The sequence below is a fragment of the Scyliorhinus torazame genome, chromosome 5 (assembly GCF_047496885.1).
Source record: "Scyliorhinus torazame isolate Kashiwa2021f chromosome 5, sScyTor2.1, whole genome shotgun sequence".
In the NCBI taxonomy this organism is placed as follows: Eukaryota; Metazoa; Chordata; class Chondrichthyes; order Carcharhiniformes; family Scyliorhinidae; genus Scyliorhinus; species Scyliorhinus torazame.
The window spans coordinates 142015081-142302801 of NC_092711.1; the positions used below are offsets into that span (position 1 = coordinate 142015081).

At 46.9% G+C, this 287721-nt stretch overlaps 9 protein-coding genes, 9 long non-coding RNA genes and 1 pseudogene across 25 annotated transcripts; 9 read left to right on the forward strand and 10 right to left on the reverse strand.

Moving 5' to 3' along the window:
• Nucleotides 1-13423: 13423 nt before the first annotated feature.
• On the forward strand, nt 13424-21740 carry LOC140419890 (uncharacterized). Its single transcript, XR_011946066.1, has 2 exons — nt 13424-13622; nt 14169-21740. It is a non-coding gene; the product is annotated as an uncharacterized lncRNA (long non-coding RNA).
• Nucleotides 21741-24108: 2368 nt separating this feature from the next.
• Nucleotides 24109-39638, reverse strand: LOC140419879 (putative nuclease HARBI1). Of its 2 annotated transcripts, none has more exons than XM_072503921.1 (2): nt 39400-39638; nt 24109-25742 (listed from the first exon to the last, which is right to left on the reverse strand). In XM_072503921.1, the coding sequence occupies exon 2, from the start codon at nt 25734-25736 to the stop codon at nt 24291-24293; it is 1446 nt and encodes a 481-aa protein (XP_072360022.1). In that variant the 5' UTR covers nt 25737-25742; nt 39400-39638; the 3' UTR covers nt 24109-24290. The 2 variants fall into 2 exon arrangements, with proteins under 2 accessions (XP_072360022.1, XP_072360021.1); XM_072503920.1 differs by lacking the exon at nt 39400-39638 and adding an exon at nt 27105-27336.
• On the forward strand, nt 27346-34096 carry LOC140419886 (josephin-2 pseudogene; annotated as a pseudogene).
• A 4992-nt stretch (nt 39639-44630) lies between the features above and the next one.
• On the reverse strand, nt 44631-151445 carry LOC140417947 (uncharacterized). The gene is given in 6 exon segments (XM_072501380.1): nt 44631-45517; nt 96491-96511; nt 103745-104332; nt 133541-134705; nt 148533-149631; nt 151231-151445. Coding segments are annotated over 5 exon segments (3261 nt in total). The 5' UTR covers nt 149297-149631; nt 151231-151445; the 3' UTR covers nt 44631-44794.
• On the forward strand, nt 51079-56976 carry LOC140419888 (uncharacterized). The gene is made up of 2 exons (XR_011946064.1): nt 51079-51914; nt 54233-56976. It is a non-coding gene; the product is annotated as an uncharacterized lncRNA (long non-coding RNA).
• On the reverse strand, nt 58716-66710 carry LOC140419880 (uncharacterized). Its single transcript, XM_072503922.1, has 2 exons — nt 66569-66710; nt 58716-64068 (listed from the first exon to the last, which is right to left on the reverse strand). Exon 2 carries the CDS (start codon nt 63599-63601, stop codon nt 62426-62428), a length of 1176 nt encoding a protein of 391 aa, XP_072360023.1. The 5' UTR covers nt 63602-64068; nt 66569-66710; the 3' UTR covers nt 58716-62425.
• Nucleotides 73482-81877, reverse strand: LOC140419883 (uncharacterized). Its single transcript, XM_072503926.1, has 2 exons — nt 81695-81877; nt 73482-79865 (listed from the first exon to the last, which is right to left on the reverse strand). The coding sequence occupies exon 2, from the start codon at nt 79510-79512 to the stop codon at nt 78589-78591; it is 924 nt and encodes a 307-aa protein (XP_072360027.1). The 5' UTR covers nt 79513-79865; nt 81695-81877; the 3' UTR covers nt 73482-78588.
• On the forward strand, nt 81926-86578 carry LOC140419887 (uncharacterized). The gene is made up of 2 exons (XR_011946063.1): nt 81926-82865; nt 86211-86578. It is a non-coding gene; the product is annotated as an uncharacterized lncRNA (long non-coding RNA).
• Nucleotides 114679-138252, reverse strand: LOC140419882 (uncharacterized). Of its 3 annotated transcripts, none has more exons than XM_072503924.1 (2): nt 138127-138252; nt 114679-120024 (listed from the first exon to the last, which is right to left on the reverse strand). In XM_072503924.1, the coding sequence occupies exon 2, from the start codon at nt 119667-119669 to the stop codon at nt 118719-118721; it is 951 nt and encodes a 316-aa protein (XP_072360025.1). In that variant the 5' UTR covers nt 119670-120024; nt 138127-138252; the 3' UTR covers nt 114679-118718. The 3 variants fall into 3 exon arrangements, with proteins under 3 accessions (XP_072360025.1, XP_072360024.1, XP_072360026.1); XM_072503923.1 differs by lacking the exon at nt 138127-138252 and adding an exon at nt 125905-126224; XM_072503925.1 differs by lacking the exon at nt 138127-138252 and adding an exon at nt 125637-125805.
• A 4156-nt stretch (nt 151446-155601) lies between the features above and the next one.
• On the reverse strand, nt 155602-172756 carry LOC140419889 (uncharacterized). The gene is made up of 2 exons (XR_011946065.1): nt 172263-172756; nt 155602-164380 (listed from the first exon to the last, which is right to left on the reverse strand). It is a non-coding gene; the product is annotated as an uncharacterized lncRNA (long non-coding RNA).
• An 11-nt stretch (nt 172757-172767) lies between these two features.
• On the forward strand, nt 172768-177861 carry LOC140419885 (uncharacterized). Its single transcript, XM_072503930.1, has 2 exons — nt 172768-172947; nt 176318-177861. The coding sequence occupies exon 2, from the start codon at nt 176905-176907 to the stop codon at nt 177622-177624; it is 720 nt and encodes a 239-aa protein (XP_072360031.1). The 5' UTR covers nt 172768-172947; nt 176318-176904; the 3' UTR covers nt 177625-177861.
• A 1316-nt stretch (nt 177862-179177) lies between these two features.
• Nucleotides 179178-189840, forward strand: LOC140419891 (uncharacterized). Its single transcript, XR_011946067.1, has 2 exons — nt 179178-183029; nt 183878-189840. It is a non-coding gene; the product is annotated as an uncharacterized lncRNA (long non-coding RNA).
• A 10368-nt stretch (nt 189841-200208) lies between these two features.
• Nucleotides 200209-200663, reverse strand: LOC140422702 (large ribosomal subunit protein P1-like). The gene has a single exon (XM_072507664.1). It carries the CDS (start codon nt 200536-200538, stop codon nt 200209-200211), a length of 330 nt encoding a protein of 109 aa, XP_072363765.1. The 5' UTR covers nt 200539-200663.
• A 974-nt stretch (nt 200664-201637) lies between these two features.
• Nucleotides 201638-204537, reverse strand: LOC140419894 (uncharacterized). Its single transcript, XR_011946073.1, has 2 exons — nt 204384-204537; nt 201638-203485 (listed from the first exon to the last, which is right to left on the reverse strand). It is a non-coding gene; the product is annotated as an uncharacterized lncRNA (long non-coding RNA).
• A 17-nt stretch (nt 204538-204554) lies between these two features.
• On the forward strand, nt 204555-207835 carry LOC140419896 (uncharacterized). Its single transcript, XR_011946075.1, has 2 exons — nt 204555-204689; nt 205352-207835. It is a non-coding gene; the product is annotated as an uncharacterized lncRNA (long non-coding RNA).
• A 1696-nt stretch (nt 207836-209531) lies between these two features.
• LOC140419892 (uncharacterized) lies at nt 209532-257761 on the reverse strand. Of its 5 annotated transcripts, none has more exons than XR_011946071.1 (2): nt 257539-257761; nt 209532-217628 (listed from the first exon to the last, which is right to left on the reverse strand). XR_011946071.1 is itself a non-coding variant. In XM_072503932.1 (2 exons), the coding sequence occupies exon 2, from the start codon at nt 255034-255036 to the stop codon at nt 253861-253863; it is 1176 nt and encodes a 391-aa protein (XP_072360033.1). In that variant the 5' UTR covers nt 255037-255395; nt 257539-257761; the 3' UTR covers nt 248909-253860. The 5 variants fall into 5 exon arrangements, 1 of the variants encoding a protein (XP_072360033.1); XR_011946068.1 differs by lacking the exon at nt 257539-257761 and adding an exon at nt 220510-220734; XR_011946069.1 differs by lacking the exon at nt 257539-257761 and adding an exon at nt 220255-220378.
• On the forward strand, nt 220569-231134 carry LOC140419895 (uncharacterized). The gene is made up of 2 exons (XR_011946074.1): nt 220569-221040; nt 226084-231134. It is a non-coding gene; the product is annotated as an uncharacterized lncRNA (long non-coding RNA).
• On the forward strand, nt 257746-259290 carry LOC140419893 (uncharacterized). Its single transcript, XR_011946072.1, has 2 exons — nt 257746-257856; nt 258925-259290. It is a non-coding gene; the product is annotated as an uncharacterized lncRNA (long non-coding RNA).
• A 17940-nt stretch (nt 259291-277230) lies between these two features.
• Nucleotides 277231-287656, reverse strand: LOC140419897 (uncharacterized). Its single transcript, XM_072503934.1, has 2 exons — nt 287517-287656; nt 277231-283251 (listed from the first exon to the last, which is right to left on the reverse strand). The coding sequence occupies exon 2, from the start codon at nt 282894-282896 to the stop codon at nt 281553-281555; it is 1344 nt and encodes a 447-aa protein (XP_072360035.1). The 5' UTR covers nt 282897-283251; nt 287517-287656; the 3' UTR covers nt 277231-281552.
• Between the last annotated feature and the right edge of the window lie 65 nt (nt 287657-287721).

The window sequence follows — 287721 nt, forward strand, 5'->3', positions numbered from 1 at the left end:
TGAGGAATGTCCCCTTGGATCTATTGTGGTCGTGATTCTTTTGTATTTTTGTTATTATGGGAGGGTTTATGTGTTGTTGACTTTATCCTACTCTGGTACCGACGGGGCTTTTATCTGTGAAAGGAGCAGTTTGGGGAAACTTTGGTGCCTCTGGTGTAAAGTGAGTTGGAGGAGGGGGTAATGACGCACGCCCGATTGTGGCGTGAAAATCTGTTCCTGTCTCTCTGTCGCCTAACTAATGGCGGCAGTTAATCATCAAATTTTCTCAGGGAATGTATGGGCCATCCATCGCCCTATCAGAAGGCAAATGATTGTCTCCTTTCTTAAGGAGAAAGTCGACATAGCTTTATTTCAGGAAACTCATCTAGATTAAACTCAATTGGGGTTGACACGGTGGCACGGTAGTTAGCACTGGTGCATCACAGCTCCAGGGTCTCAGGTTCAATTCCGGCCTCGGGTGACTGACTGTGTGGAGTTTGCACATTCTCCCAGTGTCTTTGTGGGTTTCCTCCGGGATCTCAGGTTTCCTCCCACAGTCCAAAGATGTGCAAATTAGGTGGATTGGCTATGCTACATTGCCCCTTAGTGTTCAAAAAAGTTGGGTAGGGTTACTGGGTGACTCGGATAGACTGGAGGCATGGGCTTAAGTAGAGTGCTCTTTCAAAGGCAGGTGCAGACTTGATGGGCCGAGTGGCCTCCTTCTGCACTGTAGGGATTCTGTGATGAGGAATACTTTAAATTGAGGCGGGATTGGGTGATGCAGGTTTTTTTGCCCCTTTTTCATCAAGTAGCAGGGGTGTGGCAATCTTTATGAATAAAAATATCCCTTTCAAAGTTGAAACCTGAACAAAGGACAAAGCAGATAGATATGTGGTCATTAGAGGTTTGGTGCATGGAGATGTTGTTTCAATAATGAATGCTTATGGATCCCCAAATTACTCCCGGAGTTAATTACGAAGGCTTTTGTGGATTTCGCAAAGTTAGCTTCAACTAACATTTTTGTGGACGGTGACTTCAACTGCCACTTATATCCTCTGGTAGATAAGCTCCCAATTACCAAGAACCCCCCCCCCCCCCCGTTTCAAGCTAGGGCGTAGCCTCGGCTTGTGAGGAGGTGGGTTATGTGGATGTTTGGAAAACTTTGAACCTGAGGGGCGGAGCTTTTACGTTCTTTCCAGCCCCACATCAATGTCATACTAGAATCAATGGCTTTTCTGTGCCGAAGACAATCCGACACCTGGTGTCCTCCTGCAACACAGGAAACATTATAATTTTGGACCAATCCACCTCACCCGCCCGCGCGCCCCCCCCCCCCCCCCCATTTTCCAGGAGCTTCTGCTCGAGGGCTCACCCCCAAGTCAAGAACGTGAAGGTTTGATGCCTTCCTGATAAGAGGTACTTTATTTACTGCACATTTTAAGGAAGAGTTTGAGTTCTTCCTTTTCTTTAACTCGGCCCCTGGTATTTCCCCCTTCAGCCGTGTGAAGTTCATGCCGGGTGGGGGAGGGTGGATAATTTCTTACCCTGCTAATAAAAGGTGCAAGTGTTGGAGAACCAGCGGCGTCTGGAGGTTTGTTTGGCGAACGCCGAGGAGGATTATAAGGAGGCCCAAGTAAGCTATTGCTGCAGGAGGTTAACGCAGCAAGACTCCCTATTTACTCAGCAGGTTGAGAAAAGTTGAAAGTTTGCGAGGCAGAAGTTGTACGAGTTTGGGAGCAACCTGAGCAAATACAAACGCCGACTTTGGAGCGATTTTCTCTGTGCGGCTTGGCAGAGGGAAAAGGGTCATGAAGACGGAGGAAATAAACCAAAATTTCGGGAATTCTATGCAGGATTATACAGGTCTGAGCAGTCTGGTGATGTGTTGGCGGTGTGGAGCATTATTTCTCTTCCTTGAATCTCCCGGAGGCCTCAGAAAGCCAGCATGAGGCTCTTAACGCTACTCTTTCTAGGGAAGCGATGTCAAAGACCATGAAGGAGCTTCAGCCAGGTAAAGCGCTGGGACCACATGGCTGTGGGTGTGGGTTTTATAGGGGATTTGAGGTTTACAGTTGGATCTATTTGAGGGTATGTATTATCACTTTGACTCAAGTATGCTACCATCGACTCTCTGTGAGGTTTATGTGTTTGATTCTGAAGCGGACAAGGATCACGGGAGTGTGTCTCTTATCAGCCAATCTTTCTTTCGGAATGTTGACTTGAAACTGCTACCTAAAGTTTTTGCAAGAAATCTTGAGGGCATCCTTCCAACAATCATTTTTTTATTTTAATTTAGAGTACCCAATTCATTTTTTCTAATTTAGGGACAATTTAGCTTGGCCAATCCACCTCCCCTGCACATCTTTGGGTTGTGGGGGTGAAACCCACACAAACACGGGGAGAATGTGCAAACTCCACACGGACAGTGACCCAGAGCCGGGATCAAACCTGGGACCTCGGCGCCATGAGGCAGCAGTGCTAACCACTGCACTACCGTGCTGCCCTCCTTTCAACAATCATGAGGGAGGACCAGTCTGACCTTGTTCTGCATCACTAACCAGCTGAGCTAAATTGGCTCCTAATTATATTACAAGCTGGGCAGCGGCAGGGTTCATGAATGTCGTATTTGGGCTTCTGAGAAGATCTCGACAAATAAATGTGTCAAGCTGAGGGAGCAAAGGATGTCAATGTCTTTAAGCGAGAGAGAGAGAGAGACCTGGGCCAACCTTCCCAGAGTCTGCACCCTCCCTGGATTCACTTCCTTTCCCGTCAGTTGCTGCAAGTGACCAATTGAAGGTGAGAATGAGAAAAGAAATGGAAAGGGGGAGAAAAGAAAATGTTTTACTCACAGATGTTGGAGACGGGAGGAAGTTTGCGTTCTTGTGACGTTCAATCGAGCAGTCACACAAAGCCCGAGCTGATTAGCTGGAGGACCAGAAAGGAGGACAATTCTTGCCATTGGTCAATACCTCAGGTAAAAGGTCAGGAGGCGGGCTACCCTTTGCACATGCGCAGCCTCCCCTCTCCCTTGGACATGCGCAGTCATGGGCACGGGGAGATCACCGATTGGCTTCTCGCTCTGGCCGTCAGCCGGTTGCCTGGAATCCTTCTCTCGAGGTGGTTCTGTTGTCGGTTTCTTTTCCCCCTTGTTCAAGGGGCGGGCGAAACAACGGGTGGGGGGCGGGGAGCGCCGGGCTGCGCACTGGAACCCGGTGACGACAGCGCGGAATAGAGTAATTCCTATTGGCTGATTCGGGCAGTGCCCATTGTGATGTCACAGCGGAAGTGAAGGAAACATCCTCCTGTCTCCAACATCTGTGAGTAAAACACTTTATTTTCTCCCTCTTTCCATTTCTTTTCTCATTCTCACCTTCAATTGGTCACTTGCAGCAACTGAAGGGAAAGGAAGTGAATCCAGGGAGGGTGCAGACTCTGCAAAGCTTGGCCCAGGTCTCTCTCTCTCTCTCTTAAAGACATTGCCATCCTTTGCTCCCTCAGCTTGACACATTTATTTGTCTGGCTAAAAGGATGGTCTCTCGCCACCGGGGTAGCAGCGCGGTTGGGTGACTTGCACGACTTCCTGCGGTTAGAGAAGAGAAAGTCTGAGTTAAGGGTGCAGCAGGGGAGTTTGAGAAAAGGTGGGGGATGTTTGTGACCATGTTTGAGGAGCTGTTCGTCGCGGGGGGGATCTGTACAAACCATATAGTTGATTGTTGGGAAGAATGTTTCCCGGGGTGTTTATTTGCTGTAACCTACTTTGATACAAGTTTGAATTAAATGCATTTTTTAAAAAAAATAATAAATTAAAGGATGGTCCCTTTCCTGATGTTCACAATTAAAGGAAGAGAAAATGCTGGAAAATCTCAGCAGGTCTGGCAGCATCTGTAGGGAGAGAAAAAGCTGTTGTTTCGAGTCCGATGACTCTTTGACAAAGAGTCATCAAACTCGAAACGTCAGCTCTTTTCTCCCCCTACAGATGCTGCCAGACCTGCTGAGATTTTCCAGCATTTTCTCTTTCATTTCAGATTCCAGCACCCACAGTAATTTTCTTTTATCACAATTGAAGGGCTGGTTTCTCCAGGAGATGGCTGACATTTAATGGGACAGTAAATTAATATCGGCTAGAGATATGTCTAGTGGTTTTAAATTAGATATATTATTTATGGTCTGTAATAAAGTACATTTACTATTATTTCTGGTTGTGTAATATTGTACTGTCGCTATTTATATATTTCCAGTCATCTCTTCCCTCATAAGGCTATTAGTCTATGGAATTCTCTTCCACAGGGATCAGTGGAGTCTGTGGGTCACTGAATATATTCAAGGATGAGTTGGACAGATTTTTAATATTTCTTTTATGTTTTTTACCATTTTTTAAATAATGAATGCAACAGAATAACAGAAATATTGATGGAAAATGGGTACAGTGTAGAACAACTGATACTGCCGCATAAATACAAGCAACACATTGCAGAATTAATTCAGAGCAGGATATTTGAGCGACAAGAGCCTCTAGATGAAATGCCAGATCAGTTAACAGGTTAACATAGTGAACGGGGAAAGAGGGTAAGATTATATAAAAACAGAAGAATAACAATGCAAGGCGCATACCCCAAAATATTACAAAACACACTAACAGCATAGTCGAATTAAAATAACATAGATGACATAGAATCTCGATAGTGCAGAAGGAGGCCATTTGCTTCTTCAAGTCTGCACTGACCCTCAGAAAAAGCACTCACAGAGGCAGACTCCCCATCCTAGTCCCATAATCCGGTCCATTGATCATGGTCAACCCACCTCACCTAACATTGTTTGTGCGGAGGGGCACGAATTCAAAAATCCCTAAAACAGTACTACAATGGAGAAGAAACATGGGAGGCTTGGCCCTCCCGAACTTGCAATACTATCACTGGGCAGCCACGGCCGAAAGAGTGAGGAGATGGGTAAAGGGCCCAGACATGAAATGGTTGATGATGGACGAGTCCTCATGTACAGGAATGACCCTCCGGGCCCTCGCCACGGCAACACTCCCATCCCCGCCAGCAAAACACTCAAGTCCAGTGGTGGCAGCTACCCTGAAAACCTGGAACCAGATGTGGCAGCATTTCAGTCTGACCGATGTGTCCATCATGGCCCCCATCTGCGGCAACCATAGGTTTGCACCAGCCATTCTCAACACCACCTTCAAGAGATGGAGACAGGACGGGGAACACTGATGGTTAGGGACTTTTACACGGGAAATAGACTAGCGACCTTAGAGGTGCTGACGGACAGACTGGACCTACCAAACAGGGATGAGCTCCAGGTCAAAAACTTTCTCCGCAAGGAGACAGCAGCATACCCAGGAACCCTGAGAAGCACAATGCAAGAGGAGTTACTGGACGCAGACAGTCTGGGGAAGGGAAACTGTGGACCTGTACGGACAACTTTTAATAAGGATGCGCTCCTTACTTGACGAAACCCAGGAAAAATGGGAGGAAGAGCGAGGGACGGAAATAGGGTGGGGACTCTGGAGCGAAGCACTGAACGGGACCAACTCCACCTTCTACGCAAGGCTAAGCTTCATGCAGCTGAATGTTGTGCACAGAGCACACCTGACAAGAACCCGAATGAGCAGGTTCTTCCCGGAGATGGAGGACAAATGTGAATGGTGCCAGCAGGTCCTGGCAAACCATGCCCACATGTTCTGGGTATGCCCCAGACATGTCAAATTCTGGGCAGCCTATTTAGAGGCAATGTCCATGGTTATGAGGGTGGGGCCGTGCCAACAAATGGCAGTCTTCGGGGTATAGGACCAGCCAGAACTATTCATGGGGAAGAGGGTGGACGCCCTTGCCTTTGCTTCTCTAATCGGCCGCTGGAGAATCCTGCTCGGCTGGCGATTAGCAGCACCACCCACAGCTCAGACTGGCTGGCAGACTTATCGGAATTTCTCCACCTGGAGAAGATCAAGTTCACCATCCGAGGGTCAGAGGATGGTTCCCACAAAGTGTGGAGGCCATTCACCAACTTGTTCCAGGACCTGTTTGAAGCCAGCGGCCGATGGAACACTGGGGAGGGAGGTGGGTGTACGGGAGCCAACGGGATCACAGGGAGCAGGCAGGAAAGGGGGGGGGGCTACTGGGACAAGGAGGGACAACCAGAAACCAACTGACACAGAGACCAGAGAGCCTAGAACAAAAACACAAGAAGAGGAACCCCCATTGGAAGGTTTAAAACAGGACAGGGAGTGCGCGGGGTGGAAGGGAGGAGGCTCATCAATGGGGGGAAGGGAGGGCACCGTCCACTTGTAAATAACAGATAACTCCCATTGTACAGTGAAGGGCTCAGGAAAGGACCCAGAAACGAGGAGGGAAAGGGACGGGAGATGGAGGGACCGGCACAAAGGAAATTGACATGCACATTGTAATCGGCAGAGTTACCCTGACTGCTTGGATAGTGTATAATAAGCATTGCCACAACCCTGCGACTCAATGAAAAAGAGGTGAAAAAAACTGCCCCATCCAATCCCGCCTCAATTTAAAGTGTTCCTCATAATCCAGATGGGTTTCCTGTAATAAAGCTATGTCGACTTTCTCCTTAAGAAAGGAGAGGATCTTTTTCCTTCTGATAGGGTGATGGATGCCCCGCACATTCCCTGAGAAAATCTGCACATTAACTGCCGCCATTAGTTAGGCGACAGAGAGAACAGGAACACTGTCCTACATTGCCTCAGTCATCAAGTATTTTCAGGACCAACATTGATACATTTCTAGATATTGAAGATATCGCGGGATATGGGGATTAGTTTTGGAAAATGGTGCTGAGGTAGATCGGCCAATGAGATTGAATGGTTGAGCAGGTTTGATGGGCTGAATGGTTGACTGCAGCTCCTATTTGTTATGATCTCTGTGCCCAGGACAGAAAGCACTGAGCATGGATCTGTCAATTAGCCTGAATCGGCATCTTCAGGAGAATTGGGAGGGTGAATATTAGATACAGCAGAGTGAGAATGGAGGGAGAGTGTGTGGGATGGAGATTTACAGTGTTTGGGGAATGAGAGAGGAAAGAATGTTCTCTAGAATTGTCTGTTCTGAATTTCTAGCCTGTGCTGACAGTGATGTCTTTTGTAAATTATTTTTACAGGATATTAGAAGAGGAGGAATTACAGCCAGAAATTTCAATGATCACATCCCAATCTCACAGAGTCACTCGATTAATCCGGGCCTGAATATCATCGGCCTTTGAGTCTATTTTAAAAGATTTTAAACATCAGTGTGACTGGAAAAGCACCGAGACACACACACCCGAGTGAGAGTGTTCCAGAGCACTGACTGTGGAAAGAACTTTAACCAGTTACACAACCTGAAAAAACATTGCAGCATTCACAGCAGGGAGAGACCGTACACGTGTTCTGTGTGTGGTCAAGGCTTCAACTGATTGTCCAACCTGGAAAGACACGAGGTCACCCAAAACATGGAGAAACCATGCAAATGTGGGGAGTGTGGGAAGGGATACAAAGCCCCATCTAAGCTGGAAATTCATCGACGCATTCACTCTGGGGAGAGACCGTTCACCTGCCCTCAGTGTGAGAAGGGATTCACTCAATTATCCGACCTGAAGGGATACCAGCGAGTTCACACTGGGGAGAGGATGTTCACCTGCTCTCAATGTGGGAAGGGATTCACTACTTCATCGAACCTGCTGACACACCAGCGAGTGCACACTAGGGAGAGGCCGTTCACCTGCTCTCAGTGTGAGAAGGGATTCACTCGGTTATCTTGACTCAACATCCAATCTAATGTCCTGTAAAAGGAGATGACAAAAGTCATCACTGTCAGTCAAGGATAGAAATTCAAACACCCAAAACACGGAGAAACCATGGAAATATGGGGACTGTGGGAAGGGATACAAAGCCCCATCTAAGCTGGAAATTCATCGACGCATTCACACTGGGGAGAGGACATTCACCTGCTCTCAGTGTGGGAAGGGATTCATTCAGGTATTCAACCTGAAGAGACACCAGCGCCTTCACACTGGGGAGAGGCCATTCACCTGCTCTCAGTGTGGGAAGCACTTCACTCAGTTATCAAACCTGCAGACACACAAGCACGTTCACACTCGGGAGAGACCGTTCGTCTGCTCTCCGTGTGGGAAGGAATTCAGTAAATTATTCCAGCTGCAGAAACATCAGCGAGTTCACACTGGGGAGAGACCATTCACCTGCTCTCAGTGTGGGAAGGGATTCGCTCAGTTATCCCACCTGCGGAGACATCAACAAGTTCACAAGTGGTTACAGGGATTGGATTCTGCTGTTATTGCTGCTGTTAATCACATCCAGGACTGAACCATGTTCATTTTCACACTTGGTGAAGTGGGAGGGTTTGAGGGTTTTTCTCTGCAGGACTGGCTGGTTTCCAGTGGGCTGATGCTCTTTGTACCTAGGAGAGCACATTTCCACTGAAATGTACCACAAAAGCTGGTGAAGGACATTTATTTTATCCTGGATGGCAAATGGTGGTTTTACTGCTACTACAGGTAGATCGAAAGTAAAAACAGGAAGAACTAGAAAAAGGTATATTTCTTGATGGAAATATAAAATAAATAAATCCAGAGCTTCCTGGATGGTGAGGGAGATAGAGGTGAAGATCAGAAAAATGAATTGCGCAGATGAACGATCTCAGGTAGAAATACAATGGAGAATCAGGCTGGGTATTGAAGGACCAAAGGAGAACTTGCAGGTGGAGGCAAGAGAAATAGTGAAGGTTTTAAATGAGTACTTTGCATCTGTCTTTAAAAAGGAAGAAGATTCTACCCAGACCGAGGTAAGAGAGGAGGTAACTGGTGCACTTGAAGAATTAATAAATGAGAAAGAGGAGGCTTAGCTGTAGGAGACCGAGGGTGATGACAGGCGGCTGCTTTAGTAACAGGAAGCCAGTGTCCAGTGGTGTACCACAGGGATCAGTCCTGGGTCCCCTATTGTTCATCATTTTGCGTTTGATAAGGTTCCCCACGGTAGGCTATTGCAGAAAATACGGAGGCTGGGGATTGAGGGTGATTTAGAGATGTGGATCAGAAATTGGCTAGCTGAAAGAAGACAGAGGGTGGTGGTTGATGGGAAATGTTCAGAATGGAGTACAGTCACAAGTGGAGTACCACAAGGATCTGTTCTGGGGCCGTTGCTGTTTGTCATTTTTATCAATGACCTAGAGGAAGGCGCAGAAGGGTGGGTGAGTAAATTTGCAGACGATACTAAAGTCGGTGGTGTTGTCGATAGTGTGGAAGGATGTAGCAGGTTACAGAGGGATATAGATAAGCTGCAGAGCTGGGCTGAGAGGTGGCAAATTGAGTTTAATGTAGAGAAGTGTGAGGTGATTCACTTTGGAAGGAATAACAGGAATGCGGAATATTTGGCTAATGGTGAAGTTCTTGAAAGTGTGGATGAGCAGAGGGATCTAGGTGTCCATGTACATAGATCCCTGAAAGTTGCCACCCAGGTTGATAGGGTTGTGAAGAAGGCCTATGGAGTGTTGGCCTTTATTGGTAGAGGGATTGAGTTCCGGAGTTGGGAGGTCATGTTGCAGCTGTACAGAACTCTGGTACGGCCGCATTTGGAGTATTGCGTACAGTTCTGGTCACCGCATTATAGGAAGGACGTGGAGGCTTTGGAGCGGGTGCAGAGGAGATTTACCAGGATGTTGCCTGGTATGGAGGGAAAATCTTATGAGGAAAGGCTGATGGACTTGAGGTTGTTTTCGTTGGAGAGAAGAAGGTTAAGAGGAGACTTAATAGAGGCATACAAAATGATCAGGGGGTTGGATAGGGTGGACAGTGAGAGCCTTCTCCCGCGGATGGAAATGGCTGGCATGAGGGGACATAACTTTAAACTGAGGGGTAATAGATATAGGACAGAGGTCAGAGGTAGGTTCTTTACGCAAAGAGTAGTGAGGCCGTGGAATGCCCTACCTGTTACAGTAGCGAACTCGCCAACATTGAGGGCATTTAAAAGTTTATTGGATCAACATATGGATGATAATGGCATAGTGTAGGTTAGATGGCTTTTGTTTTGGTGCAACATCGTGGGCCGAAGGGCCTGTACTGCGCTGTATTGTTCTATGTTCTATTTATATAAATGACAGATGACTATGCGGGGGGCAGGAACAGTAAGTTTGCGGGTGACACAAAGATTGGCCGGATGGTTAACAGTGAGGTTGAGAGTCTTAGGTTACAGGAAGATATAGTCGGGATGGTTAAATGGGTGGAAAAGTGGCAGATGGAATTTAACCCTGAAAAGTGTGAGGTGATTGGAAGGAGTAATTTGACAAAGGAGTATTCAATGAATGGCACCACACTGGGACGTTCCAATGATTCACCAGGATGATGCCTGGGATGGAACATTTAAGTTATGAAGAGAGATTGGACAGGCTTGGTTTGTTTTCGCTGGAGCAGCGAAGACTGAGAAGCGACCCGATAGATGTATGTAGGTTATGAGGGGCATGGACAGGGTGGATAGGCAGCAGATGTTCCCTTTCGTTGAAGGGTCAGTTATGAGAGGACACAAGTTCAAGGTGAGGGAAAGGGGGTTTAGAGGGGATTTGAAGAAAAACCTTTTTACCCAGAGGTTGGTGACGGTCTGGAATGCACTGTCTGGGAGGGTGGTAGAGGTCGGCTGCATCACATCCTTTAAAAAGTACCTGGATTGGCACGTGGCATGCCTTAACATTCAAGGCTACAGACCAAGTGCTGGCAAATGGGATTAGGTCGGCAGGTCAGGTGTTTTTCATGTGTTGGTGCAGACACGATGGGCTGAAGGGCCTCGTCTGCTCTGTATTAATCTGTAATTCTGAGGTGGTAGAAACACCATCTTTACTGACAGTAGATGAGGCTCCAGCACCAGATGCATCCAGAGATACTGAGGGAAGTGAGTGGAAATTGCAGAGACACTAGTGATAATTTTCCAGTCTTCCTTAGACACAGGGATGGTGCCAGAGGACTGGAGAATTATGAATGTTACACCCTTGTTCAAAAAGGGATGCGAGGATAAAGCCGGCAACTACAGACTAGTCAGTCTGACTTCAGTGGTAGGGAAATTTCTGGAAAATATAGTTTGGGGCTGAATCAATAGTCACTTAGACAAGTGCAGGAAAATTAAGGAAAACCAGCCTGGATTCATTAGGAGAAAATTATGTTTAAATAACTTGCTGGAGTGTTTTGAGGAGGGCGCAGAGAAGGTTGATAAGTGCAGCACTGTTGATGTGGTGTATACGGATTCTCAAAAGACATTTGACACAGAATCACACAACAGACTTGTGAGGAAAAATCTAATTCATGGAATAATAGGGAAAGTCGGCACTTGGATAAGAAATTGTTGAGTGACAGGAACAGAGAGTAGTGATAAATGGTTGTTTTTCAGACTGGAGGAAGGTTTGCAGTGGAATTTCCCCAGGGGTCAGTGTTGGGACCCTTGCTCTTCCTGATATATATTCATGACCCAGACTGGCGCTCAGGGTTTGATTGGAAACATTGTCAACTGTGATGAGGATAGTCTCGAACATCAAAGGGATATTGACAGGTTGGCGGATTGGGCAGACAAGTGGCAGATGAAGTTCAGTTCACAGAAGTGTGAGAGGTGATTTATTACGGCAGGAAGACTATGGAGAGACAATATAAAATAAAGGGAAAAACTCTAAAGGAGGTTCAGGAACAGAGGAACCTTGGTGTATATGTACATAAGTCATTAAAGGTGGTAGGGCATGTTGAGAGAGCAGTTAATAAAGCAGATAGTATCTTTGACTTTATTAATTGGAGAGGCGGTGACAAAGTGGTATTGTCACTGGACGAGTAATCCAGAGACCCAGGGTGATGATCTGGGGACCCGGGTTCGAATTCTACTATGACAGGTGCTGGATTTAAACTCAATAAAATATCTGGAATTAAAAGTCTAATGATGACGATGATACCATTGCAGATTGTCATTAAAAGCCATCTGGTTCACTAAGGTTAGCACTGTTGCTTCAGAGCGCCAGGGTACCTCCAGGTTCGATTCCCAGCTTGGGTCACTGTCTGTGCGGAGTCTGCATGTTCTCCCTGTGTCTGCGTGGGTTTCCTTCACGTGCTTCAGTTTCCTCCCACAAGTCACGAAAGACGTGCTGTTCGGTAAATTGGACATTCTGAATTCTCCCTCTGTGTACCCGAACAGGCGCCGGAATGTGGCGACGAGGGACTTTTCACAGTTACTTCATTGCAGTGCTAATGTTAGCCTACTTGTGACAATAAAGATTATTATTATAAGATTGATTTCTCCCTTCATACGTCGGAATAAAGCTTTGAAACCTGATCCTGAGTCTCTCCTGGTGGGGACTGGGTTGTCCCACAACAGTCACCATCATCATTCTCAGCCTCAGAAGATTATGTTTGATGGGTTATTTGAAAAACGCGATTCTTTCGTTGGGAACAATTCATTACATAATGATACTGAGAATCAATGTTGAAAACACCGATTAATCACCCCTGTGTATTTTCCGGGTTCAACCGCCTACGGTTACCATCCAAGACCCATATTATCATTTTCACATCACTTGTCAGCAGACATACCTTTGTTCTGGTATCTGCCACTAATATTTTGTCTATTTGAAACTCGGCCACAATGACTCCTTTGCCTCACTGTGAGTTGTCTATTTGATACGAAAGTACCTGAAATGAGTGTTTTCCACAATATTGAAATCATCTTCGACCGAGTCTGAAAATACTCATAACCTTGCATTTTGCTGTTAGTGATAAAGCCATACCTAGCTTCTTTCAGGGTAAGGAAGTAACCTGTGTCCACATCAGCTTCACTGTTCCATTGCTGATATTGTTCTCCCTACGAGAAAATTGATGGAGAATCAAAGCCTGAGATTTTGCAATGTTCTCTGCCATTCTGTACCTAAAATTGTCAGCAGCAATGTGCATCTCAGAGAGAGAGAGAATAAAACTTCTTACACAAGGAACCAAAGTTTAGTGCTGATTCTCTGCTACCATGTTAATTCTAAATTATGTCTGCAGAGGAAGCATTGGTCTCAAGCTGAACTGTACCTTGAACACATTTATTTCCAAATACAGCAAAGGAAACGCAGTCTCCCAGTTTCTCGCCCTACCCCCGACCCCATCCCACCCCTCAACGCCCAATTCTCCTTCCCTGAAGGTGTTGCTCTCGGGTTCAGTTTCACTCTCACCTATTGCCCTCCCCAATATGTCACCCAGGTGTCTAAATCTTTATACCTGAAGTTAACAAACTGTTTTGCTAAGGGGGGGCGTCACAATCCAGTGACTACACACATGTACTTTGTGTCAGGCTGACGTCACGCCCCCCACCTTCCATCCCAGTGCCAGGATTTTGGAGACTGGGCTCCGGATGGGTAATGGCGGCCGCAGTTCCCACAATTCCGTGCGCGCAAAAGAAACCGCTCTATCCGCTGCGCGGGTACGTGGCCGCGGACCGCGCATGTCCGAGGGACAAGGGAGTCTGCGCATGTGCCAGATAGAGCCCGCCCCGACCTTCCGAATGCAGTATGAACCAATGAGAAGGTTGGAGGACCGGAAGGACTCTGGTCCACCAACCAATCAGAGTGGGGCTTTGTGCGAATGAAGACTTAAGCTTCCTCCAGCCTCCACCATCATGAGTAAAACACTTTCTTTTCTCATTCTCTCTTGTGTTGTTATATGGTACAGATTTGATATATTATTGGTGGTTCTGTAATAAATACATTTTTATTATTTCTAGTCTTGTAATATAGTACCGTAGCTACATTATATATTTCCAGTTATAGAGCCTTTATGGCACAAAAGGAGTCCATTTGATCACTCGACTCCATGCCGACTCTGTAAAACAATCCATCAGCCTCATCTTTCACTCTCACTCCACAGTATAAATATTCCCCACTTCTCTGTCCGTTAGCTTTGACAAAGAGTCATTGGACTCGAAACATTAGCTCTTTTTCTCCCTACAGATGCTGCCAGACCTGCTGAGATTTTCCAGCATTTTCTCTTCAGTCTCATTCCCCCTCTATATTAGATACAGCAGAGTAAGAATGGAGGGAGAGTGTGTGGGATGGAGATTTCCAGGCTTTGGGGAAGGAGAGAAAAATAATGTCCGTAGGAAATTAGAATTGCGTGTTCTGAATTTTTATTCTGTACTGACAGTTGAGTTTTGTTAACTCCTTTTACAGGATTTAGAAGAGGAGAATTTACAGACAGGAATCTCAAACCAAACCTCACGTCAAGATCTGACAGAGTCACTTCATTCATCATGACCTGAATATTGTTGGTCTTTGAAGCTAGAATAAGAACTGCTCGTCTGCTTTAAAAAAAAAAATTTTTTTAGAGTACCCAATTATAGTTTTCCAATTAAGGGGCAATTTGGTGTGGCCAATCCACCTAACCTGCGCATCTTTGGGTTGTGGGGTGAAACCCATACAGACATCGGGAGAATCTCCAAATTCCACAAACAGTGACCCGGGGCCCGGATCGAACCCGGGTCCTCAGTGTCGTGGGCCGCACTGCTAACCTGTGCCACCATGCAGCCCACTTTAAAAATCAGTATCACTGGAAAAGCTTCAACACCTACACACCCAAGTGAGAGTGTCCCAGTACAGTGACTGTCGAAGGATCTTTATCCAGCTACACTTCCAAAAGGTGTCACATCATTCATAGCAAGGAGAAACCGTACACGTGTTCTTCAACTAATTGTGAAATCTGGAGAGACACAAGGACACAGGGCAACATGGAGAAACCATGGAAATGTGGGGACTGTGGGAAGGGATTCAGACGCCCATCTCAGCTGGAAATTCATCGACACAGTCACACTGGGGATAGGCCGTTCATCTGCTCGGAGTGTGAGAAGGGATTCAGGAATTCATCCAACTTAGCATCACACAAGTTAGTTCACTCCGGAGAGAAACCATTCAGCTGCTCTGGGTGTGAGAAGGGATTCAGATCCTCATCGAAACTGGCGATTCACCAACGTATTCACACTGGGGAGAAGCCATTCACCTGCGCTGAATGCAAGAGATTCACTCAGTTATCAAACCTGCAGACACACCAGCGAGTTCACACCGGGGCGAGGCCATTCAACTGCTCTGTGTGTGGAAAGGGGTTTCGTGAGTCATCTGCTCTGCGGAAACACCAGCGAGTTCACACCGGGGAGAGGCCATTCACCTGCTCGACGTGTGGGAAGAGATTCAGTGATTCATCTGCCCTGTTAACACACCAGCGAGTTCACACCGGGAAGAGACCGTTCACCTGCTCTGTGTGTGGGAAGGGATTCACACAGTCATCTAACCTGCTGAGACACCAACGAGTTCATAAGTGATGACAGGGGTTGGATTCTGTTGTTATTGCTGCTGTTAATAACATCCAGGACTGAATCATGTTCATTCTGACACTTGATGACGTGCGAGGGTCGGAGGGTTTCTTTCTGCTGGACTGGCTGTTCTCACGACTTTGCTTCCAGTGGGCTTATGCTCTTTGAACCTGAGCGAGCACATTTCCACTGAAATTATCCACAAAAGCTGACGAAAGACATTTCTTTGATCCTGGATAGTAAAGTGTATTTCCCCCCACTACAGGTAGATCTAAAATAAATACATTTGTCTCTGTTCCATTGAGTCTACAGCACAGGGCCAGGCCAGTCGGCTCAATTGGTCTCTGTCAGTATTGATGCTCCACATGAGCTTCCACCCACCCCTCTTCATCTCCCCCATCAACATATCCTTCTATTCCTTTCTCCCTCATGTATGTCTCTCGCTTCCCCTTCAATGTATTCATGTTGTTCACCTCAACCGCTCTCTGTGGTAGTGAGTTCCACATCCTCACCACTTGCTGGCTAAAGCAGTTTTTCGTCATATCTCTATTGGATTATTAAACCCCTTCATAATCTTAAAGACTTCCATCAGGCCACCCTTAATTCTAGGGCGGCACAGTAGTATAGTGATTTGCACTGCTGCCTCACGGCGCCGAGGACCCGGGTTCGATTCCGGCTCCGGGTCACTGTCCGTGTGCTGTTTGCACATTCTTCCCATGTCTGCGTGGGTCTCACAGCCCACAACCCAAAATGATGTGCAGGGTAGGTGAATTCGCCACGCTAAATTGGCCTTTAATTGGAAAAAAAATTGGATACTCTAAACTTAAGAAAAAATTATATTTTAAAAATAAATTTTAAAAACAGGTCACCCTACAGTCTTCTCTTTTCTAGAGAAAAGCAGCCCCAGCCTTTCCTGAGGGTGAAATGCTCTCAGTTCTGGTATTATTCTTGTGAATCTTTGTTGTACCTTCTCCAGTGCCTCTATTTCCTTTTCCTAAATGGAGATCACAAATGTTGACAGTGCTCCCAGTGTAGCCTAACCCTGGTTCTAAACAAGTTGAACATAACCTCCCCGCTTTTCAATTCTATCCCTCTAGAATGGAACCCGAGATATGAACCCCACACTTTAGGAAAGATGTGAAGTTCTCAGAGAGGGTGCAGAGGAGATTTACCAGAATGGCACCAGGGATGAGGGAGTCGTGAGTTGGGAGACTGGAGCAGCTGATCATAGTCGTTACGGCAGGCAAGGAGGCCAATCAGCTCATTGAATCAATGAGTAAAACTTTTAATATGTTCCCCCATTCATTCGTGTACCATCAGCTAATGGCAACAGCTTTTCTTTAACCATCATATCTAAACCTGTCATACTCACATCCACCTCTATCAAACCTCCCCTCAACCTCCTTTGCTCCAATGTGAACAACCCCAGCTTCTCCAGCCAAACCTAATGGTTAAAATCCCTCATCCCTGGAACCATTCTGGTAAATCTGCTCTCCACCCTCTCGAGGAGCCTCACATCCTCCCTAAAGTCTGGTGACCCACAACTGGACTCAATACTCTAGTTGTGGCCGAACCAGAGCTTTAGAAAGGTTCAGTATAACGTCCCTGCTTTTGTTCTCAATCCTCTATTTCTGAAGTCCAAGATCCCATTTTCTCCAACCAGGAATCTCAGAACCTTTTCTGCTTGCACATAAAAAGCATTTGAATGACATTCTTAAAGTGGCTGAAGAAGATTTTGACCAATGGATGAGCGAGTTATTGACACAAAAAGAAGCCATTTTGAACTTGCTGTCTCCAAAAGAGAATCCAAAATGTTGGATTCTGGGAAATGAACTGAAAAATGAAGCTCCGCCTACAACTGAGCCAGAAGAAGAGAGTTTAAATGTGGGATTGACCAGGACATTCACTTTGGATTGAAATAATGGGGAAAGTACACACATGGAAGAAAATAAAGTTCAAAAGGTGAACTCTGAACAGACTGTTTTCAAAACTGAACTTGAAAACTCACATCTGAGCAGCAACGAGGACTCACCTCTCGCAGAAGGAACTTTGGACGATAATTATTGGAAGAAGAAAACTTTCAGAAAACACAGCAAGAAGTAATGTTTCCATCTTCAGTGGACTGATTCCTGGACATGGAATTCAGCAGTGTGCTGATAGCAAGATAGACTGGTGAATGTGATGGGGACAATGGAGGGATTATTCTGTCTATTGCAGGTTATCAGATATTTAAACACAGGAACATTTGCAGAGTTTAAATTAGCAGGAGTCGGCCATTTGGCCCTTTGAGGCGGCTCCACCATTCAATAAGATCATGGCTGTTGTGAATATATACAGCACGTTGTAAGGTGGAATATTCGAATAGGATATTACGAGGGTGATACATTTTCATTTTTGCTGGGAAAATGTTGCAAATACCTTGTTTCATAATTCATGTTTCAGAAATATAACTTTTAGTTTGGGAATTAGATTTTTTTTAAAAGGAAGATAAATGGAAAATCTGGGTTGAGAATCTTACAGAAACACTCTCAGGGAATTCACAATCACAAAGTGTGGCCGATGTTGACTTGAAGTCAAAGCTGGAAGGGTAAGATCTGTAAAAGGGCAGCTGGGCTCTTTTAGCTGGAGACATTGGGCCTGACAATTACTGTCCTGTCTTTGTTCCAGAGGTGAATTCTTCATGCAGACCTCCGGGTCAGAAGGTTGGTTTTGAAGCTGAAAGTCCATTAATTTCAGCATCTGTTGGACATAGAATCATAGAATTTAGAGTGCAGAAGGAGGCCATTCGGCCCATCGAGTCTGCACTGGCTCTTGGAAAGAGCACCCTACCCAAGCCCACACCTCCACCCTATTCCAGTAACCCCACGAAGGGAAATTTATCATGGCCAATCCACCTAACCTGCACATCCTTGGACTGTGAGAGGAAACCGGAGCACCCGGAGGAAACCCACGCACACACGGGGAGAACGTGCAGACTCCACACAGACAGTGACCCAAGCCGGGAATCAAACCTGGGACCCTGAAGCTGTGAAGCAATTGTGCTAACCGCTATGCTACTGTGCTGTGTTACCATGGAGATAAGTGATTCAGGGTGGGGCCTTGGTTGGAATTCTGGGTGTTTCTCAGAGTCTGCAGTTAACTTGGAAGCAGGCAGCTGTGGGAGCAGGAGCTGTGAACCAGCTGTGGGAGCAGGAGCTGTGGGAGCAGGAGCTGTGAACCAGCTGCGGGAGCAGGAGCTTTGAACCAGCTGTGGGACGAGAAGCCGAGAGGGCCATGAGGAACCAGGGGTGTTTCTAATGTTTAAATCCCTCAGCAAGAAGGCAGTGAAGCTCACGCTTGGACTGAGGAGTCCACAGTTTTGAGGTCTTGAAGGAAAGTTGGAGGGTTGTTCAGCCGAAAGCTAATGGAAGGATCCCCATCAAATCGTGGAGCTTGGGGAATAGCTGGAATACTGAGGAGAATTAAAGGGAATTCTGTGAAACTGAGGTTACAGCAGGAGTCTTTATAAACTACAGTGTGAAGGTCACAGTGCTGGTTTTTAATTTTGTTGTTTTGTATATGCTTTGAAGTTTATTTTTGTTTAAAAATATGAAACCCGCGATGTAATTCTATCACTGGGAATTTGAAATTCTTGGAGATGCTACTGATTTTTACAGAGATCTTAACAGTTGTTTAGGACACCGGTTTCAGCTTCCTATTTCAGCCTTGTTTTTCTGTCTCTCTGTTGCTCGTGTCAGTGACAGCCAGGCGACGGAGCTGGGGGCCTGTGCCCCAGTTGGGAAACTGCCATGTGCGTCCCACTAGAGACAGGAAGGTGCTGGAGCAGTGAATGGGAAATGAGCCGCCAACCAATCGGGGCCCAGGAGGGGAGACACCGGCGCTGATGGTGACATGACCCCCGGGGCTCAGTTTCCCTGTGTCCAAAGCGGGGAGGCACGGGAGCAGGGTGCAGATGAGCAGCAGAGAAACCATTTGTGTCCAGAATATTTACTCTGGTTGTCTTTGATTATCAAGTTATTTTCTGTTTTTTTAAAACCATGTTGTTTCATCAATAACATTTTCTCAGTAAAATTATTAGATTTTTCTGGACTTTTCAAGACTGATTAAAATTATTTTTTTTTTTTAAAGAGTACCCAATTCTTTTTCCAATTAAGGGGCAATTTAGCGTGGCCAATTCACCTACTCTGTACATCTTTGGGTTGTGGGGGTGAGATCCATGCAGACATGGGGAGAATGTGCAAACTCCACACGGACGGTGACCCAGGGCCGTGACTGAACCCGGGCCCTCAGTGCCGTAGTCCCAGTGCTAACCACTGTGCCACCTTTTCATGTTACATTGATGTACTTTAGGGAAAGTGGGGGAGGGGTGTTGACAGGCTCTTTAACAGAAAGTGAGTCCCTCTAAAGTAATTGGCAAAGGAGCCAGAGGGGGAGATGAGATTTTATTTTATTTGGCACAGCGAATGGTTCTGATCGGCCTGAAAGCAGATTCAATCGTATCTTTCCAAAGGAGAAATACTTGAATGGGAAGAATTTGCAGAGTTCTGGGGAAAGATCAGAGCAGTTGGATGAATGGGAGAGTCCTCTCAAAGAGATAGCAGGGACACAATGGGCCAAATGGTCTCCTCCTGCAGCCTGTGAATCTGAGCCTCCTGCTTTTGTGCAGGTTAAAAGGGACAGATTTCATTGCAGCCTCTTCCCTGTATATGTATTTAAAGAGGCAGTTCCTCTTTAGCTCTGCGTGAGCGATTAAACAATTGGTTGGAGGCCCAATTCCCAGTCAGCCCTCCAGCACCTTTCTGTCTCTCTATTAGTGCGACGCCCATCTGGTGCACAGGCCCCGTTATTCTCAGCTAAATTCAACCTCAGCTCCGTCTGGCTGTCATTGACCCGAGCAATAGAGACAGGATAGTGCCCGAGGCTAAAATGGGAAGTCAAAACTTTTGGCTCTAAACCAACACTTTAACATTTGTAAGTCAAATCCATGTTATTTAGACTGGGAGTTTCTATTATTAGATTTAGGCACTGGAGGTTTAACGGGTAACTTTCCTTTTCTAACTGTAGGATCTCTGTATCTATTTGTATAACTGTAATGCCGTTCCATATACCAAATACCAGAAATTCAAGATTGGGCTTCTTGGGTTAAAAGCAATTTGCAACTTTTATTTTTGTCGGCTAGTAGTGTCTACTGTCAAGCTTCAATTTTCACACAAGTACAAATTTAGGAAGGTCCGACTAGCCCTGCAGTAAGCTAGTCAGATGTATTGATTGTTTGTACTTAGCAAATACAGATAAGTTGAATTGAATTTAAAATACAAAAATGACTGGGTGATTTAAAACAAGAGAAAATGGTGGTTTGCAAAGCTAGCAAATAGAATAGAAAATAGTTTGAAGTGATTCGAGAATAGAAAAAGGTAAGCGGTCTCATCACGAGAACTGAACTCGTAAGGAAATTACTATCTTTAAAGTTCTGTCCCCTTTACAGGTTTAAATAATTTATAATTCATCTAATTCGACCAAGATGTCTGTCTATTAATTAAGAGATAAAGGTGACTGTGAAAGGTTTTCTTCAAATGGAAAAATACAATGTGCTGACTGATCATTACCATTGAAACAAAACTAGGATTTCATCCAAGTTCTTTGTGAGACAAAGGGTCTTTTTGCAGCATGATCTTCGCAGACTCTAAACAACTTGCAAACATTTGCTTATCAGATCAATTCACAAACACAGCATTTCTTAGTCTCATGATTAATATATTGGTTTTAAATTTTAGTTAATTACGATTAAATGATCTTTGATATAAGCCTTTATCTATTCTCTACAGCTAACTGAAAAAGTAGATTTCTATCACTAACTTTGTATTGTCGAAAGTGTCAGCCGTGGCTCAGTGGGCAGCTCTCTCACCTCTGAGTCAGAAGGTTGTGGATTCAAATCCCAGTCCAAGGACCTGAGGACAAAAATCACATCCAACATTCCTCGTCTCAGCACTGAGGGAGTCTGCACTGTCAGAACAGCCTTCTTTCAAATAAGATGGTAAACTGAGGCCCTGTCTGCCCCTCTCAGGTGGATGTAAAAGTTCGCACAGCCACTATTTTGAAGAAGAGCAGGGGAGTTATCCCCATTGTCCTGGTCAATATTTATCCCAGTCAACATCATTTAAAACAGATCATCTGCTCATTATCACATTGCTGTGTGTGGGATCTTGTTGTGTGTAAATTAGCTGCTGCTTTTCCTACATTACAACAGGGTCTACACTTCAAAAGTACTTTATTGGCTTTAAAGCACTTTGGGACGTCCTGTGGTTGTGAAAGGCGCTATAGAAATGCAAGTTTTAAAATTGAAGATTTCGGTTTTCTGATCTTGTTATCTGGAACGTTATTGATTTCAACCACCCCCAACTTACCATTTAATAAATTCACTTTGGTTCAGACAAGGCAATTAAGACAGAATTCTTTGTTATTAAATTTACAAAGTTTATTCAAAGGAACTTTAAGACATTAACTTTTACAACTTCATGTGGGTGATCAGTCTGTATAAGCGTAACCCACTCTGGCTCCTTCTTTGACAGTAATTCTTGTGGAATTCAGCCTCGGGAGTCTGGCTCCTTCTTTGACAGTAATTTCCTTGGAACCCGGCCTCGGGAATCTTCCGTACTTGGTCAACAAGGAAGACCTTAAGAACCTCTACTTTTATCCGCTAAGTGACCATTACCTCATGTTAGAGTTGGGCCTGTTGTAACATGACAATTGGTCAATTTGGTCAGTGGATTAATTTAATTGGATCCTAATTACTGACACCACCGTCTCATTATCTCAGACGGGAATACAATAGAACTGTTTCACACTATCCCTTTATCTGATTCTCTACAATCCCTTATTCAGACAGTTTCAAATGTTGAGGCTAATCAGAGGTTGAAGGTCTCCCTTACCAGTACATTTATCCTCATTGCACATATTTTACATACAGCAATTAAGCTTTTACATTTTTACAGCAAATAAAACTCAGTCTCTTCCTGTAACTACTGATTCATTATTGATTATTTAATTGTCGCTCATTACTGAATCAGTCATCTGTTACGGACTGGCAGCTAATTAATACAGTAATCTTTAATTAATACGTTTGGTTAATACAATATCCAGTGGTTGAAAAAGACTGTTTTATGGAAGACAATCACTTCCTTTCTGACTAACTTTGATTGGATTGAACAATGAGTCTTAGACTTGAGCCAGACTTTGGCAGAATATGATACCCTGTAGCTTCACAAAATTCTGGAACAATTTGTCACTTTAAACAATTTTGCCTCATTCAGCAGTTTCTAGAAACAGTTTGGTTTATCCAGAACGAATTTTCAAAATAAAGATCCAGTCAGGATTCAGAGTTTAACATGGCTTCCTTGACCTTGTTACTTATAACAGTCAAGATGGACAAGTGATTGATTTTTAAAACTAAATATTATTAATGAGGCATACCCAGAACTTCTGACTACACTTGAAAAGTACTTCAAAGGCTGTAAAAAGCTTTAGGAGATCGAGTGTTCACGAAAGGGGTTATAAAAATAGATACAGAATCCCTTGAGTGCAGAAGGAGGCCATTTAGCAAATAGAATCGGCACCGCCTCTTCCAAAGAGCACTCTACCCATATACACTCACCCGTAACCGCATAACCTAATCTGCACATCCCTGGACACTGGGGGGCAATTTATCAGGGCTAATCCACCTAACCCATACATCTTAGGACTGTGGGAAGAAACCAGAGCACTCGGACGAAACCCACACAGACACAGGAGGGCGTACAAACTCCACACAGACAGTGACCATGGCCAGAATCGAACATGGGCCCCTGGTGCTGTGAGGCAACAGGGCCAACTACTGTGCCACTCAAATAAATGTAATTTATTTTTAGAACTAGTCCCCCAACCTTGGATATATCACACTTGGTCCACTCGCAAAGATCAATAAAGACTGAGTCTTGATTTTGTGCAACAACCATGTCTTTCTTTCCATTGCAAATCCCCTGTGAAAATCCAAACACAATGGGCGGGATTCTCTGCCCAAGACGTGGGCATTGCCAGCCATCCAGCGCGGTGAGGTGCGGTTGGCGTGAGGTTGGCACCGCTGTGGGGCAGACCCCCCGGACGGGGGAGCAGTGTCGGAAGAAACTGCACGACCTCACTCGGGCTGCGAGGGTAAGTGCCATGAGGGTGTCCCCAGGGCCCCCCTCCCCCCCCCGGCATGAGGGGGGGGGGGGGGGAAGTGGGGTGGTGGGTGGTCAGGGGGGGTTGGAGCATCAGGTGCAGTGGTGGGGGGTCAGGGGGGCGTTGGAGCATCAGGTGCAGTGGTGGGGGGGTCGGGGGGATTGGGGCATCGGGGGGGTTTGGGCGGGGTCAAGGTGCCCAACGCTTTACTCGACCCACATGAGCCCCGGGACCCCCCCCGGAGCGATGCCATGGCGTGCTGTCTCCTGAACCAGCAAAAATGTAGTTTATATCTGCACGCCCTGATGATACCCGCCTAATTGTGATGCTTTATCCAACCCCCCCCCCCACCCCAGGACAAGACAGCTCACAACCAGCGTGAGCGTTTGAGAACCGGAGGGGGGTCCCCTGTGCTGCACCCCCTAAACGTTCACGAGCAGAGGGCCCTGGACCTCGCTGGGGGATCCGCCACCCGGGAGGTCGCGACACCCAGCTCGGAGGTGCAGAAGTGAGACAACCCTGCATGTCCTCACCCCCCCCCGCCCCGCCCCCCCCAACCCGTCATAGTCTCCCTCACACATTGCCCACTGCAGCCTCGATCCCCTCCCCCCACACACTCATGCCACTGCACCCTCGCTCCCCTCCCCCCCTCACACTGGGCACCCACAACCACCATACACCCCCACCGTGTCTAACGAACCCCAAATCTTTATGTTCCCCAGGGCCAGTGCCGGGGGGGGGGGGGTTGCTGTGTGGTGCCCGTGTGCAGGAGTGACGGTGCAAGTGGCAGTGTTCAGCAAATCCCACCCCCACAGTGCGTGAACCGTGTGGCCACCAACACGTCGCGTGCCCGCTGTCCGCGGCGGTGCTGTCGTGCAGCCTCCTGGACGTAACCAGCACGCGAACAGTGTCTGTGTCCTGCGCCCCTCCCCTCATCCTGATGCGCGCCATCATCCTCCTCCTCTACATCCTCCTCTTCCCCACCCCCCTCGTTTGCGTTACCTCCGGTGCCGTCGGGTCCTCCCTCCGACTCCTCCACCAGGTCATCTCCCCTCTGCATGGCAATGTTGTGCAGCGCACAGCAGACCACAACCATGCGACCGACCCTGTCAGGCCGGTACTGCAGGGCCCCTCCGAAGCGGTCCAGGCATCTGAATCGCATCTTCAGCAGGCCGAAGCACCGCTCCACCACACCCCAGGTTGCTGCATGTGCCTCATTGTATAGGCTCTCCGCGTTGGTCTGAGGCCTCCGTATTGGCGTCATCAGCCATGACCTCAACGGATAGCGCTTGTCGCCGAGCAACCAGCCCCTCAGCCGGGGGGGACATCCATCGAACATTGCGGGGATGAATGACTGTGCCAGAATGTAGGCGTCATGCACACTCCCGGGGTACTTTGCACACACGTGCATGATCTTCATGTGGGGGTCGCACACCACCTGAATGTTCATGGAGTACGCGCCCTTTCTGTTCATGAACACTTCCCTGTTGTCTGCAGGTGGGTGCATGGGGACGTGCACACCATCGATGACACCCTGGACCATCGGTATCCCGGCCACCTTGGCGAATCCACGTGCCCGTGCTTCCTGCTGTGCTCGGTCCTCGGGGAATTTTATGTACTTGTCCGCGATGGAGTACAAAGCGTCGGTGACGGCCCTGATGCACCTGTGGACCGATGCCTGTGATATTCCGGAGAGGTGCCCGCTCGGCGCCTGGAAGGAACCGGTCGCATAAAAGTTTAGGGCCACCGTCACCTTGACGGAGACTGGTAACGCATGTCCTCCACCAGTTCCAAGTGGTGCGAGGTGCGCCAAGAGGTGGCATATATGTGCGACCGTCTCCCTGCTGAACCGTAGTCTCCTCCTGCATGTGATGTCCGGTAGGGCCTCGAACGACATTCTGACACGGTACACCCTCGGCCTTGCTGGACGCCTGTGGCGCCCTGGCACCACCATCAGTGGATCCTCCTGTTCCTCCTCCTCCTCCCCAAGCACTTCCTCTGCATTCCTCGCCGTCAGGGGGTCAATGTTCCCCTCGGCATCCCCCTGTACATTCGGGTCGTGAGCGCCTGCGGCCTGCGCGGCGACGATGGGCCACTCCACGGCCATCCCCTCTGCTGCAGCAGCAACCGCTGCATCTGTAGCCACTGTGGGCCGTTTGACTCTACGCTGCCGGATGGCAAACTCCAGAGCTGCGGCTCCAACCACGGCAGTGAACATCGCTGTCTGGTTGGCATACATGGTGACCTGCAGGAGGGTGGAGGGGGCAGAGAAACAACATGTTACATGGAGGTTCTTCCACACCTCGCCAGCCGGGTTGCATGGGATACCTGTGTGCCCCGGTGGGATGGTCGCGCTGCAGATACGCACCCAGCCTAACATCTGGTCACTGTCTGCGTCCAACGGTCAGTTCACACCATACTCCTCACCAGTGTGCCAGTCGCCTGTGCCCATCAGCCACACGGCAACCCGCGGCCGTGTCCCCGTCACCATCCTGCCATATCAGGGCGGCTGACATGTGACATCCGCGGATGGACGATACCATCCACACTCTCCCTCATCCCCCCCTCCCACTTGCACACGCTCCCTCATCCCCCCTCCCACCTGCACACTCTCCCTCATCCCCCCCTCCCACCTGCACACTCTCCCTCATCCCCCCCCTCCCACCTGCACACTCTCCCTCATCCCCCCCCTCCCACCTGCACACTCTCCCTCATCCCCCCTCCCACCTGCACACTCTCCCTCATCCCCCCTCCCACCTGCACACTCTCCCTCATCCCCCCTCCCACCTGCACACTCTCCCTCATTCCCCCTCCCACCTGCACACTCTCCCTCATCCCCCTTCCCAACTGCACACACTCCCTCATCCCCCCTCCCACCTGCACACTCTCCCTCATCCCCCCTCCCACCTGCACACTCTCCCTCATCCCCCCGTTGGCCGCAGCCTTCTCGGGGAGGCCGACCCGATCTCCAGGAGCTGCGGAACAGTCCGCTCACCTCCTCACTGGTCGGCGTCAGCCAGCATGACTGGCTGACGACTTTAAATAGCAGGTGTGAACGGCGATGGCGTGAACTGGGGTCACGCCATCGGCCCATCCGGCCTGAGAATAGCGGGGGTGGCGGAGAATCGCCATTTTGGGTGTCTCGGGCGATTCTCCGGCCTGCGCCGTGCGGAACTCGACGGGGACGTTCTTGCCGCTTGGGTGAATTGCGGGAGGGTGTCAGACCGGCGTCGCGGGGAAATCTGGCGACCCAACCGGCGTGGGAGCAGAGAATCGCGCCCAAGGTATATAGTCAACATTTCCCCCTAAGGAAGAGGAGGGAACTAGAGGGCATAGGTTTAAGGTGAGAGGAGAGAGATACAAAAGAGACCAGAGGAGAAGTTCACACAGAGGGTGGTGAACATCTGGAACGGCTGCCAGAGGCAGTGGTAAGACGGGTACAAATTTGTCCTTTAAAAAGCAGTTTGAAGTTACATGGGCAGGGTGGGTACAGAGGGATATGGGCCAAATGCTGGCAAGTGGGACTAGCTTAGTGATAGAAACGGGGATTGAAGGTGAAAATGAGAAAATAAATGGAAAGGGGCAGAAAAGAAAGTGTTTTACTCACAGATGTTGGAGACAGGAAGAAGTTTTCAGTCTGTGTGAGGCCCCAGGTTTCCTCATTGTCCAGCTTCCACGTTCGAACAACGGGGGAGCTGATTGGATGGTGGAAGAGAGTCCTTCCGGTTCACCAACTCTACCCATTGGTCAACAACCTTCCTCCGCCTCACTCATTGTTCCCCCTCCTCGAGACAAGGTTTCCAGGCAACCGGCTGACAGCTCCGGCCAGAACAAGAAGCCTCTCGGTGATTTCCCCGGCCCGGGACTGAGCATGTCCGAGGGAGAAGAAAGACTGCGCATGTGCGAGGGAAAGCTCACCACTGACCTTTCTGCTAAGGCGTTGACCAATGGGAAGGGTTGGATGACCGGAAGGACTCTGGTCCTCCAGGCAATCAACGCGGGCTTTGTGTGAATGGAGCTTGAACATCATACAGACTGAAACGTCCTGTCCGCAACATCTGTGAGTAAAACACTTTCTTTTTTTCCCCTTTTCCATTTCTTTTCTCATTCTGACCTTCAATTGGTCACTTGCAGCAACTGAAGGGAAAGCAAGTGAATCCAGGGAGGGTGCAGACTCTGCAAAGGTTGGCCCTGGTCTCTCTCTCTCTCTTAAATACATTGACATCCTTTGCTCCCTCAGCTTCACACATTTATTTGTCGAGACTCTCTGAAGCTCAAATACGACAACTATAAACCATCCATGAGCCCTGCCCCTGACCAGCCTGTAATATAACAGGGGCCGGTTTAGCTCAAGTTGTTTGGACAGCTGGTTTGTGATGCGGAGGGAGGCTTCAATTCCCGGCTGAGGTTATTCATGAAGGCACCAGCTTCTCAACCTTGTATCGTGCCTGAGGTGTGTTGATCCTCAGGTTAAATCACCACCAGTCAGATATACCTCCCAATGGGGAAAGCAGCCTATGGTCATCTGGGACCTTGGCGACTTTACCTTTAATCTAACAATTGAATCCACGCCACATAATCCTCACCGATTCCGAAGCCTCGAACCGTATGCACCAGATAATTCGACTCGAGCAAAAACTTTCTCTGCATCGAAGGAGATCACCAGCCCATTCACTGTGTATTTCTGAAAAGCCTGAATCACATTCAGCAACCTTCCAACATTGTTACTGGAATGTCTTCCCCCATATAAACCCAGACTGGTCCCCCCGACCCGCACGATTGTTTGAAGGATGTCCTCCAGCCTTCTCGCCAAACTTTAGATCGTAATTTGAAGTCAAGGTTCAAAAGAGATATTGGCCAAGAAGAGGCACACTCCTCTGGGTCCTTCAGAATCAAAGAGATAGTAGCCTCCCGAACAGTCGATGGCAGCATCCCTGAGTCAAAAGAGTGACAATACATACCCATCAAAGGGTCCAACAACAAATCCTCAAGCTCCCGATAAAACTCACACCCACAGCCATTCCGGTCCCGGTGCTTTACCCGGCTGCAGCTCCTTCATGGCCTTTGAAACCTCTTCCCCTGAAAGGGGAGCATTAAGAGGCTCACACTGGCTTTCTGAGGCCTCAGGGAAGAGAATAAATGCTCCATATCCAGCAACACTTCACCAGACTTCAGAGACTTTCTAATCTTGCATAGAATTCCCCAAATCCCGGTTATCTCCTCTCTCCTCACAACCCTTTTCCCTCCCCCAAGCCGCACAGAGGGAATTGTTCCAATGTCGGCCTTTTTCTTTGTCAAACAGGTCATGTATTTGCTCGGTTTATTCCCAAAGTCGTACATCTGCCTCGCAAACCTTTCTTGACCTGCTGCATCAATAGGGAATCCAAAACCACTCTTGTCTCAGGAAGCTCCTTCAGCAATAGCTTATTTGAATCTCTTTATAATTCTGCTCGCCCTTCGTGAAACAAACCCCCAGACATTGCTGGTTCTTCAGCATTCGAGCATAAACTTTACATGTCTCCCATAAAATGGAGGGGGGAATACCAGGGGTCGAGTTAACCCAAAGGAAGAACTCAAACTCGTTCTTAAAATGCTTAGTAAATGAAGTATCTCTTATCAGAGAGGCAGCAAACCTCCACATTCTCGACCTGTGGTGAACTCTCGAGTAGAATTCCAGAGAAACAGGGGGATGGTCCACAATCGATGGTCACGACGGTGCAAGAGGACACTAGGTGTAGGATCGTCCTTGACATAAAAATGTTGTTGATTCTAGTATGACATTGATTAGGGCTATAAGAAGGTAAAATCTCCGCCCCTCAGGTGCAACGTTGTCCAAACATCCACAGAACCCCCCTTCTCACAAGTAAAGGCCGATGCCCTAGCTTGCGGCGGGTGCGGGGGGGGGGGGCTGTTCCTGGTAACCGGGAGTTTATCTACCAGAGGATTTAAGTGGCAGTTGAAGTCGCCAACCATAAAAGACTTAGTTGAAGCTAACTCTGCAAAATGCACAAAGGCCTTAGTAATGAACTCCGGGGAGTAATTCAGGGATCCATAAACATTCATTATTGAAGCAACATCACCATGCACTGAACCTCTAATGATCACATATCTATCTCCTTTGTCCTTGGTGCAGGTTTCAACCTTAAAAGGGATATTTTTATTAATAAGGATTGCCACATCCCTGCTACTTGATGAAAAGGAGATGAAAAAACCTGCCCCGCCCAATCCCGCCTCAATTTAAAGTGTTCCTCATCATCCAGATGAGTTTCCTGCAAAAAAGCTATGTCGACTTTTTCCTTAAGAAAGGAGAGGACAACCATAGATTTGAGCCAGGGAAGTGGGATCGGAAATTTTCGGAGATGGGATTGGAAAGGAATGAGGACACGAAAAGATTTATTTCTTGGGGGTCGTTTTGCGGGATTAAAGGAGCTGGGAGCGAAGTATGGGCTGGAGCAAGGGGAAATATTTAGATATATGCAGATTCGAGACTGCCAGAAAGTAGATACAGAGTTTCCCAGTAGAACCAGCTTCCACATTGCTGGAGGAGGTGCTGACGACAGGGGGACTGGGGAAGGGGTAGTATTGGCGGTTTACGGGGCTATTTTGGAGGAGGAGAAGGTGCCGTGTGTATTTATGTTTGCCCTATGTATTGTTCTCATGTATGGAATGATCTATCTGAACTGTACACAGAACAATACTTTTCACTGTATCTCGGTACACGTGACAATTAACAAATCCAATCCTCACCATTGAGGTGATAGTATTTCTAATCAGTAAGGCTACTCCACCCCCTCTGCCATATTCTCCGTCCCTCCTGTAAACTTTATAACCGGTATATTTGTCCAGTCCAGACCATCCTGCTACTTGTTTTTGGAACTGTATTGAGTTCCCCTGAGGCCGTCCCCTCCCCCTCCATTTATTAGTTTAAAGTCCTTCTGACCTCCCTATTTATCCTTTCCACGAGGACACTGGTCCCAGATCGGTTCAGGTGGCGACTGTCCCAACGGTACAGATCCCTCCTGTCCCAATACTGATGCCAGTGCCCCATGAAATGGAACCCCTCGTTCCCGCACCACTCCTTTAGACAAGTGTTTACTTCTGTAATTTTCTCATCCCTGTGCCAAATTTGTACGTGACTCGAGTAATAATCCAGAGATTATAACCCTTGAGAACCTGTTCTTTAATTTTGTGCCTCATTCCTGATATTCCCAAACAGGTCCTCTTTCCTAGTCTTGCCAATGTTGTTTGTCCCAATGTGGACCACAGCAACTGGATCCTCCCCCCTCCCTCTCCAATATCCTTTCAAGCCAGTTAGAGATGCCCCTCACCCTGGCACCGGGCAGGCAACATACCATGTGGGACTCTCGGTCCTGCTTCCAAAGGATGTTATCAGTTCCCCTAATTATAGAATCCCCGACAACTACCACTTCCTCCCCCCGCTTGAATGGCCTCCTGTACCAGGGTGCAGTGGTCAGCCAGCTCATCCTTCCTACAGTCACTGCTCCGATACCCTGCCCCTCCGAGTCCGCTCCCTGGAGACTCGGCTGTGAATCCCCGAGATAAGGTTTCTGTACTCACAGCTCCGACACTCCATCCCTCTGAGTCCACTCCCTGGAGACTAGGTATGGGGAATAGGTATTGGGGAATGAGAGGAAGGAATGTTCCATAGAAACAAGAATTCTCTGTTCTGAATTTCTATCCTGTACTGAGTGTTGACTTTTGTAAACTCCTTTTACAGATATTACAAGAGGAGGAATTACAGACAGAAATCTCAATTGTCACGTCTCGGTCTTACAGAGTCACTCGATACCTTGGGATCTGAGTATCATCGGACTTTGAACCTCGAAGGAGAAACGTTTGCCCGATCTGTCGGCATCAAAAGATTTTAAACATCAGTGTGACTGGAAAAGCACCGAGACACACGCACCCGAGTGAGAGTGTTCCAGGGGACTGACTGTGGAAAGAGTCCAAGTCTCTGTCCTCGAGGAGCTCCCGCTGTTGGCCACTGTCTATGCCGATTTCGGGGGTTTCCCCGTTTTTTTTGCTCCCCCCCCCACCTCCGATTTCCGGCAGCCTTTGGGGCTGTACCGGGCGTCCAGCCGGGCCGGTTTCAGAACCGGTGAGGAACCCCACGCGAGTGTCTGGCGGCCGGAGCTGAGGTGTCGGGCCCGGACGCACGCATTTGGAGCAACGGGGGTGGAGCCAAACTGAGGATGAGGCGGCAGGCCCGAAGCCAGGGCGCAATGTAGTGGAGATGTTCCACACCGGGTGGCTCCCGCCTAGAGTGTGTTTTTTTAAGAAGTCGGAAATCCGGTCCCGGGGGACGTTTTGAGGAATATTTTTTAAAAATATTTTTGAAGACTTTTTTTTTAGATTGAAGGAAGAAAAAGAAAAACAATAAGTCGTTAAAAGATAAAAAAGGGCTCTCCGTCCGGGCCTGGTCGGGAATGGCGCATCCTCGGGGTTGGCAGTGACTCACCTGGCGGCCTGTCCTCACTCTCCGGGTGTGGGGATGTCGGAGCCCCTCCCGGGTGTGGGGATGTCGGAGCCCCCCTCGGGTGTGGGGATGTCGGAGCCCTCCCCGGGTGTGGGGATGTCGGAGCCCCCCCCTCCGCTGTACCACGAGCGGCAGCGCCTGGAGCTCTGCGCCCTCCATGCCCTCAACAACCTCCTGCAGCAGCCGCTCTTCACCCAGCAGCAGCTGGACGGGCTGAGCGGCCAGCTGGCTCCCGACTCTCTGGTGAATCCACATCGCAGTTTGTTAGGAACTGGGAACTATGATGTCAACGTCCTCATGGCCGCCTTGCTAACTCAAGGTCTCGCTGCGATTTGGTGGGATAAACGCAAGTCGCTCAGCAGCTTGGTGCTGAGCCGGGTCCATGGCTTCATCCTCAACATTCCTTCCAACATGACGCTGGGCTTTGTCTCGCTCCCCATCCAGCGCAAGCACTGGGTGGCAGTCAGGCAAATCAACGGGGCCTACTACAACCTGGACTCCAAACTAAAGGCCCCAGTTCCAATCGGGAATGAGGAGGAACTGAGGAAGTTCCTGCAGGACCAGATCGCCCAGGATCCCTGTGAGCTGCTGCTGGTGGTGCCGAGGGAGGTGGAGGAGGACGGAAGCTGGCTGCTCGCTCCCTGAACGCGAGACGCGGGAGATCGGACAGCGGGAGCGGTGAGGGGGGGGGGGGAAGGTCTCGCCGCCGATGGCGGGCTGACTCAGACCTCCAGCTGAGACGGATTAAGCAAGCGCGCTGGGGAGGTGGAAAAAATAATTGGAAACTCTAAATTTATTTTTAAAAAGAATTTGAAATGTTTAAAGAGACAATATCAGCAGGACTGTTATTGAATCATTGCCTCTATCATTTCCTATATTGCTCCATCGTCATAGTTTAAGTTCATTGACCAGACTGAAACAAACAGGAATGGGGTTTTAATACATAATATTATGCAATGTTGCTTGATGGTACAGTTAGAACTCAGCTCAATTCCTCGAGGTCACTCTCTCATTGGGAATATCACATCATTAAATAAAAGAATGACACCAATCACTGGGGGGAAAAAAAAGATGCAAAAAGCAGCGGCGAAGAAGGGAGGAAACGTGGGTTCGCCGTCGAATGAGAGGACCAGCAAAAGCACTGACAAGATGGCAGATGCCGGACCGCAAGGTGGGGCCGCATTGCTTACGGTGGAACAGATGACCGAGGTGATGGCTGTGGAGCTGGAGAAGCAGTTTGCGAGGCACATGGAGGCTTTGAGGAAGGAGATGGCGGTCGCACTGAGATCATTGGTGGAGGAGGCAATTGCCCCGGTGAGGGTAGCTGTGGCAAAAAGACATCGACCGAGGTGAGCGAGCAGGGCAAGAAGATGAAGTGGAGGAGGCCGTGTCGCAGCACAGCGACCAGCTCACCTCGATGTGGGACGAGATGCGGAGGGTGGTGGAGGCTAACAGAGGACTCCGAGCAAATCTGAGAATTGTGGGCTTGCCCGAAGGGACAGAGGGCTCAAGGCCAACAGAGTACTTTGCTAAGGTGCTGGCGGAGTTGATGGGAGAGAGTGAGAACCCTCCCGGTTTGAGCTGGACCGAGCTCATCAGTCGTTAAGGCCAAAGCCCAAAGTAAATGAACCGCCAGGAGCAGTAATTATCTGCTTCCATGAATACCACATGAAGGAGAAGGTGTTCAGCTGGGCGAAGCAGAAGCCCGAGGTGCAGTGGGATGGTGTGGAGTTTGGGTTTACCAGGACTTGACGGTGGAGTTGGCAAAGAGACGAGCACCATTCGGCCGAGTAAAGGCAACATTTACAACAAGGGGGTGCGACTTGGTGTGGTATACCCGGCAAAGCTGAGGGTGACGTATAACAGTGGAGGCGGTTGAGGCGTTCGTGCAGGCAGAAGGCTTGGGACAGACGTGAGGAGCGGAGCTGGAAGAGAGACTGTGGTTGGGGACCTGGAAAATGTATAAATGCTATAACTTTCTTTTCATTGTCGTGTATTGTAATTTTCTTTACTTCACATTGTTACAGAGTTTTTATTGTTTGGGTTCATTGGTATTCTGTGTTGCGATGGTTATATGTTATTTTAATGGTTATTTTAATGAATTGTATGGGATGGATTGTTGTTTTTCTCTGGGGCTGGGTGGGAGGTGACAGTATACCTTGGGGGGAGGAACCTGTGCAAGCTAACTAAAGTTGGCTAGTGAACGGAGGTGAGGTGAGAGGAGGGCTGCGGACATTGGAGCCTGGTTGGCAGGTTTTGATGGGCCTACGAGCCGAGCAAGGGGGGGGGGGGGGGGTCGATACAGGGAGACTTTTTTTCGAGAGGAAGTGCAGGGGGGGGGAATTCTGGGAGGGGTGGGAAGGAGTTCGATGTTAATAATGGATAGGGGTGGGTAAGGCTCATGGGGCAGGGCCCGGTGGTATGATGGTGGTTAAGAAGGGGGGGGGGGGGGGAGTGAGAGACCCTCAGTTAGGATAGTCATGTGGAACGTGAGGGGGTTGGGAGGTCCAGTCAAGAGGTCAAGGGTGCTTGCGCATCTTAAAGGTTTGAAAGCTGATGTAGCAATGCTGCAGGAGACTCACTTGAGGGTGAAGGACCAGGTGAGACTTAAAAAGGGGTTGGTTAGTCAGATGTTTCACTCTGGATTTGACGGAAGGGCTCGAGGGATAGCGGTAATGGTCAGCAAAAGAGTACGCTTCCAGATGGAGAAGGTGGTGGCAGATCAGGGAGGTAGGTATGTGATTGTGACAGGGGCACTGGAGGGGAGGTTGGTGGCACTAGTAAGTGTATACGGTCCCAATTGGGACGATGTGGCATTCGCAAAGAAGGTGTTTGGGGCTGTCCCCGACTTGGACACACGAACTGAGTGGGGTTGGAACTTGGTGCAGGAGCCAAGGTTAGACAGGTCACGGCTGCGCTCTCTGGTCCCATCAGGGGGGGGTGAAGGAGTTGGCTGGGCTAATGGTGGAAATGGGAGGGGTAGACCCGTGGAGGTTTCTGTGAGAATTTACGTTCCTTTTGCCCTCAGTCTGGTCTCAGTAATAGAACAGTACAACTGGAACGGTCGGTCATATAAGGGCCTGCCCAGGGCTGGGGCTTGTAATAAGGCCTGTTTTAAGAGACGGAAGGCTTCGAGGGCCTCGGTGGCGAGAGTAAAAGTCCCTTCCTTGCTGGCGTAAGGCGTCAGCAGCTTAGTATAGACAGCGATGTTTGGTATCCACTGCCTACAATAATTTACCATGCCCAGCCAGTGACAGACCTCCTTGGCTGTGGTAGGGGCGGGAGGTTGGCACATAGGTTCAATTCAACTGGTTTCGAGACTTCTTTCTGTGGCTGTGAGTAGGACTCCCAGGAACTTGACTTTTGTCTGGGCCACCAGTACCTGGGATTGTGAAACAACCTAGCCCAGTGAGGATAGGTGATTTAATAATTGTATCACATCTTCCCTGTTACTGGGCTCATCGGGGCTGACTATCAACAGGTCATCTACGTACTGTACGAGAGTGGAACCATGTTTCAAATTCAGAGTCTGGAGTTGAGTCTGCAGACATCTGGAGAAGAGAGTGGGTGAGTTAACAAATCCCTGTGGAAGTCGGGTCCAGGTATACTGCTGTCCATTGTAGGTGAAGGCAAACAAATACCGGCTTTCAAGCGCGAGTGGGAGAGCAAAGAAAGCGTGTTGGAGGTTGACTCTGGCGAAGACCCGGGCTCAGGCTGGGATTTGAGCCAGTATGTGGGCGGGATTAGGGACGAGGGCATGTAATGGCTGCGTGATGGCATTAATTGAACGCAAGTCCTGTACTAGCCGGTACTGGTCCGGTTTGCCTGATTTGGACACCGCAAAGTATGGGTGTGTTACATTCAGATTGGCACGGGACCAGGATCCCCTGTTGCAACAGTCCTTGGATTAATCTGGCTACAGATGGGATGGCTTGAGTTTCAGGGGCTTTGTCGAATGGAGGGCAGCGTCACATGGTCCTTAATGGATGTAACCTCCGCCTGTCCCACCTGTGACGGGTGATCCGCCCAAACCTGAGGGTTAACATATTCCAAAACGTCGCGCCCCAGATGATGCTGGAGTCGGGTGTTAACCGTCTCGGGCCTCGGAGTACCGTACGGAAGTGCCGTCTGGCAGTACCTGGAGTGCATATTCTGTCTGATCCGATTGGTCCACCGCCCTCCTTACCATAAGCCCCAGATCCTTGGCATGGTATGGGTTGTGGACCTGGCGTGTAATATGGGGGGCCACGGAGGCGGATTGTTGCCATAAATGTGGTGGTATTGTAACAAAGTCGGCTGTACCTTCTTGTCCCGTGACTGTGGCTGTAATCGTGATTGGCCATCCGGTCCCAACTAACGACCGATATTTGTCCTCTAATTCCTGGCTCTGTCCGGTTCTGTCATAAGCCAGGGTAACGTGGGACAGCGAATGTTCTATGTCCAACGTCCACCACTGGGGTGTAGTAGAGACATAACACTGTTGTCTCGGCCTCCATGATTGAACCATTACCCCCTTGTCCCCGCATTCCAGCCGCAGCTGGAAGATACACAGTAGATCTCGGGCCAGCAAATTGCAGTCCAATCCGGTGGTGACGACAAATTGATGATCTGTCGACTCATTCTCATAAGTTGCCTTCACCGATTCTGAAATGGGATACTGACGCACCTGGCCTTGGAACCCCAACAAATGCTGGGTGTGGTCGGATAGTGGTAGCTGGAGTTCCGATTGCACTGAACACATGGCTGCTCTGGTGTCGATCATAGATGGGTAATGTTGATCTCCTATCTGCAGAGAAACGATGGGTTCTCTGTCCGAATGGAGAGTCCGTATGACTAAATTGGCTCGCCAGTCTTGTGGGAAGGGGTTTGCTTGGGGGACGTCGGTGTACCTCGTCTGCCCTCCCCTTGGTGGGTACCCCCTCCTTTGCGTTGGGTATCCTCCTCCTGCCACCTGTCTTCTAAATGGACATTCCTGCTGCCAGTGATCTGCGTGGCCACAGTTGAAACATGAATTATTCCCTCTATATCCCGGCCTTTTTCCGGTGGACCAATGGCCCCGCAGAGGGAGTGGCAGTTGCAAGGTTGCTGGTGCATACGGCGGGCCATGGAGAGGGGCTGAAGATCCATTTGGGTGGGTTTGATATCCTCCCCCGTGTTGATCCACCCACCCGAGGTCACAATATTGGGGTTCCAGCTGGTAAGCCACCGTACCTGCGCTCAGTTGGGGTCTCGGATCTTCCTTTTTTGTGACATACTCGGTCTTAATTTGTAACTGGGCCTCCTTCTTGGCCTCCGCCCTCCTTCCAGTAAAATCTAACTTCCTGGGCCATCTGGGAAGGGTCGTTCTCTGTCCAATTCATGTTATTACACTTCACAGCGGTGGCCACGGAAGGTGGTAGGCAATGCATTAACATAGCACAATATTGAGGGGAATTCTGACCATTTTGATATGGTAAGTCACCTGATTGCCCACGATAGATTTCATTAAAGCGTTCCAGAAATTCCTCTGGCTCCTCAGTCTTTTTGGGTTTGATATCTAGGATGGCAGAGATGTTTATGGGCTTTTGAAACGTGGCACTTCATGCATTCAGGATTTGTGCCGGTCTATCATCGTCCAGGGCATGGGCCTGTTGAAGTGCCGCGTGGTCGGCATAATTCAAATGGTTGAGATGACTGCGGTATTCGGCTGGGGTTAAGACCTGTTGGACTAGGGCCCAGAGGTCCCTAGAGTCTGCTTGATAAACTGAGATGGTGGTTCTCAGATAGTCCAAAAAGCATCAGGGAATTTCTTCCTGTCTGTGATTGCAGGTAGAATAGCCATCATCTCACTGGGTCTCCACGGAAAGTAAACATCTATCATGGGCTGAGCTGCCGCTGTAGCGACATCAGGGTTGGGCATTTCCTAATCGGTAACTGTCTCGGAGTCTCGCTAGGGGGCGTCAAAGGTGGTGCAGGTAGGGGAGATTCCTCTTCAGAGGCGTCGGAGTCCTTCCCTTCTGATATGGGGGGCTCCGGTTCTTCAGAACCGTCCCTGTCCTCGTCCCGTGGTAACAAAATTTTCTGTCCTCTCATCTTGGCCTTAAAGGATCTAGGTCGTAGGCGTAATTATTTCCGGGTGGTCTCAAGATGCCTTTTTCATTGTCCGAGATCGGGTCCTCCAGCCGACCTGGCTTGTATAGCGGGGTTTCCCTTTTCTAACGGGTGTCGGGGGTGAGGAATTAGGACCTGAGCTATCAATTGAAGGAGCTGGCAGCGGTGCCTCCGGAGCTACTAGACGATCGGCCAGAGGGGGAGGGATAATCGTCTGGGCCTGTGAGACTGAGTCTAAAGGGACTGGAGTGGCCAGAATGATTTGAATCTGTGGAACAGCGACTGGATATAAATTATGATACGCTGGCGGCTCCGGAGGTGGCGAAGGCAATGCCTCTGGTGCCGTCGGGACCCTACCGGACATGGTCCAATTCTCTAGGTCGTTGTCTACCTCTGTCAATGCAAGGCCAGCCATTGAACTACGTAGTCCACTTTTCTCACTCGAGTCTGCCCTTTTAGGTGTCTCCCTTTCCTTCTGTGATGGGGCTGGTTTAGCACACTGGGCTAAATTGCTGGCTTTTAAAGCAGACCAAGGCAGGGCAGCAGCACGGTTCAATTCCCGTACCAACCTCCCCGAACAGGCACCAGAATGTAGCAACTAGGGGCTTTTCACAGTAACTTCATTTGAAGCCTACTTGTGACAATAAGCAATTTTAATTTCATTTTTTCATTTTCTGTGCGCGTTTTTTGAATGCATACTCCTTTTTCAGAGTTTTCTGGTTCCCCCCTTCAATAATTGATATTGCCATTTTAGGGGCATTTTCTTGCCAATTTGATAACAGGGTTTTATCTTTCTCCTCTTGGCAATATTGCCTCCATAATCCAATTAACTCTTTGGCCTTCATTCCCTATTCTTTTTCCAGATTTTCTCCTGAATTTTCTTAACGATTTCCAAATTTTTGGTTCCCCCTAGTGGCCATTCATCTCCCAATTTCTTATTCAGAGCTGCGGAAAACTGTCTAAAGTCCCTTCCTTGGTCTGGGTATTTACCACATAATGCTTGTAACGAACTACCTGGGTCATTCGTGTTATCTAAACAATTCCCCATAATCTCGAACTATTCCTCAGACTGCGTTGTTCGCCACTGCAGTCCAAGAATGCAACTTAACTTAATCAATTCTAGTTTTCAACACACACGGAATTGAATTATCCCTGATATTCCCTCAGTTCTCTAATCGGCTTTTAACTGAACTATCACTAGGATATTCCCTTAGTTTCTAACTGAATTATCGCTAGGATATTCCCTCAGTTCTCATCGACCCTCAGTCGTACCTACATCGACTGAAATTTAATTTTTCTAATCCGCCAGACTGACCTTTGATCTCGTCGAGACAATCTTACATGACCATGGGTGAGTGATCAAACTTTTATCAGACTACGAGACAGAGGAAAACCAACATGGTTATTTTCCACCCACTCACATCGTGGGCCCATTTCCTCTCTCTCCGTCCAAGACTAGTTTAGTTCTGATTTCGCAGATGACCGGTGATCGTCTGTTGAGATCCCACTTCTGACACCAAATGAGAATTTTTGCCCTCAGTCAATATACCGAGTCGGATTGTAGGTAAAACAATTTACTTTATTTGTGCAGCTTTCAAGCTGACTCACTCTGCCAGAGTCTTGTCGAATCCCCAGAGTGAGTGAGGTACAGAACAAAGACTTTGTCTCATATACATTGGTATAAAAAAATGAGGTTACACACACGACCAAGTAAGGTAACTTGGCAATTGTAGGGTTTCCCATAGGTTCTCTCACATTCCTTAACCCAGCCATATAAGGTAATCTTAGCAATTACTGGTCCCAATAGGCTGCCCTCACATTCCTTTTGCCTGAGGCCCCTGTGATCACCCATCCCCCTCACCATAATACTCCTGACTTGGCCTAGCTACCCACCATGCTTCAGTGCCATCCCCTTTTGTTCATTTCCTCATTTGTTCTTTGTTTGGTGCAGGCATAATGGGCCGAATGGCCTCCTTCTGCACTGTATGGTTCTAACTCAGTAATTCAATTAACAGGGACTCCACGTTGCTGCCTGTGCCACTGATGATAGGCCTGGCTCAGCAGCTCATTGTCTGTGTCTCTGATTAATGTGCTCAAGTCAGCAAAACCCATCATGCCCCTTACTTTAGTTTGTGATGCTCCATCTTAACATAATTCATATTTCCACACACAATATCCATATATTGTAGGTATCTCTGCATTGGCCCACTCTAACAGATCAGAGACAAATGTATTTATTTTAGATCTACCTGTAGTGGGGGAAAAACACTATTTACTATCCAGGATAAAATACATGTCCTTCATCAGCTTTTGTGGGTCATTTCAGTGGAAATGTGCTCTCCCAGGGTCAAAGAGCATCAGCCCACTGGAAGCAAAGTCGTGAGACCGGCCAGAATAGACCCACTGTGCAGAACCTTGGTTAGACCCCAGCTGGAGTACTGTGTGCAGTTTTACTCCCCTCACCTTCGGAAAGATATTATTGCCACAGAGGGAGGGCAGTGAAGGTTCACCAGACTTGTTCCAGGGATGGCAGGACTGTCCTATGTAGAGAGAATGGGGAAACTGGGCCTGTATTTTCTACAGTTTCGAAGAATGAAAGGTGACCATAAGACATAGGAGCAGAATTAGGCCACTCAGCCCATCGAGTCTGCTCCGCCATTCAATCATGGCTGAGGTGATCTCATAGAAACTTATAAAATACTGAAAGGAATAGACAGGGTGGGTGCAGGTGAGATGCTTCCGCTGGTTGGGGAATCCAGAATCAGGACACAATTTCAAAATAAGGGGGAAACCACTTAGGATCAGTCTTCTCTCGGAGGAGACATTTCTTTACTCAGAGGGTTGTGAATCTTTGGAATTGTCTACCCCAGAGGGCTGTGGGAGCTCAGTCACTGAGTGTGTTTAAAGCAGAGACTGACAGATTTCTAAATACCAATAACACAAAGGGGTATGGGGATAGTGTGGGGAAAAAGACATTGAAGTGGATGATCAGCCATGAACGCACTGAAGGGTGTCATGAAGCATACTAATGTTATCTGTTGGGTATCCCAACTTGGAACATCGGTTCATGGCGGTGTATAGATTGATTTTGTTTTGGTGTGAGGAGACAAACGAGACCCCAGTGAGAATAAATAGCCCAGTCATCGTGTAACAATTATTAAAGACTATTTATTAAAGTAAAGAAAGACAAATACACACAAACAAGATGACTCTATTCTCACGCGATTCAGATGTGTGAACTACTAAACGCCACAATTTGTAGAGAACATACTCCTGGTTACATAATATATCTACAATCCTGAGCTCTGTAAGACTTCCCCTGTTCCCAAATTAAATAACCGGCTACAGTTACCACACAGTACTGGGATGATACTCAAGTCTGGGCAAACGTCTTTCTCTGATCCAGGGAAGATATTACAAACAGAGGACTGTGGGAGCTCAGTCATTGAGTGTGTTTAAAGCAGAGACTGACAGATTTCTAAATACCAATAACACAAAGGGATATGGGGACAGTGTGGGGAAAAGGCATTGAAGTGGATGGTCAGCCATGATCGTATTGAATGGTGGAGCAGGCTCGACGGGCTGAATGGTCAACGCCTGCTCCTATGTTCCAATGATACAAAGATAGGTAGGAAAGTAAATTGTGAAGAGGACATACGGAGGTTACAAAGGGATATAGATAGGTTAAGTGAGTGGGAAACTATCTGCCAAATGGAGTATTATGTGGGAAAATGTGAAATTATCCATTTTGGCAGGAAGAATAAAAAAGCTTATTATCTAAATGGTCAGAGATTGCAGAGCTCTGAGATGCAGAGGGATCTGGGTGTCCAAGAGCATGAATTACAAAAGGCACAGCTACAGCAAGTAATTAGGAAAGCTAATATAATGTTATTGTTTATTGTGAGGGGAATTGAATACAGAAGTAGGGAGGTTATGCTTCAGTTATACAGAACATTGCTACATCCTTTGAAATAAATCAAGAGGTTTGTCCTGAAACCCGCTGTGGTTAGTATTCAAATGCCTCGGTGGGTTTTAAACTTTCATTTGCCAGTATTTCACTTTGCATCCTGATTTGCATTGGCACAATTAACCACAGCCGGTTTGAGACCTTCTGGGTGAAAACTTTCTTCCTCATTTCCATGTCCTCTTGTTATTGACACTTCAACTAATGAGAGCAGCTGCTTTCTATCCACCGTCACTGAGCCTCAATTTTATACACGTCAATCAGGTCCCTCTCAGCCTTCTGTGCTCTAGAAAACAACCCGAGCTTATCCAGACTCTCTGCATAGGTAAAATATTCCATCCCAGGCAACAGCCTTTAATAATCTTTATTAGTGTCACAGGTAGGCTTACATCAGCACTGCAATGAAGTTACTGTGAAAATCCCCCAGTCACACATTCCGGTGCCTGTTCGGGTTCACTGAGGGAGAATTCAGAATGGCCAATTCACCCAACGCCACGTCTTTCGGGAATTGTGGGGGGAAACCGGAGCACCCGGAGAAAACCCACGCAGATACAGGGAGAACATGCAGACTCCGCACAGACAATGACCCAAGCCAGGAATCGAACCCGGGTCCCTGGAGCTGTGAAGCAACAATGGTAACCACTGTGCTGCCTGGTGAATTTCCACTGCACCTCTCCAGTGCAATCACACCCTTCCTATTGTGCGGTGACCAGAACTGCACACAATATTCCAGCTATTACTTAACCAAAGTCCTGTACATCTCCAACATAATCTCCCTGCTCATATAACCTATGCCACGTCTGATAAAGGCAAGTGGCCCGTATGTCTTCTGAACTACCCCATTAACCTATCCTGCTGCCTTCAGGGATTTGTGGACATGCACCCCAAGATCCCTCTGTTCCTCTGAGCTTCCTCGTCTCCTGCTATTCATTGACTGCTCCCTTGTTGTGTTACTCCCTCCAAAGTGCATCACCTCGCACTTGTCAGGGTTAAATTCCATCTGCCATTGATCTGCCCAATGTGTCTTTATCCTCCTGCAACCTGACCTCCTTCTTCATCGTCAACCACGCGACCAATCTTCATGACATCCACAAACTTATTTGTCATCACCGCACATTTTCTTCTGTATTGTATATAGAGCACAAACAATAAGGGTCCCAGCACTGATCGCTGTGGTACGCCACTAGACACAGGCCTCCAGTCACACAGCCTTCTACCTCCACTGTCTGTCTCCTATCACAAAGACAATTTTGGATTCAATTTGCCACATTACCCTGTATCCCATGTGCTTTTACTGTCTTCATCAGCCTACCATGCGGGACCTTGTCAAAGCTTTGCCGGAATTCATATGAACTACATCAACTACACTTCCCTCATCTGCACACCTGGTCACCTCCTCAGAAAATTCAATCAAATTTGTTATCCATGACCTCCCTGTGACAAAGCCATGCTGACTATCCTGATCAAACTTTGCCTCTCCAAGTGGAGATAGATTCCGTTCTTCAGAATTTTACCCAATAGTTTCCCTACTTCACTGGTCTGTAATACTGGAAGTCTGCAGAGGGATTTGGAAAGGTTAAGTGAATGGGCCAGGGCCTGGCAGATGGAATACGATCGTGCTAGTGGCCAGATGATGCCATCGTAAAACTCACCGGCGTTTACGACGGCGTCAACACTTAGCCCCATTATCGGAGAATCCCGCCCCCCCCCCCCCCCATTATCGGAGAATCCCGCCCCCCATGTCAAACTGCTCAAGAACCTCACACTCCCTCTGACTGAATTCTTCACCCACATCTTCCTTCTCCAAAGGGATGACAGATCTGAAGTACTCACTTTACAACCTACCATTGTCATCTGGCTCGATGCACAGATTACACCCTCGGTCCCCAATAGGTCCTGTCCCCTCCCTGGTTATCCACTTCCCCTTGATATAATTATGGAATATTTTGTAAAATGTGAAATGAAAGTTGCCAAAGTCTCGGAGGACCATATTCTGGGAGTGAGCTTACTGGTGGTGATTTAATTTGAGGGTCACCACACCTCAGATGAGGGGCAATGTTGAGAAGGCGGGGCCTTCCTGAATAACCTCAGCCGGTACAGGAGTTGAAGCCGTGCTGCTGGCGTCGCTCTGCATCATGAACCAGCCATCTAGCCAACTGAGCTAACTGACCCCTGGTATAGATTTAATAATTCCTGAAATATTAGCTATTCCCTGTCTCCCATGTAGTTTCCCAGTCCACCTCAGACAACTTGCCCCTCATACCCTGTTAGTTTTCTTCTTGATAAAGAAAAGAAAAGAACCATGTAACCACCATGGCCCACCTGCATAGCAACGTGGCTGCTTTGGAGGGGGAAGGTTCCAAACAGAAATGCAAACTAAATATTTTCTTACTTTAAATGCACTTTCACTCTGTGATCTTTGTGAAATTTGAAACCAGGTAATCGCAACAAGGCTCAAAGAACATCAGCCCACTGGAAGCAAAGTTGTGAGACCGGCCAGTATAGCAGAAAGAAACATTCCGACCCTCCCCATTGACCACTGTCAGAATGAACAAAATGCAGCCCCGAATGTAACCGAGAACAGAAACAATAACAGAATCCAACCCCTGTGATCAATTGTGAACTTGGTGTCTCAGCACAATGAATTACAAAATCCCTTTCGACTTTGAGCTCTTGTGAATGGCCTCTGCCCAGTATGAACGCGCTGGTGTCCCTGCAGCTGGGATGGATCACCGAATGCCGTCCCCTATTCAGAGCAAGAGAATGGCTTCTCCCCGGTGCGGGCTCGCTGGTGCACCCGTAGGTTGGACAAGCGACTGAATCCCTTCCCACACTGAGAGCAGCTGAATGGCCTCTCTCCAGTGTGAACTCGCTGGTGTGTCTGTAGGTTGGATAACTGAGTGAATCCCTTCCCACACTGAGAGCAGATGAATGGCCTCTCTCCAGTGTGAACTCGCCGGTGTGTCCGCAGGGTAGATGGATCACTGAATCCCTTCCCACACTGAACGCAGGTAAATGGCCTCTCCCCAGTGTGAACTCGCTTATGTACCTGCAGGTTGGATAAGTTAATGAATCCCTTCCCACACTGAGAACAGGTGAATGGCCTCTCCCCAGTGTGAACTCGCTGGTGTGTCTGTAGGCTGCTTGACTGAGCGAATCCCATCCCACACTGAGAGCAAGTAAATGGCTTCTCCCCAGTGTGAACCCTCTGATGTCTCTGCAGGCTTGATAATTGAGTGAATCCCTTCCTACACTGAGAGCAGGTGAATGGCTTCTCCCCAGTGTGAACTCGCTGGTGTGTTTGCAGGGTGGATAACTGAGTAAAGTCCTTCCCACACTGAGAGCAGGCGAATGGCCTCTCCCCAGTGTGAACTCGCTGATGTCTCTGTAGGCTGGATGGCTGAATAAATCCCTTCCCACATTGAGAGCAGGCGAATGGCCTCTCCCCAGTGTGAACTCGCTGATGTGTCTGCAGGGTGGTTGAATCACTGAATCCTTTACCACACTGAGAGCAGGTGAACCGCCTTTCCCCTGTATGAACGCGCATGTGTGACTGCAAGTGGGACAAGCAAGTGAACCCCTTCTCACAGCGAGAGCAAGTGAATGGTCTATCCCCAGTGTGACTGCGTCGATGAGCTTCCAGCACAGATGGGGCTCTGTATCCCTTCCCACAGTCCACATTTCCATGGTTTCTTCATGGTGACAATGTCCCATCGAGCCTGCTCAACCATTCAATGAGCTCATTTACCGATCTACCTCAGCACCATTTTCCCACACTATCCCCCATATCCCTCGATATCTTCAATATCGAGAAACGGATCAATCTTGATCTTGATCTTGAAAATACTTGATGACTGAGGCTCCACAGTCCTCTGAGGTAGAGAATTCCATCCTCAAGTGAAGAACTCCCTCCTCATCGCAGCTTTCTCTCTATTTTCCTGCCGGTTCCCCATAACCCTCGACTCCCTGGTCAATCAGAAATCGGTCCAACTCAGCGGTGAATATATTCAGTGACCCCCAGACTCCACTGGTCCCTGTGGAAGAGAAATCCAAAGACTAACAAACCTCTGAGGGAAGAGATGACTGGAAATATATAACACATCTACAGCACAATATTAGACAACTACAAATAATAATAAATGTACTTTGTTACAGAACCATCAATAATATATCTAATCTGTACCAAATAACAGCACTGGACATTTCTCTGATATTAATTGACTGTCCCCTTAAATGTCAGCCATCTCCTGGGGAAAGCAGCCCTTTAATTGTGAACATTTGGAAAGAGGCCATCCTTTTAGCCAGACAAATAAATGTGTCAAACTGAGGTAGCAAAGGATGTCAATGTTTTTAAGGGAGAGAGAGACCTGAGCCGACCTTTCCAGAGTCTGCAGCCTCCCTGCATTCACTTCCTTTCCCTTCAGTTGCTGCGCATGTGCGGGGCAGAGAGACTGCGTATGTGAGCCGGAAGAGACGTGGTACGCATGTGCTGATTTTCGTCTGAGGAGTGCGCATGTGCAGGAGTGAGGCGGGGACCGGAACAAAGCGGCGCACTGACCATTGTGTGTCCGGGTCTTCCAGCCTTTCCCATTGGACACCAGCTCAGCGCGGCTGGAGGGAAAAGTCTCTCCCACCCCCACGTGGTGTTCCGCCCCTCATCGTCTGTCAGAAGGGATTGACCAATGGGAAACCGGGGCGACCGGAAGGACTCTTCTCCAGCCAATTTGTGAGTGAAGATTGAGGTTCACACAGACGGAAACTTCCTCCTGTCTCCAACATCTAGAACATAGAACATAGAACAATACAGCGCAGTACAGGCCCTTCGGCCCACGATGTTGCACCGAAACAAAAGCCATCTAACCTACACTATGCCATTATCATCCATATGTTTATCCAATAAACTTTTAAATGCCCTCAATGTTGGCGAGTTCACTACTGTAGCAGGTAGGGCATTCCACGGCCTCACTACTCTTTGCGTATAGAACCTACCTCTGACCTCTGTCCTATATCTATTACCCCTCAGTTTAAAGTTATGTCCCCTCGTGCCAGCCATATCCATCCGCGGGAGAAGGCTCTCACTGTCCACCCTATCCAACCCCCTGATCATTTTGTATGCCTCTATTAAGTCTCCTCTTAACCTTCTTCTCTCCAACGAAAACAACCTCAAGTCCGTCAGCCTTTCCTCATAAGATTTTCCCTCCATACCAGGCAACATCTTGGTAAATCTCCTCTGCACCCGCTCCAAAGCCTCCACGTCCTTCCTATAATGCGGTGACCAGAACTGTACGCAATACTCCAAATGCGGCCGGACCAGAGTTCTGTACAGCTGCAACATGACCTCCCGACTCCGGAACTCAATCCCTCTACCAATAAAGGCCAACACTCCATAGGCCTTCTTCACAACCCTATCAACCTGGGTGGCAACTTTCAGGGATCTATGTACATGGACACCTAGATCCCTCTGCTCAGCCACACTTTCAAGAACTTTACCATTAGCCAAATATTCCGCATTCCTGTTATTCCTTCCAAAGTGAATCACCTCACACTTCTCTACATTAAACTCCATTTGCCACCTCTCAGCCCAGCTCTGCAGCTTATCTATATCCCTCTGTAACCTGCTACATCCTTCCACACTATCGACAACACCACCGACTTTAGTATCATCTGCAAATTTACTCACCCACCCTTCTGTGCCTTCCTCTAGGTCATTGATAAAAATGACAAACAGCAACGGCCCCAGAACAGATCCTTGTGGTACTCCACTTGTGACTGTACTCCATTCTGAACATTTCCCATCAACCACCACCCTCTGTCTTCTTTCAGCTAGCCAATTTCTGATCCACATCTCTAAATCACCCTCAATCCCCAGCCTCCGTATTTTTTGCAATAGCCTGCCGTGGGGAACCTTATCAAACGCTTTGCTGAAATCCATATACACCACATCAACTGCTCTACCCTCGTCTACCTGTTCAGTCACCTTCTCAAAGAACTCAATAAGGTTTGTGAGGCATGACCTACCCTTCACAAAGCCATGCTGACTATCCCTGATCATATCATTCCTATCTAGATGATTATAAATCTTGTCCCTTATAATCCCCTCCAAGACTTTACCCACTACAGACGTGAGGCTCACCGGTCTATAGTTGCCGGGGTTGTCTCTGCTCCCCTTTTTGAACAAAGGGACCACATTTGCTGTCCTCCAGTCCTCTGGCACTATTCCTGTAGCCAATGATGACATAAAAATCAAAGCCAAAGGTCCAGCAATCTCTTCCCTGGCCTCCCATAGAATCCTAGGATAAATCCCATCAGGTCCCGGGGACTTATCTATTTTCAGCCTGTCCAGAATTGCCAACACCTCTTCCCTATGTACCTCAATGCCATCTATTCTATTAGCCTGGGGCTCAGCATTCTCCTCCACAACATTATCTTTTTCCTGAGTGAATACTGACGAAAAATATTCATTTAGTATCTCGCCTATCTCTTCAGACTCCACACACAATTTCCCATCCCTGTCCTTGACTGGTCCTACTCTTTCCCTAGTCATTCGCTTATTCCTGACATACCTATAGAAAGCTTTTGGGTTTTCCTTGATCCTTCCTGCCAAATACTTCTCATGTCCCCTCCTTGCTCGTCTTAGCTCTCTCTTTAGATCCTTCCTCGCTACCTTGTAACTATCCATCGCCCCAACCGAAACTTCACACTTCATCTTCACATAGGCCTCCTTCTTCCTCTTAACAAGAGATTCCACTTCCCTGGTAAACCACGGTTCCCTCGCTCGACGCCTTCCTCCCTGTCTGACCGGTACATACTTATCAAGAACACGCAGTAGCTGATCCTTGAACAAGCCCCACTTATCCAGTGTGCCCAACACTTGCAGCCTACTTCTCCACCTTATCCCCCCCAAGTCACGTCTAATGGCATCATAATTGCCCTTCCCCCAGCTATAACTCTTGCCCTGCGGTGTATACTTATCCCTTTCCATCATTAACGTAAACGTCACCGAATTGTGGTCACTGTCCCCAAAGTGCTCTCCTACCTCCAAATCTAACACCTGGCCTGGTTCATTACCCAAAACCAAATCCAACGTGGCCTCGCCTCTTGTTGGCCTGTCAACATATTGTTTCAGGAAACCCTCCTGCACACACTGTACAAAAAACGACCCATCTATTGTACTCTAACTATATCTTTTCCAGTCAATATTTGGAAAGTTAAAGTCTCCCATAATAACTACCCTGTTACTTTCGCTCATATCCAGAATCATCTTCGCCATCCTTTCCTCTACATCCCTAGAACTATTAGGAGGCCTATAAAAAACTCCCAACAGGGTGACCTCTCCTTTCCTGTTTCTAACTTCAGCCAATACTACCTCGGAAGAAGAGTCCCCATCTAGCATCCTCTCCGCCACCGTAATACTGCTCTTGACTAGCAGCGCCACACCTCCCCCTCTTTTGCCTCCTTCTCTGAGCTTACTAAAACACCTAAACCCCGGAACCTGCAACATCCATTCCTGTCCCTGCTCTATCCATGTCTCCGAAATGGCCACAACATCGAAGTCCCAGGTACCAACCCACGCTGCCAGTTCCCCTACCTTGTTTCGTATACTCCTGGCATTGAAGTAGACACACTTCAAACCACCTACCTGAACGCTGGCCCCCTCCTGCGACGTCAAATCTGTGCTCCTGACCTCTATACTCTCATTCTCCCTTACCCTAAAACTACAATCCAGGTTCCCATGCCCCTGCTGCATTAGTTTAAACCCCCCCAAAGAGCACTAACAAATCTCCCCCCCAGGATATTTGTGCCCCTCAGGTTCAGATGTAGACCATCCTGTCTGTAGAGGTCCCACCTTCCCCAGAAAGAGCCCCAGTTATCCAAAAATCTGAAACCCTCCCGCCTGCACCATCCCTGTAGCCACGTGTTTAAATGCTCTCTCTCCCTATTCCTCATCTCACTATCACGTGGCACGGGCAACAACCCAGAGATAACAACTCTGTTTGTTCTAGTTCTGAGCTTCCATCCTAGCTCCCTGAAAGCCTGCCTGACATCCTTGTCCCCTTTCCTACCTATGTCGTTGGTGCCAATGTGGACCACGACTTGGGGCTGCTCCCCCTCCCCCCTAAGGACCCGGAAAACACGATCCGAGACATCACGTACCCTTGCACCTGGGAGGCAACATACCAAACGTGAGTCTCTCACGCTCCCACAAAATCTCCTATCTGTGCCCCTGACTATAGAGTCCCCAATTACTAATGCTCTGCTCCTCTCCCCCCTTCCCTTCTGAGCAACAGGGACAGACTCCGTGCCAGAGGCCCGTACCCCATGGCTTACCCCTGGTAAGTCGTCCCCCCCACAAGTATCCAAAGCGGTATACTTGTTTCTCAGGGGAACGACCGCAGGGGATCCCTGCACTGACTGTTTTTTCCCAGTCCCTCTTACAGTTACCCACCTATCTCCAATCTTTGGTGTAACTAATTCCCTGAAGCTGCTATCTATGACCCCTTCTGCCTCCCGAATGATCCGAAGTTCTTCCAACTCCAGCTCCAGTTCCCTAACTCGGTCTTGGAGGAGCTGGAGATGGCAGCACTTCCTGCAGGTAAAATCAGCAGGGACACTAACTGCATCCCTCACCTCAAACATCCTGCAGGAGGAACATTGTACTCCCTTCCCTGCCATTCCTCTAACTTTCTACCAAGATCTGGCTAACAACTAAATTAAATTTTTATAAAAAATAATAATAATATAATAAAAATATGGTACTTACCTCAGACCAATGGGTTTTATTATTAGGTTAGAGGAGGAGGGCGGGTGGGAGACACTACACGTGTAGTGTCTCGGGTTTCCTCTCCACCTGAATTTATTGGTGAGGGTCTTCCCAGACGTCCGCGGGTCGACTTCCTGATCCCGCCTAAAAAACTAATTTAAAGAAAAGAGAAAAAGTCTCAGCTCCTGCTGAAACTGACTCACCACTCACCAGCTGCTCTCACGCCGCCGAAATCGACTGGCCTGCCCCTGCAAAGAGAAGTGCTTTTAAAGGTTGACTTACCTCCCAGCACCCTCCTTCCGCAATGCTCCCGCTGAAACTGACTAACCAGCTGTTCTCCCGCCGAAATCGACTGGCCTGCCCCTGCAAAGAGAAGTGCTTTTAAAGGTTGACTTACCTCCCAGCACCCTCCTTCCGCAATGCTCCCGCTGAAACTGACTAACCAGCTGTTCTCCCGCCGAAATCGACTGGCCTGCCCCTGCAAAGAGAAGTGCTTTTAAAGGTTGACTTACCTCCCAGCATCTATGAGTAAAACACTTTATTTTCTCCCCCTTTCCATTTCTTTACCCATTCTGGTCTTGAATTGGTGACTTGCAACAACTGAAGGGAAAGGAAATGAATCCAGGAAGAGAGGGTGGAGACTCTGGAAATGTTGGCCCAGGATTTTTCTCCTGAATTTCTATCCGTACAGACAGTGATGAATTTTGCAAACTCCTTTTACAGGATATTAGGTGAGGAGGATTCACAGCCAGAAATCTGAAACCTGATGTCACGAGAAGATCTGACAGATGGCCGCCTGAAAATCATTGAACAGTAGGACTGTACCATTTGGAGGAGGCTTCAATAGATTATCCAACCTGGAGAAACATGAGGATACCCGCATCATAGAAAATACGTGGAAATGTGGGGACTGTGGGAAGGGGTTCAAAGGTTCATCTCAGCTGGAAATACATCAATGTGGTCACACTGGGGAGAGACCATTCACCTGCTCCGTGCGCAGAAGGGATTCACAGTCAGTGTTTTTCAAACTTTTTTGCCCGGTACCCATTTTTACCAACCGACCATCCTTCACGACCCAGCTTTTCGCTTACCTCTAATGTGACAGGTGTGCCTGCTTGGTCCTCTGCTTTTCACACGCATACTTTCCCATACATGTGTTGGACACCCTTCACCTATGTGGGGCGACTGCTCGGGGGAGGGGGGGGGGTGGGAGTGCACTGGCTTGAATGCTCCAGGTTTTGTTTTTTTATTGGTTATTCATTCGTTTCTGTTTTGGATTGAATATTCATTCGTTTCTGTTTTGGATTGATTATTAATTAGTTTCTGTTTTGCATTGATTATTCATTAGTTTCTGCTTTGGATTGATTATTTATTAGTTTCTGCTTTGGGTTGATTATTCATTCGTTTCTGTTTTGCATTGATTATTCATTTGTTTCTGTTTTGGATTGATTATTGATTAGTTTCTATTTTGCAATGATTATTCATTGGTTTCTGTTTTGGATTGATTATTCACTAGTTTCTGTTTTGGATTGATTATTCATTAGTTTCTGTTTTGGATTGATTATTCATTAGTTTCTGTTTTGGATTGATTATTCATTAGTTTCTGTTTTGGATTGATTATTCATTAGTTTCTGTTTTGGTTTGATTATTTATTAGTTTCTGTTTTGGATTGATTATTCATTCGTTTCTGTTTTGGATTGATTATTCATTCGTTTCTGTTTTGGATTGATTATTCATTCGTTTCTGTTTTGGATTGATTATTCATTCGTTTCTGTTTTGGATTGATTATTCATTCGTTTCTGTTTTGCGTGTATTCTGGGTGTATTTTTAGTGTATTGCTGATTGTTCTGCATTCAGCTTTGTCCTTTTGCATTGTGGAATTGTTCAGAAAAAAAAGATGTAAAACTTTATCCTCTGTGCAACATCTGGGAGGAAATCAATGATTCCCCCTTTCCATTTGTTTTCTCATTCTGGCTTTGAGTTGGTGACTTGCAGCAACTGAAATGAAAGGAAGTGAATTCAGGGAGGGTGCAGACTCTGGAAAGGTTGGCCCAGGTCTCTCTCTCTCTCTCTTTTAGTGGCAGCATGGTAGCACAGTGGTTAGCACAGTTGCTTCACAGCTCCAGGGTCCCAGGTTCCATTCCAGCTTGGGTCACTGTCTGTGTGGAGTGTGCACGTTCTCCCTGTGTCTGCGTGGGTTTCCTCCGGGTGCTCCGGTTTCCTCCCACAGTTCAAAGATGTGCAGGTAAGGTGGATTGGCCATGCTCAATTACCCTTAATGTCCAAAAAAAAAAGGTTAGGTGGGGTTGCTGAGATAGGGTGGAGGTGTGGGCTTAGATAGTGTTCTCTTTCCAAGGGCCGGTGCAGATTTGATGGTCCGAATGGCCTCCTTCTGCACTGTAAATTCTATGATTCTGAAAGACATTGACATCCTTTGCTCCCTCAGCTTGACACATTTATTTGTCTGGCTAAAAGGATGGTCTCTTTCCTAATGTTCACAATTAAAGGGCTGGTTTCCCCAGGAGATGGCTGACATTTAAGGGGACAGTCAATTAATATCAGACCAGAGAAATATCCAGTATTGTTATATTATGCAGATTAGATATATTATTTATGGTTCAGTAATAAAGTACATTTATTATTTCCAGTTGTGTAATATTGAGCTGTAGCTACGTTATATATTTCGAGTCATCCCTTCTCTGAGGGTTGTTAGTCTCTGGATTTCTCTTCCACAGGGACCAGTGGAGTCTGGGGGGGTCATTGAATATATTCATGGGTGAGTTGGACAGATTTATATTTGACGAGGGAGTCAAGGGTTATGGGGAATAGATCATAAAATTAAGGGAAAGGCAAGATGAAGAGGGATTTCTTCACTCTAGGATGTGGTGAAGCTTTGGAATTCTCTACCCCAGAGGCCGTGGAGCCTCAGTCATCAAGTATTTTCAAGACAGAGATTGATACACCTCCACCTATCTCAGTAACTCCACCTAACCTTTTGTTTTAGACACTAAGGGTAATTTAGCAAGGTAATTTAGGATTCTCGATATTAAAGATATTGAGGGATATGGGGAATGGTGTGAGAAAATGATGTTGAGGTAGATCGGCCAATGGTCTAACCGAATGGTTGAGCAGGTTCAATGGGCCGAATGGCCAACTGCAGCTCCCATTTGTTATGGTCTCTGTGTCCAGGACAGGAAGCAGTGAGCAGGGATCTGTCAATCAGCCTGAATCAGCACCTTCAGGAGAATTGGGAGGGTGAATATTAGATACAACAGAGAGAGAATGGTGGGAGAGTGTGTGGGACGGAGATTTACACCTTTTGGGAAATGAGAGAGGAAAGAATGTTCCAGAGAAACTAAATTTGTCTGATCTGAATTCCAATCCCGTACTGACAGTGATGTTGTTTCTAAATTGTTTTTACAGGATATTAGAAGAAGAGGAATTACAGACAGCAACCTCAAACGTCACATCCCGACCTGACTGAGCAACTAGGTTCATCAGGCCCCGACTATCATCAGCGTTTAAATCTAGGGGGCAAAATGTTTGCCCGCTCTGTCTATTTAAGAAGATTTGAAACATCAGTGTGACTGGAAAAGCACCGAGACACACGCACCCGAGTGAGAGTGTTCCAGAGCACTGACTGTGGAAAGAGATTTAACCAGTGACACAGCCTGAAAAAACATCACACCATTCACAGCGGGGAGAGACCGTACACGTGTTCTGTGTGTGGACGAGGCTTCAACTGATTATCCAACCGAGAGACACATGAGGAGACCCAGAACATGGAAAAAACGTGGAAATGTAGTGACTGTGGGAAGGGATTCAGAGCCCCATCTCTGCTGGAAGCTCATCGACGAATTCACACTGGAGAGAGGCCGTTCACCTGCTCTCAGTGTGGAAAGGAATTCACTTGTCTATCCAACCTGCAAACACACCAGCGAGTTCACACTGGGAAAAGGCCGTTCACCTGCTCTCAGTGTGAGAAGCGATTCACTGAGTTATGCAGCCTGAAGTCATACCAGCGAGTTCACTCTCAGGAGAAGCTATTCATCTGCTCTCAGTGTGGGAAGGGATTCAGACATACATCCACGCTACAGAGACACCAGCGGGTTCACACTGGGGAGAAACCATTCATCTGCTCTCAGTGTGGGAAGGGATTCACTTGGCTATCCGACTTGCAGAGACACCAGTGAGTTCACACTGGGGAGAGGCCGTTCACCTGCTCTCAGTGTGGGAAGGGATTCAGTCGGTTATCCAGCCTGAAGTCACACCAGGAAGTTCACACTGGGGAACAGCCATTCACCTGCTCTTGGTGTGGGAAGGAATTCAGACATTCATCCAGCCTGCAAAAACATCAACATGTTCACACTGGGGAGAGGCCATTCCTCTGCTCTGAATGTGGGAAGGGATTTTGTAATTCATCGCACCTGCTGAGACACCAACAAGTTCACAATTAATAATGTGGGTTGGATACTGTTATTGTTTCTGCTCTCAATTTCATCCAGGACTGCATTCCCGTAACAGCCTCCCCGAACTGGTGCCGGAATGTGGCGACTAGGGGCTTTTCACAGTAACTTCATTTGAAGCCTACTTGTGACAATAAGCGATTTTCATTTCATTTCAAATTTGCCATCCTTACCCGGTCTGGCCCACATGTGACTCCAGACCCACACAGATGTGGTTGACTCTTAACTGTCCCCCACTGTAATGACCTAGCAAGCCACTCAGTTCAAGGGCAATTATGAATGGGCAACAAATGCTGACCCAGCCTGTGATGCCTACATCTCAAGAAAAGGTTTTATCATACTACTACAGGTAGATCTAAAATAAATACATTTGTCTCGGTTCCATTGAGTCGACAGCACAGGGCCCGGCCAGTCGGCTCAATTGGTCTCTGTCAGTATTTATGCTCCACTTGAGCCTCCACTCAGCCCTCTTCATCTCCCCCCACAGCATATCCTTCTATTCCTTTCTCTCAAGATACAGGCGTATTCATGCTGTTCACCTCAACCACTCGCTGTGGTAGCGAGTTCCACATTCTCACCACCCACTGGATGAAGAGGTTTCACTTGAAATCCCTATTGGATTATTGAAAATGGATTGAAAATGCACACAGCATTTGACAGAGATTGGATGAATTGTCAGCGCAGCTGGGGCAGCACGGTGGTGCAGTGGTTAGCAGTGCTGCCTCACGACGCTGAGGTCCCAGGTTCAATCCTGGCTCTGGGTCACTGTCCGTGTGGAGTTTGCACATTCTCCCCGTGTTTGCGTGGGTTTCACCCCCACAATTGAAAGATGTGCAGGCTAGGTGGATTGGCCACGCTAAATTGCCCCTTAATTGGAAAAAATGAATTGGGTACTCGAAATTTAAAAAAAAAAATTGTCAGCACGGATAGAGATAAATGTGTGTCCTGATAGACATTACAGAGACTTGTTTGAAAGGTGACCAAGGCTGGAATCTAAATGTTGAAGGGTATTTGACATATTGGAATGCATGAAGCTCGGAAAAGATTATGGGATTGCTCCTGTTCATTAGGTCAGTGCTGAGAGATCAACTTAGCCTGAAAGTTCAGGGTGTGGAATCAGCTTTGCTCGAGATAAGAAATAATAAGTTACAAGGTCTCTTGTGTGAGTAGTTAATGGGCCTCCTAACAGTAGTTACGTTGTAGGTAGAGTGTACAGGAAGTATTAAATAAGGCTTGTAATTAATGTACCACAATAATCATGGGTGACTTTAGGCATCAGTTAGGACGATGAGCCTGACGAATATTAATCATGAGGAAGTGACACCACAATGAGAAACTGACATCACACATCAGCAAGGTGACCGATATCCTTCAGAGACCAATCAGACATTGATCGTGCCCCATTTAACCAATCAGGGACTGATCATGGGCTGCTTGGGCCAATCAGAACCACAGGATACTACCAGCCATGCGTAGAGGTAGGTACTAGAAAGGGTTAATGAGCTACAATTCTCTGGAGCTCGGTGCACAACACAACATGAAGAAAGAGGATAGACTTCAGTCAACAGAACAAGAGACAGCTCCACAGTCACCTGGAAGCTGAGAGCTGATGATCCAGAGTGAACGGACTGATCCACTGCCTTTGTTAATTATTGTGATTTTGTACTTATTACAATTAACTTAATAAATTCTGTGACAATATTCTTGTACCTTGAACGGTCTGTAACTAGTCAGGAGCTGCAGGTAACTTTCACAACACATTCTGACGTGTAATTAATTTGAGTGTTACAATTGAGATTGGAGCCAAACCCAAATCTTACAATAGGATCAAATTTCGCATTTCATTTGGGTATCCTGCACTAAGTGATGGCTTTTGTAAAGTCCTTTTACAGGATATTAGAAGGGGAGGAGTTACAGACAGAAATTTCACACCAAACATCATATCAAAATGTGACAGAGTCACTCGATCCATGGGAGCTGAATATCATCGAACTTTGAATTTAAAATGAGAAATGTTTGTCTATTCTTCTGCTGAAAGAGATTCTTAAACATCACTCAGTGTACAGGCACTGAGACAGGCTCATCCGAGTGAGGCATCCCTAAAAAAAATCCGTTTTATATTTTGTAGCTCACCCAAAGATGGAAATTTCAGCACACATTTCTCCATCTTGTATTTTTTAATGTTTTGTTTGCCCGTTAAATATCCTTGACCTCTGGACGTTTCATTACAGAACTCAGCTCGAAGACATCAAAACCTGTATCCGGCCTTGCCTGTGTGCCCCATTCGTCAATTCAACTTTGCAGCAGCTCAGTCCCAGCTTTGGAAACACCTTCATCTTTCTGTGAGGCCCCGGCCCCATTGAATGTGACAGGGTTCATACTGTCTCCCTGAGATTGTTGATGTAAAGTCACATCAGACCCACACTGCCCGATTTCCAATCCAATTTATTTAAAGGTCCCAGAAGCCTGGCTCCAACCTTAAATGTTGTTCTGATCCTGTCAGTAACATTATTTTGGAACTCACTAGTACCACCACATAGGCAGCCATCAACATGCATCATAAAGATGCCCGAGAGTTTCCTGCCTTGGTACCAATAAAGCATGGCAGCTTCTGCCTTCAGGTAGAGACAACCCGACTTGGACAAAACTGATCTAACTGAGAAGTGCCGTACACTCTGAAACATTGTTCAAAACATAGACAAACTTATTGAACTTCCAAAGTCTTCCATCTACATCTGGCACCGTAGGAGGTTGTAGAAACACTGCCCTCTGGAGGTGATCCCCCAGCGCAAATGCAGCTTTTATGTTTCTTGACCGAAAGTTCCGAGAAAATGTCACGAAAATGGCCAAAGAAATTTCAAAATTACCTTTCCCGCTGTGGGTGAGTCCACTCTGACCTCTTTATCTCCCAAAGCTTCTTCAAATCCCTGCACCACTAACCTCACCTTGGGCCTTATAAGTTCCATCTGGTTGGACCTTTTCTGTGCAGATCCATCGATGTGATGATGCTGGCTGACCCCTATCTGGGACCTCTGAACACACGCCAAACTCTGTCCAACTGCCTAACTCTTTCTGTTTCACCTCCCGTACGGCTTTATCCCTTCATTTTTCGGCAGCTACAAAACCCTCTCGGTCACGGGGACTTCAGTATCGCCCCCAAACATATCCTTGGTGTAAAACCGACAATTCCCTGCCTGAAATGTTCCAGTTATTGAAATTATATTGAATGGATGTCAAAGAAACAGAGCAGAAACTGATCCCTGAGGTTCTGAGGAGTCCCCAGTGGTCAGTCAGACTGAACTAAACACGGGTGGTATAAAACAAACAATACTCACCCCGGTATCTGCTGTCCACGGGGACTTTCCTTTAATCAGAGCCGTCAGTGGATCCTGTTCCTGACACCAGGTTGTTGTGGGACAAATGTCACTCGGAGTCCAGAGTTGGTTAAAGTTTGGGAATCTTTATTACAAACATGCAGGGAATGCTTCAGCGAACCGAAGCATCTCAAGGAGTAGTTACAATAACACACGTTTATACACAGTACAGTTGCAGCTGTTTTGTCTGTAAGTTAGTGGGAAAGTACAGGACGTAAAGGGAACAACTCAAAAACAGCTCACTTATTGGCTATAGTGACTTCATCTCACAAAACACATCTCGGAAAACAATAGCCAGACCAGTAATCCAGAGACCCAGGGTAATGCAATAGGGATCCAGGTTCGGCAGGTGGTGAAATTTAAATTAATTAAAAATCTGGAATTAAAAGTCATCGATGACCATGAAAGCATTGTCGATAGTTGTAAAAACCCATCTGGTTTCTTTTAGATCCACCTGTTGTGGGGGAATAACACTGTTTACTATCCAGGATAAAATAAATGTACTTCAGCCTTTGTGGATCATTCCAGTGGAAATGTGCTCTCCCCCAGGCTCAAAGAGCATCAGCCTACTGGAAGCAAAGTTGTGAGACCGGCTAGTCCAGCAGAAAGAAACCCTCCGACCCTCCCACTTCACCAAGTGTCAGAATGAACAAAGTTTGATTTGATTAAATTTATTCACGTGCACCGAGGTCCAGTGAAACGTATTGTTCTGCGTACAATACAGACAGATCATTTTATACATGAAAAAACATAGGACATATGATAAATACACAATTTAAATATGTAGACATCGGGTGAAGCATACGGAGTGTAGTGCTACTCAGTAGAGAAGATGTGTGGAGAGATCAGTTCAGTCCATAAGAGGGTCAGTCAGGAGTCTGGTAACAGCGGGGAAGAAGCTGTTTAGAATCTGTTATTGCGAGTTCTCAGACTTTTGTATCTCCTGCCCAATGGAAGAGATTGGAAAAGAGAATAACCTCGGTGGGAGGGTCTTTGATTTTGCTGCCGGCTTTCCCAAAGCAGCGGGAGGTGTGGACAGAGTCAATGGATGGGAGGCGGGATTGTGTGAGGGATTGGGCTGTGTTCACAACTCTCTGTAGTTTTTTACAGTCTTGGGCTGAACAGTTGCCATACCGAGTGTCCCTTTAAGAAATGTTTTTGTCTTACCACATGGCTTCAGTGATGTCATTGTGTGGGTGGAGCTGGGCTGTGGCTCTGTGTGTTGGTTTTACTTTCGCTTTGGTTTGGGGCTGGTTTGTGGCTGAGTTTTTTGCTTTCGTTTTCACATTTTTGGCTGCTGTGCTCAGAAAGAGGAGTATTTTGGCCTGTCTCTCGATCTTCATTTTAAAAGCAGTTTCCAGACTGCTTGATAACTTGAAAAGAAATAATTGCTTTCTGGAAGGAATTCAAACCTGCTGTTTTGGAAAGGAAACAAGAGCATCCATACCAGGTATTGAGTGCTGTGTGCTGGGCCACACCTTTGAAAAGGAGGTACTGGTTTATGGGATCTTGTTATTAAATTGGAACAGTTAAAGAGGGGAATTTATTCAGGGTTATACATAGATCACTGTAGTTGTGTGGGGTATTTATGTTTGTAATTTATAAAAATGCTTACTGTGTGTGTTTGTAAAAATGTTAACTAAATTCGTAGAACAAAGCTTGTTTTGATGAAAAGTGGTTAAGGCCTCTGCTGAATAACACCAGAAAGGCAGCCCTTGTGCTCATCGGAACCAAAATCATTAAACAATTGTAGGTCAGGTGAACTCCATGATATACTTTGGAGTTTTCTAAACCCTGGCCCATAACACAAGCTGTGATGCAGCCAGATAAGATGTTTTCTGTGGTGCACCTGTAAACATTGGTAAAAGTCAATGATAATAATCTTTATATTTGTCACAACTAGACTTACATTAACACTGCAATGAAGTTACTGTGAAAATCCACGAGTCGCCACACTCTGGCACCTGTCCGAAGTTTTGGAGTTTTGATATGAGCTTGGCTGGGATTATGGGGTTGAAGGCGGAGCTGTAGTTAATGAATAGGAGTCTGACGTAGGAGTCCTTGTTGTCGAGATGCTTCAGGGCAAGTATAGGGCCAGGGAGATAGCATCTTATGTGGACCGGTTGTGGCGGTATGCGAATTACAGTGGATCAAGGAATGCTGCGAGTATGGAGTTGATGTGTCCAAATCTCGAAGCAATTCATAATGATCGATGTCAAGGCCACCGGATGATAGTCATTGAGGCACGTTGCCTGGTTCTTCTTTGGCACCGGTATGATGCTGGTCTTCTTGAAGCAGATGGGAACCTTGGAACGGAGGAGGGAGAGGTTGAGGATGTCCGGAAACACACCTGCCAATTGGTCTGCGCAGGATCTGGGTGCACGACCTGGCACAACCAATGAGAGTCCCTGTCGTTAGTCTGTGACTCTAAATTAGTTTGGTATCGTCACTTGGGAGTCCCTGTTAGCTTTGAATCTCCCGATTAAACCATAGATTCTGGTTGGGTAAAGTACAGACTACCTTCTTTTGCACGCAATCTTCTACACATTTACTGATGAAGTCTGTGACGGTGCTGGCATACTCGTTTAGGCTGGCTGCTGAGTTAACATAGAACACACAGTGCAGAAGGAGGCCATTCGGCCCATCGGGTCTACACAGACCCACTTAAGCCCTCACTTCTACCCTATCCTGTAACCCAATAACCCCTCCTAACCTTTTTTGGTCACGGAGGGCAATTTATCATGGCCAATCCACCTAACCTGCAAGTCTTTGGACTGTGGGAGGAAACAGGAGCACCCGAAGGAAACGCACGCAGAAACAGGGAGAACGTGTACACTCCGCACAGACAGTGACCCAGCAGGGAATCGAACCTGGGAACCTGGCGCTGTGAAGCCGCAGTGCTATCCACTTGTGCTACCATGCTGCCCTTGTTCTTGAATATGGACCAGCCCACTGACACTAAGCAGTCGCGTAGGAGCTCTTCCGTTGCATCGACCTTCTTAACCGGATTCTCCCGTTAAGATTCTGCTTGTATGCGGGGAGAAGGAGCACCGTATTGTGGTCCGATTTTCCGAAGTGCAGTCAGGATGGATCATCAGGCGCCCTTGATGTTTGTGTGGCAGTGGTCAAGGATGTTGGGCCCCCTGTCGGGACAGGAGATGTGTTGGTGGAATTTTGGCAGTACTCACTTGAGGTTGGCCTGGTTAAAGTCCCCGGCCACTATGAACAAGGCTGCAAGGTATTCTGCTTCATTGTTATTTATAGCGGTTACAATCCATCAAGTGCCTTCTTCACTTCCGCCTGGGGTGGGATGTAGATCGCCGTGATGATGGCAGAAGTGAATTCCGTGGAAGGTAGTATGGACGGTACTTCACAGTCGGGTATTCCAGGTCCGGGGAGCAATAGTTCACCAGGGTCACCACGTCCGAGCACCAGGAGGAGTTGACGAGGAGGCAAATCCCTCCACCCACTCCAGGTTCAGTCCTGGATGTGATTAACAGCAGGAAAAACAGCAGAATCCAACCCAACCCTTGTGAACCCTTTGGTGTCTCAGCATGTTGGACGACTGAGTGAATCCCTTCCCACAGTGAGAGCAGGTGAATGGCTTCTTTCCAGTGTGAACTCGCTGGTGTCTCCGCAATGTGGATGATGTTTGAAACCTCTTTGTGCAATGAGAGCATCTGAACAGTTTCTCCTCCGTGTGAATGCGCTGGTGGGACATCAGTACCCGAGAGTTTTTAAACCCACTCCCAGAGTCGGAGCATTTAAAGGGTCTCTCATTGGTGTGAGTGACATTGTGGTTCAGCAAGTGATGACCGAGTGAATCTTTTCCCAGTCAGAGAGGTGAACGGGCTCTCCCCAGTGTGTCCTCGCTCGTGTTTCATCAGGTTGGATGAGGATCTAAACCTCTTTGTGCAGTGAGAGCAGCTGAACGGTCTCTCCTCAGAGTGAACGCGCTGGTGGGACATCAGTAGCTGAGAGCTTTTGAAACCCATCCTGCAGTCAGAGCATTTAAAGGGCCTGCTCTTGGTGTGAGTGACATTGTGTTTCTGCAGGCTGGATAATTGAGCAAATCCCTTATCACACACAGAGCAGATGAACGGCTTCTCCCCGGTGTGAACACTCTGGTGTCTCTGCAGGCTGGATAACCGAGTGAATCCCTTCCCACAGTCAGAGCAGATGAATGGTCTCTCTCCAGTGTGAACTCGTTCATGTCTCCGCAGGGTGCTAATGTCAGTGAATCCCTTTTCACACTGAGAGCAGGTGAAAGGCCTCTCTCCAGTGTGAACTCGTTCATGTATCCGCAGGCTGCCAATGTCAATGAATCCCTTTTTACACTGAGAGCAGATGAACGGTCTCTCCCCAGTATGAACTCGTTCGTGTTTCCGCAAGTTGCCAATGTCAGTGAATCCCGTTTCACAATGAGAGCAGGTGAATGGTCTCTCTCCAGTGTGAACTCGTTCGTGTCTCCGCAGGCTGCCATTGTCAGTGAATCCCTTTTCACACTGACAGCAGGTGAAAGGCCTCTCTCCAGTGTGAACTCGTTCGTGTCTCCGCAGGTTGCCAATGTCAGCGAATCCCTTTTCACACTGAGTGCAGATGAATGGCCTCTCTCCGGTGTGAACTCGTTCGTGTCTCCGCAGGTTGCCAATGTCAGTGAATCCCTTTTCACACTGAGAGCAGGTGAAAGGCCTCTCTCCAGTGTGAACTCGTTCGTGCCTCCGCAGGCTGCCAATGTCAGTGAATCCCTTATCACACTGAGAGCAGGTGAAAGGCCTCTCTCCAGTGTGAACTCGTTCGTGCCTCCGCAGGCTGCCAATGTCAGTGAATCCCTTATCACACTGAGAGCAGGTGAAAGGCCTCTCTCCAGTGTGACTGCTTTGATGCCTTTCCAGCCTGTACGGGCCTTTGAATCCCTTCCCACAATCCTCACATTTCCATGGTTTCTCCATGGTGCGGGTGATCTTGCGTCTCACCACGTTGGACGATCAGTTGAAGCCTCGTCCACACACAGAACACGTATACAGTCCCTCCCTGCTGTGAATGATGCAGTATTTTTTCAGGCTGTGTCACTGCTTAAAGCTCTTTCCACAGTCAGTGCTCTGTAACAGCCTCACACGGGTCTGTGTGTGTGTCTGTCTCAGTGCTTTTCTAGACACACTGATGTTTAAAATGAAAAATGAAACTCGCTTATTGTCACAAGTAGGCTTCAATGAAGTTACTGTGAAAAGCCCCTAGTCGCCACATTCCAGCGCCTATTCGGGGAGGCTGTTACGGGAATCTCTTGAAGCAGACAGAATAGACAAACATTTCTCCTGCTAGATTCAAAGGCAGATGATCCCAAGAATTGAGTGACTCAGTCAGTTCTTGACGTTATATTTAGTTTGAGATATCAGCCTCGAACTCCTCTTCGAACTTCCTGTAACCAGATTTTACAATAGTAATCATCGTCTGTGCAGGATAGAAATTCAGAACAGACAATTTTAGTTTCTATCGAACATTCATTCCCCTCTCTCTCTTTTCGTGAAATGGTCTAAATCTCAATCCCACACACTCTCCCTCCATTCTCACTCTGCTGTATCTAATGTTCACCCTCCCAATGCTCTTGAAGGTGCTGATTCAGGCTGATTGACAAATCTAAGTCACTGCTTCCTGTCCTGGACACAGAAACCTGAAAATCTTCATGCAGGCTGCCAGACAGATATATGTCTATATTACTGGATGAAAAATGTGTGTAATATACAGACTGTATTCACTTACTTTCCCTCCCAATTTTCCTGAAGGTGCTGATCAACAAATCTAAACTCACTAAAACCTGTACAAGAGTAGAGAATCTCCATATAAGTACATTTACTGATTAGAGATAGGGAAATGACTGGAAATATATAATGTAGGTACAGTACTATATCACAAAACTAGAAATAATGATAGATGTATTTTATTACAGAACCATCAACAATATCTACAATACATACCATATAACAACACTAGACATATCTCTGTCCAATATTAAATATTAAAATATTAATTTATGGGATGTGGACAATGCTGGTCAGGCCAGCATTTATTGCCCATCCCCAGTTGCCCTTCCGAAGTAGTGGTGAGCTGCCTTCTTGAACTGCTGCAGTCCTTGAGGTGTAGATACATCCCCTGTGCTGTTTTTTTTTTTAAAATTGTTTTTTATAAATTTAAAGTACCCAATTCATTTTTTCCAATTAAGGGGCAATTTAGCATGGCAAATCCACCTACCCTGCACATCTTTGGGTTGTGGGGGCGAAACGCACGCAAACACAAGGAGAGTGTGCGAACTCCACGCGGACAGTGACCCAGAGCCGGGATCGAATGTGGGACCTTGGCGACGTGAGGCAGCAGCGCTAACCACTGCTCCACCATGCTGCCCTACATCCCCTGTGCTGTTAGGGAGGGAATTCCAGAATGTTGCCCCAGGGACAGTGAAGGAACAGCAATATATTTCCAAGTCAGGGTGGTGTGTAACTTGGAAATGAACCTCCAGGTGGTGAGGTTCCCAGGTATCTGATGCTCTTGTTCTTCTAGATGGTAGTGGTTGTGGGTTTGGAAGGTGCTGTCTGAGGAACCTTTATGAGTTACTGCAGTGTATCTTGGACATGGTACACACAGCTGCTACTGTTTGTCGGTGGTGGAAGGTTTGAATGTTTGTGGAAGGCGACGCAATCAATCAGGCTACTTTGTCCTGGATAGTGTCGAGCATCTTGAGTGTTGTTGGAGCTGCACTCATCCAGCAAAGTGGAGCGTATTCCATTACACTCCTGACTTGTGCTTGTAGATGTCTGGTAGACAAGCTTTGGGGCATCAGGTGGTGTGTTATTCACTGTAGGATTCCCAGCTTTTGACCTGCCCTGGGAGCTACAGTATTAATATGGCTCGTCCAGTTCAGTTTTGATCAATGGTAACCCCCAGGATGTTGGTTGTGGGGGATTCAGCAATGAAAATGCCACTGAATGTCAAGGGGTGGTGGTTAGATCCTCTCTTGTAGGAGATGGTCATTGCCTGGCACTTGTGTAGCACGAATGTAACTTGCCACTTATTAGGCCAAGCCTGGATATTGTCCAGGTCTTACTGAATTTGGACATGGACTGCTTCATTATCTGAGGAGTTGAGAATGGTGCTGAACATTGTGCAGTCATCCACAAACATCACCACTTCTCACCTTATGATGGAAGGGAGATCATTGATGAAGCAGCTGAAGATGGTTGGGCTGAGGAAACTGTCCTGAGGAACTCCAACAATGATGTCCTGGAGCTGAGATGATTGACCTCCAATCACGACAACCATCTTCCTTTGTGCCAGGTATGACTCAAACCAGTGGAGATTCCCATTGACTCCAGTTTAGCTAGGGCTCCTTGATACCATACACGGTCAAATGCTGCATTGATGTCAAGGGCAGTTACTCTCACCTCACTTCTGGCATTCAACTCTTTCGTCCAAGTTTTAACTAAGGCTGTAATGAGGTCAGGAGCTGAGTGACCCTGGCGGAACCCAAACTGAGCGTCCAAGAACAGGTTATTGCAGAATAATTGCCACTTAATGGCAACTTTGATGACTCCTTCCATCACTTTGTTGATGATGGACAGTAGACCTCCAGAAGTAATTGGCTGTGTTGGATTGGCCCTTAAATGTCCTTCATCTCCTGGGGAAACCAGACCTTTAATTGTGAACATTAGGAAAGAGACCATCCTTTTAGCCAGAGAAATAAATGTGTCAAGCTGAGAGAGCAAAGGATGTGAATGTCTTTGAGTGAGAGAGAGAGAGAGAGACCTGGGCCAAGCTTTCCAGGGTCTGCACCCTCTCTGGATTCACTTCCTTTCCCTTCAGTTGCTGCAAATCACCAATTGAAGACAATAAACGGAAAGAGGGAGAAAAGAAAGTGCTTTACTCACAGATGTTTGAGACAGGAGGAAGGTTCAGTCTGTGTGAAGCTCAAGCTTATTTCGGGTCGGAGGAACAACAGTTTTGCACGGCAGAAACCTCCATGTCCAACTTCCGCATTGAGACAATGGGGGAGCTCTGATTGGCGGAGGAGCAGAGTCCTTCCGGTCCTCCAGTCTTCCTATTGGTTACCTCAGCAAAAGGTCAGCGGAAGTGAGCTCCCCTGTACATGCGCAGATTCCCCTTCCCTTAGACATGCGCAATCCCGTATTAGTGGTGGGGAAGGGACACACTGACGGGCGGAACTGTCAGCCTGTTGCCTGGAAACTTTGTCTCGAGGATGTGGGGGAAGGAAAACAATGAGTGCGGGCGGGGCTCCCGCATCTGCGCGCTGGGCAGTGACGTCACGGCGGAGCGGGCTTATTCCTATTGGTTGATTAAGAGGACGAGCTCCTTTGTGATGTTACAATGTGGAGGTTGGACAATGAGTTTCAGACTAAAACATCCTCCCCTGGACAACATCTGGGAGCAAATCAATGTCTCCCCCTTTCATAAGGTCATAAGATACAGGAGCAGAATTAGCCATTTGGCCCATCGAGAAGAACCCTTCAACCCGATTAAAAATCTGTCTTACTCCTCCCTAAATTTACTCACTGTCCCAGGTCCACCGCACTCTGGGGTAGTGAATTCCACAGATTCACAGCCCTTTGGGAGAAGCAGTTTCTCTTCAGCTCTGTTTTGAATTTGCGACCTCTTTGTTTCAATAATCTTTATTGTCACAAGTAGGCTTACATTAACACTGCAATGAAGTTACTCTGAAAAGCCCCTACGCTCCACATTTTGGCACCTCTGTGTGGGAAGGGATTTATTTCCTCATCCAACCGGCAGAGACACCAGCGAGTTTACACAGGGGAGAGGCCGGTTACCTGCTCCCAGCGTGAGAAGGGATTCACTCAGTTGATCAGCCTGCAGATACACCAGTGAACTCACACTGGGGGGGGGGGGGGGGGGGGAGGGGGGAGGTTGTTCACCTGCTCTCAGTGTGGGAAAGGATTCACTCGGTTCGATAACCTGCAGCCACACCAGCGAGTTCACTCTGGGGAGAGACCGTTCACCTGCTCCCAGTGTGGGAAGGGATTCACTCGCTTATCCCACCTGCAGACACACCAGTGCGTTCACACTGGTGAGAAGCCATTCACCTGTGCTCAGTGTGGGAAAACATTCACTTTGTTATCCAACCTGCGGGCACACCGTCGCGTTCACACTGGGGAGAAGCCATTCGCCTGCTCTCATTGTAGGAAGGGATTCACTCGGTTATCCAACCTACAGAGACACCAGCAAGTTCACACTGGGGAGAGGCCGTTCACCTGCTCTGAATGTGGGAAGGGATTCCGTGATTCATCGCAACTGCTGAGACACAAACAAGTTAACAAGTGATTACAGGGGTTGGATTCTGCTGTTAGTGTTGCTACTCTCAATTACATCCAGGACTGCATTTTGTTCATTCTGACAGTTGGTCAATGGGAATGGTTGGCGTGTTTCCTCTGCTGGACTGGCTGGTCTCACGACTTTGACTCCAGTGGGCTGACGCTCTTTGAGCCTTGTTGCGGATACCTGGTTTCAAATTTCATAAGGATCACAGATTGAAAGTTGGTTTGGAAGTTGGAAGCTGTTTCCTTCCCATTTCTGTTTGGATCCCCTTAAAACATGCCACCTTGCCATGGTGATGGGCAATGGAGGGTACATGGATCTTTTGTTTAATTTATCTCTGTGTTTCTCGCAGAAGAAAATTATCAAGCTATGGGGCAGGTTGTCTGACATGGACTGAGAAACAACATTAAATGGTGTGATGGGAGACAGGCAATAACTAATATTTCAGGGGATTAGTTAGCTCAGTTGGCTGGATGGCTGGTTTGTGATACTGAGCGACACCAACAGCGTGGGTTCTACTCCGTACCGGCTGAGGTCATCCATGAAGGCCCTGCCTCCTCAGCATTGCTCCTCATCTGAGGTGTGGTGACCCTCAGATTAAATCACCACCAGTCAGCTCTCTCTCTCTTTCTCACAAAGGGGGATGCTCTTATGGAATTCTGACAATGGTACCAGCCAGTAACAAGGTTAAGATAAGGGAGTTATGTATACTCAAGACCCAAGGACGGTCGATGAGGGGGTCTGGAAGGCATCATGAGTTCATGAGTAACCTCCTAGCTGTCCATGAGCTGATCACTCAGTTCCCTGCTGCCCAGTAACCACTTTCATTGGATCTACCAGTCAATGTGTGCAACCTATAATCATTGTGATTGGGTCGTGTCCGGCTGAGTTGGGCTGACTAACTATTTGAAATTGTATAAATGATGATGATTCCCTTTGTTCAGTGGAGAGGTATCTGCCTTTGCCCAGAGGCTTACTCCCCGCCGGCGTTACAACAATAAACTGTGATGTTTGAAGCAGACCTGAATGTCGAGGGATTCTTTTGGATTCATTCATGCGAACAGAAGCATAACCTACTTTTGTATTCAATTCCCCCACAATAAACAATAACATTCTATTAGCTTTCCTAATTACTTGCTGTACCTGTATACTCTCCTTTTGTGATTCATGCTCTTGGACATCCAGATCCCTCTGAATCTCAGAGCTCTGCAATCTCTCACCATTTCGATAAAAAGCTTTTTTATTGTTTCTGCCAACATGGAAAATTTCACATTTTCCCACGTTGTTCTCCATTTCCCAGATCTTTTCCCACTCACGTAACCTATCTATATCCCTTCGTAATCTCCTTATGTCCCCTTCACAATTTACTTACCTACCTACCTTTGCAACATTGGAACATGGGAGCAGGACTTGGCCATTCAGCCCATCGAGCCTGCTCCACCATTCAATACGATCATGGCTGATCAACCACTTCAATGCCTTTCCCCCCACACTATCCCCATATCCCTTTGTGTTATTGGTATTTAGATATCTGTCAGTCTCTGCTTTAAACACACTCAGTGACTGAGCTTGCACAGCCCTCTGGGGTACAGAATTCCAAAGATTCACAACCCTCTGAGTAAAGAAATGTCTCCTCCGAGACCAGTCCTAAGTGGCTTCCCCCTTATTTTGAAATTGTGTCCCCTGGTTCCAGACTCTCCAACCAGGGGAAACATCTCACCTGTACCCACCCTGTCTATTCCTTTATGGATTTTGTAGGTTTCATTGAGGTCACTTCTCATTTTTTGAAACTCTAGAGAACACAGGCCAGGTTTCCCCAATCTCTCCTCTAAGGGCAGTCCTGCCATCCCCGGAACAAGTCTGGTGAACCTTTGTTGCCCTTTCCCTCTGGCGACAAGGGCAGTAAAACTGCACACAGTCCTCCAGCTGCGGTCTGACCAAGGTTCTACACAACAGGTACATTCTGGACAGTCTCACGGCTTTGTGTTTATTTTATCCTGGATAGTATGGGGGAAGCAGTGGCCTAGTGGTATTGCCACTGGACGAGTAATCCAGAGACCCAGGAATTATTCTGGGGTTCGAATCCCACCAGGACAGATGGTGAAATTTGAATTCAATCAAAAATTGGAATTAAAAGTCTAATGAAGACCATGAAATCGTTGTTGATTGTTGTAAAAACCCATTTGTTTTACTAATGTCCTTTAGTGAAGGAAATCTGCCATCCTTACCCTGTCTGGCCCACACGTGACTCCAGAGCCACACAGATGTGGTTGACTCTTAACTGTCCCCCACTGTAATGACCGAGCAAGCCACTCAGTTCAAGGGCAATTATGAATGGGTAACAAATGCTGACCCAGCCAGTGATGCCTACATCCCAAGAAAATGTTTTATCAGGTGGATCTAAAATAAATACATTTGTCTCGGTTCCATTGAGTCTACAGCACAGGGCCAGGCCAGTCGGCTCAATTGGTCTCTGTCAGTATTTATGTTCCACATGAGCCTCCACCCACCCCTCTTCATCTCCCCCATCAACATATCCTTCTATTGCTTTTTCTCGTCAAGATACAGCTGTTCAGGCGTATTCATGCTATTCACCTCAACCATTCACTGTGGTAGCGAGTTCCAGATTCTCACCACCCACTGGATGAAGAGGTTTCACTTGAAATCCCTATTGGATTACTGAACCCCTGAAAATGGATTGAAAATGCACGCAGCATTTGACAGAGTTTGGATGAATTGTCAGCGCAGATGGGGCAGCGCGGTGGCGCAGTGGTTAGCAGTGCTGCCTCACGGCGCCGAGGTCCCAGGTTCAATCCTGGCTCTGGGTCACTGACATGTGGAGTTTGCACATTCTCTCCGTGTTTGCGTGGGTTTCACCCCCACAATTGAAAGATGTGCAGGCTAGGTGGATTGGCCACGCTAAATTGCCCTTTAATTGGAAAAAATGAATTGGGTACTCTAAATTTTAAAAAAAGAATTGTCAGCACGGATAGAGATAAATGTGTGTCCTGATAGACATTACAGAGACTTGTTTGAAAGGTGACCAAGGCTGGAATCTAAATGTTGAAGGGTATTTGACATATTGGAATGCATGAAGCTCGGAAAAGATGATGGGATTGCTCCTGTTCATTAAGGATTACATTAGTTCAGTACTGAGAGATCAACTTAGCCTGAAAGTTCAGGGTGTGGAATCAGCTTTGCTCAAGATAAGAACTAATAAGTTACAAGGTCTCTTGTGTGAGTAGTTAATGGGCCTCCTAACAGTAGTTACATTGTAGTTAGAGTATACAGGAAGTATTAAATAAGGCTTGTAATTAATGTACCACAATAATCATGGGTGACTTTAGGCATCAGTTAGGACGATGAGCCTGACGAATATTAATCATGAGGAAGTGACACCACTTGAGAAACTGACATCACACATCAGCAAGGTGACCGATATCCTTCAGAGACCAATCAGACATTGATCGTGCCCCATTTAACCAATCAGGGACTGATCATGGGCTGCTTGGGCCAATCAGAACCACAGGAAACGACCAGCCATGCGTAGAGGTAGGTACTAGAAAGGGTTAATGAGCTACAATTCTCTGGAGCTCGGTGCACAACACAACATGAAGAAAGAGGATAGACTTCAGTCAACAGAACAAGAGACAGCTCCACAGTCACCTGGAAGCTGAGAGCTGGTGATCCAGAGTGAACGGACTGATCCACTGCCTTTGTTAATTATTGTGATTTTGTACTTATTACAATTAACTTAATAAATTCTGTGACAATATTCTTGTACCTGGAATGGTCTGTAATTAGTCAGGAGCTGCAGGTAACTTTCACAACATAGTCTGAGTGTTACAATTCAAATTGGAGCCAAACCCAGACCTTACAATAGGATTGAATTTCACATTCTGTTTGGGTATCCTGCACTAAGAGTGATGGCTTTTGTAAAGTCCTTTTACAGGACATTAGAAGGGGAGGAGTTACAGACAGAAATTTCACACCAAACATCACATCAAGATGTGACAGAGTCACTCGATTCATGGCAGCTGAATATCATCGACCTTTGAATTTAGAATGAGAAATGTTTATCTGTCCTTCTGCTGAAAGAGATTTTTAAACATCACTCAGTGTACAGACACTGAGCCAGGCTCATCCGAGTGAGGCATCACTAAAAAAATCCATTTTATATTTTGCAGCTCACCCAAAGATGGAAATTTCAGCACACATTTCTCCATCTTGTATTTTTTAATGTTTTGTTTGCCCGTTAAATATTCTCGACCTCTGGACGTTTCATTACAGAACTCAGCTCGAAGACATCAAAACTTGTATCCGGCCTTGCCTGTGTGCCCCATTCGTCAATTCAACTTTGCAGCAGCTCAGTCCCAGCTTTGGAAACACCTTCATCTTTCTGTGAGGCCCCGGCCCCATTGACTGTGACAGGGTTCATACTGTCTCCCTGAGATTGTTGATGTAAAGTCACATCAGACCCACACTGCCCGATTTCCAATCCAATTTATTTAAAGGTCCGAGAAGCCTGGCTTTAACCTTAAATGTTGTTCTGATCCTGTCAGTAACATTGTTTTGGAACTCACTAGTACCACCACATAGGCAGTCATCAACATGCATCATAAAGATGCCCGAGAGTTTCCTGCCTTGTTACCAATAAAGCACGGCAGCTTCTGCCTTCAGGTAGGGACAACCCGACCTGGACAAAACTGATCTGAGAAGTACCATACACTCTGAAACATGGCTCAAAACATAGACAAACTTATTGAACTTTAAAGTCTTCCATCTACATCTGGCACCGTAGGAGGTTGTAGAAACACTGCCCTCTGGAGGTGATCCCCCAGCGCAAATGCAGCTTTTATGTTTCTTGACTTTAAGTTCCGAGAAAATGTCACAAAAAGGGCCAAAGAAATTTCAAAATTACCTTTCCCGCTGTGGGCGAGTCCACTCTGACCTCTTTCTCTCCTAAGACTTCTTCAAATTCCCGCGTCACTGACCTCACCTTGGCCTTATAAGTTCCATCTGGTTGGACCTTTTCTGTGCAGATCCATCGATGTGATGATGCTGGCTGACCCCTATCTGGGACCTCTGAACACATGCCAAACTCTGTCCAACTGCCTAACTCTTTCTGTTTCACCTCCCGTACGGCTTTATCCCCTCATATTTTGGCAGCTACAAAACCCTCTCGGTCACGGGGACTTCAACATCGCCCCCAAACATATCCTTGGTGTAAAACCGACAATTCCCTGCCTGAAATGTTCCAGTTATTGAAATTGCATTGAATGGATGTCAAAGAAACAGACCAGAAACAGCTCCCTGAGGTTCTGAGGAGTCCCCAGTGGTCAGTCAGACTGAACTAAACACGAGTGGTATAAAACAAACAATACTCACCCCGGTATCTGCTGTCCACGGGGACTTTCCTTTAATCAGAGCCGTCAGTGGATCCTGTTCCTGACACCAGGTTGTTTGGGGACAAATGTCACTCGGAGTCTAGAGTTGGGTAAAGTTTAGGAATCTTTATTACAAACATGCAGGGAATGCTTCAGCGAACCGAAGCATCTCAAGTAGTTACAATAACACACGTTTATACACAGTACAGGTGCTGCTGTTTTGTCCGTAAGTTAGTGGGAAAGTACAGGACGTAAAAGAAACAACTCGAAAACAGCTCACGTATTGGCTATAGTGACTTCATCTCTCACAAAACACATCTTGGAAAACAATAGCCAGACGAGTAATCCAGAGACCCAGGATAATGCAATAGTGATCCAGGTTCCACAGATAGTGGAATTTAAATTAATTAAAAATCTGGAATTAAAAGTCATTGATGACCATGAAAGCATTGTCGATAGTTGTAAATACCCAGTTGGTTTCTTTTACATCCACCTGTAGCGGGGGAATAACACTATTTACTCTCCAGGATAAAATAAATGTACTCCAGCCTTTGTGGATCATTCCAGTGGAAACATGCTCTCCCCCAGGCTCAAAGAGCATCAGCCCACTGGAAGCAAAGTCGTGAGACCGGCCAATCCAGCAGAAAGAAACCCTCCGACCCTCCCACTTCACCAAGTGTCAGAATGAAGAAAGTTTGATCTGATTAAATTTATTCATGTGCACCGAGGTACAGTGAAACGTATTGTTCTGCGTACAATATAGACAGATAATTTTATACATGAAAAAACATAGGACATATGATAAATACACAATATAAACACATAGACATCGGGTGAAGCATACGGAGTGTAGTGCTACTCAGTAGAGAAAATGTGTGGAGAGATCAGTTTAGTCCAAAAAAAGGGTCATTCAGGAGTCTGGTAACAGTGGGGAAGAAGCTGTTTAGAATCTGTTATTGCGAGATCTCAGACTTTGTAACCCCTGCCCAATGGAAGAGATTGGAAAAGAGAATAACCTTGGTGGGGGGGTCTTTGATTATGCTGCCCACTTTCCCAAAGCAGCGGGAGGTGTAGACAGAGTCAATGGATGGGAGGCGGGTTTGTGTTGTGTTCACAACTCTCTGTAGTTTCTTAGTCTTGGGCTGAGCAGTTGCCATACCAAGTTTCATGGGAGTGTCCCTTTAAGAAATGTTTTTGTCTTATCACATGGCTTCAGTGATGTCATTGTGTGGGTGGAGCTGGGCTGTGGCTCTGGGAGTTGGATTTACTTTCACTTTGGTTTGGGGCTGTTTTGTGGCTCTGAGATTTTTGCTTTCGCTTTCACATTTTTGGCTGCTGTACGCAGAAACAGGAGTATTTTGGCCTGTCTTGCGATCTTCATTTTAAAAGCTGTTTCCAGACTTGATAACTTGAAAAGAAATAATTGCTTTCTGGAAGGAATTCCAACCTGCTGTTTTGGAAAGGAAACAAGAGTGAGTGCTGTGTGCTGGGACATACCTTTGAAAAGGAGGTACTGGTTTATGGGATCTTGTTATTAAATTGGAACAGTTAAAGGGGGGAATTTATTAAGGGTTATACATAGATTACTGTAGCTGTGTGGGGTATTTATGTTTGTAAGTTATAAAAATGCTTACTGTGTGTGTTTATAAAAATGTTAACTAAATTCGTAGAATAAAGCTTGTTTTGATTAAAAGTGCTTAAGGCCTCTGTTGAATAACACCTGAAAGGCAGGCCCTGTGCTCATCGGAACCAAAATCAATAAACAATTGTAGGTCAGGTGAACTCCATGATATACTTTGGAGTTTTCTGAACCCTGGCCCATAACACAAGCTGTGATGCAGCCAGATAAGATGTTTTCTATGGTGCACCTGTAAAAGTTGGTGCACCTGTAATAATTGGTAAAAGTCAATGATAATCTTCATAATTGTCACAAGTAGGTTTACATTAACGCTGCAATGAAGTTACTGTGAAAATCCCCTAGTCGTCACACTCTCGCGCCTGTTTGGGTTCGCTGAGGGAGAATTCAGAATGTCCAATTCACCAAACAAGCACGTCCTTCGGGACTTGTGGGAGGAAACTGGAGCACCCGGAGGAAACCCACGCAGACACGGGGAGAACATGCATACTCTGCACAGACAATGACCCAAGCGGGAATCAAACCTGGGACGCTGGCGCTGTGAAGCAACAATGCTAACCACAGTGTTACCGTGCCGCCCATGTGGCAATCGGTGTGGACATGCTGAATTTCCTTAGTTTCCTAAGTATATGTTTCTTGGTCATAGCGTCGATGTGGGTGGACCAGGACAGAATGCTGGTGATGTGCACACCTCGGAATTTGAAGCTGCTAACCATCTCCACCTCAGCCCCATTAATGCAGACAGGGGTGTGTACGATACTTCGCTTCCTGAAGTCAATGACCAGCTCCTTAGTTTTGCTGACATTGAGGAAGAGATTGTTGTCATTACACCATGCCACTAGGTTCTCTATCTCCCTCCTGGACTCTGTCTCATCGTTGTTTGATATCCGACCCATGACGTCGTGCCATCAGCAAACTTGTAGATGGAGCGGGAGCAGATTTTGCCACACAGTCGTGTGTGTATAACGAGTGTAGTAGGGGGCCAAGTACGCAGCCTTGTGGGGCCCCGGTATAGAGGACTATCGTGGAGATGTTCGTGATCCGAACCACTACAGTTGTGTCATCAGCAAACATGTGGATGGATTTGGAGCCAAACTTTGCCATGCAGTCGTGTGTGTGTATAGGCAGTGCAGCCTTGCGGGGCTCCTGAATTGAGAACCATTGTGGAGGAGGTGTTGTTTATCTTTACTGATTGTGGTCTATGGGTCAGAAAGTCGAGGATCCAGTTGCAGAGGGAGGAGCCTAGTCCGAAGTTTTGGAGTTCTTATATGAGCTTGGCTGGGATTATGGTTTTTCATAGAATTTACAGTGCAGAAGGAGGCGATTCGGCCCATCGAGTCTGCACCGGCTCTTGGAATGAGCACCCTACCCAAGGTCAACACCGCCACCCCATTCCCATAACCCAGTAACCACACCCAACACCAAGGGCAATTTTGGACACTAAGGGCAATTTATCATGGCCAATCCACCTAACCTGCACATCTTTGGACTGTGGGAGGAAACCGGAGCACCCGGAGGAAACCCACGCACACACGGGGAGGATGTGCAGACTCCGCACAGACAGTGACCCAATCCGGGAATCGAACCTGGGACCCTGGAGCTGTGAAGCAATTGTGCTATCCACAATGCTACCGTGTTGCCCAACTTAATTAATGTATAGAAATGAAGGCTATTGTTTGTCTTTATAAAAAGCAATTGTGCTATCCACAAGGCTACCGTGCTGCCCCTGTTGAAGGCAGAGCTGTAGTCAATGAATAGGAGTCTGACGTAGGAGTCTGACGTAGGAGTCCTTGTTGTCGAGATGCTTCGGGGGTGAGTATAGGGCCAGGGAGATGGCATCTGCTGTGGACCGGTTGTGGCGGTATGCGAATTGCAGTGGATCAAGGAATGCTGCGAGTATGGAGTTGATGTGTCCAACATCTCGAAGCAATTCATAATGATCAATGTCAAGGCCACCGGATGATAGCCATTGAGGCACGTTGCCTGGTTCTTCTTCGGAACTGGTATGATGGTGGTCTTCTTGAAGCAGATGGGAACCTTGGAACGGAGGAGGGAGAGATTGAGGATGTCCGCAAACACACCTGCCAGTGGGTCAGCGCAGGATCTGGGTGCACGACCTGGGACAACCAATGAGAGTCCCAGTCGTTAGTCTGCGACTCTAGATTAGTTTGGTATTGTCACTTGGGAGTCCCTGTTGGCTTTGCGGAGGTCATATATAGATTTCTTGAATAGGTCAGGGTTGCCTGCCTTGAGCACCTTCAGTCGGGAGTGAATCTCCCAATTAAACCATGGATTCTGGTTGGGTAATGTACAGACTACCTTCTTTTGCACGCAATCTTCTACACATTTACTGATGAAGTCTGTGACGGTGCTGGCATACTCGTCTAGGTTGGCTGCGGAGTTAACATAGAACATACAGTGCAGAAGGAGGCCATTCGGCCCATCGAGTCTACATCGACCCACTTGAGCCCTCACTTCCACCCTATCCCTGTCACCCAATAACCCCTCCTAACCTTTTTTGGTCACAAAGGCAATTTATCATGGCCAATCCACCCAACCTGCAAGTCTTTAGACTGTGCGAGGAAACCGAAGCACCCGAGGAAACCCACGCAGAAACAGGGAGAACGTGCAGACTCTGCACAGACAGCGACCCAGCAGGGAACCAAACCTAGGACCCTGGCGCTGTGAAGTCATAGTGCTATCCACTTCTGCTACCGTGCTTCCCTTGTTCTTGAATATGGTCCAGTCCACTGACTCCAAGCAGTCGCGTAGGAGCTCTTCCGTTGCACCAACCTTCTTAAAAGGATTCTCCCGCTTAAATTTCTGCTTGTATGCCGGGAGAAGGAGCACCGTATTGTGGTCCGATTTTCCGAAGTGCAGTCAGGGGATGGATCATCAGACGCCCTCGATGTTTGTGTAGCAGTGGTCAAGGATGTTGGGGTCCCTGTCAGGACAGGAGATGTGTTGGTGGAATTTTGGCAGTACACTTGAGGTTGACCTGCTTAAAGTACCGTCCACGATGAACATGGCCGCCAGGTATTCTGCTTTATTGTTATTTATAGCGGTTACAATTCATCAAGCGCCTTCTTCACTTCTGCCTGGGGTGGGATGTAGACCGCCGTGATGATGGCCGAAGTGAACTCCGTGGAAGGTAGTCTGGACGGTACTTCACAGTCGGGTATTCCTGGTCCGGGCAGCAGTAGTTCACCAGGATCACCACGTCCGAGCACCAGGAGGAGTTGACGAGGAGGCAAATCCCTACACCCATTCCAGGTTCAGTCCTGGATGTGGTTAACAGCAGGAATAACAGCAGAATCTAACCTGTTATCATTTGTGAACCCTTTGGTGTCTCAGCCTGTTGAACGACTGAGTGAATCCCTCCTCACAGTGAGAGCAGGTGAATGGCTTCTTTCCAGTGTGAACTTGCTGGTGTCTCCGCAATGTGGATGATGTTTGAAATCTCTTTGTGCAGTGAGAGCAGCTGAACGGTCTCTCCTCAGTGTGAATGCGCTGGTGTTCCATCAGTACCTGAGAGCTTTTAAACCCACTCCCACAGTCGGAGCATTTAAAGGGTCTCTCATTGGTGTGAGTGACATTGTGGCTCAGCAAGTGATGACTGAGTGAAGCTTTTCCCAGTCGGAGAGGTGAACGGGCTCTCCCCAGTGTGACCTCGCTCGTGTTTCATCAGGTTGGATGAGGTTCTAAACTTCTTTGAGCAGTGAGAGCAGCTGAACGGTCTCTCCTCAGAGTGAACGCGCTGGTGGGACATCAGTAGCTGAGAGCTCTTGAAACCCCTCCTGCAGTCAGAGCATTTAAAGGGCCTGCTCTTGGTGTGAGTGACATTGTGTTTCCGCAGGGTGGATAATTGAGTGAATCCCATATCACACACAGAGCAGATGAACGGCTTCTCCCCTGTGTGAATTCGCTGGTGGTTCTGCAGGTGGGGTAACCGAGTGAATCCCTTATCACACACAGTGCAGATGAATGGCCTCTCCCCGGTGTGAACTCTCTGGTGTCTCTGCAGGCTGGGTAACTGAGTGAATCCCTTCTCACACACAGTGCAGGTGAACGGCCTCTCCCTGGTGTGAACTCGATGGTGTGTCTCCAGGTGGGATAACCGAATGAATCCCTTCCCACAGTCAGAGCAGGTGAAAGGCCTCTCCCCAGTGTGAACTCGTTCGTGTTTCCGCAGGTTGCCAATGTCAGTGAATCCCTTTTCACACTGAGAGCAGGTGAACGGTCTCTCTCCAGTGTGAACTCGTTCGTGTTTCTGCAGGTTGCTAATGTCAGTGAATCCCTTTTCACATTGAGAGCAGGTGAATGGTCTCTGCCCAGTGTGAACTCGTTCGTGTTTCCACAGGCTGCCAATGTCAGTGAATCCCTTTTCACACCGAGAGCAGGTGAACGGCCACTCTCCAGTGTGACTGCGTTGATGCCTTTCCAGCCCGTATGGGCCTTTGAATCCCTTCCCACAATCCTCACATTTCCATGGTTTCTCCATGGTCCGGGTGATCTTGCGCCTCACCGCGTTGGATGATCAGTTGAAGCCTCATCCACACACAGAACACCGATACAGTCTCTCCCTGTTGTGAATGGTGTATTATTTTTTCAGGCTGGGTCACTGGTTAAAGCTCTTTCCACAGTCAGTGCTCTGTAACAGTCTCACACGGGTGTGTGTCTCAGTGCTTTTCCAGACACACTGATGATTAAAATCTCTTGAAGCAGACAGAATAGACAAACATTTCTCCTTCTAGAGTCAGAGGCTGATGATCCCACGAATTGAGTGACTCAGTCAGTTCTTGACGTGATATTTAGTTTGGGATATTGCCCTCGAACTCCTCTTGTTCGAACTTCCTGTAAACAGATTTTACAATAGTAATCATTGTCAGTACAGGATAGAAATTCAGAACAGACAATTCTAGTTTCTAGCGAACATTCTTTCCTCTCTCTTTCCCTGAAATGCTCTAATTCTCCATCCCACACTCTCTCCCTCCATTCTCACTCTGCTGTATCTAATATTGCCCCTCCCAATTCTCCTGAAGGTGATCAACAACTCTAAACTCACTAAAACCTGTACAAGAGTAGAGAATCTCCATATAAGTACATTTACTGATTAGAGATAGGGAAATTCTGAGGAAGAATTGTATTTAGTCATGGAGTGGTCATGACAGGGAACTCACTGCCCACAAGAGTTGTGGAAGTCCAGATGATCAATAATTTAAAATAAAATAGGATAGTCACTTGAAGAAAATAAACTTGCAGGGGAACAGGGATATCGAGGGGGAATGGGACTCACTGGATTGCTGTACAGAGAGTCAGCATTGACTTGAGTTACCAAATGGATTCTGTCAGTGCTGCAATGACTGTATGACTGGAAATATATAATGTAGGTACAGTACTATATTACAAAACTAGAACTAATAATACATGTATTTTATTACAGCACCATCAATAATATCTATAATACATACTATATAACAACACTGGACATATCTCTGTCCGATATTAAATATTTTAAAATTAATTTATGGGATGTGGACAATGCTGGTCAGGCCAGCATTTATTGCCTATCCCCAGTTGCTCTTCCGAAGTAGTGGTGAGTTGCCTTCTTGAACTGCTGCAGTCCTTGAGGTGTAGGTACATCCCCTGTGCTGTTTTTAAAAAAAAAATGTTTTTTATAAATTTAAAGGACCCAATTCATTTTTTTCCAATTAAGGGGCAATTTAGCATGGCCAATCCACCTACCCTGCACATCTTTGGGTTGTGGGGGCGAAACCCACGCAAACACAGCGAGAGTGTGCAAACTACACATGGACAGTGACCCAGAGCTGGGATTGAGCCTGGGACCTCGGCGCCGTGAGGCAGCAGCGCTAACCACTGCTCCACCATGCTGTCCTACATCCCCTGTGCTGTTAGGGAGGAAATTCCAGGATGTTGGGCCCCAGGGACAGTGAAGGAACGGCAATATATTGCCAAGTCAGGGTGGTGTGCAACTTGGAAGCGAACCTCCAGGTGGTGGGGTTCCCAGGTATCTGCTGCTCTTGTCCTTCTAGATGGTAGTGGTTGTAGGTTTGGAAGGTGCTGTCTGAGGAACCTTTATGAGTTACTCCAGTTTAGCTAGGGCTCCTTGATGCCATACTCAGTCAAATGCTGCCTTGATGTCAAGGGCAGTCACTCTCACCTCACTTCTGGCATTCAGCTATTTCGTCCAAGTTTCAACTAAGGCTGTAATGAGGTCAGGAGCTGAGTGACCCTGGCGGAACCCAAACTGAGCATCCAGGAGCATGTTATTGCAGAATAAGTGCCACTTAATAGGATCTTTGATGACTCCTTCCATCACTTTGCTGATGATGGAGAGTATTCCGACAGGGAAATAATTGGCTGAGTTGGATTTGGCCTGTTTACTGACCCCTTAAATGTCAGCCATCTCCTGGAGAAACCAGTCCTTTAATTATGAAAATTAGGAAAGAGACCATCCTTTTAGCCAAATAAATGTGTCAAGCTGAGGGAACAAAGGATGTCAATGTCTTTAAGAGAGAGAGAGAGAGACCTGGGCCAAGCTTTGCAGAGTCTGCACCCTCCCTGTATTTACTTCCTTTCCCTCCAGTTGCTGCAAGTGACCAATTAAAGATCAGAATGAGATAAGAAATGGAAAGGGGAAGAAAAGAAAGTGTTTTACTCACAGATGTTGCAGACAGGAGGAAGGTACAGTCTGTGTGAAGCTCAAGCTCACTCAGGGTTGGAGGAACAACAGCTTTGCTCGGCAGAAACTTCCATGTCCAACTTCCGGATTGAGACAATGGGGGAGCTCTGATTGGCGGAGGGGCAGAGTCTTTCCGGTCCTCCAAGTCTTACCATTGGTCAACTCCTGAGAGGTAAGGACAGCGGAAGTGAGCTCACTACGCATGCGTAGCTTCCCCTCTCCCTGAGAAATGCGCAGTCCCGGGTCTGGGGGTGGGGAGATCACCGACGGCCGGAACTGTCAGCCGGTTGCCTGGAAACCGTCTCGAGGAAGTGTTGGGGGAGAGGAAACAGAGGGTGGGGGCGAATGTGCTCTAAAGCAGTGACGTCACCGCGGAGCGGATGGATTCCTATTGGCTGATTTAGAGGATGAGTTCCTTTGTGATGTCACAATGTGGAGGTTGAACAATGGGTTTCAGACGAAAACTTCCTCCTCTGGGCAACATCTGGGGGCAAATCAATGTCTCCCCCTTTCAGAAGTTCATGAGATATAGGAGCAGAATTAGGCCATTTGGCCCATCGAGTTTGCTCTGCCATTCCATCATGGCTGATCTCATCCTGGCCTTATCTCCACCGTCCTGAAAATTCTTCAGAACCCTTCAACCCGATTAAAAATCTGTCTAACTCCTCCCTAAATTTACTCACTGTCCCAGCTCCACCACACTCTGGGGTAATGAATTCCACATATTCACAGCCCTTGGGAGAAGCAGTTTTTCCTCAACTCTGTTTTGAATAGGGCAGCATTGTGGCCCAGTGGTTAGCACTGCTGTCTACGGCACTGAGAACCTGGGTTCGATTCCGGCCCGGGTCACTGTGTGGAATTTGCACTTTCTCCCCATGTCTGCGTAGGTTTCACCCCCACAACCCAAAGATGTACAGAGCAGGTGGATTGGTCACACTAAATTGCCCCTTAATTGGAATTTTAAAAAAATTGTTTTAAATTGCAACTGTTTTGAATTTGCTACCGCTTTTCGTAAGACGATTGCCTCTCGTTCTGGAATGCCCCACAAGAGGCAGCAGCCGCTCCAAGCCTACTTTATCTTTCCATTTCTTTTCTCATTCTGAGGGGTCATTGGTAACTTGCAGCAACTGAAGAGAAAGGAAGTGAATCTGGTCAGTATGTTCCACACATTTTGACTTCAGTAAGATAGACATATTTATATCTGGCAGTCTGCATGTAGAATTTCAGGCCTCTCCAAGATGGGAAGCAGTGAGCAGGGATCTGTCAGTCAGCCTGAATCAGCACCTTCAGAGAATTAAGACCATAAGACATAGAAGCGGAAGTAAGGCCATTCGGCCCATCGAGTCCACTCCACCATTCAATCATGGCTGATTTCAACTCCATTTACCCGCTCTCTCTCCATAGCCCTTAATTCCTCGAGAAATCAAGAATTTATCATCTTCTGTCTTAAAGACACTCAACGTCCCGGCCTCCACCGCCCTCTGTGGCAATGAATTCCACAGACCCACCACTCTCTGGCTGAAGAAATTTCTCCTCATCTCTGTTCTAAAGTGACTCCCTTTTATTCTAAGGCTGTGCCCCCGGGTCCTAGTCTCCCCTGCTAATGGAAACAACTTCCCTACATCCACCCTATCTAAGCCATTCATTATCTTGTAAGTTTCTATTAGGTCTCCCCTCAACCTCCTAAACTCCAATGAATATAATCCCAGGATCCTCACACGTTCATCGTATGTTAGGCCTACCATTCCTGGGATCATCCGTGTGAATCTCCGCTGGACCCGCTCCAGTGCCAGTATGTCCTTCCTGAGGTGTGGGGCCCAAAATTGCTCACAGTATTCTAAATGGGGCCTAACTAATGCTTTATAAAGCTTCAGAAGTACATCCCTGCTTTTATATTCCAAGCCTCTTGAGATGAATGACAACATTGCATTTGCTTTCTTAATTACAGACTCAACCTGCAAGTTTACCTTTAGAGAATCCTGGACTAGGACTCCCAAGTCCCTTTGCACTTCAGCATTATGAATTTTGTCACCGTTTAGAAAATAGTCCATGCCTCTATTCTTTTTTCCAAAGTGCAAGACCTCGCACTTGCCCACGTTGAATTTCATCAGCCATTTCTTGGACCACTCTCCTAAACTGTCTAAATCTTTCTGCAGCCTCCCCACCTCCTCCATACTACCTGCCCCCCCACCTATCTTTGTATCATCGGCAAACTTAGCCAGAATGCCCCCAGTCCCGTCATCTAGATCGTTAATATATAAAGAGAACAGCTGTGGCCCCAACACTGAACCCTGCGGGACACCACTCGTCACCGGTTGCCACTCCGAAAAAGAACCTTTTATCCCAACTCTCTGCCTTCTGCCTGACAGCCAATCGTCAATCCATGTTAGTACCTTGCCTCGAATACCATGGGCCCTTATTTTACTCAGCAGTCTCCCGTGAGGCACCTTATCAAAGGCCTTTTGGAAGTCAAGATAGATAACATCCATTGGCTCGCCTTGGTCTAACCTGTTTGTTATCTCTTCAAAGAACTCGAACAGGTTTGTCAGGCACGACCTCCCCTTACTAAATCCATGCTGACTTGTCCTAATCTGACCCTGCACTTCCAAGAATTTAGAAATCTCATCCTTAACTATGGATTCTAGAATCTTGCCAACAACCGAGGTTAGGCTAATTGGCCTATAATTTTCCATCTTTTTCCTTGTTCCCTTCTTGAACAAAGGGGTTACAACAGCGATTTTCCAATCCTCTGGGACTTTCCCTGACTCCAGTGACTTTTGAAAGATCATAACTAACGCCTCCACTATTTCTTCAGCTATCTCCTTTAGAACTCTAGGATGTAGTCCATCTGGGCCCGGAGATTTATCAATTTTTAGACCTCTTAGTTTCTCTAGCACTTTCTACCATATGGCTACCATATTCAACTCTACCCCGACTCTCCGGAATTGTTGGGATATTACTCATGTCTTCTACTGTGAAGACTGACGCAAAGTACTTATTTAGTTCCTCAGCTATTTCCTTGTCTCCCATCACAAAATTACCAGCGTCATTTTGGAGCGGCCCAATGTCAACTTTTGCCTCCCGTTTGTTTTTAACGTATTTAAAGAAACTTTTACTATCATTCCTAATGTTACTGGCTAGCCTACCTTCATATTTGATCCTCTCTTTCCTTATTTCTCTCTTTGTTATCCTCTGTTTGTTTTTGTAGCCTTCCCAATCTTCTGACTTCCCACTACTCTTTGCCGCATTATAGGCTTTCTCTTTTGCTTTGATGCATTGCCTAACTTCATTTGTCAGCCATGGCTGCCTAATCCTCCCTCTGATAACCTTTCTTTTCTTTGGGATGAACCTCTGTACTGTGTCATCAATTACTCCCAGAAACTCCTGCCATTGCTGTTCTACTGTCTTTCCCACTAGGCTCTGCTCCCAGTCGATTTTCGTCAGTTCCTCCCTCATGCCCCTGTAGTTACCTTTATTTAACTGTAACACCTTTACATCTGATTCTACCTTCTTTCTTTTAAATTGGAGATTGAATTCTACCATATTATGATCACTGCCTCCTAAGTGCTCCCTTACTTTAAGATCTTTAATCAAGTCTGGCTCATTACATAACACTAAGTCCAGAATGGCCTGTTCCCTCGTGGGCTCCATCACAAGCTGTTCCAAAAAGCCCTCCTGTAAACATTCAATGAATTCCCTTTCCTTGGGTCCACTGGCAGCATTATTTACCCAGTCCACCTGCATATTGAAGTCCCCCATGATCACTGTGACCTTGCCTTTCTGACATGCACTTTCTATTTCGTGGTGCATTTTGTGCCCCCGGTCCTGGCCACTGTTAGGAGGCCTGTACATAACTCCCATTATGTTTTTTTTGCCTTTGTGGTTCCTCAAATCTACCCACACAGACTCCACATCATCTGACCCTATGTCGTTTAGTGCTATTGATTAATTTCATTCCTAATTAACAAGGCAACCCCGCCCCCTCTGCCCACCTCCCTGTCTTTTCGATAGGTTGTGAATCCCTGGATGTTTAAATGCCAGTCCTGAACCCCCTGCAACCACGTCTCTGTGATGCCTACCACATCACACCTGCCAGTCACAATCTGGGCCACAAGCTCATCTACCTTGTTCCGTACACTGCGCGCATTTAAATATAGCACCTTTCATTCTCTATTGACCGTCCCTTTTTGTTTTCTTAGTGTGGTGGACCTTGGTTTACTGAGCCTTTCCATACACTGTGTCATATTTTGTGGGATGGGGACTATCATAACCTCTCCTGAGTTTTGTCTTTTTGTGCTTTTTTGTATTCCTAAGCAGCTACGCTTCCCACTGATTACTTCACCTCTTGGTTCCCTGACTTTCCCTTTCCCCCCCAATCTTTAGTTTAAAGTCCTATTAAGAGGATGAATATTACAGAGTGAGAATGGAGGGAGAGTGTGTTGGATGGAAACTAGAATTGCCTGTTCTCAATTTCCATTTGTAAATTCCTTTTACAGGATATTAGATGAAGACTTGCAGAAAAAAACCGAACGACACTTCAGGATTTGGAAGAGTCACTTGGCTTATCGGGACCTGAATATCATCAGGAGAACCATCACTGCAAAAGACACTTCTGGGGTGAAGGTTTGCCTGTCAGGCAAAGGAACAGAATGGAAGTAAACACAGGAACGAAGAATCACATTGGGCTGGTTCCAGGAGAATTGAGTGACAACTTCAGCGATGTAACCATGGAGTGTGATTTTTGATTGTGTTAAAAGTAAAAGGGCATCATTCTGTTTATAGTTTAAGGGATACGTTCCCTATAAAAATAGTGTTTAGGCATTGTTGTTTCTAGTTTGTTGCAGTAAAAGTCATAAAACCTGAAGTTTTTGTCTTATGACTCATTAATTTGTTCACTGGGGTTAGAATTTATCTTTTAAAATTCCTGATCTTTTCAGAGATCTTACACAATTGGTTTTGAGTCACAAGTTTCAACTTCCCATTTAAGCCTCAGGCAACTTGCTGTCTCTCTGTTGCTCATGTCAATGACAGCCTAGTAACAGAGCTGAGGGCTGGAGATGCTGTGACCCCTTGTCGGAACTGGAATCAGTAGAAAGAAGAACCGTCGTTTCTGGTTGAGCTTTGTGTTAACTGTCTGACCATGATGACCATATATAAATAGCTAACCAGGTAATCTATTGTGATGAGGGTTTAGAAACAGACCCTGGGTCGACGAGTTCACTGAAGCTGTGGGTTGTCAGCTGTACAGTGAAACCAGGCATCCAACAGCCACAGAGACCTCTAATATTGGACACTGGGTTTAACCCTGTTCTGTATTAAACAGGCCTATCTGATACTGGGGTGATATAGTTAATCTGACCCTTAATTCATTCAATTCCAAAAGTGAATAACATTGATTCAAGTACAGTGACTACCTTGGCAATCTGTCAATAAAGTGGTGTCAGTTCATGCAGATCCGTGTCTGAACTCAATTCCATTACTTATTTTTGTTACTTACTGGACTATTTCTCTCTTTTCTCTCCTCTCGCTCCAGCCTCTCTCTGCCTCTGGTGTTCCTCTCTCTCTCTGGTGCCTCTCATTCCCTCTGCTACCTCCTCTCCCTCTGTCACTCTCACCTGCCTCTCACTCTCTGTTATTAGTGCTTAGGAAGGCAGGTGGGACAGTTTCCTTTGATAGCCGAGGGCCAAGAATATAAGAACAGGGAGAGTGTGTTGGAACTGCATTAAACACCAGTTAGACCACAGCCGGAGCACTGCAGACAGTTCTGGTCACCACATTACAGGAAGGATGCGATTACACTAGAGGCACAGTAAAGGAGATTTATTTATTTATTTTTATTAATTTGGAGTGCCCAATTAATTTTTTCCAATTAAGGTTTTTTTTTTTAATAAACATTTTATTGAGATATTTCTTTGTCATTGTAACAGCAACAAAATCAACAATGTACATAACAAGGAAAATATTAACATAGTACAAATACTGCCTCCCACACCCACAGGTCCTACAATTACTTACCTCCCTAATCTACGCGAGCCTAACTCCCCTTCCCTTCTGCTGACGATTAATTCTCTGCGAGGAAGTCGACGAATGGTTGCCATCTCCGGGCGAACCCTAACAGAGACCCTCTCATGGCGACCTTAATTTTCTCCAGGCAGAGAAAGCCAGCCATGTCCGAAAGCCAGGTCTCCAATTTTGGGGGCTTTGAGTCCCTTCATGCTAGTAATAGGTGCCTCCGGGCTACCAGGGAAGCAAAGACCAGAACGTCCGCCTCTTTCTCCTCCTGGATTCCCGGATTCTGCGACACCCCAAGAATCGCCACCTCTGGACTCATTGCCACCCTCGTATTTAATACCGTGGATATGGCATCGGCAAACCCCTGCCAAAACCCCCAGTTTTGGGTATGCCCAGAACATATGGACATGGTTCATTGGAAAACAAATAGGAATCTCGGGAGGACCATCATTTTTACCAACTGCACCCTACCCGCCAGAGACAACGGGAGCGCATCCCATCTCCGGAAATCCTCCTTCATCTGTTCCACCAACCGGGCCTTGTTCAATTTATGAAGCCTGCCTCAATTCCTCACCACCTGAATACCCAAGTACCTAAAACTGCCCCCTACCACTCTAAACGGCAGTTCCCCCAGTCGCCTCACCTGACCCCTCGCCTGGACCACAAACATCTCGCTCTTCCCCATATTAAGCTTGTACCCTGAAAACCGGCCGAATTCCCCTAAAATTCCCATAATTTCTTCCATCCCCTCCTCTGGGTCTGAGATATACAACAGTCGAGCGTGGTGGCTACCACATAGGTCGTCCGCATACAGCGAGACTCGGTCCCCAACCCCTCCGGACCAACCTCTTCCAGCCCCTTGAGGCCCTCCGAGCAATTGCCAGCGGCTCTATCCCCCGCACAAACAGCAGTGGGGAGAGGAGACATCCCTGTCCCCCGGTGCAGTGTGAAATAGTCCTAAGTCGTCCTGTTTGTCCGTACACTTGCAACCAGAGCCCGGTACACCATCCTAACCCAGTCAACAAAGCCCCTTCCAACCCTGAACCACTCCAGCACCTCCCATAAGTAATCCCACTCGACTCGGTCAAAGGCTTTTTCCATCGCGACCACCACTTCAACTTCCCTACCTTCCGGGGGCACCATGATCACGTTTAGCAGCCTTCTTACATTGGCCCCTAGCTGCCTGCCCTTAACGAACCCAGTCTGATCCTCCACTATAACGTCCGGTACACAGACCTCAATCCTGGAGGACAAAATTCTGGCCAGAAGTTTGGCATCTACGTTCAGCAAGGAAATCGGCTTGTAAGACCCACATAGCCCCGGGTCCTTGTCCCTTTTCAGAATGAGCGAGATCATGGCCTGTGACATTGTCTAGGGCAGAGCCCCTCTTTCCTTGGCCTCGTTAAAGACCTTCATCAGCACCGGCCCCAATATTCCAGACAATTTTTTATAGAACTCGGCTTGGTGCCCGTCTGGTCCCGAGGCCTTGCCCGACTGCATGGCCTTCAAACCCTCCAGCCCGAGTGGGGCCCCCAGCCCTTCTACCAGCTCCCCATAATTAAGGGGCAATTTATTGTGGCCAATCTACCTACCCTGCACATCTTTGTGTTGTGGGGGGGCGAAACCCACGCAAACACGGGGCAAATGCGCAAACTCCACACGGACAGTGACCCAGAGCCGGGATCGAACCTGGGACCTCGGCGCCATGAGGCAATGTAACCACTGTGCCATGGTGCTGCCCGCTGCAGAGGAGATTTATGATGATGCTACCAGGGATGGAGAATTTTAACTATGAGGAAAGATTGGATCTCCCCAGTGTGAATTCGCTGGTGTACAGTGAGTTGCTCCGATCGCTTGAATCTAGTCCCATAGTGAGAGCACCTGAACGGTCTCTCATCAGTGTGAACAAGCTGATGGGACATCAGTTCACTGGACGTTTTATAGCATTTCCCACAGTTTAGACATTTGAAAGGTCTGTCTTTCATAATAATAATCTCTTGTCACAAGTAAGCTCACATTAACATTACAATGAAGTGAAAAGCCCCAAGTCGCCACATTCTGCTGCCTGATCGGGACACGGAGGGAGTGCGGTTGATGAGGTGAGACAGTAGCGCGCAGGTGCAATGCTATTGTTCGTCTGGAGGAGAGTCCTTTGTCCCGCGGAAGCAAAGTTAGCATCAGGCGGTGGGAGGGAGGATCCGTAAACCCTTCACAATCATTGTCAGCTCCCTGGTTTGCAGCTGCGGGGCTTCTCCCTCCTAGGAACAGGCCCAGGTTAAAGGTCACCATCCTGCTTCAGCGACTGGAGGATGGTTCACATCAGAGGATGGGGGAGGGGGACAATAAATAAGAGCTGACACTTTGCACTCAAATCAATGAGGACTCTGATCTCTGGAAAGGAAGGGAGCCCTGGGAGGTGGGTGGGGAGGATTCACAAACACCCGCTGGAGGCCCCAAACCGCCAAGAAGAGCCCACAGATCCTGATTTTGCAGCTCCCGGGGCTTGTTTGCTTCAGCTGCGGCCATCTTGGTGAAACAACAGAGTGGGCGGGGCATCAGGATTCCAGTGACCAGGAGAGAAAATTACCGATTTATTCTCACTCTACACAGAGGGACTTGAGAACTGAACCCAGCCAGAGTGGAAGGAGCGGGTAAACTGTAAGGAAAGGAATTTTGAAGGTGGTTTGAAAGGTTTGGCAGACTGACAAACTCTCATGGTGAAAATTAAAGGTAAGCCTACACGGGTCTGCGTGAAGAGGTGGGCGGTGTTGGGTGGGCTGCTGACAGAAATGTGAGGCCAGGGAGGGGGTGGTTGGCTGCCAGAACGGTTGGAACAGAGTTCTACATAGGTCCAGTTGATGAGTCAGACACCCAAGCAGCAAATCTCAGTGGATTCAAATATGGCCCATAAAATGTGGGCTGGTTTGTCACCCTGGGGTTTGGATTCCAGCATAGGGAGGAGGGAGAACGTATGTGATGAGGATTTACTGTTTCGCAGAAACAAGTGCAGAAAACCTGTTCCATACAAACTAGAATTGTCTGTCCTTCATTTTTATTCGGTATTGACAATGATGATGTTTATAAACTCATTTTATCGGAAATTTGGAATCTGCAGGTGTGAAATCGTCCAACCTGGAGAGACACAAGGACATCCACACCATAGACAAACCATGGAAATGTGGGGCCTGTGGGAAGGCATTCATATCTCCATCCCAACTGGAAACTCATCTGCGTAGTCACTCAGGGGAGAGACCTTTCACCTGCTCCATGTGTGGGAAACAATTTAATCGATTGTTCAACCTTTACACACACCAGCGAATTCACACTGGAGAGCGGCCATTCATCTGCTCTGTGTGTATGAAGGGATTCAGCAGTTCATCACACCTACTGAAACACAAACGTGGTCACACTGGGGAAAGTCCGTTCATCTGCTTCAAGTGTGGGAAGAGATTTACTAATTCACCTGACCTTCTAACACACCAGCGAGTTCACACCGGGGAGAGGCCTTTCAACTGCTCCATGTTTGGGAAGAGATTCACGCAGTCACAAAACCTAATGAGACACAGGCGAGTTCAAATAACTTTTGGAAGTAGATTCAGCTGAATGGATGATCTCAGTGTCAGTGACAAAGAAATCAATGAGCTCCTTGCACTTGTTTGAAGTCAGGAGAGAGATTTAAGAAGATGATCGTGAAGAACAGAATCTGGGTTGTCCTTGCTTCCAGGAACAATCCAGAAATAGTGACCAGTTTAGGCAGAGGCGAGCAGGGCCAGGTAGAGCTGGATGTGTTGCTGCTGCCTCTGGTAATCAACAGTTCAACCAGTTGATAAGACTGCGCCAAGTGAAAAGGGAATTGGCAAGAATGAGAAAATGGGCAGCAAATGATCTCAAGTTTACAGATGATAAAAGTTGGGATGCTGGTCAGGAGTGTGTTGGAATCATCAAGTTTAAAGATAACAGTTGGTTTCAGAGCAGACACACTGAGGTGAGGGCTCGGTCAGGTAATATTATTGAGCTGGATATAAACAGTCTTAGTGATGGTGCAAATATGTAGTCAAAAGCTCATCTTCAGGTCAAATATGACATTGAAATCTGCATTAGTCGCACACAGTGCGCGTATCACCTACAAGATGCACTGCAGCAACTCATCAAGGCTCTTTAGACAGTACTTTTCAACCCGTGACCACCTCATACGACAAGAACAGCAGACACATGAGAACATCATCACCTGCAAGTTCCCCTCCAAGCCACACAACATCCTGACTTGGAACTATGTCACTGTTCCTTCACTGTTGTTGGGTGAAAATCCTGGAACTTCCACCCTGGCTACGCTGTGGCTCAACCTACACATCATGTATTACAGTGGTTTGAGAAGACAACTCACCACCATCTTCTCGAGGGCAATTAGGAGTGGGCAATGATTTCTCCCAGCAGTATCCACTCCCTGTGAAAGGATAAAATAAACACAGTTGCCAGGGAGGCGGATGGTGACTAGAGAATGGAGTTTGTAGCAGGGCCATAAGACAATGGCTTCACTATTTCTTTTTTAAAATAAATTTAGAGTACCCAATTATTATTTTCCAATTTAGCGTGGCCAATCCACCCACGCTGCACATCTTTGGGTTGTGGGGATGAAACCCACCAAGACACTCGGAGCCATGAGGTCATGTTGCAGCTGTACAAAACTCTGGTGCGGCCGCATTTGGAGTATTGCGTGCAATTCTGGTCGCCGCATTATAGGAAGGATGTGGAAGCATTGGAAAGGGTGCAGAGGAGATTTACCAGAATGTTGCCTTGTATGGAGGGAAGATCTTATGAGGGAAGGCTGAGGGACTTGAGGCTGTTTTCGTTAGAGAGAAGGTTAAGAGGTGACTTAATTGAGGCATACAAGATGATCAGAGGATTAGATAGAGTGGACAGTGAGAGCCGTTTTCCTCAGATGGTGATGTCTAGCACGAGGGGACATAGCTTTAAATTGAGGGGAGATAGATATAGGACAGATGTCAGAGGTAGTAAGGGCGTGGAATGCCCTGCCTGCAACAGTAGTGGACTCGCCAACATTAAGGGCATACAAATGGTCATTGGATAGACATATAGACGATAAGGGAATAGTGTAGATGGGCTTTCGAGTGGTTTCACAGGTCGGTGCAACATCGAGGGCCAAAGGGCCTGTGCTGCGCTGTAATGTTCTATGACACTGGGAGAATGTGCAAACTCAATGACTTCACTATTTCCAATGTTTAATTGGAGGAAATGTCTGTTCACCCAATTCTGGATGTCAGACAAGTCAGGACAATGTGTGAATTGGAGGTGGTGGTTTTCATATACACCTCTTACTTTGGGGAAGTTGGGGGTTTGAGATTCTGTCAAAGTTATTGTTCAAGTTGTAGTTGTATAACATTTTTCTCCTTCACCTCCTGTCTCTCCACTTCTATTTGTCCCCTTCTGCTTCCAAAGTGTCCAGAGTCTAGTGTCGGCCCACTGACCCAGGGTGACCAGCTGCCATCTTGGTAGAAACAAAGTAGAAACTTGGTAGAAGCGGTGCATGTGCGGCCATTTTGGTGAGGGAACAGGAAGTGGAGGCTTCAGGGTCCCAGTGACCAGGAGAAAAATCATTCTGAACCCTGGACCAGCTCTACCCTCCCATCCAATAATTTTAATATTCAAACATATTTTTCTGTTGATATTTTTGAAATACTCTCATACTGCCCACTGTAAAACCTTCATTGAACTACCTGTGTCACAATGGCAGTTGAGCAAAACTCAGTGAGTTCCAGGATTTGCCTGAAAAGGCAGCGATACGATTCACTAATTAATTTTAAAAGAGAAGTGGATAGTTACCTAAGGATGAGAAGGTGCATGGCTAGGGACACAAAACGGGAATGAGAGACTGAACAAGTCCGTTCTTTCTAAAAGTCAGCACAGGAAAGATGGGCTGAACAACCCCCATCGCCCCCTCTTGTGCAATGCATCTCTACGATTCTCGGAACCGGAATGGAACCAAAATAAAATCCGAAATCGTTATTGGTCATTTTACTAAATGTAAAGAGGACACGGTCCATCAAGAGCCACTTAAGAGCAGAATAAACAGGAGCAGTTGGAGGACATAGAGCCTGCTCCACTTTTTCTCCTTGTCGCCATTTTCCTTCTTTCCCTCTGTAACCAATAATCTGTTGAATTCAGTCTTGAATATACTCAGCGACTGAGCATCCACAGCCTTCAAGGGTGTAGAATTCCAATTTACAAACTTGAATGAAGAAACACCTCATCTTATTCACATATCGCCATTGACATCTCAAGATGTTTTACCGGAGGATAGGCAGACAGGGATTCCTACAAATAGTTGTTTGTGGTTCATTGCAGTTCCTTGACAAGGTATCGGCTGTATTGTGAGTGTTGTGAAGGCTGAGCTGACTTTGCTGGTACGCCTGCTTTGCAGAGATGATCAGACAAGAGTAATGCTGCTGGGCTCAACGCTTTTTCATCAACAATGATTCAGCCTCTGCAGGAAATTGAGAAAAGAGGCAGCATTGCTCTGCGACCACACAGGATAGTACTGGTTAGATTCAATGTCTTTATCCAGAGGGTGTGGAACTTGCAGCCACATGGACTGGTTGAGGAAAACAGCATGAATGCACTTCGCAAGTTGCAGACACAAGAGAGAAAGGAATAGAAATACCTGCTGACAGAGAGAAGCGATAGGCTCATAGGGAATATATACACTGACACTGGGTACAATGACCTGTTTTTGTGCTGTCTATTGAGTTTCATTCTACTTCAATTCTTTTTACAGGGTATTGGAATGGAAAGACTTACAGACAGCAAACTCAAGGTTTTTGAGAGACTTTTGATTTGTCAGGATATGAAAATCATCGACCCCTGAATGTGGAAGGAGAAATGTTTGTCTTCTATCTGTGGGAAGGTCAGTGTGACTGGAAAAAGCACCGAGACACATACATATGCAAGTGAATGTGTTCCAGTGAGCTGACTGTGAAAAGAGCCTTAACCAGTTACACAGCCTGAAAAAACATCACATAATTCACAGCAGAGAGAAACTGTACACGATGTTCTGTGTGTGAATGAGGCTCCAATCTGGAGAGACACAAGGTCATCGGCACCATGGAGAAACGGTGGAAATGTCACTGAAGGTAAGCATGCAGGTACAGCAGGTGGTGAAGAAGAAAAATGGTACCTTGGCCTTATTAGCAGGATTTGAGTACAGGAGCAGGGATGTCTTGTTGCAATTTTACAGGGCCTTGGTGAGGCCACACCTGGGATATTGTCTGCAGCTTTGGTCTCCTTATCTGAGGAAGGATGTTCTTGCTATAGAGGGAGTGCAGCGAAGGTTTACCAGACTGATTCCTGGGATGGCGAGACTGACGTATGAGGAGAGATTCAGCCAGTTAGGATTATGTTCGCTGGAGATCAGAAGAATGAGAGGGATCTTATGGAAACCTATAAAATTCTAACAGGACTAGACAAAGTAAATGCGGGAAGTCCAGCACCATGCATCATAGTTTAAGGGTATGGGGTAGACTACTTAGGACAGAGATGAGGAGAAATTTCTTCACCTTGAGTGGTCAGCCTGTGGAATTCGCTACCACAGAAAGAGTTGAGGACAAAACATCGTCTGCTTTCAAGAAGCAGTTAGATACAGCTCTCCGGGCAAAAGGGATCAAAGGATGTGGAGGGAAAGCGGGGAACAGGTTACTGAGTTGGATGATCAGCCATGATCATAATGAATGATGGAGCAAGCTCAAAGGGCCGAATGGCCTCCTCCTGCTTCTATTTTCTATGTTTCTATGTAAGGCTGAAGTTTGTCTTGAGGGAATCAAACATTTTGGTGCCTTTTCCAATTGTACAATTAAATTGTGATTCACACTGAAAGGTTCACTTTCACTCAGTAATGATAACGTTTCACTTTTCTCAGCATAGACATTTTAGATTAAATACCAATTGTTCACTTCTCTTGTAGCTGGTGTGCAGAGAAGATCATGTTCACTGCAGACCTGTCAGCAGAGAAACCGCACTGTGCTTCTGGATACATTCAATCTGCAAGTAGATGGATCTTTTAGACATGACCCGAGTGAAGGTCCTCCCAGTGATGTTAAGGAGTGAGGTGTCCCTGTAGTTGTTGGAATCTCCTCTGTCACTGCTGATTTTATATATTGTGATGATTTTGCATCACACGTATGGAATGGTTCCTGTCACCCATCAGAGACGTCGGAGGTCATGAAGGTGCGACAGCCGATGGGACTTTCCGTGTGTAAGCAGATCAGCTGGAATCCCATCCTTGCCGGGTGCCTTTCTGAATGACCTTTTGAAGTTCAAGTGGTGAGGGTTCCTTGTCCAACTCAACCATGACAGGAGCTGCAATAGAGACAATCAGAGTCTGGGAGACGTCCAGCTCACAGTCGTGATCAACCCAGCAGGACATCTGTTTACTTCTGTTGGTAAGAACTTCACCAGCTGCCAATTTCAGCCGGGCAACTTTGGTGATGGTCGGATAAAGATCCCTCTTGATCCCATCAGACATAGATTTCCATTGTCACAGGCAGCTTGGAATTATTGACAGAGGCTGGTCCAATGTTTATTTGCACAGGATCTCCCTGATATTTACACAACTGTCTTGGCTACTTTCAAGTAATGCAGTGTTCTAGCTGTTGGGTTTATGTTGCACATCAGGTCGACTTTGCTTTTTGCTTCAATGACAGATGTCATCTCAGCCGAGTGAGTCTGAACCAGTCTTTGTTGTGGGTTCCACCTTTACCAAATGTTGCTGTTGCTGTGTCAGAAATAATTCAACTCAGCAACTTACAAACTTCATCAGTATTAATGTTGATGTTCAGGTTTTTAAGCGTTTTTTAAAGTACATGTATAATATTTCACAGTTTGTTTCGCTTCCTTCACAATTTAATATCATAATGGACAGAACACTGAAGAAGTCAGTAAGAATTGTCAGCAAGGATTAATCTGAACTTTCTAATTGGAGATGTTAAACAGTGGAACCTTTTAGACACTGATTTGCATCAAAGATCAAGTTAGGATTGAAGTGCAAGTTCAGAATTTTACTGTACATGTGTTCCTGTTGAGAGTTCTTGAATTAAGGTAAAAAAATCACAAATGGGGCTTTTAAAAAGGGACATTGTAGTCCCAAAAATCATTGATATCTTCAGGATATTAAACTGCAGCCAGTTGTAGGGATTGTTAACATCAGCAGAATCAAACCAGATATTGTCAGACTATCAATCCTGGATGCGATTAGCAGCAGCAAAACAGCAGATTCCAATCCCTGGTCATTTGTGAACTCGCTGGTGTCTCAGCAGGTGTTGTGACTGAGTGAATCCCGCTCCACACAAGGAGCAGGAGAACCGTCTCCCCCCGGTGTGCTCCCACTGATGTGTCAGCAGTTGGGATGCCCAAGGAAATCCCATCCCACACACAGAGCAGGTGAACGGCTTCTCCCCAGTGTGAGTGTGTTGGTGCTCACTGAGGTCAGTTGACTGACTGAAACTCTCTCCACAGGTGATGCACCTGAATGGTTCCTCATTTGTGTGCATTTGGTGGTGTGTCTGGAGGGTGAATACCTGAGTGAATCCCTTCCCACACACAAAGCAAATGAATGGTTTCTGACTTGTGTGAATTCGCTGGTGTTCAGTGAGGATGGATAAAGACTTGAATTTCTCTTCACAGGTTGTGCAGCTGAATGGTTTCTTCTCAGCGTGAACTCGCTGGTGTAAGCGAAGGGCAGATGACTGAGTGAACCTCCTCTCACACACAGAACAGTTGAATGGCCTTTCCCCAGTGTGAACACGTCGATGGATTTCCAGCCGGGGTGAAGAATTGAATCCTTCACCACAGTCCTCACATTTCCACGGTTTCTCCATGGTGCCAGTTTCCTCATATCTCTCCAGTTTGGACAGTCAGTTGAAGCTTTGTCCACACACACAAACACCTGTATGGTTTCTCCCTGCTGCGAATCGTGTGATTTTTTTTACAGGATGTTTCACTGGTTGAAGCTCTTTGTACAGTCAATGTACTGGAACACTCTCATTCCATTGTGTGTCCTGATGCTTTTCCAGTCACAATGATGTTTGAAATGGTGTCACACAGGCAGAACACACAAACATTTCTCCTTCCAAATTCAATGACTAATGATATTCTGGCCGTGGCGACTCAGTGACTCTGTCAGATCATGCTGTGATGTTCGGTTTGAGCTTCCTCTCTGTAAATCCACCCATTCTAGTGCCCTGGAAAAGAAGTTTACAAAACGTTATACAGAGAGAAATCCTGAACATACAATATATTTACCTCATTTGTACCTGCAAAACAGTAAACCCATACACTCTCTTGCTCCCTGCGCTGAATGCAAATCCCAGGGTGACGAATAGTCCCATATTTTACAGAAATGTATCTGAGTCCACTGCCCCAGTCTGCATGCTGCCTGGATGCTGGCTGTCCTACAAATTGGATCTTTGTCACTGCACAGAACCATGTTCCTTACCGCTTCTATGTTCCAACAGCTCTGGCAAACACCACCCTTAATTTTCACCATGAGAGTTGGTCAGCCCGTCAAACCCAGCACAGCACCTTCACAATTATTTTCCTTACAGTTTACCTCCTGCCTCCACTCTGTCTGGGTTCAGTTCTCAAGCCTCTTTGCAAAGTGAGAATAAAATCAATTAATCCCTCATTTTCTGTCCTGGTCACTGGGACCCTGATGCCCGCTCACTGGGACACACAAGAAGTAAACAAGCCCCGGGAGCTGCAAACTCGGGACCTGCAGGTTCCTATTGGGGGTTTGGGGCCTCCAGCGGGTGTTTGTGAATCCTCCCCGCCCACCTCCCAGCGTTTCCTTCATTCCCAGAGATCAGAATCCTCATTGATTTGAGTCCAAAGTGTCAGCTCTTATTTACTGTCCCCCTCCTCTGGTGTGAACCATCCTCCAGTCGCTGAAGTAGGAGGGTTAACCTGGGCCTGTTCCCGGCAGCTGCAAACCAGGGAGCTGACAATGATTCTGAAGGGTTTGCGGATCCTCCCACTCACCGCCTGACGCTGACTCCGCTTCTCCGGGACAAAGGAGTCCCTTCCCGAGGCCAACACTGGAATTGCGCATGCTCCAAACTCCGTTCCCGCGCCTGCGCACTGGTGTCCAACTATAGCAGCCGCATTGCGCATGCTCTGCATCACAATGCCAGGTTGATTGACAGCAGCTGCAGACCAATACGAAGAGGGGACGGACCTGGATGCCTGAATGGGAGCGGCTGATCCACCAACCAATCAGAGTGAATGAGGGGCGGGCCTGAGCTCGGATCTTCCTCATTGGTTGAAACTCGGCATCATTTTGAAAGCTTATTTGTCTCAAACTCCAGGAGAAAACTGCACCTTCCTGTTTGTGGCTTTAAACAGATGAGACCCTGTGGGTGTGGAGCAAATATTTCAACGTTTATTCATCAAATGTGGAAATCTGAAACTATGTCCACACAATTCAGGGGCTGACTTCAAAATGAAGCTGGGCAGACAGGGAATGTCCACAGTAACAGAATATGCTGGACAATCTCAGCAGGTCTGACAGCATCTGTGGAGAGTAAAGGGAGCAAATGTTTTGTGTCTGGATGACTCTTTGTCAAAGCCATCCATACTCGAACATTAGCTCCCTTTCTCTCCCCAGATGCTGTCTGCTGAAATACTTGAGTTTTTACTGCTTTTGTTTCAGATTCCAGCATCTGTCGTAATTTGCTTTTATCTGAATGTCGACAGTATCTTGTTTTGGGGTCACTGCGTATCATTTTTCCCCCACTTACCATTACCTGTTTAAATGTGAAGAAAGAGCTTTTCAAGAATGAGACACAGTAACTGACACCCTGTTCAAAATGAAACTAAAGTCACTGTCTGTCTTATAGAGGCTACCCAGGCCATGGAGGCAGATTAAGAAACTTTGTCGCCAGAGCGGCACGGTAGCACAGTGATTAGCACTGTTACTCCATAGCGCCAGGGTCCCGTGTTTGATCCCCGGCTTGGGTCCCTGCCTGTGCAGAGTCTGCATGTTCTCCCTGTGTCTCCGTGGGTTTCCTGCAGGTGCTCCGGTTTCCTTCCACAAGTCCCGGGGGACATGCTTGCTAGGTTAATTGGACATTCTGAATTCTCCCGCCGTGTACGTGAACAGGCGCCTAAGTGTGGCGACGAGGGGATTTTCACAGTAACTTCAATGCAATGTTAATATAAGCCTACTTGGGACAATAATAAAAATTATTATTTTTAATTGATAAGGAGGAAGTGTTAAAGTGAGAATGTAAATTACAGTGGAGCTGGCAATAATTTCCCAGTCTTTGCTGGAGGTGCCAGAGGACTGGAGAATTACAAATCTTATGCATTTGTTCAATAAGGATAGCCCCAGCAATTGCAGATCAGTTAGTTTAACATCATTGGTGGGCAAGCTTATAGAATCAATTATTCCAAATAGAATTTTAAAACATGGAAAATTATGGACTGATTTGCAAGAACCAGTATCAATCCACCTACCCTGCACATCTTTGGGTTCTGGGGGTGAGACGCACATAGACATGGGGAGAATGTGCAAACTCTGCATGGACAGTGACCCAGGGCCAGGATCAAATCCGTGTCCTTGGCGCTGTGAGGCAGCAGTGCTAACCACTGTGCCGCCGTGCCGCCCAACTGACAGATTTCTGAATGTCAATAACACAAAGGGATATGGGAATAGTGTGGGGGGAAAGGCATTGAAGTGGATGATCAGCCATGATCGTATTGAATGGTGGAGCAGGCTCAATGGGCTGAATGGCCAACTCCTGCTCCTATGTTCCAATGATACAAAGATAGGTAGGAAAGTAAATTGTGAAGAGGACATAAGGAGGTTACAAAAATATATATTAAATGAGTGGTATAAAATTTCCCAAATGGAGTGCAATGTAGGAAAAGTTATTACTTGAAGATTTGTATTCATTGCAGAGCTGGAGATTCGGAGGGATCTGGGTGTCCAAGAGCATGAATCACAAAAGGTGAGTATAAAGGTACAGCAAGTAATTAGGAAAGCTAATAGAATGTCATTGATTATTGTGAGGGGAATGGAATACAAAAGTAGGGAGGTTATCTTATGAGGAATGAATGGACAGGCTGGGCGTGTGTCCGATGGAGTTTAGGTGACTTGATTGAACCTTGATGTTGGATGTGGAAAGGATGTTTCCTCTTGTGAGAGAATCTAGAAATTGAAGTCTTCTTAAAGTAACAACAGTGGTTAGCACTGTTGCCTCACGGCATTGAGGACCCGGGTTTGATCCCAGCCCCAAGTCACTGTCTGTGTAAAGTTTGCACATTCTCCCCGTGTCTGCGTGTGTCTCATGCCCCCAACCCAAAGATTTGCAGGGTAGGTGGATTGGCCAGGCTAAATTGCCCCTTAATTGGAATTTTAAAAAAGTAGCAACTTGACCCTTTAAGGCAGAGAAGAACTTTTTTTCTCGCAATGGGTGCTGAGTCTTTGGAACTCTCTTCCTAAGGGCAGTGGAAGCAGAGTCTTTGAATATTTAGAAGGCAGAGCTGGATAGATTCGTGTTAAGCAAGGGGGTGAAAGTTTATCGGGACAATAGGTTGGGCGAAGACCATCATATGACAATATGAAATAGGAAGAAGAGGATGCTGTTCAGCCTTTAAATAGGATCATGGCTGATTCAACATTTCTCTCGTCCACTTTCCTGCCCTTTCCCTGGAATCCTTGATTCCCTCACTGATCAAGAATCTACCTCAGCTTTAAATATACACAGGGACTCTGTCCCCACAGCTTTCAGTTCCAAAGATTCACAACCCTCAGAGAAAAAATTCCTCTTCATCTCAGTCTCAAATTTACATCTCTTTATTCTGGGCCTCGACTCTCCCACGAGGGGAAACATCCTCTCAGCATTTACCCTGTCAAGCCCCTGAAGAATCCTGTATGTTTCAATGAGATCACCTCTCAATCTTCTAAATTCCAATGAGTAGAGTCCAAACCTGTTTAACCTTTGCTCCTAAAACAATCCCTTCATACCGGAGATCATCATAGTGAATCTTCTCTAACCCTCCTCCAATAAAATAATATCTCTCCTTAAATAAGGGGGCCAAAACTGCTGACACTATCTCTGTAGGCATTTCTTTAGGATCCTAAGGTGTAAGTCATCAGGGATAGGGTACTTATCTGTCTTTAGCCGCATTAGTTTGTTGAATACTGCGTCTCTAGTATTGGTATTTAATTCCTCCTCCATATTCTTTAGTATTAATGGAATATTTGCAGTCTCTTCAACCATAAAGACGAATGCAAAAGATCTGTTTAACTCCACTGCCATTTCCTTATTCCCCATAACTATCTCCGCAGATTTAATTTCTAAGGGGCCTGTGTGGAGTTGAGGTTACAATCAGATCAGCCGGGAACTTATTGAATGGTGGAGCAGGCTCGAGGGGCCGAGTGGCCTCCTCCTGCTCCTAATTCATATGTTATCACATCCTTTATAATAGATTGTAGCATTTTTCCTCCAATGATGTCAGGTTAATGGGTCTGTAGTTCCCTGTTTTCTCTCTCTCTCCTTAAATAGTGGGGTTACAGTTACCACCTTCCAATCTGCAGGAACCATTCCAGAATCTACAGAATTGTGAAAGATGATCACCAATGTATCCTCTATCTTTACAGCCGCCTCTTTCAACACTCTGGGATGTAGAGCAGCAGCTTTTGGGGATTTATTAACTTTCAACCACATTAATTTCTCCAGTACTACTTTTTCACTAATACTAATCTCTTTCAGTTCCTCGTGCTCACTGGTCCCTTGGTTCTCTGGTGTTTTTAGAACAATTTCTGTATCTTGCTCCGTGAAGACAGACACACAGTTTAGTTTCTCTGCCATTTCCTTATTCCCCATTATAAACTCTCCTGTCTTTGCCTGGAATGGACCCACAGTGGTCTTTGCTAATCTTTTCCTTTTCACATTCCTATAGGAGCTGTTCCAGTCCTTTTGTTAATGTTTCTCGCCAGTTTGTTCTCATATTCTATTTTCTTTTTATCAGTTTCTTGATCCTCCTTTGCTGAATTCTAAAACAAATCCTCCGGCTTATTACCTAATTTGGCCATTTTATGAGCCCCTTCTTTTCATGTAATGGAATCTTTAACGTTTCCTGTTATAATAATAATCTTTATTATTGTCAAAAGAAACTACTGTGAAAATCCCCTCGGCACCATTGCATCACTATTACTGTTGGATATTTATTCCTTAAATTAATTTATATTTGTCATACATATGTGAAATTCGCCAAAGTCCCAGAGGACCACAGGCTTCTCCTGAGAAAGAGAGAGCGAGAGAGCTGCTTGGTGGTGATTTGACCCGAGGATCACCACACCTCAGGCGAGGGGCAATGTTGAGAAGACGGGGCCTTCATGGATAACCTCAGCCGGTACAGGAGTTGGACCCACACTGTTGGTGTCGCTCAGTATCACAAACCAGCCATCCAGCCAACTGAGCTAACCAATCCCCTTGTAAATATGTAATAATTCCTTAAATAATAGCTATCTCCCATCATACCTTTTAATGTATTTTCCCAGCCCACCTCAGACACCTTATTCCCTCATACCCTGAGCCCCGCATACTCAGTTTTCCACAGTGAGAAACACCCAAATAAACTAAACAAAAGAACCCTGTGACCACCATAGTCCCTCTTCATGGCAACGTGGCATGGTTCTGGGGCTTCCAAACAGAAATGGAAACAAATAGTCTTAAACTTCAAAACTTCCTTTCACTCTTCTGATTCTTGAGAAACTTCAAACCAGGTATTTGCAAGAAGGTTCAGAGTGCATCAGCCCATTGGAGGCAAAGTTATGAGACCGGCCAGTCCAGCAGAAAGAAACCCTCCGACCCTCCCCATCGACCAACTGTCAGAATGAACAAAATGCAGTCCTCTGTGTAATTGAAGCAGAAACAATAACAACAGAATCCTACCCCTGTAATCAATTGTGAACTTGTTGGTGTCTCAGCAATTTCGAGGAAACACAGAATCCCTTCCCACACTGAGAGCAGGTGAACGGTCTCTCCCCAGTGTGAATTCGCTGATGTGACTTGAGGTTGGATGACTGAGTGAATCCCTTCCCACACTGAGGGCAGGTGAATGGCCTCTCCCCAGTGTGAACTCGCTGATGTGAGTTCAGGCTGGATAACTGAGGGAATCCCTTCTCACACTGAGAGCAGGTGTGCGGCCTCTCTCCAGTGTGTGCTCGCTAGTGTGTCTGCAGGGTGGATGAGTGACTGAATGTCTTCTCACAGTCTGAGCAGGTGAACGGCCTCTCCCTGGTGTGAACCCGCTGGTGTGACTTCAGATGGGATAACTGAGTGACTCCCTTCCCACACACAGAGCAGGTGAAGGGCCTCTCCCCAGTGTGAATGTGTCGATGAGCTTCCAGCGCAGATGGAACCCTGAATCCCTTCCCACAGTCCCCACATTTCCACCGTTTCCCCATGTTTTGGGTCTCCTCTTGTCTCCCCAGTCGGACAATCAGTTGAAGCCTCGTCCACACACAGAACACGTGTACGGTCTCTCCCCGCTGTGAATGGTGTGATGTGTTTTCAGGCTGTGTAACTGGTTAAAGCTCTTTCCACAGTCAGTGCTCTGGAACACTCTCACTCGGGTGTGTCTCGGTGCTTTTCCAGTCACACTGATATTTAAAATCTTTTGAAGCCAACAGGTCGGGCGAACATTTCTCCTTCCCGATTTAATGGCCAATGAACCGAGTGACTCTGTCAGATCTAAACATGATGTTTGAGATTTCTGTCTGTAAATCCTCTCCTTTTAACATCCTGTAAAAGGAGTTTACAAAATAAATCACAGTCAGTACAGGATAGAAATTCAGAACAGATTATTTTAATTTCTATGAAACATTCTTTCCTCTCATTCCCCAAAAGCTGTAAATCTCCATCCCACTCACTCTCCCTCCATTCTCACTCTGCTGTATCTAATATTCACCCTCCCAATTCTCCTGAAGGTGCTGATTCAGGCTGATTGACAGATCCATGCTCACTGCTTCCTGTCCTAGGCACAGAGACCATAACAAACAGGAGGTACAGTCGAAGCAACAGTGCTAACCACTCTGGTACCCTGCCGCCCAGCACCATTTTTCCACGCCATCCCCCATATCCCTCGATAACTTCACTACCTAGAAACCTATCAAACTGCCCTGAAAATATTTGATGACTGAGGTTCCACAGTCCTCTGGGGTAGAGAATTCCAAAGCTTCACCACATTTCCTTCAAATGTATTGATGGGGGCAGCACAGTGGCACAACGGTTAGCCCTGCTGCCTCTCGGTGCCGAGGACCCGTGTTCGATCCCGGCCCCAGGTCACTGTCCATGTGGAGTCTGCACATTCTCCCCGTGTCTGCATGGGTCTCACCCCCACAATCCAAGAAGATGTGCAGGGTGGGTGGATTGGCCATGCTAAATTTCCACTGAATTGGAAAAAAAAATTGGGTATTTAAAAAAATTAATCAATTCATTGACGGGGATTTGGGGGCCGCTGGTTAGGCCAGTATTTTTTGTCATCCCTAGTTGCCCTTCAGAAGGTGGTGGTGAGCTGCCTTCTTGAACTTCTGCAGTCCCTGAGGTGTAGGTACACCCACTGTGCTGGTAGGGAGGAGTTCCAGGATTTTGCCCCAGCGACACTGAAGGAACGGCGATATATTTCCAAGTCGGTCTGGTGAGTGACTTGGAGGGGAACCTCCAGGGGGTGAGGTTCCCAGGTATCTGCTGCTCTTGTCCTTCTAGATAGTAGTGGTCGTGGGTTTGGAAGGTGCTGTCTGAGGAACCTTGGCGACTTACTTCTTGACTTACTGTATCTTGTAAATAGTAAATAGTACACACGGCTGCCACTGTTTGTCAGTGGTGGAGGGTTTGAATGTTTGTGGACAGAGGAGCAATCAACCTGGCTGCTTTGTCCTGGATGGTGTCGAGCTGCTCGAGTGTTGTTGGAGCTGCACTCATCCAGGCAAGTGGAGAGTATTCCATTATACTCCTGACTTGTGCCTTGTAGATGTTTGGACAAGCTCTGGGAGGTCAGGTTGTGAGTTACTCGCTGTAGGATTCCCAGCCTTTATTTCGCTAAGAAGGAGATACAGAGCTTTCCGGGAATGGAGAAGGGGGTGGTGTTGGCAATTTATGGGGCGATTTGAGGAGAACAGAAGGCCCACTGGAGGGGATTAAGGCAAAGTGGGAGGAAGAGCTGGGAGAGAGCATGGAGGAGGGATTGTGGTGCAAGGTGCTCTGGAGGGTAAACGCCTCAACTTTGTGCACGAGGTTGGGGCTGATAGAGCTGTACGTGGTGTATCAGGCGCACCTCACAAAGGTGAAGATGAGCCGACTCTTTGAGGAGGTAGAGGATGTTTGTGAACGTTGCGGGGGGGGGGGGGGGGGGGGCGCAAACCACGTTCATATGTTTTGATCCTGTCCAAAGCTGGAGGGGTATTGGTGGGAGGTGTTCAAGGTAATTTTGAAGGTGGTACATGTGAGGCATGAGCCGGGTCCTCTGGAGGCCCTATTCGGGGTATTGGATCGGCCAGGGTTGGAAGCGGGTGCGGAGGCAGATGTTTTACCCTTCGCCTTGCTCATCGCCCAAAGGCGGATCCTGTTGGGGTGGAGGTCAGTTTCTCCACCCTGTGCCCTGGCGTGGCGGGGGGATCTGTTGGAGTTTTTAACACTCGAAAAAGTGAAGTTTGAGTTGAGGGGAAGGGTGGAAGGATTGTACAATTCATGTGTTTATTATGCACTTTCAAAAATTGGATGACATTGAACAAAAGAGTGGAGTGGGGGTGTTGGGGTGGGGTTGGACTGTGTATGTTGTTGGTGACTATGTATGGGGTTGTATGGTGAATTCCTGAATCCTTTTCTTTGATGTTTGTATTTAAAATGTTGAGGGTTGTTTGAGGGTTGGTGGGAGGGAGGAATTGTTGGCCAGGGGATTGACATTATATTTGTTACTGTTGATTGTTTGTCGGTGGGTGTAAATTTGGATGAAAATGTGAAAAAGGAGAATAAAAATATTTAGTAAGAAAAATAATTCCCAGCATTTAACCTGCCCTGGTAGCCACAGTACTAATATGGCTAGTCCACTTCAGATTCTGATCAATAGTAACCCACAGGATGTTGTTTGTGGGGGATTCAGCGATGGTAATGCCATTGCATGTCAAGGAGCGGTGGTTAGATGTAAGGGTAGCACAGTGGTTAGCACTGTTGCTTCTCAGCTCCAGGGTCCTAGGTTTGATTCCAGGCTAGGGCCACCGTCTGCGTGGAGTCTGCACGTTCTCCGTGTCTGCGTGGGTTCCCTCCAGGTGCTCCAGTTTCCTCCCACAAATCCTGAAAGACATGTTGTCAGGTAATTTGGACATTCTGAATTCTCCCCCTGTGACCCGAACAGGCGCCGGAATGTGGGGACTCGGGGCTTTTCACAGTAACTTCATGGCAGTGTTAATGTAATCCTACTTGTGACAATAAAGATTATTATTCTCATCTTGCAGGAGATGGTCATTGCCTTGCACTTGTGTTACACCCTCGAGTGAGGAAATCCCTCATCTCAGCTTTCTCTCCATTTTCCTGCCGGTTTCCCATGACCCTTGACTCCCTCGCCAATCAGAAATCTGTCGGGGGGGGGGGCCACGTGAAGCGGCTTTTCCGCAGGTTCTGGTGCCACTCGCCTATAATCTGTAATTTATCCTGATTTCCCGGCATTCATCGAATTAATGCCAGAATTAATAGTTGTTCTCATGTCCCTGGAAGACTTCAGGATTGGTTTTGGTGAGATTATGCCGAAATATGTCAAGAAATCTATTGATTGGGCGGCATGTGGCGCAGTGGTTAGCACTGGGGCTGCAGCGCTGAGAACCCGGGTCCGAATCCTGACCCTGGGTCACTGTCCGTGTGTAGTTTGCACATTCTCCCCATGTCTGTGTGGGTTTCACCCCCACAACCCAAAGATGTGTAGGGTAGGTGGATTGGCCATGCGAAATAGCCCCTTAATTGGAATAAAGAGATAATTGGGTACTCTAAATTTTATTTAAAAAAAGAAATCTATCGATAAAAGAGTGCAGGCGGATTCAGTGGGGGTGGAGCCGCCTTTTGAACATGGCGGCCTGACCCTCAGGAGGTCCCCCGACCCCGCGCTCTCCGGGACTCTCTTGGAGGCGGTGAAAATGATGACTGCCGACATTCTCCATGTTATTGACCAGAGGCTGAGTGAGCTGACTCAATATCTGTGAGCTCATGAGGCCGAGCTGCAAAATATCACGGAAAGGATTGACGATCCCGAGGAGAGAATCCAGAATGTTGAGCAAGATGCCTCCTCGGCAGAGGCAAGAATTCAATCCTTGGAAAACCGGTTGAGTGGTGTGGTGGACTCCTGGAGGACTTGGAGAACTGAGGGTGAGAGAAAGAACACCCGAGTCGTCGGCCTGCCAGAAGGTGTGGAGGGTAAGGTTCCTGTTAGGTTCTTCAAGGGCTGGCTGCCACATTTTCTCAAGATAGATGTGAAGCCTGGGTGTTTCAAATTAGAAAGGGCATCGGATCCTGTCTTTGAGGCCAAGGGATAGTTTTCATCCCAGGCCTGTAATCATTCACTTCCACAACTTGAAAGATCACCAGAGGGTCCTGGAGACGGGTAAGGTCATTTGGGACCTGGCTCCATGAGGGACTGAGGATTTAGTTCTTCCAGGATTTTTCGGCAGCCACAAAAACGAGATACAAGGTCTTCCTTTTGGTTAACTCGACCCCTGAATTCCCCACTCCATTTTGTGGAGGACGTGTGACGTTTATGCTCGGGGCTGATTATTTCTCACACTGCTAATAAAAGGTGCAGGATGCTGGAGAACCAGCGGCGTCTGGAGGTTTGGCGAAGGTGGCGGAGAATCATATGGAGGGCCCGAGTAAGCTATTGCTGAAGGAGGTTAACGCAGCAAGAGTGGCTTTGGACTCCTATCGACTCAGCAGGTCGAGAAAAGTTGAGAGTTTGTGAGGGAGAAGTTGTACGAGTTTGGGAATAAGCCGAGCAAATACTTGGCCTGTTTGACAAAGAAAAAGGCCGACTTTAGAGTGATTCCCAAAGGCCATCCTGGTGTGGGGTGATGGTGTAGAGAGCTCTGCGCTTCTTTCTTGAAAAGAGGCCTTAACAATTCCCATCTACTCTACTCCGCCTGGCTGAACTCGGTCTATCTCTCAACAACTTCTCCTTCAACTCATCCCACTTTCTCTAAATCAAAGGTGAAGCAATGAGTAGCTGCATGGATCCGAGCTACGCTTGCCTTTTTATGGGGTATGTGGAACATTCTTTGTTCCAGGCCAACCCAGGTCCCCTCCCACAACTCCTTTACCAATTCATTGATGACTATTTTGGTGCCATTTCAAGCTCCCGTCCGGACTTGAAAAATTCATCAACTTCACTTCTAGTTTCCACCCCTCCATCATTTTCACCTGTTCCATCTCAGACACTTCCCGTCCCTTCCTTGACCTTACTGTCTCCATTTCCGGCAACAGTCTATCCACTAATGTCCATTACAAGCCCACTGACTCCCACAGCTATCTGGACTACAGCTCTTCGCACCCTAAATTCTGTCAGGGCTCCATCCCTTTCTCGCAGCTCCTTCGCCATCGCATTTGTTACGATGGTGCTTCGAAAATGTGTTCCTTCTTCCTCAACTGTTATTTCCCACCTACAGTTGTGGACAGGGCCCTCAACAACATGCGGTCCATCTCCCGCGCCACTATCCTCGCCCTGCCCCTCCCAGAACAAGGATAGAGTCACCCTCGTTCTCACATTTCATCCCACCAGCCTCCATATGCAAAGCACAATCCTCCACCATTTTCGCCAACTCCAGCGTGATGCCACCACCAAACACATCTTTCCTTCCACCCGCTGTCAGCATTCCGCAGAGACCGTTCCCTTCAGGATAGTCTAGTCCACTCCTCCATCATATCTAACACCTCTCCCATCACCCATGGCACCTTCTCATGCAATCACAGGTGTAACATCTGCCCCTTTACCTCTTCCATGCTTAACATCCCAGGCCCAAAACACTCATTCCAAGTTAAGCAGTGTTTCACTTGCACCCCTTTCAATTTGGTTGATTGCATTCACTGCTTCCACTGTCGTCTCCTCTATGTCGGAGAGACCAAACGTAGAGTGGGTGATCGCTTTGCTGAGCACCTTCGGTCTGTGTGCATTCAGGACCCTGACCTTCCCATTGCTCACCATTTTAACACAAGACCCTGCTCCCATGCCCACATGTCTGTCCTTGGCCTGCTACGATGTTCCAGAGAAGCTCAACGCATATTGGAGGAGCAGCATCTCATCTTCCGGTTAGACATGCCTTCCAGTCTGAACATCAAATTCAACAACTTCAGATGATTAGCTCTACCCACCTCGACCCTTTTCGTTTTCATTCCATCTCATTTTAACTGTCATTTACCTTTTATTTCTTTCTTCATATATATTTCCCCCCCAATCTTATTCTCTTTCCTTACCTTTTCTCCCCTTTGCTTCCCCCTTTCTCTCATTTTACCTCTCTCCCACCCATGTCCCCCTTCTCCCCACATCTATATCTGTCACACCTTACCCTCTGATTTTAGTTTCTCGGCTGTTTGACCTTTCACATCTTTTATTCTCTCTGGGGACTATCATTAGCACTCTTTCCCCTTGGTTTCTGTAGCTATTAGCCCTCTTTCCCCTTGGTTTCTGTAGCTATTAGCACTCTTTCCCCTTGGTTTCTGCGACTATGACTCATCTTTCATTCCCTCACACTACAGTATAAATATCTCCCACTTTCTAAGCCTTTTAGCTTTGACAAAGGGTCATCTGGACTCTAAATGTCAGCTATTTTCTCTCCTTACAGTCGCTGCCACACCTGAGATTTTCCAGCATTTTCTCTTCTGGAATATAATGTTGCTGCAAGTGACCTATTGAAGGCCAGAATGAGAAAATAAATGGAAAAGTGGAGAAAATAAAGTGTTTTACTCACAGATCTTGGGCACAGGATGGAGCTTCAGTCTTTGTGAAGCTCAAATGTCATCCAGACAAATCCCCCGCTCTCAATAGCTGGAGGACTAGAGTCCTTCCGGACCTCCAATCTTTCCATTGGTTGCTGGCCGCCTGAAGACAATGGGCAACGGGTGTCACGTGGTCATTGATGCTCATTTTACCTGAGGGAATAATCACCACCGCGCATGCGCCTCTTCTCCTCTCGATATGCTCCCTCCACAGTGGATGGAGAGGTTTGCCCGGCGCTGGGGACTATGGGAGATTCAGCCGCCATTACCCACCCGGAGCCCAGTCTACAAACGTCTGGGACTGGGATGAAAAGAGGGAGTGGAGAGCACAGAGTACATGTGGGTAGTCACTGGATTTTTTTGTGACGCCCCTTAGCACAATGTTTTGTTAACATAGAACATAGAGTGCAGAAGGAGGCCATTTGGCCCATCGAGTCTGCACCGACCCACTTAAGCCCTCACTTCCACCCCATCCCCATAACCCACTAACCCCTTCTAACCTTTTTGGTCACGAAGGGCAATTTTATCATGGCCAATCCACCTAACCTGCACGTCTTTGGACTGTAGGAGGAAACCGGAGCACCCGGAGGAAACCCACGCAGACACGGGGAGAACGTGCAAACTCCACACAGACAGTGACCCAGCAGGGAATCGAACCTGGGACCCTGGCGCTGTGAAGCCACAGTGCTATCCACTTGTGCTACCGTGCTGCCGTTAACTTCAGGTGTAACGATTTAGACATATTGGGGAGTGTGAAACTGAACCCGAGAGTCAGCATCTTCAGGGGAGGAGAATTGGGATGAATTAGTGTTACAATCAATAGGGAGGAGTGTGTGGAGGCAGAGACAGGGAGAAGCAGTATTTTCTGTCATGATCATGAGCTTGGACAATTTTATCAAATCATTTGTGAAACCTGGATTTACAATGTCCCTTTGAATCACCTTGGGAAATTTAATTGCATTAAATGTGCTGTATAAATGCAAATTACTGTGTTATTTATTTATTTTTTAAAAAATATGTTTATTCAAAGTTTTTCAATAATTTTTACAAAACACTCCATTAAGGAAAGAAAATATACAAAAGAGAAATAAACAGGACAATACGCCAACAAACAAAGCATCTTAATCCTCTAACCCTTAAACGATTTAACAAATTAAGAACAAAAATGGGGCAAACGCCCCTTACATAAACCAAAACCTACTGTTCCGTGAGAAAGTCTAGAAACGGTTGCCTCCGTCTGGAGAGCCTTACACAGACCCTCGCAAGGCAAACTTTATCTTCTCCAACCTGAGAAACCTCGCCATGTCATTGATCCAAGCCTCCAGGCTTGGGGGCTTCGCGTCCCTCCACATTAGTAAGATCCTTCTCCGGGCTACCAAAGGGGCAAAGGCCAGAACTACGGACCCTTTCGGCTCCTGTACTCCCGGCTCGTCTGACACCTCAAATATTGCTATCCCCCAGCTCGGTTTTACCCGAGTATCTAAGACCTTGGACATAGCCTTTGCGAAGCCCCTCCAGCGCCGGGCACGCCCAGAACATATGGCCGTGGTTTGCTGGGCTCTCCGAGAACCTCACACACCTGTCCTCTACCCAAAAAAACGTACACATCCTCGCCCCTATCATATGCGCCCTGCGTACCACTTTAAACTGGATCAGGCTGAGCCAGGCGCAAGACAAGGAGGAATTAACCCTGCCCAGGGCGTCAGCCCACAGGCCCTCAGCGAGCTCCACGCCCAGCTTCTCCTCCCACTTGCCCTTCAGCTCCTCCACCGAGGCTTCCTCCGCTTCCTGCAGCTCCTGGTATATCGCCCAGACCTTACCCTCTCCGACCCACACGCCCGAAATCACCCTGTCTTGGATCCTCCGGGCAGGCAGCAGTGGGAATTCCCCTACCTGCCTCCTCACAAACACCCTAACCTGCATATACCTGAAGGCATTTCCCGGGGGTAACCCAAATTTCTCCTCCAGTGCCCTCAGACTGGCAAAAGTCCCATCAATGAATAGGTCCCCCATCCTTTTGATTCCCGCCCGATGCCAACTTTGGAATCCGCCATCCATCCTGCCCGGTGCAAACCTATGGTTTCATAGAATTTACAGTGCAGAAGGAGGCCATTCGGCCCATCGAGTCTGCACCGGCCCTCGGAAAGAGCAACCCACCCAAGGTCCACACCTCCACTCCATCCCCATAACCCAGCAACCCCACCCATCACTATGGGCAATTTTGGACACGAAGGGCAATTTAGCATGGCCAATCCACCTAACCTGCACATCTTTGGACTGTGGTTGTTCCGTATCGGGGACCAGATTGAGGCCCCCATCTCCCCCTGTGCCATCTCCACTGCCCCCAGATCCTCAATGTCGCCTCCACCACCGGGCTTGTGGTGTACCGCGTCGAATGTAGCGGCAACGGTGCCATCACCAGTGCCTCCAGGCTAGTACCTACACATGACGCCACCTCTAGTCTTTTCCATGCCGCCCCCTCCCCCTCCATTACCCATTTCCGAATCATTGCCACATTAGCTGCCCAGTAGTAGCTACACAAATTCGGCGGCGCCAGCCCACCCCCCCCTCGCGGCTGGGCTCCAAGAACAGTCTCTTAACCCTCGGGGTCTTACGTGCCCACACATAACCCATAATGCTCCTGCTCACTCGCTTGAAAAAGGCCTTAGGATTGAGAATAGGCACTGGAACATGAACAAGTACCTAGGGAGGGGCGTCATCTTAACGGACTGCACCTTGCCCGCCAGGGAGAGTGGCAACACGTCCCATCTCTTAACGTCCTCCCCCATCTTGTCCACCAACCGCGCCAAGTTGAGCTTATTCAGGACCCCCCAACTCTTGGCCACCTGGATACCCAAATACTGGAAACTCCTCTCCACACTCTTGAGCGGCAGCTCCTCCAACCTCTTCTCCTGACCCCTCGCATGCACCACAAAGAGCTCGTTCTTCCCAACGTTGAGCTTGTATCCTGAGAAGTCTCCAAACTCCTTAAGGATCTGCATGACCTCTGCAATCCCCTCCACTGGATCTGCGATATACAAAAGCAGTCATCTGCATATAATGAGATCCGATGCTCTTCCCCTCCCCGGACCAACCCCCTCCAGTTTCTAGACTACCTCAGCACCATGGCAAGCGGCTCAATCGCCAGGACAAACAGCAGGGGGGGCAGGGGGCACCCCTGTCTCATCCCACGATACAGTCTGAAGTACTCTGACCACAGCTGATTTGTCGATACGCTCTCTACCGGAGCCCGGTACAACAATTTGACCCACCTTATGAACCCCTCCCTGAACCCGAACCTACCCAGCACTTCCCACAGGTACTCCCACTCCACCCGATCAAAGGCCTTCTCCACATCCATTGCCGCCACCACTTCCGCCCCCTCCCCTCCTCCGAGGGCATCATGATCACAATCAGGAGCCTCCGCACATTTGCATTCAATTGCCTGCCCTTCACAAACCCCTGTTTGGTCCTTGTGTATCACTCACGGGACACAATCCTCAATCCTGGTGGCCAGGACCTTCGGCAGCAACTTAGAGTCCACATTGAGGAGTGAAATTGGCCTATACGAGCCACACTGCAGCGGGTCCTTGTCCCGCTTGAGGATAAGTGAGATCAGTGCCCGAGACATTGTCGGGGGAAGAATCCCTTCTTCCTTCGCCTCGTTGAAGGTTCTCACCAGCAACAGACCCAACAGTACCACAAACTTCCCATAGAACTCGACCGGTAGCCCATCCGGCCCCAGGGCCTTGGCAGCCTGCATACTCCCCAACCCCTTAACCAGCTCCTCCATCCCGACCGGGTCCCCCAAACCTTCGACCTGTCCCTCCTCCACCCTCGGGAACCTCAATTGGTCCAGGAACCGTCGCCTCCCCCCCCCCCCCCCCCCCCCCCCCCGGAGGTTCTGACTTGTACAGGTTCCCGTAGAAATCCCTAAAGACCTCATTTATTTTGGCCGGACTCCTCACCGTGTTCCCCCCTCTGTCCCTGATTCCTCCAATCTCCCTCACCGCCTCCTTGCTATGTAGCTGATGCGCCAGCATCCGACTCGCCTTCTCCCCATACTCGTACGCTGCCACTGCACCATCCTCCACTGGGCCTCAGCTTTCCCCATAGTCAGCAAATCAAACTCCGTTTGGAGGCTCCGGCGCTCCTTCAGCAGCCCCTCTTCAGGCGATTCCGCGTATCTCCTATCCATCCTCCGTTTCTCCCTCACCAATCTCCCCCTCTCCATTCTCTCCCTCTTCTCCCTGCGAGTCCTGATTGAGATTAGCTCTCCCCTGATCATCGCCTCCCAGACCACACTCACCGATACCTCCCCATTATCACTGGCCTCGATGTACCTTTGAATGCACGCTCAGACCCACCCACAGACCTCCTCATCTGCCAGCAATCACATGCGCCACAGCGGGCGCCTGCCCCTCTCCTCCCCCAACTCCAGCTCCACCCAGTGCGGGGCGTGGTCCGGAATCGCTATTGCCGAGTACTCCGTCCCCTCTACTCTTGGGATCAATGCCCTACTCACCATGAGGAAGTCTATCCGTGAATAGGCCTTGTGCACATGAGAAAAGAAGGACTCTCTAGCCGCTGGCCTGGCAAACCTCCACGGGTCCACTCCCCCCATCTGATCCATCAACCCCCTCAGAACCTTGGCTGCAGCTGGCCTCTTGCCCGACCTCGACCTAGATTGATCCAGTGCTGGGTCTAGTACCGTATTGAAGTCCCCCCCACCATTATCAGATTATCGGGATCCGGCTCAGCATGCGCTTCATGAACCCTGCATCGTCCCAATTCGGGGCATTTCCATTCACCAGCAACACCCGGGCCCCCTGCAGCCTACCACTCACCATCCCCCTTTATCCGCCACAATACTCATCGCCTCAAAAGTCACCCGCTTGCTCACCAGGATCAAATTACTGTGTTATTGAAGACTGACGCTTGGCCTCCTCCACTACCCTGAACACCAAGTCCCCGATCATGAACAGTCTGATTAACCAGCTTATTCACACAGATCAGACCAGCCCACCCATTCTCAGTGCATCTGCTTTTCTCAGGCTCCCTTGTAACTCCATCCCTGCTCTCACTGCGCTGAGCTCAAGTGCGAACAAAGCATTTTTGTCTTCAGATTTTTATTGTGAGAGGTTAAACCTATCAGGAGACAATGAATAGGCCGGGTCACTGCTCTCTTCACAATACAAAGCTTTGGGGCTAATGGAGGGCTGTAAATTATGAAAGATTTTGATACACATGGAGAATGTTTTCACTTGTAAGGGTAAGAGAAAAACTAGAGGCTATCAATGTGATAATCTAATCAGGAATTCAAGAGAAATTTCTTCCCCAGAGAGTGGTGGGAATGTGGAGCTCGCTACCACAGGGATTGGTGGAGGTGAATAACATCGATATATTTATGAGGAAGCTGGATGAACATGAGGGAGAAATGAACAGACGGCTGCACTGATAGAGTCAGATGGGAACGCATGAGAGGAGGCTCAAGTGAAGTCTAAACACTGGCATGGATTGGTTGGGCTGTTTCGATGTTGTATATTCAATGTAATTTAGCCTGGTATTGCCTTTAACTCTCACATAGTCGATTCTGGGTTAAAGTGAAACAGTTTCACTCCCAGAAAAACATTTCAGCTCATTGTTTCCAGCTGTTGTCCAATCGGTGCCTCTTGTCAGCCAGGTGTTCGTGTGAGGAGTCAAGGTATTCAATGCAACGACAAAGATCTTATGTACTTTGTACCAATATATCTTTGAAGAGCAGGTCTTTTTTTCAAATGGACTGGATTATTTAAATTTGAGGTTTTAATCAATTCTTTAAAGTGCTTAATTATCAGACAGTCTTATTCAAATCGGAGCGTTTGTTTTATACAAGATAAAGTAGGCACATGATCAGCACCCCATTCACCATCTCCACCATTAATACCCAGTGGCAGCAGTGTAGAAACTACAAGCAGCACAGTAGCACAATGGTTAGCACCGTTGCTCACATCACCAGGAACCGACGTTTGATTCACGACTTGGGTCATTGTCTGTGAGTAATCTGCACATTCTCGCTGTGTCTGCGTGAGTTTCCTCCGGGTGCTCCGGTTTCCTCCCACAAGTCCCGAAAGATGTGCTGTTAGGTGAATTGGACATTTTGAATTCTCCCTCAGTGTACCCGAACAGGTGCCAGTATGTGGCAACAAGGGGATTTTCACAGTAACTTCATTGCAGTGTTATTGTAAGCCTACTTGTGGCAATAATAATAAGATTATTATTATAATAAAGAATATTACCATCTCCCAACATTTATTTTCTAAGGGGCCTCTGTGGAGTTGAGGTTTCAATCAGATCAGCCGGGAACTTATTGAATGGAGGAGCAGGCTCGAGGGGCGAGGGGCCTACTCCTGCTGCTAATTTGTATGTTAGCACATCCTTTATAATAGAATGTAGCATTTTCCCTCCTACTGATGTCAGGCTAATGGCTCTGTGGTTTCCCGTTTTCTCGCCCTCCTTAAATAGTGGGGTTACATTTACCACCTTCCAGAATCCATAGAATTTTAAAGATGACCACCAATGTATCCACCATCTCTCCAGCCGCCTCTTTCAACACTCTGGGATGTAGAGTATCAGCTTTTGGGGATTTATTAACTTTCAATCCCATTACTTTCTCCAGTGCTACTTTTTCACTAATACTAATCTCTTTCAGTTCCTCGTGCTCACTAGTCCCTTGGTTCTCTGGTGCTTTTAGGACAATTTCTGTATCTTCCTCCATGAAGACAGACACACATTGTTTAGTTTCTCTGCCATTTCCTTATTCCCCATTATAAACTCTCCTGTCTCGGTCTGGAATAGGCCCACATTGGTCTTTGCTAATCTTTTCCTTTTCACATTCCTACAGGAGCTTTTCCAGTTCTCCCCAGTTTGCTCTCATATTCTATTTTCTCTTTCTCAGTTTCCTGTTCCTCCTTTGCTGAATTTTTAAAACAAGTTCCCAATCCTCAGGCTCACTACTATATTGCCTCCTCCATTGATCTAATGGAATCTTTAACTTTTCTTGTTAGCCACGATAGCTTCATTTTTGCTGTTTAATTTTTGCTTCTGAAAGGAATCTATATTTTATGTAAATAAAATGCGAGTGGTTGCCTGTCTATTGTCCATCGTCATACAAAGAACAACACAGGAACAGGCCCTTCAGCCCACCAAGCCTGCTCGGATCATGATGTCTGTCTAAACTAAAACCTTCTGTGCTTTAAGGGTCTGTATCCGTCTATTCCCATCCTATTCATGTATTCGTCAAGATGCCTCTTAAACGTCACTATCGTACCTGCTTCTACCACCTCCTCCGGCAGCGAGTTCCAGGCACTCACCACCTCTGTGTAAAAAAAGTCCCTCGCACATCTTCTCTAAACTTTGCCCCTCGCACCTAATCCTATGTCACCCGGTAATTGACTTTTCCAACCTGGCAAAAAGCTTCTGACTATCCACTCTGTCCATGCCACTCATAATTTTGTGAACTTTTATCAGGTCGTCCCTCAACCTCCGTTGCTCTAGTGAAAACAATCCGAGTTTATCCAACCTCCCCTGACAGCTAATATCTTCCAGGCCAGGCAACATTCTGGTAAACCTCCTCTGTACCCTCTCCAAAGCCTCCACATCTTTTTGGTAATGTGGTGACCAGAATTGTAGGCAATATTCCACGAGTGGCCTAACTAAGGTTCTGTACAGCTGCAGCATGAATTGCCAATTTTTATACTCAATGCCCTGACCAATGAAGACAAGCATGCCCCTCCCCACATTGAGAGCAGATGAATGGTCTCTCCCCAGAATTAACTCGCTAGTGTCTCCATAGTTGGGACGTATCATTGAATGTCTCCCCTGCTCAGAGCAGGTGAATGGCTTCTTCCAGGTGTGGACTCGCTAGTGTTCCTGCAGGGTGTACGGATATCTGAATCCCTTCTCTCACTAAGAGCAGGTTAACGCCTTCTCCCCAGTGTGAACTCGCTGGTGTCTCTGCAGGTTGAATAACTGAGTGAATCCCTTATAACACTGAGAGCAGGTGAACGGCCTCTCCCCAGTGTGAACTCGCTGGTGTGTCTTCAGGTTGGATAACTGAGTGAATCCCTTATCACACACAATGCAGGTAAACGGCCTCTCCCTGGTGTGAACTCGCTGATGTATCCCCAGGCTCTTTAAAGTAGTGAATCTATTCTCACACTGAGAGCAGGTGAACGGCCTCTCCTCAGTGTGAACTCGCTGGTGTCGCTTCAGGCTCGATGAAGTAGTGAATCCCTTCTTACATGGAGAGCAGGTGAACGGCCTCTCCCCAGTGTGAACTCGCTGGTGTCGCTTCAGGCTCGATGAAGTAGTGAATCCATTCTCACACGGAGAGCAGGTGAACGGCCTCTCCTCAGTGTGAACCCGCTGGTGTGTCTGTAGGTGGGATAACTGAGTGAATCCCTTCTCACACTGAGAGCAGGTGAACGGCCTCTCCCCAGTGTGAATTCGCCGGTGCGTCAGCAGGCTCGATGAAGTAGTGAATCCCTTCTCACACTGAGAGCAGGTGAACGGCTTCTCCGCAGTGTGAACTCGCTGGTGTCTCTTCAGGCTGGATAACTCAGTGAATCCCTTCTCACACTGAGAGCAGGTGAACGGCCTCTCCCCAGTGTGAATTCGCCGGTGCGTCAGCAGGCTCGATGAAGTAGTGAATCCCTTCTCACACTGAGAGCAGGTGAACGGCTTCTCCCCAGTGTGAACTCGCTGGTGTCTCTTCAGGGTGCATAACTGAGTGAATCCCTTCTCACACTGAGAGCAGGTGAATGGTCTCTCCCCAGTGTGACTGCGTCGATGAGTTTCCAGCTCTGATGGAGATCTGTATCCCATCCCACAGTCCCCACATTTCCATGGTTTCTCCATGTTTTGGGTCTCCTCGTGTCTGTCCAGTTCGGACAATCAGTTGAAGCTTCGTCCACACACAGAACACGTGTACAGTCTCTCCCCGCTGTGAATGGTGTGATGTTTTTCACACTGTGTAACTCTTTAAAGCTCTTTCCACAGTCAGTGCTCTGGAACACTCTCACTCGGGTATGTGTGTCTCGGTGCTTTTCCAGTCACATTGATATTTAAAATGTTCTGATGCTGACAGATTGGGCAAACATTTCTCCTTCCAGATTCAAAGGCCGATGATACTCAGATCCCAAGGTATCGAGTGACTCTGTAAGACCGAGACGTGACAATTGAGATTTGTCTGTAATTCCTCCTCTTGTAATATCTGTAAAAGGAGTTTACAAAAGTCAACACTCAGTACAGGATAGAAATTCAGAACAGAGAATTCTAGTGTCTAGGGAACATTCCTTCCTCTCATTTCCCAATAACTCATCTCCAGGGAGTGGACTCGGAGGGGCAGGGTATCGGAGCAGTGACTGTAGGAAGGATGAGCTAGCTGACCACTGCACCCTGGTACAGGGAGCCATTCAAGCGGGGGGAGGAAGTGGTAGTTGTCGGGGATTCTATAATTAGGGGAACTGATAACATCCTTTGGAAGCAGGACCGAGAGTCCCACATGGTATGTTGCCTGCCCGGCGCAAGGGTGAGGGGCATCTCTAACCGGCTTGAAAGGATATTGGAGAGGGAGGGGGAGGATCCAGTTGTTGTGGTCCACATTGGGACAAACAATAATCGGCAAGACTAGGAAAGAGGGCCTGTTTGGGAATATCAGGAACTAGGAACAGAATTAAAGAACAGGTCCCAAGGATTATAATCTCTGGATTATTCCCTGAGCCACGTGCAAATTGGCATAGGGATGAGAAAATTAGGGAAGTAAACACGTGGCTAAAGGAGTGGTGCAGGAAAGAGGGGTTCCATTTCATGGGGTACTGGCATCAGTATTGGGACAGGAGGGATCTGTACCGTTGGGACGGTCTCCACCTGAACCGATCTGGGACCAGTGTCCTCGTGGAAAGGATAAATAGGGAGGTCAGAAGGACTTTAAACTAATAAATGGAGGGGGAGAGGAAGGCCTCAGGGGAACTCAATACAGTTCCAAAAACAAAGTAGCAGGACGGTCTGGACTGGACAAATATACCGGTTATAAAGTTTACAGGAGGGACAGAGAATATGACAGAGGGGGTGGAGTAGCCTTACTGATTAGAAATACTATCACCTCAATGGTGAGGATTGGATTTGTTTATTGTCACGTGTACCGAGATACAGTGAAAAGTACTGATCTGCGTACAGTTCAGACAGATCATTCCATACATGAGAATACACAGGGCAAACATCAATACACAATGTAAATACATAGACACAGGCATCGGGTGAAGCATACAGGAGTGTAGCACTACTCAGTGGAGGAGGTGTGTGAAGAGATCAGGTCAGTCCATAAGAGGGTCGATTAGGAGTCTGGTAACAGCGGAGAAGAAGATGTTTTCGAATCTGTGAGAACATACAGTGCAGAAGGAGGCCATTCAGCCCATCGAGTCTGCACTGACCCACTTAAGCCCTCACTTCCACCCTATCCCCATAACGCAATAACACCTCCTAATCTTTTTGGTCACTAAGGGCAATTTATCACGTCTTTGGACGTGTTCTCAGACTTTTGTATCTCCTGCCCGATGGAAGAAGTTGGAAGTGTGAACAAGCCGGGTGGGAGGGGTCTTGGATTACGCTGCCCTCTATCCCAAAGCAGTGGGAGGTGTCGACAGAGTCAATGGATGGGAGGCGGGTTCGCGTGGTGGACTGGGCGCGTTCACGACTCTCTGTCATTTCTTACGGTCTTGGACTGAGCAGTGGCCATGCCAGTCTGTGATGCTGCCTGGTAGGATACTTTCCATGGTGCATCTGTAAAAGTTGGTAAGGGTCAATGTGGACATGCCAAATTTCCTTAGTTTCCTGAAAAAGTATAGGCGCTGTTGTGCTTTCTTGGTCGTCGTGCTGACGTGGGTAGACCAGGACAGATTGTTGGTGATGTGCACACCTCGGAATTTGAAGCTGTCGGAGTCCTTGTTGTCGAGATGCTCCAGGTGAGTGTAGCGCCAGGGAGATGGTGTCTGCTGTGGAGGATATAATGAGGGGAAGGATCCAGCAGAGACCATGGATTCTCTGTCGGTGGGATCCTCCGCTTCGCTGGCAGCGCGCTCACGCCAACGGACTTCCCAACGGCATGGGGGTGCCCTCAACGGGAAACCCCATTGGCCGGCTGCTGGGACGGAGAATCCTGCCCCACATGTAATGGGTGTTGTGTATCGACCGTCTGGTTAGCTCGGAGGTGCTAGATTGTATAAAGGCAGAAATTAGGCACGTGTGTAGCAAAGGCAGAGGAGTATTAATGGGGGATTATAACTGACACACAGATTGGGAGAGGCAGACAAGCACCTGTCAGAAAGGGAGTGAATTTCTGGAATGGGGTCAGGGATAATTTCCTGCAGCAATATGTTCCAGATGTAACAAGGGGATGGGCAATATTAGATTTAGTTATGAGTAATGAGCCCAATTTAATTAGTAGCCTAACTGTGCACGAACATTTATCAAATAGTGATCACAACATGATTGAATTCAGTGTAGTGTTTGAAAGTGAAAAGCACGTTACAGACAGTGAAATGTTAGACTTGGGTAAGGCTGACGTTAACGGGATGAGACAGAGACTGTCCACGGTAAACTGGGGAGATCAGTTAATGGGTCAAACAACTGAGGATCAGTGGAGAATATTTAAAGAAACATTTTACGAGATACAGAGCAAGTATATACCCCTGAGAGGAAAAGGCTCCACTTAACAAAAAAAAAAAACAGCCATGGACAAATAAAGAAATTAGGGACAGCTTAAAACTAAAAGAAAGAGCGCACAAAAATACAAGACACAGGACAGATCCGGACGAATAGGATAGGTACAAGGACCAGCAAAGGGTCACAAAGCAGCTTGTAAGAGCGACTAGAAGGGATTATGAAAGGAAACTTGCAAGCGACATCAATATCAATGAGAAGAAATGTTTAGTTATATAAAGGGAAAGCGGGTGGTGAAGAGCAATGTCGGCCCAGTAAAAGCTGGAAATGGAGATATTGTCAGTGATAATGGGGGAATGGCAGACACGCTGAACAATTACTCTGCCTCAGTATTTACAGTTGAAAAGGAGGATAACTTGCCAGAAGTCCCGAAAAAATTAATAGTCGATAGAGGACAGGTACTTAATACAATTAACATAACTATGCCATCACTAACTAGGAAACTAATGGAACTGAAGAGCGACAAATCCCCAGGACCTGACGGTTTCCATCCGAGGGTGTTAAAGGAAGTCGGGGAGCACATTGTAGATGCCCCAACGATAATTGTCCAGAGTTTCCTAGATTCAGGAGTTGTCCCTCTGGATTGGAAAATTGCACTTTCTGAAGTGCGGATACACCAACGAGTTCACATTGGGGAGAGGCCATTCACCTGTTTTTAGTGTGGGAAGGGATTCACTTTTTAAGAAGGGTGAAAGGGGAAAAACAGGGAATTACAGACCAGTTAGCCGAACACGGCATGGTAGCACAATGGTTAGCACTGTTGCTACACAGCCCCAGGGACCCAGGTGCGATTCCCGGCTTAGGTCACTGTCTATGTGGAGTCTGCACGTTCTCCGTGTCTGCGTGGGTGTTATCCTGGTGCTCCCACAAGTCCCCAAAAGACGAGCTGTTAGGTGAATCAGACAGTCTGAATTCAGTCCCTCAGTATTAATGTAAGCCTACTTTTGAGACTAATAAAGATTATTGTTATGAACATCTATGGTGGGGAAACTGCTGGAATGTATAATCAGGGATAGGGTAACTGAACACTTTGAAAAACTTTGTTCGATCAGGGACAGCCAGCCTGAGTTATTTTACTGAATTTTTTGAGGAGGTGACTAAGGTAGAGGACAGGGGAATGTCTATGGATGTCATTTATACGGACTCCCAGAAGGCATTTGATAAAGTCCCACACAAGAGACTGTTAGCTAAGGTGGAAGCCCTCGGAGTTGAGGGCAAATTATTGACACGGTTAGGAAATTGGTTGAGGGGCAGGAGAGTGTGGGGATATGGGTATTTAATACGGGACAATGAAGAGTATAACACCGAGTTGTAGAGAAAACAAAACTTATTTTATTTAACATTAACTATATACACAGCTCCAGTTGCTGAGTTAGGAGAGATTACTCAAATTTGACCTGTTGCACTTTTCAGTATTAAATTCAATTTGCCACTGTTCTGCCATCTAACCAGCCCGTCCATAACATCCTGTAATCTGAGGCGTTCTTCACCATTTCCCACACCCCCAATTTTTGTGTCATCTGCATATCTCCAACATTCACATCCAGATCATTGATGTACGTCCGAACAACATGGAACCCAACACCGATCGCAGTGGAACACCATTGGACACAGGCTTCCAGTCACAAAGACAATCTTTGACCATCTCCCTCTGCCTGCTGCCAGGAAGCCAATTTTGGTATCAATTTGCCCTGGTTCCCATCTTGACCAGTCCCCCGTGTGAGACCTTGTCACAAACCTTACTAAAGTCTAAATAGGCTACATGTGGGCAGCACGGAAGCACAGTGGGTAGCACTGTTGCTCCATGGTTCCAGGTTCGATTCCCGGCTTGAGTCAGTCTGTATGGAGTCCGCACGTTCTCCCCGCGTCTGCGTGGGTTTTTCCGGGTGCTCTGAGTTCCTCCCACAAGTCCCGAAAGACTTGCTTGTTAGGTAAATTGGCCATTCTGAATTCTCCCTGTGTGTACCCAAACAGGCACCGGAATGTGGCGACTAAGGGATTTTCACAGTAACTTCATTGCAGTGTTAATGTAAGCTTACTTGTGACAAAAGATATTATCAACTGCACACTTAGTCACCTCCTCAGAAAATTCAAATGAAATAGAATCCACAGAATCCTTCTGCACCGACCCTCCGATAGAGCATGCTACCCAGGTCCACTCCCCCTCTCTATCCCCTTAAACCCACCGACCTTTCGGACACTAAGGGGCAATTGTTCATGGCCAATCCACCTATCCTGCACATCTTTGGACTGTGGGAGGAAACTGGAGCACCCGGAGGACACCCACGCAGACGCAGGGAAAACGAGCAAACTCCACACAATGTAGACCAATGTAGATCTCTTCCTTTCCAATCCCCCACCGTCTTCCTTCAAACCAAATTTCTCCTTCTGGTTTCCTGCTTTCAGTGACCCAAAACTTAAAGAGTCAGAGAGTTTTACAGCACAGAAAGATGCCCTTCGGCCCATCGTGAAAATGCTGCCTGTTCAGCCACAGCAGGTCAAAGATGAAAAGAGAGAGCAACAGCTCAGCACTTCATGAAGACAGGTAGCCATTTGGTCTGTCCCTCACTGCCACCAGCTCAGATACAACACTGCACAAACTTAGCAGCCACAATAGAGTTGGGATCAGCTGTGGTGAAACACTGGACCTGGATCCAGATCAGGGTGAAATATAGTTTGCTTGCCAGTTCATTGGATGGTGAGATCAGAGATGGGTTCTGCAATGGGTGGACTCAGATGAAGATTTTAAGAGGCACTGATGAGGGTGTACATTGAGATGCTGAGTGGATTGGCTGGCTTGTCAGACAGTCAGTCCCCTTCACTGCCAAGCAGCATGTAGAGGTCTGACTCCAAGTCTCCAAATTGGCAGAGGACATTGTGCAGAACGTGCCCTGTCCACAGCCTCTGCTCCATCTCCTTGTTCTGGTGCAGAACCAGAGGCACTGCTATTGCTGCTCACAAACCTGTTACAGCCTTTGTTTGGGTCGGTCTTTATAAGACATAATCTCCCTTTGACAAAGCCATGCTGACTATCCTTGATTAATTCTTGCCTCCGCAACAGAGATTAATTCTGTCCCTCAGAATATTTATTTCCTGACCACTCACGTTAAACTCACTGGTCTGTAATCTCCTGGATTTCCCCTACTTCTGTTCTTGAATAATGGAACCACATTATCTGTCCTCCTTCCTCTGGCACCGCTCCTGTGACCAGAGATTTGAAAATTATTCTCAGAGCCTCTGCAATCTCCTCTCTTGCGGCCCACAGCAGCCTGGGAAACATTTCATCTGGGCCTGAGGATTTAAACAAGTCACCATGTGAAGGTGAGAATGAGAACATAAATTTAATGGGGAGTAAAGAAAGTGTTTTACTTACAGGAGTTAGAGGAAATTTCAGTCTGTGTGAAGCGAGAGAAGCAGCAGCTTTGCTGAGCAGACAGTAAAGGAACCTCCGTGCAGCCATGACACAGGCCCCAGACTCGGATTGGCTGGAGGATCAGCGTCCATCCAGTTCCTATTGGCGAATGTCACTCATGGAGACAATGAGGGGCGGACTTCGGCCCACGTGGCTAATGAGAAGCTGGGAGAACCGGAAGGACCCTGGTTCTCCAGCCAATCAGAGCGTGGATTTTGTGCGAATGACTATTGAGCTTCACACAAACAGAAACTTCCTCCTGTCTCCAACATCTGAGAGTAAAACACTTTTTTTTCTCCCCCTTTCCATTTATTTTCTCATTCTGACCTTCAATTGGTCACTTGCAACAACTGAAGGGAAAGGAAGTGAATCCAGAGAGGGTGCAGACTGTGCAAAGGTTGGCTCAGGTCTCTCTCTCCCTTAAAGACAGTGACATCCTTTGCTCCCTCAGCTTGACATATTTATTTGTCTGGCTAAAAGCATAGTCTCTTTCCTAATGTTCACAATTAAAGGGCTGGTTTCCCCAGAGATGGCTGACATTTAAGGGGATAGTAAATTAATATCAGATAGAGAAATGTCCAGTGTTGTTATATGGTACAGATCAGATATATTATTTATAGTTATGTAAAGTACATTTATGATTATTTCTAGTTTTGTAATATTGTACTGTAGCTACGTTATATATTTCCAGTCATCTCTTCCCTCAGAGGATTGTTAATCTCTGGAATTCTTTCCCCACAGGAACCAGTGGAGTCTGGGGGTCATTGAAGGATGAATTAGACAGAATTATTTTTTTGAATTTAAAGTGCCCAGTCTATTTTTTCAATTGAGGGCCTCTCTCCCTTGGACATGTGCAATTCCGGTCACCCGCTCGCCTGTGCGGTGGATAGAGCAGTTTCTTCAGCATGTGGGGATTATGGGAGCTGCGGCCACCATTACTTCTCCGGAGCCCAGTCTCCAACCTCCTGGGATTGGGATGAAAAGTGAGGGGGTGGACATTGACCCCAACATGACACAAAGTACATGTGGCTAGTAATTGGATTTGATTGTGATCCCCCCCCCCCCCCCCGCCCCCCCCGCCTCACCAAAACATCTTTTTTAAATTTAAAGTACCCAATTCATGTTTTTTCCAATTAAGGGCCAATTTAGTATGGCCAATCCACTTACCCTGCACATTTTTGGGTTGTGGGAATGAGACCCACGCAGACACAGGGATTTTGTGCAAACTCCACACGGATCGAACCTGGGTCCTCGGCGCCGTGAAACTAGACAGATTTCTGATTGACGAGGGAGTTGAGCATTAAGGGGAGCAGGCAGGAAAATGGACTGAAAGATAAGGTGAGGAGTGAATTCTTCACTTGAGGATGTGGTGAAGTTTTGGAATTCTCTACTCCAGAGGACTGTGGAGCCTCAGTCATCAAGTATTTTCAAGATCGTGATTGATAGGTTTCGAGATGTTGAAGTCACCAAGGGATATGGGGGATAGTGTGGGGAAATGGTGCTGAGCTAGATCGGCCATTGGGCTCATTACAGGGTTGAGCAAGGTCAATGGGCCAAATGGCTGACTGCAGCTCCTATTTGTTATGGTCGCTGTGTCCTGGACTGGAAACCATGAGCATGGATCTGTCAATCAGTCTGAATCAGCACCTTCAGGAGAATTGGGAGGGTGAATATTAGATACAGCAGAGTGAGAATGGAGGGCGAGTGTGTGGGATGGAGATTTACAGCTTTTGGGGAATGAGTGGAAAGAATGTTCCAGAGGAACTAGAATTGTCTGTTCTGAATTTCTATCCTGTACTGACAGTGATGTCTTTTGTAAACTGTTTTAACAGGAGATTCGAAGAGGACAAATTACAGACAGAAGTCTAATACATGTTGTCTGGATCTGGCAGTCACTCAATTCCTAGACACCTGAATATCATTGGCCTTCGAATCTAGAAGGACAAATGCTGGTCGTATCTGTCAGCTTCAAAAGATTTTAAAGATCAGTGTGACGGGAAAAGCACCGGGACGCACACACACCCGAGTGAGAGTGTTCCAGAGCACTGACTGTGGAAAGAGTTTTAACCAGTTACACAGCCTGAAAAAACATCGCACTATTCACAGAGGGAAGAGACCGTACACGTGTTCTCTGGGTGGGTAAGGCTTCAATTGTCTGACCTAGGGAGAGACAAGGAGACCCAAAACATGGAGAAACAGTGGAAATTCCAGGACTGTGGTAAGAGATTCAAAGCCCCATCTGCACTGGAAGCTCATTGGCGCATTCACACTGGGGAGAGGCCATTCAGCTGCTCTCGGTGTGGGACGAGATTCAGACATTTATCCACCCTGCAGAGACATCAGCGAGTTCACACTGGGGAGAAACCGTTCACCTGCTCTAAATGTGGTAAGGGATTCACTCAATTATCCAGCCTGCAGAGGCACAAGTGGGTTCACACTAGGGAGAGGCCATTCACCTGCTCTCAGTGTGGGAAGGGATTCTGTGAATCATCCACACTGCGGAGACACCAGCGAGTTCACACTGGGAAGAAGCCATTCAGCTGCTCCGAGTGTGGGAAGGGATTCAATCAATTATCTAGCTTGACATCTCACCGACGAGTTCACACTGGGGAGAGGCCATTCACCTGCTCTCAGTGTGGGAAGGGATTCTGTATTTCCTCGTACCTGCTGAGACACCAGAAGTTCACAATTGATTACAGGGGTTGGATTCTGTTGTTATTGTTTCTGCTCTCAATTACACCCAGGGTTGCATTTCGTTCATTCTGACATTGGTGAAGTGGGAGGGTTGGAGGGTTTCGTTCTGCTGGACTGGCCGGTCTCACAACTTTGCCTCTGGTGGACTCCAGTAACAAGAAAAATTAAAGATTCCATTAGGTCAAAGGAAGAAGCTCATTGATAGATTACAGATTTATTGCTTCACTGATTTATTGGTACCTTTAAGAATTGTTGCAGTATAATTCTTAAATTCAGTACATGGACAGAAAATGGAAAATCCACAAGGCAAAGTCATTGTTTCAGATAAAATATGAGAATTGCTGTACAGTAACTTAATGTGTGTCAGAATCTAACACTGCTTAACAAAAAGTTGCATAAAAGCCCTCGTGACAAATAAACCATTGTTCTACAAATACATCTAGTAACGAAAAAGTATTGCAGCCTTAGCAACAGAAACATTTACAAATATCGCAAAACCTTAGCAACAAGCAAGGTTAATGCAGAACATATTATCTTCATAGGATTGGTACACATGGTGGGAGCATGTAGACATTTAATTAATTTGATAGACATTAATAAATCTTAAATAATTACCAATGCCTGGATAACAAATCATGCTCCAAGTGAGAGAGTTTTTGGAATAAATCAGGAAGCCTCAGCTGAGAATTTGAAACCAATAAGGGGTTAGACCAGTGATAAAGAATTTCTTAAGAATAAGTTTTCATGATTAAAGTTTGTTCTGTATTCATGCTTTAAGAAATTCTGAACCATCTATTGCTTTCCTAATATTTTCTTATGTTTTCATTTAATTCTCTTTATGATTTGATGTTGTATTTGATCTAAGTTTTGATTCATTTTTATATAAGATAATTAAGGTGGATAATTAGCAATACAATTGTATTTTGGACACCTCCAATCAACCAGATCTTGGGCTGTTATTTGAAGATAAAATAAGAGATCTTTTCACTCATAAAGTTGCCAAAATAAGTGTAACCCTGAGGATTGGAAACGTGTCTTAGAATTCAGCAAAGGAGGATCAAGGAACTCATAAAGAGAAAATTGAATATGAGAGCAAACTGGCTAGAAACATTAAAAAAACGACAGGAAAAGCTCCTATAGGAATGTGAAAAGTAAAAGATTAGCAAAGACCAATGTGAGTCCATTCCAGACAGAGATAGGAGAGTTTACAATGGGGTACAATGAAATAGCAGAGTAACTAAACAATGTGTGTCTGTCTTCATGGAGGACATGAAATTATCCCAAAGACATGAGAGAACCAACGGACTAGTGAGCACGAGGAACTGAAGGAGATTAGTGAAAAAGTAGTACTGGAGAAATTAACGTGGTTGAAAGTTAATAAATCCCCATAAGCTGATGCTCTACATCCCAGAGTGTTGAAAGAGGTGGCTGTAAAGATAGTGGATACATTGGTGATCATCTTTCAAAATTCTTTAGATTCTGGAATGGTTCCTGCAGATTGGAAGGTGGTAAATGTAACCCCACTATTAAGGAGGGAGAGAGAAAACAGGGAACCACAGCATCAGTAGGAAGGAAAATGCTATAATTTATTATAAAGGTTGTGATAACAGACGAATTAGGAGCAGGAGCAGGCCATTCGGCCCCTCGAGCCTGCTCCACCATTCAATACGTTCCCGGCTGATCTGATTGTAACCTCAACTCCACATTCCCGCCGACCACCCGATGACCTTGTTTAACCAGAATCTATCCAGCTCCGCATTAAAAATAATGAAAGACTCTGCTTCCACTGCCCTTTGAGGAAGAGAGTTCCAAAGACTCGCGACCCTCTGAGAGAAAAAAGTTCTCTGCCTTAAATGGGCAAGTTATTGCTTTTAAAGTGACTCCAATTTCTAGATTCTCCCACAAGAGGAAACATCCTTTCCACATCCACCCTGTCAAGGCCCCTCAGGATCTTATCTGGTTCAATCAAGTCACCTAAACTCCATCGGACACAAGCCCAGCCTGTCCAATCATTCCTCATAAGACAAGCCTCCAATTCCAGGTATGAGTCCAGTAAACCTTCTCTGAACTGCTTCCAACACATTTACTTCCTTCCTTAAATGAGAGCAATACTGTACACACTGCTCCAGATGTGGTCTCACCAGTGTCCTGTATAACTGAAGCACAACCTCCCTACTTTTGTATTCAATTCCCCTCACAATAAACAATAACATTCTATTAGCTTTCCTAATTACTTGTTGTACCTGTATACTCGCCTTTTGTGATTCATGCTCTTGGACACCCAGATCCCTCTGAATCTCAGAGCTCTGCAACCTCTCACCATTTAGATAATAAGCTTTTTTATTCTTCTGGCCAACATGGACAATTTCACATTTTCCAACAAGATTCTCCATTTGACAGATCTTATCCCACTCACTTAACTGTTCTGTATCACTTTGTAACCTCCTTATGTCCTCTTCACAATTTACCTATCTTTATATCATCGGCGCAGGAGTTGGCCATTCAGCCCGTCGAGCCTGCTCCACCATTCAATACGATCATGGCTGATCATCCACTTCAATGTCTTTTTCCCCACTATCCCCATATCCCTTTGCGTTATTTGGATTTAGAAAACTGTCAGTTGGGTGGCACAGTGGTTAGCACTGCTGCCTCACGGCACTAAGAACCTGGGTGTGATCCTGGCCCCAGGTCACTGTTTGTGTGGAGTTTGCACATTCTCCTCGTGTCTTTTGGGACTCAGACCCACAACCCAAAACGATGTGCAGTTGAAGTGAATTGACCTCACTACACTGCCCCTTAATTGGAAAAGAATAATTGGGTACTCTTAAATTTATTAAACAAACAAAAAAATAAATCTGTGAGCCTCTGTTTTAAACACACTCCGTGACTGAGCTTCCACAGCCCTCTGGGGTAGAGAATTCCAAAGATTCACAACCCTCTGAGTAAAGAAATGTCTCCTCCGGGACCCGTCCTAAGTGGCTTCCCCCTTATTTTGAAATTGTGTCCCCTGATTCTCGACTCCCCAACCAGGGGAAACATCTCACCTGCACCTACCCTGTCTATCCCTTTTTGGATTTTGTAAGTTTCAATGAAATCCACTGTCATTCCTTATAACCCCAGAGAAAAGAGGCCTAGTTTCCCCAATCTCTCTTCACAGGACAGTCCTGCCAAACCTGGAACAAGTCCGGTGAAACTTTGTTGCTGTTCCTCTGTGGCAATACATTTCCTAAGGTAAGGGGAGTAAAACTGCACACATTACTCCAGCTGTGGTCTAAGCATTTCATAATGATCGATGTCAAGGCCACCGGACGGTAATCATTGAGGCACGTTGCCTGGTTCTTCTTTGGCCCTGGTATGATGGTGGTCTTCTTGAAGCAGGTGGGAAATTCAGAACAGAGTAGGGAGAGGTTGAGGATGTCCGCGAACACACCCGCCAGTTGGTCCGCGCAAGATCTGGGTGCACGACCAGGGATCCCGTCAGGACCTATCGCTTTCCGAGGGTTCACTTTCAAGAAGGCCAATCTGACTTTGGACGCTGTGATGATAGGTATGGGTGTATCGAAGGCTGCTGGGGCAGATGACAACGGTTTGTTGGTTTCCTGCTCGAAATAAGCATAGAATAAATTGAGTTCATCGGGAAGGGGTGCGCTGTTACCAAAGATTCTACTCGGCTTTGATTTTTTAGCTCATTATGTTGTTTAAGCCTTGCCACAATCGATGAGAGTCCATGATTCTCGCTTAGTCGGGTATTGTCTCTTGGCATCCCTGTTGGCTTTGCAAAGGTCGTACCTAGATTTTTTTGTATAGGTCAGGATCGCCTCTCTTGAACTCCTCACACCTGGCCTTCACCATGGTTTCTGGTTGGGTAACGTACGTACTACCTTCTTTGACACACAATCTTCTACACACTTGCTGATGAAGTCTGTGATGGTGCTGGCATACTCGTTTCGGTTAACTGACGAGTTCTTGAATATGGACCAGTCACTGACTCCAAGCAAGTTGCATCGGAGCTCTTCTGTTGCCTCGGACCAGCATTTGCACAACCTTCAGAACCGGATTCTCTCGCTTAAGTTTCTGCTTGTACGCCGGGAGAAGGAGCACCGTATGGTGGTCCGATTTTCCAAAGTGTGGTCCGGGGATGGATCATCAGGCGCCCTTGATGTTTGTGTAGCAGTGGCAAGGATGTTGGGGCCCCTGTTGGGACATGAGATATGTTGGTGGAATTTTGGCAGTACACTCGAGGTTGGCCTGGTTGAAGTCCCCGGCCACGATGAACAAGGCCTCCGGGTATTCTGCTTCATTGTTATTTTTAGCGGTTACAATTCATCAAGCGCCTTCTTCACTTCCGCCTGGGGTGGGATGTAGACCACTGTGATGATGGCAGAAGTGAACTCCGTGGAATGTAGTATGGACGGTACTTCACAGTCGGGTATTCCAGGTCCGGGGAGCAGTAGTTCACTAGGGTTGCCACGTCCGAGCACCAGGAGTTGACGAGGAGGCAAATCCCTCCACCCACTCCAGGTTCAGTCCTGGATGTGATTAACAGCAGGAATAACAGCAGAATCTAACCCAACATCACTTGTTAACCCTTTGGAGTCTCAGCAAGTTGGATGACTGAGTAAATCCCTTCCCACAGTGAGAGCAGGTGAATGGCTTTTTTCCAGTGTGGACTCACTGGTGTGTCAACAGGGCAGATGAATCACGGAATCTCCTCCCACAATCAGAGCAGGTGAATCAAGTGTGAACTCGCTGGTGTCTCCGCAATGTGGATGATGTTTGAAACCTCTTTGTGCAGTGAGAGCAGCTGAACGGTCTCTCCTCAGTGTGAATGCGCTGGTGTTCCATCAGTACCTGAGAGCTTTTAAGCCCACTCCCACAATCGGAGCATTTAAAGGGTCTCTCGTTGCTGTGAGTGACATTGTGGCTCAGCAAGTGATGACCGAGTGAAGCTTTTCCCAGTCGGAGAGGTGAACTGGCTCTCCCCAGTGTGACCTCGTTCGTGTTTCATCAGGTTGGATGAGGATCTAAACCTCTTTGTGCAGTGAGAGCAGCTGAACGGTGTCTCCTCAGAGTGAACGCGCTGGTGGGACATCAGTAGCTGTGAGCTTTTGAAACCCCTCTTGCAGTCAGAGCATTTAAAGGGCCTGCTCTTGGTGTGAGTGACATTGTGTTTCAGCAGGCTGGATAATTGAGCAAATCCCTTATCACACACAGTGCAGATGAACGGCCTCTCCCCGGTGTGAAGTCGCTGGTGTCTCTGCAGGTTGCCAATGTCAGTGAATCCCTGTTCACACTGAGAGCAGGTGAAAGGCCTCTCCCCAGTGTGAATTCGTTCGTGTTTCCGCAGGTTGCCAATGTCACTGAATCCCTTTTCACACTGAGAGCAGGTGAAAGGCCTCTCTCCAGTGTGAACTCGTTCGTGTTTCCGCAGGCTGCCAATGTCTTTGAATCTCTTTTCACACTTGGAGCAGGTGAATGGCCTCTCTCCAGTGTGAACTCTCTGGTGGCTCTGCAGGTTGGATAACTGAGTGAATCCCTTCCCACAGTCAGAGCAGGTGAATGGCCTCTCTCCAATGTGAACTTGTTCGTGTCTCCGCAGGTTGCCAATGTCAGTGAATCCCTTTTCACACTGAGAGCAGGTGAAAGGCCTCTCTCCAGTGTGAATTCGTTCGTGTTTCCGCAGGTTGCCAATGTCACTGAATCTCTTTTCACACTGAGAGCAGGTGAAAGGCCTCTCCCCGGTGTGAACTCGTTCGTGTTTCCGCAGGCTGCCAATGTCTTTGAATCTCTTTTCACACTTGGAGCAGGTGAATGGCCTCTCTCCAGTGTGAACTCTCTGGTGGCTCTGCAGGTTGGATAACTGAGTGAATCCCTTCCCACAGTCAGAGCAGGTGAACGGCCTCTCTCCAGTGTGAACTCGCTGGTGGCTCTGCAGGCTGGATAACTGAGTGAATCCCTTCCCACAGTCAGAGCAGGTGAACGGCCTCTCCCCAGTGTGGACTCGTTCGTGTCTCCGCAGGTTGCCAACGTCAGTGAATCCTTTTTCACACTGAGAGCAGGTGAAAGGCCTCTCTCCAGTGTGACTACGTTGATGCCTTGCCAGCTCGCACGGGGCTGTGAATCCCATCCCACACACAGAACAGGTGAACGGCCTCTCTACAGTGTGACTGCATTGATGCCTTTCCAGCCCGCACGGAGCTTTGAATCCCTTCCCACAATCCACACATTTCCATGGTTTCTCCATGGTCCGGGTGATCTTGCGTCTCACCGCCTTGGACGATCAGTTGAAGCCTCGTCCACACACAGAACAACTGTACAGTCTCTCCCTGCTGTGAATGGTGTAGTATTTTGTCAGGCTGTGTCACTGGTTAAAGCTCTTTCCACAGTCAGTGCTCTGTAACAGTCTCACACGGGTGTCTGTGTGTGTCTCAGTGCTTTTCCAGACACACTGATGTTGAAAATCTCTTGAAGCAGACAGAATAGACAAACATTTCTCCTTCTAGATTCAAAGGCCAATGATCTCTGGTTCCCAAGAATTGAGTGACTCAGTCAGTTCTTGAAGTGATATTTAGTTTGAGATCTTGGCGTCAAACTCCTCTCGTTCGAACTTCCTGCAATCAGATTTTACAATAGTAATCATTGTCAGTCCAGGATACAAACTCAGAACTGACAATTCTAGTTTCTATTGAACATTCTTTCCTCTCTCTTTCCCCGAAATGCTCTAAATCTCAATCCCACACACTCTCCCTCCATTCTCCTTCTGCTGTATCTAATATTCACCCTCCCAATTCTCCTGAAGGTGCTGATTCAGGCTGATTGACAAATCCAAGCTCACTGCTTCCTGTCCTGGACAGAGAGACCTATATTCACTTACTTTCCCTCCCAATTTTCCTGAAGGTGCTGATCAACAAATCTAAACTCACTAAAACCTGTACAAGAGTAGAGAATCTCCATATAAGTACATTTACTGATTAGAGATGGGGAAATTCTGAGGAAGAATTTTATTTAGTCATGGAGTAGTCATGACAGGGAACTCACTGCCCACAAGGGTTGTGGAAGTCCAGATGATCAATAATTTAAAATAAAATAGGATGGTTACTTGAAGAAAATAAACTTGCAGAGGAACAGGGATATCGAGGGGGAATGGGACTGACTGGATTGCTGTACAGAGAGTCAGCATTGACTTGAGTTACCAAATGGATTCTGTCAGTGCTGCAATGACTGTATGACTGGAAATATATAATGTAGGTACAGTACTATTTACAAAACTAGAAATAATAATACTTGTATTTTATTACAGAACCATCAATAATATCAGAGAATATCATAATAATAATAGAACCATCATACCACATAACACGTGACATATCTCCGTCCGATATTAAATTTTTTAAAATTAATTTACAGGATGTGGACAATGCTGGTTAGGCCGGCATTTATTGCCCATCCCCAGTTGCCCTTCCGAAGGGGCTGGTTCAGCACAGGGCTAAATCGCTGGCTTTGAAAGCAGACCAAGGCAGGTCAGCAGTACGGTTCAATTCCCGTACCAGCCTCCCCGAACAGGCGCCGGATATGTGGCAACTAGGGGCTTTTCACAGTAACTTCATTTGAAGCCTACTTGTGACAATAAGCAATTTTCATTTCATTTCATTTCAAGTAGTGGTGAACTGCCTTCTTGAACTGCTGCAGTCATTGAGGTGTAGGTATATCCCCTGTGCTGTTTTTTTAAAATTTGTTTTTTATAAATTTAAAGTACCCAATTCATTTTTTTCCAATGAATGGGCAATTTAGCTTGGCCAATCCACCTACCCTGCACGTCTTTGGGTTGTGGGGGCGAAAGCCACGCAAACACAGGGAGAGTGCGCTAACTACACATGGACAGTGATCCAGAGCCGGGATTGAATCTGGGGCCTCGGCGCTGTGAGGCAGCAGCGCTAACCACTGCTCCACCATGCTGCCCGACATCCCCTGTGCTGTTAGGGAGGGAATTCCAGGATGTTGCCCCAGGGACAGTATATTTCCAAGTCAGGGTGGTAACTTGGAAGTGAACCTCCAGGTGGTGGGGTTCACAGGTATCTGCTGCTCTTGTCCTTCTAGATGGTAGTGGTTGTGGGTTTGGAAGGTGCTGTCTGAGGAACCTTTATGAGTTACTGCAGTGTATCTCGTAGATGATATACACAGCTGCTACTGTTTGTCAGTGGTGGAAGGTTTGAATGTTTGTGGAAGGCGATGCAATCAATCAGGCTGCTTTGTCCTGGATAGTGTTGAGCTTCTTGCGTGTTGTTGGAGTTGCACTCATCCAGAAAAGTGGAGTGTATTCCATTACACTCCTGACTTGTGCTTGTAGATGACTGGTGGACAGGCTTTGGGGCATCAGATGGTGTGTTACTTGCCGTAGGATTCCCAGCCTTTGACCTGCCCTGGGAGCTACAGTATTAATATGACTAGTCCAGTTCAGTTTCTGATCAATGGTAACCCCCAGGATGTTGGTTGTGCGCGTTTCAGCGATGGGAATGCCACTGAATGTCAAGGGGTGGTGGTTAGATCCTCTCTTGTAGGAGATGGTCATTGCCTGGCACTTGTGTAGCACGAATGTAACTTGCCACTTCTTAGGCCAAACCTGTTTATTCTCCAGATCTTACTGAACTTGGACATGGACTGCTTCATTGTCCGAGGAGTTGAGAATGGTGCTGAACATTGTGCAGTCATCCACAGACATCACCACTTCTCACCTTATGATGGAAGGAAGATCATTCATGAAGCAGCTGAAGATGGATTGGCTGAGGAAACTGTCCTGAGGAACTCCTGCAGTGATGTCCTGGAGCTGAGCTGATTGACCTCCAATCACCACAACCATCTTCCTTTGTGCCAGGTATGACTCCAACTAGTGGAGAGTTATCCCCCGATTCCCACTGACTCCAGTTTAGCGAGGGCTCCTTGATGCCATACTCGGTCAAATGCTGCAATGATGTCAAGGGCAGTTACTCTCACCTCACTTCTGGCATTCAACTCTTTCGTCCAAGTTTCAACTAAGGCTGTAAAGAGGTCAGGAGCTGAGTGACCCTGGTGGAACCCAAACTGAGCGTCCAGAAGCAGGTTATTGCAGAATAAGTGCCGCTTAATAGCAACTTTGATGACTCCTTCCATCACTTTGCTGATGATGGACAGTGGACCTACAGAGAAGTAATTGGCTGAGTTGGATTTGCCCTGTTTACTGTCCCCTTAAATGTTAGTCATTTCCTGGGGAAACCAGCCCTTTAATTGTGAACATTAGGATAGAGATCGTCCTTTTAGCCAGACAAATAAATGTGTCAAGCTGAGGGAGCAAAGGATGTCAATGCCTTTGAAAGAGAGACCTGGGCCAAGCTTTGCAGAGTCTGCACCCTCCCTGGATTCACTTCCTTTCCCTTCAGTTGCTGCAAGTGACCAATTGAAGGTGAGAATGAGAAAAGAAATGGAATGAGGGAGAAAAGAAAGTGTTTTACTCACAGATGTTGGAGACAGGGGAAAGTTTTCCTCTGTGTGTCGCTCAAGCTCATTCAGGGTTGGAGGAACAACAGCTTTGCTCGGCAGAAACCTCCATGTCCAGCTTCCGCATTGAGACAATGGGGGAGCTCTGATTGGCGGAGAAACAGAGTCCTTCCGGTCCTCCTATCTTCCCATTGGGCACAAGTCAGCGGGAAAGTCAGAGATAGAGAACTCACCCTGTACATGCGCAGATTGCCCTCTCCCTGAGACATGCGCAGTCCTGAGTTGGTGGGAGGGGCTTCTCGCTCTGGCCTCAGCTGTCAGCCGGTTGCCTGGAAACCATATTGACGATGTGCTGGGGGAGGGAGTACAAAGGGTGAGGGCGGGGCTCCCGTGTCCTCGCGCCGGGCGGTGCGCTCAAATGCAGTGACGTCACTGCGGAACCGATTTATTCCTATTGGCTGATTTAGAGGCCAAGCTCCTTTGTGATGTCACAATGTGGAGGTTGGACAATGAGTTTCAGACTAAAACTTCCTCCTCTGGGCAACATCTGGGAGCAAATCAATGTCTCCCCTTTTCAGAAGGTCATGAGATATAGGAGCAGAATTAGGCCATTTGGCCCATCGAGTCTGCTCTACCATTCTATCATGGCTGTGCTCATCCTGGCTTTAATTACACCGTACTGCCAGTTCCCCATTACCCTTGAACCTATTACCAATTAAAAATCTGTCTAAAATCTGGATTTAGCCCTTTACATAAAGTGTGTGACATTCATGGAAGTTTGCCAACTGGAGCGTTATTCTCAGTTAAATTCAGCCCTCAGCTCCGTCGCTGCCCGTCATTGACATGAGCAATAGAGACAGAAAGGTGCCCGAGGCTCAAATGGGAAGTCAAATCTTGTGACTTGATACCAACACCTCAACATTTGTCAGTCAAATCCATGTTATTTATACTGGGGGTTTTATTATTACATTTAGGCACTGGAAGCAAAGGATGGGGGGTTTTAAAAGGTAACTTTCACTTTCTAACTTTGTATTGCCTATAATGTCAGCCGTGGCTCAGTGGGCAGCTCTCTCACCTCAGAGTCAGAAAGTTGTTGGTTCAAGTCCCAATCCAGGGACCTGAGGACAAAAATCACATCCAACATTTCTCCTCGCAGCACTGAGGGAGTGCTGCACTGTCAGAACAGCCTTCTTTCAAATAAATAAAATGAAATGAAAATCACTTATTGTCACAAGTAGGCTTCAAATGAGGTTACTGTGAAAAGCCCCTAGTTGCCACATATCCGGCGCCTGTTCGGGGAGGCTGGTACGGGAATTGAACCGTGCTGCTGGCCTGCCTTGGTCTGCTTTCAAAGCCAGCGTTTTAGCCCAGTGCTAAACCAGACCCTAATAATAAGATTCAAATAAGATTCTAAACGGAGGCCCTGTCTGGCCCTATCAGGTGGATGTTAAAGATCCCACAGCGGAGAGGGAGAGGCTGGTGGGAGAGATACCTTGGGTAGACAGGAAGTATGCGGAGGCCCCCGAGGGAGGGTTGCGAAAGGAGCGCCGGAGATTATAGGTGGAGTTCGATTTGCTGACCACTGGGAAGGTGGAGGCACAGTTGAGGAAAGTGAAAGGGGCAGTTTATGAGTATGGGGAGAAAGCAAGTAGGATGCTGGCGCACCAACTTCGCAGGAGAGATGGGGCCAGGGAGATCGGGGGAGTGAGGGATAAGGAAGGTAATACGTTCTTGGGCCCAGAGAAGGTCAATGAAGTCTTTAAGGAGTTTTACTGTAAACTGTACGAGTCAGAACCCCCGAGGGGAGGGGAAGGGATGAAGCAATTTATGGATCGATTGAGGTTCCCAAGGGTGGACGAGGAGCGGGTGGAGGGACTGGGGGCCCCGATTGAGTTGGAGGAGATGGTTAAGGGCTTAGCAAGTATGCAGTCGGGCAAGGCCCCGGGTCCGGACGGCTTCCCTGTAGAATTTTATAAGAAATTCTCGGAGCTACTGAGCCCACTCCTGCTAAGAACCTTTAACAAGGCAAAGGAGAGAGGAACCCTCCCCCCGACGATGTCACAGGCACTGATCTCGCTCATTTTGAAGAGGGGGAAGGATCCGCTTCAATGTGGGTCCTTCAGGCTGACATCCCTCCTGAATGTGGATGCCAAACTGCGAGCAAAAACTTTGGCTACCAGAATAGAGGACTGCGTCCGGGAGTGATTGAGGAGGACCAGGCGGGTTTCGTCAATGGCAGGCAATTGAACACAAATGTGAGGAGGCTCCTGAATATTATTATGATGTCCTCAGAAGGAGGGGACGCAGAAGTAGTGGCTGCAATGGACGCAGAGAAAGCCTTTGACAGGGTGGAATGGGAGTACCTGTGGGAAGTGTTAGGTAGGTTGTATATTTCGGACCCGCCAGAGGGGACGGGGGAGATCATGCGGATCCGAAGGGACTTTGGGAGCTTCTCGGGATACAAGTTGAATGTGAGGAAAAGTGAGCTGTTTGTAATCCACGCTAGGGGTCAGGAGGAGATACTGGGGGAACTCCTGCTCGAGATGGCGGAGGGAAGCTTTCTTTACCTAGGTATACAGGTGGCTAGGAACTGGGATGCCTTGCACAGGCTCAATCTATCTCGGCTTGTAGAGCAGATGGAGGGAGACTTTAAAAGGTGGGCCATGCTCCCACTTTCCCTGGCGTGAAGGATGCAGACCGTGAGGATGACGGTCCTCCCCAGATTCCTGTTTGTTTTCCAGTGCCTTCCCATCTTCATCCCCAAACCCTTCTTCAAGTGGGTGAACAGGATTATCACGGAATTTGTGTGGGCAAACAAGACCCCGCGTGTTAAAAGACTGGGAGAGGTGTTGGGGGGGGCGGGGGGGGTTGGTGTGTCTGAACTTCTGTAGCTACTATTGGGGTGCTAATGTGGCCATGATTAGGAAATGGGTAATGGAGTAGGGGGTGGCGTGGGGGCGGCTAGAGGCGGCATCATGCAAAGGCACCAGCCTAGGGGCACTAGTAACGGCACCGCTGCTGCTCTCACCGGCACAATACACCACAAGCCCGGTGGTGACGGCGGCACTGCGGGTCTGGGGTCAGTGGAGAAGGCTCGGGAAGGAGGGTCCTCAGTTTGGACCCCGATACGGAACAACCATAGAATTGCTCCGGGCAAGAGAGACGGAGGGTTTCAAGGCTGGTATAGGGCAGGCATTAGAAGGATGGGAGACCTGTTTGTGGATGGGACTTTACCGAGCTTGAAGGCGCTGGAGGAGAAATTCACCCTGCTCCTGGGAAATGCCTTCAGATACCGCCAAATCCGTGACTTTCTCAAAAAACAGGTGGGGACATTTCCGTTGTTACCCCCTCGAAGGATACAGGACAGGGTGGTGTCTGGCATCTGGATAGGAGAGGGAAAGGTGTCGGACATCTACCAAGAGCTGCAGGAGATGGAGGAAGCATCAGTGGAGGAACTGAAGGGCAAGTGGGAGGAGGAGCTAGGTGAGGAGCTAGATGAGGGCCTGTGGGCTGATGCCCTGGGCAGGGTAAATTCCTCCTCATCATGTGCCAGGATCAGCTTAATTCAGTTTAAGGTGGGACACCGGGCTCATATGATGATGGCGAGAATGAGCAAGTTCTTTGGGGTGGAGGACAGTTGTGCGAGATGTTCAGGGAATCCAGCGAACCATGTCCATATGTTTTGGGCATGCCCGGCGCTTAAAAGAATTCTGGCAGGGCTTTGCGAGGGCTATGTCCAGGACTTTGGACACGCGGGTGAAGCCGAGTCCAACAATAGCGATCTTTGGGGTGTCAGAAGATCCGGGAGTGCAGGAAGCGAAAGAGGCCAAGGTTTTGGCCTTTGCCTCCCTGGTAGCCCGGAGACGGATCTTGTTCATGTGGAGAGACTCGAAACCCCCGAGTGTGGAGACCTGGGTTAGTGACATGGCTGGGTTCCGCAGCCTGGAGCGAATAAAGTTCGCCTTGAGAGGGTCCTTGCTGGGGTTCTCCCGGCGGTGGCAACCTTTCCTTGACTTTCTAGGGGAGCAGTAAAATTTCAGCAGCAGCAGAAATCGGGGGTGGGGGCTCAGGTGGGGGAACTGTCTATTTAATGTATATTCTCTTTTTGTATAATAACAGCCACCTAGGTTTGTTAAATATTTTTCGTTTATTTTTCTGTTATTGGTTATGTAAAAATTCTGTTTGAAAAAAGCTTTAATAAAAACAAATTAAAAAAAAAACATTCCCCCGGAGACGTCTGAGACAGTGGAACACAATCAGCAGTCACAAACCTGAAGAGAAGGGAATCCCAAAAGACGCTTGCTTGGACAAGGAGAGCAAGTATTGGTGCGCAGCTGTACTACCAGCGAGAAGTGGGTTCCTGCAACTGTATTGGCAATATTACAATAATCATGGGGGGCTTCAATATGCAGGTGGACTGGGAAAATCAGGTTGTTAGCAGATCCCAAGAAAGGGAACTTTTGGAACAGCTTGTGGTAGAGCCCATTCGGGAAAAAGCAATTCTGGATTTGGTGATGTGTAATGAGGCAGACCTGATTAGGGAACTTAAAGTGAAGTAACCCTTAGGGGGCAGTGACCACAATATGATAGAATTTGCCCTGCAGTTTGAGAGGAAGAAGCTGGAATCAGGTGTAATGGTATTACAATTGAATAAAGGTAACTACAAAGACATGAGGGAGGAGCTGGCCAGAGTTGATTGGAAGGGAGCCTCGCAGGGAAGACAGTGGAACAGCAATGGCAGGAATTTTGGGGGGTTATTTGGGAGGCACAACCAAAATTCAACCCAAGGAGGAGGAAACATGCTAAGGGGAGGACAAGGCATCCATGGCTGACAAAGAAAGTCAGGGATAGCATAAAAGCAAAACAAAAGCATACAAGTTGGTGAGAATTAGTGGGAAGCCAGAGGATTGGGACACTTTTAAAAGCGAGTAGAGGACAACTAAAAAACCAATAGGGGGGGGGGGGCGGGGTGAGATGAAATAGCGAGTAATATAAAAGAAGATAGCAAGAGCTTTTTACAATACATAAAAGGGGAGAGGCAAGAATAAACATTGGATCACTGGAAAATGAAGCTGGAGAATTAGTAACAGGAAACAAAGAAATGGCAGAGGAACTGAATAGCTACTTTGTGTCAGTCTTCAAGGTGGAAGACACCAGTGGGATACCAGAACTTCAGGTGAATCAGGGGGCAGAGGTGAGTGTAATGGCCATCACTAAGGAGAAGGTTCTGGGGAAATTGAAAGGTCTGAAGGTGGATAAATCACCTGGACCAGATGGACTATACTCAAGGGTTGCAAAAGGGGATAGCTGAGGAGATTGTGGAGGCATTACTGGTGGAATCACTAAAGGCAGGGAGGGTCCAAAAGGACGGGAAATTGGCTAATGTAACACCTCTGTTTAAGAAGGGAGGGAGGCAGAAGACAGGAAATTATAGGCCAGTTTCTGACTTTGGTCATTGGTAAGATTTTAAGATGTAAGATTAAAGATGAGATTGTGGAGTATCTGGAAGTACATGATAAAATAGGACTGAGTCAGCACGGCTTCGTCAAGGGGAGTCATGTTTGACAAATCTGTTGGAGTTTTTTGAGGATGTAACAAGGAAGTTAAACAAAGGAGAACCAGTGGACGAGATCTATTTAGATTACCAGAAGGTCTTTGACAAGATGGCATATAGGAGGCTGTTAAATAAGTTAAGAGCCCGTGGTGTTAAGGGTAAAATACTGGCATTGATAAGAGGATTGGCTGACTGGCAGAAGTCAGAGAGTGGGGAAAGTGGTCTTTTTCAGAATGGCAGCTGATGACCAGTGGTGAGCCTCAGGGGTTTGTGCTGGGACCACAACTTTTCACAATATACATTAATGATCTGGAACATGAACTAAGGACACTGTTGCTAAGTTTTCAGATGATACAAAGATATGCAGAGGGACAGTTAGTATTGAGGAAGCAGGGGTATTGAGGAAGAAGGGGGCTAAGACTTGAACAGGCTCGGAGAGTGGGCAAAGAAGTGGCAGATGGAATATAATGTGGAAAAGTATGACGTCATACACTTTGGCAGGAAGAATGGAGGCATAGATTATTTTCTAAATGGGGATTTAGGAGTCCTTGTTCACGATTCTCTTAAGGTTAATGTGCAGGTTCAGTCAGCAGTTAGGAAGGAAAATGTAATGTTAGCATTCATGTCGTGAGGGATAGAATACAAGAGCAGGGAGGTACTTCTGAGGCTGTCTCAGGCTCTGGTCAGACCCCATTTGGAGTATTGTGGGCCCCGTATCTAAAGAAGGATGTGCTGGCCTTGGAAAGAGACCAGAGGAGGTTCACAAGAATGATCCCTGGAATTAAGAGCTTGTATGAGGAGCGGTTGAGGAATCTGGGTCTGTACTTGTTGGAATTTAGAAGGATGAGGGGAGATTTTATTGAAACTTATAGGATACCGAGAGGCCGAGATAGAGCGGATCGGAGAGAATATTTCCACTAGTAGGAAAAACTAGAACCTGAGGCCACAGCCTCAGACTTAAGGGAAGATCTCAATACTGAGATGAGGAATTCCTTCGGCCAGAAGGTGGTGAATTTGTGGAACTCATTGCTGCAGAAGGCTGTGGAGGCCAATTCACTGAGTGTCTTTAAGACATAGGTTCTTAATTAATAAGGGGATCAGGGGTTATGTGGAGAAGGCAGGAGACTAAGGATGAGATACATAATGATACTAATCGCTTATTGTCACAAGTAGGCTTCAATGACGTTACTGTGAAAAGCCCCTAGTCACCACATTCCGGCGCCTGTTCGGGGAGGCTGGTACGGGAATTGAACCTGCGCTGCTGCCTTGTTCTGCATTACAAGCCAGCTGTTTAGCCCACTGTGCTGAACCACCTCCTGCTAAACCAGCCCCTACATGTCAGCCATGATTGAATGGCAGAGCAGACTAGATGGGCCAAATTGCCTAATTCGGCTCCACATTTTTTTCAAATTCATTTATGGGATACGGGCTAGTTGGGCCAGTATTTATTGCCCATCCCTAGTCTTATGGTCGTGTGGAAACTGACCCTGATTCCTATACTGTACAAACTGAAGATTTTTTAAATGTGAATTTAGCGTACCCAATTCTTTTTTTTCAATTAAGGGGCAATTTAGTGTGGCCAATCCACCTACCCTGCACATCTTCGGGTTGTGGGGGTGAAATCCAGGCCGACACGATCGTGTGACTTCTGGTCAATCCGCAGAAACCGAGATTGCCAAAGAACCGAAGAATTTATGAAAGTGAAATCATGCTTGACAAATCCACTAGAATTCTTTGAGATGTAACTAGTAAATCTAAAAAAAAAAAAATTTAGAGTGCACAATTCATTTTTTCCAATTCAGGGGCAATTTAGCATGGCATACCCTGCACATCTTTTGGGTTGTGGGGGTGAAACCCACGCAAACTCGGGGAGCATGTGCAAACTCCCCATAGACAGTGACCCCGAGCTGGAATCGAACCTGGGACCTCAGCGCCGTGAGGTAACTAGTAGATTTGACCAGGGAGACCCAATGGATGTGGTTTATTCAGAAGGCTTTCGACAAAGTCTCCCATAGCAGATTACTGTGTAAAGTTAAAGCATTTGGGATTTCGGGTAGTGTCTTGCGATGGATAGAAAGCTGGTTAGCAGACAGGAAGCAAAAAGTTGTAATAAATAAGTATTTTTCTGATTGGCAGGCAGTGACTACTGGGGTGCCACAGGGATCTGTGCTCAGACCCCAACTGTTCACATTATGTATTCATGATTTGGAAGAGGGAACTAAATGTATTATCTCCAAGTTTGCAGATGATACAAACTTGGGTGAGAGGATGAGCTGTGAGGAGGATGCAGAGATGTTTCAGTGTGATTTGGACAGTCTGGGTGGGTGAGTGGACAAATGTATGGCAGGTGCAGTATAATCTGGATAAATGTTAGGTTATCCACTTTGGTCGCAAAAATTGGAAGGTAGATTATGATTTTAATGAGTGCAAATTAGGAGAGGTGGATGCACAGTGAGACCTTGGTGTCCCCTAGCATCAGTCACTGAATATAAGTTCTCAGGTACAACAGGCAGTAAAGAAGGCAAATGGTATGTTGGCCGTCATAGTGAGAGGATTGGAGTATAGGAATAGAGATGTTTTATTGCAGTTGTATAGGCACTGGTGAGGCCACACCTGGAGTATTGTGTGCAGTTTTGGTGTCCTTATCTGAGGAAGGATGTTCTTGCTTTGGGGAGAGTGCAGCGAAGGTTTAACAGGCTGGATCCTAGGAAGGGACTGTCATATGAGGATTTTGATTTGATTTGATTTATTGTAACATGTATTAGTATACAGTGAAAAGTATTGTTTCTTGCATGCTATACAGCCAATGCATACCATACATAGGGAAGGAAGGAGAGATTGCAGAATGTAATGTTACCAGTCATAGCTGGGGTGTAGAGAAAAGATCAACTTAATACGAGGTAGGTCCATTCAAGTCTGATGGCAGTATGGAAGAAGCTGTTCTTGAGTCGGTTGGTACATGACCTCAAACCTTTGTATCTTTTTCCTGACGGAAGAAGGTGAAAGAGTATGTCCGGGGTGCGTGGGGTCCTTAATTATGCTGGCTGCCTTTTCGAGACAGCGGGAATTCTAAACAGAGTCAATGGATGGTAGGCTGGTTTGCGTGATGGATTGGGTTACATTCACAACCTTTTGTAGTTTCCTGCGGTCTTGGACAGAGCAGGATCCATATCAAGCTGAGATACAATCAGAAAGAATACTTTCTATGGTGCATCTGTAAAGGTTGGTGAGTCGTAACTGACGTGCCAAATTTCCTTAGTCTTCTGAGAAAGTTGAGTCGTTGGTGGGCTTTCTTAACTATAGTGTCGGCATGGGGGGACCAGGACAGGTTGTTGGTGATCTGGACACCTAAAAACTTAAAGCTCTTGACCCTTTCTACTTGGTTCCCATTGATGTAGAGGGGCATGTTCTCCACTACGCTTCCTGATGTCGATGACAATCTCCTTCGTTTTGTTGACATTGAGGGAGAGACTAAGTCGTTTAGCATTATATTCATTGGCGTTTAGAAGAGTGAGAAGGGATCTCATAGAAACTTATAAAGTTCCAACAGGATTAGACAGGGTAGATTCAGAAAGAATGTTCCTGATGGTGGAGGAATCCAGAACGAGGGGTCATAGTTTGAGGATAATGGGTAAACCTTCTCGGACTGAGGCGAGGAGACATTTCTTCACCCAGAGAGTGGTGAATCTGTGGAATTCACCACCACACAAAGTAGTTGAGACAAGAGCATTGTGTAATTTCAAGAAAGAGTTAGTCAAAGCTCCTGTAGCTAAAAGCATATGGGGAGAAGGCAGGGTCAGGGTATTGAACTTGATGATCACCCAGATCATAATGAATGGGAGAGCAGGCTCGAAGGGTTGAATGGCCTCCTCCTGCTTCTATTTTCGATGTATCTATGTATGTATTTAGGAGATGGAGAGCTGACTGGTGGTGATTTAACCTGAGGATCACCACACCCCAGGCGAGGGGCAATGTTGAGAAGGCGGGGCTTTCATAGATGACCTCAGCCAGTACGAGAGTTGAACCCGCACTGTTGGTGTCGCTCCACATCATGAAGCAGTTGTCCAGCCAACTGAGCAAATTGGCCCCCTGGTAAATATGTAATAATTCCGTAAATATTAGCTATTCTTTGTCTCCCATCAGTTTCCCAGTTCACCTCAGACAACTTGCCCCTCATCCTCTGATTGATCCTCACAGACGAAAACACTTAAATGTGTTAAAGAAATAAACCATGTAACGACCATATCAGATCTTCATGGCAAGGCGGCATAATTTTAGGGGTTCCCAAACAGAAATGGGAATGAAATATCTTCTACTTCCAAACACCCCTTCACTCTGTGATCTTTGTGAAATCTGAAACCAGGTTTTCTCAACAAGACAAAGAGCATCAGCCCATTGGAGGCAAAGTTGTGAGACCAGCCAGTCCAGCAGAAAGAAACCCTCCAACCCTCCCCATTCATCAACTGACAGAATGAACACAATGCAGTCCTGGATGTAATTCAGAACAGAAACAATAACAGCAGAATCCAACCCCTGTAGTCACTTGTGAATATGTTGGTGTCCCAGCAGGCGCCATGAATCACAGAAACCCTTCCCACATGGAGAGCAGGTGAATGGCCTCTACCCAGTGTGAAGTTGCCAGTGTCTCTGCAGGTGGGATGGATCAGTGAATCCCTTCCCCTACTCAGAGCAGGTGAATGGTATCTCCAAGATGTGAACTCGCTGGTGTTTCCGCAGGTTGCGTTCATGCACGAATCCCTTCCCACATTCAGGACAGATGAATGGTCTCTCCCCGGTGTGAACTCTATGGTGTGTCAGCAGGATGGATGAAAGAGTGAATCCTTTCCCACACACTGAGCATAGAAATGGCCGCTCGCCAGTGTGAACTCGCTGGTGTGTCTGCAGGGTGGATGAATCACTGAATCCCTTCCCACACTGAGGGCAGGAGAATGGCCTCTCCCCAGTGTGAATTCGCTGGTGTCTCAACAGGTGCGATGAATCACTGAATAGCTTCCCACACTGAGAGCAGCTGAATGGCCTCTCCCCAGTGTGAACTCGGCGGTGTACCCGCAGGTGGGATAAGTGAGTGAATCCCTTCCCACACTGAGAGCAGGTGAACGGTCTCTCCCCAGTGTGAACTCGCAGATGTGCCTGCAGGTGGGCTAACTGAGTGAATCCCTTCCCACACTGAGAGCAGACGAATGGCCTTTGCCCAGTGTGAACTCGCTGGTGTGTTCGCAGGCTGGATAATTGAGTGAATCCTTTCCCACACTGAGAGCAGGTGAACGGCCTCTCCCCAGTGTGAATTTGCTGATGTTTCTGCAGGGTGGATGAATGTCTGAATCCCTTCCCACACCTTGAGCAGGTGAATGGCTTCTCCCCAGTGTGAACCCGCTGATGTGTCTGCAGGGTGGATGAACGATTGAATCCCTTCCCACACTGAGAGCAAGTGAACGGCTTCTCTACAGTGTGAACTTGATGGTGCCTCAACAGATGGGATGAATCACTGAATCCCTTCCCACACTGAGTGCAAATGAACGGCCTCTCACCAGTGTGACTGCGCCGATGAGCTTCCAGCTCTGATGGGGCCCTGTATCCCTTCCCACAGTCCCCACATTTCCAAGGTTTCTCCATGCTTTGAGTTTCCTTGTATCTCTCCGTGTTGGACAATCAGTTGAACCCTTAACCACATACAGAACACGTGTACAGTCTCTCCCCGCTGTGAATGGTGTGATGTTTTTCAGGCTGTGTAACTGGTTAACAGTCAGTGCTCTGGAACACTCTCACTAGTGTGTGTGTTGTCTCGGTGATTTTCAAGTCGCACGAATGTTTAAAATGTTTTGAAGCCTACAGAGCAGTCAAACATTTCTTCAGGATTCAAAGGCGATGATATTCTGGTCCCAAGGAATCAAGAGATCTAGACATGATGTTTTGAGATTTCAGTCTGTAATTCCTCCTCTTCTACTATCCTGTAAAAACATTTTGGAAAGGACATCACTGTCAGTACAGGATAGAAATTCAGAACAGACATTTCTAGTTTGTATGGAACATTTTTCCCCCTCTCATTCCCAAAAACTGTAAGTCTCCATCCCACACACTCTCCCTCCATTCTCACTCTGCTGTATCTAATATTCACCCTCCCAATTGTCCTGAAAGTGCTGATTCAGGCTGATTGACAGATCCATGCTTCCTCTCCAGGATAGGGAGATCATAACAAATAGGCGCTGCAGTCGGCCATTAGGCCCATCGAACCTCGTCAACCATTTCATGAGATCATTGGCTGATTTAAGTCAGCACCATTTTCCCACACTGTCCTCCACATCCCTTGATATCCTCAATATTTAGAAACCTATCAATCTCAGTCTTGAAAATACTTGGATGATGAAGCTCCACAGTCCTCTGGGGTAGAGAATTCCAAAGCTTCACCACATCCTTGAGTGAAGAAATCCCTCCTCCTGCCTGTTCCCCATAAACCTTAACTCCCTTGTCAATCAGAAATCTGTCCAACTCATTCTTGAATATATTCAATGACTCCCAGACTCCTCTCGGAGTTAAGCATTGCGGATAGCACAATTACTTCACAGCTCCAGGGTCCCAGGTTCGATTCCGGCTTGGATCACTGTCTGTGTGGAGTCTGCACATCCTCCCCGTGTGTGCGTGGGTTTACTCCGGGTGCTCCGGTTTCCTCCCACAGTCCAAAGATGTGCAGGTTAGGTGGATTGGCCATGATAAATTGCCCTTAGTATCCAAAATCGCCCTTAGTGTTGGGTGGAGGTGTTGACTATGGGTAGGGTGCTCTTTCCAAGAGCCGGTGCAGACTCAATGGGCCGAATGGCCTCCTTCTGCACTGTAAATTCTATGATAATCTATGATTAATCTAGGACAAAGGTTCGGCACAACATCGTGGGCCGAAGGGCCTGTTCTGTGCTGTATTTTTCTATGTTCTATGTTCTAGTCCCTGAGGAAGTGAATTCCAGAGACCAACAACCCCCTGAGGAAAGAGATGAAAGCAAATATATAATGTAGCTACAGTACAATGTTACACAACTGGAAATATCAATGTACTTTATTACAGAACCATAAATAATATTTGTAATCTGCACCTTATAACTAGACATATATCTCTGACCGATATTCATTTATTGTCCCCTTAAATGTCAGCCATCTCCTGGGGAAACCAGCCCATTAATTGGGAACATTAGGTAAGAGACCATCCTTTTCGCCAAATAAATGTGTCAAGCTAAGAGCAAAGGCTATCATTGTCTTTGATATGGAGATGCCGGCATTGGACTGGGGTGAGCGCAGTAAGAAGTCTTACAACACCAGGTTAAAGTCCAACATGTTTGTTTCAAACACTAGCTTTCGGAGCACATGTTGGACTTTAGCCTGGTGTTGTAAGACTTCTTACTATCATTGTCTTTAAGAGAGAGAGAAAGGGACCTGGGCCAAGTTTTCCAGAGTCTGCACCCTCCCTGGATTCACTTCCTTTCAGTTGCTGCAAGTAACCAATTGAAAGTGAGAATGAGAAAAGAAATAGAAAGGGCGAGAAAAGAAAGTGTTTTACTCACAGATGTTGGAGACAGGAGGAGGTTTCAGTCTGTGTGAGCTCAATCTTCATTCACACAAAGCCCGCGGTCTGATTGGATAGAGGACCAGAGTCCTTCCGGTCTTAACTCTTCCCATTGCTCAACACCTCAGCAGGAAGGTCAGGGGGTGGGCCTTTTCTCGCACATGCGCAGCCTCTCCTCTCTTTCCTGCAGTCTTTCCATTGGTTATTTGGCGCCTGATGACAATGGACAACGGAAGTCACTGTTGACATCTGAAACGTCAGCTATTTGGCCAATACGAAACGCGTTGCTCCTCATGCGCAGCTGACCCTCTCCAGTGGACATGCGCAGTCGTGCACTTGCCGCGGGGAGTTGTGGGAGCTGTGAACCCAATTACTCGTCAGGAGCCCAGTCTCCAAACTCTTGGGACTTGGATGATGGGTGGGGGGATGGGGTTGGGGGGGGCAGTGGATTGGATTGTGACGTCCCTCTTAACAAAACAGTTTGTTAACTTCAGGTGTAAAGATTTAGACACCTGGGTGGCACATTGGGGAGGGCAATAGGTGAGAGTGAAACAACCAGAGAGTCAGCACCTTCAGGGGAGGAGAATTGAGGGGAAAGCAGGAGGAGAATAGTGGGATGAATTAGTGTTAAAATAACTAGGTAGGAGGGAGTGTGTATGAGGCAGCACATTGCAGTAGTTAGCACTGCTGCCTCAGTGCCAGGGACCCGGGTTCAATTCTGACTGGTGTTTGCACTTTCTTCCCGTGTCTGCGTGGGTTTCCTCCAGGTGCTCCGGTTTCCTCCCACAATCCAAAGACATGCAGGTTAGGTGGATTGGCCATTCTAAATTGCCGCTTATTATTCAAAGATGTGTAGGTGAGGTTAAGGGGTTATTGGGATGTGGTTTGAGTGTGGGCTTGGGTGGATGCTCTTTCAGAGGGTCAGTGCAGACTCAGTGGGCTGAATGGCTCCCTTCTGCACTGTAGGGATTCTAGAACAGAGATTTATAGTTTGAGAGAGAGAATGATTCTGATGTTGCTCCTGTGTAGGACAAAACCATATTGAGGTTTTAAAAATACAATTTGAGTACCAATTTTTTTTTTCTTCCAATTATGGGGCAATTTAGCATAGCCAACCCACTTACCCTGCACATGTTTGGGATGTGAGCGGGAGACCCACGCAGACATGGGGAGAATGTGCAATCTCCACATGGACAGTGACCCAGGGCCGGGATCTAACCTGGATCGTCAGCGCCGTGAGGCAGCAGTGCTAAGCACTGCAAAACCTTGCCGCCTATATTGATTTTGACCCTTGGAGTTTAATTCTGCTGATGTTGGAGCCCCCTGTAACTGGGCTGGAATAAATTCTGGGTTTCGATCAACTGAACCAGGTTTGAATTGAACATCCTGTGAAATTTGCAGAAAGGAATAGAGGAGCAGGTGTAGGCCATTCAGCCCATCGAGCCTTCTGCTCCATTCTTTAAGATCATGGATGATCTGGTTGTGATCTCAACTCCACTTTCTTGTCTGGCCCCCATAACCCTCCACTCTGTCAACCCTGCCCTGAATATATTCAATGATCCAGCCCCCACTGCTCTCTGGGTTACAGAATTCCACAGACTAAACACCACCTGAGAGGAAAACATTCTCCTCAATCTCGGTCTTAACTGTGGACTGCATATTGATAACCTGTGTCCCCTGGTTCTAATCTCTCCCACAATTGGACACATCCTCCTGATTTTTAACTTATCAATCACCTCAGGATGATAGAATCCCTACGGTGGAGGAGGAGTTAATTCGGCCCATCGAGTCTGCGCCAACCCTCTGAAAGAGCACCCTACCTAGGACCACTCCCCCAATCTATCTCCATAACCCAGTAACCCCACCTAACCTTTTTGTGGACAACAAGGGGAAAATGTACATGGCTAATCCACATAAGCTGCACATCTTTGGACTGTGGGAGGAAACCTGAGCACCCAGAGGAAACTCACGCAGACACGGGGAGAACGCGCAGACTTCACACACAAGACAAGACAGACAAGATTGTACATGTTTCAATAAGATCACCTCTAAATTCCAGTGGGTACAGACCCAACATGTTCAACCTTTCTTCATGAGAAGCCTTTCAGCCCAAGAATGTATTAAGTGAACCTTCTCTGAACTGCAGCCAACACAATTCTATCTTTGTTTTTCAAACAAGGTGAAGGAACAGTGCACAATATTCCAATGTGGTCTCACAGAGGCCCTGCACCTCTAGGTTCCTTTCCCCTTGTGAGAAACACCAATATTCCAGTTGCTTTTCTAATTAAATGCTGGAGCAGCACACTAATGTTTAGTGATTCCTGCAGCACACATTCATCTGTGACACTGAGTATTGCAATCTCTCATGTTTTGGGCATGTCCGAAGCTGAAGTGGGTTCTGGCACGGGTTCGCGGACGTAATGTCTGAGGTGTTGAAGGTGAAGGTGGCCCCAGGTCCGGAGGTGACGATATTTGGACGTTGGAAGACCCGGGAGCCCAGGGGGTGAAAGAGGCCGATGTCTTGGCTTTTGCCTCCCTGGTAGCCTGGAGACAGATTTTGTTGGAGTGGAGGGACTCGGGGCGCCGAAGAAGGGTGTGTGTGTCAGCAACCTGGCAGAGTTCCTTAGGCTGGAAAAAATTAAGTTCGCCTTGAGAGGGTCAGTTGGTGGATTTACCCGGAGGTGGAAGCCGTTTATTGGCTTCTTCGGGGGGGGGGGTGGGGAGGAGAGTTAAAGGGTTAGAATGGGGAAGACAGGATGGGTGCATGGGTACGGCAGGGAGGGTGGGGCAGTCGGGTATTATTTATTTATGAGGTTTTTGTTCTGTTTAATGTATATACAAATGCTTTAATAAAACATTTTTAAAAATCTATTGCAATCTCTCTCCATTTAAATATGGTTTTGCTTCCCGATTCCTCCTGCCAAAGTAAACACTTTAATTTTGACATGAGCAATAGAGAGACAGGAAGGTGCCCGAGGCTCAAATGGGAAGTCGAAACTTGTGGCTCGAAACCAACACCTCAACATTTGTCAGTCAAATCCATGTTATTTATACTGGGGTTTTTATTATTAGATTTAGGCACTGGAGGCAAAGGGTGAGGATTTTAAAGGGTAACTTTCCCTTTCTAACTTTGTATTGTTATAGTGTTAGCCGTGCCTCAGTGGGCAGCTCTCTCACCTCTGGGTCAGAAGGTTGTGGGTTCAAATCCCAGTCCAGGGACTTGAAGACAAAAATCACATCCAACATTCCTTGTCCCAGCACTGAGGGAATGCTGCACTTTCAGAACAGCCTTCTTTCAAATAAGATATTGAACAGAGGCCCTGTCTGCCCCTTTCAGGTGGATGTGAAAGTTCCCATAGCCACTATTTCTTGGTCAATATTTATCCCTCAATCAACATCACTAAAAACACATCATCTGTTCATTATCACGTTGCTGTGTGTGGGATCTTGCTGTGTGTAAATTGGCAGCTGCGTTTCCGACATTACAACCGTGACTATACTTCAAAAGTACTTCATTGGTTGTAAAGCACTTTGGGACGTCCTGTGGTTGTGAAAGGCGCTATAGAAATGCAAGTTTTTAAATTGAAGATTTATGTTATCTGATCTTGTTATCTGGAACTTAATTGTTTTCAGCCACATCACCCAACCTACCATTTCATAAATTCACTTTGGTTCAGACAAGACTTTAACCAATTAAAGCAAAGGCAGAATTCTCTGGATAGTAAATTTAAAAAAGCTTATTAAATGAAAAATGAATAACTTTAAGACATTGTCTTTTACAACTTCATGTGGGTGATCAGTCTGTAGAAGCGTAACCCTCTCTGGCTCCTTTGACAGTAATTCTTGTGGAATTCAACCTCGGGAGTCTGGCTCCTTCTTTGACAGTAATTTCCTTGGAACTCAGCCTCGGGAATCTTCAGTACTTGGCCTGCAAGGAAGACTTTCAGAACCTCTACTTTTATCCCCAAAGTGACCATTACCTCACGTCAGAGTTGGGCCTGTTGCAACATGACAATTGGTCAATTTGGCCACTGGATCAATTTAATTGGACCCCCAACTACTTGCACCAGTTTCTCTCTTTGACAGGGGTGGCACAGTGGTTAGCACTGCTGCCTCAGTGTCAGGGGCCCGGGTTCAATTTCGGCCTTGGGTCACTATCAGTGTGGAGTTTGTATCACCCCATGGGTTTCCTCCAGATGCTCCCGCAGTCCAAAGATGTGCAGGTTATGTGGGGTTAAGGGGTAACGGAGATAGGGTGGGGGAGTGGGCCTCGGTGGGATGCTCATTCAGCGGATCAGCGCAGACTCAATGGGATGAATGGCCTTCTACACTGTAGGGATTCTATGATCCTATGAATACAATACAACTGTTTCATACTATTCCTTTATCTGATTCTATACAAATCCCTTATTCATACAATTTCAAACGTTGAGGCTAATCAGAGCTTGAAGGTCTCTCTTGCCAGTACCTTTATCTTCATTACACATTATTTATATGCACAGCAATGAACGTTTTACATTTTGAAAGCAAATAAAACTCAGTCTTTCACTATAACTACTGATTCATTAATTGTAACACAATTAAGGCTCATTACTTATTCAGTCAACAGTTACTGACCTTTAGCCAATTAATACAGTAATCTTTCATTAATACTGTTGGATAATATAAGGTACATTGGTTCAAAGAGACAGTTTTTGGGAAGGCAATATCTTTCTTTCTTACTAATCTTGACTGGATTGAACAATGAGTCTTAGATGTTCTGTAGCTTTATAAAATGCTGGAACAATTGTTTAAACAATTTCCACTAGTTCAGCAGTTTCTGAAAAAGTTTTGGTTGAAACAGTATTAATTTTTAAAATTAAGGTCCAGTCACATGTTAGAGTTTAACATGGTTTCTTTGACCTTGTTACCTAAAACAATGAAGATGGACGAGTGATTGATTTTAAAAATGAAATATTATTATGGAGTCATATCTACAATTTCTGACATCTCGAAAGTACTTAATTGACTGGAAAAAGCTTTAGGAGAATCTGTGGGCCATGAAAGACGCTATAGAAATGTAAACTATTTCTAGAATTAGTCCCGAAACTCAGCCCACTTGCGACAATCAGCAATAAAATCTGAGTCTTGACTTTGTGCCTTTCGCTCCATTTCAAATAGCTCGTGAAAATCCAAACACAGTATATGAAATTATTAGACAAAAACCAGAACGCTTTGTTGCGAGTTGGGATTCAAAATAAACTTGGAAATAAACTAGGAAAATAAACTTGTAGGGCGGTGGAATTACTTAGATAATTGATCTAAAGAGCTAGCATGGGAATGATGGGCAGAATGGACTCCGGTGCTTTATGAGCCTCGTTTACATTTGAGGAAAGTAGGAAATATTTGGAACTCACTTCCTATGAGGGAGGTAGAAGCAGAGATGAAGGAATGTTTCCCAAAGGAAATTGGAAGGGCACTTGAGGGAAATAAAGCGACAGGGACACGGGAATAGAATGGGGAAATGATTTGATATGGGGAAAAAGGCACTGAAGTGGATGATCAGCCATGATCGTACTGAATGTCAGTGCAGACTCGATTGAATGGCCAACTCCTGCTCCTATGTTTCAATGATACAAAAATAGGGAGGAAAGTAAGTTGTGAAGAGAACATAAGGAGGTTAGAAAGGTATATTTTAAATGAGTGGAATAAAATCTAGCAAAATAAGTGTAATGTGGGAAAATGTGAAATTGTACATTTTGTCCGGAAGAAAAAGAAGCTTCTCATCGAACTAGTGAGAGATTGCAGAGCTCTGAGGCTCAGAGGGATCTGGGTGTCCGAGAGCATGAATCACAAAAGGCGAGTATACAGGTGCAGCAAGTAATTAGGAAAGCTAATAGAATGTTATTGTTTATGGTGAGGGGAATTGAATACAAAAGGGAGGTTATGCTTCAGTTATACAGGACATTGGTGAGACCACATCTGGAGCACTGTGTACAGTATTGCTCTCATTTAAGGAATGATGTAAATGTGTTGGAAGCAGTTCAGAGAAGGTTTACTGGACTCATACCTGGAATTGGAGGCTGGTCTTATGAGGAATGATTGGACAGACTGGGCTTGTGTCCGATGGAGTTTAGGTGACTTGATTGAACCGTTTTAAGATCCCGAGGGGCCTTGACAAGATGGATGTGGAAAGGATGTTTCCTCTTGTGGGACAATACAGAAATTGGAGTCACTTTAAAAGTAATAACTTGTCCATTTAAGGCAGAGGAGAACTTTTTTCTCTCAGAGGGTTGGGAGTCTTTGGAACTCACTTCCTCAAAGGGCAGTGGAAGCAGAGTCTTTGAATACTTTAAAGGCAGAGCTGGATAGATTCTTGTTAAACAAGGGGACGAAAGGTGAGTTAGACCATAATACCATAAGAAATAGGAACAGGAGTAGGTTATTCGGCCCATCATGATTCCCTGCCATTCAATCATGGCTGCTCCAACATTTCTCTTGTCCACTTTCCTGCCCTTTCCCTGTAAGCCTTCATTCCCTCACTGATCGAGAATCTATTGCAGCTTTAAATATACACAAAGACTCTGTCCCCACAGCTCTCACAGTTCCAAAAACGCACAACCCTCAAAGAAGAAATTCCTCCTCATCTCAGTGTTAAGTTGACATCTCTTTATTCTGAGACTATGCCCGCTGGTCCTAGACTCTCCCATTAGGGGAAACATCCTCTCAGCATTTACCCAATTAAGCCCCTTAAGAATTCTGTATGTTTCAATGAGATTACCTCTTATTCTTCCAAATTCCAACCTGTTTAATCTTTGCTCTATGACAATCCCTCCTTATCGGGATTCATCCAACTGAACCTTCTCCAAACAGCTTCCAATGAAATAATATCTTTCCTTAAATAAGGGGATCAAAACTGCTCAGTTCTCCAGATGTGGTCTCACCAGCACCTTGTACAGCTGCAGCAAGACATCCCAACTCTTATACTCCAACCCCCTTGGAATCAGGGCTAACATTCCATTAGCCTTCCTGATTACCTGCTGCACCTGTCTGCTAGCTTTCTGTGTTTCGTGCACAAGTTCCCCCAAGCCCCAAGTCCCTTTGTGTTGCAGATATCTGCAGTTTTTCTCCATTTAAATAATATTCTGTTCTTTTGTTCTCCCTTCCAAAATGAACAACTTCACATTTTCCCACATTATGCTCCATTTTCAACTTTTTGTCCACTTACTTAACCTCTCAATATCTCTTTGCAAACTGTTTGTACCCCCCTCGCAACTTGCCTTTCCACCTATTTTTGTGTTGTCTTCAAATTTGGGCACAGTACGTTCGCTTCCTTCCTCCAAGTCATTAATATAAATTGTACACAGTTGCGATCCCAGGACTGATCCCTGTGGAACCCCAATAGTTATAGGTCACTGTGCCCCCACTCATTATTTTGTGCCATTAGCCAATTCTCTATCCATCCCAATATACGAGTTCCAACACCATGGGCTCTTATCTTATGACTTTACCTTTTGTGAGATACCTTGTTGAACACCTTCTGGAAGTTTAAATACACCAAACACATCTACTGGTCCCCCTCTATCCACTCTGGTTGAGACTTCCTCGAAAAACGCTGCTAAATTAGTCAGACACGTTTTCCCTTTCACAAAGCCATGCTGACTCTGCTTGATTAGATTATCATTTTCCAAATGTCCTACTATTACTTCCTTAATTACTGCTTCCAAAATCTTCCCAACAATAAATGTTGGGCTAATTGGCCTATATTTACCCGCTTTTTGCCTCAATCCCTTTTTGAATAGTGGGGTCACATTGACAGTTCTCCAATCCTCCAGTACTTCTCCAGAATCCAGGGATTTTTGGAAAATCACAACCAGTGCATCCACTATCTCTGTAGCCATTTCTTTTCTGATCCTAGGATGCAAGCCATTAGGACCAGGGGACTTGTCTGCCGTTTGCCTCATTATTTGCCTCTAAAACTAGTTTGGCAAGGTGGTGGGAACGGGAACAGCAGGCCAGTAAGTGTAGAGACTGGGGGGGAAAGTGAGACTGAGATAAACGTAGCGCAGAGTTAGAGCAGGCAGAGGGAAGCCGCAGGGCTCAGCGGGACTGTAGGTCTGGAGTGCATTTGCTTCAATGCAAGAAGTATATCAGGTGAGAGAGATGAACTGAGAGCCTGGATTACTGCATGGAACTCTGATGTAATCGCAATTAGGGAGAAATAGCTAAAGGAGGGACAGGACTGGCAGCTTAACATTCTGGATATCGTTGTTTTAGACGGGACAGAAGGGGAAACTAAAGAGGTGGGGGAGTTGCATTGCTGAATAGGGAGCAGATCACAGCTGTGTTGAGGGAGGACACATTGGAGGGATCTTTCAATGAGGCATTATGGGTGGAGCTCAGGAATAGGAAGGGTGAAATCACAATGTTGGGAGTGTACTATAGACCTCCCAATAGCCCGCAGGAGACAGAGGAGCAATTGTGTAGTCAGATACTGAAAACGTGAAAAAAGTAGGGTCGTTGTGATGGGTGACTTTAACTTCCCCCATATTGACTGGGAATCACTTACAGCCAGGGCTCGGATGGAGAGCAATTTGTTAGATGTGTCCATGAGGGCTTTTTCATACAGTATGTTGACAATCCAACCAGGGAGGGGGCCATACTAGACTTGGCATTGCGGAATGAGCCAGGCCAGATGATTAATGTTTCAGTGGGAGAGCATTCTGGGCTTAGTGACCATAATTCCATAAAATTTTGAGTAGTCATGGATAAGGACAAGAGTGGCCCACGGGTGAGGGTGCTTAATTGGAGAGGGCCAATTACATCCAAATTAGACAGAAACTGGGGAATGTGGATTGGGAGCGGCTATTTAAGAGCAAATCCACGTCTAACATGTGGGAGGCTTTTAAAGACCAGTTGATTGAAGTGCAGGGCAGGCATGTCCCCGCAAAAATGAAGGATAGAAATGGCAGGATTCGGGAACCATGGATGACAAATTGTAAGCTTAGTCAAAAGGAAAAAGGAAGCATACGATAGGTCTCAGCATCTAAAAACTGATCACGCCCTTGAGGAGTATAAAGCCCTTGAGGAGTACAGTGAAAGTAGGAAGGAACTGAAACGGGGAATTCGGCCAGCCAAAAGGAGCCATGAAATGTCTCAAGCGAACATGGTCAAGGAGAATTCCAAGGCTTTTTATGCATATATTAGGAGCAAGAGAAAGAGTAGGCCCACTCAAGGACAATGGAGGGAAGTTCTGCGTGGACCCGCAGGAAGTGGGTGAAATCGTAAGGAGTACTTTGTATTCGGTATTCATTAGGGAGAAGCACATGATGGATGTTGAGATCAGGGATAGGTGTGTGAAAGCTCTTGAGAACGTTAATATATCAAAGGGGGAAGTGTTGAGTATCCTAAATTGCATTAAGGTAGACAAATTATTGGCTGGTGAGCCTGACATCAGTGGTGGGGAAGCTTTTGGAAAAGATGAGGGACAGGATGTGTGCAGATTTGGAGGAAAATGGATTAATTATTGACAGGCAGCATGGTTTTGTATGGGGAAGGTCATGTCTCACCAACGTGATCGAGTTGTTTGAAGAGCTGACAAAGAAAATTGATGAGGGAAGGGCGGTGGGTGAAGTTCATATGGACATTAGTATGGACAAGGCATTTGACAAGTCCCACATGGCAGACTGGAAAAAAAACTAAAATCACATGAGATTCGGGATGGGCTGGCTAGATGGATATAGAACTGGCTTGGTTATAGAAACAGAGAGTCGCGGTGGAAGGGTGTTTTCAGAATGGAGATCTGTAGCTAGTGGTGTTCTGCATGGATCAGTGCTGGGATCTCTGTTGTTTGTAGCATATATAAATGGTCTGGAGGAAAATGTGGGTAGTCTGATCAGTAAGTTTGTGGATGACACTAAGATTGGCAGATTTGCTGATGGTGCTGAGGATTGTCAGAGGATACAACAGGATGTAGATAGATTGGAGACTTGGGCACAGAAATGGCAGATGGCGTTTAATCCGGACAAATGCGAGGTGATGCATTTTGGACTATCAAATCTAGGTATGAATTATACTGTAAATGGCAGAACCCTTAGCAATATTAACATACAGAGGGATTTGGGCGTGCAGGTCCACAGTTCCCTAGAAGTGGCAACACAGGTGGCCAAGGTGATTGAGAAGGCATATGGAATGCTTGTCTTCATCAGCCGTGGCAGTGAGTACAAGAGCTGGAAAATCACGTTGCAACTATATAAAACCTTGGTTACGTTGCATTTGGAGTATTGCATGCAGTTCTGGTCACCACATTTTCAGGATGTGGAAGCTTTGGAGAGAGTGCAAAGAAGGTTCACCAGGATGTTGCCTGGTCTCCAGGTTCTTGGCTATGAGTAGAGGTTGAATAAACCAGGATAGTTTTCACTGGAAAGACGGAGACTGAGGGGAGACCTGATAGAGGTCTACAAAATAGTGAGAGGCATAGACAGGGTGGATAGTCAGAGGCTATTTCCAATGGTGAAGTGTCAATCACCAGGGGTTACAGGATCAAGGAGAAAGGGGGAAAGTTTAAGAGAGATGTGCGAGGTAGGTTTCTCACACACAGACTGGTGGGTGCCTGGAACGGCTGCCAGAGGTTGTGGTGGAAGCAGGCACATTAGCAACATTTAAGAGGCAACTGGATGGGTACATGAATCGGGAGGAAGTCGAGGGATACGGACCGAGTAAGGGTAGAAAGTTTTTTATTAGTTAGCACATCATGATCGGCACAGGCTTGGATGGCCGAAAGGCCTGTTCCTGTGATGTACTTTTCTTTGTTTTTACTACATCTCTAGTGATGGTATTTAATTCCTTACCCATATTTATTTAGCATTAATGGAATATTCGACACTGATGCAAAATATCTTTTTAACTCCTTTGCCATTTCCTTGTACCCCATAACTATCTCCCCAGATGTATTTTCTAAGGGGCCTCTGTGGAGTTGAGGTTACAATCAGATCAGCCGGGAACTTATTGAATGGTGGAGCAGGCTCGAGGGGCCGAGTGGCCTACTCCAGCTCCTAATTCGTATGTTATCACATCCTTTATAATAGATTGTAGCATTTTCCCTCCTACTGATGTCAGGCTAATGGGTCTGTGGTTCCCTGTTTTCTCTCTCCCTCCTTAAATAGTGGGGTTACATTTACCACCTTCCAATCTGCAGGAACCATTCCAGAATCTACAGAATTTTGAAAGATGATCACCAATGTATCCACTATCTCTCCAGCCGCCTCTTTCAACACTCTGGGATGTAGAGCATCAGCTTTTGGAGATTTATTAGCTTTCAATCACATTAATTTCTCCAGTACTGCTTTTTCACTAATACGAATCTCTTTCAGTTCCTCGTGCTCACTAGTTCCTTGGTTCTCTAGTGTTTTGGGGACAATTTCTGTATCTTCCTCTGTGAAACAGACTCACATTGTTTAGTTTCTCTGCCATTTCCTTAATCCCCATTATAAACTCTCCTGTCTCCGCCTGGAATGGACCCACATTGGTCTTTGCTAATCTTTTTCTTTTCACATTTCTATATATAGGAGCTTTTCCAGTCGGTTTTTATGTTTCTCACCAGTTTGCTCTCATATTCTATTTTCTCTTTATCAGTTTCTTGGTCCTCCTTTGCTAAATTCTGAAACAAGTTCCCAGTCCTCAGGCTTCTTAAAAGAATCGATATTTTATGTAACTATGTAACACATCCTGAAATGCTGTGCTTGCCTGTCTAACGTTTATTGTAAGTACCCAATCTATCACATACAACTTATTCCTCAGACCTTGGCAGTTTCCATCTGTGAGAAACACCCAGATGAATTAAACAGAGTAACCGTATAACCACCTTAGCCCATCTTCATGGCAACATGGCTGCATTGGGGTACTTCCAAACAGAAATGCAAAATTAATAAACCTTTAACTTCCAAACACCCTTTCACTCTGTGATCCTCGTGAAAACTGAAACCAAGTATTTGCAACAAGGCTCAAAGAGCATCAGCCCACTGGAGGCAAAGTCGTGAGACCGGCCAGTCCAGCAGAAAGAAACCCTCCGACCCTCCCGATTGAGCAACTGACAGAATGAATGAAATGCCATGCTGCATTGAACTGAGAACAGAAACAATAACAGCAGAATCCAACCCTGTAATCACTTTGAACTTGTTGGTGTCTCAGCAGGTGTGATGAATCACAAAATCAGTTCCCACATTGGGTGCAGATGAACTCGCCGCCGTCGAGGCAGCTGGGATGGATCGCTGAATTCCTCCCTAATCAGAGCAGGTGAACGGCCTCTCCCCTGTGTGAATTTGCTGATGTCTCTGCAGGTTGGATGAATTACTGAATCCCTTCCCACATTGAGAGCAGGTGAATGGCCTCTCCCCAGTGTGAACTCGGTGATGTTTCGGCAGGGTGGACGAATGTCTGAATCCCTTCCCACACAGAGAGCAGGTGAACGGCCTCTCCCCAGTGTGAACTCGCTGGTGTCTCTGCAGGTTGGATAACCGGGTGAATGCATTCCCACAGTGAGAGCAGGTGAACGGCCTCTCCCCAGAGTGAACACACTGGTGACTCCTCAGGTTGGATAGACGAGCAAATCCCTTCTCACACTGGGAGCAAGTGAAAGGCTTCTCCCCAGTGTGGGCTCGCTGGTGTGGCTTCAGGCTGGATAATTCAGTGAATCCCTTCCCACACACAAAGCAGGTGAATGGCCTCTCCCCAGTGTGAATGCGTCGATGGATCTCCAGTTTAGATGGGACTCTGAATCCCTTCCCACAGTCCCAACATTTCCATGGTTTCCCCATGTTTTGGGTCTCCTCGTGTCTCTCCAGGTCAGACAATCAGCCAAAGCCTTGTCCACACACAGAACACCTGTACGGTCTGCCCGCTGTGAATGGTGTGATGTTTTTTCAGGCTGTGTAACTGGTTAAAGCTCTTTCCACAGTCAGTGCCCTGGAACACTCTCACTTGGGTGTCTGTGTCTCGGTGCTTTTCCAGTCACACTGATGTTTAAAATCTTTCAAAGTTGACAGATCGGGCAAACATTTCTCCTTCTAGATTCAAAGGCCGTGATATTCAGGACGATGAATTGAGTGACTCTGTCAAATCGCCACGTGACCTTTTAGATTTCTGTCTGTATCTCCTCCTCTTCTAATATCCTGGAAAAACAATTTACAGAAGTCATCACTTTAAGACAGGATAGAAATTCAAAACAGACAATTTTTCTTTTCTCTCTTGTTCCCCCGTAACTGTAAATCTCCGTCCCACACACTCTCCCTCCATTCTCACTCTGCTGTATCTAATATTCACCCTCCCAATTCTCCTGAAGGTGCTGGTTCAGGCCGATTGACAGATTCATGCTCACTGCTTCCTGAACTGGGCAGAGATCAGAATAAATAAGAGCTGTATTCGGCCATTCGACCCATCAAGCCTGCTCAACCATTCAATGAGATCATTGTCTGATCTACCTCAGCACCATTTTCCCACACTATCCCCCATATCCCTCGATATCTTCAATATCTAGAAACCTATCAATCTCGGTCTTGAAAATACTCGATGACTGAGGCTCCACAGTTCTCTGGGGTAGAGAATTCCAAAGATTCACCACATCCCCATCTCCATTTTTCTGCCTGTTCCCTAGAACACTTGACTGTCTCGTCAATCAGAAATCTGTCTGGGGGAGGAACCACGCGAGGCGGATGTGGGAGTAGCTGCTTTTCCGCAGGTTCTGGTGCCACTCGCCTAGAATCCATCATTTATCCTGATTGGCCAGCACTCATCTACCTCATCCTTGAATTAATATTTGTTCTCATATCCCTGAAAGACTTCAGGGGTAAGGTTTGGTGAGATTATGCCGAAGAACCTTATGAAATCAGTCGATAAAAGAGCGCAGGATTCAGCAGGGGCAGAGCCGCCTTTTCAACATGGCGGCCTGACCTTCAGGAGGTTTCTTGACCCCGCGCTCTCGGAGGTGGTGAAAATGATGATTGACCAGAGGCTGCCTGTGCTGACTCAATATCTGTGAGCTTATGTGGCCGAGCTGTAAAATACCATGAAGAGGCTCGATGATCCGGAGGAGAGAATCCTGAACTTTTGAGCAAGATGCCTCCTCGGCTGAGGCAAAACTTCAATCCTTGGCAAACTGTCTTAGTGACGTGGCGGAGGTCCTGGAGGACTTGGAGTACTGAGGGTCAGAGAAAGAACATTCGAGTCGTCGGCCTGCCAGAAGGTGTGGAGGGTAAGGCTCCCATTAGGTTCTTCGAGGACAGGCTGCCACGTTTTCCCAAGCGGGATGTGAAGCCTGGGTGTTTCAAATTAGAACGGGCATCGGATCCTGTCTTTGAGCCTGAGGGATAGTTTTCATCCCAGGCCTGTAATCATTCACTTCCACAACTTGAAAGATCACCAGAAGTTCCTGGAGACGGGTAATGTGAGGAGGGACCTGGCTCCATGAGGGAGTAAGTTTTTCCTTCTTCCGGGACTTTTCGGCAGCAACGCAAACGGAGCATCGAGGCTTTGATGAAGTTTGAAGGGAACTCAAGGCTGTGGGAGTGAATTATGTCGCTTTATCCGGAGACCCTGAAAATTGTATCTGGCAACTCCGTCAAGTCTTTTGATAATCTGACTGCAGCCTTGGCCTTCGTTAAATCCACGAAGGGCAAGGATTTGGAGGGATGGTTTGCAGCTCAGACTAACTCAGGCTGTCATCCGGACTCGTTCCCCATCATTTAAAAAAAATATATTGACAGTATCCAATTCTTTTTTTACCAATTAAGAGGCAATTTAGCGTGGCCAATTCACCTACCCTGCACATCTTTTTGGGTTGTGGGGGTGAGACCCATGCAAACATGGGGAAAATGTGGAAACTCCACACAGATAGTGACCCGGGGCCAGGATCAAACCCGTTGGCCTCGGCTTGTGATTTGAAGACTGAGAATTTTGGAGATATTGTATTCTGGGTATTTGGTGCAGTAAGGATTAAAAGTGTGTGACTTCTGCAGTCATGTTTCTTAAAGAAATCCTAGTTTGAAAGACAACTAAATTTTGGAGCCAGAGGTGCAATTAAAGCATCGTAAAAAACGTGGGCTAATGGAGATCGAGGGGATTCCTTGTGGAGTTAATTAGATTTCAGCTTGTAAAATGATGTCATTACTGGGAGGAACCACGGTTTCAGGCTTTTTGCAGCAAAGCAGTGTTTTAGTTGAGGATTAGTTCAAGATGTGAGCAGAGGTCAAGCATCTCAGTTCAGTTGAAAATATATGTCTGTAGCTAGATTTGCAGTTTCTTTCCAAGCAGTTCAGAAGAGTGTCATTAGAAGGCGAGCTGAAACAAGCTGAAACAGCTTCCCAAGTTTCTTCATGGTTCTGACAGGATTCAGATCTTTTCTTTAAAGTGGTGACACAAGATCTCTCTTTCTCAAAGAACCTGTAAAGCAGGTATTGCTGAGGGCTAACTGTGTTTAACGGTGGATTGAGAGCTGAGATGGTGTTTTTGTTGTTTGAGTGGGAATAAAGGTAGCAGTTAAGGGTTACTGTATTCACTGTATTGATTAGCATTGTTTAAGGGCTAATTGTCAGCTGTTTTCTGGTGTGATGTTAAACATATTTTAATATTGTGTCAGTAATAAAGTTTGTTTTCCTGTAGCACAGCCCTATTTTGTGTGAAATCACTCCTGGAGTGAGGAATCCTTTCCTCACAGTCTGACAAAACACAAATAAAATATTGGGGTTTGTGTCCAGTATCCGAGCCACTGTTCGGGTCTGGTCCGGGATCATAACAGTGAGGAGGTGGGTTATGTGGATGTTTAGAGAACTTTGTACCCGAGGAGCAGAGATTTTACCTTCTTTCCAGCCCCACATCAATGTCATACTAGAAACGACAATTTGTTTGTGCCGAGGACGATCCTACACCTGGTGTCCACTTGCACCACAGGGAGCATCGTAATCGCAGACCTTCCCCCGTTTGTCTGGAGTTTCTGCTCGAGGGCTCACCCCCAGGTCGAGAATATGGAGGTTTGGAGCCTCCCTGAAAGGAGATACATCATTTACCATGCACTTTACGGAAGAGTTTAAGTTCTTCCTTTCGGTTAATTCGACCCCTGGTATTTACCACTCCATTTTGTGGGAGACGTGTAAAACTCACTGCTAATAAAAAGTGCAGCATGCTGGAGAACCAGCGGCGTCTGGAGGTTTGTTTCGCGAACGCGGAAGAGAATTATAAGAAGGCTCCTAGTAAACTATTGCTGAAGGAGGTTAACGCAGCAAGAGTGCCTTTGGACTCCCTGTTGACTCAGCTGGTTGAGAAAAGTTGAGAGTTTGTGAGGCAGACGTTGTACGAGTTTGGGGATAAGCCAACCAAATACTTGGCTTGTTTGAAGGGGGGGGGGGGCTTCAAGGATAAGCCCTCTTTTCTTGCTAAGTTACCCTTCAGATGGTTCCCCATGAGATTTAAATATCTGGGCATGTCAATTACCCCCCTCTTTCAGACAGCTATATGGGGCCAACTTTCCACAGCTGATGGTGACTATTAGGTGGGACCTTGCCCAGTGGTCGGCTCTTCCGATTTCATGGTGAGGGAGGATCGCCTTCATTAAAATGAATGTGTTGCCCAGACTGTTGTACCCTCTGCAGATGCTGCCTGTACTGCTGTTGTTAAAGAAATTAATGGAACAATTAGCACATTTATCTGGAACAAAAATAAACCTCGCCTCAAGTTTGTCCAGCTCCAATCACCAGGAGCTAAGGGAAGGTTGGGTCTCCTGAATATCAAGTTTTATTAATTGGCCTCTCGTCTTCGGTTCATAAGAGATTGGGTTAGGATGGACCCAACATCCATCTGGCTCAATACAGAAGCAGACCAGTCAGGTCTTCCTCTATCCAAAACTGGCATAGGCTGATTATGGAATGCATCTCCATGCAATTTTTTATGTACGTGATTCATTCTGAGTCTGATGCATTGGGTAAAGTATGGGACTCCTATCTCAAATACATAGGCTCCAATTTGACTGACTTGTTCCTCCTGGGCTTTCCATGAGTGAATTCAATTTAACTTTGGCCAGGAGTGGGGCACAGTGGGTAGCACTGCTGCCTCACAGCACCAGGGACCCAGGTTTGATTCCTTGAGTGGCTGCCTGTGTGAAGATAGACATTTTCCCTGTGTCTGCGTGTGTTTCCTCTGAGTGCTCCGTTTTCCTCCCACAGTCCAAAGATGTGCAGTTAAAGTGGATTGATCATGCTGAATTTCTCCTTAGTGTCCAAAGAGGTGTTAAAGAAATTACTGCAACAATTAGCACATTGATCTGGAACAAAAAGTAACCTCGCCTCAAGTTTGTTCAGCTCCAATCACCAGGAGGGTTAGGTGGGTTGACCATAATTAATGCACAAGGTTACAGGGATAGGGCAGAGAGTGGATCTTATTGAAGTGTTCTTTCCGCGGGTCAGTGCAGATTTGAAGGGGCAAATGGCCTCCTTCTGCACTATATAAATTCTATGTCATCTCTGTTCTGTTATTCATTTGAATTTGACTATAGTCTGTTTTATAATATATTGGGGTGTGCGACCTGCATCGTTATCCTCCGTTTTTATATAATCTTACCCTCTTTCCCCACTCACTATGTTAACCTGTTAACTGGTTGTTCACTGATCTGGCATTTCATCTAAAGGTCCCTCAAATATCCTGTTCCAAATTAATTCTGCAATGTGTTGTATTTATGCGGCAATAGCTCTTGTTCTGCTCAGTGACCATTTTCCACCAGTTTTTCTGTTACGCTGCTGCATTCATTGTTTAAAAAATGGTTAAAAAAAATATATATATTAAAAATCTGTCTAACTCATCCACTCATCCACGAATATATTTAACTACCCCCAAGCCTCCACTGGTCCCCGTGGAAGAGAAATCCAGAGACTAACAACCCTCTGAGGGAAGAGATGACTGGAAATATATAATGTAGCTACAGCACAATATTACAAGGCTAGAAATAATAATAAAAGTACTTTATTACTGAACCATAAATAATATATCTAATCTGCACCATCTAACAACACTGGACATCTCCGTCTGATAGTAATTTATTGTCCCCCTTAAATGTCAACCATCTCCTGGGGAAACCAGCCATTTAATCATGAACATTAGAAAACTGACCATCCTTTTAGCCAGACAAACAAATGCATCAAGGGCGGCACGGGTGGCACAGTGGTTAGCACTGCTGCCTCACAGTTCAGGGACCCAGGTTCAATTGTGGCCTCGGATGACTGTCTGTGTGGAGTTTGCGCTTTCTCCCCGTGTCTGTGTGGGTTTCCTCCGGGTGCTGTGGTTTCCTCCCACAGTCCAAAGATGTGCAGGTTAGGTGGATTGGCCATGCTAAATTGCCCCTTAGTGTCCAAGAGGTTAGGTCGGTTCACTGGGTTACAGGGATAGGGTGGAGGCGTGGGCTTAACTGGGGTGCTCTTTCTAAGGGCCGGTGCAGACTCGATGGGCTGAATGGGCTCCTTCTGCACTGTAAATTCTATGATTCTATGAAGCTGAGGGAGTAAAGGATGTCAATGTTTTTAAGAGAGCGACGTGGATCAAGCTTTCCAGAGTCTGCACCTTCCCTGGATTCACTTCCTTTCCCTTCAGTTGCTGCAAGTGACCAATTGAAGGAGAGAATGAGAAAAGAAATGGAAAGGGGGAGAAAAGAAAGTGTTTTACTCACAGATGTTGGAGACAGGGGAAGTTTCAGTCTGTGTAAAGCTCAATCTTCATTCGGTGAAAGACTGCGGTGCGGCAACCGAAGTGGAAAGGGTTGAATTGGACCCTCCGGAAGGTCGCTGCCCTAGACTCGACATGTATGCTCAAGTCGTCAGGAGTTGCGTCAATGCCAGATTCATCAGTCGCATTCACAAGACAGCCCCGAACATCACCCAAGCACAACGCAATGCCATCCACGTTCGAAGACCAACCGCAACATCGTCATCAAACCAGCAGACAAAGGAGGGGCCACCATCATACTGAACAGAACGGACTACTGCAAAGAAGTGTACCGACAACTCATCAACCAGGAACACGTCAGACATTACCTGCAGATCCGACCAAGGAACACACCCGCCAACTCAATAGACTGATCAAGACCTTGGATCCAGACCTTCAGAGCACCCTACGTGCTCTCTTCCCACGTACTCCCCGCGTTGGAGATCTCTACTGCCTCCCGAAAATACACAAGTCCAACACACCAGGCATGCCTATCGTGTCAGGCAATGGGACCCTGTGTGAGAACCTCTCTGGCTACATCGAGGGCATCTTTGAAACCCATTGTACAAGGAACGTCCAGCTTCTGTCGCGATATGGCGGCTTCTTACAGAAACTCTGCACCCATGGGCCAATCGAACCAGGAACATTCCTCGTCACAATGGACGTCTCGGCACTCTACACCAGCATCCCTCATGATGACAGCAATGCTGCAACAGCCTCAGTACTCAACACCATTAACTGCCAATCTCCAGATGCAATTCCGCAACTCATCCGCTTCATTCTGGATCACAACGTCTTCACCTTAGTCAACAAGTTCTTCATCCAAACACACGGAACAGCCATGGGGACCAGATTCGCACCTCAATATGCCAACATCTTCATGCACAAGTTTGAACAAGACCTCCTCACCGCACAGGACCATCAACCAACGTTATACACCAGATACATTATTGACATTTTGTTCCTTTGGATCCACAGCGAACAATCACTGAAACGACTACATGATGACATCAATAAGTTCCATCCCACCATCAGACTCACCATGGACTACTCTCCAAAATCGGTTGCATTCTTGGACACACTCATCTCCATCAAGGATGGTCACCTCAGCACTTTGTTTTACCGCAATCCCACGGATAACCTCACAATGCTCCACTTCTCCAGCTTCCAACATAAACATATTAAAGAAGCTATTCCCTATGGACAAGCCCTCCTATACACAGGATCTACTCAGACGAGGAGGAGCGTAACTGACATCTACAGATGCAGAAAGATGCTCTTGTACGAATGGGATATGGTACTCGACTCATCGATCGACAGTTCCAACGCGACATAGCAAAAAAAACGCACCAACCTCCTCAGAAGACAAACATGGGACACAACCGACAGAGTACCCTTCGTCATCCAGTATTTCCCCGGAGCGGAGAAACTACAACATCTTCTTCACAACCTTCAACATATCATCGATGAAGATGAACATCTTGCCAAGGTCATCCCCACACCCCCACTACTTGCCTTCAAACAACCGTGCAACTTCAAACAAACCATTGTTTGCAGCAAACTACCCAACCTTCAGAACAGTGACCACGACACCACACAACCCTGCCATGGCAATCTCTGCAAGATGTGCCAGATCATCGACATGGGTACCACCATTACACGTGAGAACACCACCCACCAGTACATACTCGTGCGACTCGGCCAATGTTATCCACCTCATACGCTGCAGGAAAGGATGTCCCGAAGCATGGTACATTGGCAAGACCAAGCAGACCCTGCGACAATGGATGAAGCGACATCGCGCAACAATCACCAGGCAGGAATGTTCCCTTCCAGTCGAGGAACACTTCAGCAGTCAAGGGCATTCAGCCTCTGATCTCCGGGTAAGCGTTTTCCAAGGTGGCCTTCAGGATGCGCGACGATGCAGAATCGCCGAACAGAAACTTATTGCCAAGTTCCGCACATATGAGTATGGCCTCAACCGGGACCTTGGATTCATGTCGCAGTACATTCACCCCCCGCCCACCACCCCCACCATCTGGCCAGGGTTTGCGAAATCCTACCAACTGTCCTGGCCTGAGATAATTCATATCTCTTTAACCTGGGATTACCCCTCTCTGGATCTGTAGACTTAATTACCTGCAAATGCCCGCATTCAAAGCATTGTCTTGCATCTTTGACTGTGTCTATATATGTTTCTGGAACCTACCTCTTCATTCACCTGAGAAAGGAGCAGCGCTCCGAAAGCTAGTGACATCGAAACAAACCTGTTGGACTTTAACCTGGTGTTGTAAGACTTCTTACTGTACTCACCGCAGACCAACGCCGGCATCTCCACATCACTGTCTTTAAGAGAAAGAGAGAGAGAGAGACCTGGGCCAAGCGTTGCAGAGTCTGCACCCTCCCTGGATTCACTTCCTTTCCGTTCAGTTGCAGCAAGGGACCAACTGAAGGCCAGAATGAGAAAAGAAAGTGTTTTGCTCACAAATGTTAGAGACAGGAGGAGGTATCAGAGAGTGTGAAGTTCAATCTCCATTCACACACAAAGCTCGCGCTGATTGGCTGGAGGAGGAGAGTCCTTCCGGTCCTAACTCTTCGCATTGGTCAACGCCTCAGCAGGAAGGTCAGGGGGTGGCCTTTCCCTCGCCTCTCTCTTGGACATGCGCAGTCCAGGGCCGGGGGAGAAAAAAATCACCGAGAGGCTTCTCGCTCTGGCCGGAGCTGTCAGCCGGTTGCCTGGAAACCTTGTCTTGAGGAGGGGGAACAATGAGTGGGTCGGAGCTGCTGTGTCTGCCGGACCTGCGCACTGGACCCTGAGACGTCACCGCGGATTCCTATGCGTGCATCAGAAAGTTGTTGACCAATGGGAAGAGTTGGTGAACCGGAAGGACTCTCTTCCCCATCCAATCAGCTCCCCCATTGTCTGAATGCGGAAGCTGGACACAGAGCAAAACTGGGGCCTCACACAGACTGAAAACGTCTCCTGTCTCCAACATCTGTGAGTAAAACACTTTCTTTTCTCCCCCTTTCCATTTCTTTTCTCATTCTGAAGGGAAAGGAAGTGAATCCAGGGAGGGTGCAGACTCTGCAAAGCTTGGCCCAGGTCTCTCTCTCTCTTAAAGACATTGACACCCTTTGCTCCCTCAGCTTGACACATTTATTTGTCGGGCTAAAAGGATGGTCTCTTTCCTAATGTTCACAATTAAAGGGCTGGTTTCTCCAGGCAATGGCTGATATTTAAGGGGACAGTAAATTAATATCAGACAGACAAGTTTTGTGTTGTTATATGGTACAGATTAGATATGTTATTGATGATTCTGTAATAATGTACATTTATTATTATTTCTAGTCTTGTAATATTGTACTGTGGCGACGTTATATATTTCCAGTCATCTCTTCCCTCAGAGGGTTATTAGTCTCTAGATTTCTCTTCCACAGGGACCAGTGGGGTGTGGGGGTCATTGAATATATTCATGGATGAGGTGGACAGATTTGTAATAAGTTATTTTTGCAAATCATTCTTTAAACAATGAGTGCAACAGAGTAACAGAAAAAATGGTGGGAAATGGGCACAGAGCAGAACAAGAGATATTGCCAACATAAATACAAGCAACACACTGCAGAATTTTATTTTTTTAAATTAAAAATGTTTTCATTCCAGGTTTTTCAATAATTTTTACAAAACACTCCAAAAAGGAAAATAATACAATGAAAACAGGGCAATATGCCAACGAAACAAAACAACTTAACCCTCTAAACGATTAACAATTTAACACACATCTCAAAGCAAAATGGGGCATGCGCCCCTTACAAAAAGCAAAATAAGTCAGCCTGTCCCGTCCCCCCCCTCCCTCCTCCTCCCCCCCTCCCCCCACCCTCCCCCTGGGTTGCAGCTGCTGCTGACTTCCACCTAACGTTCCGCGAGAAAGTCAAGGAACGGTTGCGACCGCCCGGAGAACCGCTGCAAGGACCCTTGCAAGGCAAACTTTATCTTCTCCAACCTAAGAAACACCGCCATGTCATTGACCCAAGCCTCTACGCTTGGGGGCTTCGCGTCCCTCCAAATTAACAAGAGCCTTCTCCAGGCTACCAAGGAGGCAAAGGCCAGAACTCCGGCCTCTTTCGACTCCTGCACTCCTGGATCGTCCGATACCCCAAATATCGCTATCTTCTAGCTCGGTTTTACCCGAGTATCCAAGACCTTGGACATAGCCTTTGCGAAGCCCTTCCAAAATTCCGTAAGCGCTGGGCATGTTCAAAACATATGGGCATGGTTTGCTGGGCTCCCCAAACACATCACACACCTGTCCTCTACCCCAAAAAAACTTACACATCCTCGCCCCCTGTCATATGTGCCCTGTGCATCACTTTAAACTGGATCAGGCTGAGCCTGGTGCAACATGAGGAGGAATTGACCCTGCCCAGGGCATCAGCCCACAGGCCCTCATCCAGCTCCTCCTCCCACTTGCCCTTCAGCTCTTCCACCGAGGCTGCCTCCGCCTCCTGCAGCTCCTGGTATATCTCCGATATCTTACCCTCCCCGACCCACATGCCCGAAACCACCCTGTCCTGTATCCTTCGGGCAGGCAGCAGCGGGAATTCCCCTACCTGCTTTCTCACGAACGCCCGAACCTGCATATACCGAAAGGCATTTCCCGGAGGTGACCCAAATTTCTCCTCCAGCGCCCTCAGACTGGCAAAAGTCACATCGATTAATAAATCCCCCATCCTTTTAATTCCCGCTCGGTGCCAGCTTTGGAAAACACATTGCAGAATTAATTTGGAACAGGATATTTGAGGGACCAGAGCCTCAAAATGAAATGCCAGATCAATTGAACAACCAGTTAACAGGTTAAAATAGTGAGTGGGGAAAGAGGGTAAGATTATATAAAAACAGAGAACAATTCAGTTTGTAAAATATTACAAACAGACTAACAGCATATACAAATTAAAATGAATAACACAACATAGATGACATAGAACTCCTACAGTGCAGAAGGCAATTCACCCCTCAAGTCTGCAGTGAGCCTCAGAAAGAACACTTCACTGAAGCCCACTCCCCATTCTATCCTCGTAACCCGGTGCATTGATCATGGTCAATCCACCTAACCTACACGTCTTGGACACTAAGGGGCAATTTAGTGTGACCAATCCACTTTAGCACAGTGGAACCACCCTTTTGGCAATGGCACCACTCGGTTCTGCCATGATTAACGCTCGGATAATAGAAGAAAGATGATGGATAATAAGCACACGGCACATCTACCATAACTGAGATAAGATAATCCGAATCCCTGGAACACTCGAGAAGAAGAAGACATTCAATTGGCGCTCACAGAATAACAACTCCCTTCAACAGGATAAAAGATAACAATTTCAGACAACAACACCATGATAGGGAAAGAGTCCGGATTAGAGCCTAAGTTAGTCTGAGCAGCAAATCATCGCTCCAATCCTAGCTCTTCAAGGATTTACCGAAGACCAAGGCAGTAGTCTGATTATTGAAAGACTTGACGGAGTTGTCGGATACAATTTTCAGGGTCACAGGATAAAGTGACATAATTCACTGTAAGGTGAGGTGGGAGCCAGGTCCCACCTCACCTTGCCCGTCTCCAGGACCCTCTGCTGATCTTTCAAGTTGTGGAAGTGAATGACCACAGGCCTGGGATGAAAACTGTCCCTCAGCCTCAAAGACAGGATCCGATGCCCATTCTAATTGGAAACACCCAGGCTTCACATCCAGCTTGAGAAAACGTGGCAGCCAGTCCTCGAAGAACCTAACGGGAACCTGACTCTCCACATCTTCTGGCAGTTCTTTCTCTGACCCTCGGTTCTCCAAGTTCTCCAGGAGTCCACCACACCACTCAGCCGGTTTTCCAAGGATTAAATTCTGCCGAGGAGGCATCTTGCTCAACATTCAGGATTCTCTCTTCCGGATCATTGAGCCTCTTCATGGTGTTTTACAGCTCGGCTTCATGAGCTCACAGATATTGAATCAGCACACTCAGCCTCTGGTCAATAATACGGAGAATGTCGCTGACATAGATCGGCCAATGATCCCACAGAATAGACGAGCAGGCTCGATGGGCCGAATGGCCAACTGCAGCTCGTATTTGTTATGATCTCTGTGTCCAGGACAGGAAGCAGTGAGCATGGATCTGTCAATCAGCCTGAATCAGCACCTTCAGGAGAATTGGGAGGGTGAATATTAGATACAGCAGAGTGAGAATGCAGTGAGAGTGTGTGGGATGGAGATTTACAGCTTTGGGGAATGAGAGAGGAAAGAATGTTCTCCAGGAACTAGAATTGTCTGTTCTGAATTTCTATCCAGTGCTGACAATGATGTCTTTTGTAAATTGTTTTTACAGGATATTAGAAGAGGAGGAATTACAGACAGAAATCTCAACCGTAACCTCTCGATCTGACAGTCTCTCAATTCCTTGGAACTGAAAATCACCGGACATTGAATCTAGAAGGAGAAATGTTTGTCTTTTCTGTCGGCTTCAAAAGATTTTAAACATCAGTGTGACTGGAAAAGCACCGAGACACACACACCCGAGTGAGAGTGTTCCAGAGCACTGACTGCGGAAAGAGCTTTAACCAGTAACACAGCCTGAAAAAACATCATACCATTCACAGTGGGGAGAGACCGTACACGTGTTGTGTGTGTGGACGAGGTTTCAACTGATCGACAAACCTGGAGAGACACGAGGAAACACGCACCCTGGAGAAACGGTGGAAATGCGGGGACTGTGGGAAGAGATTCAGGGCTCCATCTCTACTGGAAACTCATCGGCGCAGTCACACTGGGGAGAGGCTGTTCATCTGCTCTGTTTGTGGGAAGGGATTCATTCAGTTATCCGCCCTGCGGACACACCAGCGAGTTCACACTGGGGAGAGGCCGTTCACCTGTTCTCAGTGTGGGAAGGGATTCACTCGGTTAGGCAACCTGCAGATGCATCAGCAAGTTCACACTGGGGAGAGGCCAATCATCTGCTCTCCATGTGGGAAGGGATTCACTCGGTTAGACAACCTGCGGATACATCAGCGAGTTCACACTGGGGAGAGGCCGTTCACCTGCTCTCAGTGTGAGAAGGGATTCACTGCTTCATCGAGCCTGCTGAAACACCAGCGAGTTCACAGTGGAGAGAGGCCGTTCACCTGCTCTCAGTGCGAGAAGGGATTCACTACTTCCTCGAGCCTGCTGTCTCACCAGCGAGTTCACACTGGGGAGAGGCCATTCATCTGCTCTCAGTGTGGGAAGGGATTCACTCGGTTAGACAGCCTGCGGATACATCAGGGAGTTCACACTGAGGAGAGGCCGTTCACCTGCTCTCAGTGTGAGAAGAGATTCACTCAATCATCCGACCTGCAGAAACACCAGCGAGTTCACACTGGGGAGAGGACGTTCACCTGCTTTCAGTGTGAGAAGGGATTCGCTCGGTTATCCAACCTGCAGATACATCAGCGAGTTCACACTGGGGAGAGGCCGTTCACCTGCTCTCAGTGTGAGAAGAGATTCGCTCAGCTATCCAACCTGCAGACGCATCAGCGAGTTCACACTGGGGAGAAGCCGTTCACCTGCTCTCAGTGTGAGAAGGGATTCACTCAGTTATCCCACCTGCAGAGACACCAGCGGGTTCACACAGGGGAGAAGGCGTTAACCTGCTCTTAGTGAGAGAAGAGATTCAGATATCCATACACCCTGCAGGAACAGTAGCAAGTTCACACCTGGAAGAGGCCATTCACCTGCTCTTAGCAGGGGAAACATTCAATGATCCGGAGACACTAGCGAGTTAATTCTGGGGGGAGACCATTCACCTGCCCTCAATGTGGGGAGGGATTTTGTGATTCATCGCATCTGTTGTGACTCCCAACAAGTTCACAATAAATTACAGATGTTGGCTCCGTTGTTATTGTTTCTGCTCTCACTGACATCCAGGACTGCATTTTGTTCATTCTGACATCTGGTGAATGGTGATGATTGGAGGGTTTCTTTCTGCTGGACTGGCCGGTCTAACACCTCTGCCTCCGGTGGGCTGACCATTTTTGAGGCTAGTTGCGATTTCCTGGTTCCAAGTTTGACGAGGAGCACAGAATGAAAAGGTGTTTGCACGTTGGAAGATATTTAGTTCCCAAAGCAGCCATGTTGCCATGAAGATGGGCTATGGTGGTTACAGGGTTCTTTTGCCTAATTTATCTGGGTGTTTCCCGCAGAAGGAAACTGTCATGGTATGAGGGGCAAGTTGTCTGGTTGATTGGGAAATTACAATAAACGTACCACGGAAAGTGGCAACGCAAGTGGATAAGTTAGCCAAGAAGGCATACGGCCTGCTTGTTCAGCACGGTAGCATAGTGGTTAGCACAATTGTTTCACAGCTCCAGGGTCCCAGGTTCGATTCCCAGCGTGGGTCACTGTCTGTGCGGAATCTGCACATTCTCCCCGTGTGTGCGTGGGTTTCCCCCGAGTGCCCCGGTTTCCTCCCGCAGTCCAAACATGTGCAGGTTCGGTGGATTGGCCATGCTAAATTGCCCTTAGTGACCAAAATTGCACTTCGTGTTGGGTGGGGTTACTGGGTTTTGGGGATAGGGTGGAGGTGTCACCTTAAGTAGGGTGCTCTTTCCAAGAGCCGGTGCAGAATCGATGGGCCAAATGGCCTCCTTCTGCACTGTAAATTCTATGATTCTATGGTTGTCTTCATTGGTCAGGGCATTGAGTATAAAAATTGACAAGTCATGCTGCAGCTGTACAGAACCTTAGTTAGGCCACACGTGGAATATTGCCTCCAATTCTGGTCACCACATTACCAAAAGGATATGGAGGCTTTGGAGAGAGTACAGAGGAGGTTTACCAGGATGTTGCCTGGCCTGGAGGGCATTAGCTGTCAGGAGAGGTTGGATAAATTCGGATTCGAAACTCGAGCGACGGAGGTTGAGGGACGACCTGATAAAAGTTTACAAAATTATGAGTGGCACGGACAGAGTGGATAGTCAGAAGCTTTTCCCAGGTTGGAAAAGTCAATTACCACGTGACATAGGTTTAAGGTGCGAGGGGCAACGTTTTTAAAAACATTTTATTGAGGCATTTATGCTTTTATAACAATAAGCGATACAAATGTAAACATAGTTCAGTGCGTAAACATCCCTCCATCTCCCACTGCTCCCGCCTACTCTAGACACAACATAGCCGAACTCCCCCCCCCCCCCCCCCCCCCACACACACACACACACACTTTATTGCCTCTGCTGACAGTTTAGTTTTCTCTGAAGGAATCGATAAACGGCTGCCACCTCCGAACGAACCCTAACGTTGATCCTCTCAGGGTGAACTTAATTTTCTCAAGTCTAAGAAACCCGGCCATGTCGCGAACCCAAACCTGATTTCGGGGGCTTTGAGTCCCTCCATGCTAACAATATCCGTCTCCGGGCTACCAAGGAGACAAAGGCCAAGCCGTCAGCCTCTCTCGCCCCCTGAACTCCCGGATCTTCCGAAACTCCAAAAATCGCCACCTCTGGACTTGGCGCCACCCTTGTTTTTAGCATAATGGACATGACATCCGCAAATCCCTGCCAGTGTCCCCTAAGCTTCGGGCATGCCCAAAGCATGTGGACATGGTATGCGGGCCCTCCCGCGCACTTCACACACCTGTCCTCTATCCCAAAAAATTTGCTCATCCGGGACACCGTCATGTGTGTCCGATGAACCACCTTGAATTGTGTCAGGCTGAGCCTGGCACATGATGAGGACGTGTTGACTCTGTTCAGAGCATCCTCCCACAGACCCGCCTCTACCTCCCCTCCCAACTCATCTTCCCATTTATGCTTTAGCTCACCTAACTGGGTTTCCCCCACTCCATACGTTCTCTGTAAATTTCTGAAACCTCCCCCTCCCCCACCCCCGTTCCAGAAACCACCTTGTCCTGTATCCCCTGTGGCGGTAGAAGCGGAAAGGTTGAAACCTGCCTTCGCGCAAAATCCCTTATCTGCAGATATCAAAACCCATTCCCTCCCGGCAATTCAAACTCCTCCAAATCCTCTAAACATGGAAAGCTTCCTTCAATAAATAGATTCCCTAGCCTCTCAATCCCTGCTCTCTGCCACCTCCGAAACCCTCCATCCAGCATCCCCGGGACAAACCAATGGTTGCCACAAATTGGAGCCCACACCGATGCTCCCCCCGCTCCCGTATGCTTCCGCCACTGCCCCCAAACTCTCAGAGCCGCCACTGCCACTGGGTTTGTGAAGTACGGGGCTGGGGAGAACGGCAGAGGAGCCGTTACCAATGCCCCAAACTTGTGCCCTTACATGATTCCACCTCTACCCACTCCCACACTGACCCTTCACCCGCGACCCACCTCCTGATCATGGCAATATTTGCCGCCCAGTAGTAGTTACAAAGGTTTGGCAGCACCCCCACCCCCGCCCCCGCCCGGCTCCGCTCTAGCACCTTCTTTACTTGCGGGGTTTTACCCGCCCACACACAACCAGAAATCACCATGTTCACCCGCTTAAAAAAGGCCTTTGGTATAAAAATAGGGAGACACTGGAAAACAAACAGAAATCTCGGGAGGACTGTCATTTTTACGGTCTGAACCCTCCCCGCCAGTGACAACGGGAGCCTGTCCCACCTCCGAACGTCCTCTTTCTTTGTTCGACTAACGGGGTCAAATTTAATTGATGTCACTGCTCCCATCCCCGTGCCACCTGAATTCCCAAGTAACGGAAACTCCCACCATTTTAAATGGCAGTTCCCCCAGTCTCCTCTCCTGCCCGCTCGCCTGGATCACAATCTTCCTAACGACCTTGGCCTTAAACAGGATACCCCCACCCCCCCATGACCGCTTTCAGAGCCTCCCAAACCACCGATGAAATGCTGAGCAGAATCTGAGTTGACACCTTGAACCACAATGTCTGAAGAATGGATCTGTGGCCTCATTCTGCTCCTATATTTTATGACCTTATGAAAGGGGGAGACATTGATTTGCTCCCAGATGTTGCCCAGAGGAGGAAGTTTTAGTCTGAAACTTATTGTACAACCTCCACATTGTGACATCACAAAGAAACTCGTCCTCTAAATCAGCCAATAGGAATAAATCCGCTCCGCGGTGACGTCACTGCCCAGCGCGCAGACGCGGGAGTCCCGCCCCTACCCATTGTTCCCCTCCCCCACATATCCTCGAGACAAGGTTTCCAGGCAACCGGCTGACAGTTCCGGCCGTCGGTTCTCTACCCCTCCCCTGACCCAGGACTGCGCATGACTGAGGGAAGGGGGCGCTCACTTCCGCTGACCTGAGTGCGAACGTGTTGCCCAGTAGGAAGATTGGAGGGCCGGAAAGATTCTGCTCCTCTACCAATCAGAGCTCCCCCATTGTCTCAATGCGGAAGCTGGACATGGAGGTTTCTCCCGAGCAAGTTCCTCCAACCCTGAATGAGCTTGAGCTTCAGACAGACTGAACCTTCCTCCTGTCTTCAACATCTGAGTAAAACACTTTCTTTTCTCCCTCATTCCATTTATTGTCTCATTCTGACCTTCAATTGGTCACTTGCAGCAACTGAAGGGAAAGGAAGTGAATCCAGGGAGGGTGCAGACTCTGGAAAGCTTGGCCCAGGTCTCTCTCTCTCTCTCTGAAAGACATTGACATCCTTTGCTCCCTCAGCTTGACACATTTATTTGTCTGGCTAAAATGATGGTCTCTTTCCTAATGTTCACAATTAAAGGGCTGGTTTCCCCAGGAGATGGCTGACAATAAAGGGAACAGTAAACAGGACAAATCAAACCCAACCAATTACTTCCCTGTCGGAATACTCTCCACCATCAGCAAAGTGATGGAAGGAGTTATTAATAGCACTATCAAGTGGTACTTGCTCAGCAAAACCTGCTCACAGACGCTCAGTTTGGGTCCAACCAGGGTCACTCAGCTCCTGACCTCATTACAGCCTTGGTTCAAACATGAACAAAAGAGCTGAATGCCAGAGGTGAGGTGAGAGTGACTGCCCTTGGTATCAAGGCAGCATTTGACCGACTGTGGCATCAAGGAGCCCCAGCTAAACTGGAGTCAATGGGAATCGGAGAAAACTCTCCGCTGGTTGGAGTCATACCTGGCACAAAGGAAGATGGTTGTGGTGGTTGGAGGTCAATCATCTCAGCTCCAGGAGTTCCTCAGGGCACACTCCTAGGCCCAACCATCTTTAGCTACCTCATCAATGACCTCCCTTTCATCATAAGGTGAGAAGTGGGGATGTTTGTGGATGACTGCACAATGTTCAGCACCATTCGTGACTCCTCAGATAATGAAGCAGTCCATGTCCAAGTGCAGCATGCCCTGCACAGTATCCAGATGTTGACTGATAAGTGGCAAGTTACATTTGTGCTACACAAGTGCCAGGCAATGACCATCTCCGACAAAGGAGGATCTAACCACCGCCCCTTGACATTCAGTGGCATTAGCATTGCTGAATCCTCCACAACCAACATCCTGAGGGTTATCATTGATCAGAAACTGAACTGGACTAGCCATATTAATATGGTGGCCACCAGGGCAGGCCAAAGACTAACGCACCTCCTGACCACCAAAGCCTGTCCACAAGGCACAAGTCAGGCATATAATAGAATAATCGCTACTTGCCTGGTTGAGTGCAGCTCCAACAACACTCAAGATGCTGCTCTACACCATCCAGAACAAAGCAGCCTGCTTGACTGCTCCCCATTTCATGAATATTCAAACACTCCACCACCGATAACCAGTAGCAGCCGTGTATACCATCTACAATGTGCACTGCAGTAACTCACCAAGGTTCCTCCGTCAGCACCTTCCAAACCCACGACTACTACTATCTAGAAGGACAAGAGCAGCAGATACCTGGGAACCCCACTACCTGGAGGTTCACTCACCAGATGGACTTGGAAATATATCGCCCTTCCTTCATTGTTGCTGGGGCAACATCCTGGAACTCCTTCCCTGTCAGCACAGGGGATGTACCTACAACTCAAGGACTGCAGCGATTCAAGAAGGCAACTCATCACCACCTTCTGAATGGATGGGCAATAAATGCTGGCTGAACCAGCGACTCTCACATCCCGTAAATGAATTTGAATTTTTTAAATATCGGACAGAGATATATCTAGTGTTACGTGGAATGTATTAGATATATTATTGATGGTTCTGTAACAAAATACATGTATTATTATTTCTAGTTTTGTAATATAGTACTGTACCTACGTTATATATTTCCAGTCATACAATCATTGCAGCACTGACGGAATCCATTTATGAACTCGAGTCAATGCTGACTCTCTGTACAGCAATCCAGTTAGTCCCATTCCCAATCGACATCCCTGTTCCCCTGCAAGTTTATTTTCTTCAAGTGACTATCCTATTTTATTTTAAATTATTGATCATCTGGACTTCCACAACCCTTGTGGGCAGTGAGTTCCCTGTCATGACCACTCCATGACTAAATAAAATTCTTCCTCAGAATTTCCCTATCTCTAATCAGTAAATGTACTTATATGGAGATTCTCTACTCTTGTACAGGTTTTAGTGAGTTTAGATTTGTTGATCAGCACCTTCAGGAAAATTGGGAGGGAAAGTAAGTGAATACAGTCTGTATATTACACACATTTTTCATCCAGTGATATAGACATATATCTGTCTGGCAGCCTGCATGAAGATTTTCAGGTCTCTGTGTCCAGGACAGGAAGCAGAGAGCTTGGATCTGTCAATCAGCCTGAATCAGCACCTTCAGGAGAATTGGGAGGGTGAATATCAGATACAGCAGAGTGAGAATGGAGGGAGAGTGTGTGGGATTGAGATTTAGAGCATTTCAGCGAAAGAGAGAGGAAAGAATGTTTGATATAAACTAGAATTGTCTGTTCTAAGTTTCTATCCTGTACTGACAATGATTACCATTGTAAAATCTGTTTGCAGGAAGTTCGAACGAGAGGAGTTTGAGGCCGATACCTCAAACTAAATATCACGTCAAGAACTGACTGAGTCACTCAATTCTTGGGAACTGAAGATCATCGGCCTTTGAGTCTAGAAGGAGAAATGTTTGTCTATTCTGTCTGCTTCAAGAGATTTTAAACATCAGTGCGTCTGGAAAAGCACTGAGACAGACACACACACCCGTGTGAGACTGTTACAGAGCACTGACTGTGGAAAGAGCTTTAACCAGTGACACAGCCTGAAAAAATACTACGCCATTCACAGCAGGGAGAGACTGGATAGGTGTTCTGTGTGTGGACCAGGCTTCAACTGATCGTCCAACGTGGTGAGACGCAAGATCATCCGGACCATGGAGAAACCATGGAAATGTGAGGATTGTGGAAAGGGGTTCAAAGGTCCGTATGGACTGGAAAGGCATCAACGCAGTCACACTGGAGCGAGGCCGTTCACCTGCTCTGTATGTGAGACGGGATTCACAGCCCCGTGCCAGCTGGAAAGGCATCAACGCAGTCACACTGGAGAAAGGCCTTTCACCTGCTCTCAGTGTGAAAAGGGATTCACTGACATTGGCAACCTGCGGAGACACGAAAGAGTTCACACTGGAGAGAGGCCTTTCACCTGCTCTCAGTGTGAAAAGGGATTCACTGACATTGGTAGCCTGCGGAGACACGAACGAGATCACACTGGAGAGAGGCCTTTCACCTGCTCTGACTGTGGGAAGGAATTCACTCAGTTACCCAACCTGCAGAGACACCAGAGAGTTCACACCGGGGAGAGGCCGTTCATCTGCACTGTGTGTGATAAGGGATTCACTCGGTTATCCCACCTGCAGAGACACCAGAGCGCTCACACTGGGGAGAGGCCATTCACCTGCACTGTGTGTGATAAGGGATTCACTCGCTTACCCCACCTGCAGAACCACCAGCGAGTTCACACCGGGGAGAAGCCGTTCATCTGCAATGTGTGTGATATGGGATTCACTCAATTATCCAGCCTGCTGAAACACAATGTCACTCACACCAAGAGCAGGCCCTTTAAATGCTCTGAATGCAGGAGGGGTTTCAAAAGCTCACAGCTACTGATGTCCCACCAGCGCGTTCACTCTGAGGAGAGACCGTTCACTTCTCCGACTGGAAAAAGCTTCACTCGGTCATCACTTGCTGAACCACAATGTCACTCACAGCAATGAGAGACCCTTTAAATGCTCCGACTGTGGGAGTGGATTTAAAAGCTCTCGGGTACTGAGGGAACACCAGCGCATTCACACTGAGGAGAGACCGCTCAGCTGCTCTCACTGCACAAAGAGATTTCAAACATCATCCACATTGCGGAGACACCAGCGAGTTCACACTGGAAAGAAGCCATTCACCTCTCACTGTGGGGAGGGATTCAGTCAGTCGTCCAACATGCGGAGACACCAAAGGGTTCACAAGTGATGACTGGTTAGATTCTGCTATTATTCCTGCTGTTAATCACATCCAGGACTGAACCTGGAGTGGGTGAAGGAGTTTGCCTCCTCGTCAACTCCTCCTGATGCTCGGATGTGGCGACCCTGGTGAACTACTGCTCCCCGGACCTGGAATACCCGACTGTGAAGTACAGTCCATACTGCCTTCCACGGAGTTCACTTCTGCCATCATCACGGCGGTCTACATCCCACCCCAGGCGGAAGTGAAGAAGGCCCTTGATGAATTGTAACCGCTATAAATAACAATGAAGCAGAATACCTGGCGGCCTTGTTCATCGTGGCCGGGGACTTTAACCAGGCCAACCTCAAGTGTACTGCCAAAATTCCACCAACACATCTCCTGTCCCGACAGGGGCCCCAACATCCTTGACCACTGCCACACAAACATCAAGGGCGCCTGATGATCCATCCCCTGACCGCATTTCGTAAAATTGGACCACGATATGGTGCTCCTTCTCCCAGCATACAAGCAGAAACTTAAGCAGGAGAATCCGTTTAAGAAGGTTGATGCAACGGAAGAGCTCCTACGCGACTGCTTAGTGTCAGTGGACTGGTCCATATTCAAGAACAAGGGCAGCATGGTAGCACAAGTGGATAGCACTGTGGCTTCACAGCACCAGGGTCCCAGGTTCGATTCCTTGCTGGGTCACTGTCTGTGCGGAGTCTGCACGTTCTCCCTGTTTCTGCGTGGATTTCCTCCGGGTGCTCCGGTTTCCTCCCAAAGACTTGCAGGTTAGGTGGATTGGCCATGATAAATTGCCCTTGGTGACCAAAAAAGGTTAGGAGGGGTTATCGGGTTACAGGGATAGGGTGGAAGTGAGGGCTTAAGTGGGTTGGTGTAGACCCGATGGGTCGAATGGCCTCCTTCTGCACTGTATGTTCTATGTTAACTCAGCAGCCAACCTAGACGAGTATGCCAGCACCGTCACAGACTTCATCAGTAAATGTGTAGAAGATTGCGTGCAAAAGAAGGTAGTCTGTACGTTACCCAACCAGAATCCATGGTTTCATTGGGAGGTTCACTCCCGACTGAAGGTGTTCAAGGCAGGCAACCCTGACATATTCAAGAAATCTATATATGACCTCCACAAAGCCATCAGGAACTCCAAGTGACAATACCAAACTAATCTTGAGTCGCAGACTAACGACAGGGACTCTCATTGGTTGTGCCAGGTCATGCACCCAGATCCTGCACTGACCCACTGGCAGGTGTGTTTGCGGACATCCTCAATCTCTCCCTCCTCCGTTCCAAGGTTCCCATCGGCTTCAAGAAGACCACCATCATACCGGTGCCAAAGAAGAACCAGGCAACGTGCCTTAATGGCTACCATCCGGTGGCCTTGACATCAATCATTATGAATTGCTTCGAGATGTTGGACACATCAACTCCATACTCGCAGCATTCCTTGATCCACTGCAATTCGCATACCGCCACAACCGGCAGATGCCATCTCCCTGGCCCTATACTCGCCCCCGAAGCATCTCGACACCAAGGACTCCTACGTCAGACTCCTATTCATTGACTACAGCTCCGCCTTCAACGCCATAATCCCAGCCAAGCTCATATCAAAACTCCAAAACTTCGGACTAGGCTCCTCCCTCTGCACTGGATCCTCGACTTTCTGACCCACAGACCACAATCAGCAAAGATAAACAACAACACCTCCTCCATGATAGTTCTCAATTCAGGAGCCCCGCAAGGCTGCACTGCCTATACACAAATACGACTGCATGGCAAAATTTAGCTCCAAATCCATCCACATGTTTGCTGATGACACGACTGTAGTGGTTCGGATCACGAACATGTCCATGATAGTCCTCAATACCGGGGCCCACAAGGCTGCGTACTTAGCCCCCTACTACGCTCGTTATACACACACACGACTGTGTGGCAAAATCTGTTCCCGCTCCATCTACAAGTTTGCTGATGACACGACGTAATGGGTCGGATATCAAACAACGATGAGTCAGAGTCCAGGAGAGAGATAGAGAACCTAGTGGCATGGTGTAATAACAATCTCTCCCTCAATGTCAGCAAAACTAAGGAGCTGGTCATTGACTTCAGGAAGCAAAGTATCGTACACACCCCTGTCTGCATTAATGGGGCTGAGGTGGAGATGGTTAGCAGCTTCAAATTCTGAGGTGTGCACATCACCAGCATTCTGTCCTGGTCCACCCACATCGACGCTACGACCAAGAAACATATACTTAGGAAACTAAGGAAATTCAGCATGTCCACACCGATTGCCACATGGGCGGCACGGTAACACATGGTTAGCATTGTTGCTTCACAGCGCCAGCGTCCCAGGTTTGATTCCCACTTGGGTCATTGTCTGTGCAGAGTATGCATGTTCTCCCCGTGTCTGCGTGGGTTTCCTCCGGGTGCTCCGGTTTCCTCCCACAAGTCCCGAAAAACATGCTTGTCAGGTGAATTGGACATTCTGAATTCTCCCTCAGTGAACCCGAACAGGCGCCAGAGTGTGACGACTAAGAGATTTTCACAGTAACTTCATTGCAGCGTTAACGTAAGCCTACTTGTGACAATTATGAAGATTATCATTGACTTTTACCAATTATTACAGGTGCACCAACTTTTACAGGAGCACCATAAAAAACATCTTATCTGGCTGCATCATAGCTTGTGTTTCATAGTTTCATAGAATTTACAGTGCAGAAAGAAGCCATTTGGCCCATCGAGTCTGCACCGGCTCTTGGAAAGAGCACCCCACCCAAGGTGTTATGGGCCAGTGTTCAGAAAACTCCAAAGTATATCATGGAGTTCACCTGACCTACAATTGTTTATTGATTTTGGTTCCGATGAGTACAAGGGCTGCCTTTCAGGTGTTATTCAACAGAGGCCTTAACCACTTTTAATCAAAACAAGAATTATTCTCCGAATTTAGTTAATATTTTTATAAACACACACAGTAAGCATTTTTCTCAATTACAAACATAAATACCCCACACAGCTACAGTAATCTATGTATAACCCTTAATAAATTCCCCCCTTTAACTGTTCCAATTTAATAACAAGATCCATAAACCAGTACCTCCTTTTCAAAGGTGTGGTCCAGCACACAGCACTCAAGACCTGGTATGGATGCTCTTGTTTCCTTTCCAAAACAGCAGGTTTGAATTCCTTCCAGAAAGCAATTATTTCTTTTCAAGTTATCAAGCCGCCTGGAAACAGCTTTTAAAATAAAGATAGAGAGAGAGGCCAAAATACTCCTCTTTCTGAGTACAGCAGCCAAAAATGTGAGAACGAAAGCAGAAAGCTCAGAGACACAAAACAGCCCTAAATCAAAGCGAAAGTAAAACCAACTCCCAGAGCCACAGCCCAGCTCCACCCACACAATGACATCACAGAAGCCATGTGATAAGACAAAAACATTTCTTAAAGGGACACTCCCATGACACTTGGTATGGCAACTGCCCAGCCCAAAACTGTAAGAAACTACAGAGAGTTGTGAACACAATCCAGTCCCTCACATGAACCCGCCTCCCGTTCATTGACTCTGTCTACCCCTCCCGCTGCTTTGGGAAAGTGGGCAGCAAAATCAAAGACCCTCCCACCGAGGTTATTCTCTTTTCCAATCTCTTCCATTGGGCAGGAGATACAAAAGTCTGAGAACTTGCAATAACAGATTCAAAACAGCTTCTTCCCCGCTGTTACCAGATTCTGGAATGACCCTCTTATGGACTGAACTGATCTCTCCACACACCTTCTCTACTGAGTAGCACGACACTCCGTATGCTTCACCCGATGTCTACGTATTTATATTATGTATTTATCATATGGCCTATGTTTTCTCATGTATAAAATGATCTGCCTGTATTGTACACAGAACAATACGTTTCACTTTACCTCGGTGCACGTGAATAAATTTAATCAAATCAAACTTTGTTCATTCTGACACTTGGTGAAGTGGGAGGGTCAGAGGGTTTCTTTCTGCTAGATTGGCCGGTCTAATGGCTTTGCTTCCAGTGGATTATGATCTTTGAGCCTGGGGGAGAACACATTTCCACTGGAATGATCCACAAAGGCTGAAGTACATTTATTTTATCCTGGATAGTAAATACTGTTATTCCCCCACCACAGGTGGATCTAAAATAAACCAGATGGGTTTTTACAACTATCGACAATGCTCTCATGGTCATCGATGACTTTTAATTCCAGATTTTGTATTAATTTAAATTTCACCATCTGCCGAACCTGGATCCCTATCGCATTACCCTGGGTCTCTGGATTACTGATCTGGCTATTGTTTTCCGAGATGTGTTTTGTGAGAGATGAAGTCACTGTAGCCGTTTTCGAGTTGTTTCTTTTACGTCCTGTACTTTCCCACTAACCTGCAGACAAAACAGCTGCAACTGTACTGTGTATAAACGTGTGTTATTGTAACTACTCCTTGAGATGATTCGATTCGCTGAAGCATTCCCTGCATGTTTGTAATAAAGATTCCTAAACTTTAACCAACTCTAGACTCCGAGTGACATTTGTCCCACAACAGTCTGGTGTCAGGAACAGGATCCACTGACGGCTCTGATTAAAGGAAAGTCCCCGTGGACAGCAGATACCGGGGTGAGTATTGTTTGTTTTATACCACCCGTGTTTAGTTCAGTCTGACTGACCACTGGGGACTCCTCAGAACCTCAGGGATCTGTTTCTGGTCTGTTTCTTTGACATCCATTCAATGTAATTTCAATAACTGGAACATTTCAGGCAGGGAATTGTCGGTTTTACACCAAGGATATGTTTGGGGGCGATGCTGAAGTCCCCGCGACCGAGAGGGTTTTGTAGCTGCTGACAAATGAGGGGATAAAGCCGTACGGGAAGTGAAACAGAAAGAGTTAGGCAGTTGGACAGAGTTTGGCGTGTGTTCAGAGGTCCCAGATAGGGGTCAGCCAGCATCATCACATCGATGGATCTGCACAGAAAAGGTCCAACCAGATGGAACTTATAAGGCCCAAGGTGAAGTTAGTGGCGCGGGGATTTGAAGAAGCTTTGGGAGATAAAGAGGTCAGAGTGGACTCACCCACAGCAGGAAAGGTAATTTTGAAATTTCTTTGGCCCTTTTCGTGACATTTTCTCGGAACGTTCAGTCAAGAAACATAAATGCTGCATTTGCGCTGGGGGATCACCTCCAGAGGGCAGTGTTTCTACAACCTCCTAAGGTGCCAGATGTAGATGGAAGACTTTGGAAGTTCAAAAAGCGCGGGAGCTGCGAGGCAGAGGGGACAGTTTAAAAGGGCGCGCTGTGGGTGAGGTAAGTACTGCTTAACCACTTCCTTACCTTGCAGGTCAGCTGTTCGGGAGAGAGAGGGAGCCAGGACCTTGGAAACAGCGCGGGAGTTTCAAAAAGCGCGGGAGCTGCGAGGCAGAGGGGACAGTTTAAAAGGGCGCGCTGTGGGTGAGGTAAGTACTGATTAACCACTTCCTTACCTTGCAGGTCAGCTGTTCGGGAGAGAGAGGGAGCCAGGACCTTGGAAACAGCGCGGGAGTTTCAAAAAGCGCGGGAGCTGCGAGGCAGAGGGGACAGTTTAAAAGGGCGCGCTGTGGGTGAGGTAAGTACTGATTAACCACTTCCTTACCTTGCAGGTCAGCTGTTCGGGAGAGAGAGGGAGCCAGGACCTTGGAAACAGCGCGGGAGTTTCAAAAAGCGCGGGAGCTGCGAGGCAGAGGGGACAGTTTAAAAGGGCGCGCTGTGGGTGAGGTAAGTACTGATTAACCACTTCCTTACCTTGCAGATCAGCTGTTCGGGAGAGAGAGGGAGCCAGGACCTTGGAAACAGCGCGGGAGTTTCAAAAAGCGCGGGAGCTGCGAGGCAGAGGGGACAGTTTAAAAGGGCGCGCTGTGGGTGAGGTAAGTACTGATTAACCACTTCCTTACCTTGCAGGTCAGCTGTTCGGGAGAGAGAGGGAGCCAGGACCTTGGAAACAGCGCGGGAGTTTCAAAAAGCGCGGGAGCTGCGAGGCAGAGGGGACAGTTTAAAAGGGCGCGCTGTGGGTGAGGTAAGTACTGATTAACCACTTCCTTACCTTGCAGGTCAGCTGTTCGGGAGAGAGAGGGAGCCAGGACCTTGGAAACAGCGCGGGAGTTTCAAAAAGCGCGGGAGCTGCGAGGCAGAGGGGACAGTTTAAAAGGGCGCGCTGTGGGTGAGGTAAGTACTGATTAACCACTTCCTTACCTTGCAGATCAGCTGTTCGGGAGAGAGAGGGAGCCAGGACCTTGGAAACAGCGCGGGAGTTTCAAAAAGCGCGGGAGCTGCGAGGCAGAGGGGACAGTTTAAAAGGGCGCGCTGTGGGTGAGGTAAGTACTGATTAACCACTTCCTTACCTTGCAGGTCAGCTGTTCGGAAGAGAGAGGGAGCCAGGACCTTGGAAACAGCGCGGGAGTTTCAAAAAGCGCGGGAGCTGCGAGGCAGAGGGGACAGTTTAAAAGGGCGCGCTGTGGGTGAGGTAAGTACTGATTAACCACTTCCTTACCTTGCAGATCAGCTGTTCGGGAGAGAGAGGGAGCCAGGACCTTGGAAACAGCGCGGGAGTTTCAAAAAGCGCGGGAGCTGCGAGGCAGAGGGGACAGTTTAAAAGGGCGCGCTGTGGGTGAGGTAAGTACTGATTAACCACTTCCTTACCTTGCAGGTCAGCTGTTCGGGAGAGAGAGGGAGCCAGGACCTTGGAAACAGCGCGGGAGTTTCAAAAAGCGCGGGAGCTGCGAGGCAGAGGGGACAGTTTAAAAGGGCGCGCTGTGGGTGAGGTAAGTACTGATTAACCACTTCCTTACCTTGCAGGTCAGCTGTTCGGGAGAGAGAGGGAGCCAGGACCTTGGAAACAGCGCGGGAGTTTCAAAAAGCGCGGGAGCTGCGAGGCAGAGGGGACAGTTTAAAAGGGCGCGCTGTGGGTGAGGTAAGTACTGATTAACCACTTCCTTACCTTGCAGATCAGCTGTTCGGGAGAGAGAGGGAGCCAGGACCTTGGAAACAGCGCGGGAGTTTCAAAAAGCGCGGGAGCTGCGAGGCAGAGGGGACAGTTTAAAAGGGCGCGCTGTGGGTGAGGTAAGTACTGATTAACCACTTCCTTACCTTGCAGGTCAGCTGTTCGGAAGAGAGAGGGAGCCAGGACCTTGGAAACAGCGCGGGAGTTTCAAAAAGCGCGGGAGCTGCGAGGCAGAGGGGACAGTTTAAAAGGGCGCGCTGTGGGTGAGGTAAGTACTGATTAACCACTTCCTTACCTTGCAGGTCAGCTGTTTGGGAGAGAGTTCAGTTTTGGGAGCAGGCCTATTGGCTGACTGTAAATCAGGAAGGATACAAAGGGTGTGGCTGAAGTGCCTATAGAAACGGAGTGCTGAAGGCAAACAGAGTGTATCTGAGTTTGGGTAAGGCTGAGTTCGGGTAAGAGGGGAGTGACAAAAAAAAAAAAAAAAAAAAATCAAGTTAATTAAGTAAATTAATTAACTAGTTAAGGGAATTTGGTGCTCACCTGAAGGAGGTGCAGAGAAGCAGACCTGTGAGGGAGTCTCTGGAGCAATTGCATCACAGCCAGCAGGTAAGTGATTGGCTTGTAACTGGTAAGTGATTTCTCTCTCTTTGACTTTCTCTTAGCTGTGTAGTGTAGTTCAAATTTAACTTCAGGTTTAAGTCATGGCAGGAGAGCTCAGACCCGTGTCATGCTCCTCTTGTGAGATGTGGCAAGTCAGGGACCCTTCTGGTGTCCCTGACTCCTTCATCTGCAAGAAGTGTGTCCAACTGCAGCTCCTGTTAGACCGCTTGACGGCTCTGGAGCTGCGGATGGACTCACTTTGGAGCATCCGCGATGCTGAGGAAGTTGTGGAAAGCACATTCAGTGAGTTGGTCACACCGCAGATTAAAATTACTGAGGCAGATAGGGAAAGGGTGACCAACAGACAGAGGAAGAGTAGGAAGGCAGTGCAGGGATCCCCTGCGGTCATCTCCCTCCAAAACAGATTTACCGTTTTGGAAACTGTTGGGGGAGATGGCTCACCAGGGGAAGGTGGCAGCAGCCAGGTTCATGGCACCGTGGCTGGCTCTGCTGCACAGAAGGGCGGGAAAAAGAGTGGCAGAGCTATAGTGATAGGGGATTCAATTGTAAGGGGAATAGACAGGCGTTTCTGCGGACGCAAACGAGAATCCAGGTTGGTATGTTGCCTCCCTGGTGCAAGGGTCAAGGATGTCTCGGAGCGGCTGCAGGGCATTCTGGAGGGGGAGGGTGAACAGCCAGCTGTCGTGGTGCATATAGGCACCAACGATATAGGTAAAAAACGGGATGAGGTCCTACAAGCTGAATTTAGGGAGTTAGGAGTTAAACTAAAAAGTAGGACCTCAAAGGTAGTAATCTCAGGATTGCTACCAGTGCCACGTGATAGTCAGAGTAGGAATGACAGGATAGCTAGGATGAATACGTGGCTTGAGAGATGGTGCAAGAGGGAGGGTTTCAAATTCCTGGGACATTGGGACCGATTCTGGGGGAGGTGGGACCTGTACAAATCGGACGGTCTGCATCTGGGTGGGACCGGAACCAATGTTCTCGGGGGGGTGTTTGCTAGTGCAGTTGGGGAGGGTTTAAACTAATGTGCCAGGGGGATGGGAACCGATGTAGGAAGTCAGTGGGGACAGAAACAAAAGGCAGGAAGGGAGAGTGTGTAAAGCATGACCAGAGAAAGCAGGGCAGAGAGCAAGGAAGGTCTACATTAAACTGCATTTATTTCAATGCAAGGGGCCTGACGGGCAAAGCGGATGAACTCAGGGCATGGACGGGCACATGGGACTGGGATATTATAGCTATGACTGAAACATGGCTAAGGGAGGGGCAGGACTGGCAGCTCAATGTTCCGGGGTACAGATGCTATAGAAAGGATAGAACAGGAGGTAAGAGAGGAGGGGGAGTGGCGTTTTTGATTAGGGAGAACATCACGGCAGTACTTAGAGGGGATACATCCGAGGGTTCGCCCACTGAGTCTATATGGGTGGAACTGAAAAATAAGAAGGGAGAGATCACCTTGGTAGGACTGTACTACAGGCCCCCAAATAGTCAGCGGGAAATTGAGGAGCAAATATGTAAGGAGATTACAGATAGCTGCAAGAATAATAGGGTGGTAGTAGTAGGGGACTTTAACTTTCCCAACATTGACTGGGACAGCCATAGCATTAGGGGCTTGGATGGAGGGAAATTTGTTGAGTGTATTCAGGAGGAATTTCTCATTCAGTATGTGGATGGACCGACTAGAGAGGGGGCAAAACTTGACCTCGTCTTGGGTAATAAGGAAGGGCAAGTGATAGAAGTGCTAGTGAGGGATCACTTTGGGACAAGTGACCATAATTCCATTAGTTTTAAGATAGCTATGGAGAATGATAGGTCTGGCCCAAGAGTTAAAATTCTTAATTGGGGCAAGGCCAATTTTGATGGTATCAGACAGGAACGTGCAGAGGTAGATTGGGGGAGACTATTGGCAGACAAAGGGACGGCTGGTAAATGGGAGGCTTTTAAAAATGTGTTAACCAGGGTGCAGGGTAAGCACATTCCCTTTAGAGTGAAGGGCAAGGCTGGTAGAAGTAGGGAACCCTGGATGACTCGAGATATTGAGACTCTGGTCAAAAAGAAGAAGGAGGCATATGACGTACATAAGCAACTGGGATCAAGTAGATCCCTTGAAGAGTATAGAGATTGTCGAAATAGAGTTAAGAGGGAAATCAGGAGGGCAAAAAGGGGACATGAAATTGCTTTGGCAAATAATGCAAGGGAGAATCCAAAGAGATTCTACAGATACATAAAGGGGAAAAGAGTAACTAGGGACAGAGTAGGGCCTCTTAAGGATCAACAAGGGCATCTATGTGCAGAGCCACAAGAGTTGGGTGAGATCCTGAATGAATATTTCTCATCGGTATTCACGGTGGAGAAAGGCATGGATGTTAGGAAACTAAGGGAAATAAATAGTGATGTCTTGAGAAGTGTGCATATTACAGAGGAGGAGGTGCTGGAAGTCTTAAAGCGCATCAAGGTAGATAAATCCCTGGGACCTGATGAAATGTATCCCAGGATGTTGTGGGAGGCTAGGGAGGAAATTGCGGGTCCCCTAACCGAGATATTTGAATCATCGGCAGCCACAGGTGAGGTGCCTGAAGATTGGAGAGTGGCAAATGTTGTGCCCTTGTTTAAGAAGGGCAGCAGGGAAAAGCCTGGGAACTACAGACCGGTGAGCCTAACGTCTGTAGTAGGTAAGTTGCTAGAAGGTATTCTGAGAGACAGGATCTACAAGCATTTAGAGAGGCAAGGACTGATTCGGGGCAGTCAGCATGGCTTTGTGCGTGGAAAATCATGTCTCACAAATTTGATTGAGTTTTTTGAGGGAGTGACCAAGAAGGTAGATGAGGGCAGTGCAGTAGACGTTGTCTACATGGACTTTAGCAAAACCTTTGACAAGGTACCGCATGGTAGGTTGTTGCAGAAGGTTAAAGCTCACGGGATCCAGGGTGAGGTTGCCAATTGGATTCAAAATTGGCTGGACGACAGAAGGCAGAGGGTGGTTGTAGAGGGTTGTTTTTCAAACTGGAGGCCTGTGACCAGTGGTGTGCCTCAGGGATCGGTGCTGGGTCCACTGTTATTTGTGATTTATATTAATGATTTGGATGAGAATTTAGGAGGCATGGTTAGTAAGTTTGCAGATGACACCAAGATTGGTGGCACAGTGGATAGTGAAGAAGGTTATCTAGGATTGCAACGGGATCTTGATCAATTAGGCCAGTGGGCCGACGAATGGCAGATGGAGTTTAATTTAGATAAATGTGAGGTGATGCATTTTGGCAGATCGAATCAGGCCAGGACCTACTCAGTTAATGGTATGGCGTTGGGGAGAGTTATAGAACAAAGAGATCTAGGAGTACAGGTTCATAGCTCCTTGAAGGTGGAGTCGCAGGTGGACAGGGTGGTGAAGAAGGCATTCGGCATGCTTGGTTTCATTGGTCAGAACATTGAATATAGGAGTTGGGACGTCTTGTTGAAGTTGTACAAGACATTGGTACGGCCACACTTGGAATACTGTGTGCAGTTCTGGTCACCCTATTATAGAAAGGATATTATTAAACTAGAAAGAGTGCAGAAAAGATTTACTAGGATGTTGCCGGGACTTGATGGTTTGAGTTATAAGGAGAGGCTGGATAGACTGGGACTTTTTTCCCTGGAGCGTAGGAGGCTTAAGGGTGATCTTATAGAGGTCTATAAAATAATGAGGGGCATAGATAAGGTAGATAGTCAACATCTTTTCCCAAAGGTAGGGGAGTCTAAAACTAGAGGGCATAGGTTTAAGGTGAGAGGGGAGAGATTCAGAAGGGCCCAGAGGGGCAATTTCTTCACTCAGAGGGTAGTGAGTGTCTGGAATGGGCTGCCAGAGGTAGTAGTAGAAGCGGGTACAATTGTGTCTTTCAAAAAGCATTTAGATGGTTACATGGGTAAGATGGGTATAGAGGGTTATGGGCCAAGTGCGGGCAACTGGGACTAGCTTAATGGTAAAAACTGGGCGGCATGGACTGGTTGGGCCGAAGGGCCTGTTTCCATGCTGTAAACTTCTATGATTCTATGATTCTAATACGTTTGTCCATGTTTTGAACGATGTTTCAGGGTGTATGGCACTTCTCAGTTAGATCAGTTTTGTCCAAGTCGGGTTGTCCCTACCTGAAGGCAGAAGCTGCCGTGCTTTATTGGTACGAAGGCAGGAAACTCTTGGGCATCTTTAAGATGCATGTTGATGACTGCCTATGTGGTGGTACTAGTGAGTTCCAAACCAATGTTACTGACAGGATCAGAACAACATTTAAGGTTTGGAGTTGGGCTTCTGGGACCTTTAAATAAATTAGATTGGAAATCGGGCAGTGTGGGTCTGATGTGACTTTACATCAACAATCTCAGGGAGACAGTATGAACCCTGTCACAGTCAATGGGGCCGGGGCCTCACAGAAAGATGAAGATGTTTCCAAAGCCGGGACTGAGCTGCTGCAAAGTTGAATTGACGAATGGGGCACACAGGCAAGGCCGGATACATGTTTTGATGTCTTCGAGCTGAGTTCTGTAATGAAACGTCCAGAGGTCAAGGATATTTAAAGGGCAAACAAAAATTAAAAAATACAAGATGGAGAAATGTGTGCTGAAATTTCCATCTTTGAGAGGGGAAAGGTCACCGCGGGGTCAACAAAGAAGATGGAGGCTGGAGCACCAGGGGAAGCCGCAGTGCTTACGGCTGAAGAACTAACTAAGGTGATGGCTGCGGAATTCCAAAAGCAGTTGGCGCAGATTGAGAAATGTATGGAGATGGTGAGGAAGGAGATGCAGGAGGTTTTGAGTGTGCTGGTGGAGGAGGCGGTTTCCCCGGTGAAGACGGCGGTGGCGAGCGCAGTGGCGGAGGTGCGAGAGCAAGGGGAGGTGCTGAAGGAAGTGGAGGAGACGGTATTGCAGCACGGTGATCAACTTGCGTCGATGGGGAAAGAGATGCGGAAGGTGATGGACACGAACAAGAATCTGCGAGGAAAAATGGAAGATCTGGAAAACAGATCCAGGCGACAGAATTTGAGGGTCGTGGGGCTGCCCGAAGGAGTTGAAGGACCGAAGCCGACTGAGTATTTTGCCGCGATGCTGGCAAAACTACTGGGGGAGGGGGAGGACCCCTCCCAATATGAACTGGATCGGGCTCATCAGTCGTGGAGGCCTGTACCAAAGGCGAGTGAGCCGCCAAGGGCAGTGACTCTGTGCTTCCGTAGGTACAGTGTGAAGGAGAAGGTCCTGAGCTGGGCCAAGCAGAAGCGGGTGGTGCAGTGGGCTGGAGCTGGTATACGTGTATACCAGGACTTTACGGTGGAGCTGCCGAGGAGGTGGGCTGCCTTCAACCGGGTGAAGAGGGCACTGTACATTGGCAAGGTGCAGTGTGGCATTGTATATCCAGCGAAGCTGAGAGTGACTTACAAGCTCAGGGACTTTTATTTTGGAACGGTGGAAGCAGCGGAGGAGTTTGCGAGGGCAGAAGGACTGTGGCAGAACTGACAAATTGAGGAATGGTCATGTGCCGATGTAATCTCATGACTGTATTTTCTTTTTTTTTGTTTTTTTGTATCACTGCGCGCGGGGGTAGAGGCTAAAGGAGCCAATGTTGCATAGATTTGGACAAGGGAAGGGACGGGACTTTCATTCGAAAGGAGGGCTCTTTGGGGTGTAGGTGGATATGCGGGGTTTGTGTGCTAAAAGGGGATCTTTCGGCTTTCCTAGGGCCGGGCAAGGGGGAAAGGGACCCGGGCGGGGGCCTCCACGCTGGCCAGTGAACGGGAGTGAGGTGGGGGGAGGGGCTGCGGCCATCGGAGCCTGGCAGAACAGGGTCCGAGTGGTCTCGCCGCGGTGGAGAGTTGGGGGGAGGGATCCGAGGTTGGGGGAGGGAACCGAGGTTGGGAGGAGGAGTTTTACAAGAGCCAGTGGATGGGAAGAGCTGGAGACGTTGGGGGGGGCGGGGTACAACTGTGGGGTATCATGCACGGTACTCTCTTAGAGGCTGGATGGCGTTGGGTGGGGGGGGGGGGGGGGGTGGAGAGCCGTGTAGATTAAGGGTGACTACGGGTAATCCCTGATTCCTTTTTGTCATTTGTTTATGTAAACATGTGGGCTGAGGTTTGGGGGTTGGTGGGCGGATGAGATCGTTGTTATTATGGGGATTGACATATCTTGTTGATTACTGTTTATTGTTGATGGGTGTAAATGTGGGAGAAAACGTGAAAAAGGAGAATAAAACATTTTTTTTTTTAAAAAGAAAGAAATTTCCATCTTTGGTGAGCTGCAAAATGTAAAATGGATTTTTTAATCCATTTTAGGCACCGGAGATTCGGCGGGGGCGGGAATCGCGCCGCGCCGGTTGGCAGGCCCCCCCCCGCTCGATTCTCCGGCCCGGATGGGCCAAAGTCCCGCCGCTAAAATGCCTGTCCCGCCGGCGTAAATTAAATCACCTACCTTACCGGCGGAACAAGGCGGCGCGGGTGGGCTCCGGGGTCCTGGGGGGGGCGCGGGGCGATCTGGCACCGGGGGGTGCCCCCACGGTGGCCTGGCCCGCGATCGGGGCCCACCGATCCGCGGGCGGGCCTGTGCCGTGGGGGCACTCTTTCCCTTCCGCCTCCTCCACGGTCTCCACCATGGCGGAGGCGGAAGAGACTCCCTCCACTGCGCATGCGCGGGAATGCTGTCAGCGGCCGCTAACGCTCCCGCGCATGCGCCGCCCGGAGATGTCATTTCCGCACCAGCTGGTGGGGCACCAAAGGCCTTTTCCGCCAGCTGGCGGGGCGGAAATTCCTCCGGCGCCGGCCTAGCCCCTCAATGTTGGGGCTCGGCCCCCAAAGATGCGGAGCATTCCGCACCTTTGCGGCGGCGCGATGCCCGTCTGATTTGCGCCGTTTTGGGTGCCAGTCGGCGGACATCGCGCCGTTTCCGGAGATTTCCGCCCAGTGTTTTTCAAACTTTTTTTCCGGGGACCCATTTTTACTAACTGGCCAACCTTCGCGACCCACGCCGGCCGACCTTCGCGACCCACGTCAGCCGACCTTCACGACCCACCATTTTCTCTTACATTGTTTGCTGCTGACAAAATGGAGGAATCACAATCTCGCCCAAAGCACATGACGGCGACGTTCGGGGGCTGTGACCTGCTCTCTGCCTCCCTCAGGCAGGAAGATTATATAGAATTTTTTAAAAAATCTTCTGCGTCTCCGATTGTGCAAATTTTCGATCCTCAGCCGCAGCAGCCGGCTTTTATATTCAATTTTTATTTATTTTTTGTAAATTGTAACAATGTTGTTGCCCGGCACGTTTAATCAAAGAGACCAAAGCCCATGTCATCGTCAGACTCTTCAGATTCTTCCTGTTTCTTCTCGTCCTTTTCCTCTTCAGCAGCAACATGGGCAGCGGTGGAAACAACTGCTGCAGCAGCTGGGGCACTGCTACCAGCACCAACGTTGCAGATCAAACTATTGACGTCAATATTAGCCAATGCCTTGGCAAACAGACTAGGCCAGAAAGGCTCAATGGTCACACCAGCTGTTTTAATCAGGACATTGAGTTTGTCTTCGGTGACGGTGACCTCGTCGTTGTGCAGGATGAGGGTGCTGTAGATCCAGGCGAGTTCCGAGGTGGAGGCCATGGCGCTGGATCTCTGCTGGTGGGTCCGATGGTGCTAGTCGCCGGGGGGGAAACTCGGCCTTAGCTTCATTCAGAAGAACCAAGCACTTCCGAACCAGACAGAGCGAGCAGCAGCCGGCTTTTAACTATGACAGCTGCGAGCGGCCCTTTTACCATATAAAAGAAATGCTGCCGCACTGCGCATGCGTGCCTGATCATCGCACAGTGCGGCGCACTTTTTTATATGCAGCCGCATCAGCCAGCTTTTAACTATGCCAGCTCGCAGCTGGCATAGTTAAAAGCTGGCTGATGCGGCTGTTGCGCGCAAATTTGCGCAATCGGGAGTGCCGTGACGGACGGCTCCGCGACCTTCCCAACACACACCCACGACCCCCTAGCGAGTCGCACCCCCGACTTTGAAGATCACTGTTCTAAACCTCTTTTTGCAGTGCGAGAAGTTTAATGGTCTCTCCTCGGTGTGAACCCTTTGGTGTTTCATCATTTGGGATGAATCACTGAATCGCTTCCCACAGTCAGAGCAGGTAAATGGCCTCTCCCCGGTGTGAACTCGCTGGTGTCTCCCCAGGTGGCCTGACTGACTGAATCCCTTCCCAACACAGTGCAGGAGAGCGGCTCTCCCCAGTGTGAACTCGCTGGTGTTTCTGCAGGGCGAATGACGTTCTAAACTTCTTTGTGCAGTGAGAGCAGCTGAACAGTCTCTCCACAGTGTGAATGCGCTGGTGGGCCATCAGTACCTAAAACCATTTGAAGCCACTCCCACAGTCAGAGCATTTAAAGGGTCTCTCCTAAGTGTTTGTGACGTGGCTCAGCAGGTTGGGTAACTCAGTAAATCCCTTCCCACTGTTGTTGAAAACTCACCACTATTCTTAGAAGTCCTCCTATACCAAAAAGGGCCAACATTCTAAGTGGTGAACAGAGATTCTCACTCCCTGACTCCTATGCAGGCTTCGGTGTGTGCATTTCAGGTGAAACTATGTTTTCAAGTTATCCCCCGGTATAACCCATCCCTTCACAGAAGATTTCATCCACTTATCACTTAGTAGCATCGATCTGGGTCCCGCATTGCTAAGTAAGTAAAGTAGACTTAGGAATAACCACTGTTTCAGGTTAAAACTTTTAAGTTATTTTATTATTAAATTTTTTCTTTTAAAAGCTGCAATCACTGTCTTTACAGAAAGGTAAAAAGATCTTGCTTCTGGATCCTTCTGGTTGGTTGAGGGGACCTTCAGGCCCAACTTGACAATCAATCTTTTTTTAAAATCTGGTCTTCTTTAGATGTATTCACTGTTCTGCTCGGTTGCTATGTCCTATCTTTCCCATGTACTGAGCTATGAGAGCTGGCTCTGCTGGCTGTCTCTGAGCTGACTCTGCCTCCTCTTTAAATTCTGGTCTTCCTTAGATGTATTAGCTATTTTAGCTGGGCTACTTTGCTTTGTCCCTTTCCCATGACCGAGCTGACTGTAAGCTGCCTCTGCTTGCTTCTCTTGTTCCTTCTCTGTTTCTCTCGTTCCTTCTCTGCCCCTCTCTCAGGGTTATATATTTTTCTGACAGTTATTAAGTTATGACTTTATTGTAAAGTAACTTTTATTTCTCTTGGATTGGAAAAGGTACCTTTAATCTGAATTTTTCTAACACGACGAAGTATTAATTTTGGGCATGGCCTCAGCCTACAGATCCCTGATTATATTGTTTCCTTTGTGATGTTCAACGTTCCTTTGTGATATTCAAAAATGCTTTGATTTCAATAGGAGTGTGAATTTTGGTTCCTGTCATTTCTATAGTTTTATTATTGAATTGTGGCCCCAGCTCATAATTTTGACTTTGATTTGGGTCTAATTTGTGTTCTCATAGACATGTTGTCTCCAGTTTTCTTTAATTTACCTGATTTCAGCAGAGCTTCACACCTATATATTTGACCCCCTAGTCATTATTTTCTATCTGTTGATTTTACTTCAATGAAGGTGTGAATCATTGCTTTTAGCGTAATGCTAAAAATCCACTTGGTTATAACTTGAAAGGTTTACATTTATCACCTAACTCAACTGAAACCCTCATCCATGCTTTTCCAGATGCTTACTAAGATGATTAATTTCAATGAAGGTGTGAGCCATTGCTTTTAGCTTCATACAAAAATCCTGTTTGTTTGCTAAGCCTGTTTAGGAGAAGGAATCTGCATTTTATAATCCTGCTCTTTGCAGCTGCTGTTAACCCTTCGTGGGATCTTTCCCTGTATCCTCTCATGTTTCTCTCAGACTAGATATTGCCAGACTTCCATGTTTCAAATGACACATCTTTCCATATTTTCAATACCACCACCGACAGAGCAGTTCAGTGGTGTCTCCACGGTGTGAACTTGTTGGTGTTTCATCATTTGGAATGAAGTACTAAATCCATTCCACAGTCAGAGCAGGTGAATGGTCTCTCCCTGATGTGGACTCTCTGGTGTTTCTGCAGGTGAGTGAACCACTGAAGCCCTTCCCACAACAGAGCAGGTGAATGGTCTCACTCCAAGTGTGAGTGTGTCGAATTTCCAGATGAGATGGGTACCTGAATCCCTTCCCACAGTCTCCACATTTCCACCGTTTCTCTAAGGTGCTGGATGTTCTGGTGTCTCTCCAGGTTAGACAATCAGTTGAACTCTCACACAGAACAGATGTACAGCCTCCTCCCGCTGTGAATGGTGTGATGTTTTTTCAGGCTGTAACTGGTTAAAGCTCTTTCCACAGTCAGTGCTCTGGAACACTCTCACTTGGGTGTGTGTGTGTCTCGGTGCTTTTCCAGTCACACTGATGATTAAAATCTTTTGAAACAGACAGAATAGAGAAACATTTCTCCTTCTAGTTTCAAAGACAGGTAATATTCCAGACCCGTGGGATCGAGTGACTATCAGATTTTGATATCATGTTTGGTTTGAGATTTCCGTCTATAATTCCGCCTCTTCGAATATCCTGGAAAAGGAATTTACAAAAGACATCACTGTCAGTACAGGATAGAAATTCAGAACAGACAATTCTAGTTTCTCTGGAACATTCTTTCCTCTCTTATTCCCCAAAAACTGTAAATCTCCGTCCCACACACTCTCCCTCCATTCTCACTCTGCTGTATCTAATATTCACCCTCCCAATTCTCCTGAAGGTGCTGATTCAGGCGGATTGACAGATCCATGCTCACTGCTTCCTGTCCTGGACACGCATGCAGGCTGCCACACAGATGAATGTCTGTATTACTGGACTAAAACGTGTTTCATGGACAGGGTAGATCGATCAGAATATTGAACTTGTTGCCTATGAGGTTAGTCGAGTACAGATGATCAATAATTTGTGAAGGAAATTGGATGGGTACTGCAGTGTTACAGGAAGGCTCGTTGAGAATTACAGAATTGCTTGAGAGTCGGCATGGATTCGAGTTGTCAAATGGACGGCTTCTGTGCCATCATGACTCTATGACTGGAAATATATAACATAGTTGCGTACAATATACAACTAGAAATAATAATAAATGTACTTTACATAACCATAAATTATAGATCTAATCTGTACCATATAACAGTAGACATTTCTCCATTCAATATTAATTTAATGTCCGCTTAAATGTCAGCCATCTCAAACCAGCCCTTTAATTGTGAACATTAGGAAAAAGGCCATCCTTTTAGCCAAACAAATAAATGTGTCGAGCTGAGGGAGCAAAATATGTCAATGTCTTTAAGAGAGAGACCTGGACCAAGCTTTCCAGAGTCTGCACCCTCCCTGGATTCACTTCCTTTCCCTTCAGTTGCTGCAAGTGACCAATTGTAGGTCAGAATGAGAAAGAAATGGAAAGGGGGAGAAAATAAAATGTTTTACTCACAGATGTTGGAGACAGGAGGAAGTTTCAGTCTGCGTTAAGCTCAATCCTTATTCACACAAGCCCGGGCTCTGATTGCCTGAAGGTCGAGTCCTTCCGGTCCCTCAAGTTTTCCCATTGGTCAAGCCCTCAGCATGAAGCGCGGGAGGGGGACACTGCACATGCGCAGTTTCCCCTGTCCCTTGAACATGCGCATCACGGCTTTTGGGCTGGGAGACGAGCAAGTGCAGCTGTTGAACTGTTTGGAGGATGCGCGTTGGCCCTGTTCGTCCTGTAGAAGACGAGGAAAACTAAGGAGATGGTGGGAAGGTTTGGAAACACTTTGTGGTCGGCTAAGCCCTATTAAAAATTGTCAGCTCACCTGGTTCGGTCCTTCGGAATTTCTCCCTCCCGGAACTTGGTCCAGGTTAACGGCCGCCATCTCGGTTAAGTGAGTGGAGGATTCAGGGGGGGGAATCAAACAACGAGAATAGGCCCCGCCCCTATTTACTCTGATTGGCTGGAGGACCAGATGCCTGTCTCAGTCATCCAGACCCGCCCCCTGTTCCCATTGTTCCGGGAGGGGGAGGGTACAATAAATCAGAGGTTCCACTTTGGGCTCAAATCAATGAGGATTCTGACCTCTGGGAAGGAAGGAAACCCTGGGAGGTGGGCGAGGAGGATTCAGAAACACCCGCTGGAGGCCCCAACCTATCAATTAGACTCATTGATTTTATTGTCAGTCTGCAGACAGGAGCTGGAGAACTGAATCCAGGGAGAGGGAAGGTGAAAACTGGGAGTGGAGGGAAGAAATGGTGCAGATGGTGAGATGGGTTTGGATTTCAGCCCAGGGAGGAGGGAGAGCGTGCGAGACGGAGATTTGCAACTTTAAGGGAAAAGGAGGAAAAATATATTCCATAGAAACGAGAATTGTCTCGTCTGAATTTCTATCTGCGACTGACAGTGATGATTTTTGTAAACTCATTTTCCAGGATATTACAAGGGGAGGATTTACAGATGGGAAACTCAAATCAGACTTCACATCAAGATTTAACAGAGTCTCTCCATTCATCAGGACCTGAATATCATCGAGATGTGAATCTGGAAAGAGAATTTTTAGTCTGTGGGAAAAGACTTTGAACATCGTCGTGACTGGAAAAGCACAGAGACACACACAAACCCAAGAGAGTGTTCCACTGCAGTGACTGTGGAAAGAACTTTAACCAGTTTCACAGCCTGAAAACAACATTGCAGCACTCACAGCGGAGAGCGACCATAAACGTGTTCTGTGTGTGGACGAGCTTTCAACTTTTGTCAAACTGGAGCCTCACAAGCACCCTCACCATGGAGAAACAGTGGAAATGTAGGGACTGTGGGAAGGGATTCAGGTCACCATCTGAGCTGGAAATTCATCGACGCTGTCACACTGGAGAGAGGCCATTTACCTGCTCTGTATGTGGGAAAGGATTCAGTGATTCATCCAACCTGCGGACACACCAGCGGGTTCACACTGGGGAGAGGCCATTCACCTGCTCTCAGTGTGGGAAGGGATTCACTCAATTACCCCATCTGCAGGCACACCAGCGAATTCACACCGGGGAAGGACCATTTACCTGTTCCATGTGTGGGAATGGATTCAGTAATTCTTCCCAACTGCTGACACACCAGCGAGTTCACACTGGAGAGAAACCATTTACCTGCACCGTGTGTGGGAAAGGATTCACTCATTTATCCAGCCAGCGGAGACACAAAGTCACTCACACAAATGAGAGACCCTTTAAATGCTCTGACTGTGGCAACAGCTTCAAAAGTTCTCGAGAACTGATGTACCACCAGCACATTCACACCGAGGAGAGACCGTTCAGCTGCTCTCAGTGCACAAAAAAGTTTAAAAGGTCTTCCAACCTGCGGGAACACCAGCGAGTTCACATGGGGACGAGGCCATTCACCTGCACAGTGTGTGGAAAGGGCTTCTCTCAGTCATCCCACCTGCTAAGACACCAGCGAGTTCACTAGTGATGACAGAGTTTGGATTCTACTCCTTTAGCTGCTGTTAATCACATCCAGGACTGAATCATGTTCATTCTGACACTTGGTGAAGTGGGAGGGTTGGAGGGTTTCTTTCTGCTGGACTAACCGGTCTCATGACTTTGCTTCCAGTGGGGTGATGGTCTTTGAGCCTGGGAGAGCACATTTCCACTGAAACGATGCACAAAAATTGAAAGTACATTTATTATAACTTTCACAATAAATATTTTCCTGATTTCAGGCAAATCTAAAATACAGACAGAATTGGAAAAAAGTCTGGCAGCATCTGTGCTAAGAGAAACAGAAGTTTCACGTCCAATGTATCTCTACTTCAGAACTAAAGAGAGGGAGAAATAGAACATAGAACATAGAACAATACAGCGCAGTACAGGCCCTTCGGCCCACGATGTTGCACCGAAACAAAAGCCATCTAACCTACACTATGCCATTATCATCCATATGTTTATCCAATAAACTTTTAAATGCCCTCAATGTTGGCGAGTGCCCTCAATGTTGGCGAGATGTGTTGGGTTTGATGCGACCATCAATTCACTCGAAGACACGTGGAGAAGTAAACTGTGGTTTTAATCAGCTTAGAACTGAGCCTGCCTGTGACTGGTACAAGACTGAAGGCGGCCCCGCAGGTCAGCAGCTCTTATACTTCCTGTAAAGGGGGTGGAGCAGTGGGCGGAGCCCGTACATGCCCCAACATATCCCCTGTGGATGAAGCCACACAATGGCCCATAGGTAGAGCCCACAGGGTGAATAACATAACACAGTGCACTGGTGAATTATCAGTAATTATACATTCACCACACTGGTGAAAGAGGGGGAAGGTCAGGTAGAACAAAAGGGAAAGTCAGTGATTGGTTAGAGGGTGGGTAAGATTAAATTACAAAAATGTCCTGGAACAAAAGGGAGAGGTAATGGTTGTGGGAAAGAAACAAAGCATTGGTCCAGAGTAAGTGTTAATGGCAGAATAAAGGACAGCTCTGTCTGGAAGCAAAAAACATGAAAACAAGATGCAGACTGGCACTCAGTAAAAAAACAAATCAAAATGGAGGAGAGAGTTCAGGGTCTGAAGTTGTTGAACTCAATGTTGAGTCCAGAAGGCTGTAAAGTGCCTCATCGAAAGATGAGGGGCTGTTGGTCCAGCTTGTGTTGGGCATCTCCGGAACATTGCAGCAGGCCGAGGACAGAAATGTGAGCCTGAGAGCAAGGTGGTGAATTCTAATGGCAGCAAGCGGAAGGTTAGGGTCATGCTTGTGGACTGAGCGGAGGTGTTCCACAAAGAGGGCAGGGAACAGGCTACAGATGAATTAAAGAGAAACCATTTGGGTCCAGAACATTGTGAACATCCTTTTACTATGGTTGTCTTTGATCCTCAAGTCATTTTGTGTTTTTTAACCGTGTTTTGTTTCATTAATAAACTTTTATCAGTAAAAATATTAGATTTTTCTGGACTTTTCGTGATTAGATTACTGCACTTTAGGAAAAGTGGGTGAGAGGGCTGACAGGCTCTTTCACAGAAAGTCAGTCCCTTTGAGGTAATTGGCAAAGGAGCCAGAGGGGGAGATGTTATTTTATTTTATTTTTGACACAGCGAGTTGTTCTGATCTGCCTGAAAGCAGATTCAATTGTATCTTTCCAAAGGGTAAATGCTTGAAAGGGAAGAATTTGCAGGGCTGTGGGGAAAGGGCAGAGCAGTTGGATGAATCAGAGAATCCTTTCAATGAGATAGCAGGGGCACGATGGGCTGAATGGTCTCCTCCTGCAGCCTGTGAATCTGAGCCTCCTGCTTTTGTGCAGGCTAAAAGGGACAGATTCATTGCAGCCTCTTTCCTGTAAAAGTATTTAAAGAGACGGGTTTCTCTTTAGCTCTGAGTGACCGATTTAATAATTGTTTGGAGGCCCATTTCCCAGTCAGACCTCCAGCACTTTCCTGTCTCTCTATTAGTGCGACATGCATGGAAGTTTCCCAACTGGGCACAGACCCCAATTATTCTCAGCTAAATTCAGCCTCAGCTCCGTCGCCTGGCTGTCATTGACACGAGCTATAGAGACAGAAAGGTGCCCGAGGCTCAAATGGAAATTCGAAACTAGTGGCTCTAAACCAACACTTCATCATTTGTCAGTCAAACATGTTATTTATGCTGGGGTGTTTATTAATAGATTTAGGCACTGGAGGCAAAGGGTGGGTGGGGTTTTTAGTGGGTAACTTTCCATTTCTAACTTTGTATTGTCTCTAGTGTCAGCTGTGGCTCAGTGGGCAGCTCTCTCACCTCTGAGTCAGATGGTTGTGGATTCAAATCCCAGTCCAGGGACGTGTGGGCTAAATTCAGTTTCATTGTTCCTCATCCCAGCACTGAGGGAGTGCTGCACTGTCAGAACAGCCTTCTTTCAAATAAGATGTTAAACTGAGGCCCTGTCTGCCCCTCTCAGGTGGGTGTAAAAGTTCCCATAGCCACTATTTTGAAGAAGAGCAGGGGAGTTATCCCCGGTGTCCCGGTCAATATTTATCCCTCAATCAACATCACTAAAAACACATCATCTGCTCATTATCACATTGCTGTGTGTGGGATCTTGCTGTGTGTAAATTGGTTGCTGCTTTTCCAACATTAGAACATACAGAGCTGAAGGTGCCCATTCGGCCCATCAAGTCTGCACTGACCCACTTAAGCCCTTACCTCCACCCTATTCCCGTAACCCCTCCTAACCTTTTTGGTCACTAAGGGAAGTTTATCATTGCCAATCCATCTAACCTGCACGTCTTTGGACTGTGGGAGGAAACCGGAGCACCCGGAGGAAACCCACACAGACACGGGGAGAACGTGCAGACTCCGCACAGACAGTGACCCAGCGGGTAATCGAACCTGGGACCCTGACGCTGCAAAGCCACAGTGCTATCCACTTGCGCTACTGTGCTGCCCAACAGTGACTACACTTCAAAAGTACTTCATTTGCTTTAAAGCACTTTGGGATATCCTGTGGTTGTGAAATGTGCTATAGAAATTCAAGTTTTTAAATTGAAGATTTATGTTTTCTGAACTTGTTACCTGGAACTTTATTGATTTCAGCCACCTCCAACTTACCATTTAATAAATTCACTTTGGTTCAGACAAGGCAATTAAGGCAAAGGCAGAATTCTCTTGATATTAAATTTAAAAAGTTTATTCAAAGAAACTTTTTAGACATTGAATTTTACAACTTCATGCGGGTAATCAGTCTGCAGGAGCGTTACCCTCTCTGGCTCCTTTGACAGTAATTTCCTTGGAACTCGGCCTCGGGAATCTTCAGTACTTGGCCAGCATGGAAGACCTTCAGATGTTCTGCTTTTATCCCCAAAGTGACCATTACCTCACGTCAGAGTTGGGTCTGTTGTAATATGACAATTGGTCAATTTGGTCACTGGATTAATTTAATTGGATCCCCAATTACTGACACCACCTTCTCTCATTATCTTAGACAGGAATACAATAGAACTGTTTCATACTATCCCTTTATCTGATTCTATAACAATCCCTTATTCATACAGCTTCAAAAGTTGAGGCTAATCAGAGTTTGAAGGTCTCTCTTGCCAGTACATTTATCCTCATTGCACATTCTTTCCATACACAGCAATTAAGCTTTTACATTTTTACAGCAAATAAAACTCAGTCTTTCACTATACCTACTAAATCATTTTTGATTCATTGTAACTGAATTAAGGCTCTTAATCAATCATCTGTTACTGACTGGCAGCTAATTAATACAGTAATCTTTAATTAATACGTTTGGTTAATACAATATCCACTGGTTGGAAAAGACTGTTTTATGGAAGACAATCTCTTTCTTACTAACTTTGATTGGATTGAACAATGGGTCTTCGATTTGAGCCAGACTTTGGCAATATATGATCTTCTATAGCTTTACAAAATTCTGGAACAATTTGTTCTTTAAACAATTTTGCCTCATTCAGCAGTATCTAGAAACAGTTTGGTTTATACAGAATGAATTTTTAAAATAAAGGTCCAGTCACGTTTCAGAGTTTAACATGGTTTCCTTAACCTTGCTACTTACAACAGTGAAGTTGGACGAGTGATTGTTTTTTAAAACAAAATATTATTAATGAGGCATACCCAGAATTTCAGACGTTACAACAGTGACTAAACTTCAAAAGTACTTCAAAGGCTGTAAAAAGCTTTAGGTGATTGTGTGGTCACGAAAGGTGCTATAGAAATAGATACAGAATCCCTTAAGTGCAGAAGGAGGCCATTCAGCCCATCGAGTCTGCACCGACCCTTCAAAAGAGCACTCTACCCATATCCACTCACCCGTAACCCCATAACCTCACCTGCACATCCCTGGACACTGAGGGGCAATTTATCAGGGCTAATCTACCTAACCCATACATTTTAGGACTGTGGGAGGAAACCAGAGCACTCGGAAGAAACCCATACATTCACGGGGAGAACATACAAACCCCACACAAGTGACCAAGGTCAGAATTGAACATGGGTCCCTGGTGCTGTGAGGCAACAGTGCTAACTACTGTGCCATTGCGCCACTCAAATAAATGTAATTTATTTTCAGAACTAGTGCCCAAACCTGGATATATCACACTCGGTCCACTCATGAAGATCATCAATAAAGACTGAGACTTGATTTTGTACAACCATGTCTTTCTCTCCATTTCAAATCCCCCGTGAAAATCCAAACACAGCGTATCGTGAAAGTATTTAAAACAGAACGAGTTGTGATTTGGGATTCACTGCCTGACAATGGTGCAGGAAGTAAATTCTACTGTAACTTTCAAAAGGGAACTGAATAGATTCTGTAGGAAAATAAACTTGCAGGGTGATGGGACCAAATCGATTGTTCATTCAAAGAGCTAGCATGGGAATGGCCTCCTTCTTTGCCCTCTGGTTCTCGTTTACTTTTGAGGAAAATCTTGAACCAGAGTTTGGCAGTATTTGGGAAATACCTGAAACCCACTTCTGAGGAGGGGGGTAGAAGCGGAGATGATGGACTGTTTCCAAAAAGAAATTGGGTGGGCTTTTGAGGGAAATAAACTGGCAGAGATATGGGAATAGAACAGGGCAATCATTTGATCAATAGAAATCTACAAGTTGTGAATCTTTGGAATTCTCTAGCCCAGAGGGCTGTGGAAGCTCAGTCATGGAGTGTGTTTAAAGCAGAGACTGACAGATTTCTAAATACCAATAACAAAGGGATATGGGGATAGTGTGGGGGAAAAGGCATTGAAGTGGATAATCAGCCATCGTATTGAATTGTGGAGCAGGCTTGATGGGCTGAATGGCCAACTTCTGCTCCTATGTTCCAGAGGTACACAGATAAGCAGGAAAGTAAATTGTGAAGAGGGCATAAGGAGGTTACAAAGTTATATGTTAAATGAGCAGGAGGAAATCTGGCAAATTGAGAATAACATGGGAAAATGTGTCATGGTCCACGTGGCAGGAAGATTAAAAAAGCTTATTATCTAAATGGTGAGAGATTGCAGAGCTCTGAGATTCAGAGGGATCTGGGTGTCCGAGAGCATGAATCACAAAAGGCGAGTATACAGGTACAGCAAGTAATTAGGAAAGCTAATAGAATGTTATTGCATATTGTGAGGGGAATTGAATACAAAAGTAGGGAGGTTATGCTTCAGTTGTACAGGACATTGGTGAGACCACATCTGGAGCAGCGTGTACAGTATTGCTCTCATTTAAGGAATGATGTAAATGTGTTGGAAGCAGTTCAGAGAAGGTTTAATGAATTCACACCTGGAATTGGAGGCTGGTCTTATGAGGAATGATTGGACAGGCTGGGCTTGTGTTCGATGGAGTTTAGGTGACTTAATTGAACCGTCTCAGATCCTGAGAGGCCTTGACAGGGTGGATGCGGAAAGGATGTTTCCTCTTGTGGGAGAATCTAGAAATTGGAGTCACTTTAAAAGTAACAACTTGCCCATTTAAGGCAGAGAGTTTGGAGTCTTTGTAACTCTCTTCCTCAAAGGACAGTGGAAACAAGGTCTTTGAATATTTTGAAAGCAGGCTGGATAGATTCTTGAAAAGCAATGGGGTGAAAGGTTATCGGGAGGGTAGGCGGGAATAAGACCATACTAAGACCAGACATAATAGGAACAGGAGTAGGCCATTCGGCCCTTCCAGCCTGGTCCATCTTTCAATAGGATCACAGCTGATCTGACATTTCTCACGTTCACTTTCCTGCCCTTTCCCTGTAATCCTCGGTTCCCTCACTGATCAACAATCTATCTCGGCCTTAAATATACACAAGGACTCTGTCCCCACAACTCTCAGTTCCAAAGACTCTCAGAAGACTTTCCTCCTCATCTCAGTCTTAATTTGGCTCCTCTTTATTCTGAGAGGATGCCCTCTGGTCCTAGACTCTCCCATGAAGGGAACCATCCTCTCAGCATTTACCCTGTGAAGCTCCTTAAGAATCCTGTATGTTTCAATTAGATCACCTCTCATTCTTCTAAATTCCAATGAGTAGAGTCCCAACCTGTTCAACCTTTGCTCCTAAGACAATCCCTCCATACCTGGGATCATCCTCGTGAACCTTCTCTAAACAGCCTCCAATGAAATAATATCTTTCCTTAAATAAGGTGACCAAAACTGCTCTCAGTTCTCCAGATGTGATCTCACCAGCACCTTGTACTGCTGCAGCAAGACTTCCCGACTCTTATACTCCAACCCCCTTGGAATCAGGGCCAACATTCCATTAGCCTTCCTGATTACCTGCTGCACCTGTCTGCTAGCTTTCTGTGTTTCGTGCACAAGTCCCCCAAGTCCCTTTGTGCTGCAGCTTTCTGCAGTTTTTCACTATTTAAATAATACTGTTCTTTTGTTCTCCCTTCCAAAATGAACTTCACATTTTCCCACATTATGCTCCATGTGGCAACTTTTTGTCCACTTGCTTAACCTCTCAATATCTCTTTGCAAAGTGTTAGTATCCCCCTCGCAACTTGCCTTTCCACCTATTTTTGTGTTGTCTGAAAATTTGGGCACAGTACGTTCGCTTCCTCCCTCCAAGTCATTGATATAGTACACAGTTGCGATCCCAGCACTGACCCCTGTGGAACCCCACTGGTTACAGGTCACCAACCTGAAAAAGAGCCCCTTATCCCCACTCACTGTTTCCTGCTCATTAGCCAATTCTCTATCCACGGCAACACCATGGGTTCTTATCTCATGACTTAACGTTTTGTGAGGTACCTTGTCAAAGGCCTTCTGGAAGTTTAAATACAACACATCTACTGGTCCCCCTCTATCCACTCTGGTTGAAACTTCCTCGAAACATTCTGATAAATTAGTCAGACACGGTTTCCCTTTCACAAAGCCATGCTGACTCTGCTTGATTAGATTATGATTTTCTCAATGTGCTGCTATTACTTCCTAATAATTGATTCCAACATTTTTATCAATAATAAATGTTAGGCTAATCGCCCTATAGTGTCTCATTTTTGCCTCCCTCCCATTCTGAATCGGGGGGTTGTCACATTGGCAGTTTTCCAATCCTCTGATACTTCTCCAGAATCCAAGGATTTTTGGAAAATTACAATCAATGCATCCACTATCTCTGTAGCCATTTCTTTTAGGATCCTAGGCTGCAGTCATCCAGGGGACTTATCTTATCCCCATTAGTTTGTCCAATACAACTTCTCCAACGATGGTATTTAATTGCTTCCTCCACATTCTTTAGTATTAATGGGATATTCGAAGTATCTTCCACCGTAAAGACTGATGCAAAATATCTGTTTAACTCCTCTGCCATTTCCTTGTTCCACACAACTGACACAGCGGCACGGAGGCACAGTGGTTAGCACTGTTGCTACACAGCTCCAGGGACCTGGGTTCAATTCCCGGCTTGGGTCACTGTCTGTGCGGAGTCTGCACGTTCTCCCCAAAACTGCGTGGGTTTCCTCAGGGTGCTCCGGTTTCCTCCCACAAGTCCCAAAAGACGTGGCCATTCTGAATTCTCCCTCTCTGTACCCGAACAGGTGCCTGAGTGTGGCGACTAGGGGATTTTCACAGTAACTTCATTGCAGTGTTAATGTAAGCCTACTTGTGACAATAATAAAGATGATTATAATAAAGAATATTCTTATGCTCTCCCAAGATTTATTTTCCAAGGAGCCTCTGTGTAGTTGAGGTCGCAATCAGATCAGCCGGGAACTTATTGAATGGTGGAGCAGGCTCGAGGGGCCGAGTGGCCTAGTCCTGCTCCTAATTCGTATGTTATCACATCCTTTATAATAGATTGTAGCATTTTCCCTCATACAGATGTCAGGCTAATGGGTCTGTGGTTCCCCATTTTCTCTCTCTCTCCTTAAATAGTGGGGATACATTTACCACCTTCCAATCTGCAGGAACCATTCCAGAATCTGTAGAATTTTGAAAGATGATCACCAATGTCTCCACTATCTCTACAGCCACCTCTTTCAACACTCTGGGATGTCGAGATTTAGCTTTTGGGGATTTATTAACTGTCAATCCCATTATTTTCTCCAGTACTGCTTTCTCACTAATACAAATCTCTTGCAGTTCCTCGTGCTCAATAGTTCCTTGGTTCTCTCGTGTTTTTGGGACGATTTCTATATCTTCCTCTGTGAAGACAGACTCACATTGTTTAGTTTCTCTGCCATGTCCTTATTCCCCATTATAAACTGTACTGTCTCTGCCTGGAATGGACCCACATTGGTCTTTGCTAATCTTTTCCTTTTCACATTCCTATCGGAGCTTTTCCAGTTCTCCTCAGTTTGCTCTCATATTCTATTTTCTCTTTATCAGTTTCTTGATCCTCCTTTGCTGAATTCTAAAACAAGTTCCCAATCCTCAGACTCACTACTATATTGTCTCCTCCATTGATCTAATGGAATCTTTAACTTTTCTTATTCGCCACGATAGCTTCACTTTTGCTGTTTAATTTTTGCTTCTTAAAGGAATCTATATTTTATGTAAATAAAATGCGAGTGGTTGCCTGTCTATTGTCTATTGTCATACAAAGAACAGCAAAGAACAAAGGACAGTACAGCACAGGAACAGGCCCTTCGGCCCACCAAGCCTGCTCGGATCATGATGTCTGACTAAACTAAAACCTTTTGTGCTTCCAGGGTCTGTATCCGTCTATTCCCATCCTATTCATGTATTTGTCAAGGTGCCTCTTAAACGTCACTATCGTACCTGCTTCCACCACCTCCTCCGGCAGCGAGTTCCAGGCACTCACCACCCTCTGTGTAAAATATTTCCCTCGCACATCTCCTCCAAAATTTGCCCCTCGCACCTTAAACCTATGTCACCTGGTAATTGACTTTTACAACCTGGCAAAAAGCTTCTGACTATCCACTGTGTTCATGCCATTCATAATTTTGTAAACTTTTATCAGGTCGTCCCTCAACCTCCGTCTTTCCAGTGAAAACAATCTGAGTTTATCCAACCTCTCCTCATAGTTAATACCCTCCAGGCCAGGCAACATCCTGGTGAACGTCCTCTGTACTCACTCCAAAGCCTCCACAACCTTTTGGTAATCTGGTGAGGACCAGAATTGTAGGCAATATTCCACCTGTGGCCTAACTAAGGTTCTGTACTGCTGCACCATTAACGTGACAATTTTGTGTACTCAATTCCCACATCAATGAAGACAAGCATGCCGTCTGCCTTCTTAGCTCCTTATCCACCTGCGTTGCCACTTTCAGTGATATGTTTATTGTAATTTCCCAATCTACCACAGACAACTTGCCCCTCATACCATGTGTTATGGGCCAGGGTTTAGAGAACCCCAAAGTGTATCATGGAGTTCACCTGACCCACAACCTTTACTAGATTGTGGTATGGGGAGCACACGGCCCACTCTACAGGTGTGGTACAGCAGAAATTTAAAAGTAATTTTAAAAGCAAAACAATGTTTATTCTATGAACTCAGTTAACCTTTTTAAAACATACAGTGAACATCTTAGCACCCATCAATTCAAATACACCCCCAAAAGAATTCAATACTATAAGTAATCCATAAAATTTCCTTTTAACGTCCGTAAGACAAAAATCCTTTTTACAGAAGAACATCAGGTTTAAATTCTCTACTGAGAGCAGTCATCACTCTGAATTCACCAAATGATCTGGAGATAGTCTTTAGATGGCAGAGAGAACAGAATTACTCCTTTTTCTGGTCAGCGAGAGCAGAAACAATAACAACGGAGCCAACATCTGTAATTTATTGTGAACTTGTTGGAGTCACAACAGGTGTGCTGAATCACAAACCCCTCCCCACATTGAGAGCAGGTGAATGGTCTCTCCCCAGAATTAACTCGCTAGTGTCTCGGTAGTTAGGACGGATCATTGAATGTTTCCCCTGCTCAGAGCAGGTGAATGGCTTCTTCCAGGTGTGAACTCGCTAGGGTCCCTGCAGTGTTTGGATATCTGAATCCCTTCTCTCACTAAGAGCAGGTTTACGGCTTCTACCCTGTGTGAACTCGCCGGTGTGTCTGCAGGCTGGATAACCGAGTGAATCCCTTCTCACACTCCGAGCAGGTGAAAGGCCTCTCCCCAGTGTGAACTCGCTGGTGTATCCGCAGGCTCGATAAAGTAGTGAATCCCTTCTCACATTGAGAGCAGGTGAATGGCTTCTCCCCAGTGTGAACTCGCTGATGTATCCGCACGCTCGATAAAGTAGTGAATCCCTTCTCACATTGAGAGCAGGTGAATGGCTTCGCCTCAGTGTGAACTCGCTGGTGTGTCCGCAGGGCGGATAACTGAATGAATCCCTTCTCACACACAGAGCAGGTGAATGGCCTCTCCCCAGTGTGAATGCGTCTATGAGCTTCCAGCTGTGATGGGGCTCTAAATCCCTTCCCACAGTCTCCACATTTCCACGGTTTCTCCATGTGTTGGGTTTCCTTGTGTTTCTCCAGGTCGGACAATCAGTTGAAGCCTCATCCACACACAGAACACGTGTACGATCTCTCCCCGCTGTGACTGATGTGATGTTTTTTCAGGCTGTGTAACTGGTTAAAGCTCTTTCCACAGTCAGTGTTCAGGAACACTCTCACTCGGGTGTGTGTGTCTCGGTGCTTTTCCAGTCACACTGATGGTTAAAATCTTTTGAAGCCGACAGATCAGACAAACATTTCTCCTTCTAGATTCAAAGTCCGGTGATATTCAGTTCCAAGGAATTGAGACACAGTCAGATTGAGACGTAAAGTTTGAGATTTCTGTCTGTAATTCCTCTTGTTCTACTGTCCTGTAAAATCAATTTACAAAAGACATCACTGTCAGCACAGGATAGAAATTCAGAACAGACAATTCTAGTTTCTATCGAACATTCTTTCCTCTCTCATTCTCCAAAAGCTGTAAATCTCCATCCCACACACTCTCCCTCCATTCTCACTCTGCTGTATCTAATATTCACCCTCCCAATTCTCCTGAAGGTGCTGATTCAGGCTGATTGACAGATCCATGCTCACTGCTTCCTGTCCTGGACACAGAGACCATAACAAACAGGAGCTGCAGTCAGCCATTCAGCCCATCAAGCCTGCACGTCTATTTTGTGGGGTCATTGACCAACCTATGTCAGCGACATTCTCCGTGTTGTTGACCAGAGGCTGAGTGTGCTGACTCAATATCTGTGAGCTCATGAGGCCGAGCTGTAAAATACCAAGAAAAGGAACAACGAACCCAAGGAGAGAATTCTGAACTTTGAGCAAAATGCCTCCTCGGCGGAGGCAGGAATTAAATCCTTGGAGAACCGTCTGAGTGCCGTGGGGGAGGTCCTGGGGGACTTGGAGAACCGAGGGTCAGAGAAAGAACATCCGAGTCGTCGGCCAGCCAGAAGGTGTGGAGGGTGAGGCTCCCGTCAGGTCCTTCGAGGACCGGCTGCCACGTTTTCTCAAGCTAGATGTGAAGCCTGGGTGGTTCAAATTAGAATGGGCATTGGATCCTGTCTTTGAGGCCGAGGGATTGTTTTCATCCCAGGCCTGTAATCATTCGCTTCCACAACTTGAAGATCACCAGAGGGTCCTGGAGACAGGTAAGGTGAGGTGGGACCTGGCTCCATGAGGGAGTGAGGATTTCCTTCTTTTGGCAGCCACACAAACGAAGCATCGAGGCTTCGATGAAGTTTGAAGGGAACTCAAGGCTGCGGGAGTGAATTCTGTCGCTTTATCCTGAGACCCTGTAAATTGTATCCGACAAGTCCGTCAAGTCTTTTGATAATCCGACTACTGCATCGGCCTTCATTAAATCCATGAAGGGTAAGGATTTGGAGGGATGGTTTGCAGCTCGGACTAACTAATCCAGACTCTTTCCTTATCACTGTTTTGTTGTCTGAATTTGTTATCTTTTATCCTGTTGAAGGGAGTTGTTATTCTGTGAGGGCCGATTGAATGTCTTCTTCTCCTCCCTCGAGTGTTACAGGGACTCATATTATCTTATCTTAGTTACGGTAGATGTGCCGTGTGCTTATTATCCGTCGTCTTTGTTCTTTGTCTTTCTTCTATTATCCGAACGTTAATCATGGCAGAACCGAGTGGCGCCATTGCCAACGGGTGGGTGGTGGTGGATGCAGGTTTTCACGGGTGGGTCTAAAATGTGGGAAGGACATTCGATCCCCATTCCCTTGTTGGACCTTCTTTTCTTCTCCTCAGTTTAGAGAAGGTATCCCGAGGGTAATAGTCTGGCCGTGGGGTTAATCCTCCGGGTCCTCAGTCATATTGAGGAATGTCCCCTTGAATCTGTTGTGGTGGTGATTCTTTTGTCTTTTTGTTATTATGGGAGGGTTTATGTGTTGTTGACTTATCCTACTCTGGTACAGACGGGGCATTTATCCGGGAAAGGAGCAGATTGGGGAGATTTTGGTGCCTTTGGTGTAAAATGAGTTGGAGGAGGGGGTCATGGCGCATACCCGACTGTGGTGTGAAAATCTGTTCCTGTTCTCTCTGTCGTCTAGCTAATGGCGGCAGTTAATCTGCTAATTTTCTCAGGGAATGTAAGGGGCATCCATCACCCTATCAGAAGGAAAAAAATCCTCTCCTTTCTTAAGGTGAAAGTCGACATAGCTTTATTGCAGGAATCTCATCAAGCTTAAACTCATTTGGTGCGGCAAGGTGGCACAGTGGTTAGCACAGCTGCCTCACAGCACCAGGGACACAAGTTAAATTCGGGCCTCGAGTGACTGCCTGGGTGGAGTTTGCACCTTCTCCTCGTGTCTGCGTGGGTTTTCTCTGGCTTCTCCCACAGGGCAAAGATGTGCAAGTTGGGTGGATTGGCCCCTTAGTGTTCAAATAGGTTAGGTAGGGTTACTGGGGGACAGTGACATGGTGGAGTCATGGGCCTAGGTAGGGTCCTCTTTCAAAGGCAGATGCGGAATCGATGGGCTGAATGGCATCCTTCTGCACTGTAGGGATTCTATGATGAGGTACACTGTAAATTGAGGCTGGATCGGTTGGGAAGGATTTTCTTTGCCTCTTTGTCATCAAGTAGCATGGGTGTGGCAATCCTTATTAATAAAAATATCCCTTTTAAGGTTGAAACCTGTACCAAGGACAAAGGAGGTAGATATGTGATCATTAGAGGTTTGGTGCATGAAGATGTTGTTTCAATAATGAATGTCTTTGGATGCCCGAACGACTCCCCGGAGTTCATTGCGAAGGCTTTTGTGGATTTTGCTGTTAGTTTCGACTAACTCTTTTGTGGTTGGTCACTTCAACGGCCACTTATATCCTCTGGTGGATAAGCTCCTGGTTACCTGGTTACCCCCGCCCCCCCCCCCCCCCCCCAAAGCTACAAGCTAGGGTGTTGGTCTCGGCTTGTGAGGAGGTGGGTTATGTGGATATTTGGGGAACTTTGCACCCGAGGGGCGGAGATTTTACCTTCTTTCCAGTCCCACGGCAATGTCAGACTAGAATCGCCGACTTCTTCGTGCCGAGAACGACCTGGTGTCCGCTTGCACCACAGGGAACATCATAAATACTGCCCATCGCCCCCCCCCCCCCCCCCCCCGGTTTTCTGGAGGTTCTGCTCGAGGGCTCACCCCCAGGTCGAGAAAGTGGAGGTTTGATGCCTCCCTGATCAGAGATACTACATTCACTGCACATTATAAGGAAGAGTTTGAGTTCTTCCGTTACCTCGGCCCCTGGTATTTCCCCCGCCAGACGTGTAAAGCTCATGCCGGGGGCGGGGGTGATCATTTCTGTCACTGCTGATGAAAGGTGCAGAATGCTGGAGAACCAGCGGCGTCTGGAGGTTTGTTTGCTGAAGGCCCAGGAGGACGTTTCCGCCGGAGTGAAGCTCAGTCACACAAACCCCGCGCTCTGATTGGCTGGAGGACCAGAGTCCTTCCGGTCAATGCCTCAGCAGGAAGTGAGCTCCCCCGCACATGCGCAGCATCCACTCTCCTTTAGACATGCGCAGTCTCAGGCAGGGGGGGGAGAGCGGCTTCCAGCTCTGGTCGGAGCCGTCAGCCGGTTGCCTGGAAACCTTGTCTCGAGGAGGTGTGGAGGGTGGGAGGGTTGAACGGGCGGGGCTCCCACGTCTGCGCACTGGAACCCAGTGACGACTCCGCGGAATAGAGTAATTCCTATTGGCTGATTCAGGGAGGGCTCCATTGTGATGTCACAGCGGAAGTGAAGGTAAACCTCCTCCTGTCTCCAACATCTGTGAGTAAAACACTTTCTTTTCTCATTCAATTGAATTCAATTCATTCAAAATTCATGGCGAATTTTCTTCCTTCAATTGAAAGGAAGTGAATCCAGGGAGGGTGCAGACTCTGGAAAGCTTGGCCCAGGTCTCTCTCTCTTAAATACATTGTGTGGAGATGCCGGCGTTGGACTGGGGTGAGCACAGTCAGAAGCCTTGCAACACCAGCTTAAAGTCCAACAGGCTTGTTCCGATATCACTAGTGCTCCGAAAGCTAGTGATATCGAAAGAAACCTGTTGGACTTGAACCTGGAGTTGGAAGACTTCTTACTGTCTTAAAGACATTGACATCCTTTGCTCCCTCAGCTTGACACATTTATTTATTTGGCTAAAAGAATGGTCTATTTCCTGAAGTTCAGAATTTAAGGGCTGCTTTCCCCAGGATTTGGCTGATATTTAAGGGGACAGTAAATTAATATCTGACAGAGATATGTCCAGTGTTGTTATTTGGTACATATTAGATATATTGTTTATGGTTCTATAATGAAGTATATTATTATTTCAATCGTGTAATATTGTGCTGTAGCTACGTTATATATTTACAGTCATCTCTTCCCTCAGAGGGTTGTGATTCTCTGGATTTCTCTTCCAAAGGGACCAGTGGAGTCTGGGGGTCACTGAATGCCGGTGGGGAGGGGTTGAGGGATAAGGCCCCGCATCTTGCTAACTTCCCCTTCGGATGGTCCCCCTTGGGATTTAAATATTTGGGAATGTCAATGACCCCCCCCCTTTCAGACAGCTATATGGGGCCAACTTTCCACAGCTGATGGTGACTATTAGGTGGGACCTTGCCCGGTGGTCGGATCTTTGGATTTCATGGCGAGGGAGGATCATCTTCATTAAAATGAATGAGTTGCCCGTCAACCTCTAGGGGGGAGGGGAGAGGAGGGGAGGGAGTGGGGAGGGGAGGGAGTGAGGAGGGGAGGGGAGGAAGGGAGTGAGGAGGGGAGGGAGTGAGGAGGGGAGGGGAGGGAGTGGGGAGGGGAGGGAGTGAGGTGGGGCGGTTGGTTCGGGAGTTGGGGGTTGGGTGGGTTTGGGGGTTTTGTGGTGGTTTTAATTTGCAATGTTATAAGAACATAAGAACTCGGAGCAGGAGTAGGCCATCTGGCCACTCGAGCCTGCTCCACCATTCAATGAGATCATGGCTGATCTTTTGTGGACTCAGCTCCACTTTCCTGCCCGAACACCATAACCCTTAATCCCTTTATTCTTCAAAAAACTATCCATCTTTATCTTAAAAACATTTAATGAAGGAGCCTCTACTGCTTCACTGGGCAAGGAATTCCATAGATTCACAACCCTTTGGGTGAAGAAGTTCCTCCTAAACTCAGTCCTAAATCTACTTCCCCTTATTTTGAGGCTATGCCCCCTAGTTCTGCTTTCACCTGCCAGAGGAAACAACCTGCCCGCATCTATCCTATCTACTCCCTTCATAATCTTATATGTTTCTATAAGATCCGCCCTCATCCTTCTAAATTCCAACGAGTACAGTCCCAGTCTACTCAGCCTCTCCTTGTAATCCAACCCCTTCAGCTCTGGGATTAACCTAGTGAATCTCCTCTGCACACCCTCCAGTGCCAGTACGTCCTTTCTCAAGTAAGGAGACCAAAACTGAACACAATACTACAGGTGTGGCCTCACTAACACCTTATACAATTGCAGCAGAACCTCCCTAGTCTTAAACTCCATCCCTCTAGCAATGAAGGACAAAATTCCATTTGCCTTCTTAATCACCTGTTGCACCTGTAAACCAACTTTTTGCGACTCATGCACTAGCACACCCAGGTCTCTCTGCACAGCAGCATGTTTTAATATTTTATCATTTAAATAATAATCCCTTTTGCTGTTATTCCAACCAAAATGGATAACCTCACATTTGTCAACATTGTATTCCATCTGCCAGACCCTAGCCCATTCACTTAGCCTATCCAAATCCCTCTGCAGACTTCCAGTATCCTTTGCACTTTTTGCTTTACCACTTATCTTAGTGTCGTCTGCAAACTTGGACACATTGCCCTTGGTCCCCAACTCCAAATCATCCATGTAAATTGTGAAATTGTTATCTGCTGTAAACGTTAAAATGCTAAAATCTGAATAAAAATACTTTTTAAAAAAAATCTATCCACTACTCCAATAATGGCTGGACTGAAACACTGGAGATCGACACAAACAGCAGCCTGTCATCTGCACACAGAGTGATCTTGTGCTGCCTCACCCCACCCCCCAGTCCTGATATCCGATGATCAGATCTAATATCCTCCGGCAAGGGCTCAATGGCCAATGCAAACAGCAAGGGAGACAGAGAGCAGCCCTGTCTAGTCCCGCTCTCAAGCTCAAAATTCAACACCCTTAAACCATTTGTGAGCACCGAATGATCAATGAAAGGTTTCCACCTCCGGGTGAGCCCCTCTGCCGTCCCCCACAAAGCGAACGTGACCTTCTCCAGCCGCAGGGATTCTGCCAGGTCGCTCACCCACATTCCCGCTTCCGGCCGCTCCGAGTCCCGCCAGCACAACAAAATCCATCTCCGGGCTATCAGGGAGGCGGAGGCCAAAACATCGGCCTCTCTCCCCACCTGGACTCCCGTATCCTCCGACACACCGAATATCGCCACCTCCGGACCCGGGGCCACCCCCACACCCATAACATCCGAGAACCCCTGCCAGAACCCCTTCAGCAACGCCCTGCCCCCTCCCATCCTGTCTCCAGGAACACCTTCACTCATGGGGTCTCCCCGCCCCATACACACACATACACACACAGACCTCCCTCAGCCCATGCACCCTCTCCCCTCTCCACCTTAGGGAACTCCAACCCATCCAGGAACCGTCTCGACCCCTCCTCCCTGGTCGGGGGCTCCATCTCGTACAGCCACCTATAGAAGGCCTCAAATGCCCCATTCATCCCCTCCAGATCCGTTACCACCTTGCCCCTCTCGTTCCTCACTGTACCAATCTCCCTCGCCGCTGCCTGCTTCCTCAGCTGATGGGCCAGCAGCCTGCTCGCCTTTTCCCCACTCATACACTGCCCCTCTGGCCCTCCGCAACTGCCCCGTGGACACCAACCCAAACTCCATCTGGAGCCTCTGCCTCTTCTTTAACAACCTCTCCTCCAGGGCCACCGAGTCCCTGTGATCCACCCTCAGAGTATCCCCTACCAGCCTCGCCCTCTTCCCTTACCAGTCTCTCCAAACAGGCGCCGGAATATGGCAACTAGGGGCATTTCAAAGTAACTTCATTTGAAGCCTACTTGTGACAATAAGCGATTTTCATTTTTCATTTCATTTCACGCTCCATCCTCTCCCTATGCACATCGATCGAAATAAACTCCCCCTAACTACTGCCTTAAGTGCCTCCCACAGTGTGGTGGCTGTGACCTCCCCCGTGTCATTCAACTGCACATAGCCCAGTGTGGCAGCCCTCACTTGCTCACACACTCCCTCATTCGCCAACAGCCCCACATCTAACCTCCACTGCGGCCATTGCCCCCCCCCCCCTGCACCTCCCGCAAATCCACCCAGTGCGGCGCGTGGCCGGAAACCACAATCTCCGAGTCGGCCATCCCGGCCCACAGCACCTTGTCCATAACAAACTGTCGATCCGGGAATACACCCGGTGCGTACGGGAGAAATACGAAAACTCCTTCGCCCTCGGCTTCCCAAACCTCTGTGGGTCCGCCCCCTGATGTGCTTCATGACCCTCCTCCACCCGACTTAAAACTCGACCGATCCAAACTCGGATCCAGGATCGTATCGACATCACCCTCCATAATCATCCGGTGCATTGTCCAGGTCTGGGATCTTCCCTAACACCCGCCTCATAAAAGTCCACCTCGTCCCAATTCTGGACATAAATCAGGAATACCGGCATCCCTCCAACTACCCACTGACCGTCACATACCGGATCGGCCACAATGCTCCCCCACCCCAAAAAACAATCTCTTATTAACCAACAGCGCCACCCCCTCGTCTTCATGTCGAACCCCGAGTGGAACCCCTGCCCCACCATCCCCTTCCTCAGCCTCGTCTGATCCCCCAACTTCAGGATCGTCTCCTGCAAGAACACCACGTCCGCCTTCAGGCTCCTCCAATGCGCAAAAACATGTGACCGTTTAACCGGCCCATTCAACCCAGCCTTGGGGCGGGGGGGGGGGGGAGGAGAGAGAGAGAGAGCTCCCCTGCCAATCAGCCAGATTCCATTTTAAGCCAGCCCCCAGCCCGGGTCACCAGGCCTGCCTTCCGATATCTTCCGCCATAACCCAATCACCACCCCCCCTTCCTCCTGGCAACCGCCCACTTCACCCCCGTTAACTAGCCCGCCCAGCTAGCATGGTGGTCCCCGGCCAAGGCCGCTGACTTCCCTCCGCCCTTAAAGTCCACCCCTCCCCCATCCTCTCAGCCACAAACAAAGAGAAACAAAAGGCACGCTCACCATCACTGCTTCCCCATCGAATCCTAGGAGGGAGTCGAGGGTTATGGGGAAAAGGCAGGAAAATGGAGAGAAAGCTGAGATGAGGAGGGATTTCTTCACTTGAGGATGTGGTGAAACTTTGGAATTCTCTCCCCCAGAGACCATGGAGCCTCAGTCATCAAGTATTTTCAAGACCGACACCGATAGGTTTCTCGATATTGAAGAGATTGAGGGAACTGGGGAATAGTGTGGGAAAATGGTGCTGAGGTAGGTCGGCCAATTATCTCATTGAATGGTCGAGTAGGCTCGATGGGCTGAATGGCCGACTGTAGCTCCTATTTGTTATGATCTCTGTGGCCTGGACAGGAAGCAGTGAGCATGGGTCTGTCAATCAGCCTGAATCAGCCCCTCAGGAGAATTGGGAGGGTGAATATTAGATACAGCAGAGTGAGAATGGAGGGAGAGTGTGTGGGATGGAGATTTACAGCTTTTGGGGAACAAGAGAGGAAAGAATGTTCCATAGAAATTAAAATAATCTGTTCTGAATTTCTATCCTGTACTGATTGTGATGTCTTTTGTAAACTCCTTTTACAGGATGTTAAAAGGACAGAATTTACAGACAGAAATCTCAACCATCACGTCTAGATCTGACAGACTCACTCGGTTCATCGGCCATTAAATCTGGAAGGAGAAATGTTTGCCCTGATGGCTTCAAAAGATTTTAACCATCAGTGTGACTGGAAAAGCACCGAGACACACACACCCGAGTGAGAGTGTTCCAGAGCACTGACTGTGGAAAAAGCCTTAACCAGTTACACAGCCTGAAAAACATTGCACCATTCACAGCGGGGAGAGACCGTACACGTGTTCTGTGTGTGGACGAGGCCTCAACAGATTGTCCAACCTGGAGAGACAGGAGGAGACCCAAAACATGGAGAAACGGTGGAAATGTGGGGACTGTGGGAAGGGATACAGATCCCCATCAGAGCTGGAAGTTCACCGACGCAGTCACACTGGGGAGAGGCCGTACACCTGCTCTCAGTGTGAGAAGGGATTCACTCAGTTATCCAGCCTGAAAAAACACCAGCGAGTTCACACCGGGGAGAGGCCATACACCTGCTCTCAGTGTGAGAAGGGATTCACTCAGTTATCCAGCCTGAAAAAACACCAGCGAGTTCACACCGGGGAGAGGCCATTCACCTGCTTTCAGTGTGGGAAGGGATTCAGTGAGTTATCCGACCTGAGGAGACACCAGCGAGTTCACACTGGGGTGAGGCTATTCACCTGCTCTCAGTGTGGAAAGGGATTCACTTGGTTAGAGAACCTGAAGTCACACCAACGAATTCACACTGGGGAGAAGCCATTTACATGCTCTCATTGTGGGAAAGGATTCACTCAGTCAAATTGCCTGCAGACACACCAGCGAGTTCACACTGGGGAGAGGCCGTTCACCTGCTCTCAGTGTGGGAAGGGATTCTGTGTTTCCTCGTCCCTGCTGAGACACCAACAAGTTCACAATTGATTACAGTGATGGATTCTGCTGTTATTGTTTCTGCTTCAATTACATCCAGGGCTGCATTTCGTTCTCTCTTCTCTTTCTCAGGGAATCTGAGACAGGAAAAATGATGCAACCGTGGCGAACAAGAAAAGTTAAAGATTACATTAGATCAAAGGAAGAGGCTCATAAAGTGGCCCAAATAGTAGTGAGCCTGAGGATTGGGAACTTGTTTTAGAATTCAGCAAAGGAGGACCAAGAAACTGATAAAGAGAAAATAGAATATGAGAGCAAACTGGGGAAAAACATGAAAACCGACTGGAAAAGTTCCGATAGGAATGTGAAAAGGAAAAGATTAGCAAAGACCAATGTGGGTCCATTCCAGGCAGAGACAGGAGAGTTGATAATGGGGAATAAGGAAATAGCAGAGACACTAAACAATGTGTGTCTGTCTTCACAGAGGAAGATACAGAAATTGTCCCCCAAAACACTAGAGAACCAAGGGACTAGTGAGCACAAGGAACTGCAAGAGATTAGTATTAGTGAAAAAGTAGTACTGGAGAAATTAATGTGGTTGAAAGTTAATAAATCCCCAAAAGCTGCTGCTCTACATCCCAGAGTGTTGAAAGAGGTGGCTGTAGAGATAGTGGATACATTGGTGATCACCTTTCACAATTCTATAGATTCTGCAATGGTTCCTGCAGATTGGAAGGTGGTAAATGTAACCCCAATATTTAAGGAGGGAGAGAGAAAACTGGGAACCACAGACCCATTAGCCTGACATCAGTAGGAGGGAAAATGCTACAATCTATTATAAAGGATGTGATAACATACAAATTAGGAGCAGGAGTAGGCCACTCGGCCCCTCGAGCCTGCTCCACCATTCAGTAAGTTCACAGCTGATCTGATTGTAACCTCAAAAACACATTCCTGACGACCCGCCGATAACCTTTCACCTTCTAGGCAAGAATTTATCCTGCTCTGCCTTAAAAATATTCACAGACTCTGTTTCCACTGCCCTTTGAGGAAGAGAGTTCCAAAGACTCGCGACCCTCGGAGAGAAAAAGTTCTCCTCTGCCTTAAGTGGGCAAGTTATTACTTTTAAAGTGACTCCAATTTCTATATTCTCCCTCAAGAGGAAACATCCTTTCCACATCCACCCTGTCAAGGCCCCTCAGGATCTTATACGGTTCAATCAAGTCACCTAAACTCCATCGGACACAAGCCCAGCCTGTCCAATCATTTCTCATAAGACCAGCCTCCAATTCCAGGTATGAGTCCGGTAAACCTTCTCTGAACTGCTTCCAACACATTTACATCATTTCTTAAATGAGAGCAATACTATTCACAGTGCTCCAGATGTGGTCTCACCAATATCCTGTATAACTGAAGCATAACCTCCCTACTTTTGTATTCAATTCTCCCACAATAAACAATAACATTCTATTAGCTTTCCTAATTACTTGCTGTTCCTGTATACTCGCCTTTTGTGATTCATGCTCTTGGACACCCCGATCCCTCTGAATCTCAGAGCTCTGCAACCTCTCACCATTTAGATAATAAGCTTTGTGCCAAAATGGACAATGTCACATTTTCCCACATAATACTTTATTTTACAGATCTTTTCCCACTCACGTAACCTATCTATATCCTTTTGTAACCTCCAATATGTCCTCTTCACAATTTACTTTCCTGCCTATCTTTGTACCATTGGAACATAGGAGCAGGAGTTGGCCATTCAGCCCGTCGAGCCTGCTCCACCATTCAATACAATCACGGCTGATCATCCACTTCAATGCTTTTCCCCACACTATCCCCATATCCCTTTGTGAACTCAATGACTGATCTCCCACAGCCCTCTGGGGTAGAGAATTCCAAAGATTCACAACTTGTAGATTTCTATTGATCAAATGGTTGCCCTGTTCTATTCCCGTATCCCTGTCGGTTTATCTCCCTCAAAAGCCCATCCAATTTCCTTTTGGAAACATTCCATCATCTCCGCTTCTACCCCCTCGTAGGAAGCGGGTTTCAGGAATTTCCAAATACTGCCAAACTCTCGTTCAAGTCTAAAATTTTCTTCAGATATGAACGAGAATCAGAGAGTACAGAAGGAAGCATTCAGCCCACCATTCCCATGCTAGCTCTTTCAATGAACAATCAATTTGTTCCCATCACCCTGCAATTTTATATTCCCACAGAATCTGTCCAGTTCCCTTTTGTAAGTTACAGTTGAATTTACTTCCTGCAGGGCAGCACAGTGGCGCAGTGGGTTAGCTCTGCTGCCTCACGATGCCGAGGTCCCAGGTTCGATCCCAGCTCTGGGTCACTGTCCATGTGGAGTTTGCACAGTCTCCCCGTGTTTGCGTGGGTTTTGCCCCCACAAACCAAAAGATGTGCAGGGTGGGTGGATTGGCCATGCCAAATTGCCCCTTAATTGGAAAAAATGAATTGGGTACTCTAAATTTATATTAAAAAATTTTTTTAAAGAATTTACTTCCCAAATTACAACAACTCGTTCTGTTTTAAATACTTTCACGATACACTGTGTTTGGATTTTCACAGGGGATTTGCAATGGAAAGAAAGACATGGTTGTTGCACAAAATCAAGACTCAGTCTTTATTGATGATCTTTGTGAGTGGACCGAGTGTGATATATCCAAGGTTGGGGACTAGTTCTAAAAATAATTTCCATTTATTTGAGTGGCACAGTAGTTGGCCCTGTTGCCTCACAGCACCAGGGGCCCATGTTCGATTCTGGCCATGGTCACTGTGTGGAGTTTGTACGTCCTCCTGTGTCTGTGTGGGTTTCCTCCGAGTGCTCTGGTTTCCTCCCACAGTCCTAAGATGTATGGGTTAGGTGGATTGGCCCTGATAAATTGCCCCCCAGTGTCCAGGGATGTGCAGATTGGGTTATGGGGTTACGGGTGAGTGGATATGGGTAGAGTGCTCTCTGGAAGAGTCGGTGCCGACTCGATTTGCTAAATGGCCTCCTTCTGCACGCAAGGGATTCTGTATCTATTTCTATAACACCTTTCATGACCACACAATCTCCTAAAGCTTTTTACAGCCTTTGAAATACTTTTGAAGTGTAGTCACTGTTGTAATGTCAGAAATTCTGGGTATGTCTCATTACTAATATTTAGTTTTAAAAATCAATCACTTGTCCATCTTGACTGTTATAAGTAACAAGGTCAAGGAAGCCATGTTAAACTCTGAATCCTGACTGGATCTTTATTTTGAAAATTTGTTCTGGACAAACCAAACTGTTTCTAGAAACTGATGAATAAGGCAAAATTGTTTAAAGAAACAAATTGTTCCAGAATTTTGTAAAGCTACAGGGTATCATATCCTGCCAAAGTCTAGCTCAAGTCTAAGACTCATTGTTCAATCCAATCAAAGTTAGTAAGAAAGAAAGTGATTGTCTTCCATAAAACAGTCTTTTTCAACCACTGGATATTGTATTAACCAAATGTATTAATTAAAGATTACTGTATTAGTTAGCTGCCAGTCAGTAACAGATGACTGATTCAGTAATGAGCCTTAATTGAGTGACAATTAAATAATCAATAATGAATCAGTAGTTATAGTAAGAGACTGAGTTACATTTGCTATAAAATGTAAAAGCTTAATTGTTGTGTATATAAAATATGTGCAATGAGGATAAATGTACTGGCAAGAGAGACCTTCAAGCTCTGATTAGCCTCAACATTTGAAACTCTATGAATAAAGGATTGTATCGAATCAGATAAAGGGATAGTATGAAACAGTTCTATTGTATTCCTGTCTGAGATAATGAGAGAAGGTCGTGTCAGTAATTGGGAATCCAATTAAATTAATCTAGTGACCAAATTGACCAATTGTCCTGTTACAACAGGCCCAACTCTGACGTGAGGTAATGGTCACTTTGGGGATAAAAGTAGAGGTTTCAAAGGTCTTCCTTGCTGTCCAAGTACTGAAGATTGCCGAGGCTGAGTTCCAAGGAAATTACTGTGAACGAAGGAGCCAGACTCCCGAGGCTGAATTCCACAAGAATTCCTGACAAAGAAGGAGCCAGAGAGGGTTACGCTTCTACAGACTGATCACCCACATGAAGTTGTAAAAGTCAATGTCTCAAAGTTTCTTTGAATAAACTTTTTAAATTTAATATAAAGCGAATTCTGTCTTTGCCTTAATTGCCTTGTCTGAACCAAAGTGAATTTATTAAGTGGTAAGTTGGCTGAAATCAATAAAGTTCCAGATAACAAGATCAGAAAACATAAACCTTCAATTTAAAAACTTGCATTTCTATAGCACCTTTCACAACCACAGGACGTCGCAAAGTGCTTTGCAGCCAATGAAGTACCTTTGAAGTGTATTCATTGTTGTAATGTAGGAAACACATCAGCCAATTTACACACAGCAAGATCCCACACACAGCAATGTGATAATGAGCAGATGATGTGTTTTTAGTGATGTTGACTGAGGGATAAATATTGACCGGGACACTGGAGATAACTCCCCTGCTCTTCTTCAAAATAGTGGCTGTGGGAACTTTTACATCCACCTGAGAGGGGCAGACAGGGCCTCAGTTTAACATCTTATTTGAAAGAAGGCCTCCCTCAGTGCTGGGACGAGGAATGTTGGATGTGATTTTTGTCCTCTGGTCCCTGGACTGGGATTTGAACCCACAACCTTCTGACTCAGGTGAGAGAGCTGCCCACTGAGCCACGGCTGACACTATCAACAATACAAAGTTAGAAAGGGAAAGTTATCCTTTAAAACTCCCACCCTTTGTCTCCCCTCTCACCCACTTTCCCTAAAGTACACCAATGTGACATGAAAAGGGGTGGCACGGTAATAATAGAAACCCTGGTATAAATAACATAGATTTGATTGGCAAATGTTGAAGTCTGGGTTTAGAGCCACAAGTTTTGACTTCCCATTTGAGCCACGGGCACCTTTCTGTGTCTATTGCTCTTGTCAATGACAGCCAGGAGACGGAGCTGAGGCTGAATTTAGCTGAGAATAACAGGGCTTGCGCACCAGTTGAGAAATTGCCATGGGCGTCGCACTAATAGAGAGACAGGAAGATGCTGGAGGACTGACTGGGAAATGGGCCTCCAACCAATTGTTATATCGGTCACTCGGAGCTAAAGAGAAACCCGTCTCTTTAACTACATATACAGGGAAGAGGCTGCAATGAAATCTGTCCCTTTTAAACCTGCACAAAAACAGGAGGCTCAGATTCACAGGCTGCAGGAGGAGTCCATTCAGCCCATCGTGCCCCTGCTATCTCTTTGAAAGGACTCTCCCATTCATCCAACTGCTCTGATCTTTCCCCAGAACCCTGCAAATTCTTCCCTTTCAAGTATTTACTATTTGGAAAGATACAATTGAATCTGCTTTCAGGCAGATCAGAACAACTCGCTGTGTCAATAAATAAAATAAAATCTCATCTCCCCCTCTGGCTCCTTTGCCAATTACATTAGAGGGACTCACTTTCCGTTAAAGAGCCTGTCAACCCCTCTCACCCACTTTCTCTAAAGTGCATCAACCTAATGCAAAGTCCAGAAAAATCTAATATTTTTACTGATAATCGTTTATTAATGATGTGGAGATGCCGGCGCTTGTTTATTAATGAAACAGAACATGGCTAAAAAAACAGAAAATGACTTGCGGATCAAAGACAACCAGAGTAAAAGGATGTTCACAATGTTCTGGGCCCAAACGGTTTGTCTTTAATTCATCTGTAGCCTGTTCCCTGCCCTCTTTGTGGAAACCTCCGCTCAGTCCACAAGCATGACCCTGACCTTCCGCCTGCTGCCATTAGAATTCACCACCTTGCTCTCATACATAGAAGATGGGAGCAGGAGGAGACCTTTTGGCCCTTCGAGCCTGCTCCACCATTCATTACGATCATGGCTGATCATCCAACTCAAGAGCCTAATTATGCTTTGTCCCCATAGCCTTCAAACCCATACGCCTCAAGTGCTATATCTAGCCGCCTCTTGAATATAGTCAATGTTTTAGCATCAACTACTTCCTGTGGTAATGAATTCCACAGGCTCACCACTCTTTGGGTGAAGAAATGTCTCCTCATCTCTGTCCGAAATGGATCCTCAAACTGTGACCGCTGGTTCTGGACAAACCCACCATTGGGAACATCCTCACTGCATCTACCCTGTCTAGTCCTGTTAGAATTTTATACGTCTCTATGAGATCCCCCCCCTCATTCTTTTGAACTCCAGCGAGAACAATCCCAACCTCGTCAATCTCTCCTCATATGACAGTCCCGCCATCCCTGGAATCAATCTGGTAAACCTTCGCTGCACTCCCTTGAGAGCAAGAACATCCTTCCTCAGAAAGAGACCAAAACTGCACACAATATTCTCGGTGTGGCCTCATCAAGGCCCTGTATAAATACAGCAACATGTCCCAGCTTCTGTACTCGGAACCATGCTCACATTTCAGTCCTCGGCCTGCTCAATGTTCCGGAGAAGCCCAACACAAGCTGGACCAACAGCCCCTCATCTTCCCATGAGGCACTTTACAGCCTTCCAGACTCAACATTGAGTTCAACAACTTCACACCCTGAACTCTCCTCCATTTTGATTTGTTTTTTTGCCGAGTGCCAGTCTGCATCTTGTTTTCATGTTTTTTTGCTTCCAGCCAGAGCTGTCCTTTATTCTGCCATTCCTCTGGACCAATGCTTTGTTTCTTTACCACAACCATTACCTCTCCCTTTGCCTTTTGTTCCAGGACATTTTTGACATTTAATCTCACCCACCCTCTAACCAATCCCTGACTTTCCCTTTTGTTCTACATGACCCTCCCCCTTTCTCACCAGCATCGACTGGGAACCCATCTGGCCCAGCTGCCTTCCCTGCCTGCATTCTCCCAATCGTCACCTTCACCTCCTCCACCCCCCTCCTCCAACCCTGCCCTCTCCACCTCCCCAACCTCGGGCACTCTAACCCACCCAGAAACTCCCTCATCTCCTGCTCCTCCTCTGGTGGCTCCGACTTATACAAGTCCCGATAGAACTCCTCAAACACCTTATTAATCTGTTCTGGAGCCACCACCAGCTCCCCCATCCTGTCCTGCACCTAAACTCTCTCCCTTGCTGCGACCTCCCTACGGAGCTGACCTGCCAACATACAGCCTGCCTTCTCCCCATACTCATAGACCGTCCCCCTCGCTCTTCTCAACTGATGCACATCTTTGCCTGTCTCTTCTATCAGTTGTTGCCATTCCTCCCTCTCCTCCCGACCACCTTGACCTTTAACGGGATCACCTCCTGTTCTTCCCAGAATCACCCCATCCACTTCCTCTTGCAAACACCTCACCCAGTATCGATCTCCTCCCCCCACCATTCACACCTCCCAGGTCCATTGAAACCTGTTTGACCAGGTTCCAATGATCATGACTCCTCCCCCACCACACTCCCGTTCACCAGCCATCCTACGTTTTCTCGTGTGGTGACCCCTGCCAGAGCCCCCCCTCCTCTCCACCCCCTCCTCAGTAACCCAGCCCCACGTTCCTGAAACCAAGAAACAATACAGAACCGCACCATAACGAAAAAAACACAACACAGGTAAATAAACTCCCCCACTGGAGCTTGTTTCTTGGACTAGGCCAGTTTTCAGAGGCTTGATTCACAGTATAAAGGTGTTATACCCTCAATAACAACACGAGTGTGGAATGGTAAAATGAAGGCTTTAATAAGCAGAGAACTAGCCAGGTACAGAGACGAGTGCTCACTGAGTGCCGCCGACAGGGCGTCACCTTATATATGGCTCCCTGGTGGGCGGAGCCGGAGGCAGAGTTCCCCAGGGTTCCAAACCTGGTCTTAAAGGGGCATTACCTACATGGTATTAAAGGTACAGTAACCATTCTTCACATTCACCCCCTGTTTAAAAAAAAACACAGAGTCTGTCGAGGGTGAAGTGGAATTACATGTCTATTCTATTTGGCGGCCTGATCGTCCTCGTCGACCTTCTCAGCTCTGGCGGTGGTGCGGCGGCACAGATGTCTTTGGTGAGGGTACATCCGGGAGCACGGTGGTCGGAGCTTTCGTCCAGATTGGGGTAGGGGGTTGGAGGGCAGGGGGAACAGCTGGGGGTAGCGGTGCCGGCGCCAGCAGGGAGTGTGGAAGGGAGGGTGCTGGGAGGGGGGGGGGGGCGCGGTCGGTGTCTACAGGCGGTGTTGGGGTCCGGGGGGGGGGCATCAGTGGGGGAACCAGCGGGTGCCAGGTCCCGGAGGGAAACCATGTCCTGCCTTCCGCCAGGGTACGCGCCGTACACGTATCGGGGTTCGCATGTAGCAGCTGGACCCTCTTGATCAGGGGGTCCGTCATATGGCTCCTCGTGTGCCTCCGGAGAAGAACAGGTCCCGGAGTCGTCAACCAAGGTGGAAGCGAGACCCCAGAGGTGGACTTCCTGGGAAAGACAAACAAGCGATTGTGAGGGTTCTCATTCGTGGCCATGCAGTGGAGCGACCTAATGGAATGGAGGGCATCAGGTAGAACCTCCTGCCAGGAGGTGGTTGGGAGACTTCTCGGCCGTAGGGCCAGAAGGACAGCCTTCCAAACTGTCGCGTTCTCCCTCTCCACCTGCCCGTTTCCCCGCGGGTTATAACTGGTCGTTCTGCTCGAGGCGATGCCCTTGCTGAGCAGATACTGACGCAGCTCATCGCTCATGAACGATGTACCCTGGTCGCTGTGGATATAAGTGGGGAAACCAAACTGGGTGAAGATGCTGTGCAGTGCCTTTACCACGGTGGCCGAGGTCATGTCGGGACAGGGAACGGAAAATGGGAAGCGGGAGAACCTGTCGATGACGGTTAGGAAGTAGAAGTGGACGTGAGGGGACCTTTGAAGTCCACGCTTAGTCGCTCAAAGGGCCCCGAGACCTTTACAAGGTGAGCCTTATCTGGCCGGTAGAAGTGTGGTTTGCACTCCGCGCAGATCTGGCAAGCCCTGTTCATGGCCTTGACCTCCTTGGTGGAGTAAGGTAGGTTGCGGGACTTGATAAAGTTGGCGAGCCGGGTAACCCCCGGGTGACAGGTCATTGTGGATGGCCCGCAGGCGATCCTCCTGCTCGTTGGCGCACGTGCCGCGGAACAGGGCATCTGGGGGCTCGTTGAGCTCCCCTCGACGATACTTGATATCGTACGCGTAGGTGGAGAGTTCGATCCTCCAACTCAAGATTTTATCATTTTTAATTTCGCCCCATTGTGCGTTGTTAGGGGTGAAAATATTCACACGAAGGCCTGAGTACAAGTTTAAAAAAGCAGTTTATTATGTCAGTATTCTGGGAGACAAGATCTGGGGATTCCGCAGCCCCTGACAGCACTTTATAACACTTGAGTTAAAGCTCACATGGGTTAATGTACAGATTCAAGGGCGGAATTAGATCTTTTCTCATTTACATACAATCAACTGTATTCGGGTCACACTTATTGCATGCAATAAATCAATTTTCCTGCCATACCCAATTATCACTTATATGGTTAAAGTGGGTGTTGTCTTACCCGCCCCTAACTTCATACAGAAGTCATTCAAAACTAACATAATGATGTGTCCTCTCTACAACCTTAGACCTTGAGCTTATCAAGGATACATTGCAAGTCTTGTTCTGTGAAGCTGTTATCAGCGGCTGTTGGGACACTCTCTATACATACCCACACTTGGGTCTCATGAGACAGTTTACAGGGAATGTGGCTTGTTCAGCCATTTTATATCACAAAATAGCTAACAGCCATTTTGTGTCTTTTCTGATGTTAACAGCATTGTGTATACACTATCTATTTCTACAAATTGCCTCCTCTAAACAGGCATCTAAGCCAATGAGTACCTTTTGTTTCATCAGAACTATTCAAAAGTAATATCGGAGCACAAATGTAGTTACAGGGCCACCTATAATTTATATCATAGTCCAGTATCACAAAATGCCCTCCAACACGTCCCCCTTTTGGTCATGGAAGATGTTTACAGAACTCCAACTGATCACAATGAAATGATATGAGAGCTGCATGGTGCATTTAATACGGCCATTGGGGCATGTAACCTCCCAGATGTTCCGTACGTACACCGTGCATGTGATTCAATGATCACCCCTCAAACAAACCCATATATGTCACATTTAATGTCTTGATATCAATCATTCCTGCCTCCCTGACTAACTCTGCTGTCTGTCATTAAATTATGTTATTCATAGCAGTTCTCAAGTAAGCTCATCTCACAGTCCCATACCCGCTGCCACTAACTGTCACTCTGAAGTAAATCCTCTGTGTGTTTATTTTTCAAAGCGTGGATTTTTTTCGTTAACTAGTGGTAAAGCTTAACTGATTGACTGATCTTGAGTCTTCATTCCCTCAGAGTTTTTGCAAGATGTGGGACCATCTCTTGCTATTTATATTCCTAACTCAAATTATCCTTGCTAGGCCTATAGTGGTGGGCCAAAGGGGTACAAAAGTTATAGTGATAGGAGGTGACTATTTTCCTTTTCTTCCGTAAACTTAAAATGCATGGGGGCAGGTGTAATCTCTAAGACACAACCATGAGTTCTGATTAACCCACATTCGTTCAACTCTCCCTGTCCCATTGGGTGGGGGCAACGTGAGGGAGATCCCCTATATTATTCCTGCACATAGCAGAGGTCTCAATGTGATAGTACCTGAGGGAGGTGTTAGCCTGTACGATTCCAATGTCCTCCAGTGAGTGTGGACAGGCAAACCCAGCACGGGAGTGTTGGATTGCCGCCAGGTTCCTGTTATCAAGTGACTGAGAACGATGTGTTTTTTCAATATAGATTTGCTTTCAATCAGAGTTGTGTGTTTTTCCTTTTAAAAAAACAACAGCTTCACACATTGTCTGCAGTTTTAATTTCCAAGCTAATTTTAAACATTTATTTGGAAATATCAAACACAATCAGTTATTGAATATCTGACTGAACCAATTTTGCGCTGTATCGTGGTTCTCTACCAGACGTCATGTTGTCACCACCCTTCTTTTGTTTAAACAAGAAACATGATCGTGGACATAATTTATTTACCCATCTGTCCTTTACACTTAATTCTGCAATCTCAGAATTAAAACATCTGCATCGTGAGACAGGTTAATGTTACCCTACTGATGATTACAAAGTATTTGTGTCAGGAAAGTTTTAACCCTGAACTAATGAAACACCGGCTTGGTCGTATGTATTGTAACTGTCATATGTATTTCAACTATCCTAATTTCCATTGAAAACCATAAAACTAATATGTTCTTATTCTTACGTACGTGATTTTGTACCCTGATTAAAATTCCTTGTGTATCAAAATTACCCTGGAAATGTCAATAACCTTTGACAAGAAAAATTTGTTAACTACACTCAACTATGGGGCGGTATTCTCCCTCCCCCCCCCCGCACCCATCCGCCGGGTGGGAGAATCGCCGGGGTGCCGTGCAAATCGCGCCTCGCTGCCCCGACCCCCGCACGCAATTCTCCCAACCCCCCCGAAATCAGTGGCGCGCGATTTGCGCTGGGCCGCTCGGAGAATCACTGTGAGCGGCGATTCTCCGGCACGGATGTGCCGAGCGGCCGCTCCGACATGAAAGTGTCCCGCCGGCGCCATCCACCCCTGGTCGCTGCCGGCGGGTACTCTGCAGGATCGCTCGGGGGGCGGCCTGTGGGGGGAGAAACTTGACCGGGGGGGGTGCCTCCGAAGGGGTCTGTCCCGCGATCTTGGGCCACCAATCAGCGGGCCGGCCTCTTTCCCCCCCCCGCCCGGGCCTACATTCCGCCGCGGTCGGCCCCTGAACACCCACGCCATATTGCGTCGGGGCCAGCGCGCGTAAGAAGTTCCCCGCGCATGCGCAGGATGGGGCGGCCCAACTGCGCATGCGCGGGTTGGTGCGGTGCCCATTTGGCGCCGCATAGGGACGTTGCAGCGGCGTGAACCGCTCCAGCGCCGTGCTGGTCCCGTCATGGAACGCGATGGTGTTCACGACGGCGCGGGCACTTTGTCCCGGGAGTGGAGAATACACCCGCTGGGGGAGTGGGGGGAGAATACCGCCCCATAGTTTGAGTGTAGTTAATAAATTTTTCTTTTCAAAGTTTATTGATATTTCCAGGGTAATTTTGATACACAAGGAATTTTAATCAGGGTACAAAATCACGTACGTAAGAATAAGAACATAATAGTTTTATGGTTTTCAGTGGAAGTTAGGATAGTTGAAATCCTTATGACAGTTACAATACATACGACATAGCCGGTGTTTCATTAGTTCAGGGTTAAAACTTCCCTGATACAAATACTTTGTAATCATCAGTAGGGTAACATTAACCTGTCTCACGACGCAGATGTTTTAATTCTGAGATTGCAGAATTAAGTGTAAAGGACAGATGGGTAAATAAAATATGTCCATGATCATGTTTCTTATTTAAACAAAAGAAGGGTGGTGACAAAATGACGTCTGGTAGAGAACCACGATACAGCGCAAAATTGGTTCAGTCAGATATTCAATAACTGATTGTGTTTGATATTTCCAAATAAATGTTTAAAATTAGCTTGGAAATTAAAACTGCAGACAATGTGTGAAGCTGTTTTTTTTTTAAAGGAAAAACACACAACTCTGATTGAAAGCAAATCTATATTGAAAAAACACATCGTTCTCAGACACTTGATAACAGGAACCTGGCGGCAATCCAACACTCCCGTGCTGGGTTTGCCTGTCCACACTCTGAGCTCGGGCTTTGTCATTCTGATAAAGTAATAACAAGACAAAAACAGCTGAAGTTGTATTTTTAATTGGAACTTACAAATCTTAAGTTTTGAATTTTCTGATATATTCAGATTCGTTAACCCACTCTGTTCCATGCAGAATGGATCTTTGGTGTTAGAACATAGAACATACAGTGCAGAACTTTACAAGTAACTATAAGTGCCGCGATATTTGCAGTAGCTTCAGGAATTTGAGACAGTTGAGTTATTGTAAACTGGCTGATTAACCAGGCAAATCCCCGTCAAGGTCGGGTTCAAACGCAACAGAGTTAGGAAAATAGATATGAAAGGGTCGGTACTGTAAATAAAAATCAGCAGAAAGATTTTCAACAAGCAGATGAATGCTTGATTTGTCTACAAAGAAGAATAGTGTAAATTCCACAATATCAACTGGATCTATCCCCTGCATAACACACGTGTTCGGCCCATACAGGAAAAGTTTCATACGGACAACATCTAACACCTGGTGACGACCAGGACACTTTTCCACTTTTCCTTTAAATTTTGAGGTTAAACATTCAAGAAAGGCTGGCACGACAGCAGCAGCTGTGGGGACTCGTGAGGGCTCTTGAGACCTCAGAACAACTACAAGCACTTCAAGGCGCTTGAACATCATTGACTTCACAACGTACACAGGATGCACGTAGATATATGAACTATAATGCTTTATATAGTTTTATTGACTGGCTGTGCATCCCAGCAGCTAGAGACTGGACCAATGATATAGCTTATTTTAATGCTTGGCTACAGCGACATTCGGGGAAAGACATCGGATGCGTATATAACTCGTGTCTGTACTTCTCGCGCGTTCCGGTATTGTTTATAATATGAAATAAATATGTACAGTGTTTGAAGTAAGGTTGTTCTGAAGCAGGCTGCCAATGACACAGGCTAGATTTTAAGGGCATGACAACCTACACAGGGTTAGAAGAGGCATAATCAATGATGCAGTGACTTGACTTAACACAGAAACCTCTATGGTAAAGCCACTAGACATACGAAGGCTGAATGCAAAGATAGAACAACTTATAGGAATAAAGAAGAGAATATTAGGGAAAGGAGAGAAAGGTCTAGCCATCTTGGGGAAGAGGGTCTGGATATACAATTCAATAGGACAACAGTGTTAGGGACACACACTAAGACATTCAACATCAATTATCAAACTCATCGACCAAGAAAGGGGGACAGCCGGAAGGCTCTGACAGGGGCAGCTAAGACACAACCTTGATCTGATCTAAAGGGGGGAGGTGCCTGATTGAATATACAGCCCGCAACTGGCTAAGCTAGACAAATGACAAGGGACGCTGGACAACCGTACTCTGAAGGGAGTAACCAGAGTATACTCAGCGATCCCCGACTGTAAAATGGACGAGATGACGGGGGTAGAGATGGTCCTGATGATCCCTATCATCACACTGGACTCAGGGCCATACCCTCACAACCCACTGGAAGACATGGGAATCGTACAGGCTAACACCTCCCTCAGGTACTATCTCATCGAGAACTCCGCTGTACACAGGGATAATATATGGGATCTCCCTCACGTTGCCCCCACCCAGTGGGACAGGGAGAGTTGGACGAATGTGGGTTAATCAGAACTCATGGTTGTGTCTTAGAGATTACACCTGCCCTCATGCATTTTAAGTTTACGGAAGAAAAGGAAAATACTATAACTTCTTATCGCTATAACTTTTGTACCCCTTAGGCCCACCACTATAGGCCTAGCAAGGATCATTTGAGTTAGGAATATAAATAGCCAGAGATGGTCCCAAATCCTGCAGAAACTCTGAGGGAATGAAGACTCAAGATCAGTCAATCAGTTAAGCTTTACCACTAGTTAACGAAAAAAATCCACACTTTGAAAAATAAACACACAGAGGATCTACTTCAGAGTGACAGTTAGTGGTAGCGGGTATGGGACTGTGAGATGAGCTTACTTGAGAACTGCTATGAGTAACATAATTTAATGACAGACAGTGGAGTTAGTCAGGGAGGCAGGAATGATTGATATCAAGACATTAAATGTGACATTTATGTTTTGTTTGAGGGGTGATCATTGAATCATATGCACGGTGTACGTACGGATCATCTGGGAGGTTACATGCCCCAAAGGCCGTATATCTTTGCTACACACCCTGCAGCCCTCATATCATTTCATTGTGGTCAGTTGGAGTTCTGTAAACATCTTCCATGACCAAAAGGGGGAAGTGTTGGAGGGCATTTTGTGATACTGGACTATGATATAAATTATAGGTGGCCCTGTAACTACATTTGTGCTCCTATATTACTTTTGAATAGTTCTGATGAGACAAAAGGTACTCATTGGCTTAGATGCCTGTTTAGTGGAGGCAATTTGTAGAAATAGATAGTGTATACACAATGCTGTTAACATCAGAAAAGACACAAAATGGCTGTTAGCTATTTTGTGATATAAAATGGCTGAACAAGCCACATTCCCTGTAAACTGTCTCATGAGACCCAAGCGTGGGTATGTATAGAGAGTGTCCCAACAGCCGCTGATAACAGCTTCACAGAACAAGACTTGCAATGTATCCTTGATAAGCTCAAGGTCTAAGGTTGTAGACAGGACACATCATTGTTAGTTTTGAATGACTTCTGTATGAAGTTAGGAGCGGTTAAGACGACACCCACTTTAACCATATATGTGATAAGTGGGATGCTAGGAAAAATTGATTGACTGCATGTAATAAGTGTGATGCGAATATAGTTGATTGATTGTATGTAAATGAGAAAACAACTAATTCCGCCCTTGAATCTGTACATTAACCCATGTGAGCTTTAGCTTAAGTGGGATAAGGTGCTGTCAGGGGCTGCAGAGTCCCCAGATCTTGTCTCCCAGAATTCAGATATAATAAACTGCTTTTTTACTTATACTCAGGCCTTTGTGTGAATATTTTCACCCCTAACAGTCTCCGTGGTTGGGACGGATCATTGAATGTCTCCCCTGCTCAGAGCAGGTGAATGGCTTCTTCCAGGTGTAAACTCGCTAGTGTTCCAGCAGGGTGTCTGGATATCTGAATCCCTTCTCTCACTAAGAGCAGGTTAACGCCTTCTCCCCAGTGTGAACTCGCTGGTGTCTCTGCAGGTTGGATAACTGAGTGAATCCCTTATCACACACAGTGCAGATGAATGGCCTCTCCCCAGTGTGAGCGCTCTGGTGTCTCTTCAGGCTCGATGAAGTAGTGAATCCCTTCCCACACTGAGAGCAGGTGAACGGCCTCTCCCCAGTGTGAACTCACTGGTGTGTCCGCAGGCTCGCTGAAGTAGTGAATTCCTTCTCACACTGAGAGCAGGTGAATGGCCTCTCCCCAGTGTGAACTCGCTGGTGTGTCAGCAGGTTTGATGAAGTAGTGAATCCCTTCCCACACTGACAGCAGGTGAACGGCCTCTCCCCATTGTGACTGCATCGATGAGTTTCCAACTCTGATGGAGATCTGCATCCCTTCCCACAATCCCCACATTTCCACGGTTTCTCCATGTTTTGGGTCTCCTCGTGTGTCTCCAGTTTGGACAATCAGTTGAAGCATCGTCCACACACAGAACACGTGGGCATCTGGATTGGATTGGATTGGATTTGTTTATTGTCACGTGTACAGAGGTACAGCGAAAAGTATTTTTCTGCGAGCAGCTCAACAGGTCATTAAGTACATGAGAAGAAAAGGGAATAAAAGAAAATACATAATAGGGCAACACAACATATACAATGTAACTACATGAAAATGAAATGAAAAATGAAAATGAAAATCGCTTGTCACGAGTAGGGTTCAACGAAGTTACTGTGAAAAGCCCCTAGACGCCACATTCCGGCGTCTGTTCGGGGAGGCTGGTACGGGAATTGAACTGTGCTGCTGGCCTGCCTTGGTCTGCTTTAAAAGCCAGCGATTTAGCCCAGTGAGCTAAACCATAAGCGCTGGCATCGGATGAAGCATACAGGGTGTAGTCCAACAGGCTTGAAAGCATATTGGAGAGGGAGGGGAGGATCCAGTTGTTGTGGTCCACGTTGGGACAAACAACATCAGCAAGACTAGGAAAGAGGACCTGTTTGGGAATATCAGGAACTAGGAACAGAATTAAAGAACAAGTCCCAAGGATTATAATCTCTGGATTATTCCCTGAGCCACGTGCAAATTGGCATAGGGATGAGAAAATTAGGGAAGTAAACACGTGGCTAAAGGAGTGGTGCAGGAAAGAGGGGTTCCATTTCATGGGGCACAGGCATCAGTATTGGGACAGGAGGGATCTGTACCGTTGGGACGGTCTCCACCTGAACCGATCTGGGACCAGTGTCCTCGTGGAAAGGATAAATAGGGAGGTCAGAAGGACTTTAAACTAACAAATGGTGGGGGAGAGGAAGGCCTCAGGGGAACTCAATACAGTTCCAAAAACAAGTAGCAAGATGGGCTGGCCTGGGTACCAAATATACCGGTTATAAAGTTTACAAGAGGGACAGAGAATATGGCAGAGGGGGTGGAGTAGCCTCACTGATTAGAAATACTATCACCTCAATGGTGAGGATTGGATTTGTCTATTGTCACGTGTACAGAGATACAGTGAAAAGTATTGATCAGCGTACAGTTCAGACAGATCATTCCATACATGAGAATACACAGGGCAAACATCAATACACAATGTAAATACATAGACACAGGTATCGGGTGAAGCATACAGGAGTGTAGCACTACTCAGTGGAGGAGATGTGTGAAGAGATCAGGTCAGTCCATAAGAGGATCGTTTAGGAGTCTGGTAACAGCGGAGAAGATGTTTTTGAATCTGTTAGAACATAGAACATACAGTGCAGAAGCAGGCCATTCGGCCCATCGAGTCTGCGCCGACCCACTTAAGCCCTCACTTCGACCCTATCCCCATAACCCAATAACACCTCCGAACCTTTTTGGTCACCAAGGGCAATTTATCATGGCCAATCCACCTAACCTGCCCGTCTTTGGACGTGTTCTCAGACTTTTGTACCTCCTGCCCGATGGAAGAAGTTGGAAGTGTGAACAAGCCGGGTGGGAGGGGGCTTTGATTATGCTGCCCTCTATCCCAAAGCAGCGGGAGGTGTCGACAGAGTCAATGGATGGGAGGCGGGTTCGTGTGATGGACTGGGCGTGTTCACGACTCTCTGTAGTTTCTTACAGTCTTGGACCGAGCAGTTGCCAGGCCAGTCTGTGATGCTGCCAGGTCGGATGCTTTCTATGGTGCATCTGTAAAAGTTGGGAAGAGTCAATTTGGACGTGTTGAATTTCCTTAGTTTCCTGAAAAAGTATAGGCGCTGTTGTGCTTTCTTGGTCGTAATGTTGACGTGGGTAGACCAGGACAGATTGTTGGTGATGTGCACACCTCGGAATTTGAAGCTGTAGTCAATGAATAGGAGTCTGATGTCGGAGTCCTTGTTGTCGAGGTGCTCCAGGGATGAGTGTAGGGCATGGGAGATGGTGTCTGCTGTGGAGGATATGAGGGGAAGGATCCAGCGGAGACCATGGGCTGGATTCTCCGTCGGCGGGATCCTCCGCTTTCCGGCAGCGCACTCATGCCCGCGGACTTCCCGACAGCATGGGGGTGCCCACAATGGGAAACCCCATTGGCCGACGGGATGGAGAATCCCGTCCCACATAGGTGGAACTGAGGAACAAAAAAAAAATCTCAAACTGTAATGGGTGTTGTGTATCGACCGTCTGGTTAGCTCTGAGGCAGAAATTAGGCGAGTGTGTCGCAAAGGCAGAGTAGTATTAATGGGGGATTATAACTGACACACAGATTGGGAGAGGCAGACAAGCACCTGTCAGAAAGGGAGTGAATTTCTGGAATGTGTCCGGGATAGTTTCCTGCAGCAATATGTTCCAGATGTAACAAGGGGACAGGCAATATTAGATTTAGTTATGAGTAATGAACCCAATTTAATTAGTAGCCTAACTGTGATCACATGTTTGAAAGTGAAAAGCGCGTTACATACAGTAGAATTTTAGACTTGGGTAATGCTGACTTTAACAGGATGATGTGGAGATGCCGGCTTTGGACTGGGGTGAGCACAGTAAGAAGTCTTACAACACCAGGTTAAAGTCCAACAGGTTTGTTTCAATGTCACTAGCTTTCGGAGCGCTGCTCCTTCCTCAGGTGAATGAAGAGGTATGTTCCAGAAACATATATATAGACAAATTCAAAGATACCAAACAATGCTAGGAATGCGAGCATTAGCAGGTGATTAAATCTTTACAGATCCAGAGATGGGGTAACCCCAGGTTAAAGAGGTGTGAATTGTCTCAAGCCAGGACAGTTGGTAGGATTTTGCAGGCCAGATGGTGGGGGATGAATGTAATGCGACATGAATCCCAGGTATAACAGGATGAGACAGAGACTGTCCACGGTAAACTGGGGAGATCTGTTAATGGGTCAAACAACTGAAGATCAGTGGAGAATATTTAAGGAAACATTTAACAAGATACAGAGCAAGTATATACCCCTGAGAGGAAAAGGCTCCACTTCACAAAAGAAAACAGCCATGGACAAATAAAGAGGTTAGGGACAGCTTAAAACTAAAAGAAAGGGCGCACAAAAATACAAGACACAGGACAGATCCCGATGAATGGGACAGGAACAAGGACCAGCAAAGGGTCACAAAGCAGCTTGTAAGAGTGACTGAAAAGGATTATGAAAGGAAACTTGCAAGGGACATCAATATCAATGAGAAGAAATGTTTAGTCATATAAAGGGAAAGCGGGTGTGAAGAGCAATGTAGGCCCAGTAAAAGCTGGAAATTGAGATATTGTCAGTGATAATGGGGGAATGGCAGTCACGCTGAACAATTACTCTGCCTCAGTATTTACAGTTGAAAAGGAGGATAACTTGCCATAAGTCCTGAAAAAATTAATAGTCGATAAGAGGACAGGGACTTAATACAATTACCATAACTATACTATACAAGGAAATTAATGGAACTGAAGAGTGACAAATCCCCAGGACTTGACGGTTTCCATCCGAGGGTGTTAAAGGAAGTCGGGGAGCACATTGTAGAAGCCCCAACGATAATCATCCAGAGTTCCCTAGATTCAGGAGTAGTCCCTCTGGATTGGAAAACTGCACTTTTTGAAGTGCGGATACACCAGCGAGTTCACACTGGGGAGAGGCCATTCACCTGCTCTTAGTGTGGGAAGGGACTCATTATTTAAGAAGGGTGAAAGGCAAAAAAAAGGGAATTACAGACCAGTTAGCTGAACACAGCATGGTAGCACAATGGTTAGCACTGTTGCTACACAGCGCCAGCAACCCAAGTTCGATTCCCGCCTTGGGTCACTAAGTGTGGAGTCTGCACGTTCTCCGCTGTGTCTGCGTGGGTTTTATCCTGGTGCTCCCACAAGTCCCAAAAGACGTGCTGTTCGGTGAATCGGACAGTCTGAATTCAGTCCCTCAGTGTTAATGTAAGCCTACTTGTGACACTAATAAAGATTATTATTATGAACGTCTATGGTGGGGAAACTGCTGGAATGTATAATTAGGGGTGGGGTAACTGAACACTTTGAAAAACTTTGTTCGATCAGGGACAGCCAGCCTGACATATTTACTGAATTTTTTGAGGAGGTGACTAAGGTAGAGGACAGGGGAATGTCTAGGGATGTCATTTATATGGACTCCCAGAACGCATGCAGGTAGTCACTGGATTTGATTGACCCCCCCCCCCCCCCCCCCTCACCCACCAAAACATTGAAGTCACCAAGGACTATGAGGGTAGTGTGGGTAAATGGTGCTGAGGTCGATTGGCCATTGAGCTCATTAAAGGATGGGGCAAGTGGGCCAAATGGCTGACTGCAGCTCCTATTTGTCTCTGTGTCCAGGATAGGAAGCAGTGAGCAGGGATCTGTCAATCAGCCTGAATCAGCACCTTCAGGAGAATTGGGAGGGAGAATGGAGTGTGTGGGATGGATATTTACAGCTTTTGGGGAATGAGAGAGGGAAGAATGTTCCATAGGAACCAGAATTGTCTGTTTTGAATGTCTATCCTGTACTGACAGTGCTGACTTTTGTAAATTGTTTTTCCAAGATATTAGGAAGTGGAGGAATTTCAGAGAGAAATCTCAAACGTCACATCTAGATCTGACAGAGTTATTCGATTCCTTGGGACCTGAATATCTTCGGCATTTGAATCTAGAAGGAGAAATATTTGCTTGAGCTGTCGGCATCAACAGATTTTCAACACCATTGTGACTGGAAAAGCACCGAGACACACACATCCGAGTGAGAGTGTTCCAGAGCACAGACTTTGGAAAGAGATTTAACCAGTTACGCACCCTGAAAAAACATTGCAGCATTCGCAGCGGGGAGAGACCGTACATGTGTTCTCTGTGTGGGTAAGGCTTCAATTGTCCAACTTCGAGAGACACATGGAGACCCAAAACATGGAGAAACCATGGAAATGTGTGGACTGTGGGAAAGGATTCAAGGGCCCCATCTGCACTGGAAGCTCATCGACACATTCACACTGGGGGAAGGCCATTCACCTGCTCTCTCTATGGGAAGGGATTCACTCAGATATCCAGCCTGCAGGCACATCAGGGACTTCATACTGGGGAGAAGCCGTTCACCTGCTGTCAATGTGGGAGGGAATTCCGTGATTCCTCCGCCCTGCAGAGACATCAGCGAGTTCACACCAGAGATAAACCATTCACCTGCTCTCAGTGTGGGAAGGGATTCACTCAGTTATCCAGCCTGAAGTTACACCAGCGAGTTCACATTGGCGAGAGGCCGTTCATCTGCTCTGTGTGGGAAAGGATTAAATTACTCATCCACACTGTGGAGACATCGACGAGTTCACACTGGGAAGAGGCTGTTCACTTGCTCTCAGTATCGGAAGGGATTCAGTGATTCATCACACCTGCTGAGACACCAACAAGTTCACAAGTGATTACAAGGGTTGGAATTTGCTGTTATTGTTTCTGCTTCAATTACATCCAGGACTGCATTTTGTTCATTCTGACAATTGGTCAATGGGGAGGGTTGGAGGGTTACTTTCTGCTGGACTGGCCGATCTCCCGACTTTGTCTGCAGTGGGCTGTTGCTCTTTGAGCCTTGTTGCGAATACATGGCTTCAAATTTCACAAGGATCTGTTGTACCAAAACCATAGTGTGTCTTTAACCCTTATACGATGGACAAATTACCATGAGTTGTATCAGACAATAATATACTTTATTTACGATCACACAATTGTTACTGTTAATTAATCACACACACATGCAAGTTGAACTCTAAGCTAATGCACACAAGACCTTAACTTAACTTTCAAGTGACTGGCAAGTACGGGGCAGATATGGCCTTATCTGGAGTCCGCAGTCTGGCAGTGTTGAAAGTCTGTTGCTGGTCGTTGTTATCCTCGGCTCTGGTCCTTCCATCGATGGCGTGGATGGTCTTCCTCTTCGGCCGGTGAAGGGTCACTGTTGTTGGTTACTGTTGAGAGCTGCTGTCGAGAGAGCGAATGGTGGGCTGCGCAGCACCTTTTATCCCCAGGAGTTTGAGCCCCTTTGGGCGGTCCCAGGTGAAGGCCCAATCAATCGCTCAGGGCTTGATCACCTTGATCGATAATGTTCAATTAAATCCACTACCTTGTCCGCGGGGCTTGTCCTGACCGGCCATGTCCGTTGGTGTCCGAGGCACGTATGCCTTCCCAAATGAGGAAAACTGACGCCACCAAGTCTGTCACTTTGTCAATTTCCATTTAAGCCCATTGTCCCGGGATGGCCTTTTTCCTCGGCTGTTAGACAAACCAGCTTTTTGTCTATTTGGAAGCTGCAGCCTGTCTGTCCCTGAACTTGGCCACTTTTCCCAGCATCCTTTGCCGGACGCCACTTTAGGCGGCCACATATCCCTCCTCTTGATCCTGAACACGAAGCGCGATAGATCACAGACTTAGAACCAATACCTGCCCAGCATCCCCAGTCACCTGTCTATTAAGTAAGGCCCTAACACTAAATTCAGTTACATATTACAGATACTATGCAAATTCAACCTTACAATTACACACTTAACTATATGGGCAGCTGCTGCTCTACATCCCAGAGTGTTGAAAGAGGTGGCTGGAGAGATACATTGGTGATTATCTTTCAAAATTCAATAGATTCTGGAATGGTTCCTGCAGATTGGAAGGTGGTAAATGTAACCCCAATATTTAAGGAGGGAGAAAGAAAATGGGGAACCACAGATCCATTAGCCTGACATCAGTCGGAGTGAAAATGCCAAAATCTATTACAAAGGATGTGATAACATACAAATTAGGAGGAGTAGGCCACTCGGCCCCTCGAGCCTGCTCCACTATTCAATAAGTTCCCGGCTGATCTGATTGTAACCTCAACTCCACATTCCCACTGACCCCCCGATAACCTTTCACCCCCTTGCTTATCAAGAATCTATTCAACTCCGTCTTCAAAATATTCAAAGACTCTGCTTCTACTGTCCTTTGAGGAAGAGAGTTCCAAGACTCATAACCCTGAGAGAAAAAAGTTCTCCTCTGCCTTAAATGGGCAAGTTATTACTTTTAAAGTGACTCCAATTTCTAGATTCTCCCACAAGAGGAAACATCCTTTCCACATCCACCCTGTCAAATCCCTCAGGATTTTATACGGATCAATCATGTCACCTAAACTCCATCAGAGTCCAATCATTCCTCATAAGACCAGCCTCCAATTCCAGATGTGAGTCCAGTAAGCCTTCTCTGAACTGTTTCCAAAACATTTACATCATTCCTTAAATGAGAGCAATACTGTACACAGTGCTCCAGATGTGGTCTCACCAATGTCCTGTATAACTGAAGCATAACCTAGCTACTTTTGTATTCAATTCTCTTTTTGTGATTCATGCTCTTGGACACCCAGATCCCTCGGAGTCTCAGAGCTCTACAATCTCTCACTATTCAGATCAGAAACTTTTTTATTCTTCTGGCAACATGGACAATTTCTAATTTTCTCACATTATTCTCCATTTGGCAGATCTTTTCCCACTCACGTAACCTATCTCTATCCATTGTTGTCTCCTTATGTCCTCTTCACAAATTACTTTCCTACCTATCTTTATACCATCAGAAGGTCAGAGCAGGAGTTGGCCATTCAGCCCATCGAGCCTGCGCCACCATTCAATACGATCATGGCTCATCATCCACTTCACGGTAGCAGTGGTTAGCACAGTTGCTTCACAGCTCCACGGTCTCAGGTTCGATTCCGGCTTGGGTCACTGTCTGTGCGGAGTTTGCACTTTCTCCCTGTGTCTGCGTGGGTTTCCTCTGGGTGCTCCGGTTTCCTCCCACAGTCCAAAGATGTGCAGGTTAGGTGAATTGGCCATTCCAAATTGCCCTCAGTGTCCAAAAAGTTTGGGTGGGGTCACTGGATTACGGGGATAGGGTGGGGTTGTGGACTTAGGTAGGGTGCTCATTCCAAGGGCCGGTGCACACTCAATGGGCCGAATGGCCTCCTTATGCATTGTAAATACTATGATTCTATGATTCAATGTCTTTTTCCCCACACTATCTCCATATCCATTTGTGTTATTGATATTTAGAAATCTGTCAGTTGGATGGCACGGTGGCCCAGTGGTTAGCACTGTTGCCTCACGGCACCAAGAACCTGAGTTTGATCCTGGCCCTGGGTCACTGTCCATGTGGAGTTTGCACATTCTCCTAGTGTCTTGTGGGTCTCAGATCCACAACCGAACTTATTGTGCAGCATTGGTGAATTGGCCTCGCTACACTGCCCCTTAATTAGAAAAAACTAATTTATTAAACAAAGAAAAAAAGAAATCTGTCGGTCTCTGCTTTAACCACACTCAGTGACTGAGCTTCCACAGCTCTCTGGGGTCGAGAATTCCAAAGATTCACAACTCTCTGAGTAAAGAAATGTCTCCTCCGAGACCGGTCCGAAGTGACTTCCCCCTTAGTTTGAATTTGTGTCCCCTGGTTCCAGACTCTCCAACCAGGGGAAACATCTCACCTGCACCCACCCTGTTTATTCCTTTATGGATTTTGTAAGTTTCAATGAAATCCCCTCTCATTCCTTGAAACTCTAGAGAATAGAGGCCAAGTTTCCCCAATCTCTCTTCCTGGGACAATCCTGCCAAACCCGGAACAAGTCTGGTGAAACTTTGTTGGGTTCCTCTGTGGCAATACCTTTCCTAAGGTAAGGGGAGTAAAACTGCACACATTACTCCAGCTGTGGTCTAAGCATTTCATAATGATCAATGTCAAGGCCACTGGATGGTATTCACTGAGGCACATTGCCTGGTTTTTCTTTGGCACCGGTATGATGGTGGTCTTGAAGCAGGTGGGAATCTCAGACCAGAGTAGGGAGAGGTTGAGGATGTCCGTGAACACACCTGCCAGTTGGTCCGCGCAGGATCTGGGTGCATGGCAGGGACTCCGTCAGGACCCGCCGATTTCCGAGGGTTCACTTTCAAGACGGCCAATCTGACTTTGTACGCTGTGACGGTGGGCATGGGCGTGCCCAAGGCTGCTTGGGGCAGATGACAGGTTTGTTGGTTTCCTGCTCGAAATAAGCATAGAATGCATTGCGTTTGTTGGGAAGGGGTGCGCTGTTGCTAAAGATTCTACTCGGCTTTGCTTTTTAGCGCATTATGTTGTTTAAGCCTCGCCACAATCGATGAGAGTCCATGATTCTAGCTTAGTCTGGACAACTCTTCTGTTGTCTCTTGGCATCCCTGTTGGCTTTGCAGAGGTTGTACCCAGATTTTTTTGTGTAGGTCAGGGTTGCCTGACTTGAATGCCTCAGACGTGGCCTTCAGTCGAGAGTGAATCTCCAGATTCTGGTTGGGTAACGTACGTACTACCTTCTTTGACACACAATCTTCTACTCACTTGCTGATGAAGTCTGTGATGGTGCTGGCATACCCAATTAGGTTAGCTGCCGAGTTCTTGAATAGGGACAAGTCGAGAAGGAGCTCTTCTGTTGCCTCAGACCAGCATTTGCACAACCTTCTTAACCGGATTCTCCCGCTTAAGTTTCTGCTTGTATGCTGGGAAAAGGAGCACCATCTTGTGGTTCAACTTTCCAAAGTGCAGTCGGGATGGATCATCAGGTGCCCATGATGTTTGTGTAGCAGTGGTCAAGATGTTGGGGCCACTGTTGGGACAGGAAGTGTGTTGGTGGAATTTTCATAGATTATCATAGAATTTACAGTGTAGAAGGAGGCCATTCGGCCCATCAAGTCTGCACCGGCTCTTGGAAAGAGCACCCTACCCAAGGTCAACACCTCCACCCTATCCCCATAACCCAGCAACCCCAACCAACACTAAGGGCAATTTTGGACACTAAGGGCAATTTAGGACACTAAGGGCAATTTATCATGGCCAATCCACCTAACCTGCACATCTTTGGACTGTGGGAGGAAACCGGAGCACCCGGAGGAAACCCATGCACACACGGGGAGGATGTGCAGACTCCGCAGACAGTGACCCAAGCCGGAATCAAACCTGGGACCCTGGAGCTGTGAAGCAATTGTGCTATCCACAATGCTACCTACCGTGCTGCCCGCTCTGGAGGTTGGCCTGTTTGAAGTGCCGGCCACGATGAACAAGGCCTCCGGGTATTCTGTTTCATTGTTATTTATAGCGGTTACAATTCATCAAGCGCCTTCTTCACTTCCACCTGGGGTGGGATGTAGACCCCCGTGATGATGGCAGAAGTGAACTCCATGGAAGGTAGTATGGACGGTACTTCACAGTCAGCTATTCCAGGTCCGGGGAGCAGTAGTTCGCAGGGTCGCTACGTCCGAGCACCAGGAGGAGTTGAGGAGGCAAAACCCTCCACCCGCTCCAGGTTCAGTCCTGGATGTGATTAACGGCAGGATTAACAGCAGAATCAAACCCAACACCACTTGCGAACCATTTGGTGTCTCAGCATGTTGGACGACTGCGTGAATCCCTCCCCACAGTGAGAGCAGGTGAATAGCTTCTTTCCAGTGTGAACTCGCTGGTGCCTCCGCAATGTGGATGATGTTTGAAACCTCTGTGCAGTGAGAGCAGCTGAACAGTTTCTCCTCAGTGTGAATGCGCAGGTGGGGCATCAGTACCCGAGAGCTTTTAAACCTACTCCCACAGTCGGAGCATTTAAAGGGTCTCTCATTGGTGTGAGTGACATTGTGGCTCAGCAAGTGATGACCGAGTGAATCTTTTCCCAGTCGGAGAGGTGAACGGGCTCTCCCCGGTGTGACCTCGCTCGTGTTTCATCAGGTTGGTGGAGGTTCTAAAGCTCTTTGTGCAGTGAGAGCAGCTGAACAGTTTCTCCTCAGAGTGAATGCGCTGGTGGGACATCAGTCGCTGTGAGCTTTTGAAACCCCTCCTGCAGTCAGAGCATTTAAAGGGCCTGCTCTTGGTGTGAGTGAAATTGTGTTTCAGCAGGCTGGATAATTGATTGAATCTCATATCACACACAGTGCAGATGAACGGCTTCTGCCCGGTGTGAACTATCTGGTGTCTCAGCAGGCTGGATAACCGAGTGAATCCCTTCCCACAGTCAGAGCAGTTGAATGGCCTCTCCCCGGTGTGAACTCGTTCGTGTCTCCGCAGGGTGCCAATGTCAGTGAATCCCTTTTCACACTGAGAGCAGGTGAAAGGCCTCTCTCCAGTGTGAACTCGTTCGTGTCTCCGCAGGTTGCCAATGTGAGTGAATCCCTTTTCACACTGAGAGCAGGTGAAAGGCCTCTCCCCAGTGTGAACTCGTTCGTGTTTCCGCAGGCTGCCAATGTCAGTGAATCCCTTTTCACACTGAGAGCAGGTGAAAGGCCTCTCTCCAGTGTGAACTCGTTCATGTCTCCGCAGGTTGCCAATGTCAGTGAATCCCTTTTCACACTGAAAGCAGGTGAAAGGCCTCTCTCCAGTGTGAACTCGTTCGTGTCTCCGCAGGTTGCCAATGTCAGTGAATCCCTTTTCACACTGAGAGCAGGTGAAAGGCCTCGCTCCAGTGTGAACTCGTTCGTGTCTCCGCAGGCCTCCAATGTGAGTGAATCCCTTTTCACACTGAGAGCAGGTGAAAGGCCTCTCTCCAGTGTGAACTCGTTCGTGTTTCCGCAGGCTGCCAATGTCAGTGAATTCCTTTTCACACTGAGAGCAGGTGAAAGACGTCTCCCCAGTATGAACTCGTTCGTGCCTCCGCAGGTTGCCAATGTTAGTGAATCCCTTTTCACACTGAGAGCAGGTGAAAGGCCTCTCTCCAGTGTGACTGCGTTGATGTCTTTCCAGCTCGTGTGGGGCAATGTATCCCTTCCCACAATCCTCACATTTCCATGGTTTCTCCATGGTCCGGGTGATCTTGCATCTCACCGCGTTGGACGATCAGTTGAAGACTCGTCCACACGCTGAGCACCTATACAGTCTCTCCCTGCTGTGAATGGTGCCGTATTTTTTCAGGCTGTGTCACTGGTTAAAGCTCTTTCCACAGTCAGTGCTCTGTAACAGTCTCACACGGGTGTGTGTGTGTGTCTCAGTGCTTTTCCAGACACACTGATGTTTAAAATCTCTTGAAGCAGACAGAATAGACAAACATTTCTCCTTCTAGATTCAAAGGCCGATGATCCCAAGAATTGAGTGACTCAGTCAGTTCTTGACGTGATATTTAGTTTGAGATATTGGCCTCAAATTCCTCTCGTTCGAACTTCCTGCAAACAGATTTTACAATAGTAATCATTGTCAGTACAGGATAGAAACTCAGAACAGACAATTCTAGTTTCTATCGAACATTCTTTCCTCTCTCTTTCCCTGAAATGCTCTAAATCTCAATCCCACACACTCTCCCTCCATTCTCACTCTGCTATAACTAATATTCACCCTCCCAATTCTCCTGAAGATGCTGATCCAGGCTGATTGATAGATCCAAGCTCACTGTTTCCTGTCCTGGACACAGAGACCGTTATTCACTTACTTTCCCTTCCAATTTTCCTGAAGGTGCTGATCAACAAAACTAAACTCACTAAAACCTGTACAAAAGAGTAGAGAATCTCCATATAAGTACATTTACTGATTAGAGATAGGGAAATTCTGGGGAAGAATTTTATTTAGTCATGGAGTAGTCATGACAGGGAACTCACTGCCCACAAGGGTTGCGGAAGTCGAGATGATCAATAATTTAAAATAAAATAAGATGGTTACTTGAAGAAAATAAACTTTCAGGGGAACACAGGGGGAATGGGACTGACTGGATTGCTGTAGAGAGTCAGCATTGACTTGAGTTACCAAATGGATTCTGTCAGTGCTGCAATGACTGTATGACTGGAAATATATAATGTAGGTACAGTAATATTTACAAAAGGAGAAATAATAATACATGTATTGTCTTACAGAACCATCAATAATAGCTACAATACATACCATATAACAACACTCGACATATCTCTGTCCAATATTGAATTTTTAAAAATTAATTTACGGGATGTGGACAATGCTGGTTAGGCCAGCATTTATTGCCCATCCCAGTTGCCCTTCCGAAGTAGTGGTGAGCTGCCTTCTTGAACTGCTGCAGTCCTTGAGGTGTAGGTACATCCCCTGTGCTGTTTTTTTTTCCCACTTCGTTTTTTTATAAATTTAGGATACCCAATTAATTTTTTACAATTAAGGGGCAATTTAGTGTGGCTAATCTACCTACCCTGCACATCTTTGGGTTGTGGGGGCGAAACGCAAGCAAACACGGGGAGAGTGTGCAAACTCCACGCGGACAGTGACCCAGAGCCGGGATTGAGCCTGGGACCTCGGAGCCGTGAAGCAGCAGCGCTAACCACTGCTCCACCATGCTGCCCTACATCCCCTGTGCTGTTCGGGAGCGAATTCCAGGATGTTGCCCCAGGGGCAGTGAAGGAATGGCAAGATATTTCCAAGTCAAGGTGGTGAGCAACTTGTAGGAGAACTTCCAGGTGGTGGGCTTCCCAGGTTTCTGCTGCTCTTGTCCTTCTAGATGGTAGTGGTTGTGGGTTTGGAAGGTGCTGTCTGAGGAATCTTTATGAGTTACTGCAGTGTATCCTGTAAATGGTATACACGACTGCTAATGTTTGTCGGTGGTGGAATGTTTGTGGAAGGCGATGCAATCAATCAGGCTGCTTTGTCTGGATAGAGTCGAGCTTCTTGCGTGTTGTTGGAGCTGCACTCATCCAGCAAAGTGGAGGGTATTCCATTACACTCCTGACTTGTGCTTGTAGATGTCTGGTGGACAGGCTTTGGGGCATCAGGAGGCATGTTACTCACCGTAGGATTCCCAGCCCTTGATCTGCCTTGGTAGCTGCAGTATTAATATGGCTAGTCCAGTTCAATTTCTGATCAATGGTAACCCCCAGGATGTTGGTTGAACCAAGGCTGTAATGAGGTCAGGAGCTGAGAGACCCTGGCAGAACCCAAACTGAGCGCCTGGAGCAGGTTATTGCAGAAGAAGTGCCACTTAATAGGACCTTTGATGACTCCTTCCATTACTTTGCTGATGATGGAGAGTATTCCGACAGGGAAGTAATTAGCTGGGTTGGATTTGGCCTGTTTACTGACCCTTTAAATGTCAGCCATCTCCTGGGGAAACTAGCCCTTTAATTGTGAACATTGGGAAAGAGATCGTCCTTTTAGTCAGACAAATAAATGTGTCAAGCTGAGGGAGCAAAGGATGTCAATGTCTTTAAGAGAGAGAGAGAGACCTGGGCCAAGCTTTGCAGAGTCTGCACCCTCCCTGGATTCACTTCCTTTCCCTTCAGTCGCTGCAAGTTACCAATTGAAGGTGAGAATGAGAAAATAAATGGAAAGGGGGAGAAAATAAAGTGTTTTACTCACAGATGTTGGAGACAGGAGTCTGTCTGCAGCTCAAGCTCATTCAGGGTTGGGGGGAACAACAGCTTTGCTCGGCAGAAACCTCCATGTGCAGCTTTCACATCAAGACAATGGGGGAGCTTTGATTGGCGGAGGGGCAGAGTCTTTCCGGTCCTCCAAGTCTTCCCATTGGTCAACACCTGAGAGGTAAGGTCAGGGGAAGTGAGCTCCCCGACGCATGCGCAGTCCCGGGTCAAGGAAGGGGCGATCACCGACGGCCGGAACTGTCAGCCGGTTGCTGGAAACCGTCTCGAGGATGTGTTGGAGGAGACGGAACAGAGGGTGGGGGCGGCGCTCGCGTGTCCGCGCGCCGGCGTGTGCGCACTAATGCAGTGACGTCACCACGGAGCGAATGGATTCCTATTGGCTGATTTAGAGAATGAATTCCTTTGTGATGTCACAACGTGGAGGTTAAACAATGGGTTTCAGACTAAAACTTCCTCCTCTGGGCAACATCTGGGAGCAAATCAATGTCTGCCCCTTTCAGAAGTTCATACGATATAAGAACAGAATTAGGCCATTTGGCCCATCGAGTCTGCTCCGCCATTTGGTCATCGCTGATCTCATCCTGGCCTTATCTCCACCGTCCTGAGAGTTCTTCAGAACCCTTCAACCAGATTAAAAATCTGTCTAACTCCTCCCTAAATTTACTCACTGTCCCAGCTCCACCGCACTCTGGGGTAGTGAATTCCACAGATTCACAGCCCTTGGGAGAAGCAGCTTCTCCTCAACACTGTTTTGAACGGCGCTGAGGATCTGGGTTCGATCCCGGCCCTGGGTCAATGTCTGTGTGGAATTTGCACTTACTCCCTGTGTCTGCGTAGGTTTCACCCCCACAACCCAAAGATGTGCAGAGTAGGTGGATTGGTCACACTAAATTATTGCCCTTTAATTGAAAAAAAAATAATTGGGTACTCTTAAAAAAAATTTTTTTTAAATTAAAACTGTTTTGAATTTGCTACCGCTTACCGTAAGACTATTACCTCTCGTTCTGGAATGCCCCACAAGAGGCAGCAGCTGCTGCAAGTCTACTTTATCTTTCCATTTCTTTCCTCATTCTGAGGGGACAGTGGTGACTTGCAGCAGCTGAAGAGAAAGGAAGTGAATCCAGTCTGTATGTTCCACACATTTTGAGTTCAGTAACATAGACATATTTCTGTCTGGCAGCCTGCATGGAGATTTTCAGGCCTCTCCAAGACGGGGAGCAGGGATCTATCAGTCAGCCTGAATCAGCACCTTTAGAGAATTAGGAGGATGAATATTACAGCAGAGTGAGAATGGAGGGAGAGTGTGTTGGATGGAAACTAGAATTGCCTGTTCTCAATTTCCATTTGTAAATTCCTTTTACAGGATATTAGATGAAGATTTGCAGAAAAAAACCTAACGCCACTTCAGGATTTGGAGGAGTCACTTGGTTTATGGGGACCTGAATATCATCAGGAGAATCATCATTGCAAAAGACACTTCTGGGGTTAAGGATTGCCAATCAGGAAAAGGAACAGAATGGAAGTAAACACAGGAACGAAGAATCACATTGGGCTGCTTCCAGGAGAATTGAGTGACAATTCAGCGACGTAACCATGGAGTGTGATTTTTGATTGTCTGAAAAGTAAAAGGGCTACATTCTATTTGTAGTTTAAGGGATACGTTCCCTATAAAAATAGTGTTTAGGCATTGTTGCTTCTAGTTTGTTGCAGTAAAGTCATAAAACCTGAAGTTTTTGTCTTATGACTCATTAATTTGTTCACTGGGTTTAGAATTTATCTTTTAAAATTCCTGATCTTTTCAGAGATCTTACACAGTTGGTTTTGAGTCACAAGTTTCAACTTCCCATTTAAGCCTCAGGCAACTTGCTGTCTCTCTCTTGCTCATGTCAATAACAGCCCAGTAACAGAGCTGAAGGCTGGAGATGCTGTGACCGCATGTCGGAGCTGGAATCAGTTGAAAGAAGAACCATAGTTTCTGGTTGAGCTTTGTGTTAGCTGTCCAACCAGGCTGACCATATATAAATAGCTAACCAGGTATTATGTTGTGATGAGGGTTTAGAAACAGACCCTGGGTAGACGAGTTCACTGAAGCTGTGGGCTTGTCAGCTGTACAATGAAACCAGGCATCAAACAGCCACAGACACCTGTAATATTGGACACTGGGTTTAATCCTGTTCTGTATTAAACAGACCTATTTGAATCTGGGTGATTGTGATATAGTTAATCTGACCCTTTGTTCATTCAATTCCAAAAGTGAATAACATTGATTCAAGTACAGTGACTACCTTGTCAATCTGTCAATAAAGTGGTGTCGGTTCATGCAGATCCGTGTCTGAACTCAATTCCATTACTTATTTTTGTTACTGACTAGACTGTCTCTCTCTTCTCTCCTCCCTCTCTCCTGCCTCTCCCAGTCTCTGGTGTTCCTCTCTCTCTCTGGTGCCTCTCACCCCCTCTGCTTCCTCTCTCTCCCTCTGTCTCTCTCAGCTGCCTCTCACTCTCTCTCTTCAGTGAGAGGATGGTTTAGCACACTGGGCTAAATCGCTGGCTTTTAAAGCAGACCAAGGCAGGCCAGCAGCACGGTTCGATTCCTGTACCAGCCTCCCCGAACAGGCGCTGGAATGTGGTGACTAGGGGCTTTTCACAGTAACTTCATTGAAGCCTACTCGTGACAATAAGCGATTTTCATTTCATTTCATTTTCATTTCATTTCATTTCAGTGCTCAGGAAGGCAGGTGGGATAGTTTCCTTTGGTAGCCGAGGGTTGAGATTATGAGAACAGGGAGATTGTGCTGGAACTGCATCAAACACCAGTTAGACCACAGCCATATTACAGGAAGGATGTGATCATCCGAGAGAGACTGCAGAGGAGATTATTTATTTGTTTAAATTTAGTGTGCCCAATTAATTTTTTCCAATTAAGGGGCAATTTATTGTGGCCAATCGACCTACCCTGCACAACTTTGTGTTGTGGGGGCGAAACCCACGCAAACACAGGGGGAATGTGCAAACTCCACACGGACAGTGACCGGGGCCAGGATTCGAACCTGGGACCTCATGCTGCCCGTTGCAGAGAAGATTTATGATGATGTTACCAGGGATGGAGAATTTTAACTATGAGGAAAGTTTGCATCTCCCCAGTGTGAATTCGCCGGTATACAGTGAGTTGCTGAATCTAGTCCCACAGTGAGAGCACCTGAACGGTCTCTCATCAGTGTGAACAAGCTGATGGGACATCAGTTCCCTGGACATTTTATAGAATTTCCCACAGTTTAAACATTTGAAAGGTCTGTCTTTAATAATAATCATCTCTATTGTCACAAGTAAGCTCACATTAACATTGCAATGAAGTGAAAAGCCCCGAGTCGCCACATTTTGCCGTCTGTTCGGGTACACGGAGGGAGAATTCAGAATGTCCAAATTACCCAACAGCACGTTAGATAAACTCGGTCAGTTCTCACTGGAACGACGGAGGTTGAGAGGCGAGCTGATAGAGGTCTACAAGATTATGAGTGGCATGGACAGAGTGGATAGTCAGATGCTCTTTCCTAGGGTAGGAGAGTCAAGTACTAGGGGACATAGGTTTAAAGTGCGCGGGGAAAAGTTCAGAACAGATGTACGAAGCAGGTTTTTTATACAGGGTGGGAAATATATGGAACGTGCTGCCTGGGGAGGTGGTGGGAGCAGGTACGGTCAAGGCAGTTAAGGGACAACTAGATAAATATATGACTAGGGTGGGAATGGAAGGATATGGACTCCATAAGTGCAGACGGTTTTAGTTTAGGCAGGTACCATTATCGACGCAGGCTTGGAGGGCCGAAGGGCCTGTTCCTGTGCTGTATTGTTCTGTTTTTTTTTTTTAATTTTGGGGTTCCCAATTCATCTTTTCCAATTAAGGGACAATTTAGCATGTTCAATCCACCTACCCTGCACATTTTTTGGGTTGTGGGGGTGACACCCACGCAAACACGGGGAGAATGTGCAAACTCCACACGGACAGGGACCCAGAGCTGGGATTGAACCTGGGACCTCGGTGCCGTGAGACTGCAGTGCTACCACTGCGCCACCGTGCTGCTCTTGCATATTGTTCTATGTTCACCTCTTTCGGGACTCGTGGGAGGAAACTGGAGCACCCGGAGGAAACCCACGCAGACACGGGGAGAACATGCAGGCTCCGCACAGCCAGTGACCCAAGCCGCGAATCGAACCTGGGACCCTGGCGCTATAAAGTAACAGTGCTAACCATTGTGCTACTGTATCACCCCAATATGATCCCACTAGTGTTTCAGCAAGGTGGATGAATCCCTTCCCACAATCAGATGAATGGGCTCTCCCTAGTGTGAATTCAATGGTGGACTGTGGGTTTAGATGATCGCCTGAACCCAGCCCCGCAGTGAGAGCAACTGAACGGTCTCTCATCAGTGTGAATATATTGGTGGGACATCAGCTCCCAGGAGCCTTCATAACATTTCACATAGTCTGGGCATTTAAAAGGTCTCTCATCAGTGTGAACATGTTGATGGTACATCTGTTTTCCAGAGCTTTTAAAGCACTTCCCACAGTGCAGACATTTGAAAGGTATTTTGTCAGTGTGAACTCGCTGGTGTCTCAGCAGGGTGAATATATGAGTGAATCCCTTCCCACACTCAGTACAGGCAAATGGTCTCTCCCCGGTGTGAACTCGCTGCTGTTTCAGTCGCTTGGATGAATCAGTCAATCCTTTTCCACACACACAGCAGGTGAACAACTTCTCTCCAGTGTGAACCTGCTGTTGTGTCAGCAAGTTTGATGACCAAGTAGATCTCTTCCCACACACGGAGCAGATGAATGGTCTCTCCCCAGCGTGAGTGTGTCGATGAGTTTCCAGCTCAGATGGGAAACCAAATGCCGCCTCACAATCCCCACATTTCCACGGTTTCGCGACAGTGTGAATGCGCTTGTGTCTTGACAGGCCAGAAGATTGGCTGAAACCTCGTCCACACACACAACACACATATGGTTTCTCTTCACTGTGAACGGTGTTTTTTCCTTCCATGTGAATCGATGGAATTCCCTGCCCAGTGAAGCAGTTGAGGCTCCTTCATTAAATGTTTTCAAGATAAAGATAGATAGTTTTTTGAAGAATAAAGGAATAAAGGGTTATGGTGTTCTGGCAGGAAAGTGGAGCTAAGTCGACAATACATCAGCCATGATCTCATTGAATGGCGGAGCAGGCTCAAAGGTCCAGGTGGCCTACTCCTGCTCCCAGTTCTTATATTCTTATATTATGTTCAAAACCTGTTGATATTCAGTAACGATAACTTCAGCGACTCCGTCAGATCCTGATGTGATGTTTCCCAAATGCAAACCTTCCCCTTCCAATATCCCATGAAATCAGTTTAGACAGAAAAAAAGGAGTGAGAGAAAATCCAGAAAAACACAAAGGTGGATTGTGAAATTGAGCTGAAATCTGGTCATTTGTGAGGCCGGCACTAGGAAAAGGTGACCTTGAAAACTGCCAGATGTTCACAAAAGAACAACTGATTCACTGATGTCGTTCAGGGAAGGGAACCATCCACAGGTCTGGGCCAGAAAAGTTTCAGGCCTCTGTGGGGGGAGGAGAGTGAGAAAAGATTGAGAGCAGAGGCGGAGGAGAGGGAATTTATATTTCCAAAATCTAACCAGAACATTGACAGAATCTCCCAAACCCTCAACCTTCGCCTCCTTGAAGGACTAGGATATCGGGTCTGTGAACACCATCACATCCAAGTTCCCCTCCAAGGCACACACAGTTCTGACAGTAAGTAATGGGTGAGCAGAAACTTTCTCCACTTCAATATTGGGAAGACATTGCGTTCAGCCCCTGTAACAAACTCAATTTATTAGCCACTGACTCCATCCCTCACCCTGGTCATTGTTTTGAGATTGAGATTAAAAGAGATTGTCCAAATGGTTGGTGTGATATTTGACCCTGTGACTTGCTCCCAACCACATATTTACATCATCTTGAAGACTGGATTCCACCTCAGTAACATTGCCTAACTCCAGCCAAGGCTCAGAGCATCTGTTGCTAAAACTCTGATCTATTCCTTTGTAACCGCTGAGAGATCTATGCTCCTCGAATTGATACTTCCTGAGTATTCCTGATTTTATTTACTCTGTCTTAGGTGGCATCACCTGAAGGTGCCAAGACCACAAGACTTTGTAAGGTGCACCTTGTACACCACCTTCAGCGGTATCAGCCCCAGCCTCGCACACAAAGTTGAGGCGTTTAGCCTCCACAGCACACACCCTCCTCCAGTGCCACACCCAGCTTTTCCTCCCACTTCACCTTAACCCCTCCATGGTCACCCCATCCTCCTCCAAAACCCTCCTGTAAATCACCGAGACGACCCCACCCCCCTCCCCCTGTCCGTTGACAGCACCACCTCCAACAGCGAGGAGACAGGCACTATTGGGAAGGTTGGGAAGACCTTCCTTGCAAAGTCCAGCACCCGCATATACCTAAAACATTCTCCCCACGCCAACCCAAACATCTCAGTCAGCCCCTCAAAGCTCGTAAACTGCCCTCCCAGAAACAGAGATTCTATAATTCTAACTTTTAAAAAATATTTTAGAGTAGCCAATTATATTTCTTTTCCAATTAAGGGGCAATTTAGCGCGGCCAATCCACCCAACCAGCACATCTTAGGTTGTGAATATAATTGTAACTTAGGATGACCACTCGTGTGCCCTACTGAACTTAACTTTACCCCTTGTCATTGTCAGCAGTCCCTTCTTGGTGCAATATGTAGATAGTCCAACGAGGGAAGGGGCAGTACTGGATCTGGTGGGGAATGAGCCTGGACAGGTGGTTGAGGTTTCAGTAGGGGAACATTTTGGGAGTAGTGAGCATAATTCCATATGTTTTAGGGTACTTTTGCCACAGATATTTGGGCACAAAAGGCAGGATGTCCCTTGAGGTAGTAGGATCCAGAGAGCAGGATTTACATCCTTTTCTTTCCTTCCCTGCTTCCACCCTGCCTCATCGTTAAGTCATTGGGACTCGAAGGGTGACCCAGTTTGATGGACAGGTTGTCTCAATTCGAAACAATGGGGGACAAGCTCCACCCAGCTATGAAAATAATGCCCCCAACGTGATGGCGGCCGCACATGCTCAGTGCTGTACATTGCCCCCAATAAAGATGGTGATCATTAACCGGGACGATTTAAGGGATCTTTGGCCCCGCTCAGTACAAATGCGATTGATGAGTTTTTGAGGGAGTTTGTAGATCACACAACCTGTATAGAAATCTTCCCGTCCACACGCCGGTTCCATCATACGCTCCGATCTGTAATTTTACGCTTACAAATTACGGATCCGAGAAAAAAAGCATCCACCCCTCGCCATTTCCCGCACTGCGTATGCTTCATTCACTACCCCTCATTCGCTCAGATTGGTTGGAGGACCAGCCGCTCCCATTCGGTCCTCCAGTCCTGCCCCCTATTATTAGTGGTCCTGAGCCGCCGTCAATCATTCCCCTGGGCATTGTGATCTGGAGTATGCGCAGTGCGGTTGATGAGGTGAGACAGTAGCGCGCAGGTGCAATGCTATTGTTCGTCTGGAGGAGAGTCCTTTGTCCCGTGGAAGCAAAGTTAGTATCAGGCGGTGGGAGGGAGGATCCGCAAACCCTTCACAATCATTGTCAGCTCCCTGGTTTGCAGCTGCGGGGCTTCTCCCTCCTAGGAACAGGCCCAGATTAACGGTCACCATCCTGCTTCAGCGACTGGAGGATGGTTCACATCAGAGGATGGGGGAGAACATAGAACATAGAAAATACAGCACAGAACAGGCCCTTCGGCCCACGATGTTGTGCCGAACCTTTGTCCTAGATTAATCATAGATTATCATTGAATCTACAGTGCAGAAGGAGGCCATTCGGGAGGGAGACAATAAATAAGAGCTCACACTTTGCACTCAAATCAATGAGGACTCTGATCTCTGGAAAGGAAGGAAACCCTGGGAGATGGGCGGGGAGGATTTGCAAACACCCGCTGGAGGCCCCAAACCGCCAAAAAGAACCCACAGATCCTGATTTTGCAGCTCCCGGGGCTTGTTTGCTTCAGCTGTGGCCGTCTTGGTGAAACAACAGAGTGGGCGGGGCATCAGGATTCCAGTGACCAGGAGAGAAAATTACCGATTTATTCTCACTGCACAGAGGGACTTGAGAACTGAACCCAGCCAGAGTGGAGGGAGCGGGTAAACTGTAAGGAAAGGAATTTTGAAGATGGTTTGAAAGATTTGGCAGACTGACAAACTCTCATGGTGAAAATTAAAGGTAAGCCTGCATGGGTCTGTGTGAAGAGGTGGGCGGTGTTGGGTGGGCTGCTGACAGAAATGTGAGGCCAGGGAGGGTGTGGTTGGCTGCCAGAACGGTTGGAACAGAGTTCTACATAGGTCCAGTTGACGAGTCAGACACCCAAGCAGCAAATCTCAGTGGATTCAAATATGGCCCATAAAATGTGGGCTGGTTTGTCACCCTGGGGTTTGGATTCCAGCATAGGGAGGAGGGAGAATGGATGTGATGAGGATTTACTGTTTCACAGAAAGAAGTGCAGAAAACCTGTTCCAAACAAACTAGAATTGTCTCTCCTTCATTTTTATTCGGTATTGACAATGATGATGTTTATAAACTCTTTTTATGGGAAATTTGAAATTTACAGGTGTGAAATCGTCGAACCTGGAGAGACACAAGGACATCCACACCATAGACAAACCATGGAAATGTGGGGCCTGTGGGAAGGCATTCATATCTCCATCCCAACTGGAAACTCATCTGCGTAGTCACTCAGGGGAGAGACCTTTCACCTGCTCCATGTGTGGGAAACAATTTCATCGATTGTTCAACCTTCGCACACACCAGCGAATTCACACTGGAGAGCGGCCATTCATCTGCTCTGTGTGTATGAAGGGATTCAGCAGTTCATCACACCTGCTGAAACACAAACGTGGTCACACTGGGGAAAGTCCGTTCATCTGCTTCAAGTGTGGGAAGAGATTTACTGATTCATCTGACCTTCTAACACACCAGCGAGTTCACATCGGGGAGAGGCCTTTCAACTGCTCCATGTGTGGGAAGAGATTCACGCTGTCACAAAACCTAATGAGACACAGGCGAGTTCACAAATAACTTTTGGGAGTAGATTCAGCTGAACGGATGATCTCAGTGTCAGTGACAAAGAAATCAATGAGCTTCTTGCACTTGTTTGAAGTCAGGAGAGAGATTTAAGAAGATGATCATGAAGAACAGAATCTGAGTTGTCCTTGCTTCCAGGAACAATCCAGAAATAGTGATCAGTTTAGGCAGAGGAGAGCAGAGCCAGGTAGAGCTGGATGTGTTGCTGCTGCCTCTGGTAATCAACAGTTCAACCAGTTGATAAGACTGCGCCAAATGAAAAGGGGATTGGTAAGAGTGAGAAAATGGGCAGCAAAGATCTCAAGTTTACAGATGATAAAGGTTGGGATGCTGTTCAGGAGTGTGTTGGAATCATCAAGTTTAAAGATAATAGTTGCATAGATGTTGGTTTCAGAGCAGATACACTGAGGTGTGGGCTAGGTCGGGCAATATTATTGAGCTGGATATAAACAGTCTTAGTGATGGTGCAAATATGTAGTCAAAAGCTCATCTTCTGGTCAAATATGACATTGAAATCTGCATTAGTCACACACAGTGCGCATACCACCTACAAGATGCACTGCAGCAACTCAACAAGGCTCTTTGGACAGTACTTTTCAACTTGTGACCGCCTCATACGACAAGCACAGCAGACACATGAGAACACCATCACCTGCAGGTTCCCCTCCAAGCCACACAACATCCTGACTTGGAACTATGTCCCTGTTCCTTCACTGTTGTTGGGTGAAAATCCTGGAATTCCCACCCTGGCCACACTGTGGCCCAACCTACACATCATACATTACATCAGTTTGAGAAGACAACTCACCACCATCTTCTCGAGGGCAATTAGGAGTGGGCAATGATTTCTCCCAGCAATATCCACTCCCTGTGAAAGGATAAAATAAACAGTTGCCAGGGAGGTGGATGGTGACTAGAGAATGGAGTTTGTAGCAGGGCCATAAGACAATGGCTTCACTATTTATTTTTAAAAATAAATTTAGAGTACCCAATTATTATTTTCCAATTTAGCGTGGCCAATCCACCTACGCTGCACATCTTTGGGTTGTGGGGATGAAACCCACGCAGACACTGGGAGAATGTGCAAACTCAATGACTTCACTATTTCCAATGTTTAATTGGAGGAAATGTCTGCTCACCCAATTCTGGATGTCAGACAAGTCAGGACGATGTGTGAATTGGAGGTGGTGGTTTTCATATACACCTCTTACTTTGGGGAAGTTGGGGGTTTGAGATTCTGTCAAAGTTATTATTCAAGTTGTAGTTGTATAAAATTTGTCTCCTTTACCTCCTGCCTCTCCACTTCTATTTTTCCTCTTCTGCTCCCAAAGTGTCCAGAGTCTAGTGTAGGCCCACTGACCCAGGGTGACCGGCCGCCATCTTGGTAGAAACAAAGTAGAAACTTGGTAAAAACGGCACATGTGCGGCCATTTTGGTGAGGGAACAGGAAGTGGAGGCTTCAGGGTCCCAGTGACCAGGAGAAAAATCTTTCTGAACCCTGGACCAGCTCTACCCTCCCATCCAATAATTTTAATATTCAAACATATTTTTCTGTTGATATTTTTGAAATACTCTCGTACTGCCCACTGTAAAACCTTCACTGAACTACCTGTATCACAATGGCAGTTGAGCAAAACTCAGTGAGTTCCAGGATCTGCCTGAAAAGGCAGCGATACGATTCACTAATTAATTTTAAAAGAGAGGTGGATAGTTACCTGAGGATGAGAAGGTGCAAGGCGAGGGACATGAAACTGGACTGAGGGACTGAACAAGTCCGTTCTTTCTAAAAGTCAGCACAGGAAAGATGGGCTGAACAACCCCCATCGCCCCCTCTTGTGCAATGCATCTCTACGATTCTCGGAACCTGAATGGAACCAAAATAACATCCGAAATCGTTATTGGTCATTTTACTAAATGTAAAGAGAACACTGTCCATCAAGAGCCACTTAAGAGCAGAATAAACAGGAGCAGTTGGAGGACATAGAGCCTGCTCCACTTTTTCTTCTTGTCGCCATTTTCCTTCTTTCCCTCTGTATCCAATAATCTCTTGAATTCAGTCTTGAATATACTCAGCGACTGAGCATCCACAGCCTTCGAGGGTGTAGAATTCCAATTCACAAACTTGAATGAAGAAACGCCGCATCTTATTCACATATCGCCACCAACATCTCAAGATGTTTTACCGGAGGATAGGCAGACAGGGATTCCTACAAATAGTTGTTTGTGGTTCATTGCAGTTCCTTGACAAGGTATCGGCTTTATTCTGAGTGTTGTGAAGGCTGAGCTGACTTTGCTGGTACGCCTGCTTTCCAGAGATGATCAGACAAGAGTAATGCTGCTGGGCTCAACGCTTTTTCATCAACAATGATTCAGCCTCTGCAGGAAATTGAGAAAAGAGGCAGCATCGCTCTTCGGCCACACAGGATAGTACTGGTGAGATTCAATGTCTTTATCCAGAGGGTGTGGAACTTGCTGCCACAGGGACTGGTTGAGGAAAACAGCATGAATGCACTTAGCAAGTTGCAGACACAAGAGAGAAAGGAATAGAAAGACCTACAGACAGAGAGAAGTGGTAGGCTCATGGGGAATATATACACTGACACTGGATACAATGACCTGTTTTTGTGCTGTCCATTGAGTTTCATTCTACTTTGATTCTTTTTACAGGGTATGGAATGGAAAGACTTACAGACAGCAAACTCAAGGTTTGAGAGCCTTTTGATTTGTCAGGTTATGAATATCATCGGCCCCTGAATGTGGAAGGAGAAATGTTTGTCTTCTATCTCTGGGAAGGTCAGTGTGACTGGAAAAAGCACCGAGACACATAAATACGCAAGTGAATGTGTTCCAGTGAGCTGACTGTGAAAAGAGCCTTAACCAGTTACACGGCCTGAAAAAACATCACATCATTCACAGCAGAGAGAAACTGTACATGATGTTCTATGTGTGAATGAGGCTCCAATCTGGAGAGACACAAGGTCATTGGCACCATGGAGAAACGGTGGAAATGTGGAGACTGTGGGAAGGGGTTCAAATCTCCATCCCTGCCGGAAGCTCATCAACGCAGTCACACTGGTGAGGGACCGTTCACCTGCTCCCTGTGTGGAAAGGGATTTACTCAGTCAGCACACCTTATGAAATATCAACTTGTGCACAGTAATAAGAGATCTTCTAACTGTTCTGACTGTGAGAAGAGCTTCAAAAGTGAAATGGATCTGCTGAGACACCAGCGAGTTCACACCGGAAAGAGGCCATTCACCTGCTCCGAGTGTGGGAAGGGATTCACTCAGTCAGCCAACCTGCTCACACGCCAGCAGGTTCACACTGGGGAGAGGCTGTTCCCTTCCTCTGTGTGTGGGGAAAGATTTAATCATTGATCTAACCTGCAGAGACACCAGACAGTTCACACTGGAGAGAGGTTGTTCACCTGCTCCAAGTGTGGGAAGAGATTCCTTCACTTATGGAACCTTGCTACACATCAACTTGTTCAGTGATCATAAGAACTAGGAGCAGTAGTCGGCCATCTGGCCCCTCGAGCCTGCTCCGCCATTCAATGAGATCATGGCTGATCTTTTGTGGACTCAGCTCCACTTTCCGGCCCGAACACCATAACCCTTAATCCCTTTATTCTTCAAAAAACTATCTATCAGGAACCTTTTAAATGTTCTGACTGTGAGAAGAGCTATAAAACTACATCTGATCTGCTGAAACACCAATGCACTCACACTGGGGAGAGGCCATTTATCTGCTCTGTGTGTGGAAGAGATTCACTTGGTCATCCCACATGCTGAGACACCAGAGACTTCACGAGTGACTGCAGGGGTTGGATTCTGCTGTTATTGCTGCTGTTAATCACATCCAGGACTGAACCATGTTCATTCTGACAGCTGGAGTTTGTTGCTGCTGATAATAATCCCTGTAACCAGTTGGAGTTTAATATTTTGATATTTGTCAAATGAATTAATGTTTCAGACACACACTTTGCTGGAACCTTAATTTCTCCAGGATAAGAGGCAACTAATTTGTGTCCTGTCACAGATTGCTCCATTTTGGGGACTTTTCTCCTTTCTAACTCTAGATTATTTCAATTCTCATACCTTATTACTTCCTTGGGTTTGGGGGTGAGACCCACACAGACACAAAATACTGTGTTTTCTGTATTGGACAATTACATTAAAATCTGGAACAGGTGTAGATATGGATTGGTGTCTCCATATCATGTGTATAAAGTATTTATGTTCTCTAGTTATGCTCTTCCCCACATTCTCTCCATATCCTCTCTCACAAAACCTTCCATTATTTTAAAGATTTCTATTAGGTTATCCTCTCCGCCCTCATTTCGAAGGAGAGAGGAGACCCAGCCTGTCAATCCTTTCCTGATATTTTATATGTACCTACACATTTCTGGTTTCACCATTATAAATCTTCTTTGCACCCTCTTCAGTGCCTCGGTATCATTTTATAATATGGTGACCAGAACAGCATGCAGTGATCGGTGAGATACTTGATCCAGGAGTCACAGATAACCCCAAAAATGGGACCAAGCCAATATGTGATTTTACGCTGGTTTATTGAGAAACAAGAGTTTAAAGATGATGCATAATGGACACAAAAAAATCATACAGCCTGAGAATGATTTCCCAGTCCCAGAGGACAGACGGATGATGCAGAATGAGTACTGGTCTCCATTACTAGTGGCTGCAGTCTCCTCTGGATGGTTCACTGCTGTGAGCCAGTGTGGGTGTTGGGTGAAGCCAGTCTGGACCTTTTTAGAAATCTCTTCCTGTTTTAACCTTTACACAGACAAATGGTTTGCGGATGGATCCTGAGATCCAATCATATCAGGGTTAGAAATGTCAATTTAAGAGCCTGTGTTAGAGACCAGTCCTGGGCAGAAAGAACAGGTCTGTCCTGTGTTTGTCACCCAGCAAGCTGCTGTGGAAGATTTCTTCACAGGCGAGAAAGGAAGTGAGCTATTCTTATAATATTCAATAAATGCCTTCATGTTTTATCATTTATTTCTTACAAATCTTCTCGTCTTGAGAAGTGAATATCCTTATTGACTTCTCTCAACTGATTTCTGATCAACCCACCTATTTCTACACTACAAGTTTGTTTTCATAATTTCTTGATTACATCGATAACACATTTCGATAACATACTAAAACTGCTAAAATTATCAGAATCAGCAACACAAATGCTTGAGCTGCCGCCAAGAATAAAAGTAAAAACCTTTCCAGTAAAATGTGATAACTGTTCACTTAGATTCATCTTTCCCAGCTGCAGAGCATCTCACACCATTCCAAATTATTGGCATGTTGAAAATACATCAGCTTCAAACAGAAGTTCATGTACGGACTTTAAAGATTCTCCAGCTCTCTGTTCAGCTACCTCCACCTTGTGGATATTTTCTGAATCCAGATTCTAGATCCCTTTTCACTTTAATTTCACTCCCACTGACAGATACAAGTGTATATAATTATATTCTGATTGTTTTAAAGTCAGTTTTTCAGTGGAGTATGTGTCAATATCATAATGAATTAAAATGTTGTCTCATTCTACTGACCACATTAATCACTCGATGTTCTGTTATCGAATAGCTGAGTATGTCTGGGACCCGTTCTTCAGTGCAGCTTCCAGCTTCACCATGCATTTCCACATCAGCACACCGACACTGGTATCCCAGTATCAGGCTCCATGTGCCATACACGTCACTCTTGGACTTTCAGGTGATCTCACCGAAAAATCTGGCGGGGGGATCTCTGTTGGAGGATCTGTACTTCCCTCTCCCTGCATGGCTCCAATGCCTCAGTCAATGGCCAATCAATTCAGTTTATCTTTTAAAGTTAAGAGGCAGGGACATATTTATCTCCAAGAGAAAGTTATCAATTTATTTGTCTGATCTACACTGATTTTCACTAGAATGTACATCGATATAACATCGTTCTATTCTATTGAACTCTCCCCAGGGTGAGTTATCCCATTTCCCATTGGGTGATGTGATTTTCTCTATATCTTATTCTAAGTGGGCCATCCTATTAATTATTATCAGTCTCATTCAGGAGTCCTGGAGAAACTTTACTGTCCAATAGTAATTGCATTCACACAATATTGTCTTTGTATATCAGAGACACAAGTATTTGAAATCAGTTTGGCGATAACTCCCATATCTCCCGTTCTCAAACACCTGTTTTGAAAGATAAGAAATGGGATAAAGCCAAATCTTTAAAAGGCAAATTGTCACCGTGCTGTCAGTGGAAAGGGTTAACTTCTCGGTTTGTTTGCAAAGGGATTGGTTGCAAACATTCCCAACTGTGCCCAATTGTGCTGACTTTAGGTGACTTTCCTTTTCAGATCAATGAACCAAACGCTGTCTGTGCGGAGTCTGCACGTTCTCACCGTGTCTGCGTGGGTTTCCTCTGGGTGCTCCGATTTCCTCCCACAGTCCAAAGATGTGTGGGTTAGGCGGATTGGCCATGCTAAATTGCCCTTAGTGTCCAAAAAGATTAAGTGGGGGTTACTCGGTTATGGATTATGGGGATAGGGTAGAGACGTGGGCTTGAGTAGGGTGCTCTTTGTAAGGGCCGGTGCAGACTCGGTGGGCTGAATGGCCTCCTGCACGGTAGATTCTATAGTTTTTAGTCCAGTAATTATAAACATATATCTGTCTGGCAGCCTGCATTTAAATTTTCATGTTTCTGTGTCTAGAACAGGAAGCAGTGAGCAGGGATCTGTCACTCAGCCTGAATCAGCACCTTCAGGAGAATTGGGAGGGTGAATATTAGATACAGCAGAGTGAGAATGGAGGGAGAGTGTGTGGGATGGAGATTTACAGCTTTTGGGGAATTAGAGAGGAAAGAATGTTCCAGAGAAACTAGAATTGTCTGTTCTGAATCTCTATCCTGCACTGACAGTGATGTCTTTTGTAAATTGTTTTTCCAGGATATTAGAAGAGGAGGAATTACAGACAGAAATTTCAAATGTGTCTCGATCTGATAGATTCACTCGTTTCCTTGAGACCGGAATATCATCGGCCTTTGAATCTGGAAGGAGAAATGTTTTCTGTTCTGTCGGCTTCAAAAGATTTTAATCATCAGTGTGACTGGAAAAGCACCAAGACACACACACCCGAGTGAGAGTGTTCCAGAGCGCTGACTGTGGAAAGAGCTTTTACTCATTAAAAAGCAGAAGAAATTTATCACATCCTTCACAGCGGGGAGAGACCATACATGTGCTCTGTGTGTGGATGACATTTGAACTGATTGTCCAACCCGCAGAGTCACAAATGCACCCACACCATGAAGAAACCGTAGAATGTGGTGGCTGGGAAGGGATTCAGATCTCCATGTGTGCTGGAAATGCATCGTCGCACCTCGAAGCTGAGAACGACATCTGACCAACATTTGCCCTGGAGACGTCTGAGACAGTGGAACACAATCAGCAGTCACAAACCTGAAGAGGAGAAGGGAATCCCAAAAAATGCTTTTTTGGACTAGGAGAGCAGGTTTTGGTCTGCAGCTGCTCCACCAGCGAGAAGAGGGTCCCTGTAACTGTGTTGTCTGAAACTGGCCCTGTCTCCCACATTGTGCAAACTGAAGATCAGCGAGTGTGAAGACAACACAGATCAGTTGTTAGAGACATCCATCAATGTGCCAGTACTGTGTGTGCTAGAACTACCTCAGGATGAACCACCATCCATACTACCCGATCATGTGACTGCGACTTCTGGTCAATCTGCAGAAACCGAGATTGCTGAAGAACCCCTTGCTGCTCCTAATCTTCTGCAAAAGAGACGACAACACCTTCCAGGGGAGAGACATCTTCTGAAGACCCGGGGAGGACATCCAAGATCAAGAAGAACCAAATCCCTTAAATGAGCAGGCAACCAGTGCAGAATAGACACCCGCCCGATTGTCTTTCCTATTGACTGTATAATTCTTTGCCTGTTTTTGTGTATATGTTTTGATCATGATGTAAATGTAGTTTTTTTGATTGGATTTGATTTATTATTGTCACGTGTATTAGGATACAGTAAAAAGTATTGTTTCTTGCATGCAGTACAAACAATGCATACCGTAAATAGGGAAGGAAGGAGAGACTGCAGAATATAATGTTACGTTGTAGGAAGGTGTAGAGAAAAGATCAACTTAATACAGTAATTGAGGCTTTCTTAACCCGGCCGAATTTTAGCGGGGTCGGTTCTATTCGGTTTTGTCCCGGGTGCTCAGAGGTTCACTGAAGAGGCCACATTTTAGAGCAGCCCGATTTTGTGTAGCAGCAAACACCAAAAGGTTCAGAAGTGTAAATAGCATGTGGGATCAGCCAAACATGACCTCCGAAAAAGAGGAAAGAGAAAGGGAAGTGGAATGAGTCGGGTTATGGGATCAATACATTCTGCATCCCACAACCAAACTGTGGAGCAGCTCCCTCAATAAGTTCACAGCTGATCTGATTGTAACCTCAACTCCTCACTCCCAGCAACCCCCCAATAACCTTTCACGCCCTTGCTTCTCAAGAATCTATCCAGCACTGCCTTCAAAATGGTCAAATCTCACCAGCTGATTATGGGAGGGGGTGGTGCGGATTTCAATTGTGTAAGGGAGCCAAGGTTGGATAGGTTCAACCTTAATTTTCACAGTAACTTCATTGCAACGTTAATGTAAGCCTACTTGTGACACTAATAAGACACAGGTGCTGAATTAGGCCACTCGGCCCATCGAGTCTGCTCCGCCATTCAATCATGGCTGATATTTTCTCATTCCCATTCTCCTGCCTTCTCCCCATAACCTCTGATCCCCTTATTAATCAAGAATCTATCTATCTCTGTCTTAAAGACACTCAGTGATTTGGCCTTGATCGATAATGTCCAATTAAATCCGTTACCTTGATGGTGGGGCTTGTCGCTACCGGCCATGTCTTTGGTGTCCGAGGCACGTGGGCCTTCCCAAATGAGGAAAGCTCAAATGGGGCAAAGAGTTGCACAGATTTACCACCCTCTGGCTGAAAAAATTCCTCCTCACATTTGTTTTAAAGGATCCTCCCTTTAGTCTGAGTGTGTCTTCTGGTTCCAGTTTTCCTACAAGTGGAAACATCCTCCCCATGTCCACTCTATCCAGGCCTCGCAGTATCCTGTAAGATTCAATAAGATCCCCCCCCTGATCCTTCTAAACTCCAACGAGAACAGACCCAGAGTCCTCAACCGTTCCTCATACGACAAATAAAGGGTTGAGCAAGTTTAATGGGCCAAATGGTCGACTGCAGCTCCTATTTGTTATGATCTCTGTGTCCAGGACAGGAAGCAGTGAGCAGGGATCTGTCAATCAGCCTGAATCAGCACCTTCAGAATTGGGAGGGTGAATATTAGATACAGTGAATGGAGGGAGTGTGTGTGGGATGGAGATTTACAGATTTTGGGGAATAAGGGAGGGAAGAATGTTCCAGAGAAACTAGAACTATCTGTTCTGAGTTTCTATCCTGTATTTGCAGTGATGTATTTTGTAAATTGTTTTTCCAGGATATTAGAAAAGGAGGTATTACAGACAGAAATCCCAAACATCACATCTTGATCTGACAGTCACTTGATTCTTTGGGTCACACACACCCGAGTGAGAGTGTTCCAGAGCACTGACTGTGGAAAGAGCTTCAACCAGTTACAGAGCTTCACAGTGGGGAGGGACTGTACATGTGTTGTGTGTGTGAGTAAGGCTTCAATTGTCTAACCCGGAGAGACACAAGGAGACCCAAAACATGGAGAAACAGTGGAAATGTCGGGACTGTGGGAAGGGATTCAAAGCCCCATCTGCACTGGAAGCTCATCGGCGCATTCACACTGGGAGAGGCCATTCAGCTGCTCTCAGTGTGGGAAGGGATTCAGACATTTATCCACCCTGCGGAGACATCAGCCAGTTCACCCCGGGGAGTGAGCATTCACCTGCACTCAATGTGGGAAGGGATTCTGTGTTTCCTTGTTCCTGCTGAGACACCAACAAGGTCACAAGTGATTACAGGGGTTGGATTCTGCTGTTATTGTTGCTACTCTCAATTACACCCAGAACAGCATTGTGTTCATTCTGTCAGTTGGTCAATGGGGAGGGTCGGAGGGTTGCGTTCTGCTGGACTGGCCGGTCTCACGACTTTGCCTCCAGTGGGCTGATGCTCTTGAGCCTTGTGGCAAATACTTGGCTTCAAATTTCACCAGGATCACAGAGTGAAAGGGTGTTTGGAAGGTAGATGACAGACAGTTCCTGTTTCTGTTTGGAACCCCAAAGCATGCAGTTCAGATAAAGATAGGCTTTGGTAGTTACATGGTTCTGTCTCAGAAGGAAACGGTCAAGCGATGAGGGGCAAGTTGATTGGGAACTTACAATAAAATGTGTAATGATACACAGGCAGTCGCATTTAAGGAATTATCACATATTTACATAAAATATAGATTCCTTTAAGAAACAAAAATCCAACAGGAAAAGTGACGCAACCGTGACTAACAAGAAAAATTAAAGATTCCAAGAGGCTCATTAATCGATTACAGATTTATTGCTTCACTGATTTATTGGTACCTTGAAGAATCAATGCAGTATAATTCTTTAAATTCAGTATACATACAGACAGAAAATAGAATATCCACAAGGCATAGTCATTGTTTCAGATAATATGAGAATTGCTGTACAGCAACTTAATGTGTCAGAATCTAACACGGTTTCTAGAAAAGTTGCATAAAAGCCCTCGTAATGAATAAACCATTGTTCTACAAATACATCTAGTAATGAAAAAGTATCGCAGCCTTAGCAACAGAAACATTTACAAAATGTAGCAAAGCCTTAGCGACAAACAAGGTTGATGCAGAACGCTTTATCTTCAGAGGATTGGTACACGTGGCGGGAGCATGTAGACATTTAATTAATTTGATAGACATTAATGAATCTTAAGTAATGACCAATGCCTGGATAACAAATCATGCTCCAAGTGACAAGAGAGTTATTTGAATAAATCAGGAAGCCTCAGCTGAGAATTTGAAACCAATAAGGGGTAGACCATTGATAAGAATTTCTTTAAGAATAAAGTTTCATGACTAAAGTTTGTTCTGTATTCATGCTTTAAGAAATTCTGAACCATCTATTGATTTCCTAATATTGTCTTATGTTTTTGTGCAACTCTCTTTATTATGTTTTGATGTATTATTTCATCTGAATTTTGATTTATTTTTAAGTAAGAGAATCAAGGTGGATAATTAGCAATAAAGTTGCATTTTTGGACACCTCCAATCAACCAGATCTTGGGCTAATTTTTGAAGATAAAATAAGAGATCTCATCGCACATAGTTGCCAATATAAGTGGAACCCCGAGGATTGGAAACTTGTTTTAGAATTCAGGAAAGGAGGATCAAGAAACTCATAAAGAGAAAATTGAATATGAGAGCAAACTGGCGAGAAACATAAAAACTGACTGGAAAAGTTACTGTAAAATATGAAAAGGGAAAGATTCGCAAAGACCATTGTGGGTCCATTCCAGGCAGAGACAGGAGAGTTTATAATGGTGGATAAGGAAATGACAGAGAAACTAAACAATGTGTGTCTGTCTTCATGGAGGAGGATACAGAAATCGTCCCAAAAACACGAGAGAACCAAGAGACCAGTGAACACGAGGAACTGAAAGAGATTAGTATCAGTGAAAAAGTAGTACTGGAGAAATTAATGGGATTGAAAGTTAATAAATCCCCAAAAGCTGCTGCTCTACATCCCAGAGTGTTGAAAGAGGTGGCTGTAGTGATAGTGGATACATTGGTGATCATCTTTCAAAATTCTATAGATTCTGGAATGGTTCCTGCAGATTGGAAGGTGGTAAATGTAACCCCACTATTTAAGGAGGGAGAGAGAAAACGGAGAACCACAGACCCATTAACCTTACATCAGTCGGAGGGAAAATGCTACAATCTATTATGAAGGATGTGATAACATACAAATTAGGAGCAGGAGTAGGCCCCTCGAGCCTGCTCCACCATTTAATAAGTTGATCTGATTGTAACTTCAACTCCACATTCCCCCCGATAACCTTTCACCCCCTTGCTTATCAAGAATCTATTCAACTCAGTCTTCAAAATATTCAAAGACTCTGCTTCCACTGCCCTTTGAGGAAGAGAGTTCCAAAGACTCACAACCCTGAGAGAAAGAGGGTCTCTGCCTTAAATGGGCAAGTTGTTACTTTTAAAGCGACTCCAATTTCTAGATTCTCCCACAAGAGGAAACATCCTTTCCACATCCACCCTGTCAAGGCCCCTCAGGATCTGATACGGTTCAATCAAATCAATTCAATCCATCGGACACAAGCCCAGCCTGTCCAATCATTCCTCATAAGCCCAGCCTCCAATTCCAGGTATGAGTCCAGTAAACCTTCTCTGAACTGCTACCAACACATTGACATCATTTCTTAAATGAGAGCAATACTGTACACAGTGCTCCAGATGTGGACTCATCAATGTCCTGTATAACTGAAGCATAACCTCCCTTCTTTTGTATTCAATTCCCTTTTTGTGATTCATGCTCTTGGACACCCAGATCCCTCGGAGTCTCAGAGCTCTACAATCTCTTACTATTCAGATCAGAAACCTTTTTTTTCTTCTGGCAACATGGCCATTCAGCCCATCGAGCCTGTGCCGCCATTCAATATGATCGTGGCTGATCATCCACTTCACGGTAGCACAGTGGTTAGCACAGTTGCTTCACAGCTCCTGGGTCCCACGTTCGATTCCCAGCTTGGGTCACTGTCTGTGCAGAGTTTGCGCAGAGTTTGCACTTTCTCCCCGTGTGTGCGTGGGTTTCCTCCGGGTGCTCCGGTTTCCTCCCACAGTCCAAAGCTCACTGTCCCTTAATTAGAAAAACATAATTTATTAAACAAAGAAACAGAAATCTGCCAGTCGCTGCTTTAAACACTCCCAGTGACTGAGCTTCCACAGACCTCTGGGGTCGAGAATTCCAAAGATTCACAACCCTCGGAGTAAAGAAATGTCTCCTCCGAGACCCGTATTAAGTGACTTCTCCCTTAGTTTGAAATTGTGTCCCCTGGTTCCAGACTCTCCAACTCGGGGAAACATCTCACCTGCACCCACCCGGTCTATTCCTTTATGGATTTTGTAAGTTTCAATGAAATCCCCTCTCATTCCTTGAAACTCTAGAGAAAAGAGGCCTAGTTTCCCCAATCTCTCTTCAGGGGACAGTCCTGCCAAACCTGGAACAAGTCTGGTGAAACTTTGTTGCTGTTCCTCTGTGGCAAGACCTTTCCTAAGGTAAGGGGAGTAAAACTGCACACATTACTCCAGCTGTGGTCTAAGCATTCCATAATGATCGATGTCAAGGCCATCGAATGGTATTCATTGAGGCACGTTGCCTGGTTCTTCCGGTATGATAGTGGTCTTCTTGAAGCAGTGGGAATCTCAGAACGGAGTAGGGAGAGGTTGAGGATGTCCGCGAACACACCTGCCAGTTGGTCCGCGCAGGATCTGGGTGCGTGGCAGGGACTCCGTCAGGACCCGCCGCTTTCCGAGAGTTCACTTTCAAGAAGGCCAATCTGACTTTGGAGGCTGTGACGGTGGGCACGGGTGTGCCCAAGGCTGCTGGGGCAGATGACAAAGGTTTGTTGGTTTCCTGCTCGAAATAAGCATAGAATGCTAGAGTTTGTCGGGAAGGGGTGCGCTGTTCCTAAAGATCCTACTCAGCTTAGCGCATTATGTTGTTTAAGCCTTGCCACAATCGATGAGAGTCCATGATTCTAGCTCAGTCTGGACAACTCTTCAGTTGTCTCTTGGCTTTGCAGAAGTCGTACCTAGATTTTATTTTGTATAGGTCAGGGTTGCCTGACTTGAACGCCTCAGACGTGGCCTTGAATCTCCCGATTAAACCATGGGTTCTGGTTGGGTAACGTACGAACTACCTTCTTTGACACACAATCCTCCACACACTTGCTGATGAAGTCTGTGATGGTGCTGGCATACTCGTTTAGGTTAGCTGCCAAGTTCTTGAATATGGACCAGTCGCACAGGAGCTCTTCTGTTGCCTCAGACCAGCATTTCTTAACCGGATTCTCCCGCTTAAGTTTCTGCTTGTACGCCGGGAGGAGCACCGTCTTGTGGTCCGATTTTCCGAAGTGCAGCCAGTGGATGGATCATCAGGCGCCCTTGATGTTTGTGTGGCAGTGGTCAAGGATGTTGGGGCCCCTGTTGGGACAGGAGAGGTGTTGGTGGAATTTTGGCAGTACACTCGAGGTTGGCCTGGTTGAAGTCTCCGGCTACGATGAACAAGGCCTCCGGGTATTCTGCTTCATTGTTATTTATAGCGGTGTACAATTCATCAAGCGGCGTCTTCACTTCCGCCTGGGGTGGGATGTAGATCGCCATGATGATGGAAGAAGTGAACTCCGTGGAAGGTAGTATGGACGGTACTTCAGTCGGGTATTCCAGGTCAGGGGAGCAGTAGTTCGCCAGGGTCGCCACATCCGAGCACCAGGAGTTGACGAGGAGACAAACCCCTCCACCCACTCCAGGTTCAGTCCTGGATGTAATTAACAGCAGGAATAACAGCAGAATCTAACCCAACATCACTTGTGAACCCTTTGGTGTCTCAGCATGTTGGACGACTGAGTGAATCCCTCCCCACAGTGAGAGCAGGTGAATGGCTTCTTTCCAGTGTGAACTTGCTGGTGTCTCCACAACGTGATTGATGTTTGAAATCTCTTTGTGCAGTGAGAGCAGCTGAACGGTCTCTCCTCAGTGTGAATGTGCTGGTGGGACATCAGTACCTGAGAGCTTTTAAACCCACTCCCACAGTCGGAGCATTTAAAGGATCTCTCATTGCTGTGAGTGACATTGTGGCTCAGCAAGTGATGACCGAGTGAATCTTTTCCCAGTCGGAGAGGTGAACGGGCTCTCCCCGGTGTGACTTCGCTCGTGTTTCATCAGGTTGGATGGGGATCTAAAGCTCTTTGTGCAGTGAGAGCAGCTGAACGGTCTCTCCTCAGAGTGAACGCGCTGGTGGGACATCAGTAGCTGAGAGCTTTTGAAACCCCGCCTGCAGTCAGGGCATTTAAAGGGCCTGCTCTTGGTGTGAGTGGCATTGTGTTTCAGCAGGCTGGATAATTGAGCGAATCCCATATCACACACAGAGCAGATGAATGGCCTCTCCCCGGTGTGAACTCGTTCGTGTCTCCGAAGGTTACCAATATCAGTGAATCCCTTATCACACACAGTGCAGTTGAATGGATAATCCCCGGTGTGAACTCGTTCGTGTTTCCGCAGGCTGGCATTGTCAGTGAATCCCTTTTCACACTGAATGCAGGTGAAAGGTCTCTCTCCAGTGTGAACTCGCTGGTGTCTCTGCAGGTGGGCTAACAGAGTGTATCCCTTCCCACAGTCAGAGCAGGTGAACGGCCTCTCCCCAGTGTGAACTCGTTCGTGTCTCCGCAGGTTGCCAATGTCATTGAATCTCTTTTCACACTGAGAACAGGTGAAAGGCCTCTCTCCAGTGTGAATTCGGTCGTGTTTCCGCAGGCTGCCAATTTGAGCGAATCCCTTTTCACACTGAGAGCAGGTGAAAGGACTCTTTCCAGTGTGAACTCGCTGGTGTGTCTGCAGCTGGGATAACCGAGGGAATACCTTCCCACAGTCAGAGCAGGTGAAAGGCCACTCCCCAGTGTGAACTCGCTGGTGTGTCTGCAGCTGGGATAACCGAATGAATCCCTTCCCACAGTCAGAGCAGGTGAACGGTCTCTCCGCAGTGTGAATTAGTTTGTGTCTCTGCAGGGCGCTATTGTGAGCGAATCCCTTTTCACACTGAGAGCAGGTGAAAGGCCTCTCTCCAGTGTGAACTCGCTGGTGTGTATGCAGGTTGCCAATTTGAGTGAATCCCTTTTCACACTGAGAGCAGGTGAAAGGCCTCTCCCCAGTGTGAACCCGCTGGTGTGTCTGCAGCTGGGATAACTGAGGGAATCCCTTCCCACAGTCAGAGCAGGTGAACGGTCTCTCCGCAGTGTGAATTAGTTCGTGTCTCTGCAGGGTGCCAATGTGAGCGAATCCCTTTTCACACCAAGAGCAGGTGAAAGGCTGCTCGCCAGTGTGACTGCGTTGATGCGTTGCCAGCTCGTGTGGGGCTCTAAATCCCCTCCCACAATCCTCACATTTCCATGGTTTCGCCATGATCCGGGTGATCTTACGTCTCACCGCGTTTGACGATCAGTTGAAGCCTTGTCCACACACAGAACACCCACACAGTCTCTCCCTGCTGTGAATGGTGTAGTATGTTTTCAGGCTGTGTCACTGGTTGAAGTTCTTTCCACAGTCAGTGCTCTATAACAGTCTCACACGGGTGTGTGTGTCTCAGTGCTTTTCCAGACACACTGTTGTTTAAAATCTCGTGAAGCAGACAGAATAGACAAACATTTCTCCTTCTAGATTCTCAGGCCGAAGATCCCAAGAATTGAGTGACTCAATCAGTTCTTGATGTGATATTTAGTTTGAGATATCGGCCTCAAACTCCTCTCGATCGAACTGCCTGCAAACAGATTTTACAATATCAGTACAGGATAGAAATTCAGAACAAACAATTCTCGTTTCTATCGAACATTCTTTCCTCTCTCTTTCCCTGAAATGCTCGAAATCTCAATCCCACACACTCTCCCTCCATTCTCACTCTGCTGGATCTAATATTCACCCTCCCAATTCTCCTGAAGGTACTGATTCAGGTTGATTGACAGATCCAAGCTCACTGTTTCCTCCAGACCTGAAAATCTTCATGCAGGCTGCCAGACAGATATATATCTATATTACTGGATGGAAAATGTGTGTAATATACAGATTGTATTCACTTACTTTCCCTCCCAATTTTCCTGAAGGTGCTGATCAACAAATCTAAACTCACTAAAACCTGCACAAGAGTAGAGACTCTCCATATAAGTACATTTACTGATTAGAGATAGGGAAATTCTGAGGAAGAATTTTATTTAGTCATGGAGTGGTCATGACAGGGAACTCACTACCCACAAGGGTTGTGGAAGTCCAGATGATCGATAATTTAAAATAAAATAGGATGGTTACTTGAAGAAAATAAACTTGCAGGGGAACAGGGATATCGAGCAGGAATGGGACTGACTGGATTGCTGTACAGAGAGTCAGCATTGACTCGAGTTCCCAAATGGATTCTGAAGTGCTGCAGTGACTGTATGACTGGAAATATATGATGTAGGTACAGTACTATGATACAAAACTAGAAATAATAATGGATGTATTTTATCACAGAACCATCTGTCCGATATTACATTTTTAAAAATTAATTTACGGGACGTGGACAATGCTGGTCAGGCCAGCATTTATTGCCCATCCCCAGTTGCCCTTCCGAAGTAGCGGTGAGCTGCCTTCTTGAACTGCTGCAGTCCTTGAGGTGTAGGTACATCCCCTGTGCTGTTTTTCTTTTTCATTTGTTTTTTTATAAATTTAGAGTACCTAATTCATTTTTTACACTTATGGGGCAATTTAGCGTCACCAATCCAGCTACCCTGCACATCTTTGGGTTGTGGGAGTGAACGCAAGCAAACACGGGGAGAATGTGCAAACTCCACACGGACAGTGACCCAGAGCCGGGATGGAGCCTCGGACCTCGGAGCCGTGAGGCAGCAGCGCTAACCACTGCTCCACCATGCTGCCCTACATCCCCTGTGCTGTTAGGGAGGGAATTCCAGGATGTTGCCCCAGGGACAGTGAAGGAATGGCAATATATTTCCAAGTCAAGGTGGTGAGTAACTTGGAGGAGAACCTCCAGGTGGTGGGCTTCCCAGGTTTCTGCTGCTCTTGTCCTTCCAGATGGTAGTGGTTGGGGGTTTGGAAGGTGCTGTCTGAGGAACCTTTCGGAGTTACTGCAGTGTATCTTGTAAATGGTATACACAGCTGCTACTGTTTGTCGGTGGTGGAAGGTTTGAATGTTTGTGGAAGGCGATGCAATCAATCAGGCTGCTTTGTCTGGATAGAGTCGAGCTTCTTGTGTGTTGTTGGAGCTGCACTCATCCAGCAAAGTGGAGTGTATTCCATTACACTCCTGACTTGTGCTTGTAGATGTCTGGTGGACAGGCTTTGGGGCATCAGGAGGCATGGGGAAGGGCAATTATGATGCCATTAGACATGACTTGGGGGGGGGGGGGGGGGGATAGGTTGGAGAAATAGGCTGCAAGTGTTAGGCACACTGGATATGTGAAGCTTGTTCAAGGAACAGCTACTGCGTGTTCTTGATAAGTACGTACCGGTCAGGCAGGGAGGAAGGCGTCGAGCGAGGGAACCGTGGTTTACCAAAGAAGTGGAATCTCTTGTTAAGAGGAAGAAGGAGGCCTATGTGAAGATGAGGTGTGAAGTTTCAGTTGGGGCGCTTGATAGTTACAAGGTAGCGAGGAAGGATCTAACGAGAGATCTACGATGAGCAAGGAGACATGAGAAGTATTTGGCAGGTAGGATCAAGGAAAACCCAAAAGCTTTCTATAGGTATGTCAGGAATAAAAGAATGACTGGGGTAAGAGTAGGGCCAGTCAAGGACAGGGATGGGAAGTTGTGTGTGGAGTCTAAAGAGATAGGCGAGATACTAAATGAATATTTTTCGTCAGTATTCACTCAGGAAAAAGAGAATGTTGTGGAGGAGAATGCTGAGACCCAGGCTATTAGAATAGATGGCATTGAGGTACGTAGGGAAGAGGTGTTGGCAATTCTGGACAGGCTGAAAATAGATAAGTCCCGGGGCCTGATGGGATTTATCCTAGGATTCTCTGGGAAGCCAGGGAAGAGATTGCTGAGCCTTTGGCTTTGATTTTTATGTCATCATTGGCTACAGGAATAGTGCCAGAGGACTGGAGGATAGCAAAGGTGGTTCCTTTGTTCAAGAAGGGGAGTAGAGACAACCCCTGCAACTATAGACCGGTGAGCCTCACGTCTGTTGTGGGTAAAGTCTTGGAGGGGATTTTAAGAGACAAGATTTATAATCATCTAGATAGTAATAATATGATTAGGGATAGTCAGCATGGCTTTGTGAAAGGTAGGTCATGCCTCACAAACCTTATCGAGTTCTTTGAGAAGGTGACTGAACAGGTAGACGAGGGTAGAGCAGTTGATGTGGTGTATGTGGATTTCAGTAAAGCGTTTGATAAGGTTCCCCACGGTAGGCTATTGCAGAAAATACGGAGGCTGGGGATTGAGGGTGATTTAGAGATGTGGATCAGAAATTGGCTAGCTGAAAGAAGACAGAGGGTGGTGGTTGATGGGAAATGTTCAGAATGGATTTCAGTTACAAGTGGCGTACCACAAGGATCTGTTCTGGGGCCGTTGCTGTTTGTAATTTTTATAAATGACCTAGAGGAGGGCGCAGAAGGGTGGGTGAGTAATTTTGCAGACGACACTAAAGTCGGTGGTGTTGTCGACAGGGCGGAAGGATGTTGCAGGTTACAGAGGGACATAGATAAGCTGCAGAGCTGGGCTGAGAGGTGGCAAATGGAGTTTAATGTAGAGAAGTGTGAGGTGATTCACTTTGGAAGGAATAACAGGAATGCGGAATATTTGGCTAATGGTAAAGTTCTTGGAAGTGTGGATGAGCAGAGGGATCTCGGTGTCCATGTACATAGATCCCTGAAAGTTGGCACCCAGGTTGATAGGGTTGTGAAGACGGCCTATGGAGTGTTGGTCTTTATTGGTAGAGGGATTGAGTTCCGGAGTCATGAGGTCATGTTGCAGCTGTACAAAACTCTGGTACGGCTGCATTTGGAGTATTGCGTACAGTTCTGGTCACCTCATTATAGGAAGAATGTGGAAGCTTTGGAGCGGGTGCAGAGGAGATTTACCAGGATGTTGCCTGGTATGGAGGGAAAATCTTATGAGGAAAGGCTGATGGACTTGAGGTTGTTTTCGTTAAGAGCGAAGAAGGTTAAGAGGAGTCTTAATAGAGGCATACAAAATGATCAGGGGGTTAGATAGGGTGGACAGTGAGAGCCTTCTCCCGCGGATCCAGAAACATCACCATTTCTCACCTTATGATGGAAGGGAGATCATTGATGAAGCAGCTGAAGATGGTTGGGCCTAGGATACTGCCCTGAGGAACTCCTGCAGTGATGTCCTGGAGCTGAGATGACTGACCTCCAATCACCACAACCATCTTCCTTTGTGCCAGGTATAAATCCAACCAGTGAAGAGTTATCCCCTGATTCCCATTGACTCCAGTTTAGCTAGGGCTCCTTGATGCCATACTCAGTCAAATGCTGCCTTGATGTCAAGGGGAGTCACTCTCACCTCATTTCTGGCATTCAGCTCTTTCGTCCAAGTTTGAACCAAGGCTGTAATGAGGTCAGGAGCTGAGTGACCCTGGCGGAACCCAAACTGAGCTTCCTGGAGCAGGTTATTGCAGAATAAGTACCACTTAATAGGACCCTTGATGACCCCTTCCATTACTTTGCTGATGATGGAGAGTATTTATACAGAGAAGTAATTGGCTGAGTTGGATTTAGCCTGTTTACTGACCCCTTAAATGTCAGCCATTTCCTGGGGAAACCAGCCCTTTAATTGTGAACATTAGGAAAGAGATCGTCCTTTTAGCCAGACAAATAAATGTGTCAAGCTGAGGGGGCAAAGGATGTCAATGTCTTTGAGAGAGAGAGAGAGACCTGGGCCAAGCTTTGCAGAGTCTGCACCCTCCCTGGATTCACTTCCTTTCCCTTCAGTTGCTGCAAGTCACCAATTGAAGGTCAGAATGAGAAAAGAAATGGAAAGGAGGAGGAAATAAAGTGTTTTACTCACAGATGTTGGAGACAGGAGTCTGTGTGCAGCTCAAACTTATTCAGGGTTCGGGGAACAACAGCTTTGCTCGGCAGAAACCACCATGTGCAGCTTTCGCATCGAGACAATGGGGGAGCTTTGATTGGCGGAGGGGCAGAGTCTTTCCGGTCCTCCAACTCTTCCCATTGGTGAACACCTGAGAGGGCAGGTTAGCGGAAGTGAGCTC

Bases quoted from the DNA above. Each gene is read 5' to 3' on its own strand.
- LOC140419879 (XM_072503921.1), bottom strand. From the start codon at position 25,736: ATGTATGCCAACCAGACAGCGATGTTCACTGCCGTGGTTGGAGCCGCA.
- LOC140419880 (XM_072503922.1), bottom strand. From the start codon at position 63,601: ATGGAGAAACCATGGAAATGTGAGGATTGTGGGAAGGGATTCAAAGGC.
- LOC140419883 (XM_072503926.1), bottom strand. From the start codon at position 79,512: ATGGAGAAACCATGGAAATGTGAGGATTGTGGGAAGGGATTCAAAGGC.
- LOC140419882 (XM_072503924.1), bottom strand. From the start codon at position 119,669: ATGGAGAAACCATGGAAATGTGGGGACTGTGGGATGGGATACAGATCT.
- LOC140419885 (XM_072503930.1), top strand. From the start codon at position 176,905: ATGCATCAGCAAGTTCACACTGGGGAGAGGCCAATCATCTGCTCTCCA.
- LOC140422702 (XM_072507664.1), bottom strand. From the start codon at position 200,538: ATGGCCTCCACCTCGGAACTCGCCTGGATCTACAGCACCCTCATCCTG.
- LOC140419892 (XM_072503932.1), bottom strand. From the start codon at position 255,036: ATGGAGAAACCATGGAAATGTGAGGATTGTGGGAAGGGATACATTGCC.
- LOC140419897 (XM_072503934.1), bottom strand. From the start codon at position 282,896: ATGGCGAAACCATGGAAATGTGAGGATTGTGGGAGGGGATTTAGAGCC.